Here is a 288358-nt window from a genome sequence, read left to right on the forward strand (position 1 = left end):
GTGCTTCAAAACTGCATACATATCTCACGATATCAGGTCTGAGCATCCGGAACACAACGGGGAATTGTGAGTTTCGTTTGTACCGGCGCCATTTTGGGTGGGGTCAGGCGGGTCCAAGTATAGTCAAACTGTCTCTACCAACTCGTGGTTGGACCAGAACTTCTTTTCGGCAGTCCAGAAGTTTCGTTAAGGGGCAACAGAAGGGACCGGTGACATGAACCATCAATCAAAGAAAAGGGAGGGGCAACAATCTTTCCTACCGGGTCGTACTGATGATCAAATCGGTAGTCTGCAGTATCTTGGGTCATTCAAAACTGAGGCTGGCACCAGCATGAGGGCACCGGCGTCTCGTGGTTACGTCTTGGTCGTTCTGCGGGTGATCATGGCAGTCACTTCCCATCGGTGGCGGTTGGGGGCCCGCGGAGGTCGAGGGCCCTCCGCAACTCTCGTAGAATCTTCAAAGCTGAGGAGAACGTTTCTGAACGGAGGACTCGTTTTTCTAGTTGGCCAGCGACCAGGCCATCCTTGCACGCCAGGTTAGTTCCTGCAAGGTCGACCGCCATTTTTAGGAGTTCTGCATCTACCGGCAGTCACTGGGACAAATGAGCAGACGGACTCCAGCCTGTTGGGTGAGGCGTCGTAGCACCGCCACAGTGGACGAGACCCTGCTGGGTGTGTGGAGCGTCCCTATACTGCAAGAGTGGACGAACCCTTTGCCGGGTGTGTGGAGCGACACTGCACCGCAAGAGTGGACGAACCCTTTGCCGGGTGCGTGGAGCGTTGGGGGTGCAGCTGAGGGGCCTCCACCTGGGGAGGCGGGAGAGGCTCGTCCGCGCCGCCTCTCCCTCCCAGTGCACCCCACGGCGTCTCGCTGACATTTGTTATGGCCGGACCAGGCGATGAAGAAGGGGGGGTTGGAGGCATATGCAAGACATCCCCCCCCGTGGCCTGCAAGGCGCCGGGAGAAAAAGGGAATGGGAGGACCAGTTCATTCCGGGTCGGGCCCATGCCTTCGGCGGCCGGCCGTTCTTTCCCACGGCCCCAGGAACGGGTCCCTTGGTTCATCCCGGGGACAGGCCTTGGCGCGTGGTGTCGCCTCCGGACTATTCGCGTAATGGTTCTCCACCCCAGGCCGCCGCCGACGGCTTTTGTAGACTTTCTGACGCCCAAAAACCTACTAGAAAGTAGCCCAAAGTAGCCCGACATTGCTACTTTGGGGAAGGAGGGACAGGAACGGCGTCAAGCAGACGGCGAAATGCATTGTGGGTTTGTTGTTGCAGCCGTTTGCCGTGTAAATAGTTGTTTAATATATTTTTGTTCAAATAAAAACGTTTTAACCTGTTACTTTGCTATAGTGTTGTATATTTCTAATATTTGCCTAGGGTTTGTCGTTAATTGGGCGGGGTGGTCGGTGGAGCCGAGCTGTCTCGCAGTCATCATGGCGTTGAGTTCGGCTTTCCTCACTAGTTTCATACTTCCTGAGGGGTTGTTCCTAATGTTTCCATTTCAGTAAGGTTGAAAAGAGATCTCATCAGTGGCCTACTGACTTTACTCGATTCCTTTTGTTTTTCCTAATGATTCTTATGTTCTTTTATTTGCTAGCACGATACCGCGGCTAATCCGCATTTTCTTTATATATGTCCTTTTTATTAGGGGTGTCCTCCGGTGGAGCCAGATGGTCTACCTTTAATAAATGGTCCGGGCTGCCAACTACTGAGCGATGGGGGGAGATAGGCATGACGGGTTGCAACGGGGACAAAAGTCAGCACTACCTATCCTTCACTACTTTGCGGAGACTAGGTAGAATATTTCTATTCTACAGTATTCGCAAATAGGGAATACCCAAAGAGAGAACCAATTCCAAACAGTCAAGTTCGGACAAACAATCAATCAATCAAATGAGGAATACAATAGGCGCGACGGGTTACAACGGGGGCAAAAGCCTGCGCTACCTACCCTTCACTATCTGCAAAGAGAGAGATCTTCCTGTTCCTCTCTGTTTGCAGGCAGAGAAGATCCTTTCCGAGAACCAATTCCGAACGATCAATGTTCGGTCAAACAATCAATCAGTGGGGGATAAAAATAGGCACGACGGATTACAACGGGGGCAAAAGCCTGCGTTACCTATCCTTCACTATCTGCAAAGACTAAACAGAGTATGGCGGCTCTGTGCTTGTTTACAAATAGAGAATGATCCAAAGAGAACCAATTCCAAAACAATAAATGCTTGGATAACAATCAATCAAATGGAGAGAGAAGTAGGCGCGACGGGTTACAACGGGGGCAAAAGCCTGCGCTACCCACCCTTCACTATCTGCAAAGGGAGACTACTCCTATCCTTCCCCGTTTGTAGACAGAGAATCTCTCAGGACAAAACAATCAAATGCGTAATACTAGTATTTTCCAATGACAATCAAACAATTAATTCGCAATTTGTCGTGTTTACACGACCTTACCCGGACCGTATGGACGGTTTCTCGCCTTCCGTTTCCAGCGCCCGATCGTCCTCTATTCTCCGTAATTGCTGTGACACTCCTGATGCTTCCCAGTCAGGACCGTAGATCACTCGAGAGAGGTCTGCTCGGAACCAGTGAAGTTCGGATGATCGGCTGCCAGACAAGGGTCTATCGGGCAGGAGCTCTTCCCGATCGTTGCAGTCGTTCACTCTGTCGTTGGGACCTCTCTCACTGGATCCACGAGTCGCTGATGGGCCCCACGTTTGGGATGCCAATTGATGAAAAAGGGTTCAGGCAGATCAGGTCGTTTACCCCTTTTCTAGGTTTGCCCGGCGTTAGCCGCTTTTCACCCAACACACGATTACCCAAATAAAGAGGCAGGCGCTGGAGACTGGAAGGCAGGAAACAGGAGTTTATTTCCGACGGAACAGAACACGTCAAATCAGACAACAGGGTATCTTCTCGAGGTGCTCTAACAAGTTTCTCTACGGCTCCGTCTTTTATACACAGGTTTATGATGTACAAACATTACTTATTGCAATAAAGACACTTTGAAGTACAAAAAGGGCCTGTTTGGGACCCCCAGCTCCAGGCCCATTCCCATACTGACCGCTCTGATGTTGTTTTCCCCTCCCAAATGTGACATGTGATTGTAATCTGCAGCCGGACATTCCAACAGGGCACAAGGGCAGGAGGGGGTGGTCAGATCTAAGGTTGGGCAGGCGATGAGATCATGTTTCGCTATGCGGGGCCGGAGGGGTACATCCACGAGACCTAGTTTTATGATGTGGGACTGGGTCGAGAGGCCAGGTGTAGCCGGGGGGTGGGGGGCATCAGAAGAGAGGAAGGGTGTTCCTGGGAGGGATGCGGGGTGTCGGTCAGGTCTAGGGGTGTGAAGGCCTTGATTAATCACCGCTCCTCTGATGTGAGGCGAGGTCCTACTGTAGGAAGCAATAAACTGCATCTGTTGGGCTAGGTGATGGCCTGGGATCAGGCCGGGCAATCGGGCAGGGAGGAAGAGGTTACCAAAAGGGCCCGTTCTATGAGTAGAATGAACGAGCGAGGGGGCAGAGGTCCAGAGTGGTGGCAAGGTCGTGTTTAGCGGTGCGTTTATGGCCCGAACAGGAGAGACCGGGGGCTGTCGGGGCGCGGGGTGCTTGCGGGGCTGGAGAGAGAGAGAGAGAGAGAGAGAGAGAGAGAGATGATGGCTATCGGCAATGGGCAGGGAGGTCATGACACAAAGATGGCTACTATCTATGTTCGTGATGAAGCCTAAAAGGGAACAAGATGGCGGGGCCACTGTTTCGTGACTTTCTTTACCTTCAACAGTGGCGAGGGTGAACACAAATGAACGCCGCTTATGTACATATACATTTTGTCATTTTCCACAGCACTAGCCTGCCAGCTTGGAGACAATGCTCATGGCTCAAAGAGCAGGACATGCTGATCGATAGGCAGTGGATATGGAAGCCGAAGTAGCCCACAATTAATCAACATTGAACATTAAAAAGTGAGCAGAGACCAATGGCATAAAGTGATGTCGCTGAAGAAAAAGAAATTGTGTTTCTGATGCGTATTCTCCTTTCCACACGGAGGTAAATATCCCACCATTGGGCAGATATGGAAGAACTGTGGGAAAGAAAACCATTTCGTAAAGGTTTGCTGAATGAAAGAGAAACCAGCTAGGCCACGTCAAGAAGTGAAAATGGAGGCCAGAAAGTTCCACAAGTCCTCTAGCCATGCCCACAAGACCAAACTGCAACATCAAGTGAGGCATGTGGAAACCGAACAAAGGGGAATGTCATCAAAATCACATCCACAGACTCTTCGACGTCAGTGTCAACCAATGGTGAAGAAAATAGTTGTGCAATGTCTACTCGTAAATGATGTGCACTTGTAGGTTTGGCCCAAGTCCAAGAGAGGTTGCCATGTGGAAAAGCAAAACTTATTTAGACAGTGCCCTAAGATCACACTCAAATTCAATGGTTGTCCTATACCTTTTATCATTGACAGTGGTGCATCGACAAACATTATCCGGACCGAAAAATTTCATGAGCTGTCGCCGGTGCCCTGTCTTATGCCTTCAAAGACAAAGATATACACATGGGCTGCTTTGACGCCCATGTGTGATCATTTGTAGCAAACATGCGGCACAAAAAGACGAAGGTACAAGTTATGATACATGTTCTTCAAGGCACATCTTCAAGCTAATTTTTACTCATTTTCACACTGCTGCTGACATTGGTCTGATTTCTATCAACTACAATGTACATACACATGCAGATGAAGTAAGTCAGTTCCCACCCTTATTTCATAGGCTAGGAAAGCTTAAAACTATGAAGTTATAGCTTCACATTAATGAGGTCACTCACCTTGTTGCTCAATGACATAGTTTAATTAGATTTTCACTTGCATGAAGATGTTGAAAAAGATGACATCATTGAATGCTCTACTGGTCTGATGCCATGGGTCTCACCCATAGTGGTAGTGTCAAGAAGGGCAGTGGAGGTGCCGTTAGCTTCTGTATTGATATACGCCAGGCCATTAAGACAATCGAGTGAGAACGATGTCCTGGTCCATATATTGTAGATATGATTACACAGCTGAATGGTGCCAAAGTCTTTTCCTGCCTTGAGCTGAACAAAGGGTATCATCAACTTCACAATTGCAAGTACATTAGGAGTCATAATTTATTATATTTCGACCCATGTTGGGTTGGTCAGATATGAACGATTAAGCTTTGGGGTATAGGCAGCTGCCGTACTCTTTCAGGATGTAATTCTCCATAAAATACAGTCTGCCAGACATGCCTTTAATTACAGTGATGATATACTGGTTTTTGGGGCCACTCAAAAGGAACATGACAAAGTCCTGACACAAGTCTGTCGTTTACTTGCTGATGCAGATCTCCCATTGAATGCAGAAAAGTGTGAGCGTTCACAAAACAAAGCTCAAATTATTCTGAGAAGTTTTCTCTGAAAGGGGAATGACACCAGATCTGGCTAAAGGACAAGCTTTATCATCCACTCTTCCCACACTGGATACAGTCCTTCTTTTGCATGGCCAGTTAGTGTTCCAGGTACATTCGGGATCTTGCCACGGTCAGTGCACCATTGAGAGACCTGACAACACGGAACGCTGCGGTCAGGTGGTCGTATGAATATGATCACATCTTCAAGAAAATCTAATTTCCAATTAGGAACGCTACTAAAATTACCTATCTTGATCTAAAATTGCATACTGAGATTGTGGTTGATGCAAGTCCGTTGAGGTCGAGTGCAATTGTGGCTGAGCACGACGGTCGTGAAAATGCACACATTATGGCCTATGCGAGCAGGAGTCACAAAAAGAACATGCTTATTCCCACCCTGAAAAAAAGTCTGTGGGCTTGTGAACACTTCCCTGTGTTTCTATTTGGAAAACATTTCATCCTTGTCACTGACCACCAGGCGTTGCTTACCAATTTTGGAACTCCAAAGCCAAGATGCCTCCTCAAATTGAGAGGTAGGGGCTAAGACTGCAAGAACATGATTACACTATTGTGCACCTGCCCTCGAAATATCAAAAATCCGTTGACTACTTTTCATGAGTGCCTTTGCAGTGATATGATACAGTGTCTAAAGTGGCTGAGGCCTATGTGAAGTTCATTGTCAAGTCCAACAAGTTCTGACTGCGACAAACACAGATTGAGATATGATAATTCTCAAAGACATTATTTTGCAACAATCCTGGAGGAAACATACTCGACCACTAATGAATTTCTTTGAATATCAAAAGTAAAAAAATTCAGAGAAGAACTTTCTGTTGCTCAAAAAGGCATGTTATGAGGTACGAGGATTGTGATTCTAGAGAGCGTGAGGCAACACGTTATTGAACTGGCTCACAAGGGGCCTTGTGGCATTGCAGCAACTAAGAGAGTTCTCCAAGACTGAGTGTGGTTTCCTTACTTTGATGAAAGAGTTGAAAGAGATTTAAAGGCTTGTCACTTGTGTAACTGTCTGTCTCCCAAAACAACGGAGCACCCATTAACCATGTCTGATCTTCAGAAACACGCTTGGGGCAGATTTCTTTTGACTTCTAGGAACCCCTCAAAAATGGCCATCACCTCATGGTAATAATTGATGAATACTCCAGATTTCCCCTCATGGAAGACATGTCATCAACTACACATGATAAAGTCATTGAGGTATTGATGATGTTTTTGCAACATGGGGTGTTCTATCCATTCTTAAGACTGACAATGGCCCACCTTTCAACAGTCAAGAACTTAGAGATTTTCTCACAAGCATGAATGTCAAGCATCAGAAAAGCACACATTCTCTGGCAACAGGTAAATGGGGTTGTTGAATGTTTCATAGGCACTCTAAAGAGAGTGGTTCAGCGTGCTGCACTGGAAGAAAGTGGCCTTCAATCTGCTCTTTGTTTAGCCCTTTGCACATACAGGTCCACTCTACAACAGCAAAGGACATATGGTGAACGCTCATTGTCCTGGAAGTCCATTACCAGAGACTCGTTGCACTTCAAGCTCCTGCCTAGATGTTCTGTGGCTCCAAATATCTGAACTGAGGTCTGTCCAGTGAGAGTCCAGAGAGAATTGTTCAAGAACCAAAACAAAACAGACCGCAAACCTCCCACTACAGTCCGGAGACAGTACTAAGTTCAAGAAGACAGGCTCTCTCCCCAGACCTTTCCGAGAATAAAACAAATGCCAGTTGGTCTGGCAGAATATTCGCAAACATTCTATATCTTTTAAAAGGGTCTGCAAACCCACCTTGTTCAAACCAAAACAGCCCAAAAGACCGTACCAAGATACAACCCGTCTGCTTGTGTTGTTCAAGCAAGGCAGTCTAGAAACTGCACTGAGGCAGTCAGGGGACTGTATCAAGACACAGCCCACAGGCTTGTGCCATACAAATATGGCACCATTTTCAGATCGAGTCAAGTTATTCTCCGCTTTCGACTCTTTGGACCAAACAGTTAACTCCAAGGTTTTGCCTTCCTAGGACCCCAGCCGGGGACAACTAGACGAGGAGTCATCTGATCAGACGGGCGGGGCAGCTGCGAGAACCAAGCTCGATCATGTGGGGTACCCCGATCCGGCCGACCGACCGGACGCATCCCCGACCCTGCAACCAGTTTTGGGTGTCTCAGGTCTCCTTGCGGGGTCCATGTTCGGGCATCATCTGAAGGAAGTGGCTTTTATGGGCCATCAGGTTACTTACAACCACCTGCTATGCCTTCCTAAGAATGAAGAGTCGGTCAGACATTAGAGAATACAAACATACATTTTATTAGCTATACTCTGCAGAGGAGTCCATCCTGACCTGCACCTTAAGATGTCTGCCGAGGGACTGACTCCCCAACAGTCTACAGTGAGCAATCATTCCTCCCAAGAAGCCTCCAACCACACCCACAATGGAAAACTACCAGCTGGGGCCGAACACGAACAATGAGGCACAGTAGTATGAGCTAACACCTGCCAGATGGGTACATGTTATCTGCGATTGAAGGCTAAGGTGCTGGGTCTCAGCATCTCCTAACGTGGGAGCAGAAACTACACATTTGGATAGGTATGCGATGGCAGAATGGCTTATTCATTAGTAAGTCGAGAAACAACCTTGAACAGAAGTTAAAATAATAATGGCAAGCAAGCAATACGTGTACTGAGGCCTAGTTCAGGCACAGTCTAAGCAGTCTAATAGGGATTCAAAATGCAAAATGGATTCACACTCGCTAGCTGAAGCCTGCACATTATGGGGATAACTAAGTGGGTTTCATAACGTGAGTACAAATGGCATCTATTTAGCCACACACTGATAACCTAACATAGCATGAAACGAGTGCGTTGAAGGGATGAGAATTTGAAACCTAACACCTCCAAGCTGATTGATACCTGCTGGCAGTGCGGCGAGTTTGCCTACACCAAGAACGTCTTTGGGTGGTGGGGCCTGTGCTCCCTGATCAGAATTCAGACTCTTTTCTGACACATAAGTCAATGCCAGAGGGTCCATACCTTATTCACCGTGCAGACGAAAGTAAACACTCCCTGGTTACAAATGACCAGATGGGAAATTATGAAAATTATGAACAATACTGAGCTCATCTTAATGCAATCAAGGAAGTACTAAGAGGCAGCCTCCTCACGGTGATGCAACATTGATGTTTTGGACTTGATGACCATAATGGAGGGAGGGGTGTGTGACAAGATTGGTGCGTCATGTTGCACATTTATCACTGGCAATGACATGAATAATGGGACTCTGATCTTGCCATCCAAACACTGCATTTTTTAAAAATCTAAATATGTAAGGAGGAAGGTGCTCCTGAGCAGAACTGGTACATCAGTAGGTTTTCCTGGCTCTCCTGGTGAGTGACAGGACTGTTCATGTCATTGCTGCCGATTCTAATTTTTGTACTATTTTTGTGTGGTTTCCTATAAATGGGGGTTTCTTGCTGTAAAAACGCTGTCCTCAAAGTGGGTAGAAAGCACATAAATAGGGAAGTAGCAATGGTTAAAACTGAAACACAACAACCCCCTAATAACGCGACTGTCATGAAGTATGGGGTAAATTACGTAGCTCAAAATGCAACTAAAGGGGGAATGTTAATATTGATGTCGATGTACGCAATGACACATGTGCATAAAAAAGAAACCGAATGACATCCTGCAACCTAAGCCTGAAGCAACAGCATGTAATCAGCAGACCAAACATCTGAACAGGAAAAACCAAGATTAGACCCACAGATAGGCAGCGACACCACAATGGTCCATGGAGACTGGCCCCAATAAAACGCACATGGCAGGAGGGGCGCGCGTTCCCACACATCATAAAGTTGGATGCCACATGAAGTTATGAACACTCAGCCAATCGGGACACAGCACACACAGCACATGCAGTGATCGCTCACTCTCCATGCCAGACATCTGGACACTTTACCCACTGGCCCTCATTGTATCTTCGCATGGTCGAGGCCCACCTGCATTTGTCATAAGGTGGGAGTAATTTATGGCTCCATGAGTAGGCCCACATTCCTCTCACTAAACAGGATCTATGAATTGCTTTATGATGCTCCAGGAAATGTATATAACGGTGCTCAAAACAATTGTACTTTGAGACAGTCCTCAAACCCCAACTCTGTAACAGTGCTCTGGGACAAACTGTTTTATTAAAACAATTGTTCCTGTTTTGCCAAACTCCTCTTGACTCTGTTTTTCAAGGTAAATTCATATTCTAGCAACATTTGTATTAGTAAGTGCATATTGTAATACCTCATTCAAGGCTGTGCTGAGTGGCTCAATGCAGCATGTATGTAGAATGAGACTCAGCACTGGTCCCTCCAATTTGGCCTTAAAGGGATAGCGTAGTGAAAACGCTATTAATCTAATCGCAGCCCTCGCTAAATACCACTCCAAGGCAGTATCATTTGCACACTACTTTTAATCTTCCCTGCCTAACGGAGAACATTTTCAACATTCAGTAAAGTTTACTCTGCCTTCAGATGTTATTGATTATTAAACTTGAGCCATTGAAGTATTTTGCAAAGACATGTCTAAAACAGCAGTCCTTACTGTGAATGGAGACACTGTGGTAACACAATATATTGAAAAAATTACTCCTTTCTGTACATTATAACGATAGTGCAAACACACACAGAGTTTCATGACCACATAGAGGAATGAGTATGAAGGCAGAGTTCATTTACATTGTCAAAGAACTCCAAGGTGACTTACAGTATCCTTTTAACATATGGCAGAGGGTATTTTATTGTTTATCATATATGGTCGAACCATAAACCTTGACTCGAAACGTGCTCCTAATAGCCCTCAAACTCATCATCTTGGCGATGATCCTATCTCGCCTGGGTTATGGCAACGCCCTGTATGTCAGCATCCCAGCGTATGAGCGCCGTCGTTTGCAGCTCATTCAGAACCAAGCGTCCCGCCTTATCCATAGGCTTCCTAAATCTAGCCATATTACCCCCCTGCTGAAGGCCCTCTATTGGCTTCCCATAATGGAACGTTCGCTCTTTAAGATGGGCTGCTTGATCTTCATGTCCCTAGCCGGCACTGCCCCTGACTTTATTAGGTCCAAGATCAAGGTGTACGTTCCCGGTAGGAACCTTCGCTCATTCACCCAGTTCCTCCTTGCTGTTCCTCGCTTCCGGAGGACGAAATTTGGGGCCTCCAGTTTTTCAGCCCTTGCTCCCCTTTTCTGGAATGCACTCCCTTTCGCGATTAGATCCACTCCTAGCTACTTGGATTTTCGAGCAGCTCTTAAAACCCACCTCTTTTCCCTAGCATACTCCTCTTAACTTTTTTTCCTCCTCTCTCCTCAGGGCCAGTTTTTTTCTGTAGCGCCAAGAAACTGCTTGGTAGTAGAGCGCTTTACAAAACCCTTCCACCTTCAACTTCAACTTCATTAGTTGCATCCCCACAGGCACACTCGTACTCCTCTATTAGAAATGAAATTTCCACACTTTTTCATAATTGATGATGCTTGCTATTTTATTGTTCATAATTTCCTAGAATTTTCTTTTTCATTCGGTGGTTTAACTGTTCAAATATCATTACTGAAGCATACTCCAATGCAATTCGGGCATGTGGATCGCCCTTCTTCAGGGAGCAGTACTAGGGAATGAATAATGAAACATGATGTGATCTAATGCAATAACTGACAAAATGTAACAAATGTGACTATGTCATTATGTGGTTATGTAGTGCTCAATACACGTATCAAGTGAAAACAACCGCTGTGTTCAGTGCACCAATGTTCTGTGATACTAAACAACACCTTATAAGCAATGGTATCCACCAAAAAAACTGAATAAAAACGCTAGGGAAAACACTTACATGACGTCAGCTGATGAACTATTAGCAATCTGCATTACGAAAAACAAACACCAAACGTCAAACCTCACGTTGACATCTTTCTACTGGCGCAGTGCCAATATTATCTAAATCCATTTACCAACTGACCTGTATATGCTATAATCCTAATCTTCATGGCTACAAGTTTCCCGATTTGTTTCCTACAACCGGCACGCCAGGCGCGTTTCCGTGTTTAATACTCCTTGCGTTGTGATTGGTTAGTGACGCGATCACGTGACAAGCTACATCATCGCTAGACGGAGAAAACAGACTTTCCGACGCCAGACATTACCAGAGACAACAAGTACTGAATCAAATAGTTCCTCCATCGTAAAATAAAATAAAGCAAACAAAGAAAACTAATTCTCCAACCTTGATTACAAATTGAATAATACTAAAAAACAAGAACTAATAAAATTAATAGAAATTGGAAGTGAACCCTACCCACCACAATTGGGTGGGGTGTGAGTATGACAATGTGTGCTACAGAACATTCCTATCAGTCATGGTCAAATAATAACATATGTGTGGTTAGATAATGGTAACAGGGGTCCCACATGATACCAAGGATATATAAGTCCTTACATGTAAGTTCATTATAGATAACATGACAGTTCAATACGGTCATTAAGACAATTCGGTTTGTGTGAACACAATTTTTGGATCCATACATTTTCTCTCTGTAACAAGTGTTTTGTGTTGTCTCTTCATTCTCTATTTTCAACGCATTCCAAAACAAGGAAATTAAGTTGAGATATGTTATGATGTTCTTCACTGAAATGCACAGCATTGGCAGATTTCATATTCTTTGTGCGGATGTTTGACTTATGTTCTGTCATTCTCAATTTGATTCTCCTCTCCGTTTTACCGACATACACCTTTCCACAGGGACACTTGATAAGGTATATTACGTTTGCTGTATCACAAGTTGCATTTACACTGAGTTTGATTTCGTGTCCCTTCATCGGATGATTAATCTTGTTGCCCTTAATAATATTATTGCAACTTCCACAATTTAAACAGGCTCTTGTTCCCTTGTACACCTCCCTCAAAGGTGGTTTTTGCTTTAGCATTTCTCCCATGTTCCGACCTCGTGTGTAAGCAAACAACGGTGGTTTAGAAAAAACAGAATTAAAGTCTGGTTCCAGATCAAGTATCGATCAATGTCTCATAATAATCTTTCTGAGTTTGTCACTGAGCGTTGAGTACTTAGATACTGCCACAATTCTTGTTTCCTCTTTTATTTTCCTTGTTTTCATCAGTTCTTTTCTCTCAATTTTCTCCACACGTTTTCTGGATCCCTCAATGACTTCATCAGGATAACCTCTATTCGAGAATCTTATCCCCATTTCTTTAATCCTAATTTCAGCTTTTGTTTCATCTGATGTAATTCTTTTGACTCTGGTCATTTGGGAAAAAGGTCAATATTGTTTAAGACTGGTTTGGTTTTAAGCTTGAAAAGTGCAACATGTTATTCCTATCCGTAGGTTTTCTACAGATGTCAGTTTCAATCGTTGTTTCTGTTAAAGTGACCTCCACGTCCAAGAATGTTACCCGTTCTTCTGATATTTCCCAAGTTAATTGTATGCGATCATCCGCTTTGTTGAGTTCAATTACAGCTGCCTCCAACTTCTCTTTCGTGCTCTTTCAAATGATTAACATATCATCAATATATCTGACGATTAGTTTTAGATTATTACGCCATTCTGGCTTCGTTACAATATTGGATTCCTCATATTCTTTCATGAAAATATTCGCGTATACCGGAGCCGCCGAATTTCCCATGGCAGTTCCTACCAATTGCTGGTACCATTCATCTTTATATCTAAAATAACTTTGATACAGCGTGAATAACATTAGTTCCATAAGAAATGTTTGGAATGGAATTTGTAACTCGGTGTTTAATAGAGCTTTTTTCACAGCCTCTATCCCCAATGAGTGAGGGATTGATGTATACATTGATCTGATATCAGCTGTACATAGAAGTAGGTTCTCTCCTTGTCCCATCTTAATAGTTTTCACCTTTAGCAGAAAGTCAGTGGAATCTTTAACATAGGTTGTCATGTTCCTCACTGTTGGCTGTAGATATTTGTCCAATAGTTGTCCTATAGGTTCGTGTAGGCTACCACAGGTGGAGACAATAGGTCGTAGTGGAGGATCTTTGAGATTTTTATGAATCTTCGGTATCATATATAATACAGGACTCTTGGGGTGTGACTTGATTAAAAAATTCTTGGTTCTATCATTTATTGTACCCATCTCATGAGCTTTGTTAATGATGTTCTTCAAAGATTCCATGTATTTCATAGTGGGATTGCCCTCTAATTTCATATATGTATTGGAATCCGTTATGTGTTCCATCACTTTTTCCTCATACATTGTGGCGTTCATGATAACCAGTGCACCTCCCTTATCAGCCTTAGTGCATATAATCTCTTCTTTGGCTGCCAATTTTTTCAACGTATCTAGATCCTTCTGAGTAATGTTTTTCCTTGGTCGCGCTCCATAGTTCAGTTTGGATAGGTCCTGTTTGACCAACTTCTCATAGAGCTCCAGTGTCTTGTGGCTAACAGGGGCCTGGAATGTACTGCTGGGTTTTAATCACAATAGTTGATCCGGTTCCCGTGGGTCTTGTCCAGGTAGAACGTTGTCAAAAAAATGCCTTAACCTAAGTTTCCGCATCAGTTTAAAGAAACTCACTTCCAATTCTAGCGGGTAGGTATTGGTAGTGGGGACAAAAGATGTACCCTTTTGTAGTAGTTAAATTTCCTTTGCATTGAGCTCGTAGTTAGATATGTTGATGACGAGTTGATCTATGTTTGTGTCTTTTTCTTCTCCTTGTCTTTCTTCGGAACTGTTGTGCTTCTTGTATTGGGGTGCTCTTTTTCCTTTTCTTTTGTTTTTCCCCTCCTGGGTCTCCTTTTTGGGCTTGGCCCTGCTCTAAAAAATAACTTGTAGTTGTTATGGTACTTGTTGTTGGTTGCTCATTGTTGGTGGTATCATGCTTGCCAGTTGTTGGTTGCGATTTCTGTGCTCTGTATGAAGTATCGCTGTCAGATGAAGAGGTGTCTGTGTGCTGTGTAACGTTCTACCTAGACAAGACCCACGGGAACCGGATCAACTATTGGGATTAAAAAAGAAGAGATTATATGCACTAAGGCTGATAAGGGAGGTGCACTGGTTATCATGAACGCCACAATGTATGAGGAAAAAGTGATGGAACACATAACGGATTCCAATACATATATTAAATTGGAGGGCAATCCCACTATGAAATACATGGAATCTTTGAAGAACATCATTAACAAAGCTCATGAGATGGGTACAATAAATGATAGAACCAAGAATTTTATAATCAAGTCACACCCCAAGAGTCCTGTATTATATATGATACCGAAGATTCATAAAAATCTCAAAGATCCTCCACTACTACCTATTGTCTCCACCTGTGGTAGCCTACACAAACCTATAGGACAACTATTGGACAAATATCTACAGCCAACAGTGAGGAACATGACAACCTATGTTACTGATACCACTGACTTTCTGCTAAAATGTGGAAAACTATTAAGATGGAACAAGGAGAGAACCTACTTCTATGTACAGCTGATATCAGATCACTGTATACATCAATCCCTCACTCATTGGGGATAGAGGCTATGGAAAAAGCTCTGTACAAGGGAACAAGAGCCTGTTTAAATTGTGGAAGTTGCAATAATATTATTACGGGCAACAAGATTAATCATCCGATGAAGGGACACGAAATCAAACTCAGGGTAAATGCAACTTGTGATACGGCAAACTTAATATACCTTCTCAAGTGTCCCTGTGGAAAGGTGTATGTCGGTAAAACGGAGAGGAGAATCAAAGTGAGAATGACAGAACATAAATCAAACATCCGCACAAAGAATATGAAATCTGCCATTGCTGTGCATTTTAGTGAAGAACATCATAACATAGCTCAACTTAAGTTCTTGGTTTAGGAATGCGTTGAAAATAGAGAAGGAAGAGACAACACAAAGCACTTGTTACAGAGAGAAAATGTATGGATCCAAAAATTGTGTTCACACAAACCGAATTGTCTTAATGACCATATTGAACTGTCATGTTATCCATAATGAACTTATATGTAAGGACTTATATATCCTTGGTATCACGTGGGACCCCTGTTACCATTATCTAACCACACATATGTTATTCTTTGACCATGACTGATAGGAATGTTCTGTAGCACACATTGTCATACTCACACCCCACCCGATTGTGGTGGGTAGGGTTCACTTCCAATTTCTATTAATTTTATTAGTTCTTGTTTTTTAGTATTATTCAATTTGTAATCATGGTTGGAGAATATAGTTTTCTTTGTTTGCTTTATTTTATTTTACGATGGAGGAACTATTAGATTAAGTACTTGTTGTCTCTGGTAATGTCTGGCGTTGGAAAGTCTGTTTTCTCGGTCTAGCGATGATGTAGCCTGTCACGTGATCGCGTTACTAACCAATCACAACGCAAGCAGTATTAAACACGGAAACGCGCCTGGCGTGCCAGTTGTAGGAAACGAATCGGGAAACTTGTAGCCATGAAGATTAGGATTATGGCATATACAGGTCAGTTGGTAAATGGATTTAGATACTATTGGCACTGCGCCAGTAGAAAGATGTAAACGTGAGGTTTAACGTTTGGTGTTTGTTTTTCGTAATGCAGATTGCTAATAGTTCATCAGCTGACGTCATGTAAGTGTTTTCCCTAGCGTTTTTATTTAGTTTTTTTGGTGGATACCATTGGTTATAAGGTGTTGTTTAGTATCACAGAACATTGGTGCACTGAACACAGTGGTTGTTTTCACTTGATACGTGTATTGAGCACTACATAACCACATAATGATATAGTCACATTTGTTACATTTTGTCAGTTATTGCATTACATCACATCATGTTTCATTATTCATTCCCTAGTACTTCTCCCTGAAGAAGGGCGGTCCACATGCCCGAAATGCATTCAAGTATGCTTCAGTAATGATGTTTGAACAGTTAAACCACCGAATGAAAAAGAAAATTCTAGGAAATTATGAACAATAAAATAACAAGCATCATCAATTATGAGAAAGTGTGGAATCCCCATTTCCAATAGAGGAGTATGAGTGTGCCTGTGGGGTTGCAACTAATGCACTATTAGGAGCACGTTTCTAGCCATTTACTGACGTCCGTGGACGGAGGACGCCACCCATAGAGCACCTGGAACATTCTGTAAACTGAAATCATAACATTGAAATAATAAGGCTGTGCACCCGTCCCATTCAATTGCACTAACCATAACCCTTCCCATAAACAGCTTAAATCCTTGGCATCTTGCTCTTTCATATGAAAGAGATGCTATGGGTGCAGCATGTAGAACAAATGCAAAATCTGTGGTTTAAAATTAAATACGCCAAAATCATTTAGTGATTTGCTGCAAAAAATATTAATATCAGTTTTATCTAAATATGGTTTAGAAAATGTTGTAGCTCAGAATGTGTGAAAATGTGTAGGGTGATTCTTGGGCCTATTCACAAATTACATTTTTAGTACATTTAATAGTAAATCAATAGTACTATAAAATGCTATTCAACAACCTGCGAGTATAAATCTCACACTTACACTCCACCTCTTCTATCATTTTTATGGCAAAATCAGTGCTTAATTTGTAAAAGAATGAGTGTTGGTGCCCAAAGCTCTGCTCAGAAGACAAAGCCAGCACTATTAAATGTATCAGCACATTAAAGCCCAATGCAACGTAATCTTTATTTCACCTCACACCTCTTTAATCCATTATTAGATACTGCCTGACCTATTATCTCACTATTACAGGTACTTGCTTTCGCTCTTTGTGCCGTTTTTACACCTTCCTTTTGCTCTGATTTTCCCATTTATGTTTTTCCATCTCTTTCGCCCAGTAAATGTTTGATGAAAAAAAAAATAAGCGCCAGTCCCCAAAAATGATCCCCGAGGTGTCCCATCGGCAATTATCATCTCAAATTAAGCACTGGAGTTTGTAAGTGTACTACTTAGAGGCCGATTCCGATCTTGCTAGGAAAGCCCTCCATACGATTCAGTTCTGGAGGACTTTCCTAGCAAATCGGGTGGTGAGAGTGCAACCAAACAAGTATGATGCATCTGTAAGCTGACGGTCTCGGTTCGGTCAGGCTCCCATTGAACTCTATGGGAGCCTGTACACCGAATGCGTACACAGGCTCCCATAGCAAAAAGGAGTGGGTGGGGAAAAGCATACGCCCTGTGGCTGGCACCCCATGGTGCCTGCCACACTGTGCATGTTTGGATCGGAGGGACAAATGGGCACCTCCTGTGACCTAAAGTCTGATTCCCACTGTAGTGTAGTTCCTATTATCCCAATAGGCTCTGCGCATTGGAATAATACCTTCAATAGTATAGGCCTAGACAGACGTTAACTAGGTCTACTACTGTCGATATTAGACTTAAAGTTTTGGGTTTGCCAGCTAGCTCAGAGTTCACTAGAAACTTTCTCGAATGTTCAGGAAGGAATTAACTTCCCTGATTAGACAAGAAGGGATTTCGTTTCTGACAACCATAGAACATGACAACTTTGCTCTCCCCTAATCAAGAGTGTATCTCGAGAGTCGTGTGAACAAAAGGCAATTTATTTTACTCAGTCAGTACGTGCATTCTTAGTCTCATCAGAATGTAGAGAAAAGGAAGAGACGGGCGTGTTCAATAAAAAGGTGTTATTTATTGATCAGTCTCTTTTCTCGTACAAGAGAAATGGATCGATATTATTGCAATACTTATGGTTAAGTAAAGTGCATACATTAGAAGCAGAAGTATAAAATAATACTGTAAAAACATTGATATGGTTTCTAAGCCATATGAAGGTTTAAAATGAATAAAATATATTACATACACATATACATTTGACTAAACATACTCAACTGGTGTTTCTAAATAAGCCTACCCCGTGTACCTGACCTAAGTCTAATACGTGGGTGGGAATAGAAAGTTACAGTTTAAGTTAAGTTTGTTTTTGCCAAGTGACTGACTAAAGAATTCTCTGTGAGGGGTTATTCAGTTCTGTACCTGGAAGTTAGGATGAATGAGGGATGGTATCTCTCTTCTCTGCTCTCGATATTCCAGGCTGCCTGCGAGGGCTACCCGGAAACGCCGGTGCTGGATTTCTCGGCAGGAGAAAGCAGCGCGTCTCGTTCTCAGCGCGTCAGGAAGGCGGGGCTGCGCCAGCGGGGTCTGCTCTGCTCTGGGCTTCGGCAAGTATGGCTGCTCCGTCTCGTCACCACCGCGTGTGTTTGCATAGGGCAATATCGGTAATATTTATACCTTTAAGGTGCCGAGATTGACGTAAGGATGGACATAGATATGTCAATAAGGATGTCATACGACCAGGTCGTTAGCACATTCTATTGCTGAAGTTCTCGGTGAAATCAAAACAATGGCCGCAGGGTTTTTCCCAGGTTGTCATAGGTTTGATTTGTTATGAGAACTCCGTATGCCTTATCAGGGGCTGGAGGAATATCGCTTGTCTAATTAGATCGCAAGCGTTATGACCTAATCAGATAACACGTTCCTGTGCCGTAGTGTGGCTTCGTCAGATAACGTTATCTGCATCATGGGGGTTTGCTGCCTCATGGGCCGACTGCTAGTTAACTTGTTGGTTTGTTAACCAGAATAGGGTCAGGAATAGGGGGATCGATTCAGAACCTATAGGAATACATCACACCCACTCCACGCTAACTATGGACATATTTACTAATCTATACATAGTAAAACATAGTACAATATATTTATAAAGTATTGTGTATACCTTACCACCCCAAAATACATAAATGCATTTTGAAATTTTCAAATATACGGAAGAAATGCAGTCATATGTATAGTATGCACTCAAGCTGTAGAATAATGCTAAAGTAATAATGCATTTGTATACATTAATGCTATTTGGTATATGAGATTTACACATGAAATGGCTCTTAATACAGAAAAAAGGTTCGAGACCACTTCATCACAGAATAAAATACAATGAACATACCAGCGGGCAGCTAATGTCTATAAGCTATAAGTCTATAAGCTATCTAAGTTTAGAAATCTTAGTTCTCCAAGAATAGTTCTTACTTTAAGCAGAAGATAGTGTCCCGAAAAATATGCAAAAATATTTTGGGGCTGCTGAAAAAATGCTGTCCGTGAACTGGAGGGAAAAGTGTTCATGTGCTTTTAGTATTAAAGTTGAAGGCCAAATTCAGGGAACGCCGTGTACGAGTTTGTTCAAAAGTCTCTATTTCTGTTCTGGTGAGAACATCAAATCATTTAGGCTTTCGAAAAAGTTGTCAACAGCTTCCTGGGAGAGTTCCACTAACTCGGAAATAGGTGTAACCATGCATTCATGCGCATGATTGTCTCCATTGACATTCTGATTTGAATTGCTGACAGAAGGTCGTACCTGATCGATGCTGCTTTCATCTTGAACTTCACTACCCCTTAATCGTAGTGGTGAAGCTTCCACGAATGCCGTCATCAGGATTGGTAGCCGTTGAGGGCAGCACAAAGCATGAACCTTGATTGGGCTTAACAATGTTTCTGCATCCATTGGCGCATCCGATTGTAGCGTCAGACAGGTGTCTAACACGCATTCTTCTCCGCATAGCAGGCACCTTAATAGAGGTAAAACACATCGTTGCCACATAGGTCGAAAAGATACAAACCAAGTCATGTTCAGGTCTCTAAGCCGGGATAGTCCCAGGATTCTTGATATCCGGTCCCGGTATCCAATGGCTAGGATTGTTTCTTCCCTTGTCGCAGGTGTGTTGTCTGTGACATGGTTTGCCATAACGAAAAATAAGGACTAGGAATAGGATTCCTGCAATCAGTCCTAGAATGAGGGGAAGTCCGCCAAAAATCGAATGGACGAAATCTGGAAAAATACCCAGTATGGCTTTGAATGGTGGTAATGCCATCGAAAATACTGTCTTAAATACTTGTGAGACCCCACTGGTATCAGAAATATTTAAGATTTCATTCAGGATTTCTGCGAAATGTATGGGGGAATTAGTTGATAACAATGAATGTATCTCTGCAGTCGTCCTTGCGACTTGGAGATCATACGTTTCTTTTGATGACGTGAGCCTAGTAGGCGTGTGAAGAAGCACTGTTTTCATTCTGCTTAAAGTATCTATTCGAATAGAAGTAATTTTCAAGTTGGGCCATGCCCTTGCCTCCCTGTCTGGAAAGGAGCTGGGGAACAATGAGTGTCCACAGCACTTGACCTTCGCAGTCGTAGTTACGAGATAAGGAGTCCCGGGCATAAGACTACAGCATCTGCGGTCTACAATTAGAATGTAACTCCCATTATAGAGTCTTTGAAAGAATGGTTCTCTCTCTGTTGCAGGTGCGCCTTGCTGGTGACATGAAAGGTTATTTGAGTTCCCTTCACAGGCTCCGTGCAAACTAATTCCGTTACACAGAAGTGTACCGCTTAGTGACATTGCACAATTATTGCCACTAAGAAACACTTTCTGTCCTTTATTACTGACACATGCATGTGAATAGGGCAGGTTCCATGTTGTTTTTATGTACCCTTTTCCCAATTTCTCGTACATGCCAGCCTGTATATATTTTTGGCAGTATTGAAACCTGAAGGTTGAAATTGGAATATTTATTATTCCAATTATTATCCATTCACTGACAGGTCGTTCTGACATTGTCACTGGTAATCTCTCAAGTTTCTCAATGCTCAGGATTGTATAATCAGCTCCCTTTTGGGCCATACTGATTTGTCTATCAGTAAGGTTAAAGATATAGAATAGTGACGTTGTGTTGATTAAACGCCAAGGCACATAGCCTGAACGCAGATTTTGTAACGTCCAGCCAAGCTGTACAATAGAACGCAATTGGGACTGACCGTGTTGTAATAACAGTAAGTCTTGCGATAATATGTCGATTGCTGAAGACACAATGCTGTCCAAAGAAAAAATTCTGGAGGACAGAGTCATTAACCCATTGTCCACTACAGAAAGTGATTTTTCCAAATTAATACGGTCAATTTCCCGTATTCTCTCTGCTGTTTCAATTTGAGTAACCTTCCAGGCCTCATTGTATGCTGCATATACAGAGGCTGCTATGAATCGCTTTTGACGCTGTTTGCGTGGTCCCATAGTGAAATCACGCAAGTCAGCACCATCAGTAAGTAAAGTTAGGTGTTGCTTAATTTCTGCCAGTGTGGAAGTTTGTAGCCATTGAAGGCATAATTTGCCCACACTGTAGGTGGTTATTATCCCTGGGTGATGTCTTTGCGGATATCTAGGGTCTGGCCTGGTCATTTTGAACCCCTGTGTTTTGTTCAGGAATCTGTCTTGACAGTTATTAGTATCTGTGGGCCAGATCAACCACTGTTTCCAATCAGGATGTGTTCTGTTTTGGTTTAATACATAATTTACGTCTATCTCCTGATCTGTAGAGGTATTGCTGTACATTGTTGGTTTTGGAATAGACGGTTTATTTAAGTCTTTAATTTTGGCTAGGCCAAGACAGGTAGTTTGTTGAACAGTGTCATTTAAAAATATAATTTGTTCTGGGATCATGCAGGCTCTAAACAAAGATTCTATACCCTGTACTTGCCATTCTTTTGTGCCCCAAACACTTTTCAATTCAACATTTTTGTCCCAATAATCAAAACCAAAAGTATTCATTTGTTCAAAGAATGAGTCCGAATATATCAATTTTGTGTTTGTTATCATGGTCTTTGTCCCTGTCTTATTTGACAATTTGAAATAAAATGTTTCAGCATTACTTATGTTAAAACCTGAAAAGTATGAATATTTGTCGTAAACGGTTCTTGAGCTCCCTTTTGGAGGTGTTGCACAATGTTCCCATTGATTATAATTTAAAACATTTCTAGGTTGTGCAGATCTATGTAGAAAATGGTTACCATAATGGTTATAACAGTACATACTATCATAATTTGTAGAACCCTGCAAATAATCATGTTTGGTAAATTTAGCAGACATTACTAAGTCAGACATCATATTATTAATGCTTTCAAAGTCCCAATCATCAGCAAATGAGCTTGGTTTTACAAAGTCACTCAATGAGATCTTAATTTGGTGTGGATATTTCAGGATTTCAACCGGACCATAGATTTCGTAGTCAGTGTTGTCCCATGCTACCCCACCCGGTATAGGATTGGCTGTGAAGTTGGCTGAAGAAAGTTCTCTTTTCTCGACGTGTGAAGATGTGTGTGGTTTGAGGATCAAGTTGATTTTCTGACTTGCTGTGTCCATTTTAGCATATTTTCCCTCAATGAAGCGTCCCAAAGTTAGTATCATGATGAGCCAAAGTATGAGGATAAATGCACCAAAACCCACCCAAAATTCGAGCCATGGAGAAACCAGATATGTTTCTTTCAGTTGTTTCAAAGGTTCTTTAGCTTTATCTTTAAAGGTTTTTGATGATGGCTGTGTCTTTGATTCACTGAAGCCTTCGGAGGAATCATCGAAGTTTATGAAGTAGCCGGATGCAGTTCTGTCAATTGTTCCAATTGGTTCAGGATCATTGTTTCTTGCATTTGCACTTGGTACTTCATTATAGATTGGTGTGTCTCTGCTAAATGTTTTTATTTGGGTTTTCAGAGGTCTAAGTTCCATTGCATTGTTGCATAGTCCTTGTTGTTCTTTTGTAGGTGTTTCGAATGTGATGAGCCTCTTAATTAGGACCTCTGTACTGGTAGCAAACCTTGGTGTTCTGCTACTTATTGGGAGTCCACTTGGCCTACTATTTGTTATCGGCCACATGATTGTGGTTTTACAGGTCGATGGATACAACTCGGTTCTCCTTTTTACCAGCAAGTGGCGGTAGTACAACTGATCTTGTCCCGTTGACTGACAAGACAGGAACTGCTTTTCTGTAAGAAGGCCCAAATTCCTTCTTTACCGCGATCTTTTCTCTGACTAGATCCCCGACTTTTGGAATCCAGACAGGTCTTGCTGGGACAGGTGGTGGTTCTTCAGTGGTTGTTGGCTGTTGTTTCAACTTTATGTTGCTCAGGTCATTTCTTGTTTTGTTTAAGTCCTGCAAAATAGCCAAACGGTCTTTGATATCAAAGCTTTTTTCTTTCACCACTGAAGTCTGACTATCAAGGTCAGAGATCAACATCCTAGTTCCAAATAATAATTCGTACGGACTGAATCCCTTCAGAGAATTTCTTGGCAAGTTATTTAGACTACGTTGGACACTTATTAAATGTTTGACCCACCCAGCTCCCGAACCTAATATCCTTTCCGTTATAGATTGCTTTATGCCTTGGTTTTTTCTTTACACCATCCCGTATTCCTCAGGAAGGAAGTGAGAAGATTCCCGCTGTGCTATGCTCATTTGGCCATGTTTCCCCTCAGGCTGGAGGGCTAGAGTGAAAACAATGGTCAAATGTAGCATGCTCTTAGCGTATATGCCATTTAGACTCGCAAATCTTTGTATAACAGTCCAGACGTCAGCCGAGTGCTGGTGATCTACACTATAAGTGGAAACTAGCCTGTAAATGTTAATCGCAAGCCTTGCTATTTACTCTTGATTTTTTCTGGAGTAAAACTACGAGGTATTAAACTGTTTCTCTCCCCACTGCGATCTCTGTTGCAGTTTGGGCAGTTTTTTACAAACATGGTGTGACGCAGGCTCATGCCTGGCCACCAGTACCGTGATTGTAATTCTTCCAGAGAAGCTTTTAGTTTGAGGTGTCTGAGACCCTCGCCCATATGTGCGTCTGCGATTAACAAGTTTCTCCTGTCCATGTTTGGAATCACTCTATCCCCCACTCCAAGGATTCGAGCAAAAGGGACGGAGTTTGCATCGATTATGTATGTATAATTGAGTGGATAGTTGATCGGTAGCGCTGAGCAGTCGCCTTTTGATGACGTTTTCACCGCCAGCACTGTTTCACCGTCAATGTATTTTAATGTACGCTTTTTTCGAACTACGGGAGCCGATTTAGTGGCTGCCGCTGTGGCTGTTTCAGCCAATGAATTCCCTGCAACGTGAACGCCATCACGCTGATGACTCAGTGAGTGTGTCACGTGAGTCTTTGGTAGTTCTTTTTGTAAAAGAGCTATTTGTTCCCAAAGCAGTTTCTGCTTTATTGTTGCATCTGTGTCATCTTTGTAACCGTTTTGAATCCATGTCTGCAAATCCTTGTTATATGATTTGACGCAGTAATATGAATCTGACACTATAAGTGTCGGGAATTCGCGATCCGCATTATCTAGCGCCATTTTCAATGCTAATATTTCAGTCTGTTGTTCTGAATTAGTTTCTACTGAGTGTGTTTTTGTTAATAGAGGTTTTAGTTTACCTCCGCGCCACACTTCTTTTGTAATCCCACATGTGGGGTTGTATGCCTGTTCTCCCCAAACGGGGGGTTGAGCATGTCCGTCTGCATAGATTACACAGGCGTAATGTCGTAAAGGCAGAATGTCGATTGGCAGAGGGAATGTTCTTTCATATTCTAAATTTTCCATTTCTTCTAGTTCTGGATCAAAGTAATAGTATACTTTGTCCGTTGTGATTGAATTCACCCATTGTATCCATTCCGGATTTAATGTTGTTGTTGGTAAATTACACGGTGTTGTTAGTGCCTCAAAGGCTGATTCAGCTGTTCTGACTGTGATATGTCTACCGTCAGCTTGATCTTTTTCTCTAGCTATTGCGGTTTGAACTGCATGAACAATTTTTTCTTTGTTGCCGAATTTCTGTTCAGCTTCTGTGTACAAGTGTGATTTGAATGCAATTGGTACCTTTTCTCCCTCATTAGAGGTCAGGTATGTGAATCCGCATCTCCCTGGGATGACTCGAATCACAAGATTGCGTGTGTTATCACGTGTTTCTAATTTTGTTTTAACTAGCATGTCTGTTTGTAAGGATCTCAGAATTTCTGTGTGTATTTGAGTCCAATTGGATCTTTTAAAATCTGGTTTTATCAGATCATAAAGGGGTTTGACCCTTTCTGCGTAATTTGCAATATATGTTCTTCCGAAATTTAGGAAGCCTAGAATTGACTGTAGGTTTTTTAGTGTTCTAGGTGCTTGGAGGACGGCACATTTTTCTAGAAAATTGTCAGCCAGGCTTTTACCTTCACTTGATAATTCATATCCTAAGAACAGGACTGTCAGATGGGCAATTCTGGATTTTTTAAAGTTGAATTTGTAACCCTCTGCTGCGAACCCAAGTATTATGGTGTTCACTCTCTTCAAGTGAGTCTCCAAGTCATCATCTGTTAAGTATATGTCGTCGACATACGATAATGCTTCGTCGTCATATATTTGTAGTAATTCTGTTACTCTCGCTGAGAATACCCCCGGGCTGTTTTTGTACCCCTGGGCTAACCGACAGAATTGTTTTTGAGTGCCATTTATTGAGAACGCAGACAAATATCTGCTCTCTGGTGCTATGTTTTGACAAAAGAATCCATTAGAAATGTCTAATGTTGTTTTGTATTTTTTGCGCACTATGTTATTCATTAGTGCAGCACTATGCGAATTTTGCACTGCAAAAGTTTTGCAACATGAGTTAAGGTGTCGGTAATCCAAAACTAGACGATATGAATTGTCTGGTTTGGAGACCGGAAACAAAGGGTTGTTCATTTGTGAGGTGCAAGTTTCAATCACCCCCTGGTATTCTAGCTGATCTAGAATTTCTTTTACCTGTTTTTTAGCTTCTTGCTTAACTGGGTACTGCCTTTGTGCAGTAGGTTGTGATTTTAACTGGATTTTGTGAGGAGGAGAGTCCTCATCCCATCCTACGTGATTTTTATATAAAGCAGGAGCTTGAGCTACTGCCCACTTTCTGGCAAGTGTATAGTTTTTATGAATTGGGATGTGATTTGAGAAGGCAGGCATAATTATTTCTTCGCCATGCGGGCACTCCCTGACAAACTCTGGTGACCAGTCTTTTTCAGCTAGAAGGATGTCATAGCCCTTGGAGAGATTATCCCAAAATAGTCCCCTTATTTTTCTAGTCTTATCTCCCTCTATACGTAATGTTATTTTGTATATTTTGTGAGGTTTGCTAATTCTGGTGTCTGCAGTTTCCACTTGAAGATATTCATTCGTGTCCACTGTCTCCAGATGATTCATAAGGACTTTGCGAGCTATGCTCACTTCTGCTGCGCTGTCTAGCATTGTCTGAGCCCATTCTCCGTTTTTCAGTTGTGTACTCAGTATTCTCGGCATTGTTAACTACCTTGATACTGGCTACCTTCTTTTTTGGAAATTGTAATTTCTTTTTTAGCTGAGCAGGTTCCTTGTCTTTGGACTTGGCGTGCTCTTCTCTTTGTTCTGATCGTCCTCTTCTTTCCGATTTCTGCGAGGAAGTCTGAAAAGATTGAGAGGGACGTGTATCAATGTCTTGATATCTATCAGGTTTTTTTTATATTATCCCTATTTCTAAGGTTATATCTTTTCCCAGAGGGGTCACTCTGCGGTGACCTGTGTCTTTGGTTCGGAGATTTTTCTCTTCGCCTAGGAGACCTTCCTCTGGACTGGAATTTCTTTTCTTTAGGATTGGATTGTTTGTTTCCATCCCAGCTCTTTTTCTGTGATGTTGAGTTATTATTAAAAAATATTTTTTCAGGACTTTCAATCAGTTGTGGTTTTACTGGTATTCCACCTAAACTATCTCTACCTAGTTCCTCATAGGATTTTTCTATGATTCTGGCAATTTCAGCTGGTTGGTCTGCTATATCTGTCTCCTTTAACCTCTGGCGGATCGCCACGTTTGCTGCTTCACCTTTTATGTTGGCTAATAATATAGCCGAGACCTGCTTGTAGTCTTTTAGTAATTTCATACCAAGAGTTAAAGCGGGTTCTGGACCGTATTCGTCTTGAATTTGTTTTAGCACATCTGGTATTACCGAAATGGATGGAACACCATGCGTTTTTGTGTAGATTGAAGCGAAGACTGTACCCCAAGTGTCACAGTCCTCAATGTGTGGTGCGATTCCCATTGGAAGACAGATAGTCAGAATCCTGTGTTTTTCTAATGGGGTGGTGTCAGGAAACACCGCCTCTATTTGGGTGATTTTCTGTGCCAACCAGAATGGTATTTGTTCCCGTTTAGCCGGTACTTTACCTAGGCAGGATTGTATGTTCTGTGGTGTAATTTTATTTGTGTTCCCCTGGTGAGGGGTCAGCTGTGGAATTTTAATCGCTGGCTGAATTGTTGAAGTCCGCATCACATACTGGACTAATTGTCTGTGTATTTTTATTAGTTGTTTTAGCTGTGTTAAAAGGTTTGCTGCAGACATCCCATCGATGTCTGGATGTGGTGTGTATCTGGCTAGGACCGGCCACGTTGCTCCTGGTCTACCTAAAGGACCGAGGCTGGTGATGTGATTATTATGTTTTAGGGCGCCATCAAATAAGAGCAGGTGCTCTTGAAATTTGAGTGGTACTTCCACCTCCTCGAAAGGAGTGTACGTTTCAGGAGGTTCCTCTATTTTGTAATAGTGGAAGTACTTTGTTACAGCATTTGCTGCTGGAAAATTTATCCATGAATAGTATACCTCTGTCTGCCGATATTCGTGTGCCTCAATTACCAATATGACTGTGCCACCTCTAGGTGTCAGTCCGTTTTCTATAAGTTTTAAGGTTATAGATTTCCTTTTGATGACCGGGATGAGTATTATCTCCAGGTCTGCATTTTGTAGTGCAGTATCAGCTTCTGCGAGTTCAGTTGCTAATCTAACTGCCTCTCTTTCCTCATCACTGTCTACCATTTTACCGACAGGATGGTTATTTCTTTTGTTTGCAGATCAGGTTTCTTATGGAAACAAAGATTAGATGCACAATATTTTGGAACAGTGTATCCTTCAACGTTGACTATACCAAGAACCATACATAGGAGTTCCCTCCTGCGAGGTCTGGCGGATATGACCTTTCACCCACTCCAGACGTCTTTGGAGTATAATGGGAAAAAAGGGGTCTGAGTGAGAAAGCACGACTGAGTTACTCTAAATGTCTTACGTTAGTTTTATCGCCCTTTCCAAACGCGTTGGGCGCCATGTAGTGTAGTTCCTATTATCCCAATAGGCTCTGCGCATTGGAATAATACCTTCAATAGTATAGGCCTAGACAGACGTTAACTAGGTCTACTACTGTCGATATTAGACTTAAAGTTTTGGGTTTGCCAGCTAGCTCAGAGTTCACTAGAAACTTTCTCGAATGTTCAGGAAGGAATTAACTTCCCTGATTAGACAAGAAGGGATTTAGTTTCTGACAACCATAGAACATGACAACTTTGCTCTCCCCTAATCAAGAGTGTATCTCGAGAGTCGTGTGAACAAAAGGCAATTTATTTTACTCAGTCAGTACGTGCATTCTTAGTCTCATCAGAATGTAGAGAAAAGGAAGAGACGGGCGTGTTCAATAAAAAGGTGTTATTTATTGATCAGTCTCTTTTCTCGTACAAGAGAAATGGATCAATATTATTGCAATACTTATGGTTAAGTAAAGTGCATACATTAGAAGCAGAAGTATAAAATAATACTGTAAAAACATTGATATGGTTTCTAAGCCATATGAAGGTTTAAAATGAATAAAATATATTACATACACATATACATTTGACTAAACGTACTCAACTGGTGTTTCTAAATAAGCCTACCCCGTGTACCTGACCTAAGTCTAATACGTGGGCGGGAATAGAAAGTTACAGTTTAAGTTAAGTTTGTTTTTGCCAAGTGACTGACTAAAGAATTCTCTGTGAGGGGTTATTCAGTTCTGTACCTGGAAGTTAGGATGAATGAGGGATGGTATCTCTCTTCTCTGCTCTCGATATTCCAGGCTGCCTGCGAGGGCTACCCGGAAACGCCGGTGCTGGATTTCTCGGCAGGAGAAAGCAGCGCGTCTCGTTCTCAGCGCGTCAGGAAGGCGGGGCTGCGCCAGCGGGGTCTGCTCTGCTCTGGGCTTCGGCAAGTATGGCTGCTCCGTCTCGTCACCACCGCGTGTGTTTGCATAGGGCAATATCGGTAATATTTATACCTTTAAGGTGCCGAGATTGACGTAAGGATGGACATAGATACGTCAATAAGGATGTCATACGACCAGGTCGTTAGCACATTCTTTTGCTGAAGTTCTCGGTGAAATCAAAACAATGGCCGCAGGGTTTTTCCCAGGTCATCATAGGTTTGATTTGTTATGAGAACTCCGTATGCCTTATCAGGGGCTGGAGGAATATCGCTTGTCTAATTAGATCGCAAGCGTTATGACCTAATCAGATAACACGTTCCTGTGCCGTAGTGTGGCTTCGTCAGATAACGGTATCTGCATCATGGGGGTTTGCTGCCTCATGGGCCGACTGCTAGTTAACTTGTTGGTTTGTTAACCAGAATAGGGTCAGGAATAGGGGGATCGATTCAGAACCTATAGGAATACATCACACCACAGCCGTTTCTTCTCGCTGAGACCAAGTCGATACGGTTGTCCTAATCTTGCATCGTACTCGCTCGTTCGGAATCCGGCTCCATTGCGCAGGACAATTGAGCTGCGAACGAGTCCGACGAAAAGGAGCAGGTTTGGAAACGATTCGGTTGATGCGGGTGAGATCTTTGCATCGTACTTGGTTGTTTGGAACAGGGGACAGTTTGTTTCGAAACATGGGCTCCACATTTGCACGTTCTGAAACCCGTCTGGAGGCCTTCCTAACAACATCAGAATCAGCTCCTTACTAGTAAATGTGAGAGGGACATGGGGTCTTGAAAAAAGGGCATACTTATTACTAAATGGGGTTTTGCTGGGGAGTAAGGAGGGGTTCATGGAGAATTAGAGAGGGGCATGCACTCACCCAGAAAAGCATAAGCATATTGTTAATCACAAACTGCACTTCTAAACTTACTGCAACCAATCTGGACACAAAACAATAGTAAATGTGCTCCAGACCTGAGATGGACTAAGTCCAGCTCCACACATGGCCAATGACAGAAACTGCAATACCCTCCCATAGAAAATAATTGACAGTGGAACTTCAAATAGAATCCCACAGGAAATAATTAAAAGTGTATTTTAACAAAGTTTTTATTTAGAAATGAATGTATTTTTTTAAGTACATTATGGTTAAGTTTATACTAACTTTAAGTAACTTTTAATACATAATGAACATATATGAACATTTAACTTTAGGTAGGTATTTTGCTGATAGATCTTTCTAAAAATATTATATTTTAACATATTTAAATTAATTAAATATTTATTTAACAATTAGGTTAACAGCATAGTCAATGTTTAATTATTCTCCACATTTTACATTTATACACATTAATTTCCATTAGCATGTGACGTACATTTTTGTTACTATTTCTTTTTCAGTTTAATAAACTTTCTACAAGTGTCCTATACTTTACTAATGGAGAAGTTTTACCCCAGTCCTCTGCAAACAATGTGAAAAGGTGTGAGTAGAAACCCCCTCAATTTATGGGGTAGAGTCAAGTAAGTCTGCACTTTGTAATAACTTCACACCTAACAATGGCAAATGATCAAAAGTAGCAAAATTACTACAAGCGTAAGAGCAAAATTACTCATGTGTACATTTTTCTTAGTGAAGAGGCCCCACAGTTTTTTTTCACAAACTACATCCAATTCTGAGCTATTTTTATCTGTGTAGTTGCCCTCTCCAATGGCCTCCTACAATTCTGACATGAGCCAGTTGGCCACTGTTTATAACTATTACTTATTGGATATTGTCAAACCACTGATTTACAATTCATCCTGGTTCATGCCCAGTGGAGACATGCCACTACTAAGAGCATTTTACCCACCTCCTAATATTTTCAGTGTGATTTTGCTTTGAGATGTTGATGCAGCACATGTGCATTATTCTATGTCTAGAGAGTCAGGCAGGGTTGGGCATTTGAAATAGGATGCTCAATCCCTCCTGTCCTCAGCCTGTCTCGGAGAAGTTAGTGTACCTGGCCTCCAAATTTGACTAGTGTGTGATTCTGCATTTCCAATAATACAAAGAATGCACACAACAGTGAAGTTTAACAGTGAGTGACAATGGTGGCTGGAAATTACATCAGAGGCATGTATTCCAATTTGAAAAACGCCCAGAACCTATTGTGCATTCTTCCTTCTTCAAGCACTTAGAATATTTTGTTTTCCTCTAAGGCCGCTTGGGAAAGACTTAGGTACCTTGCATGAGTAAAGAGTTTTTAGCTGAGCATCCTTTGTTGAAGGGAGGCGTAAACTAGAAAGAAAAATAAGCAATACTATGTAGGAAAAGCATCGTTTTTGCCCTGCTCACCCCCATAGTTTGACTGATACTGGTGATTACTGACTCTGACTGTGCCCTGGGTTCTGCTGACCACGCCCAAGTCCAGCGCTCTATTTAAAAAGTATATGTTAATTGGTATAGTTACAATTGGTTTAGGCAACCTACCTATAAACCCCCAGTATATGGTAGGGCATGCAGGTTTAGAGACCCCAGTGGAGTTAATACAAGTGAGTGTACACTGCTGTGGTGTCCAGTATCCTTTTAAAGCCAGCCCAGACTTGTAGGCTGGTTATAAAATAAAGTTGTGTCCAAATTCAACTTTGTAATTTAACGTACTTCCTAAGTTTAAAACAACCTTATTATTAAATATAAGTCACCCTTACGGTCTGCCCTGGGTAACCCAAAGGTAGGATGCCTTGTTGTAAAAAGCAGGGACATTATAACAAATGTTTTATATATCCTAGTGAGGAAAGAACAGCCAAAGCCATTTTCCCTATTGTAGTGCTGCTAGTTCAACAGGCTAAAGTGGGAAAGAAGTGAGCTAGTGTTAGAAAAGGGGGTCTCTAGTTGGCAGTGGTAGGTAACTTTGTCCAAATAGGGACCCTTGCTTCTAGTCAGGGTAAGGAGAATACACTGCTAAAATAACCCCTGCTCACCCCCTTGGTAGCTTGGCAGGAGCAGACAGGCTTATCTCAGAGGCAGTGTGTAAAGCATTTGTGAGCACATACAGTAATACAATGAAAACACTACATATCGACACCACACCAGTTTAAAAAAAAAAAAAGAAATCTTTATCTGAACCAAAACAAGACCAAACAACAAAAATCCACAATACAGTAGTAACAATATGACTTTCAGATGGTAGGAATAGTTCAGTTCAAAACAAACTGCAGATGCGACACTTTTCACACAAAGTACAGTGGATGCATCATGCAAACAAACAAAATGGGCTGCAGGGAAGGTGATGCATTGGTTCCTTATACTCAGGGAAGTTGAATCGTCAGTTCCTTGCTCTGGAGAGTTGATGCTTTGCTTCCTTACTGCTGCACGGGGAAGGTGATGCATCGCTTCCTTACCGGAGAGGAGGTGATGCGTTAGTTTCTTTCTTTGTGGGAAGGTGATGCGTTGGTTTGTTACTGCTTTCCCCAATGATGCGACAGACTTGGCCCCTCAATGCGATGCGACGAAATAGGACAATGTGTGGATTCTTGCAGCCGCACAGCAGGGCTTGCGTCGAAATAGGAGCAGTGATCTCGGACTTCGGAGATTGTTGCACTCGATGCGCCATGCGGCGAATTCTCGAGCCATGACTGGTGTCGCAACGGTTTCTTCAGCGATGCACCAGAAACAGGTACGGTTGCGTCACGCTTCTCAGTGTTGCATTGAATTTCCATCTCCCAATGGAAAACAGTCTCTAGAGGTCTAAAACAACCGCAGGCACCGTCTTGAAGGTCAGAACTCCCAGCAAGGCAGTTCAGGGAGCTGGTGTGAAGTCTTTGTGCCCATGAGACTTCAGAACAGGAGGCAAGCTTAGTTTCAAAACCTTTAAGATCTTCCTCAAGCAGGGGACACAGCAAAGAGCAAACTCCTTTCTCCTTTCCTTGGCAGCAAGTAGCCACTGCTGGCCGATCCCAGACAGCCAACATCACAGGGGCAGTATTCCTCCTCAAGTTCTCTGCTCTTCTCCTTGGCAAAGGATCCTATTGATTCCCAGAAGTGTTCCAAAGATCTTGGGTCTGGGCTCTAGTATTTAATTTTATATACAAAATCCTTTGTTCTCTGATGGCAGAGAAGCCCTGTGCTTGGTCAAAACCTGTTCTGTCCTCTCTGGTGCAGCTTCCCGGCAGGAGGTGGAGATAACATTGTAGAAGGCAGACCAGGCCCATTCAGGTGAAAGGAAATCTCCTTCCCCTACCCTAAATGCAGCCCAGGTCTATTCAGCCCACCACTGACTCCATCAGGCTATCTAGAGCTACTGCTCCTCCCCAGCCCCTGACACTTCAAACCCAGAAATACAATACATAAACCTGGCAGAGACACACTGAATGGCTAAGCAAGAAAATACCCACTTTTTAAAAGTGGTATTTTCAAACACTGAATGTAAAAATCACCCTCACTAAAATAGTTCAGGCATACTAAACTTTATTTTCCTACCTTGTTTCCAGGGGTAGTTATGTTTATAAGATATTATAAGCAAACTCCCAATTCTATCCCAAGGGAACAGATAGCCTTGCACTAGTGAAAAACTAATTTGGCAGTATTTCACTATCAGGACATGCCACACACACCAGGGCATGTCCTACTTTTCACATACCCTGCTCCCTACCGGCAGGGGTACCTTGGGCCTACCTTAGGGGTGATTAGAATGTAAGAAAAGGGAACTTGCCAGGTCGGCATGACAGTACCAGACTGCACAAAGGCTCTTGCAATGGCAGGCCTGAGTTACATTTACAGGTTGCTTATGTGGGTGGCACAATCAGGGCTGCAGCCCACTAGCTGCATTTGATTTACAGGCCCTGGGCACACACAGTGCACTGTACAAGGGCCTGACTAGTATATTAAATATGCCAATAATGGAATCACCAATCCATATCTACAATTTACAAAGGTGAGCACTTGCACTTTGGCACTGAAGAGCAGTGGCAAAGTGCCCAAAGCATCTAGACCAGCAAAACGAAGTCCAACACACAGCCAAAACACAGGAGGCAAAAGGCAAAAATACAGGGGAAACCCACGCCAATTATGCCAGGTATAACAGCTAGCAACATAATTCAAAGTATTAAAATAATAGTTACACACAATCCAACAGCTTGCCAAGGTCAGATTTATTATAACTATTGCAGGAAAGGAGTTTTAGAACTTACTTTCCTGAAGTTACTTAAAGCAGCCCTGTATCAGCCTCTTCTGATTGGCCAGCCTTTGACAGCCTGAGCCAAGCTGCTCCCTGATTAGATGTGAAGAGGCCTGGGGCTGAAACAATACATCCATTAGGTGGGGGGAGATTTGGTTCCTGGATAAATCATGGACAGGAAGGGGGCTTGGAAGGCAAACTGGGCTTCAAAGTGAGAAGCCAGATCTCACAGGACCCAGGTGGCCCCCACTTCCTTGATCAACAGCCAGATGGGAGCCCCTCTAATTAGATTAGGAGAGGGTCTGGAAGAGGAGTGGAGGGAAAGGTTATCCACAACTGTGGGTTGGATTAGCCAGACCTGATCTCCAAATTTTCTCCACTTTGATTTTCGCTGAGATGTGCATTCTGGGACAAACATTTGCCACACTTCCCAGGACGTTGTCATAGCAAATGCTGGCACTTGAAATCCTTTGGTTGCGTGCACCCCTTCTTGCCAGCCCATAATTGGGAATAAATATGGTAGATATGCAATAGCACCTCGGATCCCATGTCTGAAAATGCTGGCAAAAGACTGCCCTGCTGGACCATTTGTTTGCACATGGGAGGAATGCACCTGCTGCACTCTAAAGGCTCCACAACAGAAGTACTTTGCTTATCTTGAAATATAAGGAGTGGACTCACCTGACAATCAACAGGTAGAAATGTACTGGGCGAAGCCACCTGCAACAACCACTTCAAGGACAACTCCAGCTGACCAGATTCATGTGGATTTTACTTGGATTGACCAGGTGTATTGTTGGAGTTGGAGTCCGAGACCCCAAGTTGCAAACCCGAGGTTCTAAACCCTTGGCTGGTGCTATGGAACTCTTTCCATCATCAAGGAGCCTTCAGAGAAGAACTTCTGAAAGTTTGTGGAACTTGTAACAAAGTTTTGTGAAAAAGCTCCAAGAGGAAGACCGGCATCGAAAATGAGAGTCAAGCTGGCGACATTGAAATGTGATTTGGCCTGATCGTGCAGGTTTTCCCTGCTGAAATCTCCGGAGCTCCTTCCCGTCGACAATGAAGACAAAGACCTCCAGGACATACCGAGGCACCACAATGCATTAGGTCATCGTCGTCAAAACGAAATCCAAATCCGAGGAACTCATTGCTTGACATTGAGAAGAAAACCTACAAAAAAGTGACTATGTCAGAAGGTAAACACTTGACCGGGCACAAAGACTCACTGTATCTGACCTGTGCTTAATCACGGTTGGCCTGAAGCTTGACTATGTCCCAGTCTAGTGAAACAGATAGTCACGGTTGGCACTTTACTTTCAGGGACTGGAAAGCACATTTTTTAATTTAAACTTTAAAAAGTCTTATTTCTGGGTACTCTCCATTGGATTTTTGTCATTTTGGTGTCATTTCAAAGATAAAAATATTCTTTATTTTTATAAATTGGTGTTGGATTTTTATTGAGTTATGTCTTTTACGTATTTAGGAAATAATTAAGGAATAATTTCCTATTCATTTCTATGGGCCAGGAGGCCCATAGGAATGAATGTGAAATTATTCTCAATTTGCGATTAGCAATTTGCTAATCGCAAATTGAGAATAATTTCAAGGGTGCAAAGGTGTCTTAAGGACATCCTTCTGCACCCCTTAATTTGACATGTGTGCGCATATGGCGCACATACATGCCCTAAGGGCATGTATGAGCGTCATATGGCACCTTTAGAATTTTAAAAAAGTGCATTTTGAAAAGAATTCGCCAATTACCACCAACTACAAGTTGGTGGTAATTTGCGAATTCTTAGTTCAAAATCGCAACACTAAAATGCTTAATACATTTCAAATAAGAAATCGCAATTTGCCATTTCTTAAAAGCCTCGCAATATTAAGGAATCGCAAAATTTGCGATTCCTTAATATTGCGAGGCTTTTTGCATGATACATTCCAAATCCTGTTTTTTTTTGTCGCAAACGCTGCTATTTTGCGAATCGCAGCATTTGAGACAAAAAAACCGGATGATACATCTGCCCCTTACTGTTTTGGTGACATTGATTGCTTTACTCACCTGCCTCCTAATTATGCCTAACTAATCACCAGCCCAGCTACCAAGGGTTAAGCAATGATTGATTTATTTGAGATCGCACTAGGCCATATTTGTGATTGTGGTGCTATTGCTAACTGTAAGTACCTACCTGGATCTACTAATAAACCACGTTCCAACAAACTATAAAGGCCCATTCCTTGCAAAGAATCTCTTGTGCTTATTTTACATCAACTTCCACAGTCACTTTTCCAAATCAGAGATTGGGTGGGACATGCAAAAGAACAATTGCACACAGAAAAGATTAACAAAAGAACAGGCATGGAATGCAGAAAAATTCCACTTCAACAAACCACACATAGATGCACAAACTAATCAATGGTAACACTAATCAAAGATCACCTTATGTTGCTGAATGTTTGTCTCAAAACTCCCCCTTATCTTCACCTGGATCAATATAGATAGCAGGTGATCAAAGACAGTGATATGGCGCAATGTGAATGTGGTTAGACACTTAAAAAGAGGTGCAACTACCAAACAAACCTTCCAAAGATAATCACAGCACATTATCTGTTGGTGGGCCAAAATATAGAGTCACTGAAGGAGTCCAATGTGGAAGGGGCTGGAAGGATGCCTCCTCCAAAGCTTTTTCCTGCAACAATGTATCTCCTTGCCAATGGATTTAATTCACATTCTTTCTACAACAAAATCCCAGCACCTAAAGCCAATTCAGATGCAACCATGCTGAGAAAGACAATTAAAAATGTGTATTAGTAATAGTTCAATGCTACAAACTGCCTAGTCTCACATTAATCCATCCATCAATTTGATCTATTTTGGTGATCAGTCCTATGGAGTCATGGTGGTAGTGATGAACAAGAAAAAGAAAAGACATTGATTACAAGAGGAGTTACAGGAGGAATGGTAGCTTACATTTTGTGTCCTTGCCTTAATCCGATTTGAAGGAGAAATTAAAAATGAATTGCTCATCCCTGACAATTCTCTCATTCTGTGTTCCATCAACAATTGGATGCTGTTCCAGCAAAAATTAAATGCACTAGAAACACCTAGAGAGCCTGTTCTCTTACCACTTAGTTCTAGCAGTAAATCTCACCAAACCCAGAGAGAGGTAGTTGATGTCCAAGATCCCATCAAAGAGGCAAAACAAAATGAAAATGGCATACGAAAACCTGTGGCAGGTGTAGCTTCCGAGAACCTTCATTGTTCAGAACCCAAAAAAAATTAACTGAATGTGTCCGCAGCAACCATCACCTTAAAAGCAACAAGGGTAACATGGAACATTGTGAAAGTCAAAAAGTTTATACGCATGTAAGATGACTTAAATTGAAGCGCAATCACTGATGACAATTGGACTTTAGTCATCATTAATGTTCCCGAAACTTCAAGGCTATCAGAAACAAAACACTAGTGTGATTGACAGTGTGCTTGTGTTTCATATGAAGTCTCGACAACGAAATTTCTACTCCATGCTCTAAACCTCTAGAGAATTTAAGCAAAAATATGTAAGGTTTCCCTGATTAACAGCCTTTTATACCTGCAGCTGTGTTGGATGCTTTGTTATACTATCTTTATGTTCCCAATCTGTTTTCAAATACTTCTTTCACTGACTTTTTCCAATTACTCGGAAGTATTTTTTCTCCTATTTTCTTTTTTGCAATGTAGTATATTGATTTATGTTGTATTTATTTAGACACGAAAGTGTGAAATAAACTGAAACTATGCTACCCCATATTGTTGAGACCTTAAATTTGTCTTTGAGACCATTGCCGCTAGAGTATGCTAAACTCTAAGGAAATATGTATCTAGGAAGATTACAATCCCACCCATTTCTATCCTGATCTCTTGGTTTATCTATTGTACTTCTGGCTTGGACAGCTCAATTATGATATACAACTAAAACATAGCACAATCTTTTTCTATCACTCAACTGTTCCATATTTTATTCCATCATTAACTCTTTTATTATTTTAAAGCAGAATAATACAACATCAACTCACCTACACCAGCAGGACGGTGGGTAAAAAATATAATTAATCAACAAAAGAAGAAGAAACAAACAAAATAGTAAGAATAGAGAGAAAAGAAAAGTGAATATATATACTTGACAATTTCAAATAATACCCTTAAGAGGATAGCGGGTTTTGCATAGAGGTTGGGTAGAAAATCGTCAAAGAGGAGGCAACTCGTCGGAAGTGGTTGATTGTGTGAGACGAATTAGACGAAAGTAGACAGGACTGATCAGCTCCATAAATTCGGTTTTATACATTTGTTTGCTAAGAATCGAATACTAGTACCCCATGTTCTATCAAACCATGGGAGAGAATGTGTGACTGTTGCTGTAATCTTTTCCATAAGCAAGAAATCCCATAGTTTTTGAAGCAAATCCAATTTTGTCAGGATACCATCAGTACCTCAATGGGATAACAGCACCTGGTTAGCTGCTCCAATCATTTAGGTAATGGCCCGCCCACTGTGTGCTTTCAAAGGATAGGTCAATGCGCTAGGGAGTACTACCAAAATATAGCTGTGAATCCTAGGCCATTCAGTGTTGTGAATTTCATCAATAGTTGCCAGAAATTCCGTCCAAAAGTGTTGTATATATGGGCACTGCAATAAAATGTGTAAGAGTGCCCACCTGGACGCATTGTCTCCAGCAATAAACGGGCCCCGTAGTATCGTTCCAGTAGTGCGCTATCTTAAGGAACACTTCTGTGCTCTCACTCTACCTCCCACCTCCCCTGTGCCGGGGTTTTGGCATGTGCAATGGGAGTGAGAAGAAAAGATGTCTGAGAGGATGCGTTCATCAGACAGATGAGTAATTAGCCATTTCTCAACTTTGTAAAGGGACGACTAGCATGTGGGCAAATATTGGGCTGGACAATCCAGTATCAGAGAGCCAAATATTGCCCCAGTAAGTATTGGGAGGTAGATTGTAGTTAGAGGCAAAGCAGGGGAAAGACCATTAAAACATTTACATCGAAAAAATCACCCACTCTCTTACAATTTACTTCCTGCCACTTAAGTTAAGAGTCTCCCTTTGCCGCTGGAGGGAAATCAGGATTTCCGATTGGATGAAGTAAGGGGTGAGATATGCGAGGAAAGACAATGTGTCTCTTGCACCCAATCCTGCACTCCCACTGTGGCTCAAGTGACCGGTGATATAAAAAACCCTGGTGAGCGGAGTCTCTTGGAAACCGAGGTACCTTCTATATGTAAATCCCTGCAACTGCCTGATCGATGAAACACCATTGTTTCTCAGGGCTGGTCCTATACCGTTATATCATGTAGCACAACTGAGTCACCTGGTAGTGCCTTTCAATGTGTGGAAACCCCAGCCCCCCATCAGCTTAGTACAAATATGCCTGTGTTAGAAATGGGGGTCTCTAGTTGGCAGAGGTAAGTACCTTTGTCCAAGTAGGGACCCTTCTTCTAAGTCAGAGTAAGGGAGGTACTCTCCTAAAATAACCCCTGCTCAACCCCTTGGTAGCTTGGCATGACCAGTCAGGCTTATCTCAGAGGCAGTGTGTCAAGCATTTACACATAACCAACAGTAATACAGTGAAAACACTACAGAAGGACACCACAGCAGATTAAAAAAATATCAAATATTTATATATGTATCCAAAACAAGCCCAAAACAATAGGAATCCAACCAACATACAGTACTTAAAAATGTATACTTTGCAAGATATCCTTAAGATTGCAGAAATATTTCAAAAACACAGTTCCTCTGAGACTATAGCTCCGTTATTTAATCACACTGAACAGCAGAATCTTTTTTTTGCGCCATTATTCAATGTATAATATGTCAAGTGATTTGCACAGTATTCTTGCTTCACTCACCCCCCTTACCCTCACTCAAATCACCGACTCTTCCTAATACTCCTTCTCCCCACCTTTTCTGGCCACCCTCATTAGTATTGAAAAAAAAGATTCTGATGTTCAGTGTGATTAAATAACACTATCCAATTATACAACGTCTTCCTTAAGTTTGTTTATTTTCGCTTAGTTTATTCTGTATTCTTGAACGCATTTTTACTGGAACCACTTACTACTGTACTTTAGCACTGATCAGCAGTGGCAAAGTGCCCAGAGTCCTAAAACCAAAAAAAAAACGACTAGGAAAAAATAGGAGGAAGAAGCAAAAGGTGTGGGGATAACCCTGCAAAAAGGGCCATTTCCAACACCCTGCTTTCGAGCCATGTGTGCCTCCCCCCCACAAAGTAAACTGTCTATAAGATGTTGCAATTTTCTTAAAGCTTGTGCTAAGGGTTTGTGTCAGGGTTTGCATGACATAAATAATTCTAGGGAGTCAGGCCACCGGTATGCCTAGCCATGACAATGTATACCGTTTCCAGGAGGAAAGTTCTGGACAAGCATTAATGGGGAGTGTGGATTAATTCTCTAGGGCTGTTCGGTCAATCGCGGGCTATATTTCACCCCTTGGGTAGCCCAGACAAAGGAAAATAAGGCCGTTAGGCGAAGATGGTCCTCCCCGAGGATGGTCAAACTAAGAGCCAGGGTTTTCTGTAAATTAATTTCAAACCCAGAGGCTTTTCCGTATTTCACCATTTCTCAAAGGAGAGGAGGCATAGAGGTGAAAATCGGAGTCAGTGTTAGCACAATATTATTGGCGTATAATGGCACTTTATGCACCCTCCCTCCCACAGTAATACCTGCTATACAACCATGTTGGTGAATCTTTTCAGCTAAGGGCTCCATATAAAGAGCAAATGAGGCAAGGGGCATCCCTTTCTGGTTCCACATGGCACCCAAAATGGTTGAGATAATACGTCACTAACTCTAACTATGGCCTCTGGAGCTGCATAGCTGCACCTTATCAAGCGTTGAAATTCCTCCCCAGGCCAAATCGAGCCAGAACCAAATGAAGATAAGACCAGTGAACTTGATCAAAGGCCTTTTGGCATCAACTGGCAGGAGAAGGGCAGCTGCTCTGGATTGTTGTGTTTTGTCAAGGAGGTTTCAGAGGCACTTTGAGTTGTCACTGCAGGTCCTCTCCAGAATTAACCCAGACTGACTAGGGTTAATGAGTTCCTGCATAGAAGGCACTAAACGGGAAGCCAGGATGCTAGTGAAGAAATTTACGTTGACATTCAGTGGCTAAATGGGGTGAAAGGAAGCACAACACACCAGGCATTTGTCCGGTTTAGGAAGAACCACAATCATGGCTAACTCTTAGAAGCAGTTAGAGTCATGGAATTGCTGAAGGAGTTGTAGAGGCACACCAAAAAGGGGCAGAGTTTGTCTGCAAAGACTTTGTAGAAATCAGAAGTGGAACCATCTTCCCAGTGGGCTTTACCCAATGACAAGTTTTGAATAGCCAAAATAACCTTATCTGGGGGGTATACCTTTGTCATTCATTCATTCAATATGCTTTATTCAGTATATATATATATATAACCATGTAGCAATAAAATTACAAGACAATAAAATGGCATATGTTAACAATCAATAACAGTAGTAAAATATTGGTCAATAAAGATAAGACATACTATGCAATTTCTAAAAACATATGTGCAAAATTGGCAATAATAAAGTATAGCTTTGTCCAATTTGGACACTTCACCTTCAGGGAGTTGTGTCACAAGGTTAGGTGACACATAAACTGCCGCTGAGTCTTTATTGGGTGCCTCCACTGTATATAAAGTAGAGTAAAATGGCTCAAATTGTTTGGGTATGTGATCATCTCAGTACACCCGAGTCCCCAGCTAACCCACATTCTCAGGAATTCGCTGTTGGTTGTTTGGGCCCTGAGCCACTGCGCAACTAGTCGACCGGCTTTATTGCCCCAGTGTAGTATCTCTGTTTAGTGCGCAAAAGCGATATACTCTGTGTCCATATCCAAAGCTTTTAGTTGTTTACAAGACACCTTAAGTTGGCCTCTCATTTTAAGAGAGCAGGTGCATAAGTGCCCCACTTCCAATTCCTTAATTTCCCTTTCCAATTGTTCACGCTGATGTCTAAAAAGGCCCGGATGGCCTCTGTGATTCCGCAAATATTAATGTTGTACTTGAGTAATTTGAGATTCAAGCTCCAAATGTGTTGTTGGCATGTCCTTCTGGGCAACCGCAGTGTGGGAGTGATAGGTGAGTGGTTCGATTGTGCCACTGCCCCTATGTCAGTTGACATAGTACCCAAAGTGGGGCAAGGGGAGGTGAGGAAACAATCTATTCATGCATAGGTCTGGTGTGCAGTGGAAAAGAATATATATGCCCTCGTGTTTGGATTGCATTGTCGCCACAGATCCACTAACCCCATATCTACTAACCACTCCTGCATTGCATCAGAAAGATCTCTATAGTGTGCCACCCGTTGTGTGGACCTATCCAAAAGTGTATTACTGACCACATTAAAGTCCCACCCCCATCAGTATACCTTGTCCGGAGATAACACAACCCTCACTGGTGCGTTTATAAGATAATATGTCTGATGATCAATTAGTGTATAAACCGAGGCTATTGTGAAATTGTATCCCCTCACCGACAGCTGAAGTGAGAGCAACCTGCCTGGCAACTTTGCATTGTTTTACCTACCTTGGAAAGTGTGAGCCAAGCAATATGGCCACTCCTGCCTGTAGAGAGCCACCCGGCCTCTCACTTACAATGTATCGACACACACACACATGCCTACATCCTCGGGACGGGCACGCCCCGAGGTATATATTAAAAAGCGCGGAAGACCGCTCGGGGTCTTTCCGGCATACCCTACAGCTTAGTGTGTGTGTCCCGTTATTGTGTGCTATCCTGCGTGCGAGGCCCTGACCTCGCCCCACCACATTGGCGACGAGGGTGGGATCTGCACCTGCGCGTGCCTGGCCGCCCTGTCGGACCTGTCCGCTCCTCACCTGTCAGCTGCTGCTGTCCGCCGGCCTGCTGTGCCTGCTCGAAGTCGGCTCCCCGCCCACGCGCCTCCCTGTCTGGAGCGCGTTCTGCTGGCGGGAGCCGCCTGGTGAGTGCTTCGCCCGGCCCCCGCGCTGCTGGTGCTGCTGTCTGGGGTCCGTGTCCCGCTCGGCATCTAGCGCGAGTGCGCTCTCCTAGCGTGCTGCCCCGGAGGGGGAGGGGTGAACAGGGGAGACGCTGCACGTCAGCCCCGAGGCCAACCACGTGGCGCCTCCAACGCGTGTCTGAACCTCCGCAGCATCCTGCCGTGTCCTGAGCCTCTGTACTCTTCCCCAGGAGCACGTGGGGAATATTATCTGCATTGAAGTCTGCAGCGCCTGCAAAAGACATTGCAGTGCTTACTCGGTGGGCAGTTCAATGTCAGGACACAGAGATAGACAATTCAATTAAACATTGGCAAGTGCAACTATTCCCTCCTATCGTGTCTTTCGCTACTGGGTGGCTATCCTGCCACCACCCACGCCACATCCAGGGTGCGAGTTCCTGGTGCCACCGTCTGCCCACCTTCCTTGCCGCGCAGAGGTGTGCACCTCTGCAATAAACAAGCACTGGTCAGCTCAATTTCTGCCTCACGTGAGACCCCGTGTCGTGTCGCTACCGCTCCACACTGCACGGCTCGCGCAAGTGGGGTGTGACCCGAGGGAGAGGTCACCATCATGGACGGCGCCGCCTCTGGGGGTGCGCCCACGTGGACGGCCGCTCATACCGCTACTCCACGCCCGCCTCCGCGGCGCGGTGCAACCACTACCATAGTCAGCCATGCCCACACTGGTGTGGCCCCGCTTCCGCCCTTCAGCGAGACGGCAGACCCAGCGACTGCGGCGCCGCGATGGAAGGCGTGGCTGGGGCGTTTGAACCTCTACTTTAGGGGGACAAGAGAATCCGACGGCGCCGTGAAGAGATCGCTCCTACTCCTGTATGGTGGCCCTGAAGTCTATGACCTTTTCGAATCCCTCCCGAACACGGGTGAGGACGATGACTACGACGCGGCGGTGACCGCGCTGAATACCCACTTTGACCCCCAGGTCAACACCGACTATGAAAAATTCAAGTTTAAACGGGCGTGGCAGACGGAGAATGAGTCTGTGGACATGTACTATGCGAGGCTGCGCCGGCTGGCCAGCAGCTGCCCGTTTACAGATCCCCGTGAGGAGATCAGAGACCAGATCATCGTCGGGTGCAAATCGAAGTTGCTTCGGAAGCTCATCCTCAGACAGCAGGGCATCACGTTGGATGCCATCCTTGTCCTCGCTCGCTCCCACGAACTGTCGGACTCCAGAGCAGACGAGATGGAAATGGCGCTCCGGTCCCCCATCGCCCAGCAATCGGCACCCAAAATGGCGTCCGTCAAGGAAGAGTCCGTCGACGCCATTCAACGGAGACCGACAGGTGGAAGAAATCGACAGTGGCAACCCCGAGACTCCCAGTGTGCATACTGCGGGGGTGACCATGCGGCGACCGCTGTGTGCAACGCGAAAGGAAAGACGTGCTCGAAGTGTGGCAGGCTCAACCACTTCGCCGCGGTGTGCCAAGGGGGACGATACCGGCCCAATGCACAGAGGTCGCGTGGAGGTTCTGGACCTCGGTCTATGACGTCCAGAGTGAGACAACTTTCGCTCGAGCAGGAGCACCCGCCCCCGGACACGCAGGCCCAAGGTCGAAAGCCATACTATGAAGACGAGGAGGATGATGAAGTCTACGTGATCTCCTATGTCAGCCGGGTTGCCACCCGGAAGAGGCCGCCGCCCATGTGCACAATATCAGTGGAAGGCTCAGAAGTCCGAGCACTCATCGACACTGGCGCCTCCGTGAACGTCATGGACTCGGACCAGTATGAACTAATGTCGCCCAAACCCACACTGTCCCCGACGAATGCTCGAATATACACGTATGGGGGCACCGAACCAATGCCGCTACGTGGCGTCATCAGCACCACCATTCGCAATGGGGAGTACATGACTGAAGCCCGGTTCCACATAACTGAAGGAAAAAAGGGGACACTACTCAGCTGCAACACAGCGGAAGACCTGGGGTTGGTCTTCTTCGCCAACCAAGTGCACCAATCACATGCCGACTCCATGCTGGAAGAGTTCCCGGCGCTCTTTGATGGCCTTGGAAAACTCAAAGGCAAGAAGATCAAACTACACATAGATACCTCCATCCGTCCCGTCGCCTTGCGGCACAGGAGAGTGCCTTTTAACCTCCGCGCCCAGGTCGAAGAAGAGCTGAAGAAGCTTGAAGACCTCGATGTCATCGAGAAAGTGTCGGGACCGACTCCATGGGTGTCTCCACTGGTGGTTGCCCCGAAACCCAAGCAGCCTGGCGCCATCAGGCTGTGTGTCGACATGAGGCTGCCGAACACCGCCGTGAAAAGGGAGCGCCACATCACGCCCACCATGGACGACATCGTCGCCGATCTCAACGGGGCAAAGTGGTTCTCTAAACTCGATCTCAACGCGGGCTATCACCAGTTGGAGCTTGATCCGGGCAGCCGATATATAACAACTTTCTCCACCCATGTCGGGCTCCGGAGATACAAGAGGTTAAGCTTTGGAGTGTCATCGGCGGCCGAAGTGTTCCAGAATGCAATAAGGGAAGTTTTATCCGGATTGAGTGGGGTCATTAACTTGAGCGACGACATTCTGATTTACTCGAACACGCTGGAGGAACACCATGCACATCTGAGGGCCACCCTCCAAAGATTGCAAGAACACGGCTTAACCCTCCACAGGAACAAGTGCTCATTCTACCAAGAATCAGTGGATTTCTTCGGCTACCGATTCACACGTGAGGGGCTCCGAGTGGACCCAAAGAAAGCGGAAGCTATTCAGACTGCCAGCACGCCCCGAAACCCCACCGAAGTGAGAAGCTTCCTCGGGATGGCCACGTACTGTGGCCGATTCATACCCAATCTGGCTGACCTGGCTGAGCCTCTCCGTGCACTCACTAGACAGGACCAGGACTGGGAATGGACTGGCGCAGCAAACCAAGCATTCCAGGAAATCAAAGCGAGCCTCCTGGACAAGGCCACGATGGCCTACTTCCAGCCACGCAGGAAGACCGAATTGGTCGTGGACGCCAGCCCCGTAGGCCTCGGCGCTGTTCTGCTGCAGGAATATGGCCAGGGCGACTGGAAACCTGTCGCATATGCGAGCAAAGCTCTCACGGATACTGAGACGCGGTATGCTCAAATTGAGCGAGAGGCGCTAGCCATCAAGTGGGCCTGTCAACACTTTCACTTGTACCTCTGCGGTCAACCCTTCACCATTGTGACTGACCACAAGCCGCTCCTGCCCCTGTTCACCGGATCCTCCAGGCTTGCCCCTCCGCGGATTGAGCGATGGGCTGTCCAGCTACAAGGCTATAACTTCACCCTAGTCTTCCGGCCCGGCGCCCATAATCCAGCGGACTATTTGTCCAGGCATCCGGACGTCACCAGGAAAGCAATCCCACTGGCGGATAGTCCCTTGGTAGAGGAATTCGTACACATGGTGTCAGTGGCTGCCTGCCCGGAGACCCTCACCCTGCAGGAGATTGGTAGAGCCACCGCTGAAGACGAGACTCTGACCCGAGTCAAGAATGCCCTGGACACTGGAAGCTGGACGAGGTTTCTCGAAGGAGCTCAAGGACTTCGTCCGGAGATTAGCCATGCCCGACAACAGCTATGGCAGATCCGCCATGAATTGAGCGTCGGCGATGAAGGCATTATCCTGAGAGGGCATCTCATCGTGGTACCAGCAAGCCTCCAACAACAGATCCTCGCGATTGCTCACACGGGCCACCAAGGAACAGCCAAGACGAAGGCCAGACTGCGCAACAAAGTATGGTTCCCGGCCATGGACCGTCTGGTCGATGAGATGGTGCGCGCGTGTCATGCCTGCACCATTACGGGGTCAGATCCAGCCCCGGCCCCAGTCATCACTGAAGGAGCAGCGACCACACCCTGGACCCAGCTGAGCATAGACTTCGGGAGCTTCCCCGATGGTCGCCACACGCTGGTCGTTGTGGATTCCTTCTCAAAATTCCCTGTTGTGGAACTACTCTCGTCCACAGCATTTGGACCAGTCAAAAAAGCGTTGGATCACATCTTTGCCACCATGGGACTTCCGGAGGAAGTGAAGTCGGACAACGGACCCCCTTTCCAAGGGCGTGAGTTCCACACATACCTGGAGAGCCTAGGGATTAAGCACCGCAAGATCACACCATTGTGGCCGCAAGCAAACGGCGAAGTGGAAAGACTCATGCGGACTCTCAACAGGGCACTCCGCATCGCCGTCAACGATGGAAAAGACCCGGAAGCGGCATTGGATCAATTCCTGAGCGCCTACCGGCAGACCCCGCATAGCACCACCCACTGCGCACCCGCGCATGTCCTGTTCAAAAAGGCACCAAGAGGCAACATCCCGGCATCCTCCACATGGACCCCGGAAGAGAGGGATGGTGAGGCCATCCAAACACGGAGAGCCATCACGAACCAGAAAGCAAGTGAAAAGAGACATGCGCGACACCCAGGGTTGCAAGAAGGTGACATCGTTGTGGTGCAAGATCGGCACCCTGGGTGGAAGTTTAGAACCCCGTTCGAACCAGAGCGATGGATCGTGGAGAAAATTCGAGGAACGATGGTGACAGCCCGCCTCGGCGAACAAACTGTCACAAGGAATGTGTCTTGTTTCAAACGGATAGGAGTGCCGGAGGGCACCCCTCAAGAGGCCGACGAAACCATCGATGTCGGCACAGATGGTCTGGATGACGGGAGGACGGGAGCCCAAAACTCCATGCCCCTCCCGAGCCGTGACCAGCCAGGAGAAGACAGGCGTCACCTTGGTGTACCCCAAAGTGAAACAACCGGGCGCCCTTCTGCCTCCCGAGAAGGAACAACAACCCCGGCTGGGGCTGTTGAGTCTCCTGCCCGGTCCAACCACCGATACAACCTGCGGCCCAATCCTGGGCCGAGCCAGAGACTTCGAGACTTTATGTGCACTTCCCCATAGCCTTCATGTTTGGACAGTTTACGTGTGAACTAAATTGAAGGAGGGATGTAGAGAGCCACCCGGCCTCTCACTTACAATGTATCGACACACACACACATGCCTACACCCTCGGGGCGGGCACGCCCCGAGGTATATATTAAAAAGCGCGGAAGACCGCTCGGGGTCTTTCCGGCATACCCTACAGCTCAGTGTGTGTGTCCCGTTATTGTGTGCTATCCTGCGTGCGAGGCCCTGACCTCGCCCCACCACACTGCCCTCTTCCAGGGCCCGGAAGGGAAAGACTGGCAGTCAAACAAGCGGGAACTGAGGCATTTCCCGTCAGAACAAAGGTGGCGTCTTTTCTGTAACAAGCATATGTCACATTTTGCATAAGGTTTATATAATATTGCTAATAATGGATATTATGATTAGGTGGCAATAGACATCAATGGAGAAGGAAAAAACTGCTGAATCCCATTAAATCATTTATTTACAAAAATATTTTTCTTTTCGGTAATTGTATTAATTTATCTACGCTGCTTTTATCAGAGTGAAGAATAACTGGTAAATATTATTGCAAGCAACGTGCAATTCATACTAATAAAAGCAACAGGAGTATTTCAATGATTGTGTTGTTCATATTAATTAGTGCAATTCACTACAGTAATAAAATCCAAACGAAAGAAAAGATTTAAAAAATGAGAACAGAGAACAGAAAAACAAAAGAACAGAAAAACAAATGTGCGTCATGTTTAATACTTAAATTGTAATTCTAAAACAACCTGGCTGCAAAAAAATAACAAGAAAAATACCTTTCTAGCCCTTGATCAGATATTGATTCACACCAGAGAAAATGGATCCTTTCAACCTAGATACCTAAGTTGCTAAAAATCCTCATTAAGAAATGAAACAGTCAAATAGTTACAGATTATCGGCACAGTTCATTGTGATTATTGAGTTCCTTCGTGATACACACTTTATTTTCATTAGAAACATTAAGCTCTGTATCCTCCACATAGAAGTATTCATCTCTAAGTCAAATATCAGAAATAAGCTTTAGAAAACTGAAATTCATCCAGTTTGATAAAGACAGAATGCACGCTGAAAAACAACCCTGGGTTTCACTCAGATTGTCAGAGATGGAAAGAGCAATGTGGGTGTTATCTGTGATTGTAATGCAAGAGAAACCACATAATCTAATACGAGCTGATAACAGAGCCATGACAATGTCCAGTAACTGGTTCTCTTCAAGATATGCTATCAGCTCATAATAGATATGGGTTACAAAGTGCCTGGCTCGAAAAGTCTTTCGAGAAATAGGTATATAGTGGGTGAGAAGATGCAAGTTCAACAACAGCCAAATATTTGTTACAGTTTTCAACCAATTTGGGGGCCATTAGATCTTTAGCAGAGGCTAAGATCAGATGAAGGCATGGATCCACTGGTGGTCCTAATTTAATGAATTTTAATAAACAGCAGAGTGTCTGCAGCGGTAGGGTAGAATATCTTTAGACAAGTGCTAACATTAGAGGCAGTGGCTGAGATCTCAGAGAGCAGATTGCCAATATGGCATTAAACTCGAAGGAGGACCAGATAGTTCGCATTTTGTCTTTGAAAAAAGTTGCCAGATTGTCACACAGCACCTGTAAATGCATGGTTGGGTTGGCAGAAGCAGCAGGAGATGGAAAATTTTGGAGAATTAAAAAAACCTGTTTATCAAGGATATCTAGCACTTTCAATACTACCAGCAATGAATGCAGCACAAACAGAGCAAATGCTAAAGTAATATATACAACTTCGTGATAATGTTCTTTCCTATCTGGGTTATAGTCTTTCTGTAGAAATGTACATTGTATTTCAACGGCTCTAAATTATTTATAATGCCATGGTGCTGATGGTTTAATTCGATGTGTTTTTAGGAGTTGGACTGAGACAATTTCTCCAGGGAGTTGGTCAGTGAGGTAGCAAATGCCTGCGCTTCTCCAGCAGAGATGACGAGGAATGAAAAATAGTGGTCTCCAGAGCCGCCTTTAAATTCTCCTCCATAGCAAAATGACCATCACTATGACTTGTTGCCTTCTTCCTGGTGGAAAGATCTGCATAATATATAAGTAAAACCTTATTGTTAATATAAACAAAATTCTGCACAGTGATAGACTACAAAATAATGATGGGATGAGGTACCATTGATCAGCCGCTGGACTGAGATCGTCAGTTACTCACGCAGATGCATATCAATATTGATACTTAACATTGGGGCATTATGTAAGAGAAACAATCGAAGGGTATCTGAGCAAAATAATCTCCACTGACACTGCATTAAGAAAGAAAATACAGAGAAAGTGAAGATGGTTGGTTACTTATCAGGACCTGTCCCCAACATCTAGGTCCTTAAAAGTGCAAACCTCAAACATAACTTTACAACGTATACTTTGAGGAAACTCTCAATTGCTGTCTCCAAACTCACACTTCTACTCCAGCTGTAATTTCAGCAACAGATCTGCTCCAGACTTCTGTCATTTCTTTCATCTGCTATTCAGTATTCCTCATATCCATTGACCACCTTCTTTACTGTCACCTGATCAAGCACTTACTACTCTCTATATGGTATAGATTGCTTTACTGCAGTCTACATTCCCTAGGAAAGCATGATAACACTGTGCTAGGCCAGAACAGCCATTGCTATAATAGAGCACAACCAAATTGCTCATTACTTTGTTACACAAATGGTTGTTGGTGTAAATAGATAACACTTTGGGCCTCACTCTAACTTTCCCCAAATTCCTGGGGTGGGTGGGGTATTTACGCACATGCAAATGCACCTACTACTTGTGCGTATTTTTATGATTACCACAAACTGATCTGTCTTTCCAACCTCTGAATGGTTTAAAACACAGTAACACAGTGTGTTTGCTCCAATTACAGCGTGGCATGGAGGCACTCAGTTGTTACTGACGCGCTCCAGTGAGGCTGCTGATATTATTATAATTCACACTAATCAGGGGTATTTTCTATTTTTAAAAGCTACTTTTGCATTTTATTGAATAACGACTGACTTACCCTGCTGTAGAGGGGCCCTTCATGTGCAGGTCCTGCCAATTTTAAAGCCTGAAGCTGGAACAGAAGCACATAGGCTTTATAATATCTGACCCAGGCAAGGGTAAACACACCCTAAATGTAGCTACTCCTTTGCAGACGATACAAGGAAATCATATTGGCAAATCTGCTCAATGCTGGAATGGCTTTTGGAGCAATGGCAGAACCCTGCCCAAGCACGCGGTTGAAATTTGGGATCTACTTGCCTTCAAGAATCCTGACATTGGATTCCTCACTAAAATCTGGCTTAAACCTAGTGCCACCCCTGCCATTGCAGTGGCACTCCCGGAAGGCTACGGTATTCAAAGGTTGGAGAGACAACCTAAGGTGGGTGGAGGTATAGCTATCATTCATAAACATCAAAGTATCCATACTTGAGCAACGCTGCAATGACAATATTTAAATGTTAGTCTTTAGAATTGACTTACTACCCCAACATAGCTGGAAAAGCGCCCTTGTATATTGGCCCCCAGGTCCGCTCTTTGATTTCTCGCTCCAACTAATGGAATCAATTGCTCCCCATATCATCTCTACTAAACATTTCTTGCTATTAGGGGACATCAATGCCTCTTCGCTCCTAGCAGATTTAGCCACTCTCGGACTACGTAAAATCAACGATGGTCCCACACACTTAGCAGGACACATGTTAGTTCTTATTTTGACCAACTCACCCAGTATTTTCTGCAAAGCTCCTTGTTCACTTACATGGACTGAACACTCATTAATTGATTTTCAAATCAGGGGCTCCAGGGTAAACGCAGGTCCCCTTTGGCCTCCTACAGCCTTCGTAGACAGTGGCAAAAAATCACTCCAGATCATTTTCAGGATACAATTCCACCTATTTGGAACCTTGAGTCAGACAATGTTGAGGAATACCTGGCTCGATATAATTCCACAGTAAAAACTGCAATTGATCATCTGGCCCCATTGAAACAGTGCCCTGGTTCGAAAAGGTGCCCCCCAGCCAGCGTGGTTCTCCTGTAACCTAACGATGGAAAAACGTCTTTGTAAAAATCTGGAAAGGCGCTGGAGACATTCCCATGAGGCACAGGACAAAGAGAGATATAAGAACGCTCTGGCTCAATATCACAAAATCATAAAAACTGCACGCAGAGCCCATATTGCGCTACAACTTAACCAGGCAGGAAATGCCCCCAAGGTTTTGTACCGAATTCTTAAATCCTTTACAAAACCCGCAAACTGTAATAATGAGGTGGCTCCCTCCCAAGCACTGTGCGATAAAATAGCTATGCATTTCACACAGAAAATGGAGCTGATCTACGATAAAATCACCTCAGTCAGGAACCCTCAGCTTGATATCACTTCCTGCTGTCCTCCAGCCCTGACTTGTGTGCATTTGTTGTAAAACTTCCCCCCTCTCACTGTTGGTGACATGGAGTCACTGTTGAACAGTCAAATCAGGCTCCCCTTTGGATATTATTCCAGCCAAAACTTCCTCATTGCTCTTCAAACAGCTATCCCCTTAATTTGCTCTATCCTCAATCTCTCGATGAGAGAGGGCCAACTTTCAGCTGAATGGAAGGCGGCACAAATAATCCCTATCCGTAAGAATATTAAGGCCCCAATGGAGGACCTATCCAACTATCACTCAATATCCCTCTTACCTCTCCTGAGCAAGTTAATGAAAAACATATCAACAAATATCTATCTGACCATGTCAAATCCACGGCATGCTTTGACCCATCTCAGTCTGGATTTAGTCCAAGGCACAGCACCAAGTCTGCATTGATTACTATTACCAACAACTTTAGGCAGTACCTGGACAACGGTCAAGCAGTGCTACTAGTACTGCTTGATCTGTTGGCAGCCTTCAACACGGTCTCTCACCAGATTCCGTACAGAGACTTATAGAAATTGAAATCCAAAGACAAGCCTTTCAATGGATGTCGAACTTTCTCACCCTCTGAACTCAGACTATTAATCTGGGCCCCTTTTGTTCAAAGATGGGACTGACAGAGGGCGTAGCGCAGGGCTCCTGTTTCAGTCCCACCTTATTCAATATTTATGTGGCTCCATTAGCGCGATTACTTAGGAAACTGGCTTCAGACCAATTTCGTATGTTAATGACACTCAGTTACTACTTTTATTTGACAAACACATTCCCAATTCCCAGTCTACCTTCTCAGAAGGCTTGATAACTATCGCCAGCTGGATGAGGAATAATTTCCTCCAGCTTAATCCTGGAAAAACCGAGGTTATGCTGTTTGGAGATGCACCACTGCTGTGGTCCCCAAGTTGGTGGCCAGAGGATCTAGGTGCCACCCCGGTTCCCAAGACCTTGGCATGCGCTTGGACCAGAAATTGACAATGAAGGAGCATGTTGCAACTACCGTAGGCTCTTGCTTCCATGTGCTAAGCCTTCTACGGAGGGTATTCCCCTTCCTGCCTTTGATCACTTAAAAAACACCTATTCAGGCACTACTGTTGAGCCTCCTAGACTACTGTAATGCCCTTCTGATCTCAGCAAATGAGTCCTCGCTGAGCAAACTACAAGTAGCCCAAATCATAGCGGCCTGCCTTGTCTCAAATGTCCCCCCTAGAACTGCCTCTGTCCCTCTTCTTTAACAGCTTCACTGGCTCCCGGTATGCAAAAGGATCAAATTCAAGAAATGCTGTATTGTGCACAAAACTCTCAAAGGCAAAGGTCCCAGATATCAGAAACTTCAACCAATACCTGCCACCCAGATCCCTACATTCAGGAGCTAAATCTCTACTCCTTGTACCGTGTTTCAAAAAATCGCGCTTGTGTGGGAAAGCTTTCTTTCACCTAGCTCCCGTCTATTGGAATCAACTCCCTATCCTTCTATGGCAATGCCCTGATCACCTTTAGTTGAGAGGGCTCCTCAAAACTGCACTGTTCTAATCCTATCTCTCTCCCCGGCCAACTGCACTCCCCCCACAGTGTGGTGATACTCTTTTGGGAGTGATTCAAGCACTTTATAAATTAATAAATATCAAACATATCACTGCACTACCTTTAATCCCTTTTCCAGTTTTGCATGGGTCTAAGAAACAGGCCCCAAGTAATCTTGCTGGATTGCACTCTCTTCACAGGCTGTATCCTCTCAAATGTTTATCATTCAAATGTGTCTGCTGTTAATTGGTTAGTTTGGCCAATTAACATGGACATCCATGTATCTTTCCAACATTGTACGACTTACATTCTCAATCTCCCTCTGCTCTTCTGGTTCCCTCTAGTTTCATTATGATTTCGCCAGTGATTTGATCAGTAAAATTGACACTGTTAGTGATGTTTTACTACTAACTGCTTTTCTTTTGTGCCATTCTTTACTACTCTTCTCTACCCTCTATACATTGCTTAACATTGTTTAAGCTCATGGTAATAGGTTCAAATCCCACCAGAGCCATGCAATGTTTCATCCATCTGAGGTAAATAAAATGAGTACCATTGAGTTGGGTAACAATAAACATTTGTTATCAGTGCCAGGATACCCTTCGCAGTGAAAGTTTGCTTTACAAATACACGTTATAACAGAAGCCTTATATAGACTGTTAGAAATGGGGGTCTCTAGTTGACAGTGTTTTGCACCCTGTCCAAGTAGGGGACCCTTCCTTCTAGTCAAGGTAAGGGAGTTACACACCTAAGATAACCCATGCTCACCACCATGGTAGCTTGGCTTGAGCAGTTAGGCTTATCTCAGAGGCAATGTGTAAAGCATGTGTGCAAGGGTTTAAATCAGTTCAGTTGATAGAAAACTATGATGCTTCACTTTTGGTGCAAAGTATTTGGGATGCGGCAAAAACACAAGATGAAAACGGGTGCAGGGGAGGTGATGTACCGGAAAACACAGGAGGTGATGCATTGGTATCTTTCTGCATGGGGAGCTGATGCGTCGATTCTGCGTTCACGCAGACTTGGTTCCTCACTGAATCCCCGGGTCTGTTTAGACTTGGCGCAAGGTGCAATGCATTGAAAATCCAGGTGGTGGGTGTCGATGCAGTGGTAATCCAGCCGCTGCATTGATTTCTGCAGCTGCAGACAGATTATACATCAATTCTTCTAGCCCCACAGCAGGGCCTACGTTGCAGTCAGTGTGGTGGTCTCGGGCTTTGTAGACTTAGTGCGCTGAATTTGGGCTTCAGCGGTTTCTACGGCCGCTGACAGGTGCTGCGTCAATTTCTATAGCTGCACAGCAGTGGTGGATGGAAATACATACCGCACTGAGGTGCTGCATCAGAAAAACACATATTGGGAGGGCTATGTGTGGATTTTCAGCAACATGAGCAGCAAAACAATCCCCAAGGGCCCAGAACTGGAGTTGGCACCACAAGGCTGGTGTGAACATCCAGTAGTGGAGTTCAGGGGGGCTGCAGGTGAAATCTTTGAGACCCTTTGAGAAACTTCTCAAGCAGGTTACACAGAGCAATGCCCAGTCCTTTTTCTCCCCAGGCCAAAAGCAGCAACTGTAGGCCAAACCTGCAAAGCAAACACAGCAAAGGGCAGCACTCCTCCTCACAGCTCGTCTGCTCTTCTCCTTGGCAGAGTTTCCTCTTGATCCAGATTTTTTTTTGAAAAGTCTGGGGTTTTAGGTCCAATACTTATACCCCTTTTGGCCTTTGAAATTGGCAAACTTCAAAGAAAGTTTTTGTTCTTCAGAAGTACTTATTTTTGCTCAGCCTTGGCTCCAGGCACTCTCCACTGAGGTGGAGACAGCATTGTGAGGACAGGCACAGCCCTAACCAGGTGTCAGTGACAACTCCTCCCACCACTCTAGCCCAGGAAGACCCATTAGCCTGGTGGTGGATCATCAGGATATGCAGAACACACCTCAGCTCCTTTGTGTGACTGTCCAGAGTGAATGCACATACAGCCCCTGTCAGTCTAAACCAGAAGTGGATTCCACAGGCAGGCAGAGCCATAGAAAAATAACCACTTTCTAAAGGTTGCATTTTTAAACAAATAATTCAAAATCCACCTTAACTAAAATATGTATTTTTAAATTCTGAGCTCAGGGAGCCCAAACTCCAAATCTCTATATCTTCCCAATTGAAAGTTGCACTTGTAAAATGCTACAAGACAGCTCCAATGATAACCTATGGAAGAGACTGGCCTTGCAATAGTGAAAAACGAAATTGGCAGTGTTTCACTATCAGGACATGTAAAACACACCAGGACAAGTCCTACCTTTCACATATACTGTACCCTGCCCATGGGGCTATCTTGTGCTTACCTTATGGTGCTGTACATGTAGAAAAAGGGAAGGTTTGGGCTTGGCAAGTGGATGCAATTGCCAGGTCGACAGGGCAGTTTAAAACTGCACTCACAGACACTGGAGTGGCAGGCCTGAGACAGGTTTACAGGACTACTCATGTGGGTAGCAAAACCAGTACTGCTTGCTCACTAGTAGCATTTGATGTACATGCCTGGAACACATACTACACTTTACTAGGGAACTACAAGTAAATCAAATATGCCAATCAAGAAGAACCAATCAGAATCACAGTTTACTCTGACAGCATACGCAGTTTAGCACAGATTAGCAGTGGTAAAGGGCGCATAGTCCTAAAGCCAACAAAACAGGGTCTGAAAAATATGAGGCAAAAGGTAAAATGTTTGGGATAAACCTGTAAAAAGGGCCAGGACCAACATAGACCTATTGTATTTCTTAATCGAAAACGTTTTTTAAGATGAATTACATTAAAGTGCTGCCCAGATGCAACATGGCAAAACACTTGCTCTATATATTCCATATGATATGAGAAGATATGATGTGATGTGATAAGGTATAATATTACATTACCATCACCTGACTACCTTGCATAGAGGGGTGTTCATGGGCTCTTGAGTATAACTTTATATGTTTCATACAATCTGCAAAGAAGAAATTGTCAAACAAAAATGTGAATTTTTAAATATTATATTGAGAGCCAAACAACAGTATCTTTCAATCATGAAAGATTTCACACAACTTATTTTGTATTGTTGACCCTCCAGCGTACAAAGTAGCACCAGGGTTTGTGGGCAAACATGTGCTTGATGTTCATTATAAACACTGTCTAGATAAATCTAATTATTTTTTATTTATTTAGGGCCTGATTACGAGTCAGACCACCAGACTTACTGGGGAGCAGTGGTGGCAATCTTCCGACCACCCAATACAACTAGGGTGCTTGGACTGGCATTGCACTGCTACAACCACGAGGGATCAGAGATCCCTGGTGGGGGCATGGCAGTCTTCAGGCTACAATATGCTCAGCAGTCCAGCCAACCATGTTAAGAGTTTCCTCTCGGCCACAGTTTTCATGGCGTTTCCTCCTCCACGAAAACCGTGGCGGAAAGGAAACAAAGGGGGCCTTTCAGGGCCCCCTGTTGCCTCAGGGTCATGGGGTGAATGCAGGTGGCACATGTTATGCCATCTGTGTGCATGCATCCCTGTACTTGCACACAATGGACTGCACCTGTCCATGGAGTGCAGATACTGCCTTTGACATTCCCATGGCGATGCCTATTTCATAGGCACCACAATGGGAATGCCAAAGAACCACCTGCCAGTTACTGAAAAAGTCATAATCTGGCACCGCCAATCTCGTGATCAGGCCGTTAACGCACATTTTTCTGATGTAGATAGTCAGAGAACGTGGCTTGATGGACCTGGCCCTCCTGGACCGATATTAGGTGCTAATGGTATAAACAATATCTTTACCATTTGCTTTATTTTGATAAGGCTATATAACTTATGCTTTGCTACCATTGTGCATGCAACCTACTAAGAAAACATAGCTATAGAGACAGTGGTGTGTCAGAAAGACTTCTTAGGCTGCATAATGTTTGGTACAATACACAACACTATAATTCCATTGGGGTGGCTGTGACACAGCTGGGGCACTTGAGGCACCTATCTGACACAATCAAGGGTTAATTTGAGCCGGTGGTTGCCCCTGGGGGCCACTAGCAATCATTTTTGGGTATCGGCAATTCAGAGCTTAATTTGAACCGGTGGTTTCTGGTGCTCAGCACTGGCACTTTATTACATGAACCACGCATTATGACAGCTGCCACATGGTGGTGCTGTTTTTGTCATTTAATGATGAGCAAAAAACAGTTTTCTATTAATTCAATGTACATTGACAACAACTAATACCTGCCACCGAAGCCATTCTTAAACCTTTGGCAGCCTCAAACAGTCTGAATTGTCATGCTTCAGTGTGATGGTTAGTAGTTGTGTAAGTACAGTGGCAGTGTGTGGTGCTAACTGCGGTGGCCACCTGACGAGGGCCTGGCACTTATTTTTTTGCAAATTAAGCATCAGACATTGACTTTGAGCAAGAATGGAAAAATTCCACAAAGGTGAAACAAGGGAAAGAGAAAGACGTAAAATCATCGCAAAGATAGAAAGCAGGAACCTGCAAGAGTGAGATAAAGGGACAGGGTGTGCCTGGTGGTAAATTAAGGAAGCATGGAATTAAAACTATGCATTGGGCACGCTGACATTTAATATCACTTACCACAGGCTTCTCAGCAGTGCTTTGAGCACCGCACTCATTCTTTCACATTTTAAGCACTGAAGGGAGTAAATTGCTCATTGCTGGCAAGGCAGGAAGCCCTGTCAAATTTGTCTGCGTTTTCCTTTAGTTGTTCAAAAATGAAAATTTCCTAAGCAAGAGTTTGATGTTTAAAAAATATCAAATGTACCTGGAATTTTTATGTGATTTTTTCCCCCTGTTGGGTACCGCAATGGTGGTTTTTGACAGTAAGAATTAGCAGACAATGTGTCAGGATGCCCTCCTTAGTTAGGGCGGGCCTGAGTGCTTAATTTGTAAAATAATATGTGCCAGGGTCCTGACCAGGAGGCCACTGCAGCTTGTACCACCCTTATCGCTGCCAAAACAACTACTAACATCTCTCTCGCCTGTAAGTGCAACAGTTCAGATTATTCCAGGTCCCCAAAGCTAAAAGAATGGCCGGAAAGGCAGGTATTAGTAATTTTTCTAATGTATATTGTATTCATAAACAACTGCTGTTCTATTCATCTGTAAATTAGATGAGCAGTGCCACCATGTGACAGACTGTCATAAGGGCAGTGTTGACAATTAAGTGATAGTGCGAGAACCGGAAACCAATTAAGTGCTGGTGTCAGTAACCACCAGCTCAAATTAAGCACCATTTCTAATGCCATTTCCATCAGCATTTCTTTGGCGATCCTGATTTTCCAAGTACCAATACCAGTAGGAGAAAAAACAGTATGTGCGCCCCATTCAAAAGAGGCAGGCAAACCACAAGATGAATGGAAGGTTCCCCTGCATATTTTAGTAGATTTCCCCAACTCTAAGGGAGGCTCTGAGTTTCAATGTACGTCTTTCTTCTTACACTTTATCAAAACTACACTTGTAAATATGTTACAAATAGTAAGACATAGATCTTGAAACATCTATTTAAAAAAGAAACATAATCAGCTGTACAATTTGCAATAATTAACTTCCTTACCCAATTAAAATACAATAAAATACAAAATTAAAATTTACCATGTTCCATACAGTAAACGGTTTCCCTGTAAACATGAAATGGAGGTATTGTAAATGTATTTTATTGTGGTGACCTGCACTCTGACATGTGTTCTGGGCATGGGGCTCGTGCCGCTCAACTCCCGATGCTTTGGTTATGAGAATCATTTGCGAACCAGTCCACCGTAGTATCCTGGTGTGTTACCGGGGTGAAAAGAAGATTTGCTTTATCAGCTAATTTATCTCCGTAACGATCAGCTTCAAAAAAAACGGCAGCACTCAGAGCAAGTCAATAACAACGACAAATCACAGCTTTCAGAGCTGCACTCACGCCTAGCAGGCCTTCGCATTTTAAGTGGACAATAAAATGTCTGAAGCCGTCCTTATCTGTCACAGCCAAACAACATTTTCTTTTCATGGCCTTTGCTACCTGGGAAATCTGCTCTGACCTAACTGCAAGAAACAAAACCCTTTGACTCGTAATGCCTTCATTTAGCAATTACGGCTTTCTAACCAATCTTTCATGGCCGCCGTGTCCAAGAAGATACAAAGGGGGATATTCTCAAGAACGTGTGATAATTATTGCAAAATTTGCTTAACGCACCTCTTCACATCGCAGTCTATCACGGGAAAATAACGATGTGTTAACGTTGCATTTTCAACATGGTGGACAACGCATCAAATGACCGAGTAAAAATCAACGCAAAAATGCGAAATACAAACGCGAAAAAAGCTGCGATGTCCCAAACCCCATAACAAAAATCAGCGATAACCAGCGACAGGCCTTCAATTCCCATGCGTCCTGCAGGAAAAATGCACCATAAAAGCAGAGAAAAAAACTGTGAGATGACATTGTATGAGTACATCCTCACATCCGTGATGCAGAACAAATGTCCATTGTCCCGCATCAAATAGGCATCTCCTCACAGTCACAATGTACATTGACATGCAGTCTGTATGTAAACTGCACCAATGCGTAAACATACATGGAACACACTGTGAAACAACACCTCCCATTCACATTGCAGAGGGACAATCAACACCTCCTGCACTCAGACGTGACATGTCTATAACCAATCAAGTATGAGAGCATGGACAAATGTAGAGGCAGTGACTCCCCCTTGCGAACATGCTGCTCATGTTGTGGGACTTGAGTCACAGGGTGCATCCCTGCATCATGGTGGAAAAAATATGCCCCCAAAAGAAGCCCTGTTCTCACTTTTAGGTCACAAAAGACAGACAATATGTAATGAATGTGGGACACATGTGAAACTCCCAAGAGTGGGATACTGTTCGATCTGTGACACACAGAAATGGCAATTTGAATACGTGGCACACTAAACAGCCTCCCTGTACTTAGGAGACACACCCTCCATCTTTTATCAAAACATGAAACTGTTAGCGCAGAATGCATATCCTTGATCACCTGTGACAGTGCAGAGAGACATGAGTCAATAGTTGATTATGCATGATGTGTTGGCAGGCTCACTGGTACACTGGTGTGTGACATGTGTGACTTAGTGATTCCTGTTTGACATATACTGCTTGAAGCAAATGAGCGGCATCAATATCTATTACATAGCTTCATTGCTGCTCCTCCATTCCCAGACTTATTTACTAGTGTGTGTAGCGCTGTTGCATCACTTGCACCCCTACGGCACACCATTGTTATGCCTGTCTGCGCATGTCCACAAACTTGACAACAACACTGTGAGGTTTTGCGCTGAAGGTGGGCGGCCACGTGTGTGTAGACCCATGGTAAAGGTAGGGCAGACCCAGATGTAGAGTACATGGCTGGCTGAACTCGCCATGCGATTGAGGGTCGATCTTGGCTTATGCAGAGTAATAGCAACACACACAACAGTTGGTATGTATGAGCCTTGACCCTGAGCGGGCTTGCGCTCCCTCATGCCCTCCGGGGGCAAGCTACATTGCAACATTGTCCATTACGGGACTGGTGGCACTTACACTACAACAGAGACACATGCACTAGTTACTTCCTTGGCAAGGCCAAAACTTAACCATGCCCAGAGCCCCGGGTTGATCAAACACACCACTACGCCTGACTGTTGTATGGCAGTTCACACCGATTATGCTTACAAGGGGTACGACACTGCCACATGTCCCAGGTCTACCCCACTGACTGAGGTGACATGGTTGCGTCCTCTGTACACAGCACAGTGTAATGTGGTAGGCCCCGGAGCCCTCATGCATGCATACATACTGACCACACGGACACACTTAGATAGTTTATGGGACTGGCTGCGGGCATGTGCACCCGGCCCCTTTTATTGCCAGGGTCACCGGTCCAGAGTCGCCTGTGCTGGATGGGTGTGGGGTGAGTGTTAGCCACCCCTCAGGGGCAGGTTGGTGCTGGCAACAACTACAACAACAACTACAACAGTTATCAAGCAATAAGAAGTTCAAAGTTCAAACAGAAGGGTCCATTACTTGAGCTGCACAGAGTTAGTGGCCCTGGATGCACTGCAGCCGGCACAGGCACACCTCCACAGGACGGTGACTTGCGGTGCACTGAGATATTGCCAAGCGAGCTGAGCGAGTCCTCGTCGATGTACAAGGTGATGTCGCAGAGGGATGAGGGGGACAGTGGAAGGTGTTCTTCCAGGGCATGATGCAGAGGTCAGAATCAAGCAGAAACAGGTAATATGGATGAGATGAATGTTACAGGCTTATTTTTACCACCAAGTCAGTATCAGCTACATGATGATAAGGACAACCCCCAAGCCATATACCCAGAAGCCACCAAAGTTCAACCAGTGAGTGTCTATGAATGTCAGGGAACAGAGTTAGTGGCAAAGGAGCTGAAAGGGTATGAAGTCTGTGATGAGGCCTGTTCAATGATATGAACTCTGCCATAGATAAATCAAGACTCAGTTCCAAATGTGTGACCTACTGGACTGCAGTGTTGGCCGAAGGCTGTAGACAGCAAGGGACCACAGACACGTGTGGTTGGAATGCATTGCACAGAGTTGGTGGCACCACATGGAAGGGCGTACAGTGATATCAAACGTCCATTGAAGTTATGAACTCGGACATCAGGATATCAAGACTCAGTTCCAAATGTGTGACCTACTTGACCGTAGTGTAGGCCGGAGGCAGCGGTGGAGTACATAAACGAGAAAGAAGTAATGCGGGCCTGTGTCGTGAAGGGTGTGAAGGTCTGAGGAGACTGCCAAGGTTGCTGGCCTCGGCTTGGAGCTTGCACCGGCATGTGGTGGGCCAGCTTTAACACACGCCGGTGTCAGCAGGTGAGCAGTGAGCCCTGGGTGTGCATCGGCGACCAAGATGGGTTCAAGGACCAACAGCCCAGGGGGCAGCAGGCATACAGGATTGCAGGCCACACCTCTCACAGCAATGGCGTCAGCTTTGTGGCGGGGTGAGACTGAGAGGCGCAGCCCTGGCAGACACGGTGGCATTCTGGAAGAGAACCATGCCCAGACTTACCTGCTTTTTAGTCACACCCCTACACTGGCCAACCCACTCCGCTCACGCTTACAGGGGGGAACGTAACAAGCTACATTTCCACAATCTTCCCCACTGGCTGGGGTGACACGGTTGTGTCCACTGTCCACTACACTCCAAACACCAGCAGTACATGTTGACATGGACATATCCGTGGTCTGCATACTGCAGTCTGGCTAGCACATCCACGCCACACTTGGCATTGTGTACATTCTAATTCATGGGACACTTGCCTCATTCGCATATGCCTGGTTCCCACCTCTCCCCACATTCTGCTATTGTGTGGCTGAGGTGCCATGCCGTTGATTGCTCATGTACATGGCTAGCCCAGGTTACCACAGTAAGTTGTGCTGTTGTGTATGGTGGGTGGTCATGTTGTTTAGCATGTTGTATGTGAGTTTGTAACATGTGCATTCCCAGAGTTGTGAGTTACATGAATGTGGAGTTGTGGTGTGTTCATTTGAAACTTACCAACGACCAAAGCATTTCAATAGGTGCCATCCTGGAAGCGCCAGTTGATGATGGACTGTCGGAAGACACTGCTTGGATAGTTAGCAACGACATTGGTGAAGAGTCCCCAGTGGTCCACTATTGTGCTGCACATTGATGGAATGCGTGTGCTTTCTGTTGCGGTTATTGTGTGCAGTGTCGGTAGGGGGCACAAGTAGGACATGTGTGCAGTCAATTGCCCCAACACGTGCGGGAAGCCAGCTATGGTGTAGAAGCCTTGCTTGGTCTCCAGCTATTCCTGCGCAGCTGATGATGGCATCCAAGACAGTTGTGAGAATATTTGATAGGGCTGGGTGTGAGACTCCTCTGACTTTGGCAGTTGTTGGTTGGAAGGTACCAGAGGCCAACAGATGCGGCACAGCCAGCAGCTTTGTCTGCGGAGAGATGTTGGTTGTCCACTGTGTTGGTACCATCAGCCTGTGGGCTATGATGTTCAGGATGCGGAGGATGGTTGTCCTTTTGAGCGTGTAGTGGGCAATGGCATCCTCTGGTATTAGGTCTGTGAGGCCGGTGCATTTTCTGAAGGTCTGCTATCTTTGTTTGCGCTGCCTCTGTGGTAGTCCGGGGGGGGGGGGCAGGGGGTGCGGGGGGGTGGGCCTGGTGGTGGTGGTGGTGGCGGTGGGTGTTGTGGCTCTCTTGGAGCTCTGAGCTGTATGATAAGTAGCTCCATGGCATCCGTTGTTCTTGTAGTGTGGCTCTTATGGTGCAGGTTGTCGTGCTACTTTACACCAGGTAAGAGCAGGTGTTAAATCCCTGCTGCTAACGCACCTTATCGCCTGTTTTGGGTTCTTATTGCTGATCTGGATGGTCATTGAGAATGTTGCGGAGTGGAGTTTTTGCAGCTTTTTGCATAGGAACGCCTACTCTGCATATATTAGTGTTAGTTGCCAGACTCATCTACGGCAATGTTTTTTTGTCGCTGCTATCGCAGGCAAACTGGTGATATCGGCTGTTAGCACCAGCTTGTAAATGGGGCGATACATTTATTGCCGCTTTGGCTGCGATAAAGTGCCGATAACTCAGCGATAAGTCCATGAGAATATGCCCCAAAGACTAGACTGTACCAGCACTCTTCAAAAATTAGAGTGACCTTCATACTTGAGTCATCATGTCACAGTCTGAAATACAGTGCTAGTTTTAGGTAATCCACGTCCCTGGGCCCAGTCAACTCTATCTGAATATTTCAGGTGTAATATTAAGGCATTCTTACTGCGCTACAGCTATCCTTATTTAAAGAGCCACCTTCTGACTTCCACCAAATAAACGCACTCTGAATTCTATACCCCAGGGTCGAAAGATGTAGATAATTTGTATAATTACCCATCTTTGAAATGCCCTGTGTTGTATTCTCCTTATGTGGCAACAGCTTAACCTCAATGGCATCACCAGATGAAAGACTTCTTAACTCACTGACTGCTTGATTGACATATATACATATTGTTAGAGTTGCCATCTTTGGCATAGTTTCCCCTGACATTTTGCCTCTATGTCCTGTACTTTTGATGCTGTATTGGATTTCGATTTTGCTGGCTTAGATGCTTTGGGCACTTTGCCACTGCTGATCAGTGTCAAAGTGCAAATGTACCCTGTATAAATTACTATTGTGATTGGGTATCCATGATTGGCATATTTGATTTACTGGTAAGCCCCTAGGAAAGTGCTATGAGTGTGCCAGGGCCTGGAAATCAAATGCTACTAGTGGGCCTGCAGCACTAATTGTGCCACCCACATGCGTATCCCTGAAAAAGAATCTCAGACCTGCCACTGCAGTGTCTGCGAACAGTTTTAAACTGCCATGTTCACTTGGCAAGTGCGCCCAGTTGCCAAGCCCTAACCTTCCCTTTTCTTATATGTAAGTTACCCCTCAGGTAGGCCAAAGGCACAGGTGCCGTGTAGGTGAAAGATAAGACATGTACTGGTGTGTGTGACATGTCCTGATAGTGAAACACTGCTAATTTCCCTTTTCACTATTTGAAGGATATTTGTCCCATAGGATAATATGGGAGATACTTTGTAATATCGTACAAGTATAAATTCCCTTAGGGAGAAGATTGAGGAATACAGTTTAGGCTCTCTGAACTCAGAATTAAATAACACTTCTTTAAGAAAGTAGGAATTTTCTTGTCTAACCATTCTTTGTGTCTCTGCCTGTTTGTGGATTGACTGTCTGGTTTTGGAGTGACAGGGGCTGGGAATGTGCATTCGCTGTAGATGGCCACTGGGGGGAGGTGTGCCTGGCCCTTCCTGGATGCATTTAGAGTAGTGGTATGTGTTTTTCCTGTACCTTAATAGGGCCTGTCTCCCTTGCACAATGCTGTCTACACCCCCTGTGTTCATACTGCACCAGTGAGGACAGAACTATTTTGGACTGGGCTCAAAGACCTTGGCACAAGGAGGAACAAAGACATAATGGGGGTATAAGTAGTGGACTGTAAACCAGTACTTTAGATCACTCTTTGCCAAGGAGAAGAGCTGGAGCGTTGTGAGGAGGAGTACTGCCCCTTTGCTGTGTGGGGCTGGCCTGCAGTTGCTGCTTCTGCCAAAGAAAGGACAAAGGCTTGAATTTTGCTGAGAAACCTGCTTGAAGAAAACTCTCCAAGGGCTTGTGTGTGCTTTCCTCTTGTTCTGAAGTCTCAGGGACTCAAAGACTTCACCACCAGCTCTCCTGAACTCTGCTGTTGAGAGATCTGACCTGCCAGGAGGTGCCTATTCCAGTTTTGGTTCTGTGGAGGTTGTTCCTGCCACCGCCGTGATCTGCATCGAGGCCAGGGACTCTGCCCGTGAAGTGCACAACGCATCGCCTGTCCTGCACCGCAGCTCCGATGCCCTTTTTATGCCTGCTGATGCCTGCTGTTATTGACCTTCCCGCCTCAGGGCTCGCACCGACTCCATCACCGCCAGTGCCTGCAACCAGTTATCGCGGTACCAATAACTACTGAGGTTGACTCCACACACTAGCTGACTTCGCATCACTTTACCGGAACCAACACTTCACTGTCAACGCAACCGACTTCCACTCTCCTGGATTCTAAATGTTGCCTCCTCAAGGACATGACACCTAGCCTCCCCCATGGCAGCCAGGGAGACGGCTTCAACCTCAGCACTGACACCTTACCTTTACCACACTGTGCATCATCATAGACTTTGTTTTCCATGGTACAGTTTGATTGGGGGACCATGTGACTCTTTGCCCGATGCCGTGCACCTCACGGTTGGTGCCGTACTTTGGATTTATTGCTGTCACAAGGTCGTAATAGCCCCAGGAGGAGCTAATTGTTTTCTGCAAGCTTTATTTTGGAAATAACTGTTAATAAGTACATTTTACTACATATATTTTGGATTTTTGTAATTTTGGCCTTTTTGACTTTAGATTAGGATACTTTACTTTTCCAAACTGGTGTAATGTCCAACTGTGGTGTTTTCACTATAGTACTCTGTGTTTTGAGTACAAATACTTTACACATTGCCTTTGGGATCAGCCTGTCTGCTTGGCCAAGCTACCAAGGGAGTGAGCAGGGGTTATCAAACGTGTGTATCCCCCTTACCCTGACTAGAAGCAAGGGTCCCTACTTAGACAAAGGTACCTACCTCTGTCAATTAAAACCCCCCAGTTCTAAAACATATCATAAAAAGAAGCATCATGTGCATTTGAATGACATGCAGATACAAGCCATGAGGAAAAGGCACAAATGTCAAGTAACATGCCTTTCTAAGGTTTGATTCAGAAATGTGCAGACACTCCAGCAGTCAATAAGTTAAAAGTAAACTATTATAGAAGGAGGGAACACCCTGTTTCTAAAATGGCAACATGAGTCATATGAATCAATTATGCATTGATGTAAGTTTTTAAAGTTTCTCAATCAGTTACAAGCTCACTCCAGGATCTTTGTGTGACCAGTCACTCAGAGGGTGGAAACTTACTAGGACTGGTTTACCCTTTCATAATTTTAAGCTTCATAAAGTGAAGGCCATTGACCTGAATTACAGTAACCTCATATTTACAACTCTGCTCATTAATGCACTGTATGAAACATGTTTAATGAAACCAAGGATGTACTGAGACCCATGCTATATCAATCAATATTGTTATGCATGGCTGTCACTGAAGGCCACTAGCGTGAAGTATGGTAATTCACCGCTTTGACATGGCAACAGTGGTTACTAAAAGCTGTTACCTACTGTTGCTGAATCATGAAGGAATTTCAGGCTGCTCTGGCAGAGCTATCACAGAGCCCACTGGGGGAGCATTGGCAGAGCAGAGACCACCTCAGGAGGTGAAAGGGAAAGGAGGGGCTTGGTAAGCAGAGAGGGTGGTAGTTGGCAGAAGGTCAGAATTTTTATTTTGCAACAGAGAGGAGAGGCAGCGTTATATATGTCCCCTATTCCTCATCTGTCCTTTCATAGTGCTTAAAAGCAAGGGCAGATTATTTGGGTGGCACACACATAAAACACATTTATAAATAGGTAATAGTGAATAATGGGGATGTTTTTCACCGCAGGGTGCCTACCGACATCGCCAGACAGCTCGAGCTTTTCTCTTGATGTCTTTTTGATGTTACTCAGAACCCTTTGGTGAAATACATCCGTTATTCACTGTTGCACATGTATAATTCCATATGTTAAGTATGGCTCATATTGTGGCTCTATCATGAATACTAGATTCTGTTGTAATCTTCCTCTCCTCCTCTCCCTCCCCGTTCACCCCTCCTCTCCCTGACCTCTTGGTATGAACCGCGCTCCATTCCGGAGTGTGGGTTAGAACGTTGTGATTAAGCTGTTGCCGCCAAGCTGGAAGCACCTGTTATATTCATGACAATAAACTTAACGTTGGAACTTATTAATTGGTAGTGATTTATTACCACATTTATGGCGACGAGGACGGGATACTGAGCCAGGGTCAGTGTGGTGTTTTCCCCTGGATATATTTGATGCTTGAGCGGAGCAAAGCTACAAGGAAGTCTCACCCAGTTTATGAAAAAAAAATAATTCGGTCTACCTCGAGGCCGGTTGAGAGCGGAGACAAGGAGTTAAACCGTCGATGTTGAGGTGAAGCGTGTTACTCAAGGCAGCGGTGCTCTGATCCAGGCCGTAAAGAGACGTTCATCGGCACCAAGTTCGGTCCCCTCCGTGGTTTGTGAGGACTGTTATGCTGTGGGCGAGAAGCAGGGAACTCTCGTGAGGAGAAGACGGAGCAGGTCTTGTTCCGATCTCGCGCAGAGTCGTCGACGGGAAGTTCCGGCCCTGAAAAAGGGGCAGTAGAAGGAGGACTCCGCTTGCCTAACCCTTCAGGTGAAGTTAAGAGGGAATAAAGAAAAAAGTAAAGCGGAGGACTCCAGGCGGTGGTTTTCCGTTCCGGGTGAGGAGATGTTACTTGACACCATGCTGAGTCCCCTCCGTGGTTAGTGAGGACAGCCAGCCTGTGGTTAAAAGCGAAAAGCCTTTCGGTGAAGAAGACGGAGTAGGTCTTGCTCAGACCCAGCGCAGAGTTGTCGACGGGAAGCTCCGGTTCAGGGGATGCGTTTTGGAAGGAGGAACTCGTAATTTGCGCTCTTCCGCTGTTGTGTGGAGAGGGCAGTTGAAACGGAAGGCACTCCATGTGGTTCCCGAGCGAGTTGCACAGGTCAGTGAGGGGAGCCATTGGAGCTTCGTGAGGAGAAAGGAGTGGAGAAAGGTACGCAGTCCATTTGAAAGAAACGGCAGTGAGGTGAGCGCTAAGACTGTGAGTCGTGAGTGAAGGTCAGCATTGGGGAGTCGTTAACCCATAACCTCAGAAGCATAGAGGCGAGCAATTATCGGCCTCAGTGAATTTGAAATAATTTTATATTAAGTGTGAGGAGGATTAACCTCAGCCGTATTGCATAATTGCATGGAGTCATTGAAACGCTAGGGGGAGCGTTCGAAGAAATGTACGGCGTGGAAAACGAATGAAGCTGTACTGGGGCAGTGAATGGTAGCTGCATTAAGAAAATATTTCATTGAGTGGTGAAGAGGAGTAACCTCAGCCGTACTACCTAATTGCAGGGAGCCACCGAAACGCTAGGAGGAGCGTTCAACGGAAGGTACGGTGTGGAAAACGTATGAAGTTGCACAGTGGCAGTATATGGTAGCTGCATTGAGAAAATATTTCAGGAACATAAAGTTTAGCGAGCTTGGGTTCCAGTGATCGAAAATTAACTTGGGTAATACCTTGAGTGACCAAATTGTCAGTGATTATTGAGGAGGAGAGAAAAAGTAAACTGTACAAGGGTCAGTGGGGGTCGTCTCCCTGAGGTGAATTCTTTGAAGTCAAATAAATATAGGAAATTAATATTAAGGGAGCAAAGGAGGTGAGGTGATATAATAAGTGATCACCTATCAGTGGTAGCACCCCATTAGAGTTCAGACGCAGGATCCCTGTCTCTATCCTAGTGCATCTGCAACGGGGAAAATCTGTCAAGGAGTAGGAATTGAATTTCGGGTGTCGTGCCGGGCACCTAGCTTCCGACCAGTCCTCAGTTGTTAAAGGTGTATTGGTTCCATTCTAAGGAGGTGTGTGTCATTCCAAGTCGCATGTCTGACGGGGCAGTTTGGTGCGAAGGTGGAGAGTGTGAAGGCGAGGACGACGCTTGGAGGCGATCGCCTTAAGGACAGGCGGTTGATTTATTAAAGCATCAGGACTCAGGTTGCGCAACGATAATTTAAGGGAATCTTCTAAGGAACGTGGGGTTTGCAGTGGGTAATAGTGAGAAGTACCCAGCACCCTGCGAGTATCTCATTGCGAGGCAGTGTGAATTACAGTCACGTCTCTTTTCATTTCTCAAGCCTCTTTTCAATACGCACACAGTCAAAACAGTCCAGTACTTGCCATCAAGATTCACCCTTCTGTGTTTAGTTGCCCATAACCGGACCATCCCATTTCGGTATCCAGTCAGAGTTTATTAGTTCCTTGACATTCTTCGGAAGGGTCACCTGAGCGGTCCTCCTGGAATCTCTTCGATAATATTCATATTGATCTAACGCAAGTGCTTGATATCCTTAAGGGCCCCTGGGGCAATGTGGCAAATAGATAACAGTGCTCAGTAGTGATCAGTGTGGGTACTGTAGTGCCGCATTTGTGTAGTGGTGGCACATTCTGGGGAAGAGAAGTGGTAGTACAGCACACCCAACATGGAGTGGGGCCGAAAGTACAATCTCCCTCCACCTGAGCCGTTCATGGAGGAGGTTAATAAAAACATTGCAGAGTGGAGGGAGTGGAAAGTGTATTTTGAAAACTAAAACACATTTATAAATAGGTAATAGTGAATAATGGGGATGTTTTTCACCGCAGGGTGCCTACCGACATCGCCAGACAGCTCGAGCTTTTCTCTTGATGTCTTTTTGATGTTACTCAGAACCCTTTGGTGAAATACATCCGTTATTCACTGTTGCACATGTATAATTCCATATGTTAAGTATGGCTCATATTGTTGCTCTATCATGAATACTAGATTCTACAGGTGATTATTCACTGCTATGATGTAGTGACAGTGGGAAACAAAAGCTCTAACAGGACACCAAGGGAGCCTGTCGGAATTACGCTGGCTTTCTGCCCGATAAAGAGCAAAGAGTAGAGTTTCAGGAGAGGTAGAGGATGCACAGAGGTAAGTGGGTGTGCGGCCCAGATAATGTTTTGCAAAATTAAAAATTATAGATCAGTAAAAAGTGAATAAAGGAATGTTTCTTACCTCGGGGTTCTGAGTGACATTATAGACATAGCTTCTCTCTATCTGTCTGCTTGTTGTCAATAAGAACCCCTTGGCCAAACATATTCTGGTTATTCATTGCTATGCATATGTAATTCAACATGAACATTGTACAGGGTCAAACACAAGCATAAAGGAAGCACGTGATACAAGAGGCAACTGGTTTATGGACTTTTAAATCATTGTGAATAGTTCCATTGTCAACCCTTTCCAAGCAGTGCTGGGATGGTCCTGGTGGATACATGAATATTGCTCCAGGTGCTCGATGCATAGATGATAAAAGCCTACTGCCTTGTTTTTTCTGTTTTGCACGTAGGCTATATTTATTATTATTTCAGGCAATGCAGAGCAGCAAGGGAACTTTCTGGTCTGCGTTGCGAGAAAGGGAGAGAGCACACAATGGTCCACAGTTACAAAGATATGGAACATTTCATCTTTTATCTTAGGCTGGTGCACTGGGTGCTTCCTTGTGCCAATGCAGGCACCCTTGCACCATATTGTAAGGGTGCCTGAGTCACGGGCAGGATTGTCTTCGTCAAGAAAAGGACTCCTTTCTGCACAAAAACAATCCAAAGTCACATTTCCCTCTTTGCATGTTTGATGCAGAATGTATCACATGTGTTTGATGCAGAATGTATCACATAAAGAAAGAAGAAATAACATAGAGAAAAAAAATATTTTCTCCAATCAACACCATCTATTGGGAAGTTATACTAAATTTACACAATGAATATTTACAAACCTTTGTAAATCTGGAATTCCATCAAACCCATGGGTGGATGCACATGAATGCCTATGCTCCATCCATGGAATGGCGACAGCTCGAAATGTGACATAATGCAGCACCTGCATGGTGCAAGGACAATGGAAAGGTTTCGAAGATCTGCACCGTAATCTCCAGCCTTGTGGTGTCCTGACTGCATGTGTGCTGAGAAGCTTCAGAGATGGTGAGCTTATCTGCAAGTTTATCGGGGGTACTTGTTCCGATTGAAAGTTTGGGTATAGGAATAGGGTTTTGCTTGTCTGCAAACAAAGTAATACGTTTATTACATTAAAAAAAGAAATCACAAGGCACCTATTCCATTCTTTACAGAAGGCTGTCTTTCATATCAGGGATTTACATTACCCTGTTTCATGTTGCTCCATCACCATGAGGTATTTCAAGAAATTCATACATTTGTTAGAGCAGGTGGAAAGTTAGTTTAAATTAATTGAAAGCATGCTGTGCACAGCGAGTGGCAATGGAACATCAATGAATAAAGTCAGGTCCCTTCCTCGGGCACATAACAATGGAACATTTCTGTCATCCTCCTGAATGATGCTTTTGATGTAGCTTTTTCTTTCATTTTTACAAGGACAGGGGTGAGACTGTTTGATTGCATCCATAGAATCTAAAATTCGGTGTTTCAAATGGAGAGTCTGCTCCTGAAAGAGGCTGCTTCTTGTGGATCGAAGGCTACCGTCGGAGGAGTAGGCAGCATTGTCGAAAAATTGAAAATGTGCCTAATAACATTAATAAACTTGAAGCCGCCCAGACGTGGACAGTGGTGAATTTGCATTTCATTGTGCCTATGAAATATACAGGATATCATTGTATTTGACTTGGTGTAAAATATGTATGTTTATGTTTAAAAATCGAACTTTTTCAAATATTTTTCTGTTTTTACAATTGTGTACATTGAACTCCAAAAGATAAACACTTATTTTAAGCACCACTAGAAGAGATATATTAAAATGCAGCTAATGGGTAATTAAGGGTTCGAAGAAGTGGCAACTCCAGAATGGTGACTGTTAGAAATGGGGGTCTCTAGTTGACAGAGGTAGGTACCTTTGTCCAAATAGAGACCCTTCCTTCTAGTCAGGGTATGGAGGATACACTTCTAAAATAACCCCTGCTCACCCCCTTGGTAGCTTGGCACGAGCAGACAGGCTAACCTCAGAGGCAGTTTGTAAAGCATTTATGAACACATACAGTAATACAGTGAAAACACTACAAATGCACACCGCACCAGAAAAATAAGTAATCTTTATCTAAACCAAAACAAGACCAAACGACAAAAATCCACAATACAGTAATAAGAATATGACTTTCAGATGGTAGAAATAGTTCACTTCACAGCACATTGCAGATGCAACACTTTTCACACAAAGTACCTTGGATGTGTCACGCAAACAAACAAAATGAGCCACAGGGAAGGTGATGTGTCGGTTCCTTACACTGAGGCAAGGTGATGCATCGGTTCCTTGCTCTGGGGGAGGTGATGCGTTGGTTCCTTACTGCAGCGCAGGCGAGTTAAGGCATCTGTTCCTTACTGGAGAGGAGTTGATTAATTGATTTCTTACTTACTGTGTGGGAGTTGATGCCTCTGTTTCTTAGTGCGTCCGCCAATGATGCAACAGACTCGGCGCCTCGGTGCGATGGGACGATCCGGGACAATACGTGGGTTCTTGCAGCTGCACAGCAGGGCTAATGTCAGAATTGGTGTGGTGATCTCAGACTTCAGAGACTGTTGCACTTGATGCAGCGTGCAGCGATTTCCTGAGCCGCGACAGGCGCTGCGACAGTTTCTTCAGCGATGCATTGGAAACAGTTACAGATGCGCCACGCTTCTACGATGTTGCATTGAGTTTCCAGCTCCCAGCAGAAAACAGTTCTCTAGAGGTCCGTAATAACAGCAGGCACCTCTTGCAGATCAGAACTCCCAGCAAGGAAGTTCAGTGGAGCTGGTGGTGAAGTCTTTGTTTCCCTGAGACTTCAGAACAGGAGCAAAGCTCAGTTTCAAGCCATTGGAGATCTTTTCCTCAAGCAGGTGACAAAGCAATCAGCAAAGTCCTTTTTTTCCTTTCCTTGGCAGCAAGTAGCCACTGCAGGACAACCCCAGACAGCAAATATCACTGGGGTAGTATTCCTCCTCAGCTTCTCCGGCTCTTTACCTTGGCAAAGGTTCCTCTTGATTTCACAGGAGTGATCTAAAAGTCTGGGGTCTGGGCCCCTCTTTTTAAGCACAAGAATCCTTGGTTCTCTGAAGGCAGAGAGTGTCTGTACCCAGCCAAAACCAGTTTTGTCCTCACTGGTGCAGCTTCCTTGCAGGCGGTGGAGACAGCATTGTTGAAGGCAGCCCAGCCCTGACTAATCAGCCTCTCTAGAGGCACTGCCCCTCTCCAGCCCCTGTCATCCAATAGCCAGATATGCAATACACAGACCTAGCAGAGGCACACTGGATGGTTAAGCAAGACATACATACTTTCTAAAAGTCGTATTTTCAAACATAGAATGTAAAAATCACCTTCACTAAACGATGCATTTTAACATTCTGAGTTCAGGCATACTAAACTTTATTTTCCTACCTTGTTCCCAGGGGTAGTTATTTTTAAAAGATGTTATAAACAAACTCCCCATTCTGTCCTATGGGAACAGGTAGCCTTGCAATAGTGAAAAACTAAATTGGCAGTAATTAAATGTCAGGACATGCCACACACATCAGGGTATGTCCTACCTTTCACATACAATGCACCCTGCCCACAGGGGTACCTTGGGCTTACCTTAGGGTGACTAATATTTAAGAAAAGGGAAGGGAAAGTAAGGGTTTGGCAAGTGTGTGCACTTGCCAAGTCGACATGGCAGCACCAGACTGCACAAAGTCTTCAATGGCAGGCCAGAGTTACATTTTACAGGCTGCTTCTGTGGGTGGCACAATCAATGCTGCAGCCCACTAACAACATTTTATTTAGAGGCCCTGGTAACACACAGTGCACTGTACTAGGGTATGACTAATAAATCAAATATGCCAATCATGGAATCACTAATCCATAACAACAATTTACAAAGGGAGCACTTGCACTTTGGCACTGAACAGCAGTGGCAAAGTGCCCAGAGCAACTAGACCAGCAAAACGGAGTCCAACACACAGCAAAAACAAAGGATGCGAAAGCAAACAATGCACGGGAGACCCACGCCAATAGTGGCAGGTCTAACAGTAACCTTCAAAATATTGAATGATTATCACCAATTAGTAATAATTTATTCTTTGATCTCGCAGTGCAATTGATACAAATGATCACTAGAAGCTTGTTGAGATCTTTGAGACTCTCACGGCATTCAAGGGCACAGCTGTTGGTTCATTTCATTGCTCATCATTGAGGTCTTTGAGACTCACACGGTATTCAGAGGCACAGTTGTTGATTGATTCATCTCATTATTCACCAAGCAAACAATGTGCTACAATGGAAAATACTTCCTCGCAGCATGACAGTAACATGGGGCTTCCCAGCGGGCTATATACTGGCCCAAACATGTATCACTCTGTACATGGAGGCACTGAGGGTCATTACTGAGGAGTCCATCCACAAAATGCTGTTGCCGCTCAATGAAAAATAAAAATCACCTTTTTCATGAACATCCTCATTCTCAAGCTTTACATAAAAATATTCAAAAGTATATGCTTTTATACTTCTTCAAGATGAACGATGCAATGACTTGTGATGGAGTGGCCATAGTAGGCAATAGGGATTCCCCATTGTCCTAAGTAGCTGGCAGCCTGGGTGCTGGTTTGTGAATTTATTGGGCTGCAGCAATCAATCTTTGCAGCCTCTACCCACCCAGTGTTGCTAGTGCTGCCTTTTTCTCCATCAGTTAATCTGTAAGTTTGGAGCTGCAAGACTGAATAAGAGGAGAAAAAATACAAATTTCATGTGTCTGCTTGGACAAATGCAGTCTGTGTATTTAGAGCTCCGGCAGTCGTTGTTTTGTTTGAGAGGAGGTGGCCTTCAATTAGGCCTCACTGCTTTCTTTGTGCTGCCTGTCAACTTCACTCTTAATCAAAGGCAGGTCCTTCCCATGCACGTAGTGTGTTCATGTGATGTCAGGCATACAGAAAAAATTACAGGGTGCTGGTGGGAGCATTGGAGCCTGAAGCATCAAAGTCCTCAGAAGCAAAGAAGTTCTTGCTCTGTTTCATTGATTAAATTAGTTTCTGCAACTGATCAGTTGTTCTGTAAAGCACAACTACTCACCCATAAGGGTCTCAAGGTATTTGGGGGAAGGACTGCTGATCTGTCTAAGGCACTGTGGTTCAGTCGAAGAGCCAGATCTTGCGGTCCTTTCTGAATTGAGGCAGTGACAGTGATTGCGACAGTGATTGCCTGAGTTGGAGAGGCTGGGTGTTCCAGGTCTCTGCTGCGTGGTCAGGTAAGCATTTTCCTCCGGCCATGGTCTTGAGGATGCGTGGGATGTTGGCCAGGGCCTAGTGGACAGAGCAGAGGTCTCTGGTGGGTGCGTAGAATGCGAGGCAGCGGTTGAGGTCCGCAGATACACATCTTGTAGGGATATGTAGGGGTATGTGAGGAGCTTGAAGGTGATTCTTTTGATGATTAGAAGCCATTGGAGGTCTCTCAGGTGGCGGGTTGTTGGACTTGGCCCTTTTTGCAGGGTCATCCCTAAACTTTTTGCCTTTCTCCTAGCCTTGTTTCTGACATGGTGTTGGTGGTTTTAGGACTCTGGGCACTTTAGCACTACTGTCCAGTGTAAAGTGCATGTGGTCTACACCTGTTTAGCCTAATTAATTTACCTGTCAGTCCCTTGTAAAGTGGAACCTCATACACCCAGGGCAGGTAAACTAAATGCTACTGCTGGGCTCGTTGCACTGATTGCGCCACCCACCAAAGTAGCTTTGCAAACCTATCTCAGGCCATTACAGGGCCTGTGCTTGCAGTGTTACTGTCGTTGTGACATGCCACCTAAAGTGTGTGCCATGTCCCTGACCCCCCCCCCTTTTACTACATGTCAGTCACCCCTAAGGTAGGCCCTAGCTAGCCCTATGGGCAGGATGCATTGTAGGTAAAAGATAGGAAATGTACCTTAAGTGTGTGACATGTCCTGGTAGTGACAAATAGCCATTTTTACTTTCTCACTACTGTGGGGCTGCCCTCCCATAGGAATGCATTGGGGATTCCCTGATAAGTGTTTCAGTGGTAATTCCTGATATGAGAGGAGCAGCTTGGTCAGGTTTGGTATGTTTGAAATAGTAATCATAAATCCTACCCAATAGTGTGCGCAGATTTATTATAACTATTTTAGAAATGCCACTTTTAGAAATTGGCATTTCTGTGTGCTATGTGTCTGCCTGCCTTATGTGAATTGCATGTCTGGCTTTTGAGTGACAGGGGCTGGTGAGGTGTGGGTGGCTCCAGGAGGGGCAGGGTGAGTGAGCAGTAAGCTGAATAGGACATCTGCATTGGGAGTAGTGGGAGGAGTAATTCCTGAACCCTGCCCTAGTGAATGCTAACTTCGCCCCCTGTGGTGTGTCTGATCACCAAGCCCCCAACTAACAAAGGGGAGGAGGAGTCTGGTAAACAAAGTGCTCCAATTCCCCCAAACCAGTTTTGGCTGGTTCCCCCAAAACCCTGTACTGCAGACAAAGGAGAATATGTGTATAAAAATAGGAGCTGCGACCCCATATTTGGGTCTGCTTGTGCTTACTTGGAGGGGACCCTCTGCCAGGAGGAACCGCCGCGGGACCCAGCTGCTGTCTCCTGGGGGTCCCTGTGTGTTGGCCTGCCTGGCTGTGCTTTGCTGTGGTCTCCCCAGCCTCAAGGACTCTTTATTTCTGCCTTTTTGGGGAAACTATGGACTGGAAAGAAGCCACGCTGGAGCAGAAGCTGCTGCTCTCCAGGATCGCCATCCTCGCTGTGTCTGACTGTTCCAAGGGAGAGCTACTCTGCTGGAGAAGAGCTGCCCTGTGGTCTGTTGACCTTCGCCCAGCTCTGCCTGCTTTCAAGTGCCCTGTAAAAGCTTTGTCTTTATTGCCCAGGAGGTGAGGAGCGTCTGTACCCTGCAGTGCTGTGTGGCAAGGGAATTCCTGGCGTGTGGGATTTCCACCTGCACTCCTGAAATCAGCGGGAGCCCGCCCAGCATTTGTGCCTTTCTGGTGGGTGCCCACCCCGCATTTAGGTTTATTGAGCAGGTGCCCACCCGCAGGGCTAACTTCCAAGCGGGACCCCAGCCCGCATTATCACGAACGAGAAGAGCCGCTGCTCTGAGAGTGACCCGGAAGTCAGGTGAAGCTGCCTGGTTCTGGGCAGGCCGCGAAACAGAAGCAGGAAGTCCGGAGCCTCGCGGGCTCCACATCGAAGACCCGGGTCCCAGGAGGGGCCCCAGAGGGCGGTGCAAAGGACGCCAGGCGAGCTGGCACCAGATCCTCGGCAAGGCTCCCATGTCTGGAGAGAGATCCGCATGCTGAGTGAGGGAGAGGAGGTGTCCGACTGGAGTCTCCAGGTCTCCCAGTGTAGAGACTTCCACCGCGAGTGGAGAGCCCTGGTGAGTGGGGGCTCAGATTGGGCCATGTCCATGTCGACCTCCGTCCACGTGGGAACATATTGGCGTTTAGGAGTCCCGGATTGGGGATCCAAGTGCACTGTGGTGCCCGGGCTAACTCTGCATTCAGCTGCCCTGCTTGACAGAGGACAGCTGCAACGTTGAGGGCAATCTTGGCTCCACCGAGGCACATTGTCAGTGCCTGGAGCTACATCGGTGCTCCCTGGGGCCCCGTAGTGCTGTGCTTGTTTTGTTTCCTCAGCTGCGCTGCCGTAGTGGTCAGCGGCAACGTGGGGCAAAGTTTTTTTTACAGAGTCCCAGAGTGGGGCTCACCAGGCGCAGTAGTGCCAGTGCCATTTTCCTTTGGGGGCATTTTGTTTTTAATGCGAAGAAAGGAGTGAGACACACTCCCTCGCCCCTGCGCAATTGAGCACTTTGCTTTCACTGCCAGGGGCAGTTTAGCACCCTGATATTTTGGGATATAGGGCATTTGAGCCCCAGTGAAAGGCCAGTTGGCCAGGGGGTCAGTTCTATGTTGGTAGGGCGCAAGGCCCTAATGTGATGACGTAATGTGATTTATGCTTGTGATGTCTATAACATAATGTGCTTATTTTAGGAAGTTTATGCTGGTGAGGCCTAGTGCATAATGTGTATATGCTAATGAGGTTTGGGCCTAATGTGATTTATTGCCTAATGTCATGCTATGATATTTTAGGATGGTGTCTAATGCTAATGTGATAATGCCTAGGTCATTATGATACCAGTAGTTACTGGTTGTGTTTTGCATTTACTAACCCATTCTGTTGGTTCTGACCGTGGCCCAATTGGCCTGTTCCTGTATATAATCCCCTGTGAATATTGCCTAGTGCCAGTGGTCACAGTGTATATTATGTGATTACTTTTCTTATGTGTTTATGATAATACAAAGGCTTTTTTTTATATAACCTTGTGTGGAGTTCCTTTTGTGGTGTGCCTAGTGTGTTGCTGCTGTGTGTGTGTGTTGCACAAACGCTTTACATATTGTCTCTGGGATATGCCTGACTGCTCGTGCCAAGCTACCAAGGGGGTGAGCAGGGGTTATCTTGAGCGTGTAACTTCATTGCCCTGACTAGAGTGGTGGTTTCTGCCTGGCTTTGGGGCATGCCTTAGCCAACCAGAAATCCCATTTCTAACACTGGTGATGTGGTTGCGGAGTGGGATGCTGATGATATGTCTGGCAGAGGTGTTCTGAATATACTGCCAATTCTTAAGGAGTTTCTGGGTGATGCCAGCGTAGAGTGCATTGCTGTAGTCGAGTCTGCTGCTGATGAGTGCATGGGTGACTGTCTTTTTGGACTGGTTGGAGATCCACTTGAAGATTTTTCAGAGCAGCCATAGCATGTGGAAGCAGGATAGAGACAATCGTTGATCTGGTGGTTCATGGTGAGTGAGGGGTCCAGGATGATGCTGAGGTTTTGTGTGTGATCTGTGGGTGTGGGGGGTTCCAAGTGCTGCCACCAGGAGTCGTCCCAGGCAGAGGGGGTGGAGTCCAGAAAGAGGACTTCATTCTTCTCTGAGTTGAGCTTGTGGCAACTGCCCTTCTTCCAGGTAGCAACAGCTTTCATCCCGTTGTGGAAGTTGTTCTTGGCAAATATGGGTTTGTTGGTGAGGGAGAAAATCAGCTGGGTGTCTTCAGCATAGGAGATGATGTTGAGTCCGTGGTTCCTAATGATGACTGTGAGTGGGGCCATGGGGCTAAGGGAGGAGCCCAGAGGCACTCGGCAGCTTATCTCTGTGGGTTCAGAGTGGAACGGTGGCAGTTTGACTGTCTGTGTTTGGCCGATAAGGAAGGAGCGGATTCATTACAGGACTTTGTCACGGATGCCGGCATTGTGGCGTCTTTTGCATAGGGTGTGGTGGCAGACGGTATCAAAGACAGCCAAGAGGTCCAGGATGATGAGGGATGCAGTTTTGCCTCGGTCGAGGAGGGTGCGGACATCGTCTGTGGTGGCGAGGAGAACCGTCTTGGTGCTGTGAATACTTCGGAAGCTGGATTGGGAGAGATCAAGGATGTGGTTCGCTTCGATGACCTCAGAAAGTTGGCCGTTGATGGCCTTCTCAATAGCCTTGGCTGGGAAAGGGTGCAGAGACATGGGTCTGAAGTTTTTAAGGTCCATCGGGTCGGCAGAGTGGATCTTCAGCAAGTGTTTGATCTCTGCATGTTTCCAGTCTTCCGTGAAGGTGGTGGAGTTGATGGAGCAGTTGATGGCGTGGCAGAGTTCAGGGCGATGGAGGTGCCAGCTCTGTTAAGATGTGGGGCCGACAGAAGTCCGAGGGTGCTCCGGAGTGAATGCTCTTTATGATCTTGAGGTTGTCGTCAGCGGTAAGGTGAGGTCAACTGAGCAAGGTCTGCTGGGGTCAGTGTCTTTGGGAGCAGTGGTTGGGGGTGGGGTGAGAGGGTCTTGGGTATTGAGGCTGTCGAAGCTGTCATATATCTCCTTAATTTTGTGGTGGAAGAATTTGCTGAGGTTGCTACAGAGGTCTTGGGAGGGTGGGATGTCTTCTGTTTCTGTTCTGTGTCTGGTGAATTCTTTGACCATGGCGAAGAGTTCTTTGCTATTGAGTGTGTTGGTGTTGATTCTTTCTTCTATGGCCGCTTTTCACTAAACACCTAAAATTGTTATATTTTACTACTAAACAGGCAGTCACAAGTGCAGTTACCTTGTGGTCAACAGTGACATGATTTGAATGGTGCAACAGGTGCACTGGCACCAGGCCCAAACCTATTCAGAAGTCCTTGAAACACCTATTATTGCTATATTTTTAAACAGGCAGTCACAAAATGCAGTTATCTAGCAAGGGCTAGGGCCTTCAATAGAGCAGTGGCACCAGAATCAAAAACTCCAGGTACCCCCACTAAACTCCGATTAGTGCTATATTTTACAACTAGTGTTGAGTTTTTACGGGGTTATGCCCAAGTAAAAACCACCCAGCCTGGGCCATCAATGCAGTATGATTATATGGTTGGGCGAGTTAGTTTATATATTTAAACAAAGACATTTAAAAGAACAGAACAGAGAAACAAAGAGTTCACCACTCATAAGTAGTTCAAAATTCAAAATATGGAAATATTTATTTCACAAATATAATACCAGCATTAGATGGGATTATGAATCAAGGCATTAATGGGTTACAATGTGTTATCTTTACAAACAAATCTGTTCGCAGTGCTCTTGTGATGTAGGGAAGGAGGAAGATTTAGGGAAGTGGCAGTGAATTGGTAAGTGAGGAACAAGGTAAAGGTGTTTGTGACACATATATAATACACGATATATACAGATAGTCCTTTCCAGCCTGTTAAAGGTCAATAGGTTCCTATTTATACATTGCTCATAAGTATTCTCATATATAATCAGTTTTGTCCCATGAGCATCTAGGTGTTCAGATAGGAAGGTCTACGTTTCGACCCCAGTAGATTGGAGGGTGAGTAAAGTCCTCACGTCGGGGTCTTCATCAGGACAGATGAGCAGCTAAGAATAATTAATGATTGTTCAGTATCCAGATAAAGGAGTAGTGAACATATCAAGCAGATAATGTTAATAACACCTACTTGGGTAAGGAGGGACGTGCTACATGCAATCCTTATTGGGCTCTCAAAAGGCTCCCGGTTTACTAAAGTAGGAATACATGCTGGTTGAGTATATATGTCATAGTATTCAATTCCCCTTGATTCATAATCACATCTAATGCTGGTATTATATATTTGTGAATTACATATTTTGAACTACTTATGAGTGGTGAACTTTTTGTTTCTCTGTTCTGTTCTTTTAAATGTCTTTGTTGAAATATATAAACTACCTCGACCAACCATTTAAACATACTGCATATTTTACAATTAAACAGGCAGTCACAAGTGCAGTTATCTCTCAGGTACTAGGGTGAATGGTGCAGTAGGTGCAGTGGCACTGGACAAAAAGATATCAGATCTCCTCTAAACAACTAATATTGCTACATTTTACTACAAAACAAGCAGTCACAATTGGAGTTCCTTGCAGTTGAAAGGGACTTGATTTAAATGGTGCAGCTGGTGCAGTGGCACCATGGCCAAAAGCTGTCATAACTCCACTAAAAAACAAATCTTTCCACATTTTACTACTAAGCAGGCAGTCACAAGATACCTTGCAGGCACCATGGTCATTATTTGAATGGTGCAGCAGGTGCAGTGGCACCCGGTCGAAAAGTTGTCAGAACTCCTCTAAACACCTAATATTGCTATATCTTACAACTAAACAGGCAGTAATAATTGCAGTTATCTAGCAACTGATAGGGTCATAATTTCAATAGTGCAGCAGGTGCAGTGGCACCGGGACCAAAAGCTCCAGGCACCCCACTAAACACCTAATACTGCTATATTTTATTCGTAAACAGGCAACCACCAAAAGTTGTCAGTACTCCTCTAAACACCTCCTATTCCTATATGTTGCTACTTTACAGGCAGACACAATTGCAGTTATCTTTTATTTAAAAGGGCTTGATTTGAATGGTGCAGCAGGTGCAGTGGCATTGGGGCCAAAAGCTATAGAGCCCCCACTAAATGCAGAATATTTCAAAACTTTACCGCTAAACATGCAGTCACAGGTGCAGCTAAATAGCAGGTACTAGGGTCATGATTTGAATGGAGCAGTAGGGGCAGCGGCTCTGGGGCCAAAAGCTGTCATATCTCCTCAAACACCAAATATTGCTATATTTTACTACTAATCAGGCAGTCACACATGCAGTTATCTTACAGACGCTAGTGGAATGATTTGAATGGTGCAGCAAGTGCAGTGGCAACGGGCCCAAAAGTTGTCAGAACTCTTCTAAACACATAATATTGACCCGGACTGACCCCGGTGAGGCAAATTCTGGCCAGGAGGGGGGGTCTTCATTCTCTGTCAGGTAGACAGGAGGATGGAGACCTGCTCCAGGCAGACTCTTACAAAACTCCAAAGTAGTGTGTTTCCCTTGGCGTGGAAGTTGCTGTACTCCCCCAGAAGTCCTGGGTTGCCAGGCACAGGTCCAGCCTAAGGGTACATACCCTGGGTTGGAGGGCCACGGTCAGGGTGTCCCTCCTGACCTGGAGGAAGGGGCAACTGCTAACAGTGCCCCTAATGGTTTGTCTTCTTGGGGCACCGCTCCAGGTGGGAGGGAGCAGGGCCCCAGTAAGGGGGGCAGGAGAGGGCAGCCTCACCCCTGACTTCTGCCCACTCTAAGGGTACAGACCAGAGGCTGGGATCCCAGTTGCAGGATAGAACACCTGAACTGGTGGGCAAATTGTGCAGGACACCTGCCACAGGTGCCCTGACAATTCTGGCAGGGGGTACCTCTACAGGTGGGAGGGTGCAGATCCCTGAGGCGGAGGATTGGGTATGGGAAAGCCCACCCTGGTCTTCTGTCCAGCCTCCTGGTACAGGCCAGGGGGTGGTGGGTCAATGTCAGGATGTCATCCCTGACCTGACAGGAGGGAGAGTGGACAAAGGGGGCGAGGTACCTTGGCTACTGCCCCCCACTCTCTGACGCCACAGAGGTTCAAGAGCTCCGAGAGGCATAATGCTTGGGGCTCATCACTGACAACTGTTAATAGCCACTTTGGCTTGCTGTCCTGCTGGACAGAGTTGCCCCTGGGGGTGGGACAGGAGTCACACCCCGGGGGTGGACTGGGACACACCACTGTGTTGGACGTGTGGGTACTGTCTGTCTGTTGGGACACACCTGTGAACAAGCTACGGTTAGATGCTGCACAGACAGTGTCCACAGGTGAGGAGAAGGGTTCCCCATGGGTTAGCTTAGTGGGCCCTGAGAGTATGGACAGAGGGATCCAACTGGGCTCAGAAAGGCGTTGAAACAGAATGTGCCGCCGTTGTTGTGGGCCAGGCCTAGGTTCTATCGCCTCAATGAGGGGAGCCCATCAAGGGATTGATTAGTCTACCCTGGCATTAGGCTGGAAGGGTGTTGTGTTAGACCTGGCTTTTTTTTCAGCGGCTTTATCCCCAGACTTTTTTGCTTTTTGGCCTTCTGTTTCTGACCTGTTTCTGTTTTTTTTTTTACTCTCATCACATTACCACTGCTGATCAGTGCTATAGTGCATATTCTCTCCCTGTAAATTATTGTTATACAATGGTGTTTCCAAGATTTGCTGATCCGATGTACTAGTCAGTCCCTAGTACCATACACCGTGTGAGCCTAGGGCCCTTAAATCAAATGCTGCTAGTGGGCCGCAGCACTGACTGTGCCACCCACATAAGCAGCCTGTAAATATAACTCTGGCCTGCCATTGCAGAGCCTGTGTGAAGTTTGGTACTGTCATGTCGACCTGGCAAGTACACCCACTTGCCAGGCCCTAACCTTCCCTTTTCTTACATGTTAGTCACCCCTAAGGCAGGCCCAAGGTACCACATTGTATGGGAAAGTAGGACATGCCCAGATGTGTGTGGCATGTCCTGATAGTGAATTACTGCCAATTTAGTTTTTTACTATTGCAAGTATTCCTTGTAACTTAATAAATCCAACTTAACTACTGGAAGACGTGTCCTGCTGCCTAGTAATTTGTATACAACAGATACCTGTTCCCATAGGACAGAATGGGGAGTTTGCTTATAACATTGTATAAAAATAACTACCCTTGGGAACAACATGGGAAAATAAAGTTTAGTATGTCTGAACTCAAAATGTAAAAATGCATCTTTTAGTGACTGTGATTTTCACATTCTGTGTTTGAAAATACCACTTTTAGAAAGTAGGTATTGTCTTGCTTAGCCATCCAGTGTGCCTCTGCTAGGTTTGTGTATTTCATGTCTGGCTTTTGAATGACAGGGGCGGGGTAGGAGCAGGGGCTCCAGAGAGCCTGACGAGTCAGTTCTGGGCTGAATAGACCTGTGCTCCATTTAGAGTAGGGGGGGGAGATTTCCTTTCACCTGAATGGGCCTGATCTGCCTTCAACAATACCAGGTAAGCTGCACCACAGAGGAAATACTGTTTTTTATTGAGCACAGGGCTTCTCTGCCACCAGAGAACAAAGGACTTTGTGATATAAATATTGGGGCTCAGACCCCAGAACTTTAGATCATTTCTGGAAATCAAGAGGAACCTTTGCCAAGGAGAAGAGCGCGAGAAGCTGAGGAGGAATACTGCCCCTGTGCTGTTTGCTGTCTGGGGTGGGCCTGCAGTGGCTACTTGCTGCCAAGGAAAGGAGAAAAGGACTTTGTTGTGAGATGAGCCCTCTGCTTGAAGAAGAACTCCAAGGGCTTGAAACTGAGTTTGCCTCCTGTTCTGAAGTCTCAGGGACACAAAGACTTCACCACCAGCTCCCCTGAACTTCCTTGCTGGGAGTTCTGGTCTGCAAAGAGGTGCCTTCTGTTGTTTTGGACCTCTAGAGACTGTTTTTCGCTGGGAGCTGGAAAAGTAATGTAACTTCGTAGAAGCGAGACGCCGCCACACCTGTTTCCGATACCTCACTGAAGAAATCATTGCAGCGCCTGCCAAGGCTCGAGAAATCACCGCATGCCGCATCGAGTGCACCAATCTCTGAAGTCCGAAATCATCACACCGAGTTCGACACAAGGCTTGCTGTGTGGCTGCAAGAGTTCACGGATGGTTCCGGATCGTCGCATCGCGGCACCAAGTTTGTTGAATCATGGGGGATGCAGTAGGAAACTGACACATCACCTCCCTATGCAGTAAGAAACTGATGCATCACCTCATCTTCAGTAAGGAACCGACGGATCACTGCCCCTGAGCTGCAGTAAGGAACTGACGCATTACCACCCCCGGAGAAAGAAACCAACGCATCACCTTCCCTGAGTGTAAGGAACTGACGCATCACCTTCCCTGCGGGCCATTTTGTTTGTTTGTGTGACGCATCCAAGGTACTTTGTGAGAAAAGTGTTGCATCTGCAATTTGCTTTCAACTGAACTATTTCTACCATCTGAAAGTCATATTCTTAATACTGTATTGTGATTTCTTGTTGTTTGGTCTTGCTTTGGTTTAGATAAAGACTATTTGTTTTTCTTAATTGGTGTGGTGTCCATTTGTAGTGTTTTCACTGTATTACTGTATGTGTTCACAAATGTTTTACACACTGTGTTATAGCCTGCTTGTTTACTTATGTTTTCTCAGCTTACCTGGCTCCTAGATGCTCAGCCAGTGTGAGTGTTCTGAGTGGAATATTGGTGTGAGAGATATGCATGGAATGTTTGGGTGCCTGTGTGGTGTGACAGTTGAAGATGGGCTGAGCAGCAGGCAGGCTGCTCCTGGTGGGGCTGTTGTATATGCATTATCAGCTGTAGTACATGGATCACCAGGCTGGTGATGTACATGATCACCATCCTGCAACAAGACTGATAAAGAAACTACTAAGATACAACTCGGCTATGTCTGGTAAGATACAACATATTTTTGGTGACGATCTGGAGACAGACCCATGCATACTACTGGATTTACAGAAGTTGTTAATGGAATGCAAAAAGAAAAAACTAAGGAAAGCTACAGAAACTAAGACAAAAGCATCAACACTGAAGCGCCAGGTCTGCCAGCCCCATCAGTGTCCTTATCAGTGGACAGCCACGGCCTGGACATGCTTCATTTGCCTACAATGTTTGGATTACTTCCAAATGCACATCTGGTGCGAGTCTGAGCTTTTCCACACAGTTACAGCACATTCAACATTACAGCGGAATAAAGGTCCTGGTTGCTGCCAACAGAAAATAGTGGAATTTCAATGTTTTGATGTCTCAGGCTCCAAGTCATCCATGGGTGAGTTCTGGAAAAAGCTCTAAATGCTGGCATGGTACTAGTTTATTGTTTCTATTAGCTCTGAGTATGAGTATTGTAGCCACTGATGGTGTGGACCCTGCCTGCAGTATCTTTCCCAATTTTATATCTACATTTTCCAAGGGTGAAAACTACATTATCGCCCATGAAAACCATGGTCAGATTTGGTACCAGCTTCTGGATGCCATTTTTCCCCTCTTTTTCTTGATTTTAGCAGCACAAATGGGGTGAGTTTCTCGATATTTTATTTTTCTTCATCAACTACGTCCTGCCGGGAGGGTGGCCGTTTAAACTGTTAAGTAGCTGTTTAAATATCAAACACAATGCGTGCAGCTTACCTGGTCATTGGAGTCACGCAGATGTGTCCATGGCACCACTATGAAATCTCGGCATCTACGTGGCACAGTGAGCGGCTGTCGGAAGCTTTGCAGCACACTGCAACTGTCAGCCACCCGGCGCTGTTGTAACAGCGTGCGGCCATCTTGATATTGGTGACAGCACACAAGCAGCGGGGCTAGCATTGTCCTGTATTGGCAATCTGGTGCAGCGCCAAGTACATGCCGCCATCTTTCTTCTGTGTGGTGGTGGTCAAGGAAACTACAGATAATCACCTCCAAGTTTGTCAAGTGCATGTTTACGATTGAATGCAGGCACTTCATACATTTTGTGAAGCTGCAACATGTGGGGCCCACTATAGGCTCACAGTGTACTGCATCAGCATTTTATCTGTGTTTTCCAAGCCCTGAATTTATTACACGTCTGACTCCATCTATGAGCTGCCAGTGCGTGAGGGTGCAACATGACAAATTTAGCTGCTTTTTATCTCTGGTACTTTTCTCTAACTCTGGATGTCCAGATTTCAGATTGACATGTATCTATTTGTTTGTTTCTTTTAACCATAGATACAGTGTCTTTCAAGTCATGTGAGATATTGCTCACAGGAGTTCTTGCTGGATTTGTCCTGGTTACAGTTAAAAAAAAAAAAAAAAACAAGCAACAAAGAAAAAGAGTTTGCATGATTTAGTTTTCATGTTGGAGTAATGTTCATCTCATGCATGTTGTTTTTTTGTGATGCCATTCTTTTAAATTTGTCTCACGTCAAGTTTATGGTGGGACAGCAAACTGAAAAATCAATGTTCCATTGATGGTGTTTGTGCTTTGGCAACATTCTCTATTTACACTAAGTTGTCGTGCTTACAATATACATTACATGTAGGTTTACACATACATTGAATGTTACACCTCTTACACGTGAGATTGCGTTAATAGGTTTAATTTGCGCATTTACTTATGATGTCCTAGGTACCGTAAGGGAGGTTATTGCGTTTTAGTGGGTGAGGTTCACCCATCTCTTGGTTTGTTTTTACACTCCCATATATGAGTGATGAGCTTGTGGGTGAGGGTTGACCCTGTTGGTGGTTCTCACCCAATTCTGGGTTAGTTGTTATTTGGAAGCAAAAAAGAGGTCCGCTGCTCTCCAAAAAGTATGATCTGTTAATAGAAGATAAGGTGAGATGAATGTTCAAGGAGATTTAGGGTGCTCAAGGCGATCGCCTTCTGTCCAAAAGGCGCTGGGGACAATGCTCAAAGAAGAACCTCAACAATGTGAGGTGAAGCCCTTGAGCACTCCTATATGCTGGAAAATCTTGCAAACAATTTACACAGGGTAATCCAATTGTACAAACACAAAGTTTTATTCAGTTTGTATTCCAGGTGTTTGAAAACAAGGTTTCAATATTCATAAGTACGATACAATACAAGTATTATTGTGTACTTCAAAAGCTGGTTCAAAATTGCGTGTAAGTATTTACACAAGGTATAGTGTTAGCCCCGATGCATTTCGAGCCCAAGGCTCTTCTTCAGGGGGTCCATGGATCTGCTGGAAAATTCAACGAAAAACGCAATTTAAACTTTATACAGGGTCCGAGAGTACAACTAACGACATATATAGTGCACTGAATAACCCAAGTGTGTTAGTGCGTGAAAACTGCCTGTTGAAAGATAGTAATGGTGGGTGCCCGGCGATAAACGGTGAAAAAATGAATGGTAAGTAAATACGTGATAGGAGCACAACATGACCGAAAAACGTGTGAGCCAAAATGATGGTGGCATGCTGTTTGAAAGAATATCAAAAACCTTCAAGCGTGTTGAATCCAGTAATGCACTGGTATCTAGAAACGTGAAGACAGTGAGAAAACGCCACCGCGGTGAAATAAAAAACGAATTACAAATAAAAAACGTGCAAGGTAATAGCTGTTAGGCTGGAAACTTACCACGGTATGTTCGGAAACTAACCACTGTGAATTCTGGTGCCGAGGTTAGGAACGCCGTGCTTCGACGCGGAATGAAAAACGAGGGAGGTCGCGCATGCGTGTTAGAGGTTAAAGAAAGCGAAATGAAAACGGGAATGGGATCTGTGATGAAAACCGATAAGGGACTATATAGGTTGCAATACAAAAAGCTTGGGATAATCTCATTCGAGCACAATTAAGAGAACATTTACGAATAAACTACGGTGAGTTCAACATAACAAAAGCAGGATAACGGCCATTCTGACATTAATTCAAAACAGTAAAGCAGGAGACGTAGATTCAAGTAATATGGAAAGACCGTGCATAGAAAAAAATTAAAGAAAATTTCGTTTTAACAGGGGCATTGAATAATGAATACGAGGGAAAATACATAGAGCAATGGTAGAACCTAAGAGTGGGAAATAGTTAGAAATTCACCTCAGGGTGTATTGCGTGTGTATTAAAGCAACTGTCCTGAAGGGACAGAAATAAAAAAGAAAACGTCAGATAAAAGATAGAAGGGGAAAGAAGAAAACAGAAAAAGAAGCAAGTAAAGTGAATAGGTGATATGTGTCGCAAAAAGTGAAAAAGGAACAAAATGGGTCAAAGATTGTCAGGGAAGATAAAAAATCAGAAAAGTGAAATATGGAGGTCAGAGATGATGCCAAGAAAGAACAAAAGGCAACATTTATAAGAAACTACTGTATTCCAGTCTCTCATTGAGTCCTTTCGGATGGGTAGAACAAAGTTTGTGTATCCAGTACAGTTCTCTTTGCAATAGGAATTTTCTGGGATCAATGCCAGTGTTTTTTTTTACAACCTCCAAAATTGGGAAGCAAATTTGACGGACGTTGTGATTCAGTTGAGTATAGTGAGCTGCGACGCAGGATTTTAAATTCTTATTTCTGATGTTGCTGAGATGTTCTGTCAGTCTGATTTTGATCTTCCGTTCAGTTTTGCCTACATAGGGTAAGCCACAAGGGCACTTCAGAAGGTATACCACATTAGTGGTGTCACAAGTTGCATTGACTTGTAGGCGAATGGAGGTGCCTTAAGTGGGATGTGTCACGATGTTTCCCGGAATAATGTTGTGGCAATTAGTGCAGTTGTGGCACGGAATTGTTCCCTTGTATATAGTGGGCTTAGTGGAACGTGGTTTCAGCATGGATTGTAAGTTTCTTGAACGCTGATGTTCAATAATTTGATTAAAGTCAGGTTCTAGCTGGAGAATTTGCCAATGTTTGGTGATGCATTGCTTGATGAGTCGACTCTTGGTTGAATATTTAGAAACGAAGACATTCCGTTGTTCTGCTGAATTGGTGGTGTCTTTAGGTATTAGTAACGCGGTACGTTCTATTCCTGCAACCCTGTCACTGGCTGTTAGTACTACATGTTCTAGATATCCTCTGTTCAAAAAAACATTTATGATGATGGTGCTGTCATGTTTGTAGGCGTGTTCTGTAGATACTATCCTTTTGGCCCAAAGTAGTTGTGAGTAAGGTAGATGTAGTTTAAGGCTGGGTTGATGAAAACTTGAGAAATGTAAGAAATTGTTACGGTCGGTTTGTTTGGTGTAAATTGAAGTGTCCAAGTGAGTGTTATTTATGTTTATATCCACGTCTAGGAAAGATATACTGGAAGCACTGATGTTGTGGGTGAATTGTATCCTGTCATTCACGGTGTTGAGTTGGTTTATGGCTGAAACTAGTTGTTGTTCTGTACCTGTCCATATAAGGAAAATGTCAGCAATATAACAATGGTATGTGTGAAGATGCTCTTGCCAACGTGATACAGTGAGTATGTGTTCAGTCTCATAATCGTGCATAAACAGATTAGCGTATGATAGAGCAGCACAGTTGCCCATGGCTACGCCTGATAGTTGAATGTAGAACTTTTCTCCAAATTTAAAGTAGCTGTGTAGTAGGGTAATAATTGCAGTTCAGGTGATTTCTGAGTTTTCAATAGAGCAGTATCAATGGCTTGCATGCCCAGGTTGTGTGGAATTGATGTATACAAGGAATTGACATCAATTGTACATAGTCGTACGGGGGCTGTAGGATCAATGATGATGTCTTTGATTTTAGTCAAAAAATCTGTAGTGTCCTGTAAATAACTTGGCATTTCTTTAACTGAAAGTTGTAGATGTCTGTCTATGTAGGTACCAATAGGCTCGTGGATGGAGTTACATGTACTGACAATGGGTCTGAATGGGGGTTTCAACGGATGTCTTTGAATTTTTGGTACCATATTTAGGTACGGAACTTGAGGATGTGTTTTAACCAAGTATCTTCTTTCTTTGTCCGTGATAACTACAAAGGTGAGTGCTTTATCAATTAGAGACTGGAGAGTAGTTGAATATTCCATGGTAGGATATGTGTTTGTTTCCATGTAGGTATTGGTGTCTAGCAGATGAGTGTGAACACTGTCCAAGTAGAATTGGGTGTCTAGTATTACTAGAGCACCATCCTTGTCTGCTTTACAGATGGTGATATCGTTGTTGGTGGCCAGTTGGGTTAAGGCCAGCAAGATTTTGTCTGGTGTGTTCAACGGTCTTGTTAATAACTTGAAGATCTTTAGGTACAAGTGCTTCAAACAAGTCGAGTGTCTTATGACTGACCGGAGCCAGAAAGGTACTTGATAGTCATAAATCCATTAAAGTATGATCTTCCTGCCTTGGCGGAGGTACACAGACGTTAGAGAAAAAGTGTTTCAATCTGAATGTCCTCATGAATTTGTAGAAACTAACTTGTGTTTTTAGATCATTGGTGGTATAAGTAGGGAAGAACGACATGCCTTTTTGCAAAACTTTCATCTGTGTTGTTGAAATACTCGATTGGGAAATGTTAATAACTAGGTTCTGTGACTCCGTGTGGATTTCGCTATTGAGCGCTGTGATTCTGTTAAACCGAGTCCACCTGGATCGCCAGTTGCATCGGTTCCTGATCCTGGACCTGTGCTGGAAGGAGCAGGTTGATTTGTAGAAGTACAGCGTTGTCGTTTATTCTCCTGACGTGGCGGTTGGCGTTGGTCCTGTCTGGGTAGTCTGCTACGTGAAGAATCATCTGAAGAAGAGGTTTCATCATCAGTGGACTTGTTGAACTGGGATCTCTGTTGCTTTTTGGCTGCATATATTTCCGCCCAGTTATATACTTCACCAAGTTTGTAGTCCACCGTGCCCCTTTTGAATTTACGTAGTTTGCGTTCATTTATCTCTTTGGTTTATTTTTCTAATTGTACATTTACGTCTTCAAGTGTTTGGCCTAGTTCCTCAGGCATTAGTTTGGCACCTAATTCTTCTTTCAATTGTGTAACTTCAGTTGTTAAATCTTCAAGCATTTTGGACAACTCTTCGACAATAAGGAGAATTAAATCCAGTGAACACTTGTTCAAAATTCCATACCACCTTTTGTTGTTTGCCCTTACATGAGGGGTCTGTTAATGGTGTGTAAGTCACCATGTGCTACATGTCTTGTCTATACGGTGTGTAAGTCACCTTGTGCTACACGTATACATTTACTTGTTAAACAGTGTGTAAGTCCCTTTTCCTCCACATTTGTTGTACGATGTGTATGTCAACCTCTGCTGCACGTCTTGTACGCTGGTTCAATGGGTGTCAGTCTCATTTACACATAAAGACTCTTACTCAGGGTATGTCATTATGAGTCATAGTCCAATTTACACAGTTTAAGTAAAAAACCCTTACAGGAGGGACGACTTTATGGGTTACAGCCCCTAGTGTTCGACCCTTAGATGAGGGGTGTCAGGGTGGGTTTTTAGTCCCATCTTCACAGCATATGTTATTTTCCTTACATGAGGAATCCAGGAACTACAAAGATACAACTCGGCTATTTCTGGTAAGATACAACACACTGCCTCTGAGATAAGCCTGTCTGCTCATGCCAAGCTACCAAGGGGTGAGCAGGGGTTATTTTAGTAGTGCATTCCCCTTACCCTGACTATGAGCAAGGGTCACTATTTGGACAAAGGTACCTACCTTGTGGTACTGAAATTCTGAATCCGTTTATAAAAGTCGTCGTATCATGACGATTTTGGTAACATTAGACCGAAAATGGCAAGTGTAAGGTATACGAGCATTTTCGTCATATTCGAGTGACGAGATCACCACGAAATCAGGGATTCCGTTCTGAACCCTCGGGTTCCATTTTGTATATGGCCGCTGTTGGAACTGGGGTCACCAGTCCCCTAGGGTAGCATGGCACGAGCGGGTAGGCATCCAAAAGCACATGTGTTAAGCGATCATGCAGCACATACTCACACTGAGACAGAAACCTGGGCACGCAATAAATGACTCCACTCCAGAGCTTGTATAAAAACAAGTGATTTGTATTAAGATAAATAATCAGATAGATAGAGCAGGATCAGGGAAATCATAAATTCATTTAAAATACATGTGTCTCAAAACTTGCGATCAATATTAGATGAATAAATATCCGTTCTGCAATAAATATTAAATATTGGATCAATAAATAGTTAAATACATTTTTAGTGGGACACAGGCCCAACCTACGCCTTGCTTCTTGGTCAGTACCTGAAAGGAATACATCTCAAAGTCATAAGAACAACACTGCATTAAGCATCAATATCCATTTCCTCAGGTAAACAAAGGGACAGTTCCATAACAGAAACATCTCCCCGCTGTAGGAATAAACAATTCGTTAAGTGTAGTTCAAACATTTCCTTAAATATGAAACATTTCATTTGCCACAAAAGTATGTGGACGTAACTCTCCTCCTGTAATAGGAATTAAACATTTCATTAAGAATAATTATTCCATATAACAAGGTTGGGCATCCCTTTGGGAGAACTTCTCATTGGGCCCAGCTAACCATTGCATTAGCCAGCACTAACTAGGAGAAAACATTGCAATCTAGGTAACCATCCCCTTGTGCAGGTTTAACTGTATCAGGGCTACACCAACATTCCATCAGGGAAGTAGATATCCCTACATTGAGCAGGTGTAAGTAGATCTCTGTTATAGCAGGGGTATGAGACCCTTCCCTGGGCAGGAGTAAACATTGCCTCAAATGAGGTCAACACCTTTCATTAGGCATAAAGTATTCCTTTAGGCATCACACACCATCCTATTACCTGATGCCTGAACAGGCAGGGCCTCTTCCCTATTAATCAGGAGCTTACAGGTAAAACATTTCCTGCAATAGAGATAATCAGTTTAGCAGAAGTAAAACACTTCACTGAGGGTAAAACATTTCATTAACCATTTCCTTAGGCAGGAATGAAACTCCTATGGCAGGAATAAAAACACGCCACTGCGGATAAAACATCTCATTAGGCAGTGTAACTATATCCTTATAGCATTAACGTTTCCCTACTCAGCAATCAACAGTTAACAACTCTTCAAGGCAGAGATAACCATTTTTAACAGGCAAGCCTGAGCTTAGAAGACTTGGTTTATGCATGTAAAGCCTTTTAGTAAATGTAAACATTTCTTTAAAGCAAGGAGCACCTCACTCCATAACTGTGGGCATGTGCTCCACCTTTCAACCAACATGAATAAATGTTTCATTAGTCAGCAGACACAGTTCATTATGCAGCTGTTGGCGTTTCCACCCCAGGCCAGGATCAACATTCTAATTCCTACATTAAGCAGGCATAAACCTCTCAGCACCCAAGAGTAATCCTGTAAATAAGTAGAGGTTATAACACTGGGGCAGGGGTGTAATAAAACTTCTATAGTTCAGAATAATCCTGGTTCCAAGCAGGAATAACCACTTCAAAACTCTTCCCCAATCATAGGTAACATCCCCCTAATCAGGAGTAAACATTACAGGGAAGGAATCAGGCATAGGCATTTCATTAAGTAACTTATAAATAGAACATTACTCATTGCTAGAGAGCAACATCTCATTAAGCAAGCACCAGCCTTGCTTTAGACTAGTAAAACATTTCTGTTAATTAAGGTGAACATTTCAATAAGCAATTCAGTAAAGCATTCTCAATGAGCATTTTACTATGCCTTGGACTCCCCTATGCAGGGCTAAGCCATCGCAGGTGAACTCAGTATGTCTTTAGGCCTACGCCGGAACCAGGGCCCAAACAGTTAATGAATGCCAAGCCTGTCCTCAGGCATAAACAGTAACTTAATGGCCTCCACGTCACTGGAGGCACATAGGGGCCAACAGGTGGGCACTTAAGGTCAAAAATACAGCGTTTCTCTGGGGCCTACAAGAGAGCGCTTGGAGGCACAATTACAGCGCTTCTATGGGACATTCAAGAAAGCGCTTGGAGTGAAATTACAGCGCTTCCCTGGGCACTACCTCAGTTCCTCACATGACAGCGCTTGGCCACAGGCAATGCTGGGGACAGCGCTTCAGCAGGCAATCAGGTTTAGATAATAGCACCCTGCAGGTACAGCACTTCACAAGGCAGCAACCCCCTCCATTACTTCAGCGCTCTTCACAGGGTCAGCAAGGGCAGCGCTAGATATACAGGACAGGTGACACCCCAGTAGCAGGTTAGCAAGGGAGACCCCAGGTGACATCAGGAAACGCAGGGTCAGTACCGCGCCAATACCTGTTTGCTTCTTCAAAAGTCCTGTGATGATTTAATTTCTTCTTAGCGCTTTAGGTTTCTTGCGCCCTTGTAAATAGAGGCTTAGTTTCTTGTTGGCGTGATGTTTCTTGCGCCCTTGTAAATAGAAGCTTAGTTTCTTGTTGGCGTGATGTTCCTTACGCCCTTAGTTTTGTTGCTTGGTTTCTTGTTCCTTGAAGGGGGGAATAGTTTGGTGGCTGGTGTTCCAAGTTCTTCTCAGCCAATCCCTTCAAGTGGTCCCTGGGGGTTCCCTGCCGCGGGGTTAGGTCAGTGGGGGGGGGTACAGGATGCCTCAATACTTGTAAAGCAGCACACTAGGCCCTGTCATTCCAGCATCATAAGACCCTGCCCTGACCCCCACTGCCTATCCTCCTGCGTAGGTACTTCCCCAGGTCTCCCCTTAGTCCCTCTGACAGGAAAGTTTACCTTCCTTTCCTTATACAGTGCCAGTTGACAGTTGGCAGTGGCAGTTGGTGTCACCTCACCTGTTCCAGAAGGTTCCAGGGGGTTCTAGGAGGTTCCACCATTCTACCTGTGGGCAGGCTGGCAGGCTAAGTTGATACATTGTTTGGAGGGTTCCAGCCAGGCCCTAGCCACTAGAATGCGCCCACTAAACCCCGCTGCAGCAGCAGTGGTCAGTGGCAGCCATGTTAGGGGTATAAGACACCTGCATCTTAACATCAGTTTCACAGTACACATGGCTTTCCTCACTACACAAGGCCTATACATTGTTGTTACCATGAGGGCATTCTGATTTAAAAGGGAAATAAAAAGGCGAAAAATTTTGGGGAAAGGGCCAAGTCTCACACATCTCCCCCCCAGCCAAAAGCCAGGGTAGACCGATCATTCCCTTGATGGGCTTCCCTGCTTGGGGCGGAAAAAGGTGGACGCAGGCCCAATACCACCATGACATTCTCGCTAATCCAACCACCCCACTGGTGTTCCTAGTGGGATGCGGCCAGGACAGACCTCCAATCCTATTGTCTCTGGCCCTTACTCTCTCTCAGAGTGGGGGGCAGTCGCCCCAGGCCCGTGGTACCTTTTTCCACTCTCCTCCTCAACCTAGGGTCTAAACCCTTAAGTTGAATTGGTGACAGGGGCGAGACCTACCTCTCCCTGCACCCCCTCCCAGGGTTCCGCACCCTCCCACCTGGAGTAGTACCCCTGAGAGTCACAACCGGGGGAACTCTGAATACAGAGATTCCTCCCGCCAGGTCAGGCAACCCCTGAACCTGGCCACCCAACCCAGGATCTTTAACCCCGTGGCTGGACCGGTGCCAGAGGAGAGTCCTTCCTCCCTCTGCACCCCCTTCCAGGGTTCCGCACCCTCCTCCCCGGATAGGTACCCCTGGAAGTCACAACCGGGGGAACTCTGAATACAGAGATTCCTCCCGCCAGGTCAGGCAACCCCTGAACCTGGCCACCCAACCCAGGATCTTTAACCCCGTGGCTGGACCAGTGCCAGAGGAGAGTCCTTCCTCCCTCTGCACCCCCTTCCAGGGTTCCGCACCCTCCTCCCCGGATAGGTACCCCTGGAAGTCACAACCGGGGGAACTCTGAATACAGAGATTCCTCCCGCCAGGTCAGGCAACCCCTGAACCTGGCCACCCAACCCAGGATCTTTAACCCCGTGGCTGGACCAGTGCCAGAGGAGAGTCCTTCCTCCCTCTGCACCCCCTTCCAGGGTTCCGCACCCTCCTCCCCGGATAGGTACCCCTGGAAGTCACAACCGGGGGAACTCTGAATACAGAGATTCCTCCCGCCAGGTCAGGCAACCCCTGAACCTGGCCACCCAACCCAGGATCTTTAACCCCGTGGCTGGACCAGTGCCAGAGGAGAGTCCTTCCTCCCTCTGCACCCCCTTCCAGGGTTCCGCACCCTCCTCCCCGGATAGGTACCCCTGGAAGTCACACTGGTAGGGTCCATAGTTACTGGTACCCCACCCTCCAGGTCAGGCAATCCCTGCACCTGAAACCCCAGTCCAGGTTCTACAGCCCGTGACTGGTCCAAACCCCGAACCTCGGGTACGCTGCCACCATGGAAGTACCTGGCACACATGATTTCAAGGTCTTCAGCTCTGTCTCTGTTTAGCTGAAGCCTGTGCACCAGCTTCCCTTCCTTCATTGCAAGGCTCACACTCTCCCTTTTCTGCTCTAACCTCTTTGACGACACACCCCCCCTTCCAAGGTTCTCTGGTGTGACCGCCTCCCTGGGTGTGACCTGCCCCTCCTGTCCCCATCCCCTCTCCCCTCTGGGTGGGCTCCTACCCGTGCCCCAAAGTGGTACGGAGTTCCTTCTTCCCTCCGCCCAACAGGCACCCCATCCCCTGACACAACACTCCAGTGCCAGGTGAGGACTCAGATAATTCAGGAAAAAGGTTCTAGGATGTGGCGACAGTATAGGTCAAACAGGCCCTGATACACTCACAGGCTAGACAGTGGAGGGGTCAATTCCTAAGGCTTGCACACACAATAATTGTGCAGCCCAATTGCTGTGCACCCTGTCCCAAAGGAGGGTGCTGCATGGTCACAGGTCCTGGATCCCACTGCTCGACACCAATATGTTGGAACTGGGGTCACCAGTCCCCTAGGGTAGCATGGCACGAGCGGGTAGGCATCCGAAAGCACATGTGTTAAGCGATCATGCAGCACATACTCACACTGAGACAGAAACCTGGGCACGCAATAAATGACTCCACTCCAGAGCTTGTATAAAAACAAGTGATTTGTATTAAGATAAATAATCAGATAGATAGAGCAGGATCAGGGAAATCATAAATTCATTTAAAATACATGTGTCTCAAAACTTGCGATCAATATTAGATGAATAAATATCCGTTCTGCAATAAATATTAAATATTGGATCAATAAATAGTTAAATACATTTTTAGTGGGACACAGGCCCAACCTACGCCTTGCTTCTTGGTCAGTACCTGAAAGGAATACATCTCAAAGTCATAAGAACAACACTGCATTAAGCATCAATATCCATTTCCTCAGGTAAACAAAGGGACAGTTCCATAACAGAAACATCTCCCCGCTGTAGGAATAAACAATTCGTTAAGTGTAGTTCAAACATTTCCTTAAATATGAAACATTTCATTTGCCACAAAAGTATGTGGACGTAACTCTCCTCCTGTAATAGGAATTAAACATTTCATTAAGAATAATTATTCCATATAACAAGGTTGGGCATCCCTTTGGGAGAACTTCTCATTGGGCCCAGCTAACCATTGCATTAGCCAGCACTAACTAGGAGAAAACATTGCAATCTAGGTAACCATCCCCTTGTGCAGGTTTAACTGTATCAGGGCTACACCAACATTCCATCAGGGAAGTAGATATCCCTACATTGAGCAGGTGTAAGTAGATCTCTGTTATAGCAGGGGTATGAGACCCTTCCCTGGGCAGGAGTAAACATTGCCTCAAATGAGGTCAACACCTTTCATTAGGCATAAAGTATTCCTTTAGGCATCACACACCATCCTATTACCTGATGCCTGAACAGGCAGGGCCTCTCCCCTATTAATCAGGAGCTTACAGGTAAAACATTTCCTGCAATAGAGATAATCAGTTTAGCAGAAGTAAAACACTTCACTGAGGGTAAAACATTTCATTAACCATTTCCTTAGGCAGGAATGAAACTCCTATGGCAGGAATAAAAACACGCCACTGCGGATAAAACATCTCATTAGGCAGTGTAACTATATCCTTATAGCATTAACGTTCCCCTACTCAGCAATCAATAGTTAACAACTCTTCAAGGCAGAGATAACCATTTTTAACAGGCAAGCCTGAGCTTAGAAGACTTGGTTTATGCATGTAAAGCCTTTTAGTAAATGTAAACATTTTTTTAAAGCAAGGAGCACCTCACTCCATAACTGTGGGCATGTGTTCCACCTTTCAACCAACATGAATAAATGTTTCATTAGTCAGCAGACACAGTTCATTATGCAGCTGTTGGCGTTTCCACCCCAGGCCAGGATCAACATTCTAATTCCTACATTAAGCAGGCATAAACCTCTCAGCACCCAAGAGTAATCCTGTAAATAAGTAGAGGTTATAACACTGGGGCAGGGGTGTAATAAAACTTCTATAGTTCAGAATAATCCTGGTTCCAAGCAGGAATAACCACTTCAAAACTCTTCCCCAATCATAGGTAACATCCCCCTAATCAGGAGTAAACATTACAGGGAAGGAATCAGGCATAGGCATTTCATTAAGTAACTTATAAATAGAACATTACTCATTGCTAGAGAGCAACATCTCATTAAGCAAGCACAGGCCTTGCTTTAGACTAGTAAAACATTTCTGTTAATTAAGGTGAACATTTCAATAAGCAATTCAGTAAATCATTCTCAATGAGCATTTTACTATGCCTTGGACTCCCCTATGCAGGGCTAAGCCATCGCAGGTGAACTCAGTATGTCTTTAGGCCTACGCCGGAACCAGGGCCCAAACAGTTAATGAATGCCAAGTCTGTCCTCAGGCATAAACAGTAACTTAATGGCCTCCACGTCACTAGAGGCACATAGGGGCCAACAGGTGGGCACTTAAGGTCAAAAATACAGCGTTTCTCTGGGGCCTACAAGAGAGCGCTTGGAGGCACAATTACAGCGCTTCTATGGGACATTCAAGAAAGCGCTTGGAGTGAAATTACAGCGCTTCCCTGGGCACTACCTCAGTTCCTCACATGACAGCGCTTGGCCACAGGCAATGCTGGGGACAGCGCTTCAGCAGGCAATCAGGTTTAGATAATAGCACCCTGCAGGTACAGCACTTCACAAGGCAGCAACCCCCTTCAGTACCTCAGCACTCTTCACAGGGACAGCAAAGGAGCGTTGGGGGAGCAGGGAGTCAGCGCTTCAGAAGGCAGCAACTTCTAGAGCCACAGAAGTTCTTGGTGACACAGCGCTTCAGGGGGATAGCGCTTTTCAGGATTCACAGCGCTACGATATAGCAGGCAATTCACAGCAGAGGTAGCGCTCGGCAGACAGTTCATTCCAGGTAGCGCTGCTGAAGGGCACCACAGAATATAGCGCTTCAGGCAGGAATCACGCCCAGGATTCTAGCGCTTCACAGACAGCAGGGTGCAGGGCTATAGCGCTTTGGCCCACACGAGGTGGGGGCAAGACCAGCAGGTCTAATAACATTCAGTTCAGGGTACTGCAGTTCAGGCAAATATAGCTCTTCAGAAGGCAGCAACCCCCTCCATTACTTCAGCGCTCTTCACAGGGTCAGCAAGGGCAGCGCTAGATATACAGGACAGGTGACACCCCAGTAGCAGGTTAGCAAGGGAGACCCCAGGTGACATCAGGAAACGCAGGGTCAGTACCGCGCCAATACCTGTTTGCTTCTTCAAAAGTCCTGTGATGATTTAATTTCTTCTTAGCGCTTTAGGTTTCTTGCGCCCTTGTAAATAGAGGCTTAGTTTCTTGTTGGCGTGATGTTTCTTGCGCCCTTGTAAATAGAAGCTTAGTTTCTTGTTGGCGTGATGTTCCTTACCCCCTTAGTTTTGTTGCTTGGTTTCTTGTTCCTTGAAGGGGGGAATAGTTTGGTGGCTGGTGTTCCAAGTTCTTCTCAGCCAATCCCTTCAAGTGGTCCCTGGGGGTTCCCTGCCGCGGGGTTAGGTCAGTGGGGGGGGTACAGGATGCCTCAATACTTGTAAAGCAGCACACTAGGCCCTGTCATTCCAGCATCATAAGACCCTGCCCTGACCCCCACTGCCTATCCTCCTGCGTAGGTACTTCCCCAGGTCTCCCCTTAGTCCCTCTGACAGGAAAGTTTACCTTCCTTTCCTTATACAGTGCCAGTTGACAGTTGGCAGTGGCAGTTGGTGTCACCTCACCTGTTCCAGAAGGTTCCAGGGGGTTCTAGGAGGTTCCACCATTCTACCTGTGGGCAGGCTGGCAGGCTAAGTTGATACATTGTTTGGAGGGTTCCAGCCAGGCCCTAGCCACTAGAATGCGCCCACTAAACCCCGCTGCAGCAGCAGTGGTCAGTGGCAGCCATGTTAGGGGTATAAGACACCTGCATCTTAACATCAGTTTCACAGTACACAGGGCTTTCCTCACTACACAAGGCCTATACATTGTTGTTACCATGAGGGCATTCTGATTTAAAATGGAAATAAAAAGGCGAAAAATTTTGGGGAAAGGGCCAAGTCTCACAGCCGCCATTTTATGATTGCCCTCACATAGGCCGATAACAGTGGCCGAACGAGTCTCCAAGCACACGTACACTTTAGCTGACTTCTGTGTGACCTGGGCAAGCTGACTCCATTGCCCGAAGCCAAACCTGTTCAGCCAGTTCCTTTCCCAGTGGCCGATTGAGATTAGAGATCAAGGCACAGCACGCCATAAACGCTTTATTGCACACAACTATGTCTAATCTTACTCACACCTGTCTCTGTTCCTTTCTTTATGACCTGCTTTAAGATGAGGAGGTGCCCGTTTTTATTAGGGGTCCGTCCGATTATCTGATGAAAAGTGTTGGGCCTTGCCGGGTAATTGATGGTGGGCTGGACAATGAAATGTGGGTTTGTCATGCAATGCTTTTGTCGTATACACATGGGATTGGTTTACCGTAAATAAGGAATGTTTGCCTGAAGCATAATATTTTGTATAAAAAGGGATGGCTGGCTTTGCAAGATTGAGCAGTCTCCTACGAATATACAGCCACTGTACTTCGTGGACCTCTGTTACTGGTTGCAGCCAATAAATCTGTTCTTTGACGTCACCAAGAAGATTCCGTGTTTCTGTAGGTTCTGAGACAGGTGAATCCGGAGACTTCGGGTGTGTCCCCTGGCACCGCTGGGTTCTAAATAACCCGGCTCTTCATTTGGCGCCCAACGTGGGGCGACTTCAGCGGTACCGGTCCAAGCCAGACGATTGTGAGGAGCTTTGTGTGAAAATTCTGGAGGAAGGCCAGCCACTTCATCGACCCCTGTATGTCGTCGTGGTCCGAAAGTCTTTGCTGCGAGGTTCCCCGCTTTCCGACGGCTACGAAGGACTGCTGCCCTGACTGTCACCCTGTCTTGGAGCTTTAGACGATTTGTAGAGCGAGACGATAGACGGGTCTTCTGGTGACGTCATCGATACCTCAGTTAAGTATGAGTGGAGCGTCTCCCAGTCCTTAGTTTACAGTATCCCTTGGGATCTTTTGATTTGAGTTCTTTGATTTGGGCCTTGCAAGTACCAAAGCCGAGGGACTTGTGTATTCACGAGACTATCGTATTCGATAATCCTTTGAAGTTTGAAGCTAGACTAGTGAGCGAAGATGCCTGGTCTTAGCAGACTTGGAAATTTGTTTTGTTGTGGTCGAAATAGGGATGCCCGATTGGAGGATTTGTGTCCGGTTCCTCCAATTGGAACTCCAACCTATGAGCTCTATGTAAAGCATGGATTGGGCCCTATCACGTATAATGAAGTATGGGTTAGGTACACTAGGAAAGATGGTGTCCTAAAGTGGCCCCAATATGGTAGTTTTGACACCGAAGTTCTAGATAATTTAGAGGTTAAACTCTTTAAGAAGAAAGCCCGGCCGGCGATGTTTGACTCTTTCCGCCTATGGCGAAAGGAAGCCAAACAGAAGGAAATTAGATTAGCAAAGAACAACAAAAGAGAAAGGGGTATCTCGATAATGCAAGCTGCTATGCAGTTTAAAGATAACGAAGAAGAACAGGCAAGTGAGCAGTTGCACAGGCAACGTAAAATGGCGATCGATAAATGCTCTCCGGCTTTGCCGCTTCTTCAGCAAGATGCCGCAAAGGAACTTGAGAAAGATCCTTTAATGTCACATTTGTTGACTTCACCACCACCCTACGCGCAGAGTGCTACAGCACCCCCGCAACCTTTAGTTGTGCACCCTCCAGTTGCACAGCCTCTGGTTATTGCACAGCCACCAGCTCCTCTTCAGCTGGCTCCTACTCCTCTGGCGCAGCCTCCTCAAGCGCCGACAACTTTGCTACCTGCTCCGCCTTTAATTCCTGTGACTTTTTCACCTGTTCTTGCTACCTCCTCTACTACTGCTCCTACATTAGCTTCTTCTCAATCCGCTTTATCTCCTGTCCTGTCAACTTCTCCTTCTGTTCGCCAGAGAATGACGGATACTGTTACTGGTCTTTTGTCTCCTTTCTTTGGGTCATTTAGTGCGACCCCTGTTTCAGAGCGTAAACAGTTGCGTAGCCAACTGCCTGATTCTCTCTCGAGAGAGAAATATGGGATCGTTTGGCAAGTAAATGGGTTACTCGTCCTTTAAGATATGATGTAGAGTCTGTTATGGATGTCTTCCATCAATGGGAAGCACCGAAGCAGAGATATGTTTTCGATAAGGTGTGTACTTTCCTTCGTGAAGAATGGGAAGATGATGACGTAGGACAGACTCCGTCTGAGTTGTTCCACATACAGTCTGAGTTTGCGAAACTTACGATTTTGGGTTCCGATGTTGAGAAAGCAGTTGCGACATTGTTGTCGTTTAGGAGTGAGTCTCCTTCTCAGTCGCTGTTTGAACCTGATCCCTCTGTTAGGAGAAAGGTGAGACAGTACCCAATGAGAGAGGTTCCTCCGGTATGGAAGGAAGAAGTTCAGGCTGATGCAGGTCTTAATATCGTAGCTGCGCCGGCTCATTTTCAACGTGTTTGGGTACACGTTCCGTGGAAACGAGCTGAAGTTCTGGCTCTTAAGCAGACTTTACCTGACCCCCGTAAAAATCCAGCAGTATATTACAAGGAATTGTCACAGACTGCAGACTCATGTGTTATGAATTTGGCGTATATAGACATGTTGTTTGGGAATGTAGTCCCGCAACCTTTATGGTGATTGATTTGTCATACTGATCATGCGCAGGAGTTAGGTGATACATGGGCTAATATTGGTGCTGCAGATGCACAACAAGTTGGTGGTGCTAGACCTGAGCCTTTAGTAACAGAACTCCCTGGTAAGATCGTTACTTACATGAAGACTTTAATGCCTGCGATGCGAGTGAATTGGGATAAATTGTCTGCGTGTAAGCAGAAGAAAGACGAAACCGTGTCTGATTTCTTCACCAGGTTTGAAGAGACGTTTATTGACCATAGTGGTCAAGACATGAGTACCGAGGGTGGTCAACGGTTGTTTGTTGATAAATTTGTGCATAATTTACTTCCCGAATTGTGTAAAAAGTTGAAGGATTCAGAGAGTTCTTGGGCCGTTTCCTCTTCAGCACAGATATTGGCTACTGCGCAGTATTACGAGAACAGAGATAAGGATGAGAAGGATAGAGCAGACAAGAAGACTAAAAAGTTGAAGACGAAGGTGCTTTTACAGCAAGCGTATCCGCCCCGTAATAACCAGTATGATTATCCGCAGCCTCAGCAGTTTCAGCAGAGAAACTCGGAAAGGTTCGAGTCTCCTCAACAGCGTTTTCTAGTAGGCCCAAATCAGTGTTCATATTGTAAGGAAGAGGGTAATTTCAAGTATAGTTGCCCTATTTTGTTACGCCGTATGAATGGTGTTTCTAGTGCAAGAGGTCGAGGTTTTTCAGCAAGCTCCTAGAGGTAGGGGACGTGGAAATTTCCCCCAGACCGCACGTTCCTTTCCTCCGCAAAATTCAATGAATAGTTTTGATCAACAGAATAACGCGTCTGGTAGGACGACTCAGTACTATGCTGATGACTACTACGCAGAAGGTGAAAATATGGAAGGTGATGATTGCTAGGACAGCCATAGACAAAGAGAGGGAGTTGTTTCAGTTCCAGTAGATCAGAGTGGACCTTATGTTGAAGTGATTACATCAGGTGTGTCAGAACCTTTTCTGTTGGATACTGGTGCTACAAAGAGTTCTATTATGCACTCTAAACTCCCTGGCGCACCTTTGTCTGGCGAGACGAATGTTTCAGTAGGTTTTTCTGGCGCCCCGGTTAGGAACCCGATCTCTTGTCCTATGTCTCTTTCTGTTGGACCTTGTGAATTTAAAGCACCCCTTATTCTGACGACAGGTTGTGGTGAGAACTTATTGGGATTGGATCTGATGAAAAGATTATACGCGACATTGTATTGTTCTCCCTCGGGAGTACAACCTACACTGGGTAAGAAAGTGGTCGCCTCGATGTATTTGTCAAAGGATAAACTTCTGACAGAATTGTCGTCTCTTCCTGATATTCTTTGGGCTGCTGGTCCTAATGACGTGGGTCTTTTGGAGATACCGCCATATGTTGTGACATTGAAAGCGAATGTTAAAATGCCACGTATTCCCCAATACAAGATCTCGAGTGAAGGTGAAAGGGCGTTGCTAGCGATTATTCATGACCTGATTGAGAAAGATGTAATTGAAGAAACGAGAGGTAATGTTTGCAATAGCCCTGTGTTGCCTGTCTTAAAACGTACTGACTCTTCTCAGCCACCTGTTTACCGGTTTGTGATCGATCTTCGTGAGGTGAATAAGATTGTAGTTCCGCAATTTCCTGTCGTTCCAGATATCACTGCCTTACTGACCATGATTCCAGCTTCAGCCACGTGGTTTTCGGTGATTGATTTGAAGAATGCCTTCTTCAGCATCCCGATTGCCGAGGAGAGTAGAGATATTTTCGGCTTCTCTTTAGGAGGTCGAAGCTTCCGGTTTAAGAGAGCTCCTCAAGGCTATTGTGAGAGTCCATCAATATATAGTCAGGCTTTGAAAACACAGCTTGATACGATTGTTTTACCTGATGGTGCTGCTCTTATTCAGTACGTCGACGATTTGTTAGTCGCTGCCGATACTGAGGAGATTTGTAAAGAAGCTACTTTGTCATTGTTGCGTCATTTGTCTGATTTCCATCACAAGGTGTCTCTTTCGAAGTTACAGTATTGTCGACAAGATGTGACCAAAAAACACGGAAGATACAGTAGGTCTAATACGCTATCATAATAGGTCATCCTTATTATGGAGATTCAGAGTAGTAGATACCAAGTGGTTATCTATACAAACACAAGAGAGCAATCAGAACAATCTCAATTCGTGAATGAGGAAACCCATCAGCACACCGATTGGTGGAGCCTCATCATCTGGGTTTTGTAACTGCGAATGGTGCCCATGGAACAACACCTCAATTAATTCAATGAGGGATGTAAAGTGTGGATCATCCAACGCACAAGACACAAACCATCACACAGAAGATGGGTGTTATAAAGAGCTGATAGGAAAAAATTGCAGTGCCCAAAAGAATAGTGTGAAAGAGTTAAAAATACCTGTTGTGATGACTAAAGAGCAATTTTATTAGGGGTGACCATCAGGACGGTATGTTTAAAAGCAGAGTGGGTATAGTATTTTGAAAAAATATTACTAACCATCAAGAATGTAAAGTGGTCAACATGTTTCAGCCCTTGCGGGCTTTCGTCAGGACCTATGGAGTTCACTACTGCAATATATGAAAAAAAGAGAGGACCTACCAATGGTATGGTCGCTTCAATCCAAGAGCTCTCCTGTGAAGTCAAAAGACATAGAAAAGAGAAAACAAAGACAGAACAGTCTGTATCCAGTATTCTTTCAAAATATATACGGAATCTCAGTGTAAACAGACTGATTATCAATCACTGTCAATGTTGGATTACAGTCATGCATCGACTACTCACCCATAAATGAAGGGAGGAAGGGCCTCACCTCTCCTGGCACTCGCTCAGGAAGAAAGAGGCCACGCTCTGAATAAACAAGAAAAAAGTGTGGAATAGCAATTTCATGCATATAATATATACTTTATATACTTAGTGAGGAGCTAACAACTAGAAACAAACAACAAACATGGCAAAGAAGTAACGCTGCACATAGGGAGATGAGAAGTGACTCCTCACTGTACCCCTTAGGGAAATGATGAACCTTTTACCATGATCTTATATCTTTAAAATCCCTGAAAAACGAAGGACTGGTGTAGAAAAGCAAAAAAATGTTAAGTGAAAGGTGGTTGCTGAGCGTAATTACTCTGAAGCAACCTGGAGACACATTCACTGGGTCAAAACAACTCCCAGATAACATGGAAGGGCTCAATGTTGCTCCATGCATCTGTCCGTGGGAACCCAAAAGTCTACTTTACAAAGCTGATGATATTTGCAAAAAAACCACACACACGCAGCGCTCACCCACCTGTCCGTCGTTGCCTCGGTCGTTTGACTGAGCCGAGGGGAAGGTGGTGAGGCTGCCTGTGTGCGCGTGTCAAAAGGGACTCAGGCGGACCTGTGCGGCAGCTAGCTTTTAGAGGAACTGCATTCTGATTGGTCAATCGTTTTCAACCCCAACCAATAGTGAACTGGCAAAGCGGGGGCTGTGTACCTTGCTGTGTTGCCGTGTTGGAAAAATGGCAGCGATATCCTGATAGGTCATAGAAACCGGATGCGGAAATGAATGGTCCCGGTCCGTGTTAGTTGTGGTGTTAAAACTCGCTCATTGGTTAGATGGACTACCAATGGCCATGCGAGGCGATCGGAATGGAAAACACTCGCATTTCATGCGGGAACCGCGTAATTTGTAATGTAAAGAGGCTTCACTCGAAAGTGTGTGCGTCTTGCATTAGTTAACTGGATTAAGGAAACAAGTCTCAGTTATAATGCCTCATCGGTTCCTTAGTGTTATAAGTGGAAGCGGGTTGTCCAGATAACTGGAAAGACTAAAAAATGTGAAGTACAGGGCGATAAGGTTTCAGTGACAGATGGACACGGAAACCAAAACAATTTGACACAAGAATGATACAATGTAAAAAAACCTTGGAAGCAGGTAGAGATAAAGACACACAGTCTACCATTGACCATGTGTTGTCTGGATATTGCTGACTATTTATATTTTCGAATGCTTCTGCCTATACTCAAACACTATGTGTCAGTGCAGGTAGCTGTAGCTTATTGTAATACCCACGGTTTGGAAATGAATACGTCAATAGATGTGTTAGCGACGCATTCTAATGATAGGTATGTTGACTTGTCATTGCCATAGTATATCACCATAATGTGTTTATAGTTTGTGTCTCTTTTCATACTGAAATGTTAATACAGGGAAGCTGTGGGCAGAGTTGACTGCATTAACAGAATAGAAAGAGAGAAGGTGAAAGTACCATCGTTTGGAAGACATGATCTCATCAGCCTAATGTCATAGGAAGTGGTATTACAGCTGTAACCAAGGAATATCATCGTTCAGTCCCCGTGTATCACATTTGAGTCTAAAAACCCATTTTTGTTCTTTCCTGAGTAGGAAATGTGAGATGTCTTTGACATGGGGGGGTATGTATGGCTGTTCCAAAATCACCCATTCCAGATCATCAGCAGAATGTTTCTTGCTGAGGAAATGGGAAGTCAAACGTGTGGCTTGTCTGCTGCATCGAATCGTGCTCTTATGTTCCTGTATCCTTAATTTCACTTTCCTCGTTGTCATTCCTATGTAGCGTAGGGGACAGGGGCAGGTGATCTGATATATAACCCTTTCGCTGTTACAATTGGTATGGTTTTTCAGAACCCATGGACGAGTTGTTCCAATATCTACTGACAGAGTTTTCTTCGTCTGGGGACACACCGAGCAACTGCCACAGGGATAATGACCCTGTACCGGTGGTAGATTCCACAATCTGGTGGTAGTGTCACTCATGGTAGTTCTAGGTCTGGTGTGGACTAACTCATCTTTTAGATTTGTACTTCTCCTGAATGAGAAAAGTGGCAAAGGGATGTTGTCTCCTGTGCTGTTCAGAATACGCCACTTGTGTCTGATGATACTCTGTATTGAGGACGAGACAGTACTAAAGGTAGTTACACAGACAAGTCTATTAAGTGGAGGTTTTGCGATAGCTGGTGCAAGAAGAGCATCACGGTGGTTGTTGAAAGCTCTCTTGCATGAGTACTTAACCAGCCTGCTGGGGTACAGGCGTTGTTTCAATTGTCTGTCAGACCTGCCGACTGAGTGCGGAAGTCGGATGTGGCTGAGCAATTCCTTCGAACCCTCAAGAACTGCCCAAACGGGAGATTCTCACGGAGGGATCTGGGGTGGTGGCTGTCAAACCTCAAAAGGGAATTGCGTGACATGGGTTTACTGTACAGGCTGCTCGCAAGGTGTCCCTCCGCTGGAAAAATCAGCAGATCTAGAAAAGCAAGTTCTGTCTTGCTATAGTCCACTCATTTCTGGATAGATTCTGAAAATTACCATGTACGTCCACCATTTCGAGACCAATCATGTCCTCAACCACAACAATCCATACTACCATCAGATGTTGTTGTGGAAGAGGTACATCGATGACATCATAGTAGTTTGGCGTGGAGAGAGTGAGTCTGTACTATCTTTCCAAACCTGGCTTAATGACCAGAATCCTTTTTTGAGATTCACAGTGGACTATAGCAAGACAGAACTTGCTTTTCTGGATCTGCTGATTTTTCCAGCGGAGGGACACCTTGCGAGCAGCCTGTACAGTAAACCCATGTCACGCAATTCCCTTTTGAGGTTTGACAGCCACCACCCCAGATCTCTCCGTGAGAATCTCCCGTTTGGGCAGTTCTTGAGGGTTCGAAGGAATTGCTCAGCCACATCCGACTTCTGCACTCAGTCGGCAGGTCTGACAGACAAATTGAAACAACGCCTGTACCCCAGCAGGCTGGTTAAGTACTCATGCAAGAGAGCTTTCAACAACCACCGTGATGCTCTTCTTGCACCAGCTATCGCAAAACCTCCACTTAATAGACTTGTCTGTGTAACTACCTTTAGTACTGTCTCGTCCTCAATACAGAGTATCATCAGACACAAGTGGCGTATTCTGAACAGCACAGGAGACAACATCCCTTTGCCACTTTTCTCATTCAAGAGAACTACAAATCTAAAAGATGAATTAGTCCACACCAGACCTAGAACTACCATGTGTGACACTACCACCAGATTGTGGAATCTACCACCGGTACAGGGTCATTATCCCTGTGGCAGTTGCTCGGTGTGTCCCCAGACGAAGAAAACTCTGTCAGTAGATATTGGAACAACTCGTCCATGGGTTCTGAAAAACCATACCAATTGTAACAGCGAAAGGGTTATATATCAGATCACCTGCCCCTGTCCCCTACGCTACATAGGAATGACAACGAGGAAAGTGAAATTAAGGATACAGGAACATAAGAGCACGATTCGATGCAGCAGACAAGCCACACGTTTGACTTCCCATTTCCTCAGCAAGAAACATTCTGCTGATGATCTGGAATGGGTGATTTTGGAACAGCCATACATACCCCCCCATGTCAAAGACATCTCACATTTCCTACTCAGGAAAGAACAAAAATGGGTTTTTAGACTCAAATGTGATACACGGGGACTGAACGATGATATTCCTTGGTTACAGCTGTAATAGCACTTCCTATGACATTAGGCTGATGAGATCATGTCTTCCAAACAATGGTACTTTCACCTTCTCTCTTTCTATTCTGTTAATGCAGTAAACTCTGCCCACAGCTTCCCTGTATTAACATTTCAGTATGAAAAGAGACACAAACTATAAACACATTATGGTGATATACTATGGCAATGACAAGTCAACATACCTATCATTAGAATGCGTCGCTAACACATCTATTGACGCATTCATTTCCAAACCGTGGGTATTACAATAAGCTACAGCTACCTGCACTGACACATAGTGTTTGAGTATAGGCAGAAGCATTCGAAAATATAAATAGTCAGCAATATCCAGACAACACATGGTCAATGGTAGACTGTGTGTCTTTATCTCTACCTGCTTCCAAGGTTTTGTTACATTGTATCATTCTTGTGTCAAATTGTTTTGGTTTCCGTGTCCATCTGTCACTGAAACCTTATCGCCCTGTACTTCACATTTTTTAGTCTTTCCAGTTATCTGGACAACCCGCTTCCACTTATAACACTAAGGAACCGATGAGGCATTATAACTGAGACTTGTTTCCTTAATCCAGTTAACTAATGCAAGACGCACACACTTTCGAGTGAAGCCTCTTTACATTACAAATTACGCGGTTCCCGCATGAAATGCGAGTGTCTTCCATTCCGATCGCCTCGCATGGCCATTGGTAGTCCATCTAACCAATGAGCGAGTTTTAACACCACAACTAACACGGACCGGGACCATTCATTTCCGCATCCGGTTTCTATGACCTATCAGGATATCGCTGCCATTTTTCCAACACGGCAACACAGCAAGGTACACAGCCCCCGCTTTGCCGGTTCACTATTGGTTGGGGTTGAAAACGATTGACCAATCAGAATGCAGTTCCTCTAAAAGCTAGCTGCCGCACAGGTCCGCCTGAGTCCCTTTTGACACGCGCACACAGGCAGCCTCACCACCTTCCCCTCGGCTCAGTCAAATGACCGAGGCAACGACGGTAAGGTGGGTGAGCGCTGCGTGTGTGTGGTTTTTTTGCAAATATCATCAGCTTTGTAAAGTAGACTTTTGGGTTCCCACGGACAGATGCATGGAGCAACATTGAGCCCTTCCATGTTATCTGGGAGTTGTTTTGACCCAGTGAATGTGTCTCCAGGTTGCTTCAGAGTAATTACGCTCAGCAACCACCTTTCACTTAAAAATGTTTTGCTTTTCTACACCAGTCCTTCGTTTTTCAGGGATTTTAAAGATATAAGATCATGGTAAAAGGTTCATCATTTCCCTAAGGGGTACAGTGAGGAGTCACTTCTCATCTCCCTATGTGCAGCGTTACTTCTTTGCCATGTTTGTTGTTTGTTTCTAGTTGTTAGCTCCTCGCTAAGTATATAAAGTATATATTATATGCATGAAATTGCTATTCCACACTTTTTTCTTGTTTATTCAGAGCGTGGCCTCTTTCTTCCTGAGCGAGTGCCAGGAGAGGTGAGGCCCTTCCTCCCTTCATTTATGGGTGAGTAGTCGATGCATGACTGTAATCCAACATTGACAGTGATTGATAATCAGTCTGTTTACACTGAGATTCCGTATATATTTTGAAAGAATACTTGATACAGACTGTTCTGTCTTTGTTTTCTCTTTTCTATGTCTTTTGACTTCACAGGAGAGCTCTTGGATTGAAGCGACCATACCATTGGTAGGTCCTCTCTTTTTTTCATATATTGCAGTAGTGAACTCCATAGGTCCTGACGAAAGCCCGCAAGGGCTGAAACATGTTGACCACTTTACATCCTTGATGGTTAGTAATATTTTTTCGAAATACTATACCCACTCTGCTTTTAAACATACCGTCCTGATGGTCACCCCTAATAAAATTGCTCTTTAGTCATCACGACAGGTATTTTTAACTCTTTCACACTATTCTTTTGGGCACTGCAATTTTTTCCTATCAGCTCTTTATAACACCCATCTTCTGTGTGATGGTTTGTGTCTTGTGCGTTGGATGATCCACACTTTACAACCCTCATTGAATTAATTGAGGTGTTGTTCCATGGGCACCATTCGCAGTTACAAAACCCAGATGATGAGGCTCCACCAATCGGTGTGCTGATGGGTTTCCTCATTCACGAATTGAGATTGTTCTGATTGCTCTCTTGTGTTTGTATAGATAACCACTTGGTATCTACTACTCTGAATCTCCATAATAAGGATTACCTATTATGATAGCGTATTAGACCTACTGTATCTTCCGTGTTTTTTGATAATTGAGTTGGGGGACAAGATACCAATAGGTCTTTAAAATTTATTCCCCTAGGACCCCCCTCACTTTTCTGTGTGTATTGACAAGATGTGACCTACTTAGGTCATCTCTTATCGAAGGAGGGAAGAAGATTGACCCCAGAACGAATTCAAGCGATTGCGAAAATGAGTGTGCCAATTACACAGAGACAAGTGCGTGCTTTCTTGGGTATCACGTCATATTGCAGACAATGGATAGCAAATTTTTCTCTGCTGGCCAAACCGCTGGTGGCATTGACATGTAAAGACACACCGAATCCCCTCCCGTGGTCCGAAGATTGTCAGAAAAGTTTTTACGAATTGCGCGATGCGTTGTGTTCGGCTCCTATCTTGGGTACCCCCGACTACAGTAAGCCTTTTACACTGTATGTCCATGAGAGAGAAGGATGTGCATTGTCAGTGTTGACACAGTCTTTTGGGGACAAGCAACGTCCATGTGCGTATTTCTCGTCGACTTTGAATCCGGTGGCTTGGGCGTTGCCGAGTTGTTTGAGAGCCACAGCGGCAGCAGCTGTTTCTATTCGACAGTCTGCTGGTTTGGTGATGAATAATACATTGATCGTGATGGTCCCACATGCAGTGGATACTTTGCTAAACAGAAACAAGACACAGCACTTAACTAGTGCTCGATTGTCAGGTTACGAGTTGACACTCCTAGCGAGTCATGTGCACATACAGAGATGCAATACGTTGAATCCAGCTACGTTGTTGCCGATTTCAGTAGAGACAGATGTTGTTGAGCAACATGATTGCTTTCTCAGGACAGAGGAAGAAACGAAAGGGAGAGTAGATCTTAGGGACACTCCTCTTGCTGAATGTGATGGTACCTTATGGGTGGATGGTTCATGGTTCATGCTTCAAGCTTCTGAATGGTGATACGACTGCGGCATATGCTGTTACGACTTTGCATACGATTGTTGAAGCTGCACGTATCCCACATAATTCAGCCCAAGCAGCAGAGTTGATTGCACTTACGAGAGCATGTGTGTTGTCGAAAGGAAAGAAAGTGACCATATATACCGACAGCCAGTATGCGTTTGGTGTGGCTCACAGTTTTGGACGTTTGTGGAAGGAACGTGGGTTCCTCACGTCTCATGGAACAAAGATACAGCATGGTCAGCTGGTGAATGAGCTTCTTGAGTCACTTACCTTGCCGTTGCAAGTTGCGATTGTGAAATGCAGTGCACACAAGAAGGTTACCGATGATGTTGGTCGTGGAAATGCGTTTGCAGATGAAGTTGCGAAAGATGTGGCAAGGCATGTGATGAGTCAAATGTATGTTGCAGGTCCGGCGAGATGGGTTCCGGATAGAGGAATGTGTGAGGATACGATAGAGAGTGTGAAGTCAATTCAAGCTGAAGCTACAGAGAAAGAGTTGAGTGTGTGGAGAGAAAGTACGGGTAAATTGGATGCGAATGGTTGTTGGGTTGAGTTGTCAGAACATCAGCGATGGTTGTTACCCGATGCGTATGTGCTTGCAGTGGTTACAATGGCGCATGGAATGGCCCATATCAGTGTGAAAGGGATCTGTAAGTTGTTGGCTCCAGTATGGCAAAATGCTGGAATTCCTAAGTGTGCAGAGAATGTGGTCAAGAATTGTGTGATTTGTTTGAAATACAATCCTGGTAAGGGAACTCCAACTCCAGCTGGTCATTTTGCTCCTCCAACGTATCCGTTTGAGGTTTTGCAGCTAGATTTCATTCACATGGAGAGATGCAACAACCTGAAATACGTACTAGTGGTTGTTTGTGCCTTCTCCAGATGGGTAGAAGCATATCCCCTGAAAGTTAATACTGCCCTGTCCACAGCCAAAGCCCTTGTCAAAGAATTCTTCTCTAGATTTGGTTTGCCGAGAATGGTCTGGAGTGATAATGGGAGTGAATTTGTGGGTCAAGTGATGAAGAGAGTATGTGAAGGGTTAGGAATCCGCCAAAAATTCCACGCTGCAAATTACCCCCAATCAGCTGGACTAGTAGAGTCCTATAACGGCACGCTAAAACTGAAACTGGCCAAGATACAGGCGAGCTCTGGCCTTAAATGGCCTGACGCCCTGCCACTAGCACTTTTGTCTACAAGAATGACTGTACATTTACGAGTGGGACTTAGTCCCTATGAAATTGTGTTCGGTCGCCCAGCTAACATATGGGGAGTGCCGAGGCCGACGAAATTCAGCGAGATTGAACAACCTGTATTGCTCGATTACCTGTATGATTTGACGGCTAAATTGCGTGTTTTACACCAACAGGTTCACAATACTTTGCCTCAGGCTTCTGAAGATCCAGGACACGTCATCGATCCTGGCTCGTGGGTCCTAATTAAGAATTTCCAGCAGACAAAGAATGATCAGCCCCGTTGGATCGGCCCCTATTTAGTCCTGTTATCAACGAGATCCGCAGTACGAGTGCAAGGAAAGAAGAACTGGATCCACGGCGTACACTTTAAGAGGGTCCCTTTGCCTCTGCCGTACGACCGGTGGGTCCAAGAGGGTATTGCTGACTCTGAGACTGAGACTGTGCCTCGTTTTCTGCCTTTTAGCGATGCACGTTTAATGGGGACAAGTTCTGAGCGTGAAAGCGACGATCTTCTGCAAGAAGCTGTGCCACCGTCAGTTCGATTGGACACTACCAAACCTGAACTCTTGTTCTGTGATCAGACACTGCCCAGGAAGGGCCGTTATAATTTACGACCGAGAGTCTTGGGACTAATAAAATTATTTCCTTTGCTATTTTTGAGAGTGCAGCTCTCTCATCTGAGAAACTATTTTGATTTTTGTTTTTCGAACCACCATCCGGGTTCAGCTGTAGGGTCGCGGCGTCAAGTCTTTGGAGTGCAAGCCAAAGACAAAAGGTTGACGGTTCTGGTTGGTCCTTGGGCGTTTCCCTTGGACTGACAGGCGCATTCCTTAGCACAGAACACCCTACCTCCGTGAGCAGCAAGGTTAGAGGATGGAGTTTTTCGAGATGGAGAGACCTGCCAAAGAGATGAATTTCAGAGCCAAAATGTGTACAATGATGATTAGAAAACGTTTCCTGATATTATGCCTTTTTATGTTGTTTAGCGTAATGATGTTTTTAATAGGATTTGTCTTATTCTCTTTTCGAGTGACGTTTTTACCCACTGCACAGCCTATGCCTTCCTCTACTGTTTCCTCACATTCTTTTCACCCTCTGCCTGAACATGAATCCTTTAGAAGATTAGAGTTTGTCAATAACTCCTTCGTTCAGCTTCTGCACCAACACCAATTAGTAGTGAACACAACTAACTGTTGGGTGTGTGGTCTTATGTCTCATACTACTGATAAAGGTATTCCTTACCTGGTCCTGCCATTCAGCTACAATGGTTCTGTATGGGCCTACAGAACAATGTTCATCTATGCTCGTGAAGTCCACCCCCTACGTTCTGTGAAGGATAATCCAAAGAATAGTGCTCTAGTTAAGGGAATAGTTGATATGATTAAGGGAGCTAGTTCCTATGAGACTATCCCGAAAGATGAGACACTAGCATATATTGGATGGAACGTGACTGGATATGGAGCGAGTCTGAGCGAGAACCAGCTAGCAAAAAGATCCACTCCGATTTGGATTGTACCCCATCAGGGTCGTCTATGTCTGCAAGGTAATGGCAAGAATCCAAGAGCTCAGTTAGGGAAGAGTACCTGCACTGAGACGTATATTTTTGCGTCCCAGACTTCCCCTTCGTTCCTAGCAGCTAAGGGTACCTATTTCATCTGCTACGATAGAGCATACACATGGTTGCCCCCTGATTTCTCGGGCACATGTTTTGTCTCGTTCCTGTTGCCCCCCACCTACACAGCTGTGGCAGATTACCACAAGACAAGGGTAGTTAGAGGTGTCTTCAGTAAGGAAGATACTGCAGGACAAGAATTGGGAGATTTCTTGAAGGGTTTTCTGCCGTTTTGGGGACCTATGGTGGACAGCAGGAACATACGGCAATTGACGAGAGTGGTTGAGTCCACCGTAGTGGAAACTGCCGGGGCCCTTAGTAACTTGACTGCTGAGCTCCAGTCGGATCGTCTTATGACTCTTCCGAACAGAGTTGCGTTAGATGTCATACTTGCAGACCGAGGTGGGGTATGTAAAGTGATCCAATCAAGTTGCTGTGTTTTCATACCAGACAATGCTCCGACAGTGTACCAGGCCATTTCCAAACTGCATAAGATCTCCGAATCTATACACGTGGATAAAGGAGCTTGGTCGTTGATGGGGTGGTTCTGGGAACTGTTATCCACGTGGGGATGGAAGATTCTGATGGTCATTGGGATGATCTTAGCCATTCTTTTCCTGCTCTGTCTGTGCATACAGTGTGCTCCTGCTATATGTAGCCTCTGTGCTACATCGTGTGTAAGGAAACCTGTATCGAGAGACGTGCTAAGTAATAGGATGATGCTACAGCAACATCTTGATGACCTGATGAGTATCGACCTGAACTCAGACTGACATGGGTTTAGGTTATTGCCTATGTAAGGGCAAAAGGAGGGGCTGTGGTACTGAAATTCTGAATCCGTTTATAAAAGTCGTCGTATCATGACGATTTTGGTAACCTTAGACCGAAAATGACGAGATCACCACGAAATCAGGGATTCCGTTCTGAACCCTCAGGTTCCATTTTGTATACGGCCGCCATTTTATGGTTGCCCTCACATAGGCCGATAACAGTGGCCGAACGAGTCTCCAAGCACACGTACACTTTAGCTGACTTCTGTGTGACCTGGGCAAGCTGACTCCATTGCCCGGAGCCAAACCTGTTCGGCCAGTTCCTTTCCCAGTGGCAGATCGAGATTAGGGATCAAGGCACAGCACGCCATAAACCCTTTATTGCACACAACTATGTCTAATCTTACTCACACCTGTCTCTGTTCCTTTCTTTATGACCTGCTTTACGATGAGGAGGTGCCCGTTTTTATTAGGGGTCCGTCCTATTATCTGATGAAAAGTGTTGGGCCTTGCCGGGTAATTGATGGTGAGCTGGACAATGAAATGTGGGTTTGGCATGCAATGCTTTTGTCGTATACACATGGGATTGGTTTACCGTAAATAAGGAATGTTTGCCTGAAGCATAATATTTTGTATAAAAAGGGATGGCTGGCTTTGTAAGATTGAGCAGTCTCCTACGAATATACAGCCACTGTAATTCGTGGACCTCTGTTACTGGTTGCAGCCAATAAATCTGTTCTTTGACGTCACCAAGAAGATTCCGCGTTTCTGTAGGTTCTGAGACAGGTGAATCCGCTGGGTTCTAAATACCCCGGTTCTTCAACCTCTGCCAGCTAGAGACCCCCATTTCTAACAGCAAGTATATAGTTACAGTTTTTACAGTAGTTCTTTTCATAGTGCTATGCATTTCTTAGCGATTTCTGTTTCGTCTATATTTTTTACCGAAATGCTCTATAACACTACCGGGGTAAAATTACCGCTTTCTAAAACAACACATACATAAATAAAGACAGCATTCAGAGTGTGAGGACCTCAATATTCTTAGTGAAAATGTAGATATTTTCTATTCCCTTCTTTATCATTCTACTACAGGGATCTGATTAAACCCAGGCTAGACGTCAGAAGCCTGTAAAACAAACTAATTGAGATAAGTACCCACATAACTCCAGGTTCCCAGACATAGTCTGAGCACTTCTCCTCATTGACCTATGAGCAGCCTTCAATTACATCAATCAAGTATTGATGAAATATCCTGTGGCAATCATTGATGAAACCGAGGTTTGCCTAAGGCTTTCAAAACAAGAGATCACAATGGGGACGGGTAACAGTCCTTACCAGTCTCAGTGGAATTAGGTGAGCCAGGGGATCATTGCAGGTCTGTTAAGTTTCACTTTGTGATTTTTGTATGCTGAAACCAGCTGAAATCTCTACATGAACGTTTTTGGGAAAATCAGGTCATACTAGTAGATTCAAACAAAGAATTGCTAATTTCCCTGGTAATTTCTTTATTTTTATTGCACTCTTAGGGTCCAACTCATAATATGTGGATTGTTCCAGAGTTAACAGTGCTAGGGAAATCACAAATCCTCCACTTTAACAGCATGAGCAGGGCTGGATATCACAAAACAGTTCTGATTATCATAAAATGTTTAACTTTCTGTTTGCAGCTCCTTTCCTTTGACGGGAGACTGGTGGTCTCCAAACAGAACCTGGCACAAACAAGTGTGAGCAGGTAGTATAATAGAGCTGTGGGGTTGGGGGAGGGAAGAAAATGAAACAAGAGAGCATGCAGGGAAGGAAGGGAAATGAGTAGAGCGAGAGATGGATTGTTGGAAGTTGTGAAAAATGAGGACCTGTTTGCAGTGCCCCCCTTCTATTTGCCCCCATTTTGGTCACTAGATGCTTGTTTTCTGACACTTACTGTGCCCTGGGCTCTGCTAACCAAACCCAGGGCCTGTGATCTGTGTTAAAAGTACATGGTAATCGGTATATTTACAGTTTGGAATGACCAACCCCTGTAAGTCCCTAGTAGATAATAAGGCAATGGGGATTAAAACAATTTATAAGTCCCTTGTATATAAAAGGGCAGGGAGGTTTAGAGGTCCAGTAGACTTCCTACATTGGAGTGTGTGCTACTTTAGTGCCTGTTGTTATTTTAAAATCCAGCCTTGCGGATGATTTTAATTGGAAATTATATGGAAATTCGACATTGGATTTAAAGGTACTTCCAAAGTCTCATATTACCCTATTGTTTACATATAAGGCATCCCTAAGGTCTCCCCTTGGTGGTCCAGGGGTAGGACACATTGTAACTATAAGTAGGGATATTATGAAATATGATGTATACGCCCTGGTGATGGGGTGAGGGAAAAACTGCCAATTACGGTTTTCTCCATTATAGTGAATGGCTCCATAAGTGAACTTTGTAATATTTTATTTAAACATAAATATTGTTGAAGCCTTGTTGGAATATACTTCAAGATATCAAATTAATAGTTGAGATAAATCCAACAACTTGCCACTGTTGGAATTGTAATAACTATTCCAGCAAATACATTATTAAACTTCTTTTTCTATGAGCCAAAGACCAACTTTCCAGCAGTTCTCTCCTTATTGTCCAGCCTGCTCCCAGTCTGTGCCAGTACTGCCTGATGAGGTGTGAAGTGTCCTGTCAGAGGACACAATAGGTTTCCTGTGGGCGGAGAAGTACAAGCTGCAGAGAAGATGGCAGGAAGGGGGTGCGGGATGGCCAATTTGGTCTTCAAAGGGAGCATGTTACTTCAGGACAACACAGGCCCAACCCAACATTCTGGTTTTTCTGCCACAGAGGAGTCTCTGCAATTTTATTAGGGAGAGGGTTGGAAAGGGAGTGTTAAGAAAAATAGGCCACACCTCTATGTTGAGTTAGCCTGATCCAGCTCCCATGGAGAGAATCCTCCAAGCTGGATTTTCAAAGAATGATGCTTTCTGGGATAGGAATATACCACATTTAGGAGGAAGTGGTCATACACCTGGGTGACACCCTGCATCCCATTAGTCAGAGGCCAGAAGCCATGGATAAATATCGGAGAGCTGCATAGCTCCTCAGATCTGCTGCCTGAGAGACAAGAAGACAATGGACTGCCCTGCTGACTCCCTGGCCTGCACCAAGATGACTGCACTTACCAGGACTACACTTGCTGCACACTGTAGAACTCAGCACCAGAAAGACTTTGCCTGACCCTGGAAGTCTAAAGAGTGGACTCCCTACAAGATACAGTTTAGCAGAGCCCACCTGGGTCATCTACACCAAGAGTCCCCATCCTGGAGTGCGTCCAGTGAAACTTTGGCCATGTGCATTGTGGGAATCTAGGAGATTTAAGATGTTTAGATTGGTGTTTTGCACACTTTGAACCTGCAAGGAGTCCTTTTTGAAAGTACCTCCAGAAGTTTGGAGCAACTTTGAGAAAAAGCTCCATAAAGTGACCAACCGTTACCCGACGTCAAGAGTCAAGCCGGCTACCTTTGACTGCAACCCGGCCCAAATTTCAGGTTTGTTCCGCTGAAAACTCTGGAGCTCCAGACTTCCAGGATTTTACTGGGGCCTTGCAAACTTTTAAGCCTGAAATCACACACCGAATCCAAACTGACAAAGAGCCTTGATCCATGTCAAGGGAAAAAGCTAATACTAGGGGGCATATGTTCAAGGAAGTGGTGGGGTGAGGCGTTAGCCATCATGGCTTAACGCCTCACTCCACTACTTCAGAAACACAAGGCTGCACCATATTTACAATGATATGGTTGCGTTTCCCTCTGTACTGGTGCTACACTTAGCAGTGTGGCACCAATGCAGGCCCCCTTACACCATAGTGCAATGGTGTCTGCGTTCAGGGGAAAGATTGTTTATGTGCATGAGGGTCTCCCTTCCTGTACATAAACAATCTTAAATGCCATTTTGTACAAGGTGGGTAACAGGGGGGAAGGCAAGGACCTGTGTTGGTTTGGCATTGTTTAATGTTTTGTTAACCACATGTACACAAGCTTTTTCTGTATATAGACTTTATTGTCTCTTTCTGTTTTGAGTATTCAACAAAGATTCAAAAAAATTGAAGAAAAGGTATAAATAAAGTACCAGATCAAATTAAAGTAAATAGTTTGGTCTAACGTTAATTTAAAGACGCCAAAACAACACAGGTCCTGGTCTTCCCCCCTGTCACACATTTATATACGGCCCAGTCAGAACCTGGCCCATTGGGCCTAACTCCCCTTGTTACCTATTTTGTACAAGGCAGCACACATGGAAAAAGCAAAAAGGAGGAGAATTAATGCATTTCTCCTCATTTCACCAACTTAAGACTAGGTTTTTCCTGGTCTTTATTTTGCCGCTGCCTCCTATTCGTGCTGCACTAGGGGGCAGCATCAAAATCAAATGATGTTGCGGTGGAACGTCCACCGTAACACCCACTGCCCACCCCTCTCACACTAAACATAGTGTCAAAGAAGACCTTATTTACAAGGCAGCCTTTAAATAAGGTAATGCCCCTATCGCCAACACAATGTCATAAAAAGTTACGTTGTGGTGGCGATAGGGGCTTGTACATATGCACCTAAGTGTGAAAGTAACATTTTGACCAGATCCTCTCTCTTAGTGAATCCGGCGAGTGCGCCATCGCGGTCGCACTCAAACTTTGACTTTGTCCCGGTAAAGCGTGACGAGATGTCCCAAAGTGATGCTAAATGTTTTTAAGCACTAGAAAGTGTTTATTCTTTAAAAATTCATATCTCCAGTTCCCTAAATGGGATTTTTGTCATTTCAGTATCTATTTATTCATAGGAATATAATCTATTATTATAAATTGGGGTTGAATTCTTATTGTGTCTTACATATTTAATGTATTGGTGTTTTTACATGCTTTACACACCTGTCTCCTAAGTTACACCTGCCTGCTCATTGCCAGCTCCAAAGGGTTGATCAAGAAATTAATTTATTGAGACCCTAACTGAAACATTTATTGTGCTTGTGGCCTTATTGCTAGTGGTAGGTCACTACTTATCTCTACTAATAATCCACTTTCTAACTATAGAATAGATGGATTGAGAAAATGGATGAATGGAAAGGTGGATGATTGGCTTAAAAGATAAATGAGGGATGGATGGCGAGAAGGATGGAGGGATAATGGATGGACGGAATGAATGGAATAGAGTGGATGGATATTTGGATGTATGAATAGATGGATAAAGAAGAGGAAGGGCTGAAGTATGCATAGATGGATGAAGAAATGACGAAATGAAAAAGAAAGGGGTGTGAATAAAGGATGGATGCTGTAAAAATAACAGGAATAAAGATGAGAGAAGTTAGGAAAAAAGTCTAGACAAAAGAAATTAAGACTTGGTGGAAAGGAAGAAAATGCTGAATTTCCTTGGAGGAAGCAATTGCTGGGCTCCCTCATTCCATTCACTTACCAACTGCCATATAATTCAGAGTTTGTGTCTTTATTTTTTCTGGCCACTTCCTTGAGCAGTACCCATAGTATTGGTAACTCCAAAGTGGGGCAAAACCGGCTCACTTCCTTGGCCATTCATAATGTGTGCCCAAGTGCTTTAGAAACTATTATGTTTAGCAGCAGATTCTGCATTCTCCCTTTTTCTTCCATATTTGCTTAGTACACCTTCCTTTTCTCCCACTCAAATACAAAGCATTTCTCATCAAGGACATTATTTTACTCAGTCTTGATTATGAATACATGTTATTTGCATTCCTTTTAAACAGGATCCATTGACAAAATAAAGGTTATCCAAAATTGTCCAAACCTTCAATCGTAAACTATGAGAACATATTGATCTTGCAATGAAATGTGGCCTCTGGTTTCTGATATCTTCATGTATCCAAATATTACCCTCTGCGCCACTGACAAGGCAATTTGAAATATGGGTCCAATATATCTCTTAAGCTTCCAAAGATATATCCTAACTAAGACCCTTGAAAGGACTGAAAGGCACACTGGCAGCATCCATCTACTGGCCTGCTCCTCATTACCTTCTGCATTTTCTAAAAATGGGGCAGTAACCCAGACTTGATCTTAGAGTGCATCTGATCCTTTCTTAAAGAGTGAAATCAAAATGCCACATCAACCAGAGAGAGCAAACCTTAAGTTTCAAGACTGAGGTCATGGTAATCCGTCGTTCAGCTGAATCTGAATTACCCTTTTCTTGACCAAAAGATTTAGATGTCTTCCCTACCCCACAATCTACAACACAAATCTTAGGTGTTTACTTGATTTGTGGAATTCTGGCAATGGTAGAGGACTGTGTCGACGGTTGTTCCCAGCTTATTTTGAATCCCTAAACCCCAGAACTAATAGTGCCAATCTTGTGCTGCTCTCAAAGGCTCAGGGGCCCATACCTGTTATATTAGGCAGTGGCTTCATTGGAACTTTTTCTATGTCAGGAGAATGGTGTTTATACAGAGAACAGAATATGATGTGATCACCTAGAGTAAAACCAGTGGACTATTTATAACAATACATTTCTGCTGTTTACTCATTTGGAACTCATCTCCTGTTTCTTGAAAGGGCAGATGGTCCTGCTTCAGAAAAATGACAAAACCAGTTGGAAATTAACATTTGGCTGTGGAGTTGAGAAGGAGTTCTGGGGTGACCATTGGAACTCAATGTTTAAAATGTGCCTTTTTTCCCTCCAGCTCAGTAATCCGTTTCCCTTCTAAAAGACAGGACATCATTTGTGTTGTGAACCCCCAACTATTTACTGTCTGGTCATGTTCTCACCATCTCACAGGGCTCATTTTATAGGTCACTGACAAGGCCTAAGTAGGGCAAAACGTGTCTGTGGATGTTTTTGTTTATATTGGACTGTTCCTGTTTGTGCAGGGCCAAGGCTGATTTGAATATTACTGGTCTCTGTATTGAGTGGTATCCTGGGCTAAAAGAGATGGACTGAAATAAATCCCGAGCAATTACTTGTGACTGAGATTAATTCACACAATGTTTCTATCACATGTTTGTCAATGCCAAGGTAACAGCAGACAAATACATGAAGTGCATCGCAAAGGGAAAGCAAAGGTGTCATTGGTGCACACTAGCAATTTCTATATACATTCTAAATCATTGATGTCTCAGAAGAAACTCACTTTTGAATTGAATTAGTCAATAGCAACCCATCACACTTGAATTATAAAAGGCGGATTGCACATGCCGCTGGGCAAACCACTGACAACAGTTGATGTCCATTGTGTTTCACATCAATCATACAGATTTAGGCGAAGAGCACTTTACACGCTGGGACTCATGATTTATGTGTTTCCTCGTATGTGTGGACCTACACATTTTATAATGGAAAGGTCTATTGGCCCAAATCCTGGACTGGCAGAGAGATCACATAGGCCTTGGTACCTTTTGTCAAATAGATAATGAAGTTCAGCAAGTCTTTAGTGCATTCTCATCAGCATATAAAGTCAGGCAGACATGACATGTTTTTTATTTCCATATGGCAGCTGACATGTCAGCCCTGTAGATCTTCGAACCGCTGCTCTTGCCATTCCATGATGACATAGTATGACTGAAATTCATATTTCAAATTTACTGCTCTGGATGTATAGTCATATATGTGGCATTGCCAGAAGCCCTGCCTTTCTGAGAGATTAGATATTAAACTTTACCACCTTGAATAAAGGCATCAGAAAAGGTTAACAGATAAATGAAACCGGAAGTGCTGAGAAACAATTTGGTTTTCATGAGTCGTCTTCCAGGATTGGCCCTTGGAAATCTCCAATCACTGACTAATGCGCTCCACATTAATAGCAATTCAAAAACAACTCCTCACAACATCTCTGATCTGAATTATTTTTTCAGAAATAGGAATTCCGCCTGATCTACTTAGAAAGGAAGGCTAAAGAACACCTGCTGTTAACGTCGATTTTGCAACTGAACTGCTTTCCAATGTTGAGCTGCCACAGAAAAGACCGAAGAAAGTCTCCAGAGCTCCATTGCTTGTGGGAGAATCCACTTTCAAGTTGGGCACAAACTGCACTGAACCTTATAGGGGTCCTTGTCGATTCATATGCCTTTCCCTATTTCTGCTTTTTCTCTGTCTCACTGACACAGTAATCGATTGGACAAGATTTCTCTATCATGTAGGCTGAAATAATTCTAGTTGTCATAAAGAGTCCAGCTTATACATATGAAATAGTTTACTCATGGAGAGAATATCAACTGGTTGTGTTTTCTGCCGTGCACTTTTACTGGATGTAAACCTGTACCAGTTCCTGCACAGTAAATACAAGTTGATCGTGTGGTAATCCCTGGTAGTTACCAAAGGCATGGATTATAGTTTGATATGGAATTGCCATATGTAGGGAAGCCTGTTAGAATGGGTCCCAACAGTCTTCCTAAACCTCTCTGTTCGGAATTAGAGGAGTGGGCCTAAGGGTTAGGGCGGTGGACCTCGAATCTGGGGAACTGGGTTCGAGTCTCGACAACAACGCTGAACATCCTGTGGCATCTGGGCAAATCAAGTAATCTCCCCGTGCCTAAAAAAATGAATGTGTCCTCATGTAAAGCAACTGGTGCTATGTAAAGCGCTCTGATACCCGATACCTTTAGGTAAAGTTTGTGCTATATAAAACTCTGTCAAATAAAATAAAAAATTAGCACTGTACCCGCAGTCATAAAATTTGACAGCAGCTCACATATAGAAGATATTTTGGGAATTGAGACTGTGTAAAGACAATTAGTTACATATTGCAGATGTTGGGTAGGGACCAAACTTGGAACCCGATTAGATGCAAATGGTTAACCAATGCAATCAGTTCTTAGACTATAAATGTAGGGATGGGGAAAGTGTCCACTAAATAAGACAAGATTCCGCTTTGGACTGCTCTCAAAACTAATCAATTGTGCTTCATTTCCTCACTGCTTGAGACCTCATTTATCAAATCACTCATGACATGTTAAAAGACATCTATGACAACATCACTGATGGAATCTCAAATGACATCATTGATAACATAACTGCCCAGATCATACAATCATTGAGAAATTTTGCAGTACGTGAGGTAGCGGTCGCCAAAAGGTCGTCTACTAGAAAATAGAACTTAGTGTCATCAGTTGAGTGCTGAATTGCAAGCATCGGCACCTTGGTCCAGAGCATTGCAGCGGAATCACTTGTAAATAGAATATTTCCAGGGCGTGACATTGAGCTAGGAACTGCCCTTGGTCAGCTGAGGATTGGCTGATAGAATCCTGCAGCTGAGTGAAGGAAAGCGTTTCCAAAATGTCTTTACAGATATATCATGATTCCCTTTTTTTCACCAGAACAGAAAAAAACATGATGTACAGAGTGCTGAGAAACACTTACAGATGAATCAAAAGGTAGCCACAGCGAGTTTCATTCTCATAAACTGTTATTCATATTTGGGAATGTATATGATTTTGAGGAATGTATGATTGTTCACATTCAAACGACAAATAATTGTTATATGAAATTTACCAGTATCCATTTTAAATATTTTTGCCGCAAGCTGTTCAGCTTAATGAGACTCACTGTAATTTATTTCTCAATGATCTGTTGGTAAAAGGTTTGTCAACAAAAGCATTTATTTTTCAAAATCCGTATCTTTTGACCTTTCTTCAACTGCTCTGGTTGGATCCAAAAATCAATTGTTAGAGGAATAGCATCTTTTTTGTTACAGTTGGTCAATTTCTAAGCCTTTCACACTTTGACATTTGGTGCAAAGCTGTCTTTTAGTTGGTAAAGATTTAGGAAACATATACATTTCTGTTAACTGTGACTTTAAAGAACTTAAACTCAAGGATAATAAATCCACAAATAATACTGCACTATGGCACCACCTTTTCTTTAACTCTTCAATATATATATCAATGTAAGCAATTTCTCTGTATAGTCGTGTGACTCTTTTACCTATATATTAAAAAACAGTCCTCAAATTAACTTTTCCTTGTACAATTGCCAAACAATATATGTTTTGCAAAAACATAACGCTAATCTGGGGTCATGAATAGCCATATTATAGGAACAATATTTGTTTAGGGGTATTTCACTAGTGTACTTTCCAACAATTTAGAATATCCCTCATGGCACACATTTGGAAAGCGGTTTGTGTAAAACAGCTTGCCTTTCCTATTCACAAAAATAAGTTTAAGTGTTATTTATTTATTTATTTATTTAAAGGTTTTATAAAGCGCGTAGTAACTCAAAGAGCATCCCAGCGCTGACCTGTTTCTCCAAGGGTTTCAGCCGTCTAATGAAATTATGTCTGCGGGAAAAGGAGGGTCTTTAGGGTTTTTCTGAACTGGAGGTAGTTCGGTTCTGTCCTGAGTCTTCGTGGTAGATGGTTCCAATGTTTGGCCGTGTGAACCGAAAAACGACGGCCACCGGTCTTGGCTTTTCTGACTCTAGGGGCTACGATAAGATTTTCTACGCTAGACCGGAGGTCTCTCTCCGCTTTGTATGGGATTAGGAGTTCTTTGAGAAGAGGGGGCCCGTTATTGTTGAGGGTTTTATGGGCCAGGCAGAGGGCCTTGAAAACGACCCTCTCCCTGACTGGGAGCCAGTGGAGGGATTTAAGAGCCGGCCTGGCGGAGGATCTTCCTGGTGTGCCCGTGAGTAGGCGGGCGGCGGCATTTTGGACTTTTTGCAGTGAGTTCAGGGTGGCTTCAGGGGCTCCCAGGTAGATGGCGTTACAGTAGTCTAATCTTGCCAGGATTAGACCTTGAATGAGGAGCATCCTTGCGGTATCGGGGAGTAGAGGGAAGATCTTCCTGCAGGCTCTGAGTAGCCCAAAACATGTCCCTGCCGTTCTTTTAGCCTGGGTTTTAAAGCTCATGTCCTTCTCAATCCACACACCAAGGCTCTTGACCTCTTCCTTGGGTGCCGGAGGGTCACCTAGGCAACTGGGCCAAAGGTGGGATGGCAAAGAGGGCCCCTTGTGGCCCATCAAGAGGATCTCAGTCTTGGACCCATTCAGTTTCAGTGAGGAAAGATTCATCCATCGGTGGACTTCGGAGAGGCAGCTATGGAGATCCGATGGGGCGTGGTGGGGATGTGAGAGGGTTACGACCAGCTGCGTGTCGTCGGCGTAGTTGATAATTGACACGCCGAACGAGCTGACCCTCTTCTCCAGTGGGGCCATGTATACGTTAAACAACGTGGGGCTCAGGGATGAGCCCTGTGGCACTCCGCACCGGAGGGGGATGGTGGATGAGCAGCTGTCGTTTTCCCGCACCTGGAAGGAGCGTCCTGATAAAAAGGATTCTAGCCATTTCAGGGCCGTACCCTTTAGTCCGATCTCTCCCAGTCGGTGGATTAGGGTGGGATGGTCTACAGTGTCGAAGGCCGCACTGAGATCCAGGAGGATCACTGCCACTGATCCTCCTGTGTCCAGAATGCTTCTGGCCTTCTCCACCGCTGCCAGGAGGGCGATGTCCGTGCCCTGACCTGGACGGAACCCTGTCTGGGAGACCGCTAAGAGGTTGTTGCTTTCTAGGTAAAGCGATAATTGCTTGTTTACCAGCTTCTCTGCGATCTTGCTGTTTCCAGGGAGAAGGGATATGGGCCGGTAGTTGGTGAAGTCTTGCGGGTCTAAGGAAGGTTTTTTTAATAGACCTTTGACTGCTGCCGCTTTCCAGCTGGGAGGGACTATGCCCTCCGAGAGAGAGGAGTTGATCAGGGCCGTGAGGGGAGGGATGATGGTGCTCGCCACTTTTTTTAGGAAGCGGAGGGGTGCAGGGTCGAGGGGGGAGCCACTTTTAATTGAGGCTAGCGTTGCTCCTACTTCTTCCGTTGTTACGGGGCCGAAAGCGTCCAGGGAGGGTTGGGGGTGAGCTAACAGCAGAGGAGGATGGGTAGAGGTGGTAGTGAGATCCTGCTCTGTGTGGGCCTGATCGGGGGGAGGTATGGTAAGAAGAATTTTTTGAATCTTCTCGTCAAAGAAGGTGGCTAAGTTGTTACATTTGATTTCAGCTTCTTTGGGATCAAGGGGTTTAAGTGGGGGGTCAGGGGCGTGGAGGAGTTCTTTAAGAACTGAATAGGTTTCATGGGCCGAACAGACAGCGTTTTTAATTCTGTTCTCGTAGAAGCTGGTTTTGGTGTTGCGGAGCTCTTTTTTGTAAGTTTTTACAGAGGTACGGAATGAATCTTTTTGTTCCTTGGTTTTTTCCTTCCTCCAGATACGTTCATTCCTTTTGCAAACCTTGCGCAGAAGGTTGAGTTCCGGGGTGTACCAGGGTGAGGGATTAACTCTCTTGGTGTGTTTCAGAGAGTGGGTTTTAGGCAGAATGGCGTCGAGCGATTGGGTAATCCAGGTACTGAATTCTTTGTCCCCTGCTACGATGTCGTGGGGAGGGTGGGGAGCATTTTCCCTGAGTTTGGCTGCCCAAACGTCTGGTTCCAATTTCTGCCATCGTCTGGTATACGTTCTGGTTTTGGAAGGTGGAGGGGGCGGAGTGATGATGTCCCATACTAGGGAGACCAAAAAGTGGTCCGTCCAGGGAAGGGGGATATGGTCAAGGGTTCTCAAATTGGGGATATTGGAGAGAATAGGATCAAGCAGTTGCCCTCTTTCATGAGTGGCTCGTGGGTTTTTGAGGTCAAGGCCCATTGAGGTGAAATCCTGAAGTAGTTCACTGGCCTGCTTGTCATCCGGGTCCAAGAAATGTACGTTCAAGTCTCCTAGAAGTAGGTAGTTAGTGGTGGACGCACATTTGATGGACGTTTGGTCGATAATTTTGTTCGAAAAGTCTCCTAGATTGCCTGGCGGGCGATATACCAGAGTCCCTGACAGCGAAGTAACTGGGGAGATTTGTATAGTGTAGTGGCAGCTTTCGTATCCCTTGATGTTGCCATCAGATGTTCTACAAGTGAGGGTGTCTTTAAGGATTATCGCTAGTCCACCTCCCCTCCCCTCTGGTCTGATCAGTGAGCACATGACGTACCCGGGGGGGAGTGCTAGAACGATGTCAGGGCCACTGCTGGGGGTAAGCCAGGTTTCTGTTAGGAACAGAATGTCTAAGGCATAGTTTGTAATTAAGAGGTTCACTTCGTGTGAGTGTTTCACGAGCGACCTGCAGTTAAGTAGGCCTAGATGCAAGCCCTTAGGTGCCGTGTTTTGATTGGCAGGGTCGCGGAAGTCACAGCCGGAGAAATGGGTACCTTCATTCAGGATGCGCGAGCAGGAGGTTTCTTTGTTGGGGTTTAAGGCTAATAAGTCCGCGCGAGTGTAGGTCCGGTCGTTGCGGGCTGATGAGGGCAGAGTAGCTGGGCCTAGGGCCGGCTGGGCCCGGACGGGCCCAGACGGGCTTGCCTTTGGCGCGCCTTCGGCGCGCTGCCGGCGCGCCCGCTGCGCCCGTCCGCTGCGCTCCCTGTGCTGGCACATATTTATGGGGAGTTTGTGGGCGTTGGAGGGGTGGGTGTGGCCAACAGGAGTGGGCGTGTCCCGTGGCTCCTCGAGGTGAGTGATGGCGGCGAGCAAGCGTTTCCTGCCCCTAACAGCGCTTAGATCGGCTGATTAGGGTTAGCAGGTGAGCGCTGAGGAGTGGGTGCTAAGTGCTTTAAAAATACAGAAATACAATTTAAAAGCAGTGATTTTTTAGTTTTTAAGCAAAACAGAACTCCCGGCTTCCGCCTCAGGAGGATTAGGTACAAATGCGGCACTAGGAATCAGACGCGCTTTAGTACTGGCGAGAGATGGGCGTGGCCAACAGGAGTGGGCGTGTCCTGTGGCTCCTCGAGGTGAGTGATGGCGGCGAGCAAGCGTTTCCTGCCCCTAACAGCGCTTAGATCGGCTGATTAGGGTTAGCAGGTGAGCGCTGAGGAGTGGGTGCTAAGTGCTTTAAAAATACAGAAATACAATTTAAAAGCAGTGATTTTTTAGTTTTTAAGCAAAACAGAACTCCCGGCTTCCGCCTCAGGAGGATTAGGTACAAATGCGGCACTAGGAATCAGACGCGCTTTAGTACTGGCGAGAGATGGGCGTGGCCAACAGGAGTGGGCGTGTCCCGTGGCTCCTCGAGGTGAGTGATGGCGGCGAGCAAGCGTTTCCTGCCCCTAACAGCGCTTAGATCGGCTGATTAGGGTTAGCAGGTGAGCGCTGAGGAGTGGGTGCTAAGTGCTTTAAAAATACAGAAATACAATTTAAAAGCAGTGATTTTTTAGTTTTTAAGCAAAACAGAACTCCCGGCTTCCGCCTCAGGAGGATTAGGTACAAATGCGGCACTAGGAATCAGACGCGCTTTAGTACTGGCGAGAGATGGGCGTGGCCAACAGGAGTGGGCGTGTCCCGTGGCTCCTCGAGGTGAGTGATGGCGGCGAGCAAGCGTTTCCTGCCCCTAACAGCGCTTAGATCGGCTGATTAGGGTTAGCAGGTGAGCGCTAAGGAGTGGGTGCTAAGTGCTTTAAAAATACAGAAATACAATTTAAAAGCAGTGATTTTTTAGTTTTTAAGCAAAACAGAACTCCCGGCTTCCGCCTCAGGAGGATTAGGTACAAATGCGGCACTAGGAATCAGACGCGCTTTAGTACTGGCGAGAGATGGGCGTGGCCAACAGGAGTGGGCGTGTCCCGTGGCTCCTCGAGGTGAGTGATGGCGGCTAGCAAGCGTTTCCTGCCCCTAACAGCGCTTAGATAGGCTGATTAGGGTTAGCAGGTGAGCGCTGAGGAGTGGGTGCTAAGTGCTTTAAAAATACAGAAATACAATTTAAAAGCAGTGATTTTTTAGTTTTTAAGCAAAACAGAACTCCCGGCTTCCGCCTCAGGAGGATTAGGTACAAATGCGGCACTAGGAATCAGACGCGCTTTAGTACTGGCGAGAGATGGGCGTGGCCAACAGGAGTGGGCGTGTCCCGTGGCTCCTCGAGGTGAGTGATGGCGGCGAGCAAGCGTTTCCTGCCCCTAACAGCGCTTAGATCGGCTGATTAGGGTTAGCAGGTGAGCGCTGAGGAGTGGGTGCTAAGTGCTTTAAAAATACAGAAATACAATTTAAAAGCAGTGATTTTTTAGTTTTTAAGCAAAACAGAACTCCCGGCTTCCGCCTCAGGAGGATTAGGTACACATGCGGCACTAGGAATCAGACGCGCTTTAGTACTGGCGAGAGATGGGCGTGGCCAACAGGAGTGGGCGTGTCCCGTGGCTCCTCGAGGTGAGTGATGGCGGCAAGCAAGCGTTTCCTGCCCCTAACAGCGCTTAGATCGGCTGATTAGGGTTAGCAGGTGAGCGCTGAGGAGTGGGTGCTAAGTGCTTTAAAAATACAGAAATACAATTTAAAAGCAGTGATTTTTTAGTTTTTAAGCAAAACAGAACTCCCGGCTTCCGCCTCAGGAGGATTAGGTACAAATGCGGCACTAGGAATCAGACGCGCTTTAGTACTGGCGAGAGATGGGCGTGGCCAACAGGAGTGGGCGTGTCCCGTGGCTCCTCGAGGTGAGTGATGGCGGCGAGCAAGCGTTTCCTGCCCCTAACAGCGCTTAGATCGGCTGATTAGGGTTAGCAGGTGAGCGCTAAGGAGTGGGTGCTAAGTGCTTTAAAAATACAGAAATACAATTTAAAAGCAGTGATTTTTTAGTTTTTAAGCAAAACAGAACTCCCGGCTTCCGCCTCAGGAGGATTAGGTACAAATGCGGCACTAGGAATCAGACGCGCTTTAGTACTGGCGAGAGATGGGCGTGGCCAACAGGAGTGGGCGTGTCCCGTGGCTCCTCGAGGTGAGTGATGGCGGCGAGCAAGCGTTTCCTGCCCCTAACAGCGCTTAGATAGGCTGATTAGGGTTAGCAGGTGAGCGCTGAGGAGTGGGTGCTAAGTGCTTTAAAAATACAGAAATACAATTTAAAAGCAGTGATTTTTTAGTTTTTAAGCAAAACAGAACTCCCGGCTTCCGCCTCAGGAGGATTAGGTACAAATGCGGCACTAGGAATCAGACGCGCTTTAGTACTGGCGAGAGATGGGCGTGGCCAACAGGAGTGGGCGTGTCCCGTGGCTCCTCGAGGTGAGTGATGGCGGCGAGCAAGCGTTTCCTGCCCCTAACAGCGCTTAGATCGGCTGATTAGGGTTAGCAGGTGAGCACTGAGGAGTGGGTGCTAAGTGCTTTAAAAATACAGAAATACAATTTAAAAGCAGTGATTTTTTAGTTTTTAAGCAAAACAGAACTCCCGGCTTCCGCCTCAGGAGGATTAGGTACAAATGCGGCACTAGGAATCAGACGCGCTTTAGTACTGGCGAGAGATGGGCGTGGCCAACAGGAGTGGGCGTGTCCCGTGGCTCCTCGAGGTGAGTGATGGCGGCAAGCAAGCGTTTCCTGCCCCTAACAGCGCTTAGATCGGCTGATTAGGGTTAGCAGGTGAGCGCTGAGGAGTGGGTGCTAAGTGCTTTAAAAATACAGAAATACAATTTAAAAGCAGTGATTTTTTAGTTTTTAAGCAAAACAGAACTCCCGGCTTCCGCCTCAGGAGGATTAGGTACAAATGCGGCACTAGGAATCAGACGCGCTTTAGTACTGGCGAGAGATGGGCGTGGCCAACAGGAGTGGGCGTGTCCCGTGGCTCCTCGAGGTGAGTGATGGCGGCGAGCAAGCGTTTCCTGCCCCTAACAGCGCTTAGATCGGCTGATTAGGGTTAGCAGGTGAGCGCTGAGGAGTGGGTGCTAAGTGCTTTAAAAATACAGAAATACAATTTAAAAGCAGTGATTTTTTAGTTTTTAAGCAAAACAGAACTCCCGGCTTCCGCCTCAGGAGGATTAGGTACAAATGTTAGAAAGTGTTACTTTTTTGTGTCATCATCCCTAATTTATTTTGGGACCGATGGTGCTGTTTTTTTATTACCTTCACTGGGACATAGCTAATTCCAGTGCATGTGCTCTGACCCCTACCATCCGGTACAATTTGTTAAATTCTAATTGGCATATTTAAGTTACCTTTAAGGCTATATTTTATTGTACAGAAATACAACCATGGCTTGGAAAGCTAAATATCATATGGACTGCAGCACTTGTTGTGCCATCTAATAGTGTAGCAAAGGGAAACGCTAAATATCATATGGACAGCAGCACTTTTTGTGCCATCTAATAGTGTAGCAAAGGAAAACATTTAGGCTTGAGGGCTAAAATTGTAGCCTGACTGCTGTAGTTTAAACCTGCAGGGTTGGTGGAGCTTGCCTGACTCCAAAGTGGCAGCGACTTAGTGCAGCTCTCCCGATCGTCACCAACTATCAGGCAATATCCATATGTAAATCCTGTTTTTGAGCCCTGTCTGAGATGTGGTAACACGTCTTCTCTAACAAGAGCTTCATAACGCACCCAGCGGTTTCAAAATTGGTGAGATTTCGAGGAGACTGCTGACGGTGACGCACATCGGTCATAGCAAGGCATGAGGCCTTACAACAGACCCGATCCAGAGCGCGGCCCGGATTGGATTGAAAAAAACAGACGCACACCCTCTTCGTGGGCTGCTGCACGTGCCACAAACAACAGCAGTGGTGTGTGTTGTGAAGTCAGCACACTAGTAGTTGAGAGTGGGCGGAGCTAGGGGGCCAGAGGAAGAGGAGGAGCGGACACAGGAAAGGGGCAGTTAGAGTAGGGACAGGGCATGAGTAACAAGTGAGTAATAAAGCTCCAGTTAAGACAATTGCATGTGTCTGTATTTATTGTAGCAGGATGCTACAGCTGGCGACGAGGGTGGGATACAGCAAGCCCCACTGTGTGCAGAGCCCCACGAAGACGCCCTGTCCCAAGCAGCTGTGAAAACGCTGCTGAAAAGAACCACGCTGCCGCCCGGAGGTCGCGGCCAGCAGCTGTTGAGAGTGACCCCCAAAGTCTGTGAGGGAGCAGAGGGGCCGAAGAAACGAGCGCTGAACTGCTCGAGAGAAAAGCAGTTCGTCGCGCTGAAAGAGCGCTTCACGCTGGAAGCGTGTGTCCCAGGTGCAGAACCGGTGTGCAGGAATCGGGAGCCCACTCCGACCCTGTGGAGTGCCCAGAGAGGTACAAGAAGTGCCCCAGAGTTGTGGACGGCGTCCACAACGTGCCGCCAGCAAGCGCTGCTGAGAGCGCTGCAATCCGAGCCCGGGCGCCATCGGACATCGGAAAACCTCACGCCTAATGCGTGAGGTTCGGCAGGTCATTGGCGCGAGAGAGAGCGGGAATTCAGGAATCGAGTTGGGAGCTCACCCCAACCCGATCTGGTGACTGTGGTGGCCAAGATACGAGTAAACCCTGGGGTAGATCGCCCCACGAAGGCCTGCTGTCGCGCGCTGCTGAGCGCGCAATAATTGGAGCCTGGACTCCGATGTCGGAGAATCTCACGCTGGATGCGTGAGGATTGGCCTGCCGCCGCCGAGGACTCTGCAAAGGAAGGCGGGAGCCCACCCCAACCTCACCTGACTGCAGTGGCGACCAGAGGGAGTCGAATTGGGAAGATCCTGATCCTGGAGACGACTGCCGGTGAGTCTGGAGTGACTGAATCCAGAGAGAGAAAGCCTCGTGTGACTGCATTGACGGCGGCCATCTTAGAGTCAGGCGCTCGTCAGGACAGACCCCTGATTATCATAGAGCGGCCATCTTGGAGTCAGGCAACGTCAAGAAAACAAGCATTGGCAAAAGTGAACAAGCACTGGCAAGAACAAAGAAACAAACATTAGCAAAAGGAAGTCAACAAGCACTGATAACCGTAAGGTAGAAGCAAATCAACAAACATTGATACATGCAGATCAACAAGCATTGGACAAACGGAAACAAGTATTGGCGAAGAGTAAACAAGCATTGGCACATGCAAAGACAAGTATTGGCGAAGAGTAAACAAGCAGTGGTACATGCAAAGAAACAAGCATTGATCCATGCAAAGAGACACAAGCACTGATACATGCAGATCAACAAGCATTGGACAAATCGTGGCAAAGGAAGAAAACAGGCATTGGTGAAGGCCAAACAAGCCTTGACGAAAACCAAACAAGCATTGGCAAAGACCAAACAAGCAGTGGCGAAGGCTGAACAAGTGTTGGCGAAGGACAACCAAGCACTGGCGCAGAACCAACGAGTATTGATAGGAGCAAATAACCAAACATTGGTATATGCAAATAAACAAGCGTGGATAACGGCGCATGGACAACAATGAACAAGTCTTGGCGACCAAACAGAACAAGCACATGCTAACACGAGAGTGAATCAACTACCAAGCAAGAGCAACCACAGGAGAGACTTAACAAACAAGCATTGACAAAACAAAGGTTAGCACGGGTGGAAACGCGAACAGTGAGAAACGCAAGCGAATGCGCAGCGGCGAATGTAATGAAGTAACGCGTGTCCATAAAACAACAGAAGCGACAAGCAAACATAAACAAAGACAACACATGAATAATTACAACGGAACGAGCACAAGCCAAAGCAAGTGTGGAGTAGCCGATGAACACACACAACAAGCAAGTGAAACCCAACATTGTCACTAACCATGGATAAATTCAAGGGTGCAATGTTGACCAAACACGAGTGCACTGAAGGAAGAACTAACAATCAAGCTCAAGCTAGAACACAAGCAGAAGCAACTGAAACCCGAAGAAAAATGTACAGCACAATGCCCTGCCTCTACGACAGACCAGAACCTTTTTCTCTCATGAAGGGAGGAGACGTAGCTCAATGTTTCAATCCAGACCCTGAAGCATCGCCCCCAGCGGCACGGATTGACGATTGGATCCAGGGCCTCAAACGGCACTGGTGGCTGGAAGCATTGGACAATTTCTTGAAAGCCAACGGTGAGCAAAGAGAAAGAAAATGTCTGGTGTTACTCCTCCATCTGGTGGGTCCCGGGGGCCGATGCCCAATTAGAACATTTTCCAAAGAAGAAGCAGACATCTATGATAGACTCCAAGAGGAACTCTGTGCCCATCTCAATGCACAGGCAGAGGTGGATCATAATCGCATGGTCTTCAACACAGCCCGGCAGGAACCAGGCGAACCATTGCCGCATTTCATCACTCGGTTGCAAAGTCTGGTACAAGGCTGCCATTTCAACACATTTACAAATGAGGATGCTGTTCGGCTCCGAATCATTGAAGGCTGTGAAAATACTAAGAGGGCATTGGTCGCTAAAAGAAATTATCAAGAAAGCCGAAATTGGAATGCAAGTCCAAACAAGAGACAAATTGAGGGATGTGCATCTGAGTACAAAACTTCGAGATACCTGGGAAGAGAGAACCCCGAAATCCAACAAACACAAAAGGAGAGAGAGAGAAGGCAGACCAGCGAAAAGACAACGGGGGAGACACTGTGACAAGGAAAGTGACAAGGAATACTCAGATTACTCAGCGTCCGACCACTCAGAATCAACCAAAGATTACTCAGAGTCAACCATCCAAATAACAACTCCCCGGAGTCATTCAAAGTATGACACACGCTACTCTGACGAGGAGGGAGCGTTCAGTGGGACATATTGCACTCCTGGACAAGATGGCATTCTGCATAACAAGTGGGGGAGAAAGACAAACCATAGAAGAAGGGGCTGCAGTGGTCAACACAGGAAATCGACACCGGAACATCAATCGCCAAGGAGTGAAGATGAGTCTGAGGAAACAGCTGGTAGGAGAACACACCACCAACAGATCAGAGATACTAGAGCACCAAACAAGTGGGAAGGAGAACCAGATCGCACAAGACGGACTGGTCCCTCACAACAACAAGCAAGAAAAGATCCATGCATCCATGGGCCCCGCGACAACGAACAAACAGAGCGGAGGTGGGTAACCTCAAGCGAGAAGGACGAAGAGGCAAAAGCTTGGGATCAAGCACAAGGAACAAACACGGAATCTTCAAACAATCTCCCAAATGAGACAACATTGAAGATGTTCCAACAAAGACACACGGAGAAGCTTTTCAAAGACAATTCCGAGGTGGAAAGCAGCTCGTCACGGACTACCCGGTTCCGAAGATCACCAGGTAAGACATTCTCAAAGGAACACTCACAGAGGGAACTGACGGAGCACCCCTCTGATTCAGAAAGCACGTCGGTTCGATCCTCTGAGTCGGCAGAGTCGTGGTCCCGACAACGACCACGCGCAACATTCTTAAAGGAACATTCTCAGAGGGAAGTGACGGAAAACCCCTCTGATTCAGATAGCATGTCGGTCCGATCCTTCGAGTCGACAGAGTCGTGGTCCCGACAACGGCCATGGCGCCAAGCACCTGAACACCTCAGCGAACCAAGGGACACTCTTCCCGTCAAGAGCGACATGTCTCACACCAATGTCAATGCACACTCGATCACTCCACCTGACAACCTGTCACATCGATCATCTTTCATTCAATCGCTTGAAGCCCTGACGGAAGGAGACGCGCCGAATCTTGCTATCCCGAACACGAATCTTGGGCCAATACCACACCGTAACGGGCACCCGGCATAACGCATTTGATACCTTTGCGGGGGCACCTTACAGCGATAGGACCCTGGAAAGCAAATAAACATAAGAACGCCTGCGTCTCCGTTCATCAAATCGGATTGAATCTGCCAGAATGATCCTGGAAGAGTATAACAATCAGTAGCCCTAACTTCGACCAAAATTATTCGTAAGACGCCGGGTACGGCGAAGCTGAACCACGCCCCTAAAAATCGCAGCTCCTGACAGATACCGAGTCTTCAACACGCACTCTCTGATTTAGAACAACTATATCCAACAAATAAGGAACTTTCCCACTTGTAACGATTAAGTGGATTGCTACTTTACCTACGGCTACAGAAATCGAGTCGTGGCCTTATTTAATGCTGAAGACTCATGAGAAGTTAACAGAGGAGGGGGTGAGAAGCTTGCAGTGAATACTGCTATATCAGATATCACATACAGTCCACATCTAGTATAGAGAAGGTGCCTCACTCCCAACTCCAGTTTTTCGAATAGCTGCAACAAAATAATGAGAAAAAGTGGCTGCATATTCTAAAAAGTCCTAATGAAGACAAAAGATTGTCGAAACGCGTTGACACAGCCCAAGTCTAATAAAAATTTGGAGAAATAACTCTGAAACTGAATTTTAACTGTTTTCTTTTCTGTTCTGTTCTGATTTTATCAATATACCATGGAATTGTTATTCATTATCAATGTATCAAATTCATAACTATATACACCATACATAATCAAGTGATATTCACTAACTCTTCTTTTTATAATGTTTTAAAAGAAATCGAAATTAAAAATATATTTTTTGATATCATAACAGTCTGTTGTACTAATTGTTCTTTTTGTGTATTTATCATAATGTGTTCACACAAATGTGTTGTGATTTAGCCAGTTCCTTGTAGCCTAAGTCTGCCTGGGTGTGTGCTTTTTCAAAATTGTTGTTTCCCTGACCCAGGAGTCGATCCTTAACAGGGGGTCCCTGATACTTACCTAAGTGGTCCCGACAACGGCCATGGCGCCAAGCACCTGAACACCTCAGCGAACCAAGGGACACTCTTCCCGTCAAGAGCGACATGTCTCACACCAATGTCAATGCACACTCGATCACTCCACCTGACAACCTGTCACATCGATCACAGGTGCATCGCGACACAAATACTACACCGTCACCCCGGGTAGGGGCAGCAAGGTTGACTCGAAGGTCCTGGTCCTGGTCCTATAAAATGGAAACAGACAGTGTGGCCATTAGCACCCAAATAAAGACGGACCAACCAGTTGATCTGCAAAGGAAGCCGGACACGTCAGGAGAGCCCAGTCATCATCGGATAAGAACGAAACACACAAATACCCAGCCGGTTCCAAGGGTTGTCTGTTCTAGGCGCGAGCAGGAGTGGGAGAGACAACCCAAGACAGCCAATCAACCTCCAAGCCATACCAAGATGACCTCCCCAGTTCATACCTCACCGGCTGGCATCCCAGACTCGAAACAGGAAGACAGTGTTGTTCTTAACCTGACAAGGCAAAAGGAAGTAAAAATACGTGCAGACACTCGGAAGGGAACTAGAATTACATCCCCTTGGAAAAGAGGCCGAGCGTCACGTGAGCACGAGTCACAAAGGACGACAGACTGCCGATATCAAATTGAGCTCTCCATAGGCACCTCAGACACTGAAGGCTCAGACTTCAGCAGCAGAGTTTGTCTATTCAAGGACGAACCAGTGGTGATCACGAAGAGGAAAGGAACCATGTTGACGGCGGAGTCCGAGCAGCGGCGAGTCACGAGAAACATCTCACACTTTAAGGAACTGTCACGGGACACCCCCAGAATCCTGATGAGTGAAATGGACACTCCCAGTTCGGATGAACTGCATTCAGATGATCGTGAGAGCACTGCTCCGATCATTGAGACACTGAGCACTAATAGTCCGAGAGTCAGGTCGCCACGACCTCATTGCGACATACGTCCACCCAAGAGACTGATCGTAGAGATGGACTGAGAAGTCAGTATGTTTTGTTTGTTTTGTTACAAAGGGGGGAGATGTTGTGAAGTCAGCACACTAGTAGTTGAGAGTGGGCGGAGCTAGGGGGCCAGAGGAAGAGGAGGAGCGGACACAGGAAAGGGGCAGTTAGAGTAGGGACAGGGAATGAGTAACAAGTGAGTAATAAAGCTCCAGTTAAGACAATTGCATGTGTCTGTATTTATTGTAGCAGGATGCTACAGTGTGACCGGCTGGATTCCGGTGATACAGAAGTACATGCTGCACAAAGCCACTGTGGAAACGGGTTATTGGGCGTAATCACAGACCCGGGCATGGTGCTCTTCCGAACTTGCCTGTAGCGCACACGCCTGCATCAGCCGGTTTCCATCAGGGGCAGCTGTGGAATCAACGCTTGTCTCCCCCGAGGTGTGCATTGGGTCATCGGACTAGAGCCCTGGGCGCAGGGCAATGGCGTGGTGTGGCTTTCCTGCTGGGTGAGTCGCTCGGTAGCCTCTGCTGCCTACAGAGCCCGAGGATGTTAGCGGCCCATGGGAGACTGCTGCTGGGGGGCCCCTGAATACATGCAAGCAGTTTGTTGGTCTCATCTGAATTTAGTGCTTGAGGGCACTGACGGCCCATAAGAGAGCTACAGGGGGCTCCTGGGAATACACAAGTCCTCCTGGAGTGTGCCCATGTAATTGAGAAGCCAGTTCAGCTAATTGAGGGGGTTATAGTTGCGTGAGGACTGTGATGATTATTCCACGCTTATGTAAACTGGTTCCTGGTTGTGGGGAGTGTTGCTGCATTGAGATCATGAATGAATGAATGAATGGGTGTATTTATAAAGAACAAAGTTCACTCCAGGGAGTATCTTGGCGCTGGCAAGAGGGGTGTAGTATGGAACAAGTAGAGGGTCATAGTAAAGAGGAAGCTCATATGAGAGAGAGTACCAGTTTATCAGATGCAGAGAACATCCATGTTTTTAGGAGCTTTTGGAAGAGAAGTTCTGCTTGTGTCAGTCTCAGCTGTAGTGGCAGCATATTCCAGGCCTTAGTTCCTTGTACCGCAATGGTTTTTCCCCCTTTTGTTTTCAAACGATAACTGGCGTTCGCTAGGAAGTTACCTGTGGTTGACCGCAGCAGACGCTGCTAGTATAAGTGTGTATTCTAGACCTAAGATATGCTGGCCCTGTTGCCTTTAAGGCCTTGAACATGATTACTAGGACTTTGAATAGAATCCCTTTATGGATTGGCAACCAGTGCAGCCGTTGTAGTGCTGCCATTGATGGGGATCCTCTCGGAAGACGAAGTACCAGCCTGGCCGCGGCGCTCTGGACCACCTGTACTTTTTTCAGAATGGCCTCATCATCATCAAGTGGGAGACAAGCATTAAATATCCAGGAGAACGGTGTGAGTAGCGGTTCAAGAACTAAGTTTGATTCAGTAGCCAGGCACAATCCTGAGATCCCAACAAGAGTGAGTCCCTGCAGAGCAGCACCTGGAAACAATTGAGACACCCTGCGCAGCTCCCTTGATCATTCCTTATCACACACCATGGGCAAAACAGACAAGCTCCAGTCCAGACATACGTAAAAACCCATGGTCAAAGGATTCCGCTCCTACGACACAAGACAATGTCTCTGATGACGCAGAAGAGGGGGAGACATAGATGTGAAACATTCATTCAGCACTAACAAAATCTTTAGAAAATAGACAGTAAAATAGACTTCTTGTCTTTTCGAATGGACTGCATGTCAGAGCCCCTGGACAAGCATGGGGACTGAATTGATAATGTGGAACAGCGGGCCTTCGACATGGAAGATGTCACACGTGTAGACGCAGAGACTGATAAAGAACGGGACAAAATCCTACGTGTACCCCAAGCAAAGTCCGAAGATCTTGAAGCGAGATAGGGGCGAAATTACATTCGCATCATAGGTGTGGCGGAGTCATCTAATATTAGCAATATGAAGCAGTATGTGGAGCAACTCCTGAACACACATCTGGGCTGGAACACCTTCTCTGAAATACTCATCATAGAACGTGCACATCATTCGTTGGCACCCAGACCAACCCGGGGGGGCACCCCCTTGGCCCATAATTGCATGATTCCTGAACTACAGAGACTGGGACTCTGCCCTGCATAGGGCTTGTGAACTGAGATCACTACACCATGAGGGATCGGATATCTTATTATTCCCAGAATTAACACTGCAGGTTCCAGAGGCACATAGGCTCTTCCTTCCAGCAAAAAAGAAGCTTCAGAACCTGAATCTATAATACCCATTATAACAAATGGGGTGACCCAAATAAGTCAACGGGCCTGGGTGTCAATTGTTATAAAAAAACAGTGGTCCTAGACCAATAACACTGAAAAGTATTAAATAAGAGGTAATTATTGTTGAAATTGTTTGGAGCTTGCAATATGTTAGCTCATAGACATAAATCAATCGTAAGGACTCTTATCCACAAGGGGATCAGGGTCCTAATTCAACTTGGAGTTCAAGTAGATAGCATTAGTTCATAGAGTTAGTATGATACAACTTCCGTGGTAATGTACTGTCCGACAAATGCACAGCTGGCTAATCAGCTAATTCAATAAGGCTGGTGATGCTGAGATCGACTCCTGACTTCCTCACTCCCCCTTCTGGATACTGATATCTCATTCATTGGACTATTGAGCGGATTATTGAGCATGCAATTCCCTTAATAAGGGTCATCCCACCCCTCTCCTTTCCTGAAGAAAATCAGCATGGCCGAGACAATAAACTCCCCTCTTTGCCGCTAATCCGGATTGAAACGTCAACGCCATCCCCCTCATGGACCTGGACCATTCCTTCTACTACCCTTGTCCCTGTTAAGAACATTCAATTCGCAATTTATAATTTAATTCACAAATGATCATTTTTTAATATGGCCCGGTTGCACTGAACTGTATATCCAATATGAGTTTTTGTACAGTCATGTAAATAAATATATGCTTTTTATCCTCTGTTTGACAAACTCCGAATCCTCGTGACTCCTTCTAATTTTTGAGCACCCCTTTTTACTCATTTCTTAAATCATCCTTCTTCCCCTTTTTATGACCCTTGAAGGTTTGTTTAACCTCAGTTCATTTTTCTAAAATAAATATATTATAGTAAGAAATATTGTTGTGCTGCACTTCATGTTTTTGGTTTATGGAATTTACGATTGATTTATGTCTATGAGCTAACATATTGCAAGCTCCAAACAATTTCAACAATAACTAGCTCTTTTTTAAAACTTTTCGGATTTATTGGTCTAGTACCACTATTTCTTGTAACAATTAATCTAGAATACAGCATGCTGTATCCTGCGGAGTTAAGAATCAAAATAGACGGTAAGGTCCACTTCTTTACTGACCCTAATGCTGTCCTGCCTGCTATCAAGGACAGAGAGCAGCGTGTAAAATGGTGTGGTTCACCGTCAAGCTTGCAGTCGCAAGCAGAGGAATCATCCAGCCTTCACGACAACCAAGAACAGGACGAGTGACTTGATGTGGACACATCACAACCTATCATGAGATAGTATGGGTAATTAGCGCAACTTGGTACGTCAGAGTACGCACGCTTCGGATGCATAGATGGACGATGGCTTAAGTCAATGATCCCAAGAATAATGACTGACTATCAGAAGCAGGCGCATCTCGCTGGGTGCATTGGCTGAGGTATTTAGCACCACATATGAATGAAGGCTTCAACTGTTTGTGATGTAGATCGAAGACATGGTGGAATAGGGAACCAGAACTGATGGCAACATCTGCCCCCAAGGGTATCACACTATTCGTATTCTTTTTTCTGGGGTTATTGTTTATGTTTAGGGATTGGGGTGGGGTAGGGGAAAGCATATAGCCTAATTTGTTGAGGGTATTCGTGGCGTGGGAGGGAATGTTGTTTATGTCACATGTATGATTGCACTGGTTGTGTTTTGTTATTTTGCTTCCACACAGGGTATACCGTAGGCAATGGTGTCCGTCTTCAACGATGGTCACTCCCACCACATGGCCACTGATAGGGTAAGACCGCAAGGTATTCATCTCATTACCTGGAATGTTCTGGCCTGAATGATGGCACAAAAGTCAGGAAATAGGAGCATATTTGAAAAGACACTCGGTGGCTGTTACAATTGTACGGGAGACACATCTCACCCCAGAACATAGCAGTGGTGGGCAACATAAATTACAAGGAACTTGCTATTCCTCCGATTTCACATCCCATGCCTGAGGGATCCTGTTATAGAGCAATAGAAATGCAGGCCTGTTGATGAAAGGCTTGTTGAGTGACCCACAAGGTAGGTTTGAGGTAGCTCAGTGCAGGAAGGTCGAAATTCATACTAGTGGGAGTGTATGGTACGAATTATGATGGTCCCCAATTTTATACTTAGGTAGCTGCCAAACTAGTGCAATGGAGGGGCATCCCACAGATTTTGGGGGAGACATTAATTGTATTTTAGACCCAAATTTAGATACGTCTCTGGCCCTCCCAGACACCCTGCTGCTGCAGCAGCAGCTCTGCAAGATATCATGCATGCAGATGGACTCCTAGATATCTGGAGACACAGATCCCCACAGAGGGTGGTTACACACACTTCTTGTCCGTCCATGAAATCCATAATCCATGATTATTCCCAACTCCTGAAACACTTTGTCCCAGAAGACCTTTGACAAGGGCAATTTAGGGCTACATCAATCCCTACTTTTCCCATCATAACCCATAACTTATTCCCTGTCAACCAGATCGAATGCACTGGAGAGGATTACCCTCTCGTTTGGCCATGGACGGGGACAGATTGTCCGTCCTCGGCCCGGGCTTTACTCAGGGCCAAACCGCGCCATGGGAGGTTGCTGGTGCTTTGTAGTGCTAGGTAGTCCTGGCCCCACCCATACACACGAGTTGGCTAAGTGACGAAGTCCCACACCAGGCTGGGCCTCAAAATGTTGCAGGTCATTGCAGGCAGGGAAACCTGCTTACGGGCGAATTCATAGAATTAATCTGCTCACTATTTCCCCCTAAGTTACAGGGTACATTATTTTTTAAGTGTTTCAATGCTTCAGGAGTCTTCTCTCAGATGTCACTTGACTGGGTAAATAGTGGGACGTGAAAAGCAGCAAAGGTTAGACTTCCCCAAGGATGTGAAAAGTTTTGAAAAATAAATTGGGCTGCAAAAATATGATTTGGCAAACAAATTTTCAGGCAAAACCTTTTTTGTTCTGCAGTTTACCCAAAGGCAAAGATTCTACAAAGGATAAACTAAACAAACTTACCAAGCTGAAGGAATCTCTGCGTTGGGATGGGATAGAAAATAAGTGTGGTATTCCACATTCCTTCGGCAATTCCCCATTTCTCAGGGTACACATGGGAATACTACCATTCCCACATTATTAGTTATTTCAGTTTTTAAAATACTAGAGGGCAAATAATAAAGGGGAAAGCGGGCAACCCTGGCGCATTCCCCGCTGTATGTTGACTACCCCAGATATACAACCACTAAGTTTAATAACTGCAGAAGGATTGCAATACAATCGCTGAACCGCCGAGACAAACCTCCGACCGAGGCCTAATGATTGCATAGTACTCCATAAGAAACCCCAAGCAACTCGATCGAAGGCCTTCTCGGGGTCCAGCATTAGCATCCCAATCCACTGACCCAAATGACCTGCAACATCAAAAGGTGCAAAAGCAGTGTTTATATGTGCGACCGTATCCCTACCAGGGACAAAACCGTGTTGTTCTTCAGAAACCAATAGATAAACAATTGGGGCAAGGTGAGAAGCAAGAAGCTTAGAGAAAATTTTAGCATCCGCGTTGATAAGGGATATCGGTCAATAGGACCCAAGAGCCTCCACAGGTTTGCCCTTTTTCGGGAAGACCACAATATTATTTTTATTCCAGGAAGGGGGAACATCCCCTCCCTACAGTATATCGTTGACCAGCTCAAGAAGAACTGGTAACAACATTTCCCCAAAAGTTTTGTAGAACTCCAGTGGTATGGTGTCCTCTCCCACAACCTTACCGCTGGGCAGAGCCCCTAAAGCTAAGTTCAGTTCCTCAAGCTCGGCGTTGCTCTCTAAGCCCACAGTATGAGAGACATCCAAACATGGCAGAACACTCTCTTGCTAATAAAGCCTAAATGCTTGTTGATTGTATGTACCAGTTTCCTTATATAAACTACAATAAAAGATCCTAAACTGCTCAGCCATATCTTCAGATTTTGTATAAATAATAGAGTCCACTCCTTGATTGTCATGATGTGGAAATTAGCCCGCTGATCTGCAAGTTGATAGGCCAGTACTCTTCCCACCCTCTCTCCATATTCATTCTGCTTTATTCTATGCTTAAGGAAGTTGTTGACAGCTTTGTCCCTCAGCCTTCTGTGAAGTTTTGCTTTAACATCAATAATTTGGGCATATATCTGTTGTTCACCCATATCCTTTGACGCTATTGCGTAGGCAATGGCATGCTGATGTTGTAGCTCAGTATACTGCCTATGTTCATTGGCCAGCTGAATACAGTTTAGTCTATTCTGCTTGACCACATACTGGAGAGAAGCCCCGCTAACACATGCTTTTAAACAATCCCAAATCATGGCAGAGGACGAGGTGTGGAGATTGTTCAAGATAAATTCCTTCAAAACCTTTTCCATGTGAGTAACAAAATCCGGATTGCTTAACAAATGCCGAGGAAAAGAAAATTCCCTAACATGATACTGTCTAGACAATCCAAAAGTTAGATTAATCATGATTGGGTTGTGATCCGAGGTTACCTTTGGACATACGATCATTGATGCGTTAACCAACAACCCATAATTATTAAAAATCATATCAATCCTGGAGTACTGTTTATGGGGGTGGGAAAAGAATGTAAACCCTGGTGTTGTAGGATACAGTGTCCGCCAGGCATCATCCAGTTGATGAATATGCAATAAGTCACGTATACCAGCCCTTACCTGGACAATTCTAGCTCTTCCACACGTGTTGGTGGTATCAATTTTTTTATCCAAAATACAATTAAAGTCACCCATGACAACAAGGTCACCATCCCAATCTAAAAGTTCAGAATTTAAGTATGAAACAACCTCAGGACAGTCAACATTAGGGCCATAAATCATACAAACTGTAACTTTTTTTCCAGTGATCAGAAGCTGGGCAATTGCCCACCTGCCCCAACTATCAGGGAGGTTTCGGAGTACAGTTATTTTAGAGTGTTTTTCTTTCAATATCGCAATGCCCCTTATAGATGCTGTCTGTGAAGTGCAAATGATCAGATCATAGCCTAGTTGTTTGAAGAAGCTTTTGTCTTTATAGGCCAGATGTGTTTCAGCCAGTCCCACTATTTGGGGCTTAAATCCTTTAACCCCTTCTGCAACCAATCGCATTTTACTAGCCGTATTGAGCCCACAGAGTTCCAACTCATTAATTTGACTCAAGACATTACCGGAATTCAGAAAGGCTGAGTAATGCTCTACCCATACCCACATATTCATTTTCCCGCCCAACAGAAGCTCATTATAATTTCCACAAATCACCTGTGCTACTTTAAAAAAATCTGTGACTATTTAACCCCCCTTCCACCCAACCCCCTCAGACCACCCCCAGTCCTCCCCACCCTGTTTCTTGGAAAAAGAATCACCCCCCTTAACCCCTTCAGTGCTAATGACAAGGGTAACTCGTCATGGAGTTTCCATTGATTTCAATGGAAAGTCAATGGGAAGAGGGGGATGTACCTTAGCAGCCAAGTGGTTAAGGCTGTCCTGACTGACAGCAAGTGAAAGACATCACGACCGCCCCTCCCCAAGGGCCCCCAACAAACCCACACACCATCCCCCCTCCATCCACACAACCCCAGCAGATAAAGCGTGAAGAAAATCCGACAGCTATTACTGGAAGTAGCGAAAACAGCATTTGACTATTGCACAGTTACATCCTGAAAACAGCATTTCCTACTACCCAGTGCAAATAAATAAATAAATAAAGAAAAAAAAGAAACCGAAGAAACCCCAGACAGAGAATAAACCAGAACACTAACTTAATCAAGGATTGGGGGAGGTTTGCCAGCTGGCCAGTGCTTTTTTAGCCTCCTGCTCACTAAAAAAAAAAATAGGAACGACCATCCTTAACAACTTTGAGCCGAGCAGGCTCCTGCAAAAAAACCTGAGAGCAGACAGACTTAAATGAGTCCATGAGCTGGAGAAGCTGCCATCTCCTATCCATGGATGACTTGCACAGATCAGATCTCACAAAAATTGACATAGCATCAACTTGAACAGGAACCGTTGGCCGGGCCTTAAAAAAAATAGCCTGACGAAGCAGGAAGTTTCCCAAGAATACAAGAATAGGACGACAATAGTTTTTTTTAGCTTGCAAGTTAGGTGACAGAAAAAGTGGGAGACGGTGTGCTCTTTGGACCTGTGTGTCCATATCCCAGTCCTCCAGGTCCGGGAAGGCTTTCTGTAGCCGGTCCACAACAAATGCACGAGGATCAGAGCCTTCTTTTCCCTCCGGTACCCCAAAAATCCTCCAATTAAGACGCCGCTGGCGATTTTCAAGGTCATCAATTTTAAGTTTCATTGAGGCAAGCTATGACTCATGTGCGGTAACCACCTTGACTACGTGGGAATTGATTTGCTCCACACCTGCCACCTGCTCCTCCAACTCGATGACCTCTGCAGTTAAATGGTGGACCTTGGTGGTAACCTCAGATAGTGCTTTTTTAATTTCGGTAGAGTCCACCCTTGCCTGTTGGTAGTAGGCTTGTGCTTCTGCTCTCTGAGCATTAAGAGCCTGCAAGATACATGAGAGTGAGGGCTCGTCACCCATTTCATTTTCCCCGCTCGAATGGCTCTGCTCGTCATTTAGTCTTGTTCGCGCTTCTTTGGAGCCCTGAGACGCGAGGGAGGAGGGAGAAGATCCAAACGTTGTGGATGAAGTATTAAATCCGAGGGGGGTTGACTCCTTTGAGTGAAGAGGCCCCTGTCAGGCAGCCTGTCAGGAACGTTTTGACCATGACAGTGGACAGCGCCTGTTTCCGAAACTTTTGGACGTTCCATATTAAATGGGCCGGTATTAATGACAGAAAAATTACTAGTAATTTGTTGTAATATAGAGGCAATACAGGTCATAGTAACCACCGGGTCAACGCCTCCTTTCAGTGGGGTAGGGGCGATAGTGTCCCCCTGTGACCCTGCAATAGAGAGTCTGGAGACAATAGATCGTACTTCTCCCTTTGATGAGACCCATTTTCGAAGAGGACTGACTCCCGGAATGGCCTAAGAAATGCTTGATACACCCTTCAATCGTCCAAGTGTATCATTGATCTGTGCAGTGTTGCCAGTCCCTCCACCACCTTTCCCAGTCTGACCGGTTTTAGGGCCTTTTTCTTTTTCTTTCAGGGTTCTCCCCCCCTCTGGGGTATTGCCCCCTCAGCTGCTAATAGCAGCGCCCAAGCTGTGTGAGGAAGGGTCATTAAGCGAATCCGCGCCCAAAGCCCTCCTTGTTTCCGCAATTTTGTTTGCCTGTTCCTTACTCCCTCCAACTCCATCACCAATACAATCTGTAGGGCAATTGCCTGAACTACTCCCCTGTGCTAATACATTTAGCTGGCGCAGGGAGCTTTCTTTATTTGGACCCTCCATTTGGGGTAGGAGGCTTGCCAGCCCAGAAGGAAGAATTCCAGTCTCACTAGCACCAGTCACGAGTAGAGAGGATTCAGCCGGGCCCTGGTCCACCGAGCATATGCCCCAGGAAGAAAGAGGTGACACAGGAGAAACAGGAGAAACATCCACTCTACCATTAGAATCCTCCATGCTCCCCCACCCCTCATTAACTGTAGCGTTCAATACTTCTGCCATCTGGGCGAGGGGGACAACAGATTCAGTTCCGCAGGACTGGAGAAGCGCTGTGGACTTCCCTGAGCACAGTAGTTTAAGAATAGGTTTCCCCACCTGTGGGTCCGTGTGACAGCTTAAAACACCATTGCCTACTGTAGCTTTCCCAGGCATTATGACATTGTGTACAGGGGAATCATCTTGAGTACCCATCTGACCTTCTGTACCTTCAGTTGCTGTAGGTAGCCCGCTCTCTGCCTGTGCCTGTATGCGCCCTCGTCGAGTTGAGCGAGGCGGGGCCATCACCCTTCGCTTTCCCCTCAATTTTTCCTTAAACTGCGATGCAAATCCCAGCGCCAATATCATGTTGTCCAGTCGCGTGTTCCCCTACTCTGCTATTAGGGCTGTAACAACCCCTGGGGGAAACAGGTCCCAGCAAAGAGAGCCGCACTGATATTTGCAGCACCCCCTCAGCTGAGACCAACCTCGCAATGCGGGCGGAGCGAATTAGGTAACTGGCGTGAGTGAGCTGGCAAATCCGTTAGTAAGCAGGGACCAAAATCCGGAGGAAAACCAAGAGCCTGCCGCTGCAAAGCCGAGAACACTGCAAATCTGCAGCCGTAGCCGTGCCCCCACACTGACAGCAGCTGAAGCAAAGACGGAGGAAAAACACGGAAATTGCCGCTGGACACCTGCAGGAGCCGGAGCTGTTGTAGTCCACACTGCCCACAGCCGAGAATCAGCCGGTACCAAACACCGATTTAGATTTTCTCCGAGAGAAAGTAAGCCATTGGAAAGATTAATTTCCAGCTGAATGCCGGGCCCCGGGGGAAGCACAGTCGCAGACTAGTCTTCCCCCGGGGTCTTTCGCGCAGGGATAGGACAGGCAGGGGAAGGGGAGGAGTTTAGGGAGTGGGTATAAGTCGCAGGGGAGGAAGGGAACTTCCTCTTCCTGCGCCTGGCACCATCGGGAGGGTAGCGAAAGGGGAGCTTAGCGTAGGGATAGTGAAAGTGTAGTTTTAGTTGAGTTAGTTGTTCTGTGGCCTGTGCTGTAGCGTCGGGGGCTGTTTCACGGCAGCCAATTTCTAGTTCCCGCCGTAAGCGTGAGCTTCTGCACGATGTCGGGCGTCTCGGCCGAGGAGGTCCGGGCGGCCTTGCTGTTGCTGGCCCGGGCTGGAAGGGAGGATTTACTACAACTAGGTGTGCTGGGGCAGGCGTGGGTGGGGGCCACGAGGGGCACGCGCGCGGCCTCAGCGGGGGTGATGGCTGCGGTCATAGCGTGTCGGGACGATGAGCCAGGCACACGCGGACACGAGGTGGAGTGGAGGGGGTGCGGAGCGCCCAGAGACTCGGCGAGGGGCGGGAAGCGCAAGAGCCTGCACCCGCGAGCCTTCCCCCGCTCGACTTTGTGCCAGGGGCATCTGGGGTAGCTGTGAGGGGCGCGGCCCCCCCAGGCCAGTTGCTGCAGCATGAGCAGGCGCCGGATGGCGAGGAGGGTGGGGTGGGACATGTTAATAGCCGGGCCATGGCCCCTGCTATGTCTGTGGGAGACGGTGGGGAGGCTGGGGCCACTGGGGACGGGAGGCAGGCGGAGGACCTCTCATCTGGGAAGGCCTGCAGGGAGGGGGCTGTGACCGTGGACGCGGGGCAATGGGAGGATGCCCCCATCGACCTGTCCACCAGCTCCAGGGCACCGACCCCTGCTCAGGCGGGGCGGGAGGTGGCCGGGGATCCAGTGGGTCCGGGGGGATCAGCTGTCCCTGTTCCCTTGGGTGGTGGGGGGGTGGGTCCCGGGGCCTGTCCAGTCGGGGTTCTTCCCCCCGGGGGCTGAGTTGTTTGGCTACTGCCCGCCCCCGCCACTGCAGATCTGGGGCTCCCTGTCCTGGGAGGACAGGGCCAGGGGAGAGCAGATCATGGAGCAGATCCGTGAGGCCAGATGGGCGGAGCAGTCCGGGGCCAGAGTGGGGGCAGTGTGGGGTCCTGAGGTGGAGGGGCCACCTACCCCGACCTCTGAGGAGGAATGGGAGGCAGAGCTGGAGGAGGAGCAGAGGGGAGTCAGGGCCAGGAAGGCTGCAGAGGACCCCCCCAGAGAGTGATGGCGGGTGTAGGGATGGCCAGGACGGCTTTGAGGTCCGATGGTGCTGGGGCCCACTCAGGTTGGAGCGACCTGAGGGGCGGGAGGGGATCCAAGCCGGCGGCTGTCGGCAGAGCCTGGGGGTGCCTGGCGGGGCGCAAGACGGCCTCAAAACGCAGGACAGAAGTAGCAGGGCAGTCTGCGGCGGCTGTCCCTCCACCGAGGGCTCGGGCTCCTGCGGCACGTGTAGAGTCTGGAACGCATGTGCCTGGGGTTGTGCAGAAGGGTGTGAAGAGGGCAGTGAAAGAGGTGGTGAGTGCATGCGTGGATCTGGAACCGGTGCTTGAGTTGGATTATGGTGATGAGTGTGATGAGTTGGAAGAAGGGGAGGTGCGGGATGACACAGAGGGCTTAGGGGGCGCTGCGGACAACGGCGACATTGGTGTCTTACAGGCCCCGACGGCGACGAGGACCAAGGCCGGGATGGCGGCAGTTCAGGTGGCGGCGCCCAGAGGACGGCCCAGGGAACGGACCATGGAGCTCACAGGTGAGGGTTCCTGGTGGACGGCCTGGGATGACGGTCCCCGTGGGGGACGTAAGAGGACTTGCAGGTCGGTGGGTGTGGGGGATGGTTCGGTCCGGGAGTCAGAGAAGCCATCGGGCAGTCCACTGGAGGATGGTAAGAAGGTGAACGGTAAGTCGGTGACTACAGGGGTGCAGATGGACAAAGGGGATGGTAAGGAGGAGAAAGGGCTGAAAGTACCAAAGAAACTACCGTATATGGGTTTGGCGATGCCTTTGGGTTCACAACTTTCTGAGAAGGTCAGAGCACGGATTTGGAGGCACGAGTTCGTGGATGTGTTTAAGTTGCTGCATAGGGAGGTGCAGGCTAAAGAGGGGTCGAAGGAGGAGGAGTGGGAGCTGACGAGGCGCCCCAGGGTGCCGGTGACAATGGAGAACTGGATGTCAGCGTTTTTGATTTATGCCAGTATTTACTGCGAGAGGTATTTGGACAGGGCTATTGCGTTGTTCGAATACATGGACATCATTCGCAAGGCACAGATGCAGTTCGGGGGTTTTGTCTGGTTGAGTTATGACGAGGAATTCAGGGCCCGGGTCAGTGCCAATCCGGAGAAATGTTGGGGTGAAGTGGATCAGGAACTCTGGGTACAGTGGATGGCGTCTACGCACTCCACTGCATCCACACACACAGCCAGTGGTTTGCCAGTGGGGTATCGGTCCTTTCCGCCACGTCCCGCCCAAGGCGGGGCGGGGGGAGGTGCAGTGCCCAGCACCATTGTCTCGGGTCAGCCAAACAAAGCAGGGGGATATTCCACGGGGGCTTGTTGGAGCTACAATAGGGGGTACTGCTCCAGGTACCCCTGTAGGTTTAAGCATGAATGCTCGAAATGCGGCGGGAAGCATGCCCTCACCCTTTGCCTTACACTTGCCACTCCCTCAGAACAGTGGAGGAACGCCAAAGGGCGGGGCCACCCTGGACAGAAGGGCGCCTACACCGGTTAGGGTGTAGGCAATGGCCCCGTGGCTCTTGTGCTACCCGGATCAGGAGGCGGCGTCGCGGCTTTTCTGGGGTTTCACGGAGGGCTTTAGGGTGGGCTATCAAGGCCCCAGGATGCGGCGGTGGGCGGACAATTTGAGATCAGCTAAGGAATTGCCCAGCGTGGTGTCTGCCAAGTTGAGGAAGGAGGTTGAGGAAGGAAGGGTAGCTGGCCCGTTTACTGATTGGCCTTTGGATGATCTGATCATTTCCCCATTGGGGGTGGTGCCGAAGAAGGAGGAAGGGGATTTCAGGATGATACACCATCTCTCGTGGCCAGAGGGCCAGTCAGTGAACGACTTCATGCAGAGGAGGATTCTAGGGTGCTCTACGCGTCGGTGGACGACGCGATCCGTCTGGTGAGGGAGTGTGGGTCGGGGGCTGAATTGGCGAAATGTGACATCAAGTCAGCCTTCCGTCTGCTGCCCATTCATCCGGCGGATTTCTCGCTCTTGGGAATGCAGTTCGGGGGGGCCATCTACGTGGACAAGGTTTTGCCCATGGGGTGCGCCATCTCCTGTGCGCCTTTTGAGCTATTTAGCACTTTCCTGCAGTGGGCCATGGTACGAGTCAGTGGGTGCCGTGCGGTCACCCACTACTTGGATGATTTCCTCTTCCTGGGGAGGGCGGATTCCGGGGATTGCGGCAGGGCCCTGTCGCGATTCCAGGAGATGGCCCTTCATTTTGGTGTGCCTCTGGCACCTGAGAAGACGGCCGGTCCCAGCTGTTGCTTGACATTCCTGGGGATTGAGCTGGACTCAGTACAGTGGCTGGCGCGCCTTCCTGCGGCCAAAATGGCGGAAATACTGGCATGTTTGGAATGGGCAATTGAAGAAAAGCGGTTCCCTTTGAGAGTGGTTCAGAAACTCCTTGGTTTCCTCAACTTTGCATGTAGAGTGGTGAGAGTAGGGCGGACGTTCTGTAGGCGGCTCGGCATGGCCATGTCGGGGGCGGTACTCCCACATCACAGAGTCAGGGTTTCCATGGGGGTGCGTGCTGATTTGAGGACCTGGATTGCATTCCTGAACGATTTCAATGGTGTGCCCCTGGAATTTGATGAGGAAAAGGCGGTCTGGCAATGCCAAATTTTCTCTAACGCAGCCGGGTCAGCGGGGTTTGGTGTGTTCTGGGACGGAAGGTGGTGCGCTGAAAGCTGGCCTGCTCACTGGCTCAAACAGGAGAGGAGCATTGCTTTCTTGGAATTCTTCCCTTTGCTGGTGGCACTGGAGGTGGGGGGGAGGAATTTCGGAACAGGTCAGTGCTCTTCCACGTGGACAACATGACGGTGGTGGAGCTGGTGAATCATCAGAGAGCTAGGGACCTGAGAGTGCTGCGGCTGTTGCGGAGATTCATGTTGGCTTGCCTGCGGCTGAATGTGGTGTTTATGGGCGAAGCATGTCCCTGGGGCGAATAATGACATTGCGGATGCTTTGTCTTGTTCGCAGTGGCAGCGGTTCCGGCACCTGGCACCGGGAGCGGACACATGCAAGACCGAGCTGCCGGCCGGTATCTGGGCCTTGGGGGAGTGAGGATGATTGGCCTGGTGGAGAGTTCTGTTGCGGAGACCATAAGGAGGACGTATCGTCTGGCATGGTCTGAGTTTGGTGCTTTCATGGGTTAGAGTCAGGTTTATGGTATGGGTGACAAATCTGCGGTCGAACAGGGAGTGAGGAGTTTTGTGCTGTGTTCTGTTGATAAGGGTTTGACTGTGGCTACGATTTCCGGCAAATTGGCTGGGATCTCCTTTTACTGTGTGTTGTTTCTGGGTTTTGATCCAACTAAAGATGTGATTGTGAGCAGGATGCTACGGGGTTGGGGCAGGGGGTGTAGGGGTGGGGGGGGCAGGCTGCGGGAGGCGGTTACATTTGAGTTATTGGTCCAGCTGGTTGGGGTGTTGCCTCAATGCTCCTACGACCTTTTTGAGGCTGGCCTCTTTCGTTTGTGTATGGTGTGGATGTTTTTTGGGGCATTTAGGGTGTCTGAACTGTTGGGTACAAGGAGGATGGCTGGCAGGTTGTTTGAGGAGATTCAGGTGGATGGCGGTCGCCTGGGGATTTGGTTGCGGTGCTCGAAGACGGATCAGTTGGGCAGGTGCAAGTGGGTGTGGCTGAATGAGACAGAGGGTGGGGCGGTTTGCCCGGTGGCTAAATGGTGAACTTTCCTGGGGATGGCGAGTGTGTCGGAAGGTGAGGTTTTCTGTCACGCATCGGGTGCGCGAATGTCGGCTGGCCAATTATTGGCGGTGTTGCGCAAGGCCTTGAGACGGTTGGGTCTGGATGCGTCTGGCTTTGGGACTCACTCCTTTAGGATTGGGGCTGCGACAGCTGCAGCCCGGTTGGGGTGGTCCTGGGACAGGATTAGGCAGATCGGGCGGTGGAAGTCACGATGTTGTGAGAGGTATGTGAGGAGATGAGATGGTCCCAGGTAGGCTTTTGGTAGGACGTGGGTTCTTTGCTGTTCTTGTCTAACATCTTTTTCTTCGTAGGTTGCTTGGGTGGACCGGGGACTAAGACGGTGACGTGGATTGTTGGGCATTCCTTCGTACATTGGGCATCCAAATATGCGGAACAACAGGTGTACGGCCGTAACCTGGGACTGAAAGGACACTTGCATGAGGTACAATGGTGGGGCAAAGGAGGTATGCGATGGGGGGCACTACTGCCCTGGCTCGCGAAGATGGTCCCGCAAAGAGGATGCCCGGATTTGTTGATTATACATCTGGGAGAAAATGACTTGGTAAAGCTGTCAGGTTTGGTGCTTTTACAGCTTATGCAGAGGGATCTGGAGGTGTTGAAGTTTAGGCTTGCAGGGACCTGCATTGCCTGGACGGAGTTGGTCCCCAGGAAAGTTTGGAGAGGGGCGATGAAGCACGGGGCAATTTAGAAGGCACGAAGGAAACTCAATAGTGCAATGAGACTTTTTTGCAGGGACAAGGACATCAAAGTGATCTCACATGGAGGGATTCGGTTGAAGGAGCCTTTAGTTTTTAGAGACGACGGAGTGCACCTTTCACAATTGGGAAACGCATATTACATGATGGAAATGAGAGATGTGGTGAGCAAGTTGTGAAACGAGGCGATCTGGTGTTGCAGGGAGTGAGGTGGATGGTGTGCCTGGTGTGTGGGACTGCAGGACGGGGGGTGGGGCAGGGAACCGCCCTGCAGGGGGTTCCCTGGTTGGCAGTACTTTGAAGGGACAGGGGGGTCAAGAGCGGGCACACCCATCCCTTGGGGGGGAGTTCGAATGGCGGATAGAGGCATGACTGGAAGGACACAAGGAGCGGGCTGGATGACAGGTGATTGCTGGGTATGAATAAGGTACGATATGGGACATGTAGTGGTTTGTGATGAAGTGGAACAGGTGAAACGGATGAGAGGGGAGTGTGAGTGGGGGTTTTGATGTTATTACCTGTTAATGTTTATTGTTATGTAAAGATTACGCAGCCTGGTCTAATAAATGGCCTTTTACGCTGACACACTGCGTGGTCTGTTTATTGCTCGATGCCGGGCCCCGGGGGAAGCACAGTCGCAGACTAGTCTTCCCCCGGGGTCTTTCGCGCAGGGATAGGACAGGCAGGGGAAGGGGAGGAGTTTAGGGGGTGGGTATAAGGCGCAGGGGAGGAAGGGAACTTCTTCTTCCTGCGCCTGGCACCATCGGGAGGGTAGCGAAAGGCCTCCCACCCACCCGGCAGTTGGAGGTGGTTTGGGTCGGTCTATGGCGTTGCCAGTTTAGGCCAGAGCTGCTTTAGGCGGTACTTTGAAGGGACAGGGGGGTCAAGAGCAGGCACACCCATCCCTTGGGGGGGGAGTTCGAATGGCGGATAGAGGCATGACTGGAAGGACACAAGGAGCGGGCTGGATGACAGGTGATTGCTGGGTATGAATAAGGTACGGTATGGGGCATGTAGTGGTTTGTGATGAAGTGGAACGGGTGAAACGGATGAGAGAGGAGTGTGAGTGGGGGTTTTGATGTTATTACCTGTTAATGTTTATTGTTATGTAAAGATTACGCAGCCTGGTCTAATAAATGGCCTTTTACGCTGACACACTGCGTGGTCTGTTTATTGCGCGGCTGGGAGCTGGGTGGAAGAGAGGGCATCGCGGCGGGCAGCTAGAAGCTCCGGAGGAGAGCGGCCCAGCGTCTTTCAGTGGCGGCGTCAATCCGCCATCTTCCTACTCCCTCTTTTCACTGGACCATCTCAGAGAGTTTTATATGCAGTATATATTTCTAAACAAGTTTTAGGACTGATGTACTTTTCCTACATGCAAGCTAGGGATGCGCAATTTGCACACGAATGATTTGTGAATAGAGTTGCAATTTAAGATGAAAATATTGCAAATGCTACATTCACAGCGAATCACAAAACCAACTGCCTAATGAATAATATTTTAGAGGCTTCAGTTTGTAACCCCCTGTGATTGGTTGCAAATGTAGGAATTGAGGCCTGTGAAAGACAACATCTCCGTGCCTGCATTTGCATTACCAAATTGGAAATAGTTTTTATAATAAAAAAAACAGTCTCTGTTCATTAGAAGACCTCTGCTACGTAAAAAAAAAAAAAAAAAGTTCCCCATTTGGGAAGGCATCGGGGAGAACCTCAGTCTGCTCTACCCAGGCCGCTGTCACTAATCCTTAAAAGGAAAGATGTACCATTGGGACAGCTTTCTCTTTGTGGACGAGATACCACCCCCCCTTTGAGGTGTTGATATTTAATCAATGGTTTGAGACCTCAATTGTGGTCTCAAGCTATTGCTATTTCAACTCTGAAAAGCTGAGTAGAGGAGGCTGCCATTTTCATGTCCCCTCCTATTTGATATTCAGGCAGGGTCAAAAAGTTGGATGTATGACATTACAACACATGCTTTTATACCGCATGCCATTACGACGCAGGTTTTACAATGCAAGTCGTTACAGCGACTTGCGTTGGGGGCGCTGGATAGTGAATAGTTTAATTTACTATTCCAACTACTGTCCCCGTGGACAGTAGGGAAGGTGTTGGATAGTAATTAAACTATTCCCTATCCTAGAGCGCCCTCCAGCGCAATTTGTTGTAATGACATGCGTTGTAAAAGTTACGTCGTAATGGTAGTGCGTTGTAAAAGTTGCGTTGTAAAGGATGTTTCCCCAAAAAGTTTACCTCCATAAAGGAGCTTTTGCAAATAGTAAAAAGGTACTTTAAGGTCACAAATCGTGGTATTTAGCAAATCTCAGACTTTGTGCCTACAAAATACTTTCGTACATCAGGAGTCTAATTATTAAAATATGTACTATGTTTTTTGAAAGCTATGGAAATTAAAGAAAAGTGAAGAAATGGTTGGATTCAGAAGGAGATATCAAAGGTTTTTCACACACCGCCTTATAGTGGGCTACTGAGTGCCCTACCGTGAAATTGCTGCAAGCCAGCTTCTGCGAGATTGTTATGTTTTTTTTGTAAGAGCCTTCAACGATTTTATAACCTAAATTAGCCTTTTTACCAGTGAGCAGCTTGGTGACCCATAACCAGCAGAATCCTGCACAACAATAATGGTTTCTTTGAAGGAAGCAGTGTAGTGTTTAGCTTTATTCTACATGAAAGAGTCACATTCTTCAAAGACTGTATGGGTTGAGTATGCTAATTTCAGCATATTAAGCCGAATATTTTACAGTTGTTAGAGGTTTCAGATCAGGCCTTGAGGGGCCTGTGAGCATGAATACAGCACACCCGTATGCTCTATTGACACTTTCATGTTGCCTCAATGTTCACATGTTCACATTATGCCTATGAAATTATATGTGTCTAAGTATCTGAAGATAATTTGATCAGGTTTGAGTTATGTTCACAGTGTTCTGGTGCCACATTCCTCGCGCCAGTGTGAAGTTTTTTAAAACATTTATTTAAGCAAGCATAATCCTGATTACTGTTTTAGAGTAGGTATATTAAGGCATTTTTTCCCCATTTTTTGGGGGGAGTAAGTATATTAAGTAATTTTAGTATTTTTCCCCAGGTTTACGCTTTTTGAGCAATGTGTGTTCCACGGAGCATGGTTCATGTACACAATCTCAGGGAAGAGACCCTCCTATACATTGAGCAGATATTTTACACAATGTTTGTGTCGTTGTGTCTCCGTCGTGTAGTTGTCACGACACATCGCGCCTGAATTTTGTAAGCAATTGCAAGTAATGCAACTGTCATGCAGACAACTGCCCACACGTAAATAGTGCAATGCACCTAATTTACACGAAACATACCTGCATGCAGCATGCAAAATATACACAATGTTATCCGTTCATAGTAGCATGGATTCCAGGCTGCTGGTTGATTCTATGAGCTCTCTATGATCAAAGCAGAGTAAAAAAAATCAGAAGGTAATGTATTGAACATAAAATTAGTTTAGACGTCATGATCTCCATAAAGTGCACAGAACAAATTGAGTTGTCTCTTGTTGCATTGCTCAGAAAGCAGGTATATTAGCACTTTATTGAATGCTGAGGCTTCCTCAGCCAATCAGAAGGCTTAGGACGCTGGCATTTATTGCAAATCGTTCCTGCATTTTTTTTTTTTTTTTTTTTTGGTAGAGTTTTATATAGCGCGAACTAGACCTGAACCGAATCAGGTATCAGAGCGCTTTACATAGCACAAGTTACGTTTTTTTTTTTTTTTTTAGGCACGGGTAGATTACGTGATTTGCCCAGAATCACAGGAGGTTTGGCATTCTGTGTACAGCCAGAGTATGAAGCAGAGACATGGAGCAGAAGGTGACAAACGGAATATACTCTGAGACTGGGGAGAGTGGCAGATGTGAATAATCATTCTGCTACCATGTTGTCTGGCATTTTAGATCTTTTAATTCCATTAACTTAGCATTTGTCACAAAGTCCAAATTTACAAACCAGAAAAGGGAGCTTGCCATTGTTTACATCCAAAACAGAGGGAAACAACCCCTACCTATTATCCAGCGTGATAATGCCCATTTTATTAAACGATTGGGGATATTTGGCAGGTTTTCTTTTAAAGCACACAAATTCTGCCGAAAGGTTCCTATATTGTTCATTCTCCTTCTAAACTCTTTCAATTTTTATTGGGGTGCTGCAGCACATCCTGCACCCCTACTTCCAGCATCATCCTAAAAAAAAGTGATAAAGCATCACATTGTGGAAAAAAATGACAAGGTTTTCAGGTCAGCAGATTAAAGAAAGAGGCAGATCTGGCAGAATTGAAACCTGTGATGCATGTCTCCAGTTTAGAGAGTGGTGTTGACACTGATAATGATTTTATAGTGTATGAATAGACAGTGAGAGCTGCCAGACATTTAACAACCATCTAACACTTCATAACATAAGGTGGGCCTAGGAGGCTGAAGCGGATGACATGAATGAACTGGAGAAATGTTTCACGCTCTAATTCCCTTAAAGAGAAGTATGTATTCAAACCCCAGGGCAAACTGCTGCACTCTAAGTCCCTCCTACCCTCCTAACGGCCACTCACCTTTACTCATTTTTGCTCCCGGCCATTTACCAGTGGGACACAAGCTCTTCGCAGACAATTCTTCCGTCATGTTTTCTTTGTCTAAAAATACATCTAACTTGTACATTTAATATGAAGGTGTATTTGTCTTGTTTTGCAGCTCAAAACATCAACTATCTACACGTTGAAATAATTGTTATTTTAGTTCAATTTGCAACACATATATTCTCTGTTTACTGCCAATTGGTCATACTCTAGCCAGTCTGCACAAAAGAGCAGCAGAATTAGGAATGACATAAAAATACACAAGTAGTATGATGTAATGTGCAAAAAATTATTTTGAATTTGCTTGGAAGTGAAGGGTCCGACTAAGTCAAAAAGCGCTGAGGAGGTACGAGTTGTTAATGAAGTTGCCTGCATTCAAACAGGGCGACCTGTGATCGAAACCTGGCTTCTCTTCTTCACCAAACTGTGTGACCCTGCCCAAATCATTTTATATGACTTTTCCTTCGCTTGAATTTTTATGTAAAGATTAAAATAAAACTTTCAGGTATTAATGTGTAATGTAAGTGTCAGGGCCGGCTCTAGGGTGGTGTGATCAGTGTCATCGCACCGGGTGCTGACTTTAGGTGGAGGTGCCCTGTTTGCAAGTATATTTTCATTTTAAAAGCACCTGCTGCCCCGTTCCTTGCTTCCTGCAATTTTCAGCCATCAATAAAAACGTCCAGCTCACTCCAGTGATTAATGTTCCTGCTGGAGAGAGATGGGAGGTTTGTCTAGTGGAAGTTTTAATTTATTGTAAGGTAGTGTAGTGGGTTAATATGCCTGTTGCAAAGAATGTGCACCATGCGGATCACTAAGTGCATATAATTTAAATAGGTCAGTGGGTTACTGCTTGTGTCACAGGATCCTTTTGGTACCTGAAGTTTATAAGTTAACATCCTAATATAGCACAGTGAGCTATTGACGGTCATCTAAGTGCTGCATGCAAACTGCAAGATATGTATTAGAGCTATATGTCTTTTTGCACCGTCTTTCGTTATCTTAAACTTGAAAATAGGGTTAATTTGGGTAGAAATCAATTCTTATTATTAAAAAGAATCCCTAACAATGATGGTTTAAATTCTGAATTTGGGCTTTCCAGACCAAGGCCTCTTAAACTATACTGCCTACCAGTATATGACATGTGACTCCTATACCTTTTAGGCCTGTGTCTTATGTAACATTCCTTTACACTAATTTACACACGTATGATTGTCTCTGTGCCAATGTGTGTCTGATTTGAAAGTGCTGTGATACCTTACACTGGTATAAGTTCCCACGGCCCTGCGGAGCGGACCCCCCCCTTGCACACCCATCCCGCCTGCCCACTGCATGAACGCACCCCCGTAACTCAGCACATGACATAAACCACGAGCCTCCTACCTCGTAAAATGTCGGGCAGTCTCTGGTCCCGCGGCAGGATCAGCCTGGGGGGTGGGGGCGAGGGTCAACTCGCCGCTGCGTCGGGAACAAAGAGGGCGCTTGACCCTCGCCCCCTAGGCTATATAGCCCTTCATCCCCTCCCCCAAGAACAGGAAATGACATCACGGGGGGACCACTGGTCCTCCAAAACACTAGACCGCCAGGGTCTGTGCCATCCTATGGCACTAAAGGTGGCCGCCCTCGTAGGTGGTCACCTTTGGTGTCCTGGGGCAGCCTTTCAAAGTGCTGTGATACCTTACACTGGTATAAGTTGCCCTATAAAACTAAATCAATCTGAGAGAGAGTGGTTATAGAGACTTGAGGAGCACTGTTCAATGGTGGTAGTGAGGGAATCCGTGGTAGATGTGGTCATTGGGGGGTGCCAACAAACATTGTCGCACAGGGTGCCACCAGTGCTAAAGCTGGTGCTGTCCACACAAACCAGCTTCACGTTTCAGTGGAGAAGTGTGGCTCACTGGTTAGAGGAGGCAGACCTGGAAGCAGAGGTCAGCCCAGGACCAGGGTTCAATTCCCAGCTCGGCGGGGTCTTGAGTCCTAAAATGTCCATGGACTTGACAATTCTCGCTCCGGTGCCTACTCGATTCACGGGTTCACACTCTGCGACTCTGGGCAATAGCTTGCTTAATCTCCACAACGGCCCCTCGTGGCGGGATGCCTGGCTTTCACCTTGCGGATACCCTGCCGGGGTTATCTCACAGGGGAATACCAGGACGGGTTCCCTAAGCAAGCGCTTAGAAACCGCTTGGTGATTTGCGCTATATAAATTCCTGTACATTTACATTTACGTTTTAAGAATGGTTATTTTCATGAAAAGCTGCTAAAAACTCAAACCGTTTTCAGTATTTCAGCTTTGTAAGGAATGAATGGAAAAAACATAAAGGTTCTGGGCCTGATTCAGATCCCGGAAGACGAGTTACCCGTCATAACGGTGACAGCTATCCCGTGCATCCAAATATAAATCCCATTATATTGTATGGGATTTATATTTCGACAGACGGGATATCGGTCAACGTTGTGACAGAGTAACCCGTCCGCCAAGATTAAAATCATGCCCCTTGTTCAGTAATAATAATCCAACTGAATTAATACCAATACAGCAGGTTTTGATATTTACCAGGTGCAGCATTACCCACCATTCCAGATTTTGCAACTCGTAATAAAAGATATATTATGGTAATGTCACATTTTTTCCATTCTCAGATGTTAACACTTAGAATGGTGATCTTTTTTTCCTCCACTCAAATATTATTAGATTTTACTTGGTGAAATTTGTCCCCAGGAAAATCTCATCTGTGGTAATTCTGGCACAACACAGAATTCTGATTTGGTTTTAAACACCCATTTGTGCAAAAAAAAGGATTACACCAGAAATTGTACTGAGGTGTAGAGTTGGTTGTGAATCCTTATCTAATTGTAGATTTTGAAACCTATCTAGAAACATATTAATCCGTATATGAGCCATGAGTCGGTGTTAATGCTTTTTTATGGTGACTGAATTAGCAACTCCACAATGGAATATAGCAGCACCACATAAACGATACTGTTCGCGCTATATAAAACTTTATAAATAAATAAATAAATAATTTGATAATGTTTCATCTTGATTTAGGTGCATTAATTGCACCCATTGCTCGACTAATAATTTGTTTGACTCAAATATACCCTTGAGCGATGTCGCTATGGATATTGTTGACACGTTTCCAAATGATTTTATTTGATTGGATTTTGCTCCACCTCTGATTGTGCCACTTTGGGTCGAAACATAGAGTTCAGTGGATTGATGAGCAATCAGAAAACGGAGTAGCCTAAATAGAAAAAAATCCTTTTGTCATGATTTTAGAATTCATAATCTTGTGTCTCACTATTATGTTTTGTGCTATTGCATAATCATAATTTTAGAAATGTATTTGCATTACAATAATTTGAGCACTGTGCCATCTGCCCCTTTTATATATATGCTAAATTAATAGAATATTAATGTATATTACAGTACTTTCAGAACCTTAGTTCGAGCTTAATTCATTTATTACCATTCATGTTACAATTTTTGATGAGACATTTTGATGACTGTTTTATTACATAATAATGAGAAACTCATAAACAATATAAATATCTTCAGATGAAACACTATTTTGATAATATGTAGATACCCAGATTGGGTTAAAGTGTAGCACAATTATGATGGACCATTCTGTGGTGTGAAATCATTAAGTTAGTGCCAATCAATAATCAGTACATGAATGCACTAGTTATTATGAAGTTCAAATCAGTCAAAGTCATCTAAGTAAGAGGACGAACTATCTTAAAGTCTCCTCAAAGGAAAAGTAAAATCAGTTTTCACATAAAGAATGTACCCTAAATCTTCTACTCTACTTGGTTCTATTCAACGATGGATTTAGGCCCAGATCTCTGTACTGGGGTGAATGTATGACATTGTTCTGCATTCTGTCCATCAATTGTTGTTTTTGCATTTGTCACCCCGAGTGGGATGGGTATGCTCAGACGTGAGTCCCATGCTCTCCACACCACTGGAGTCAAGCTATCCAGGCTGATGAAGGCTGATAGCCAGAAACCGGTCCTTGGATGCTTGATTCCGGTCCAAGAAAGACATGGCTTGGCAGTTCGGGCTGGACTGTTCCCATGAGGCACAGGGTCAAGGCTGATTTGCATATGGCCATGTATGACCTGGGGTGGTGTGGAGTGAAAAAAAACGATGGATTTAGGCCCAGATCTCTGTACTGGGGTGAATGTATGACATTGTTCTGCATTCTGTCCATCAATTGTTGTTTTTGCATTTGTCACCCCGAGTGGGATGGATATGCTCAGACTTGAGTCCCATGCTCTCCACACCCCTGGAGTCAAGCTATCCAGGCTGATGAAGGCTGATAGCCAGAAACCGGTCCTTGGATGCTTGATTCCGGTCCAGGAAAGACATGGCTTGGCAGTTCGGACTGGACTGTTCCCATGAGGCACAGGGTCAAGGCTGATTTGCATATGGCCATGTATGACCTGGGGTGGTGTGGAGTGCAACAAAACGATGGATTTAGGCCCAGATCTCTGTACTGGGGTGAATGTATGACATTGTTCTGCATTCTGTCCATCAATTGTTGTTTTTGCATTTGTCACCCCGAGTGGGATGGGTATGCTCAGACGTGAGTCCCATGTGCTCTCCACACCACTGGAGTCAAGCTATCCAGGCTGACGAAGGCTGATAGCCAGAAACCGGTCGTTGGATGCTTGATTCCGGTCCAGGAAAGACATGGCTTGGCAGTTCGGGCTGGACTGTTCCCATGAGGCACAGGGTCAAGGCTTATTTGCATATGGCCGTGTATGACCTGGGGTGGTCTGGAGTGCAGAAAAACGATGGATTTAGGCCCAGATCTCTGTACTGGGGTGAATGTATGACATTGTTCTGCATTCTGTCCATCAATTGTTGTTTTTGCACTTTCTAAAAGTAACATTTTCGAAATGTAATTTAAAATCAGAGAGGATATTTCACTACAATTCCCAAGACACCAAATGTGAACTGTTTACCTGTTCCAATCTGGAAGTTACCTATTATCAATTGTACTACTGAAACTCCAATGCCTTGCAGTACTGAAAAATAAATGTAAGAGTTTTTCACCACCAGGACAAGTAAAACCTAAAAGTACATGTTCAACTTTTTAAATATACTGCACCCTTCCCTCTGGGCTGTTCAGGTCCTACCCTAGGGGTAACGTATATGTATTAAAAAGAAAGGACTGGGCCTGACAAGAGGATTATTTTGTCAGGTCGAAATGCCACTTTAAACCTGCAGACACAGGCTGCAACGGCAGACCTGAGACATGTATAAAGGGCTACTTAAGCAGGTGGCACATTCAGTGCTGCAGAACCGACAAGTTAGGACGATGCAGATTCTGACAAGTCCCGACTAATGCGATAGTTGTCAATCTTGCAGCAATAACTCCAACTAGAGATTTATGGATTTCGGTGATGAGGGCTTGCCCCGAAATGGTGACTACCACTTGAATGTTGATTTTTTGGAGAACCATTAAATTCTGGTTGCTGCACTTCATGGTTCTGAAACATATGACCAGGTTCCTTATGATTTATCGTAATCTGTGCGCACAAGAATTTACGTCCTGAGGATGGTCTTATAGATGACTTCACACCAAAGACCAAAACATCGACATCGACAATTTGACCCATTTTCTTTTTTACAATTCTTACAGGAATTGTTCATTGTTATACCAATGATGTTCTTTCTGTTAATCAATATGTGAAATGGGCTATGGCAAAAGTGTTTCATGAATAAAGATCTGTAAGAATGAGCAACCACTTCAGTCGCTTTTGCTCTTATGTGATTTATAATTTGTACCCTTATTTATAATACAATTTCTACATAAATGTGAACTTCATTAAGCATATGCCCATGTAGAATTGCTTCTTTCTGTTGAGTTTTTTTAATTTGTTTTCGTTTTAATTGTTAAATAATTCATTTCAACACTTGAATGTAATAAGCCACTATTTAGGGCTTCAGACAATTTATATTCTGAAATTGCTGTAGACTTAGATATTAGAAAAAGAATCCCTTGAATGCATCTTTACCTGATCGTATACATTACCCTAGCCTCCAATGGCTATTGGGTTGCCCATTTCTTGTTTTGCAGATCCACTAGTAGCATTTATTTATAGGCCCCAGGGACAGGTAGTATCACTTTACCAGGGACATACAAGTACATTGAAGATGCCAACTGGGCATAGGCCAATTCTACCATGTTTTAAGTAGAGAGCCAAATCACGTTAGCACTGGTTTGCAGTGGCAAAGTGGGTCGAGTCCTAAACCCAGCAAAAAGAAGTAAGCAAAACAAGAGGTTTGAAGGCAAACAGTTAGGGGGAAACCACACCAAATATGCCAGATCTAAAACCACCTTAGTCAAGGGGAGAGCCTTGGAGAATTATGCCCACACTGCCAGGGCACTGGTCTAACTCAACTGAGCCTTAATATCACTGTTCAGAATGTTCACTTAACTAGTGATTCCTTCACACCTGTCCACGCTATATTTGCCTTTGTTTAGAGAACACAGACTGATCCCTTGTGTAGTCCCACTTCTCCTCTCTTACAATCAGACTTGTAGGAAGCTTCCCATACGGGTTTCTGTAGATTGTGGGGATTAATAGAGGGCTTCACGCTGGAAGACATACGCCTTTGAGTAGTAGGTCTTCATCCCAGAAAACACTGCATTACCTTCTGTATGTTTGAGAGTACTTCGCCGTAGACATCCTTCTGTAATCTATAAAGTTGTCTGATAGACAGTCTTAATTTTGAAAGGTGTTCCCCTAAATTCAAGAACAAAATCCTAATGTCCAGAGCTTGACTGCACCATAACTAACCCGTAATGCACTGTGCATGATGCATATCAAGGAGAGGATCATTTTAAGAACAAAATGTGATGCTTGCTCTAACTTCCAGGTGTAGCCCATAGTCTAAAACTGCAATAGTTTTTCGCAACTATTAACACTAGAGTCACAGAATGCCAACATTAAAGATGAGTTCAGGAGGCATTATAATTAATTATCATAGCAGCTACAGGAAAAGTTACCATTTATACAATCTTCTAATCTTGAAATATTTCCTTAAATTGAGGGTTTGATAAGTTATTGCAGATTCACAATAAGAAGACAAATTCTCAAGTCTAATTACAGGAGCCGCTACCTATATACCCTCACCCTGAAAATATACAGTGATGGCTAAGGTATGCAATATAAAGTGAGGCTATTGACAATAAAATAAGTAGTGTTACTGTACAGCCCTCTATGATTAAAGAGCCCAGACTACTTCTCAAGATATCCTTCTTCTAAGGAGATTCTATAAATCAATATCCTGATGAAGAACCCTGGACTATCGATCAATTACATCTGCAAAGAACCATTCACTGAACCTTTTATTACATATATTGCTAATTGGGGAGTGATATAACATGGCTGTGCTTCAAGAACATTGAACGTGATAATAGTAAGAGGATTGCACAAATGGCCACTAAACCCAACTTCCCGCCTACTTCTAAAGTAAAGGCGGTGAACTTCCCTGCTAGCTTTTACAGTACATTTGCAAAATGAACCACCAAAGGCAGCTAAATGCAACAAGCCTTTTAACTTAAATGTATCAATCAGCCAATGAGGAGTATTAAGAAAAACAATTGATTAACATCAACACACTTAAGAGAGGGATAACCCTTAGCCCAGTTTTTCAGCGCATAAAGAAGAAAGAATAGATGGGTAACTCAATTCTTGCATCATTTGCATTCTGCTCGAAGAACAGCTCAGATACTCAACTCAGTGCAGATTTGGAGAGATGGGACTTGTACTCATATTTTGATTTTTCCCAGAATTTGACCTCCTTAAATAATCTTTCACTTATTCCACTCCATCGTTGATGAAATCGTTGCTTTACCAATAACTATCTTACTTTCTGGGAAATGTTCAGTTTAGATTTACTGGATAAATATGTCACCATCCTCATGATGTCCCCCTCGTTAGATTTCTGCTCCAGTTGTTTCTGTGTTAAATTGATTTGTTCATGCTTGGCTACAGAAGCCTTTGGGGAGACATGGTTTTGCCTCATCCCTGACATTTTGGCAGACAATGTTACTCGCTCAAGCTGCACCTGCACAACCTCTTCACTCAGGGAATCCCAATGCCCCGAACACACTTTTAGTGTGACATTCCCTGACAATGTTCACTGAAGTGAAGGGTGTAAGCTGTGTAGAAGCCGACGTTGAATGATGATGTCTCAAGTACGCAAGCAACACACGTGAGGGAGAAACAAAGAATGTAAATTTTTGTAAATGTTGCATCTCCCACCTAGTTTGTTTATTATTGGCTGTTTTCTGCTGATTTTGTGAACCTATTTTCTCCATGTTGGTGTACTCATCGTATTATTATTTTGCCACTATTCTTGAATCTTATTTCTTTAACTGTATTGCTACTGGGTTAGTTTGTTGCTTATACATTTCATGCATTGTCTGGGACCATTGTTTTGCTGCTCCCTAGCAATCTTAGTTTAATCTGTCTCTTCGCATTCTTCTGTGCAGGCAGTGTGGAGGCTCAGCCATCGACCACATTAAGATAATCAAATTCCCTATATTTTCATCTATTTACAACATAGATCATTTGTATTCTTATCATTTTTTAGGCCAATAATGTGAAGCGGAACAATAACACATAAACTCATACGGTGGTGCACTTGTACTTCTGTGCACCAGCGTTGTAAGTAGTAATGCACACTCTCTGGTGAAATTGCAGCAGCTAATGTTATGCAGAGATGTTTTCACATCTTAATCTGTTTATGTATCCTAAAGTTTACACAAGCACTTACTAACTCTATCAGACATAGTGTTGTCAAAATTCAGAAGTTTACAGAACACTGTGCAACACTCCAGCAAATAACAGCATGCTGAGACCTCGCTGAGGTGTGCCCCACAAGGTTATGGGATGTTTATCACAACAAAAACAAATGGCACCACGTGGTGTGATATCGGTTGTGATAATTTATGGGGTGTGATACATGACAGTGGTTCTGATATTTGTCCTAAAAACGAGGCAGAACATGAAGATTGTGGTGCTTTCTGCACCAAAATTAATATGCCATAGTGTTTGCTGGGCCATTAACTTTTGTCCTGTTTGACATTATCACACCATGTAAAAGTGTTCTGTCCAGAAGTGTCTTAATCTCACCTGTGCAGATCATTTTCAAGAAATTACAACCACATGTACTTCTATTTGACCAGCCTATCTCCCACCTGGTTGCCAAAGTGGAGGTCCTCTCCACACACTGGGAAATAGAGATCCAACTTCTTCCTTAAGGGGTTAAGGCAGCTTCCTTTAGAGGAGTAAGACTGTTGCCACTCTATTCTGGATCAGACTTCCCTCTAAGCTGATGCTGCTGAACTTCTCCAGATGTCCAGGTAAATAGAAGGCCCAGGTCCTGGTAAGCTTAATCTTATTCTTCCCAATGAGGATATTGGAAGGAAGCTAGGACCAACTCACAGGTGTTTCAGGTTCGAAATCTATGTGTCTCACCAACCAAAACTAGATGTATGTGTTCAGGTTTTCTCCAAAAGTGAGGGGTGAGGGCAGGCAATACTGCTCAAAGGAATGTATGTTATAAAATACAAAAGTGTACCATTTCTGAGTGTTGTCTAATTTGCAAACTCTTTCCTGTCTAGAAAAAAATGTGGATGTAATTTAAGGTTTGCCAGAGCTAGCATCTGCTCCCTACATACTCTGCACCCCCTCACTTCAAAGTTGAAAGTCCTCTGCCAGAAACAAAGGTTCAACAGAGCTCTAATGTGCCATGTCTACTTGTTGCGCCATTTACCAAGGCAATGGGATGCAAATATACAAATTTGCAAAACATTTAGGGCACAATTTAGATCTTGGCAGGACTCCTGTTGTCCCTCCGTGGCAGCGGTTATAAGTATTCCGCTGAGCAAACGGATTCCCAGCTGCCATATTTAGATTATGGGCTAGCTGATCTGCCCTATGTATTAAGAGACTGTTGTCCATCATGTAAGCAGCTCACCCCTTCGACACAGCGGACTCCTCTGCTAGCTAACAGTACTCTGTTGTCGCCAGAGCAGCAGGCTTGTGTCAAGACTATTTAGATTTCACAGTTGTGCTGGTGTTGTCCTAGCAGGAGATTCATGACAGAGTGAGTCTGTCGCAGGACGCATTCAACATTCTACTATTCCTGTGGCTTTTGGGTGGATGTTAGCATCACACAACTGATGTGTTTGTGCTAATTGTTGTCACCTACATACTTCCAAGCATCACCTAGAGGCCCAGAGGCCTGGTGGCGGTTCTCACAGCTCACCCTTAACACTATATCCCTGGGAGGAGAAGGTCTTGCAGATCCTACATCCTGAAAGCCTGACAGGAATCCTTTGAGGAGCCTTTTAAGTGTTAAAGAAGGTGTGTTTATCTTACCTTAATAAGATGAAAAATAAACACATGCATTAAACATGAGAAATAAAATTGCATGTAAGAGCAATATAAAACTTTACAAGTCCAGAAAAAATTTAAATAGACAATTCACAGGAAATAAAGTAAAGAAGAAGCTTACCTTCGATCCCAGGGATTACAGAGTTGATTTATTTTGTGGTCAAGTAATAGTAGCAAAAAAAAAAAGGACTTGGACAATTGGGTTTAAGATGGAAACAGCAGTGGAAAATAGTGAAAAAAAGATACGTTTCTACCTCATATCCCTTTGATACCCCCAAATAATGTTTGGAGGTTTCCCCACCACACTTTCCTTGACGGAAAGGCACATTGTAATTGGTTGAGTAGAAATATTGGGAGGACTCCCTCTGACAGCTACTATTACCTATGATGCTGTCAATGTGAGAGTTAAAATCCGGCAGAGACTGTGACCCTCGGATGGACTATCGTCCATAGACACACCAGCATCTACATTTAGTTGAAGGCTGCATAGTAGAGGGAGATAAACCATCAGAAAAGTGACTGCGGGACTACGTCCGCCAATATCTAAATCAGGCCCTTAATATTTTAAATGAAGAGGGCCCAAGCAAAAAGGCATCTCAATGACTTCTGCTGGCCTTGATTATGGAAGGAGAGAGAAAAATATAGGAGAGGGAAAGAGGAAGAGGGAGATGAAGGGAATGTGGAGGCAAAATGCCACAAAGGGATGCAGAAAGAAAAGTAAAGCCAGAAGACGAGAGGATAAAGAGACAGGTGCGATATCAAGAGACAAAGCCAGGGGTCTGATTTGGTGGGATGGTATAGGAGGGGGAACATCCTTTACAACGCAACTTTTACCCCGCACTACCATTACAACGCAACCATTACAACGCAAGTCATTACAACGACTTGCGCTGGAGGGCGCTGTAGGATAGGGAATAGCTTAATTTTCTATCCAACACCTTCCCTACTATCCACGGGGACTGGAGTTGGAACAGAAAATTAAACTATTCCACTATCCAACGCCCACCCAACGCAAGTCGTTGTAACGACTTGCGTTGCAAAAACTGCGTTGTAATGGCATGCGTGGTAAAATCATGCGTTGTGATGTCATACAACCTATAGGAGGAGTGCCAAATTCAAACATTAATCTCTATCTTTTGCATTTTGTCCTTCAATTTCTCCACATAACTGGTGTACACACATTCATGTATTATGTAAGAAATTGGGTTATTAATTAAGGGGGGGAAATTACTCATTTCAAGTAATAATCACAATCATTGTCAGGATAAACCACTAAAGTCAATAAATTAACCTGAGCTTAACCCCTTGGCAGCCAATGCACAGAGCAGACAGGCTGAACTTAGAGGCAAGGTATAAAGTATTTATTAATTACTAAAACAGTAATAAAGTCGAAATGCAAACCAATAAAAATTCCAATACTAATTAGCACATTGTGTAAAATTTGATGAACAACATGACACCAAAGTGACAAAAAACAATAAGGGGAACAGAAGAAATGTATTTTTAAAGTTTTAAGTAGAAATAACACCAACAAGGGCAAACTACTAATGATGATGTTGACAGCAATGGAGCATGGGTCGAATACACTAATTAGGTTCGCCCTAGTCAAAGATGTTACCTTCTGACTTTAGTTCTTTAAGTCCCAATCCATCACAGGAGTACACTTCTAAAGGCCCTCAGGACCTAAGGGAAGTTACTTGAAGACACACAGGGTGGCAGGCAGAGGCCAGTCACCACAGGTCCTGGTACACACAAAGGGTTAGACCCAATAAAGTCAAGGGACCTGGGTACGTAAATGTTATATAGGAAAGGGGTCCCAGACAGAGAATCAGTATTTGCAATTTAAACAAATATTTCCAAAACAGACAAAGTATGAATGCAAAAAGATTTATTTCAGATTTGCATTATTACCATTCATTGGTTAAATTTCATCAGCATCACAGTACAAAATTCTTATATAAGTGCCCACATACACAACAGGGAGGGGGGTGGAGTGAGGGAAAGTGCCAAAGCTGACCAGTTGCAGGAAAAGCTTTGTCAGCCCTATGAACCTTGAAGTCCACATCCTTGTCTAGGGTACAAGAGTGAGAGCTGGCCAAGTCATTTATAACACTTCTCAGATCTCAGACAGCCAGGTTAGCCCTCTTTTGATCTTCCACAGGATCACAAGTTTTCAGAAGTGGGTTCCGGGTGATGCCACATTTATGCTTGGCTCAAGCTTGTGGGTGGGAATGCCCTTGCGGAAGCCCTAACTAGTGGGGCAACCCTACAACTTTGGCCATTTTAGGGTTGTGATGCTACTTCCTGTGATGCCATGTGCAATGTCCTTTATGTTTATTGTATGTAAGTATTTATGTAATTATCTATGGTTTTAAATGTGCTGATTTACATTGTCTTTCATCTGATTGTTTCAGTCCTGATGAAGTTCCCATGTATCAAGGAATGAAACGCATTCGATAAATTTTAATAATTTTTCTACAACACTAAGGACTAATAAAAGAAGATGACGGACTTAATCATATGAAGTTAAATTTATTTCCTGTGCACCTTCCTTTTGAAGATTTTCCACGTGCAATCTCTTGCAAAGTGATGTTACGAACTGTGATGTCATGCACTGTGTCACTTGTATACTGCCTTGTGCCGTGGTGTGGGACATTAAACTTTTCATGTCCTCCATTCCGTTCCGAGGAGTGGAACATTAAACTTTTCATGTCCTCCATTTAAATACCATGCACCCTTGCCTTAATGGCCAATAAGGCTTACCTTAGAGGTGATGTATTAGTAGTGAAAAGGACGATTTTAGTCATATGAACTTGAGTTATTTTGACAGGTCGATCTGGCGGTTTAACCACTGCTCTGCCAGGCTGCAGTGGTAGGCCTGAGGTTGGGTTTGTTGTGCCACTACACTGGGTGGCACAATGTGTGCTGCAGCCCACTAGTGAAATTTAACTTACAGAACCTGGTTTTAATATGTACCCTATAAAAGGACTTATAGTTAAGTTAAGTGTGCTAATCAGGTTTATGCCAATTTCATCATCATTAAAGGGGGAGGACAAACACGTTATCATTAGTTATCAAACTTCTATAGCCAACAAAAACACACAATGGAAAACCTGGGTGAATACCATGAAAGGGATGATAATTTCCAACATAATACATAAAAGAAGTCATACCTCATGACATACACTGCATGCTACTCATTTGTGGATGACTAAACGAATTGTGCATGTAGGGAGTCAGTAGAAAATGTACCTCAAATGAGGAAACTGTTTTCAAATTCTCACCTCAGTCATTCATTGTTGCCAAGGATTAAATTAATAATAGTCCACCATTTTACATGAAATGAAGTGAAAAATATGATCTTCATAACAGAAAGTGCAGGTAATGTCCAAAAGGATTTGTTATAACCTGGATTTCTGGTTGTCAAATGTATGCACAGTGTCCAAAGAGGAACCACAATCCTAGTCAGGGTAAGTCAGATAGAGAACATAAGTTAACCTGGGCTCATGCTCTGGTAGCTTGGCACAGAGGAGTCAGGCTTAATTTAAGAGGCAATGTGTAAATGATTTGTGCGACACAAAAATATACCACACCTAGGGCCAGATGAAGGTAATTTTAATTTACCACCTCTTAAATACCGATTCATACCGAATCGGTATTTAAGAGGTGGTAAAATAGAGATTCGGTAAATACCGAATCGTTAAGATTCGGTATTTACCGATTCTGTAAATACCGATTCGGTATTGCCCATTGATTCCTATGGGCCTTGCAGCCCATAGGAATCAATGGCCAATACCGATTCTGTAATTACAGAATCGGTAAATACCGATTTTAGCAAGGGTACAGAGGGTGTCACTTTGACACCCTCTGGCACCCCAAAAATAGGCATGTGCGCCATGTGGCACACAGACATGCCCTAAGGGCATGTCTGTGTGTCACATGGCACAGGTGTGCATGCACACATGTGCATGCACACCTGGATTCGGTATTTTACCACCCAATTGGATTGGGTGGTAAAATACCGAATCTTAAAGCCCTGTGGCACTCTGACATGTGCCAGCTACATCTGCATTTACAGAATCGGCATTTTACCGAGTCTGTATTTACCGATTCGGTAATTTTACCGAATCGGTAAATACAGAATCGGTAAAATACAGATTCTGTAAATGCATGCCCTACATCTCAAAATCCAATTACCGGTCGGTAACGGCCTAATTCAGCCGTTACCGACCGGTAATTGGCCACCTACATCTGGCCCCTAGTTAGAAAGATAGAGTTTAATTTCAAGAATAAAATGAGAATAAAAAGGACCAAAATCCAATAAGTATAACCGGAGTTATGAATTTTTAAAGAATAAACTGAAATGTAGTTACTCAAAAGCATAAAGCACCAACCGGCGCTGTCTGCTCTGACTATTCTTGGTCAAGTACAAAAGTTCAGGCCAGCCTTGATGGAACACGGGTCGGATACAGGGACCAGCCTTGGTCTGGTGCAAAGTATCCTAGGTGTGTCGTCAACGGAGCAAAATGCGGGAAGCAAAGGGGCAATGCGGTTTCAGTTTCGATATTTTGTCCTCGATTTTTCCTTACAATGATATTCTGTCTTTCATATTTAGGGGATGCTCCTGGGAGATAAGATAGTGTGTATAACCAATACAGAATTGCAGTTACCCACTTGTCCAGGGTATTTATACAAATGTGAACTAATAGAGGCCTAATGTGTATCAGGACCCCTATTCGAAAGAAAGTTGAGGGCCCAGCACATCCTCACGATACCCCTCTCGCCCTTCCTTTTCTTTCGTTTTGCCTTAGTCCACAAATAAATTGCTGACTGCCATTCTTAGATTTCCCTTGTGCTTTTCCTCCTGTTTGCCATTATTTATTTTGTGTTGTCTGCAATTGACACTCATCTCACCGAATGCACCTTAGCTATTCCAAGCGATAACTAGTACTCACTGAAAACATTTAGGCTATTGAATTCAATTCCATAAGGTAACTATTCTCAATACACGACTTATTTGTTTACAAATGTTACATTGTCATTGCTTTTTTGTGGTTTATTTCTCTTACCGGTAGTCCAATACAATATATTTATCTCACATTGGTAAATCCCTTTTATTTATATACTCAGTCCTGGGCCACATTGGTTAAGCAAAACATCATCCACCTTTCATAATGCTTTCGACACAGGGGACACAGACTCCTGCATGGACTCTGGGGAGACAGCAAGCCGAGAGCAATTTATCTTCACTCCCTTCCCACATTAAATTGTCTCCCAAAAACAACGCTGTCCCAGTGCCCTCCATTCATCTCTGTCGCCTCACATTATGTGTGGATGTAGAGTTCCTACTGCTGCCCCTGGCAACCAATATTATGTTGGAGGCTGTGCCATTTATTTACACTTAAAAGGCATTTCTGCAAAACCTGAAACATTATCTTTTCACACAAAAATAAAACTGTTCCCTTTTTATTTGATATCTTAATATTAGAGGTATGAAAACTGCTATTACACATGCGAGGTCGTGCTTGGATCTCGATTAATGGCCTGCTGTGTTTTCTGTTTTTTCCCTCCCACTTTTTTCTTGTAAACTAGCAACACTTCCTGGCAACTGTTAGTTGGAGAAGAAAGTGAGTTTACAGTGTTCTAACTCTAAAACCGTTATCCTTTGACTTAAAACTGAATATGAATTGGTATTTTCTTTTCTTACAACTTTAAAAATGGGTGTCAACATCTTTAATGTTATGTGAAAAACCACATACGGAAGGCTTTGCAAAATAGTAGACATTGAAGTGTTCAGGACACCCCCACTGAAGATTTCACCTTGTGACAAAATTTGGGGCCAAATTTACTAAGGGCTTGTGTTTTCCTTGGGTGACGTAAGTCATCGCAAGGCAACACAAATTCTTTAGTGGGAGTCACTGAGCCATGAAAAGGATCTTGAGTGGCTCTGCATGGTTTATTAAATCAAAAGTAAAGAAACACAGCACATATCCATTTGCATTCAGCTCGATTTAATAGACTGGTTATATTGCCACCTCTGATGGGGAGTTTGAGATGCTCAATAACCTTCCAACGCAGATCAGTGTCCCGATGTTTATGTTCAATGAAATGTGACACCAGCGGTGCCGAAAGGACCTGACAGTTTATCCTGCTCTTATGTTGAATTATCCGCTGTTTGACCATTTGGGTGGTTTGACGATGTACAGAAGGTCGCAGGGACAGCAGATGGCGTAGATCACATTGGAGGATTTACAATTGGTGTGACAATTCAGTATATGGCTTTGTCCGTTGTAGAGGAATTCTTTGGTGTTGGAGGTTAGGTCACAGACGCTACAGGTCTGGCATTTATAATGTCCCAATACTGGTTCGAGACCCCAAGCAGATGTAATAGTGTGTTTGTCTTTGGGAGGGTTCGGCCACGTAATGGCATGGACCAGGTGACTGGCTATGTTGTTTCCTCGTTGGTAAGAGAACAAGGGGGGATCATGGAACTGTTTGTGGGGGCGTAGCACGCACCAGTTCTTTTTGATGATGGTACTTATTTTATTGCTGTCCGGACTGAAGGTGGAAACAAAAGGGATCCTGGTCATTGTCTTTTTAATGTTAGGGGTGAGCAGGTGTTCGCGGTGGTTATACCAAGCGCGTTTCTTAGCTCTAGTGACCAGTCGTCGTGGGTAACCTCTTTGTATCAATTTGTTTACAAGGATGTCAGCTTCACGAAAATAGTCCTTGTGCCATTTACAGTTACGCCGGATGCGTAAAAATTGTCCATATGGCAATCCATCTCTTAGGCCTCTGGGGTGGTGGCTAGAGTATTGAAGCAGTGTGTTTCGTTCTGTTGGCTTGCGGTACAGTACTGTGCCCAGAGAACCATCTTCTGCATGAATTGTCACATCAAGAAAAGGTAAATCATTCGTTTTGCATTCACTTGTGAATTTTAAATGTTCTTGGGTGTTGTTCAGCCATTCAATGAAAGGGTTCAGATTATTAGTAGTGCCATGCCAAATGAGAAGAATGTCGTCAATATAGCGTCGCCAAAGATCAACGTGGTGTAGATAAGGATTGACTGGGTTGAGGATAAGTGATTTCTCAAGGTCATGAACAAAGAGGATCGCAAAGTTTGGGGCAAAGCAAGCTCCCATGGGGACACCTTTGATCTGTAGATAGTATGTCTCGCGGTACAGGAAGTAATTATTCTGTAAAGCAATGCGTAGTAAGTCCATGATGAACTCCGTGGGAATTCTTGTAGGTTGAGGCCTAGATAGTAATAGGTCATTAATCACTTGTAGACCCTCACGGTGGGGTTTATTGGTATATAGAGATTCTATATCCAAACTCACCATGAGTTGTGTGGTGGTGTCAAAGGCCTTGTCCTCAATGGTGGTGATGAGGTCCATAGTAACTCGTATGTAGGTGTCAGTTAGTGGAACAAATTCTTTGATGATTGCGTCGATAAATTTACCCAAGGGTTCAAGGATCGAACCACATCCGGACACAATAGGGCGACCCGGGGGATTGGTCGCATCCTTGTGGATTTTCGGTAGAACATATAGGACAGGTGTCCTAGGGTGAGGGTTGTTCAAATATGCATGCTCTTTCTTTGAAGAGGATCCCAAACCATTGTGGATCGAAATGCCGTCGACACTACAGCGCAATTGTTTGGCGCATTATAACATTTGGCTCATAACTATGATCTAATGTGCTACAAAAGACTTACATTTATCAGTCATTGAGCCATCACTGTATTTAACTTTGTCACTTAGCGCCGTTCACGCTATTCACCCCCATCACTTGCGTCGTCACTTTTCACTTGTACATATCACTTTGTCACCAAGTGCTTTTTGGGTTGTCACATGAATTTTCTTGTACAGTGCTGCTTTCAACTGTATTCCCATGTGTAAATATCTCAGAAAATTGGTGAATTACAAGCCTTGTACTAACTAATTGAGCCTCCTTGTTTCCTTCTAATGTAATGCTTCTTGCATGCACAACTAAATTGCCTGTCAATTTGTTACCTGTTGGGACATTGTGTTCTTTATATACTTCATACCCAGTCCCAGTTTGTTCTATGGGTCCTACTCCTGTTTCTTATCACTTGCTTTCCCTTGAGGCAGGTAAGTGTTCCGTGGGTGGAGTATAGGCATTCCCACGCATATACACATGACTTTGGTACATTACTTGATTTACAAAGAGTTGTAATCCTGGGAATTCGTCAAAAAGACACGCCTCCCAGACCACGGTGTGAGGAGGAGAAATATCTTTATTTCTTCTTGTTACTTCCTTTTTCTATGTGTGATGCATTCAGCATCGCACATAGAAAACGGAAAATGCATTTAGGAACTGTTTGTGTCCAGGAAGATGTTCCTTCCTGCACAAAAACAGGACTGCCTGTAACACAGGCACCCTTGCACCATGGTGCAAAGGTTTCTGCATAGGCTTTAGGCAGCACACAGTGTGCCAGAGAAGGAAGAAGCAGAAATATGGCATATCATTGTAAATATGGTGCATTTCTGATGTCTCCCTATCACGCAGTTGAGCTGGATAACTTGCTGCACTTCTGTGAGTAATGGGGGGGGATGAGCTCTTTTTAACCAACAGCTGCAATCCTTTTCAGGTTAACCACCAACTTCACCAAGTTAACCTGTGCTTAACCCACTGGTAGCTTTGTACAAAAGCAGTCAAGCTTAATTTACAGGTAACATATAAGTATTTATGCATCATACAAACAGTAAAAGAGTGAAAACACAACAAAACCCCACACCAATTTAGACAAATAGAGTAACACTTAATGAATTATTTGACACCAAAATGTCAAAAATGTAATTAGTATAACTGGAGATTTGAATTTTAAAGATTTTGGTAGAAGTAGTCCCAAAAACTGCAAAGTAACAATTGTTGGGTATCTGTAAATGCCGGAACGGGGCAAAGTCACAAGTTCAGGCAGACCATGATGAAGTGCAGGCTGGATACAAGGATCCGGTTAGGCCCACAGAAAATAGTACCATATGTCCTTGATGCAGATTATTGCATCTCACTGCATCAGTTCCAAAAAGGGACTGCGAGGGCTGCAATGCGAGGTCCTGTGTCACGTTGCATCACATTGCATTTGTTCTGATGAGGAGCTGCGAGTACCATTTTCAGAATTGTGACTTAAAATTTCACCTTACCATTAAAGAAGGTTTTAAATTACAATCACTATTAAATGTAATAAGGTACCCAAATGTTATCCTATAGGAAGGGTAGGGTTGTATAACAGAACCCCCCCTGCAATCATCTACTCAGCACACTTTTACAACGCAGTCAGTGTTCTGCGTACGACGTTACCGTGTGTTACTTTAGCATACAAGTCATTACAACAACTTGCTTTAGGGGTGCTGGACTTTGGAATAGTAAAAATGACTTTTCCAACTCCAGTCTACGCAACAGTTGGGAAGGTGTTGGGCTTAAAAATCCAAAACCAGTCCAATAACGCACCCCCTACAGGAAGTTGTTGTAACGACTTGCGTGCTAAAGTAACACGTGGTAATGTGGCATGTGGGGTACCAACCTTGTTGTAAAGGTTTTTTATCGCAAAGGCTGCAGGGTAAATGATGTTTCTCAAAAGGTAGGCCTCACATCAGTAGAAAACTCATTTGTGACTTTTTCACTACTAGAACATGTAAAACGTAAACGTACATGTTCGACAATTTAACTACAATGCACCCTGCCCTATGGGCTGCTTAGGGTCTACCGTAGGTAAGACTTATATGTATTAATATAAGGAAGTTTAAGTGTGGCAAAATGTTTATTCTACTACGGTCGAGTTAAAACTGCACACACAGGCTTTAAATACAGGCCTGAGATATGTTTTAAAGGGTTATATAAGTGGTTGGCACAATAAGTGCTGCTAGCTCACTAATATCATTTAATTTACAGGACCTTGGTATTTGTAGTACCACTTTGCTAGGGACCTTTAAGTAATGTAAATTGGGTGTAAGCCAATTTTACCATTTGTAAAGGAGAGAGCACAAGAACTTTAGTACTGGTTAGCAGTGTTAAAGTGAGCAGAGTGCTAAAGTCACCAAGAATGAATGCAGCGGAACAGGACGGGTGAAGGCAAAATGATTAGGGGTGAGTCTGCAGAGAGGGCCAGGTCCAACAATTGCATTGCATGAAATAATTGCAAATCTGGCCCTTGATATCTATGTAAAGCATTGAGAGTTGCAAGGATGATTCTGAGCAAAAGGTCTGTATGATCAAGAGCCATGGCACTCCAAACAAATTAATTTTCAGGATTTCACCGAGGATGTCAAACACATGGTGGGTGCTCCCGTAGACAGGCGTGAGACCCGTTTTTGTTACACAACAACTATTAACACAGATTAGCGCGCCTAAAGGGAGAATACAATGACACGTTTTGGCATAATGCCTTCTTCAATGCAATAAAATCATTTTCTTTCAAGCACAGTGTGTGGTTCATTTAAAATGGCCGGCTATTGCTGCCATTGGTGGGGCTGTAAACGATAGGCAGACAGCAACTTTCTCTTTCAATATCCTTTTGCCCGCAAGCATAAAATCAACTGTGTCTGTATTTTAATTGTTAATAGTTCACATACAGGCCTCAATGCCCGATTAACCATCTTGCTACAAGGAGCCGGGAAATACTATTTGGAGTCTCCACTCTGGGTGGTAGCCTTCTGATATTGCTGATTCACAATTGGCACTTGCAGCCACTTTTCCACTGTGCATATATCCCTTGCCTGTCACTGGTTGTAATATACAGAATTCCTGGGGGTGTCCATCATATGGTTGAACAACTTAGATTTGCATAATCCACGACTAAGGGAGGGCGGTAAACTCCGCTCTGCCAGTGGAGTTCACAGAGCTTTGCCCACTCCATGCTCCACTTGGAGTGTGGAGTTCAGCAAACACTTTGTGTGCTCCGTTTGTGGAGCAGAGTTCACCACCCATAAAAAAGATGGCTATGGCAAGTTACAGTGTGCACGTGCCCAGTGTAGATATGTTCCTGCTGCACTTTACTTTCATCACTCGGCAAGTTTAGGTAATGGCAGCAGAGAGATGCTGACACTTGATTGGTGTGTAGGCCTGTCCGATTCAGTGACTCAGCGACTGGCCTGAGACAACCGGAAGATACGGATCATTGGTGTACCAGTGTTGGTGCATCGACTCGTCCCATGGGATCAGGTGGGCTAAGACGTTGCTCTAGTTGTGACAAAAGGTGTGTGTTTTCTTTTCAAGAGGGAGTCAAATCTCCTAAATCAGTTTTAAAAATAAATAATACAGTGGCTCCTAGCCTGCTCCTCCTGAACCCTCTCTGCCACTGGGCTGTCTTTACAAGCCGCCGGAGTACCACTCAATGCAAAGGTATGAGTGCAACGTGTGTCAATTTCTATACCCCGTTTCCTGTACCAAGAGTTGGTTATGGCTCTCCTTAAACTGCACAGGGCTCCAGTGATCAGGTGACACAGATTTGAGCAGTTGACTGCTACTCTAGGTGACTGAGGGGCTTCTTTGCTCTGTGCGTCTCAGTCTCTTGTAATGCATCATGGCCACGCAGCGCTCTACTTTGCTGGCTTTCTCTGTATCTGCTGCCATTACTTTCCCTTGCACTGGTCTCCACATGGTGAGTGCTGGGGTTTCAGGGCAGGAAGGGCCTTTCACTAATATGCTCCTATAACTTTAATACTTTAGGCTATCATGCCTTTTAGTGGAGACCGAACATAAAAATAACAGTCAGTAGATCTCAATATAGACACATTGCTATATGCTCAGAGGTCAGAGGCAGCTGCTGTTTTGTTCTTGCGGTGTCCCCTGTCCAGGTTCTGGGAGGTCAGCAGCCCTAGGTAGGGAAACTGGAGTGGGGCTTTCGGTATGCATGGGGACGCATTCTTCCTGAGTGGAGAGGGTTTGTGTCACAGAGAGCACTCCCCCTATCTTCCCACACATCACACTTAGGAACAATGCTCACTTGCTTGGAGTCCAGGGATTGCTGCAGAAATGCTGTGGTTCCTGTATGCCATTTTGATTGCTCCCAGACAACTGATTACACTGGTATGCCAAACTACGCACTAAACAAAAGGCAGTAACATTATTCATAAAGTCCAGTTGTTAGATTGATTGTGGGCTTCAAAGTCCAATGGCGACTGCCTGTTTACCTCCAACTTCCCATGAAGGGCAATCTCAAAGCACCCAAATATGCTTTTCAGACACTGTTGTTGCCGGTTTGTTGCTTGCCCTCTGTAGAGTCACATCAGAGAGCTGCACTGACTTCCCCATCGTTGACATGGCAGGTACTAAGGGGCATATAATCAAGCCCCTATCGCCACCACAACGTCACTTTTTGTGACATTGTGGTGGCGGTAGGATCAGTGCCCTTCTATCAAGGCATGTTAAGCCACTTAACGCTGCCTTGATAATAGGCCCCCTTCCACACTAAACTTAGCGTGAAAGGGGGCGTGCCGTGGGTATTGCGGTGGGCGTTCCACTCTAACACCCATTGAAGTCGACACTACCACCAAGTTTGGCGATAATAGGTGGCAGCGCCGAACTTAAGACCAGAACAATCCTGGTCTTTAAGTGGCGAAATGAGGAGAAATGCTTTATTTCTCCTCGTTTTTGCTTTTTCCATGTCTGCACAGTTGTGCAGCACACAAGGACAAAGCAAAATGCCAGTGTTTGTTTATGTACAGGAAGGTGTCCCTTCCTGTACATTAACAAACCATATTTCAAAATGCTATTTTTTTGCTTCCATGTGTGCTGCACGAAGCAGCACACATATGGTGCAGCCTGGCGTTTCCGAAGTGGTGGAGAGAGGTGGAGGTGGTGGAGAGAGGTGTTAAACTAAGACGGCTAACGCCTCTTTCCTCCACTTCCTTGGTAATATGCCCCTTAGTGTTATGCATAAAAAGCGGCTGATATGGCCTACAGCCCTGTTCCCTGATGCTCTCAACTCGCAAGCATCACATACAGATCGGAATTCCACCTCTACAGGAACTCCACGGAATCTTGTGGAGTTTTTTTCGGCGACTCAGCGCAGTAACACTCAGCAAGCTCCACCCACCCCTATCCATGACCTGCATGGTCGACAGGCTCTGACAGCGGCAGTTCTGGCACTCCAAACAAATTAATTTTCACGATTTCACCCAGGATGCCGAACACACGGAGGGTGCTTCCGTGGAAGGGGGTTGAGACCTGTTTTTGTTACACAACAACTATTAATGGGGTCGGAGCACTTACAGATGACAAATATTACATGTCTAGATGAGGTTTCCAGCATTTCCATGCGGTTGCGCTTTCTACCACAAACTCAAAAGAAAGTACAGCTAAATGGTGATTTATTTTCAAAATGCCAAATAATTATCCTACATTACATCTTTCTTCAAATATTCATATGGGGACATTTTTAAGAAAAAGCATTTATAAGTATGGGAAATAGTACTGCATGCATACCCTTTTGCATAGGCTTACACGCCTTTGTGAATCAGCACGGAAATGTCCAATTCCCTAGTAAAAGTGCAAAGCAGGCACAGGCCATTTCGCTTGTATTAGCTATATATGAATGTGACCCAAATAGACCCATTTTATAGGAGGAGGACAATTCTCTAAGGCACATAACCATACGTAAAAAGAGTACTAAAGGAAAACTCTTTCATGTAGTCTTACTTGCCTTCGAGAATCTGATGTATAGTCTTCATGTATACTATAGAACATCGTTTTTACTAAGCACGTACAAATGGCATAGAATGCTGTACATTTCATTAAATACTTTGATTCATTTTATCATGAGTGACTCTCATAGCTCTCTGATTGTGCCATGCAAATATACATCCAACTATTTCACTTGCTGACAAATATGTTAAAGTCTAGCGCAGGGAGGAGAGGGATGCATAGACATGGACATGAGTGCATGACACAACAGATGTGCAGAGACAAAATGTAAATATGTAGTGGGGTCCAACAATACAAAGAAGCATTGACAAAGTCCATAGGGGTGGCTCATATTTTCAGATGTATTTGAAAAGATATATTAATATAGATATCTAATAGGGGGGCGGATGAGCGTCGCCCCACTGCTTTCAAGCAGTGCGAGAAGTAGAAACATAAATGATAATAATTTTCAGTTATTATCATTTTTTGTTTGTGCTGCTTCTTTGTGGGCGGGCAGGTGTGTACATTTACTCTTGCATTTAGGTGTAAATTTACACTTGTGCTATTCACTATTTCAAGTGGAGACATCTAAAAGTAAATTTACAAGATTGAAGTTACTAGTAGTAACTTTTCACATGCAGGTAGACATTTACCATGAATGCCACTGTGGTAAAGATCTCTGGCACTTTGGTGGCCATCTCCATATGGCACAGTGTCTTGAAAATGTTAATATTCTTAAAAACATTATGATAAATATTTTAGTACAACAAAATAAATGTGAAATAATATTTATTATTAACATTGAACTGCTAAAATAAAACGTTACTGACTATTTACTTATTAAATTAAATATGTATTATTTATTGAATTTAAATATATTTAAAAAATCACCCACAATAAAAAAATATTTTTAATTCAATATGAATTGCATTTTTCTTAAGTTAAGTCTGGAATGCCTTAAATGTGTATTAGGTTAATTTAATTTACATTATAAAATAGTAAAATAAAAATACTGGTTAAAGAGTGAAGGGGAGGACAAGAGGCTATGCATGAAGGAGAGCAATATGATCCTAGATCACAAAGCTGGTATAAAGCAGCTGGAGCTGCAGAGTAGGTCCAGCACAGATGGTGGCAACAACACCTCAGTGCACTCAGAATAGTACAAGAAGGGAGATGGTGTCCAGAGGTGGTTTTGGGACTATGAGGCATCTATCCACATCCATTGGGTCCCTGAAAGAAATGGTTGTCAGGAATTTGGAACCACTTCACAGAGGAGGGGTGTTTGACTAGGCCCTTTTTTGGCTAAAGTTACCTAAACTTTTTGCCTTCCCCCTAGACCGTGTTTCTGACATGGTGTTGCCTACTTGGATTCTTTGGGGACTTTGCCACTGCTGATCAGTGTCAAAGTGCAAGTGCTCCCTGTGTGAAGTGTAATGATAATTGGTTGTACATGATTGGTATGTTTGCCTAACTAGTAAAGTCCCTAGTAAAGTGCACTATGTGTGCCAGGGCTGGTAATGCAAATGCTACTAGTGGACCTGCGCCACTAGTTGTGCCACCCACACAAGTAGCTCTATAGAGAGAACTCAGGCCTGCCTCTGCAGTGCCTGTGCGCAGTTTGTTAAACTGCCATGTTGTCCTGGCACGTGTACCCACTTTGTTGTGATCTGTACATGAAGACACAGGTAGCCATTATGTAAGTTCTTAAGTCTTCTTCATTAGTTCCAAGTCAATTGTTATCAAACAAGGCTCAGCCATGGACCAGCTCCTACTCCAGCCCCCATATCTCCTATGCCAGCCCCACCAGGAGCAGCCTGCCTAGCTGCTCAGCCCATTTCCAACTGTCACCACTCATCCACACAGGCACCCAGGCATTCCATTCATCACAGTCACACCAACATTCCGTCACCATCTCTCACTCTGGCTGAGCAGCTAGGAGGACCTAGGCTGATTCACATATGAATGTAAACCTTAGGATATAACACACTTGCCAGGCCTTACCCTTCCCTTTCCATGCACATCAAACACCCCTATGGTAGGTCCAAGGTACCCCCCTGGGCAGGGTGCAGTGTCTGAGAAAGGTAGGACATGTACTGAGGTGTACCATGTCCTGACAGTGAAATACTCTCCATTTCATTTTTCACTGTTGCAAAGCCGTCTTGCCCATAGGACAGAATGGGGAAGGTTGTGTAATATGTTTCCTGCCTATCTTCCAATAGGCTTAAGATGGAGAGGTGAGGTTTAGTGTGCCTGAACTCACAATTTAATAACACATCTTTTTGTGAAGGTGGTTTTTGCATTGTGTGTTTAGAAACCACTATTTAAAAAGTGGCTAGTTTTTTGTGTTTTAACATTTCTGTGTGCCTCTGCCCGGTTGTGGATTGACTGTCTGGATTTGATTGTGATAGGCTCTGGGGAATATCTTGACCCAGGGGAGGAGGTGAGACAGGAACAAGCTGACCTGCATCTGGAGTGTAGGGGGAGGAGTAGCCCCTGGAGGTGAAGAGGCCTGGGCTGCTGCCATAAAACAATGGCTCCATCTCCTGCTGAGTGATTGAGGATCCAGACCCCCACTATTAAAGGAAGAATGTGGGGCAGGGGGACACCCAGAACTGGTTTGGACAGGTGTCAGTGCCCCCCTGAACACTAGACTTTTAGGGTTATAACTATGAGAGCTGAAACCCCTGAACGTTGGAATGGAACTGATCAAGACTGAAAAGGATTGCAACTACTTTGTGGTCAAGAGGAACATATGCCAAGGAAGAAAACAGCTGAAGAGACTGAAGGAAAGGACTGACCCTTGCTGTGTGTTCAGGGGCTGGCCTGCAGTTCGCTGATTTAACCAGTTTGCGGTGTACCATGTCCCCCTGCTTGAAAGGACTTTGCTGTGTGCTGTGTCCTTAAGTAACTTGTCCCCAAGGGCCCGAGGAGAGCTGGCTCCCTGTTGTGGAAACTCAGGAACATAAAAGTTTCCAAGGGTGTCTCGGCGACGCTGTGTGCATGTGCTTTTTGCAACCTTAGACCCTCGTAAGAATTGCCCTATGATCATGGGCACCGGGAGTCCAAGTGAGTCTCAGCGACGCTGTATGTGTGTGCTTCGTGCAGCCTGAGACCTTCCTGAGGATTGTCCTGTGATCGTGGGCACCTGGAGACCAAGTGAGTCTCAGCGACGCTGTGTGCATGTGCTTTGTGCAGCGTGGGACCTTCGTGAAGATTGCCCTGTGATCGTGTGCACCCGGAACTCAAGTGAGTCTCAGAGACACTGTGTGCGTGTGCTCTGTTGCAGCCTGAGACTTTCGTGAGAAATTGCCCTGTGACGGTGTGTCCCGGAGCAGTCGTGTTCTCTGAGTTGATCGACAGCGTGACCATAAGTGCTGCGATCATCATTGTCATCGGCCCGGACCGGCATCCCCAGAGGAGCTGTGAGGATTCATCGCCACCGGCCTGAGCCTGCCTTTGCCAAGGAGAGATCTCGAACCATCATGTCGGGGTCCATGTTCACTCCCCAACATCAACAAAGTCACATCCAAGGACCAAGCCGCGAGGAGAGGAGAGTGAGATCGTAGCCCCCAGGTAATGCTCAGCGAGCGTGTATATGTTGTGCCTGCGGCGTGGATCGGGCTTTGAGAGAAACGGTCTCTACCTGTTCCATCTTTGCAGTGCGAGCCTCCACTCAAGTTTGATTGTGGCCTGTACTTGCAGAGGAGTGGCAGTACCAGGGCCGGAGTGTGGAGCTGCACTTTGTTTTCCACCATACCCATGTTGGGGGCATATTTTGGCAGTAGTTGACCGCGAGTCAGTAAGAGTGGCATAGAGACCGTCCAGAGCACCGCGTTTGGTTCCAGAGTACATTATTGTTGGCATTACGAACTGCCTGATTGTTACATTACGCATTGCATTATTTTGCATTACGAACTGCCTGAATGTTGCATTATACATTGCACTTACTTGAGCTGACCCATTGGCAGCAAAAAGGGGTTGCCACCAGGAAGGAGCTATACATGGAGCACAAAGTGTGCCCTACTCTCTTAGGTCTTAAGCAGCAGGCAGAAGACCAGGCAGTTGCCGCTGACTTCAAGTCTCACTTAATCTGCTGGAAGAATGGTCTCCTGTATAGTGAGCCTAAGGTTGCTGAGCCTAGGGCAGCCCATGTGCTGGTGGCACCCCTGTGCTTCAGAACCTCCCTACTGGGTTTGGCTCATGATGTGCCTCTGGCAGGACATTTGGGGCTGGGCAAGCCTTGTCACCCACTTTTATTTGCCCCAAATGAGAAAACATTCCGATACCTTTCGTAGGTCCTGCCAGACTTGCCAAGCGAGAGGCAAGAGTGGGGGGTATGATGGCTCTCCTGCAACCATTCCCTGTTATGAGTACCCCTTTCGAGCAGGTGGGCATTGACATAGTGGGGCCTCTGGACGCCAAGACAGTCATGGGCAACAGGTTCATCCTGGTCTTGGTGGACCCTGTCAAATGGGATCCAGAAGCTATCCCTCTATGTACCGTAATGGCGCCCAACGTGGCCTGGGCACTGATGGGAATCTTTACCCGAGTGGGTTTTCCAAAGGAGGTGGTATCTGATCGGGGTACCAACTTTATCGCCATGAGCATAAAGGTAATGTGGAAGGAGTGTTGGGTGAACTACAAATTCACCACTCCTTACCACACCCAAAATAATGGGTTGGTTGAGAGATTCAACCTAATCCTCATAGGCATGATTGGATGTCTTTCAGACTCCATGAGACGTAAGTCAGACGTCCTCTTGCAATGCCTTCTCTTTGCCTACAGGGAGGTACCGCAGAAGGCGGTTGGATTCAGCCCCTTTGAGCTGGTGTAAGGGCACCCTGTGAGAGGACCTCTCACTTTGGTACAAGAAGCATGGGAGCAGCTCCTAGGAAGCCACTCCCAGATGTATTCAGTTACATGCTGGCCTTCAGAAACCAGACTTCAGGAAACTCACTCAGGCAAACCAAGAAGCAAGCCATGAGGACGTGAAATGCTGATATCACCAGAATACCACTCTGGTTGAGTTTCAGGCTGAACCGAAAGTGTGAGTTGGTCATGGCCCCAGTGGAGCACTGCACTCTACAGGAGAAGTGGACAGGGTCATTTGAGGTGAAGGAGCACAAGAGTGAGCCCACCAACCTGGTGGAATTGCAGACTCCTAGGAACCCCTTGAGGGTCCTGCATGTGAATTGCCTCAACCACACTTTGAGAGGTCCGAATTAACCATGCTTTTGGCTACAGATAATGGGATGGGAGAGATAAGTGAACCTCTCCCTGACCTCCTGTCTGCCAAAGAGCAGGATGGGTTTCTAGAAGGTGTGATCCCCTCCCCTTCTCTGACCCTAGAGCAGCAGAGTGACTATCACCAGCTACTAGGACAGTTTTCTACTCTGTTCTCAATCACCCCAGGTATCACCCATCTATGTACGCATGATGTGGATACTGGGGGCAGCCTGCCTGTGAAACACAAAATGTACAGGCTAGCTGGCAGATTCAAGACCAGCATCAAGGATGAAGTATCCAAGATGTTACCTTTACGGATGGTTGAGTCCACCAGCAGTTCTTGGTCAAGAACAGTGGATTTGTTACCTAATGCTGCTGCACCCGGTGCCAACAGGTAACTCACTTCACCTCCAAGGCTTCACATCCAGACGCCTGCATGCCCTCCCCTTGTTGATTGCGATCAGGTCAGTACCATGTTTGACTGTACTCCTCTCACATTGGCATTGTATCTCACGCAGAATTACGGCGTTATCGGCACCTCCAACACGACTCACGGCAGTTGGAGAATGGCATCACTGTAATGAGTCTGCTGACCCTACACGGGTTCGCCAACATGCCCCTACGTTGTTCCATACAATTCGTGGGCTACCACTCCGGCAAGACCACAAAATCATTGACCAATCTGCCTCCCTTGAGCACCACCACGCCCACAACCTGTTCACAGCCACCTCGCCAGCTACGTGCTCTGGCCGCTCGCAACGCACATCTTCACACACCACTAGACACTCTATCCACCCTTGCACTGACTTACCGTCATGGCCACAACACTGGTCTGACAGCTGTCACTGCCCCAAAGTTCACTTGAGCACCTTGTCACCGATTTTCACGAAACCCACAAAAGTGGATGCCATGTTAAATCCTTAATGTAATCGCTTGACAATTAATTGTCCTTCTTTCCTCCTCCTGTTTATTCCCACAGGCTTTTAACATTTCAGGCAATAGCATAACCACTAGTCCTGAAGATGATCCCAGTTATTAATTGGAGCTAGGGATCGAAGTGTCACGTCGACTGTTTTAACAGTACTGCAAATCTCAACTGTATATATCTATTGCAGTGACTGTTGGTTTGTGCTTACACAAGATTGCATTGCACTGTAAGCCGCCATTGGCTCCAGCTCTTTTGCCTATTCAACCTTCCTTACCTTTCCCCCATCTCTTCTCCCTTTATTGTTCTTCCTCCCTGACTTGGTACAGGCTTGTGCCCAGTTTGTTGATCCATGTCATGTCTCACATATCTGTGAATCCCTGTCAAACTTTGAAAATAAATATTCCCTTGTCCGGCTGGACATTGGAGAAAAATAAGCCATAGCTCTTATTTAAGTCTATGTTTGCCATTTACAGATTTATTTGTTAAGCTTAGGACCTTTGTTCTTGATAAAAGCACCCGGTGCCAGACCAGAACTGTGGTTCTGTGTTGATCACCTTGGGCTCAACGCCATAACCGGGACTGACGCCCACCCCATCCCCAGAGCTGAGGAGCTAATTGATCAGTTGGGTGCCACAAAATTCCTCAGCACATTTGATTTAACATCTCTGTACTGGCAGATTGCCTTAACTGATAGGGCCCAAGAGTGGTCAGCATTCTCAACATTAGAAGGGCACTTCCAGTTCCCAGCAATGCCTTTTGTGTTGAAGAACGCCCCTGCCACCTTCCAGATGGTGTTCAATCAGATCCTGGCTGGGCTTGAGGAGTTCAGTGTAGCCTACCTAGATTACATTGCTTTCTTCAGCACCAGTTGGGAAGACCACTTGCACCACCTCTGACAAGTGCTGAAGGCGCTGCAAGCTGCATGCCTTACTATGTAGGCGCCAGATAGGGCAGGGGTCAGTGGACACCAGGTAGGAAGTGGCTAGGTGATGCTCCACAACCCAAGAATGACAGTGTTTTGGCTTGCCCCTCCAGTCCCAGACAGAGGTGAGAGCGTTCTTAGGCCACACGAGGTATTACATTGTGGCTCCCCTGTCAGAGCTGACTTCCAGGAAGCAGCCTAGACAGGTGATCTGGAATGACGGTTGCCAAACTAGGAGGTTCATTTGCAGAGTGGTTGGAATGGAGGCGGGCCTCTGACTGTCTTTCAGCAACCTCACTGTGTGGAACTTATTGCCAGTAACATAAGGAGTTCTTGGCCCCAAAAAATCCTCAGCATCCAAGGAGACTTCATCCCCCAACCAGTAGTGCGCCAGGGGGCACATTTGCAGAGTGGTGGAGATAGGGGGCAGGGCATTCAAAGATAATCCGCTCTTCCAGGTATGACAATTTGTTTTTCGGTTAATATCTCTTAAACTACTGAATGGATTTACACCAAATCACAAAAAGTGGGCTTTCTGGACCAAGAGCTAGCTTTATGCCAAAGTTGGTGTAATTGCATCCAGCAGTTCAGACTGTAGTGTGTTCAAAATCCCTATGGGAATTAACATTGGAAAAAAACCTTTTTCTCAGCCCCCAGTTCAGGAATCACCCAAAAGTTTCCAGATAGCAGCTGAAGTGAGTGTCAAATGAGTGTCAAGTGGAGTAGTGTGGCTCACTGGTTAGAGGCAGCAGGCCTGAGAGCAGAAGTCAGCCCGGGACCAGGGTTCAATTCCCGACGCGGCAGGGTCGTGGACCTTGGTCAGCGGACTCGATAATTCTCGCTTCGGTGCTTACTCTAATCAGGGGTTCCACTCGGCAACTCTGGGCATTAGCTTGCCTAATCTCCACAACGGCCCCACCAATTCCGGGGATGCCTGGCTCCACCTTGGGTACTCCAAGCAAGGGACCATCCCACAGGGAAAGCCAGGACGGGTTCCCCAGAGTTATACAGCGCCGGGACGCCCCGTTGCTGGGGCAGCTGTGCGCTTTACAAGTATACTACATTTACTACATTTGGGAACATTTTGAGAAGACTTGCCAACTGGCGCCAAAGATGTAGCCAAATCAAAAAATAATTTTCCTATGGTAGCTGGGCTTTCTGGACCAAGAGCTAGCTGTATGCTAAAGTTGCTGTAATTGCATCCAGCAGTTCACCTGTAGTGGTGTTCAAAAGCCCTATGGGAATTAACATTGGAAAAAATACCTTTTTCTTAGCCCCCAGTGCAGGAATCATGCCATGATTTTCCAGATAGAAGCTGAAATGAGTGTCAAATGATTTAGAAATTTTTTGAGAAGACTTGCCAACTGGCGCCAAATTTAAAGCCACATCAAAAGAGAATTTCCCTATGGTAGCATGGTCCTGGCTATAACAACCTACTGGTGACATTCAGCAATTACCTGAGCTAACTATAACATACGCCCCCTCAATGTGCTGCCTATGACCTCAAATATAACAGCAATCATGACATGGTCAGTGACATCACTGATGACATTACAATGACATCTCAAATGACATCACTGATGACATCATCAAGTGAGTGGTGTAGGTGTTTCTAAGAGTTTATGGGTGTTAAACATATATACTAACCTACTACAAAAGATAAATTAGCATTCTAGGTGCACTGCTACTGTGTGATACACCTAAAATATATTACGTGAGTGGCTGCATGACTGTATCCTTGTGTGTATGGGTGTGCAAGTGGCTGTATGGGTGTGTAAGGGGGTAGCTGTGTAGTTGAATGAGATGCTGTGGGAGTGACGGTATTGGCTAGTGAGTGAGTGAGTGTTTCAATGGCTGTATAGATGAGTGAGTGGCGGTGTGATTGGCTCTATGGGTGAGTAAGTGAGTGTGTAGTGGATGTATGCATCAGTGACTCAGTGTGTGAGTGGCTACATGGGTGAGAGAGTGGCTATTTGAGTGGGTGTTCGGTTAAGTGAGTTGATGTTTGAGTGGCAGTATTGGAGAGTACATGTTAGAACTGGTGGTCTCTAGTTGGTAGAGGTAGGTACCACTGTCCAAATAGGGACCCTTGCTTCTAGTCAGGGTAAGGAGGAAACACTCTTTAGATAACCTCTGCTCACACCCTTGGTAGCTTGGCACAAGCAGTCAGGCTTATCCAAAAACAATGTGTAAAGTATTTTTTCCAACACTCAAAGTAACACAGTGAAACACCACAAACTGACTCCACAACAGTTTAGAAAAATAAAGGTATTTAATCTAAACTACACTAGACCAAAACGACAAAAATCCAACATACACAGTTCAGGAATATGGTTGCAAAAGAGTTCTCAAGGTTGCGATAAAAATAATGCACAGTTGTTTGAAAAGTTCACAGTTGCGTCACGTTTAGCCAACAGTACCTTTTAAATGCGACAAAGTTCCAAAGCAGAAGCTGGTGCTGTGGACAACAAGCAATGCATTGCTCCTGAGACCCTGGGGAGGTGATGCGACAACCCCGCTGCAGCAGTGGGCGTGTTGCGACAAATCCGGTCTGTATGGGGAGTAAGGCGCACTCGTATGGATTTCGGTGCGTAGGTTCCGTAGGAAGTTTTCTCTCGCAAAGGCACGATGCGATGATCTTTGGAGTTGTGACAATCTCCGGGGCGACGATGCGAGGACCAGCGGTGATCTCTCTCTCGCAGTTCCTCGATGCGATGGCTTCTGCGATGACACTCGCAGCGCCGTGATGCGGTCCGCAAGCAAGCGGTGCGGCGATCTCACCCAGCGACAACATGTGGAAAAGTAAATTTTGCCATGTTCTGTGTCCCTACGTGTCATCCATCATATGTTATGTGTGCATGATTAAATATGCATATGCATTCCCCATGTTCGATTAATGACGCAATTACAGTTGTGTCCACCTCTAGTATGCCAGTTTCCAGTCCTCGTGAATACTACGAATATCAGGCCTATGTAAAGCTACGTTGCCACGTTTCTCAGTGTGCACGTTATTCTATTATAAAATCCCCGTTTCTAGGCCTCAAAAGGGCCTGGACACCAGATTCAGCTCCTGTCTCCTGAAGCCTCGCTGAGGAGCGATACAGCCCCCACCTGTATCCTCGACCCTTCACTTACTTCCTGCCTCGCAGTGCCCGGCCCAGCCTGGCTCAGCCTCTGAGTCTGCCAAGAATATGTTATGATTCCAGTTATCAGTTCAGTCCTCCTTCTCTGCATTCCTAAGCTACTGAACTGCATCAATAGTTTCCGTCATTGTCTAGCCTTCACGTCTCCACGTTAGAGAAATACTGCATTTAATGGTCATTTAATATTCTTCATCACGCACTACATGTAGAATAATGCATGGTCCAGTCTTAGAATCAAGTTAGCCTTTCCTCTCCTGACTTCTAGTTTATATCAACATGTTCTCTAAACATCAGATACTAGATACTGTTTAGGTACATGTCGCCCTGACTCTCCAGACTTCAGTCTCTGCTCCTAGCACAGAGTTCATAGCCCCCAGCTTCTCCTAGTGATACGTCATTGCCAGTTTGCGCGCACCATCAGGTTAGAGGTCCCGGCTCCTTAGGTAGCCCCCTCCATGGTTTCCGCCCTATTCATGACATATTCTGTTATGTTTGCATCACATGTCCATGTATACGCCCAGTTACACCTACTTTCGCCCTTATCTTTCGCGACTGCTACGCGTCACGCCTTCTGCTCCACCCACTGCTACGCCTACTGCAATGTAATGCTATGTGTTTGCGTTATGTATATATGCTCATGTATTGTTATTAAAAGGCAGCGCGCTCATCCCAGACCCAGCCCCAGCAGCTGCTGGGCCCTGTCATCCTATTCCTATGCAGGTTGTCCTGTTCCTGTCCTTATGCTGTATTAAACCTGCAAAAACTCCTACTACCTCGAATCTTGACTCTTATTTATTGAGCTATCTGTTATGATATATGTCTAGTCAAAAAGAGAGGTATTATTTATTTATTTACCACATAATGGCGCCCGAATAGGCACTTGCCCTTTCCCCACGCGTCGGTGAAGCCACGCCGACCCCCTGACCCTCTGCAGCCGTGACGGAACCATACCGTGCACATGCAGATATTTCTGCTTCAAGTATCCCTCAGGCCCACGGAGGAGACGGAGGAGGCGGTCCAGCATCCAAACGAGACGGTGGAGGAACGCGGCGAGTCCCGACCAGAGCCCAAGCCGAGAGTCCAAGGTCCGAGGTATCCGGAGGTCCACCCGTAACTGAAGTCCGAAGTCCGTCGTCCGTCGTCGTAGCAGTCCAGTCCAGTCCGAGGCCTTCCGTTCTTGCTGCCCGGTGAGTACCATTACTGGGGTAGTATCTAGACAGGGTCAATCTAAATTGACTCTGGTCCGTGGGTTGGTGGTACACAGACTCACAAACGAAGTGTTCACCTAGGTGGATACTGGTCTTGATGCGTCCCTTTATGGGACCGGTATGTTCCGTACTGTTTCAGCAGTGCATCCAGTAACTCTAGTCTGTTCCGTTCTCGAGAAATTCTTGTGTTTCTGTTCTCAGTATTCCAGGTAATATTCTGTCCGAACTGTTATGTTATGATGTTGTTCAATGTATTTCCAATGTCGTGGTATGCCTGAATTGTTCTCCCAATTGTTATTGTTTCTCGTGTATTGTATTGTGTTCCGATTCAAGTTTACAATGTCTCTCTTTTCGAGATTACGTCAGCTAAAAACTAGAAAGGGTTTGTTAGAAGAAGCAGTTCCTGTCCCGCCGAGGGACAGTCCAGGTCACTTTATGTATCAGAAGCATGGCATAAGCGCCATATTGTATCTAGATTTATGGGTAGAGTATACCAAACAGTTAGAAGAAAAGTATAGATGGCCCGTATCGGGTACATGGGATGCCGAGTGCATCATGCGAGTAGAAGAGGCATTATGGAAAAAGAAAGCCAGACAGTCACAGAAAGATGCCATCGAGTTATGGCGCAAAGAAGCTCATAAAAGAACCGAAAAAGAAATCAGAAAGTCAGAATTAAGTAGAGAATCCTTAGAACGAGCACAAGAAAAAGAACTAATCGAGATAGGTGAACAAGTCAAAGCCGAACAGTCAGACAGACAGAGGCATGCCCTTAATAGGGGTATGTATCCTCTCTTTGCCGAGGGCTTGCCAAAAGCGACCCCAGAGGCATCCAGTAATTTCCCGCCACCATTAGTTCCGACCAAGCTACGTCACAAACAGACCGCAGCTGATATTTTTATTTCGTCCTATTTGGACGACACAGTCCCAGAATATGCAAATCCTGTTCGCGCTCCACCAGTCCCTGTAAATCAGGCACTTCCCGCTCCTCCAGACACCGGAGTACCTGTTACGGTACCCCCGGTCCAGTCCGTCATACAAGTCCAGCCTACATTTCCATTTCCCACTCTGCCAGGACGAAGAGCCTCAGTAGACGACTCTAGTTTAGGGGCCGCAGGGGGAGGTATTCCTCAAACCCCGCCGCCACACAAGCGTTTAACGTTAGCCGAATTACATGCACAAGCGTCCCAGCGTACGCCCAGACATCAGACTGTAGCAGAAATAAGAAAATCCCTTGCCGAATGCGGCTATGATCCAGTCCCAGCGAGGATAATATGGTTTTATATTCATTCCGCGTAAGAAAGGTGGCCGAGTATCTAGTCACCTTACCAAATATGAAAGAAGATCTAGACAGAATATATCGTTTCATCCGTACAGGGGATGATCCAGAAAGTATTAGCGAGGCCATGTCTCAAAGGAAAGCCGAGATCCAGCTCATGATATTAAAGTTTCTGATCAATTGCCTAATAAGAGAACAAGATTACCCGTCTAAAGATCCGGCCGAAATGAAAACCCTGACAAGGTGGAGTGATAATATAGCCGAGGGTAAACACAAGACCGTCGGTGCTATGGAGAGTATGTACAAGAAAATCCGTAGAGAAATAATAAAATTACACGAACAGCGTAAAGCAGCACAAGTAAGCGAGAAAGAAAGTAACTCTGATACTGAAGAGGTAGAGGACGAGAATCCCGCCAGAATAGCGTATGTAGGAAAATCTAGATTTCCAGATCGCCATTTACACCTAGAACACAAGTCTACTTTCCATCATCCAGCACCAGAACAAGGTTCCCTAGAACAAGTATTTCAAGCTACCGATCACATTTTGAAATCACGAATCGGTTACAGTGAGTTAAGTACCATGCATGAACAAGAACTAGCCCGATCAGCAGTCCGATGGATTACTGATTCTACCACTTTTCCAGACGAAATAGTGGCACAAATGTTTCTGAAAATGCCCCCAGCCGAACAACGACTGGCGGGTATGTATATGATCCAGCACCTCATTACATTATATGAGGGTCAACATTCTGATCCAGGTCCGTTACATGATATCCTGAACGAGTTACTCCAGTATAGATGGAAAGGTTTAGGTACCGATTTAATTAGTGTCATTCTAGAACAGCGTCACAAATATAGAACGTTTCTGAACCCGCATTTTGTTCATGTCTCACCTCCAGAAAGTAAACCATTTTACATGGAGAGACAGAATCCGTTACGAGAAGTCCACCCAGTTAAAGGAACGGGTGGCGAAATGCAGCGAGTGTTTGTTTACACTCCAATTACAAAGATGGAACTCCTCGAGATGAAGAAATTAATTCCCTGTCATGACAAAGATCCAGCAGGGTTCCATAGAGAATTAAAAGACATGCTCCGTATGGGAGAATACACATATCCAGATATAATTAAAATGTTAAAGGTCCTGTTGCCCGCAGGGGTGTATGAAAAGCTCAAGGAAAAAGAATGGGAGGTGGGAGAGAAAAAGATCGATTGGGCAGTTCTAGAAGCCGAAGACAAGGCACGAGTACCAGGTACCGGCCTTGGAGATAAATGTAAAGAATTACCAGAATTATTAATACAAGTTTTACCCAGATTATTGACAACTAGAAAAGAAGACTGGGATGCAATCTCAGCCTGTAAACAGAAGCAAGATGAGGATATTAGTGATTTTTATTCTAGATTTGAAAAATGTTTTAGCATCAACAGTGGCCTCAAGACAAGTAGTGAGTCATACCCTCATCTCTTTGTTACTAAATTAGTCGAGAATTCAAGTCCACAAGTTAAAAATCGAGTTTTGAAAGTCGAAAGTACCTGGCAAGCTAATACCCCGTCCCAGATGTTGCAAATGCTTCAATACCACCAGAATAGAATCAGAGAAGAACAAGAACACGAGAGAAAACGTATGAAAGACACGAAAATGAAAGTACTAGTTGCACAATCTGTTCCTCAAGACAGTCAGAAGAGGGGTCCGAATCAAGCCAGTCATCCTGCAGCTCCCGTTAAAGGGAACTGCAATTATTGTAAACAGCCAGGTCATTTCATAAATGAGTGTGCAGTTCTGAAACACAACATAGCTACTGGTAAGACTAAAGAAAGACCACGTCCGCCTAGACAAGAGCAAGTTTCACAGACTCCTCACCCACAGAATGCACGACAGACAGTTACAGTACCGCAGCCTATTGCTGCAACACAGCATGTTACATCGCAGATGTACCAGTATGCACAGTCTGAGTATCCAGAGTACCAGCAGTATTCATGAAACAGCCTAGAGAGGGAGGTAGGCTTGCCTCTCATCGAGATACCTGTAGATCAAGAAGGTCCCTATGTTCACAGTCAAGTATTAGGGAAAGACAGAAAGTTTTTGATCGATACAGGGGCAAGTAGGACCACAATTAGTCATGCCGAAGTTCCAGGGGCTCCGCTCTCAGGCTCAAGAAATGTTTCCCTTGGATTTTCAGGAAAACCTATCGTAAATGAGATTTCAAAGCCAGTTACTCTAGAAGTAGGTCCATTGTCCCGCACTACTGATCTGTTACTTACTAAGTCATGTCCAGAAAACCTATTAGGCATTAAGACACTGAAAGAGTTAGGTGCAGTTATATGCTGTTCCCCAGAGGGAATACGATTGTTCCTACGTGACTTCAAGGGTCACTATGTATTACGAGATTTTGATTCAAGACTGTCTAATGTTCCACAGCATCTATGGGCACAAGGTCCAACTGATGTTGGTTATATGCAAATCACACCCTATCGTGTGACTCTCAAGCCAGGTGTAGTGTTACCACGAATCAGACAGTACAGATTGCCACCTGAGGCTGTAGCAGCCTTATCCAAAATTATTGACGAGCTCATCGCTCAAGGAGTAGTTGTAGAAACTGACTCCAACGTATGCAATTCTCCGATCATTCCAGTCATGAAACGTACTGATCCAAATGCACCCCCAGTATATCGATTAGTGATTGACCTACGAGAGCTTAATAAATGCATTATTCCGCAGTACCCAGTTGTCCCAGACATCTCTTCCCTATTGACAGCCATTGATTCCGAAGCCACGTTCTTCACTGTCATAGACCTCAAGAACGCATTTTTCAGTGTTCCTATTCATCCAGACAGCCAGTTCCTTTTCGGATTTTGTTTAAATGGAAGGAGCTATATGTTCACACGAGCTCCTCAAGGTTTCACAGAAAGTCCTAGTATTTACAGTCAAGCACTCAAGAGACAACTAGACAACATTCACATGCCAACTGACACTGCCCTGCTCCAGTATGTCGATGATCTACTGATCACAGCCCGTTCTGAACGTGCTTGCGAGCGAGCATGCCTTACAGTCTTGTATTTCCTAGCCGAGATGGGGCACAAGGTGTCCCCTTCTAAGCTTCAATTCTGTGTCCGACAAGTGGTCTACTTAGGACACTTACTGTCCAAGAGGGGTAGGCAGTTGACACCAGACCGTATCCAGTTAATAGCGAGTCTTCCTCAGCCCAAGACCCAGAAGGAGGTACGTGCTTTTATCGGCCTCACTTCTTACTGTAGACAATGGATTCCTCAGTATGCATTTCTAGCCAAACCACTGATACGGTTAACGACACAAGAGGCAGCCGTATCGACTGTCCTCCCTTGGACATCTGAACATACACTTAGTTTCAATGAGTTAAAGAAAGCCCTATGCCAAGCTCCAGTTCTAGCAACACCGAACTACAGTAAGCCTTTTACACTTTTCGTTACTGAACGTGAAGGTACAGCATTATCTGTTCTCACACAAGATCAAGCAGGACAATACAAGCCTTGTGCTTATTTTTCGAGCACATTAGATCCTGTAGCCCAGGCTCTGCCTGCGTGCCTCAAGTCAGTTGCAGCCACAGCACTAGCTATCAGACAAAGTGATTCCATAGTCTTAGGACATACCTTGACAGTACAAGTTCCACACTCTGTGGAAGTTCTTTTAAACCGAACACAAACTCAGCACTTGACAATTGCACGTTTAACAGGTTATGAATTGACACTGTTCCAGCCACACATAGAAATCAGACGCTGCAACATCCTAAATCCTGCTACATTGTTACCATCAGTTAATTCAAATTCTGCCACACATGACTGTGTGGAAGTAGTTAACATTACGACAAAGCCAAGACAAGATCTGACAGATATTCCGTTACCAGATCCCGACCTGACACTTTATGTGGATGGTTCATGTATGAGAACAAGTACAGGAGAACTAGTCGCTGCGTATGCAGTGACTACTGACACTAAAGTTATAGAGACACACCGTATTGATACCCTGTCCGCTCAAGCAGCAGAGCTAGTTGCTCTGACACAAGCCTGCATACACGCCAAGAACTTGAAAGTTAATGTTTACACAGATTCACGTTACGCATTTGGAGTTGTACACGACTTCGGAGTGCTCTGGCAGGAGAGAGGTTTCATGACTTCTCATGGAACCAAGATTCAGCATGGTCTCCTTATTCAAGCTCTGTTAGATGCCATACACTTGCCGACATCTATTGCTATCATGAAGTGCAAAGCACATACGAAAGTTACTGACATTATTTCTCAAGGTAATGATCTAGCAGATCGCACAGCCAAGCTTACAGCACAGACTCCAGACATTCAAGTTAATCCGACACAGACACATGCTCCAGATCCGACTACATGTATGACAGTTAAGGACCCTACACAAGATGTCATAGATATCCAGTTACATGCTACTCCCGAAGAAATCAAGAAATGGTCCGAACAAGGAGGGGTCCAGACAGATCAAGGATGGTTAACGAAGGGTAGAGCCACATGGTTTCTCCCCGACTCTATGGTTCAAGTTATTATTAATACCGCACATAGTCCAGCACATTTAGGAGAAAAAGCTATGTTAGACAGTATCCAGAACATTTGGTTCAACAAGCATTTACGAGCTGCAGCCAAGCAGAAAGTCCGTACCTGTATGATATGTTGTCAGTTCAATCCAGGTAAAAGTGTCCCGGTGGAACAAGGTGGATTCCAGCCCCCTGACCACCCTTTTGAAGTCCTCCAGATGGATTATATTCAGATGGAGCGATGTCGAGGTTTCAAGTATGTCCTTGTAGTTGTATGCGCTTTGTCCAGGTGGACAGAAGCATATCCAGTCCCAGATTACACAGCCATGACCACTGCCAAGCAGTTGGTTCGTGAATTCTTCCCTCGTTATGGACTCCCTAGAGTCGTATATTCTGACAACGGCCAGCCATTCTCATCTGAACTCATGAAGCATGTTTCCCTTTTGCTAGGGTACCAGTGGAAGTTCCATTGTGTACGCCATCCTGAAGCAGCCGGTCTCGTAGAGAGACATAACCAGACCCTGAAAATCCGTATTGCAAAAGTGTGTAAAGAAAAAGGTGTGGACTGGCTAGTAGCTCTGCCAGTCGCTTTGTTTTATATGCGCATGGTCGCACATTCCAGATCAGGTCTGTCCCCGTATGAGGTCGTTTTTGGCCACCCCCCTAACATGTGGGGTACTCCTAGACCCCGAAGTATTACCGATGTTTCAAGTAATATGCTGACAGATTACCTAGCTTCCTTGATGTCTGCCCTCAACTCATGTCGTTCACAGGTTGCCGCCGCATTTCCAGACAATACCGAGGTGGCACCGCATGAAATTGTTCCAGGATCCATGGTGATGGTCCGCAACTTTGACAGATCAAGTCCGCTGGAGCCTCGTTGGAAAGAGCCCCGACAGGTCCTCCTCACCACCCGTACAGCCGTGAAGTTGGAAGGACGCAAAGGCTGGGTACACCTTTCTCATGTCAAACTTTTTAATGGACTGAAACCCGTCTTAAAGAACATTTCCCAGGATTTGAAGGATTGCCAAAATATTGTTCTCAAGGACTGTCCCGCAAAAGACATTGCTACAACCCCTCCCCTGTTAGAGAAAACTCCACAACAGGAGTACAAGCTAAAACTCCGGTCTAGTAAAATAAGTCAGTCAGTTTGATTGTCTAAGTCCTCCCCTAGGTGAAACGGTTAGACTGTTTCTGACATGTATAAAATAGACCCCCCTAGTGAGAGAGTTAGTCAAAACTCAATCCGATGTATCGTTTTTCTATGTTTCATATTGTTTCTCAGCCTTATGATTTCCTGCACCAGTTATGCATTTTACCTGTATTTCCCAGTTCTTCATGTAAATAAGTCTGCTAATGCTACAGTAGAGCACACGTTTAGTGACCTGCCCCCTCATGAACTCTCTTACCGCCTCGCTATGCGAAATAACTCATTTATCCGCATGTTACATTACTCACACCAGACCAGCAATGCCACTAATTGTTGGGTATGTGGTCGACTCCCCCCTTTCCAGACCCCGAAGGGAGTTCTGCCACTTTTTCCTTATCCATTCTCACATAATGGTTCGTGTGGAGCATGGTCCACGTTAACGTCATCCTCAACAGATATGTCTTTTCTTAACAGTACATGTTTTCCAGACAAACAAGGTCTTCCCCACCGAACAGGTTTAGATCTAGAAAATGAAGTGTATAATTTAGGTAATTATTCGTCGAATTTCATGGTCCTGAATGTTCAGTCTGATACTACTCCAGACTTACCTGCTATTTCAGTACTACCAGTCAAAGGCGAATTATGTGTCCGAAATAAGGGTTCCATACACGTAGGACATAGTGATTGTACTACTATTGTCAAGTATAGTGACAGTGGGAAATCTATTTTCAAAGCTTCACGTCATTCTTATTTTATTTGTGGTCAAACCGCATATGTTCGTTTGCCCCTCGATTGGGAGGGAACCTGTTACATTGCCTTCCTACTGCCACCTGTTTTCCTAGCCCCACCTGATTATCATAGAAATACACATCTAGTACACATTAGACATAAAAGGGAGTCCCCAATTGTCGATTATACTGAAACTGCTCTAGAACAATATACAGATTTCAACAGAGGTTTCTTTTTCTTTATAGGACCTATCCAGAATAGTAAACTGATCCGTAGGTTAACCAGAACCCTCGAAGCTGTAGTAAATGAGACTGCCTCTGCTCTAGGTAACTTAACTGAAGAGCAATCTGCTATGAGATTTGTCGTTTTACAGAATCGTCTCGTCCTTGACGTCATACTGGCCGATAGGGGCGGGGCCTGTAGAGTCATCGGATCTAGTTGCTGCATTTTCATTCCAAATAACGCGCCGTCTGTTTATTCAGCTATAACCAGACTCCATAAAATTGCCCATCTGATCCACCAAGATCCAGGCACCTGGACATGGTCCGGTTGGTTCTGGAATATAATTTCCGCATGGGGATGGAAAGTCTTGTCCTTTCTAGGTATTGCAGTAGCGATCATATTCAGCTGCTGCCTCTGTATACAATGTGGCCCTGCGATTTGCGGCATTTGTGCTACCTCTTGTATTCCTAGTCCCAAGCCCCGTTCTAAATCCCGTTCCAGGATAATTCGAGACGAGCAAATGATACTGTATGAAATGATAGATGGTATCATGAATATTGATGTTTCCTGATGGAAACGTAGTGACAAGGAGGGAATGTGGAAAAGTAAATTTTGCCATGTTCTGTGTCCCTACGTGTCATCCATCATATGTTATGTGTGCATGATTAAATATGCATATGCATTCCCCATGTTCGATTAATGACGCAATTACAGTTGTGTCCACCTCTAGTATGCCAGTTTCCAGTCCTCGTGAATACTACGAATATCAGGCCTATGTAAAGCTACGTTGCCACGTTTCTCAGTGTGCACGTTATTCTATTATAAAATCCCCGTTTCTAGGCCTCAAAAGGGCCTGGACACCAGATTCAGCTCCTGTCTCCTGAAGCCTCGCTGAGGAGCGATACAGCCCCCACCTGTATCCTCGACCCTTCACTTACTTCCTGCCTCGCAGTGCCCGGCCCAGCCTGGCTCAGCCTCTGAGTCTGCCAAGAATATGTTATGATTCCAGTTATCAGTTCAGTCCTCCTTCTCTGCATTCCTAAGCTACTGAACTGCATCAATAGTTTCCGTCATTGTCTAGCCTTCACGTCTCCACGTTAGAGAAATACTGCATTTAATGGTCATTTAATATTCTTCATCACGCACTACATGTAGAATAATGCATGGTCCAGTCTTAGAATCAAGTTAGCCTTTCCTCTCCTGACTTCTAGTTTATATCAACATGTTCTCTAAACATCAGATACTAGATACTGTTTAGGTACATGTCGCCCTGACTCTCCAGACTTCAGTCTCTGCTCCTAGCACAGAGTTCATAGCCCCCAGCTTCTCCTAGTGATACGTCATTGCCAGTTTGCGCGCACCATCAGGTTAGAGGTCCCGGCTCCTTAGGTAGCCCCCTCCATGGTTTCCGCCCTATTCATGACATATTCTGTTATGTTTGCATCACATGTCCATGTATACGCCCAGTTACACCTACTTTCGCCCTTATCTTTCGCGACTGCTACGCGTCACGCCTTCTGCTCCACCCACTGCTACGCCTACTGCAATGTAATGCTATGTGTTTGCGTTATGTATATATGCTCATGTATTGTTATTAAAAGGCAGCGCGCTCATCCCAGACCCAGCCCCAGCAGCTGCTGGGCCCTGTCATCCTATTCCTATGCAGGTTGTCCTGTTCCTGTCCTTATGCTGTATTAAACCTGCAAAAACTCCTACTACCTCGAATCTTGACTCTTATTTATTGAGCTATCTGTTATGATATATGTCTAGTCAAAAAGAGAGGTATTATTTATTTATTTACCACAAACAGGCTCTGCGACGACACTCGCAGCAGTCTGGTGCATTCCGCAAACGAAGGATGCGATGGCTCTGGCAGCGGCAACAGGCGCTGCGACGATCTCGGCCTTCGTAGCGGCGGGAATTTCCTTGCACTGTCGGGGATGCGCTCAGCAAGCGATCGATGCGAGAAAACTTGCAGAAAGTCTTTAAAAGCTTGGTTTCAAGCTTCCCAACACAGGTACAACATCCAGAGGCACCAATACTGGCTGAAGCACTCTAGGAAGGACAGAACTCTCTCAGCAGAGTTCAGGGAAGCTGGGGTGTAGTCCTTTTGTTTCTGGGACTTCAAAAACAGGGAGCCAGCTCTTCTCAGGCCCTGGAGATTCCTTCAAGCAAGGGGACACAGCACAAAGCAAAGTCCTTCACCTCTCCTTGGCAGCAAAGCAACAGCAGGTCAGTCCAGCAGAGCAACAGCAGGATAGTCTTCCTTCTTCAGTTTCATCTTTCTCCTTGGCAGAGGTTCCTTCTTGATTCCAGAATGATCCAATTTTCTGTTGTCAGGGGTCCTGTACTTATACCCCGAAAAGTTTTAGTTATCTTTGTGCAAGTGGGCACTGAGCTCGGACTGAACCAGTTCTGGGTTTTCCTTGAACACTTTGTTTTTCTGGCTTCTCCTTTCCTTTCAGAGTGAGGGGCAGGGTTGTCAGCCACCCAGCAGGATGTGGAGCCAGCATTGTGGAAGGCAGGCACAGCCCTATTCAGGCCCAGGTGCTATCTCCTCCCACCACTCAAGTTGTAAATGCAGTCATTCAGCCCATGGCTGACCCATCCAGCCTCCTGGGGGCTCTCCAGCCCCTGTCACTCTCAAACCAGACAGTCAATTCACAGGCCAAGGCACACAGAAAGGTCATACAAGAGAACAGCTACTTTCTAAAAGTGCCGTTCTCAAACACAGGATTTAAAAACAACCTTTCCTAAAAGATGTGTTATTAAATTCTTAGTTCAGGGATACCAGACTTTTATGTCCTATCTTGTTCCCATGAGAAGATATGCTGGTAGCCACTGTAGCCAGCATCCCCCATGATAGCCTATGGAACAAGATAGCCTTGCAGCAGTGAAAAACTAAAATGGCTGTAATTCACTACCAGAGTATGTCACCTGCACAAGTACATGCTCTACGTTTCACATACACTGCACCCTCCCCAAGGAGGTGCCTTGGGCCTTCCATAGGGGTAACCAATATGCACAGAAAGGGAAGGGTTAGGCCTGGTCAGTGGGGGACACTGACCAGGCGGACATGGCAGTTCACAGACTGCACACAGGCACTGTGGTGGCAGGCCTGAGACACCATTTTAGAGCTACTCATGTGGGTGGCACAATCAATGCTGCAGGCCCACTAGTAGCATTTGTCATCACCAGCCCTGGCACACCCAGTGCACTTTACTAGGGACTTCTTGGTGATACAAATATGCCAATCATGTATATCCAATCACAATAACAATTTACACAGGGAGCACTTACACTCTGACACTGATCAGCAGTGGCAGAGTGTCTAAAGCATCTAAACCAGCAAAAACGAAATTCAGCACAGCATCAAAAATACAGGAGGTAGAGGCAAAAAGATAGGGGGAAACCACGCCAAGGATGCCAGGTCTAACAGTACATGTCTGAGTAAATGGCTCTATGGATGAGTGAGTGGATGTGTGAGTGCTTGTATGGATGTGTGAATGGGTATGTAAGTGGATGTGTTAGTGTGTGAGCGCTTGTATGGGTGACTGAGTGTCTGTGTTGAGAGACAGTAAGGGTGAGTGAGTGGGTGTGTGAGTGACTATATAGGTAAATAAGTGTGTGTATGAGTAGCAGTATGGGTGAGTATGTGGCAATGTGAGTGGCTGTACAGATGAGTGTCTGGTTGTATGAGTGGCAGTGAATGGTTGTGTGAGTGGCTATACCAGTGAATGAGTGGGTATGTGAGTGCCTCTATGGAGGAGTTAGTGAATATGTGAGTAGAAGTATGAGTCTGTGAATGCGCTTGTGAGTGGATATGTGGGTGTGTGAGTGGGTGTACAAGAGGTTGTATGGGTGTGTGAGTGGGTGTGTGAGTGGTTCTGTGGATGATGTCATCAGGGATATCATGAGTGATGTCACTGACCATGTCATGAGTGAGGTAATATTTGTGGTCATAAGCAATGTGTTGAGGAGCATACGTTATAGTTCGTTCAGGTAACTATAACTGCTGAATTTCTCTGGTTTTGTCGGAGTGAAATGTGAACCTAACTATAGCGTTCCTGTGACCTTTGTTTTTTGTGAATTTCTATGGTTATTTTTTTTATTTTTTTTATTTTTTATCCTCATTGGCCTTCTCGCCGCCCATTACTCAACGAAACCACCCATGGGCTTTTTATCTCATATACTGGCTATGTAGGAGAAAAAAGGCTTGTGCAATGCTATTTAGAGTCAAGCTCTTCTCTCCAGATGACCACCTTGTATAGGGATCAAAAAGAGTCCTCCTCCTGAGCATAGCCACCTTATCATCCAATCTCCCCCCGCCTGGGGAGACTCTACCAGCGAGATAGGCGAAGGCTTAATCATAGGATTTATGTTATTTAGCTAACAAAAGTCATACACAAAACCCTCTCCCTCACCCAAAGCATGACAAAAAAGGTGACCAAAATCTATGCCTTTTTTTGGTCTGATCCGAAATATCTAATTTGGCAATAAATCTCATAGCTCGTAACCAGTCCAGCTCCGTCGGAGATACCGGAGAAACCCATAATTTACATATCTCTCTCCGGGCCAGCAGTATAGCATAAAAAATAAGTTTAGCGTTGTCATCTATGCCCTTACCTTGCAGATCCAGTCTCCCGGTTATGACTAATTCAGGGCTTACCCCAATCTGCTGGCCTAAGGCTTTTGACAAACAGCTACTCACGGCCACCCAAAATTCTCTTATCTTCAGGCAAAACAAAAACATGTGTAAATCGTCTTCATTGGGGCTCTTGCACTTTGGACAGATCACGACACAACCAGTTTTGAACTTGGAGAGTCTGCGGGGAGACCAGTACGCCCTGTGAACTGTAAAAAATTGATTGCGCCTTAAATTTTCAGGTTTGACTGTTTTATATAACATAGCCATTTGTTACTTGCCATTGATCTTCTGTCGCGATCTCCGGCAAGCAGTCAACCCAAAAGAACTCAGGAAGTATAAAGGGGCCATCTTCCATCTCGAGTATCAGCCAATACCAGAGGGCAACTTATTTTTTAAACACACAGTCTGAAAAGAGCTTCTCCTCAAATTCGTTATAAACTCCAACCAAATTCCCCATTTCGGTTGCCCAACTCTGGATCTGCAAATATTTAAACCTCGAAAAGCTCCGGCCCCATTCCTGCTCACATTGTCCCCAGGAAATCAACCTGCCATCTGGGAAAAGCTCATTCCATCGCTGAAGTCCAGCCTCTTTTAGTGGTGTAGCCAGAGCATCCTTTGACCAGAGAGGTGACCCTGGAGCATCCCAGATCAGAGCCATATGACTGTAGTATGGAATTTTTAATAGCCTCCTGTTTCTAAACCAGAGCTCTGCCAAGTCTCTTAGAACCTTTAACCTGACCTTTTTAAAAAAATTCGGATCCGCAAATTTGTGCAAGTAGCCATACTCATTATATTTGCTCGTTCTAAGCATTGCACCGAACCTTTCTCCAATAACAGAAAGATTCGGGATACCCAACAACATTCTACAGTTTTTTAATAGGAAGGCCCACGAATAAATTTGAAAGTCAGGGGCCGTTAATCAACCCTAAACCAGTTTTCTTCTAAGCTTCTTCCAGGAGAGACGGGGACCTGTTGAAGCCCATAAGAAAGAGCTAATCTCACTCTGTAGCTTTGCAAGCCAGTCCTTCTTAAATGCCAGCGGAATTGTTTCAAACAAAAAAGTTATCTTCGATAAAATCATCATTTTTACCAAGTTCGTGCGACCAAACAAAGACAACGGTAGGTGTGCCCACCCTCAAAGAGTGGCAGTTATTTCCTTTTTTATTTTTAAGAAGTTGACCCTAGTGAGATCCCCTATGTCATGTGTTATCCTCACCCCCAGATATATCATCTCAGGTTTACACACTGCTCCCTCGACATCTAGATTCCAGGCCACAATCTCGGTTTTATATTCATTTATCGCATAGCCTGACACAGCCCCAAATTCCTTTGTCAATTCTAGAAGACCCTCCATTGACTGTGTAAATTTGGGGGTATATATAATCATATCATCCGCATATAACCCAATTCTTTTAGACCAACCCTCCAGCTCAAATGGGGGGATCTTCCCTGTAGCTCTTATCTTACAGGCTAGGGGCTCCATATATAGATCAAATAATAGTGGTGACAGCGGACACCCTTGTCTGATACCACGCATAATCGTAACAGGCTGGGTTAATATCCCATTCAATAACACTCTAGAGGTAGGGGAGTGATCGAAAGATAAAAGAGAGCTAGTGAAGTTTTGACCTAATTTAAGATGTTCTATCAAAGCTTGTAAGAAAACCCAGTTTACACGGTCAAACGCCTTAGCGGCATCAAGTGCGATAACCGCCAAGGGAAGATCATAAACCGAAGCCATATCTATTGCACCAATAAGCGTAAATGTTAACTCTTTCAAAAATCTACCCATTATAAAGCCCTTTTGGTCGTCATGGACTAACTTTGGAATGACAATACTCAACCTATGGGCCATCATTTTTGCAAAAAGTTTATAATCACAATTTAATAGCGAAATGGGCCTATAGGAATCATAATGTATTTTGGTGACTTCCCTGGCTTTGGTATTAGTGTTATAATTGCGTCATTCCATGAAAAAGGAAGTGAAGCCTTACCCATAAAGATTTGATTAAATAGTTGACACATAATTGGTGCAAATATATCTATCATTGATTTATAAACTTCGACCGGAGAGCCGTCCGGGCCCGGAGCCTTACCTTTCTTTCCCCCTTTAATGACCCCTTCCCCCCTCAGATTGAGAGATTTCGTGGTTTAATACCTCCTGTAGGTCATCAGATAGTGGCTCCAAGAAGTCAAACCAAGCCTTTAACGCTAGCTTATCTGGGCTAAGATCTTCCTTATATACTTTCACAAAATAATCATGAAAAGTCTCCGCTATTCCCTTACTATCTGAAATAGTTAAACCTGACTCCACTACTCTTACTTCCTTGATCTGGTTTTGGACTTGATCCTTTTTCGCTTTCCAAGCTAAGAGTTTGCTAGACCCCTCACTATAGTTAAAGTGTGCGAGTTGACTGGCATCCCATTTCTCCTTAACTGTTTGCGTCAATACTTCCATCAAATCTGATTTTAGCTCTGTCAACTCATGTAGTGTCTGTTCATCCATCTCAAGTCTGACATGATTTACAATACTAGCCTCACGTAAACGGATCTATAGTTATTTTTATTCTTTTTCCTAACAATTACGTTGCTGTAAAGCTTGGTTTTTTTCAACTAATTTCGAAGGTTTTTTAATTTCTATTTCTGAACTATAACGTCCCTTTAAGCTTTGTTTTTTTCACAGAATGTCAAAGGTTTTTGAATCCTATTTCCTAACTATAACGTTCCTTTAATGTTTGTTTTTTTCATTGAATTTCAATGTTTTTTTGAATTTTATTTCCAAACTGTAACCTGTTAAGGTTTAATTTCTGTGAAATGAGGATTGTGCCAGAATGAACCCTGCCCTGCCTATTTATCCAAGAAGAGGCCACCATTTTATGCAACACTTTACCCAACTGGAGTATTTTCTACCTGCTAATTAATGAGTAAGCATGGGCCAAAAATCCGTTAAGCTCGAGAAATTTGCGGATTATTGGCAATTTCGCGAACCGCGAATCTCGCGAAATTGCCGAAAATTCGCGAGCGGCGGATATATATATTTTTTTATGCCCAGCTCACTCAAGGGACCCCTGAGCCCTTCGGCGTGATGGCATAGTAACACACACATGGTAACTGGAGACAACTCTTCTGGCACTTTACGCAGCTGTAGTGTTGGAAAAGCACTATACATTTACCCAACGAGGAAGCACTTACTGATTAGCCAGTAGACAGTACTCCAGTTGAGTATAGGTATCGCACAAAACGATGGCGTCTTCTTGGATAAATTGGGGCAGGGTTCATTCTGGCAAGATGCTCCTGTCACAAAAATTAAACCTCAACAGGAAGCACTTACAGATATAAATAAAGCAGGTGCCTGAGTTGAAGCTCAAGTTCAGTAACGCATTAATCAGCCCAAAAACAATCATGAGCTTTGCCGAGGCTGGGCAGCTGTGCTTTCTCCCCATATCTACCATTGAAAATTAGCTGTGATGCTGGATAGAGGCCTCTGCATCCTTCACTTTCACGAGCACAATCCCCGTGCAGTTCCTGTGTCGAGGAGCTTCTTTCTCCTCATCTGCTGATCTGATCGGTCTCTGACCTTTTTTACACATGAGAGGCATGTGAACTCGCATAGAAGCCCGCCCTTTTGGCCCCTCCCACACACTAGCTGTGTGCACCGTCTTTCCGCCATTTACCCACTATGATGGACAGCTCACTCAAGGGACCCCTGGGCCCTTCGGCGTGATGGCATAGTAACACACACATGGTCACTGGAGACAAATCGTCTGGCATTTTACGCAGCTGTAGTGTAGGAAAAGCACTATACATTTACCCAACGAGGTAGCACTTACTGATTAGCCACTGTAGACAGTGGGAAACAGTCTTTTTGGGCAAATCCGCGAGTTCGCGAATTTTTTCGCGAACTCGCGGTTTCCTATCTCCAACTGCAAAAAGGGCAGCAAGAAAATGTTTCCAGTGACCTTGTGTATCTGTAACTTTGCCAATGTGATTGTTCCTCAAGCATCTTCACCAGATATATTTACAATTGTGGAACTGTAGTGAAAACACACTTGGATGATTTGTACTTTGTAGAAGTAAGTGCTTCTTTGTTTGGTGGAGATGCAATCGTATTCCAAGGCATCAAGACCCCATCTCCAAAATCAGCAGGAAATGTCCTCGGTGCATTTTAGTAAGCTGTGCATCACCCTGGGCAACGGGAGATAAGACGCTGCATAACATTAATGTATATAGGGCGGGGCCAAATGGGCGTGGCTTGTAGGCAAGTTTACAGTCTTCTAGTTTTATCCCAGAAGAGGCCCGCATTTTGGGCAATACCTCTACCCAAATGAAGTACTTTCTGCTGGCTAATTAGTAAGTGCTACCTCATAGGGTAAATGTATAGTGTATCTCCTACACTACAACTGAGTAATGGACGCCAAAAATAATTCTTCAGTGAGCTTGTGTGTCAGAAACTTTGCAGATGAGATTGTTCCTCATGATCTTCACCAGATAACTTTAGAAAGTAGACCTGCAGAGAAAATACACTTGGATGATTTGTTTTTTGCAGAAGTAAGTGCCTCTTTGTTTGGGGGAGGTGTGATTATATTCTTAGGCATGAGGAACGTGTCTCCAAAATGGGTGGGAACTGAGCTGGGGGGGTTGTTTAGCAAGATATCCATCTTCCTGGGTAAAGTGCAGGAAAATGAAGATGTCATAAGTGATGCCAATTGAGATGTCATCAATGATGTCCTGAGTGCTGCCACTGACCATATCATGAGTGATGTAATATGTGAAGTCATAAGCAGTACATTGCTGGGGCATAAGTTATAGTTAGGACAAGCAACTATAATCACTGAATTTCACTGGTTTTGTACGAGTAAACCCTGAACTTACTATAACATCCATGGAACCTTTACCTTTTTCGTGTTTTCTAAATGTTAAGTAAGATGGCCATCACAAGACACAGTGGAGGGGATTAAATGCAATGTCCAAATCTATGACCCTGCTCCCTTATTACAGCTCTCCTGCTTAGCTTCTATGCTTAGCTTGCTGCCCCTACACTCATTCACCCTGCCTTCCGATGTCTGTGTGTATGCCCCTGTTCCCTCATTTTTGCTCACCAAATTCCATGGATTTGCCACCCTCATGTCTACTCTAAGAGTGCTGTTGAGCTGACACTGCCCCGCTCACCTGCCTAGCATGGTCAAATGGCTGCCGCCTGTCCCTGCTACCTTCACCCTGCCTGTTCAAGTTCCATGCCTCTATCCCCTTCGACCTGTCCTCCATGGTCTATTTTGCTGCCACTCCCTGCCTTCAATGCTCTGTTGTACTGCAACTGCTCCTCCTGCCTGCCCTACATGTTTTGTTGCGAAATCCCTTCCCCTGTCCTCTTTCATCTGTGCCCAGACCCTACCCCTCCGTTCTGTCATTCATGGTCCATTGGGCTGCCACTAACCCTCCTGCTTTCCACACAAGGTCTTCCGTGGGGCCACAGATCCTTCCACCTGCCCTGTGAGGTCTGCTTTTTGCCCCTGTTTGTATGCCATTATAGTCTCACTTTTGCCCTTCATGGTGTGTTGTGCTTCCAGTACCCATCCTGCAACCCTCCATGGTCAGCTTGAAGCTCCTGCCCTGCCCCCTAGCCCCCTACTATCTGTTTTACATGTGCAGACCATTATCTGCTCCCCCCTGCCTTGTTTGGTCTGTTGTCATACCCCTGCCTCCTCCCTCTTGCCCTTCATGGTCTGTTATGCTGCAAAGGTCCCTCTTGTCTGTCTGGTATGGTCAGCTTGCTGCCCTAGCTCTTTCCCCTCTGCTCTCTGTTGTACATATGGATGGCCCTGTCCAGCCCTATTGCTTTCATTGGTCCATTGTGCTGAACTGCTGTCCCGCTTGCCCCTTGTGGTGTATTGTGCTGCTGTAAACCATGACGTCTGCCAGGTAAGGTCAGTTTGTTGCCACTGCCCATCTCCCTCCTGCCCTCTGTTATCCAAGTCAATGTCCTTACCCCATTCTTCCTGCCCTCTGTGATCCCATGTACTTTACTTGCTAACATTTTGAACTTGGTAGGAGGGAGATTTTAAAAACAAAACCTGTGGAATTGATTTTCCTCATTACCTTACAAAGAAAAAGAGGAGATTTTAGGCAGTGGACAGATAAAATAAAGCCCATTTGGGCTTAAAAACATTGGGAGTCTCCTGTCTGAATCGGATCTGTTGGCATGTATGGTTGGACTGCCTCTGCCTCTTCCTTCTACCCTCAATGGCCTTTTATATTGCCACAGCCTCTTTTACCTGTAGTGCATGGTTAGTTTGTTGCTCCTTCCCCCCTTTACTCTGCCCTCCATGGTCCCTTGTGCTGCCATTGCCCATCTCGCCTGTCCAGCATGGTAGAATTGTTGCCTCTGCACCCTCCTCCATGAAAGGGATCAATTCCCATAGACATTATGGTTAGTGCTCTAGACGACTAACCTGAAGACATATTTTCTGAGTTCTCACATAGAGACACAGCACTTTTAAATAATTTGCTATCTGTATTTTTTTTAATCCAGTTGATCACTTGATTATATGTTACACTTAAGGAGGAGGATGTGGCAATACAGCCAGAGCTGCAGATTTTGCCACTGGGGAACCACATTTGAGTTTCGGTGCCAGCTCAACATCCTGTGATTCTGGGCAAATCACTTAATCCCCCAATGCCTAAAATCGAAATGAATATGTCCTTGTGTAATGTAACTGATTGTCTTGTAAAGCACTCAAAGACCTTCAGGTCAAGTCTGTGATATATAAAACTGTAAAAAAAATAATTACGTGTTTTGCACACTTCTGTCATTGGGCTATACTTGGGCTACATTTAGGTGACATTTGTGCTGTATTTCAGGTCTTTTCTCAGGTGGCCATCTCAGGAGACTTATTTGTTATGAAGCCCCCTAATTTCCTCATTTACTGCAGTATACTCATAAGACAATGCTTCCAGTTTCCCACTTCAATTCCGTCAAGATGGCATTCAGATGTGCCATCCTTTTAGTATAAATTCAGAATGTTAGCACTCTATTGTTTCATTAGAACACTGTAGTAACGTTGCTGGTCACCAGGGAGTTAACCAGCAGTCTCCTTGAAAGTGCATGTTTTAGTCTGCATGTCAGAATGTTTTAACCCCTTGTGTGCTCGCGACGGAACTACTCCGTCACGAGCCACGGACGCGCTGTGCTGGTGACGGAGTGGTTCCGTCATGGCGCGGCCTCCCTGCCCACGCTGATAGAATTCCGCGCCTGTGCGACGCGTTCTATTGAGCGGGCGGGGCTGTGACGGAACCACTCCGTCACAAGCACAGCGCGCCCGTGGCTCGTGATGGAGTGGTTCCGTCACGAGCATGGCGGCGCCGCGCTGCCCCCCTTCCCCCATAGGGCCGCGGCAGAAATACCGCTGCGGCCAAGGGGTTAATGAAATAGAAGAGGAAGGTATTTGAGAACTCACTTAAAATGTGTCTTTCCACATCACTAACCATATATTCTATGACAAACTGAGCCCCTTCATTTTGTTCTTTTTAAATTAAATGTTTTACATTTTACCAGTTTGATTCAATCAATGTGACTTCAGGTGTGCCATACTTTTGTAATAAGTAACACTGCTTGCGCGCTAATTGTTCTTTAGAACACTCTAGGAAGCTGTAGTAGTACACCAGGGAATCAACTGGAAGGCTGCTCCTGTTGGAAGTACATAATTTACTGAGAATGTCAGACTTTTACATGGGGTAAAATACCTTATAATCCACCACGATTCCTGAAATTAGTAGGAGGATACCATCAACAAATGACATATTATAACTAAAATCTGTTATCACCCTTTATTCATTTGCCTTGTTGTGACCCTCAAAACCTGCCATTCACTACAATGCATTTCAGTGGGGTTCTATCATGTACATTGGTCGCAAAATGGCTGCCAGCAATTCCAGGATGAAGTGCTGACAACCAATCAGATCCCGCCATGAGATCTGTGCTTAGGCTCTGCCCAGATTTCCTTTAATATCTCCAAAATTACACAACGGATTTACACCAAATAACAAAAAGCCTGATCTCCAGAAACAAAATCTACCTTTCTACCAAATTTGGTGTAATGCTGTCCAGCGGTTAAGGCTGCAGGCGTTTCTAAAGACAAGGGAAATTCAGTTTTTTTTCTCCCCTTTTTCTTGGCCCCCACTTGACGGTAGTGGGTAGTTATTGTTAGGACCATGTTTTAATTAGAAAAGCATTTTTTACCTGCCTATATCTTTGGTGCCTTTTAATAGATCTTCATAACATATTAGTAGGATATTAATGTGTCCCCTCTGCTGATAAAATATATGTTGGACACTTGTTGTTGATATGGATGTACGTGAATCATGTTAATATGTAATGTGTATGTTTGATCATAATGTCCTCCATTTAATTATACAGTCAATCGTCTTATTTCTTGTTTTGTCCATTAATGTCAATGCACCAACACTGCTCTGACAATAAACAAGCTATCTGTGCACAAACTATATGTTCTCAAGAAAAAACACCTATTGTCAACAATGCCTTTTGTGTTTTGATCCTGTCTTATCTACTATGTCTTGACCTAAATGTATTCAGTATGTATTTTAATGCAGGTACAGATGTGTGAGGATATCTAAATAACATTTTGAATAATAGGTAACATGTGTGTAAGAGCAGACGCGAATGGTACTGAAGCCTGAGTAACTCTCGAATAAATTCATGGTATAAGGGGTCCCTTTTGTATATCAACTATTTAGAGGTCCTGCCCCCTACTCCCTTAACAGGATCCCTCCCCGTTGTATTTTACACTTTTAGAAGTTTTGCATTTTTTTGCCCTTAGACCTTTTGTGGCTATAGCTTGGCCTGGGTAACGTGACTGGATGCAACTGAAAGGTACACTTTGTGAATTCCCCCCAAACAGTCACACAATATAGGGCTAATGTGTGTCTGAGTGGGCCACATGCTGGTAGGATGTGGGGGTGCTGAGTACAGCACCACTGACACCTGAACAGACTGTGTTCAGACTTCACACAAAAGGGCCTAAGGACCCTGCATTGTCACTTTAGCCAGCTTGTACCCGGGCAGTGGAGGCAGGACATTCATGCCCTTTAAAACCACTGGCTAGAGGCTTTTCCCATCTTCCAGAACTAGGGTAACTGTTTGTAAAAGAGGTCTCAGACACCGACTCCTCAGTACACTTCTGGACCTGTGGATACTCTGCCAGGATGAAGGACTTCTGTCCAGCTACAAAATGCCACTCTGCTGGACTGCTAGTCTAAAGGAGCTGCTGCCTTACTGTACTGACCTGTTGCCTGCTACCCTCTTGTGTGGGGAAAAAGAACTGACCTGCAACTTCACCTTGAACCCAGGACTCCAGAGGGACTCAACGGACTAATCTGATGACCTCCTGGTCTGAGCCTCAAGGACATATCAGGCTCCCAACAGCTCCTGGAACCAACTTGAATGAGTTCCTGAACCCCCTACCCCCAGAGGTGCCTCTCAGACCTTGGACCCTTGGTGCGGCTCCTGAGCACTTAAATTCAAGCTTTTGGCCTATGCGCATCTGCAAATGGGCTCACTTGCCCTATGACCGCACCGCTCACACGAAATTCAACATGAGCCTCCGCCAGCCTGTCTCTTCACACAGCAAGCATTGTTCACCTGTATTATTATTATTATTATTATTATAATTAAGCTTGTAGAGTGCACAGCTACCCAGAGGTTTCCCGGCGCTAACACAGGGTGAGGGCAGAGAAAAGGCAAAGTTTGAGACTCGTGAGACAAGGGAAACAGCCTATTGATTCAACAACCAGGTTTTTATGTCCTTGCGGAATTTGAGGTAACTTGGTTCTGTACGCAGGAGAAGGGGAAGAGAATTCCAAAGAGAAGGTGCCAAGTAAGCGAAGGACCGTCCGCCGATTCTGGCCCGTTTGACCCTGGGTACCTCAAACTTGTACTGGTTGGAGGAGTGAAGGACGCGAGAAGGGCAATATTGGTGGACTAGATTTCTGAGATAAAGTGGAGCACTGCCAGTGTGGATTTTGTGCATAAAGCATAGGGCCTTGAACTTTTTGCGACACTCAATGCAAAGCCAGTGAAGGTTCTTTAAGGACATAGATGTGGGGGATTTATTAGGGAGTTTGCAGAGAAGCCTGACCGCTATGTTCTGCACCATCTGCAATTTACGAGTTACTTCCTTACATGCACCTAAGTAAAGGACATTACCATAGTCCAGTCTGGATGTTATTAGGGCTTGAACTACGTTTTTTTGTGTGTCCTGAGGAAGCATCCAGATGATCTTCTTGAGCCACTTGAGAATCGTTACACAGGTGGAAGCGACTCTGACCGCTTGTTGCTTCATAGACATCTGGTCATCGAAGATAATGCCGAGGTTGCGGGCCATTTTGGAGGAGGCTGGAAGAGGACCCATTTGAGGCGGCCAGTGATGGGATCCCCACAAAGTTCTGTTTTTCCCTCATTAAGTTTTAATTTGTTTTCATACATCCATTTGGCAATTTTGTTAAGTCCTAAACATAAGGAGGATGGAGTGGAATGAGGGTTCGCGGAGAGTGAGTAGATGATCTGGGTGTCATCAGCGTAAGAATAAATGGTGAGCCCAGATTGTTCCGCAATAGTGGCTAAAGGGTTGACATACAAATTAAACAGTAGGGGACTCAAAATGGAGCCCTGAGGGACAACACATTTCGAGTTGTGTGTTCTGGAGGCCGATGTGGTGGAAAAAACTTGAAAAGTTCGGTCAGAGAGAAAGCTAGCAAGCCATTTCAGAGCTGAGCCATTGATACCATAGGACTGGAGGGTGTTGAGAAGGGTGGTGTGGGAAACTGTATCGAATGCGGCACTTAGGTCGAGCAAAATAAGAGCCACGGTTTCCCCTTTGTCAACCTGGCATCGTATGGTCTCAGAGACACCTAAAAGTGTTGATTCAGTTGAAAAACCTGACCTAAAGCCAGACTAAGAATGATGAAGGAGATTCCTAGATTCGGTGTATTTGGTGAGTTGTGTGTTTATATGTTTTTCAAGAATTTTAGAAAAGACCGGGAGGAGTGAGATGGGGCGGAAATTAGATGGATTTTCAGGGTCAGCATTTGCCTTTTTCAGCAGAGGTACGATCATAGCATGTTTCCATGCATTAGGGTCCTTGGCTTCCCTTAAGGATATATTGAGCGGTTCTAGAATAAGGGTAAGGGTAGAAGTTGAAGAACCAGGTTATTTAAGACCCAGCGGTGCCAGGGGACATACCCGAAGTCCCTGGATTCACCTGTCTCAGAACTACAGAAACGCGGACTCTTCTTGGTGACGTCAAAAATCTAATTTATTGGCTGCAACCAGTAACAGAGGTCCACGAAGTACAAAGGCTGTATATTCGTAGGAGACTGCTCAATTTTACAAAGCAAGTCGTTCCTTTTATACCAAATATTGTGCTTCAGGCAAACATTCCTTATTTACAGTTGACCAATCCCATGTGTGCACGACAAAAGTATTGCATGACAAACCCACATTTCATTGTCCATCACACCATCAATTTTCTGGGAGGGGCCAACACTCTTCATCAGATAAGTCGAGCGGACCCCTAATAAAACCGGGCACCTCCCCATCGTAAACGGACCATAAAGAAAGGAGCAGAGACAGGTGTGAGTAAGATTAGACATAGTTGTGTGCAATAAAAGGTTTCTGATGTCCTGTGCCCTGATCCTCAATCTTGGCCAGCTGCCGAACAAGGAACTGGCTGAACAAGTTTGGCCTCGGGCAACGGAGTCAGCTTGCCCAGGTCACACAGAAGTCAGCTATAGGTGTACGTGTCCCAAGGACTCGTTCGGCCTTAATCATCTGCCTATGTGAGGGCAACCACAAAATGGCTGCCGTACACAAAATGGAACCCAAGGGTTCAGAACAGAATCCCTGATTTCATGATGTTCTCGTTACTCGAACATGACAAAAACACTTTTATATCTTATGCTCGTCATTTTCGGTCCGCTGATACCAAAATCGTCATGATACGACGACATTTATGAAACGGGTTCAGAATCTCAGAACCTCAGTCCCTCCTTTTGCCCTTACATAGGCAATAACCTAAACCCATGTCAGTCTGAATCTAGGTCTATACTCATCAGATCATTAAGATGTTGCTGTAGCATCATCCTATTACTTAGCACGTCTCGTGATACCGGTCTCCTTACACACGATGTAGCACAGAGACCACATATAGCAGGAGCACACTGTATACAAAGACAGAACAGGAAAAGGATGGCTAAGATCATCCCAAATCTTCCATCCCCACGTGGATATCAGGTCCTAGAACCATCCCATCAGCGACCAATCTCCTTTATCCACGTGTATAGATTCGGAGATCTTGTGTAGCTTGGAAATGGCCTGGTATACTGTCGGAGCATTGTCTGGAATGAAAACACAGCAGCTCGATTGGATTAATTTACATACCCCTCCTCTATCTGCAAGTATGACGTCTAACGCAACTCTGTTCTGGAGAGTCATAAGACGATCCGACTGGAGCTCAGCAGTCAAGTTACTAAGGGCACCGGCAGTTTCAACTACGGTGGACTCAACTACTCTCGTTAATTGCCGTATGTTCCTGCTGTTAAACATCGGTCCCCAAAACGGCAGAAAACCCTTCAAGAAATCTCCTAACTCTTGTCCTGCAGTATCTTCCTTACTGAAGACACCTCTGACAACTCTCGTCTTGTGGTAATCTGCCGCAGCTGTGTAGGTGGGAGGCAACAGGAACGAGACAAAACATGTGCCCGAAAAATCAGGGGGCAACCATGTGTACGCTCTGTCGTAACAGACAAAATAGGTACCCTTAGCTGCTAGAAACGATGGGGAAGTCTGGGATGCAAAAACATACGTCTCAGTGCAGATTCTCTTCCCTAACTGAGCTCTTGGATTCTTGCCATTACCTTGCAGACAAAGATGACCCTGATGGGGTACGATCCAAATCGGAGAGGATCTTTTCGCTCGCTGGTTCTCACTCAGACTAACTCCATATCCAGTCACATTCCATCCAATATACGCTAGTGTCTCATCTCTCAGGATTGTCTCATAGGAGCTAACTCCTCTAATCATGTCGACTATTCCCTTAACTAGAGCACTATTCTTTGGATTGTCTTTCACAGAACGTAGGGGGTAGACTTCGCGAGCATATATGAACATTGTTCTTTATGCCCACACGGAACCATTATGGCTGAAGGGCAGGACCAGGTAAGGAATACCTTTATCAGTAGTATGCGGCATAAGACCACACAACCAACAGTTAGTCGTGTTCACTACTAGTTGGTGTTGGTGCAGAAGCTGAACAAAGGAGTTATTCACAAATTCTAATCTTCTAATGGACTCATGTTCAGGCACAAGATGAAAAGAGTGTGGAGAAACAGTAGAAGAAGGTATGGGCTGCGTAGTGGGTGCAAACGTCACTTGAAAAGAGAATATTATATATCCCACTAAAACATCATTAAGCTAAGCAACATGAAAAGACAAATATTAAAAACCATTTTCTGCTCAATATTTTACACATTCTGCTTTTAAAATTCATTTCTTCAACAGGTCTCTCCATCTTGAAAAACTCCATCCTCTAACCGTGCTGTTCGCGGCTGTTGGGTGTTCCGTGCTAAGGAATGCGCCTGTCAGTCCAGGTAACGCCCTTGGACCAACCAGAACCGTTGACCTTGTGTCTCCGGCTTGCACTCCAAAGACTTGGCACCGCGACCTTACAGCTGAACCCGGATGGCGCTTCGAAAAACAAAAATCGGTCAAAACAGTTTCTCAGATGGGAGAGCTGAATGTTCAAAAAAAAAATCATAAAGGGAAATCTCTTTAGTTTATTTGTTCATGACTCTTGGTCGCAAATTATAAGGACCTTTCCCAGGCAATGTCTGATCTCGAAACAGGAGTTCAGGCTCAGTAGTGTCCAGACGAACTGACGGTGGCACAGCTTTTTGCAGAAGATCGTCGCTTTCTTGCTCAGAACTTGTCCCAATTAAACGTGCATCGCTAAAAGGCTGAAAACGAGGCACAGTGTCAGTTTCTGAATCAGGAATACCGTCCTGGACCCACTGGTCGTACGGCAGAGGCAAAGGGACCCTCTTACAGTGTACGCCGTGGATCCAGTTTTTCCTTCCTTGCACTCACACCACAGATCATGTTGATAAAAATACCAAGTAGGGACCAATCCAGCGAGGCTGATCGTTCTTTGTCCGCTGGAAGATTTTTATCAGCACCCAAGAGCCAGGATCGAAGACATGTCCTGGATCGTCAGAGGCCTGAGGTAATGTATCGTGAACCTGTTGATGTAAGACACGCAATTTAGCCGTCAAATCATAAAGATAGTCAAGTAATACAGGGTGTTCAATCTCACTGAATTTCGTCGGCCTCGGCACTCCCCATATGTTGGCCGGGCGTCCAAACACAATCTCATAAGGACTAAGTCCTACTCGGGAATGTACAGTCATCCTGGTTGACAAAAGTGCTAATGGCAGAGCATCAGGCCATTTAAGACCAGAGCTTGCCTGTATCTTGGCGAGTTTCAGTTTAAGAGTGCCATTATAGCACTCTACTAGTCCAGCTGATTGGGGGTGATTTGCAGCTTGGAACTTCTGTCGGATTCCTAGCCCTTCACACACTCTCTTCATTACTTGACCCACAAATTCACTCCCATTATCACTCCACACCATTCTCGGCAAACCATACCTGGGGAAAAACTCTTTGATAAGGGCTCTAGCTGTGGACAAGGCGGTATTATCTTTCAAGGGATATGCTTCTACCCATCTTGAGAAGGCACAAACAACTACGAGTACGTATTTCAGGTTGTTGCATCTCTCTATGTGGATAAAATCTAGCTGCAAAACCTCGAACGGATACGTCGGAGGCGCAAAGTGACCAGCTGGGGTTGGAGTTCCCTTACCAGGATTGTACTTCAAGCACACCATACAGTTCTGGACCACATTCTCTGCACACTTAGGAATTCCAGCATTTTGCCATACCGGAGCCAACAACTTACAAATCCCTTTCACACTGATATGAGCCATTCCATGCGCCATCGTAACCACTGCAAGCACGTACGCATCGGGTAACAACCATCGCTGATGCTCTGACAACTCAACCCAACAACCATTTGCATCCAATTTACCCGTACTCTCTCTCCAAACACTCAACTCTTTCTCTGTAGCTTCGGCTTGAATAGACTTCACACTCTCTATCGTATCCTCGCACATTCCTCTATCCGGAACCCGTCTTGCCGGGCCCGCAACATACATCCGACTCATTACATCCCTTGCCACGTCTTTCGCCACTTCGTCTGCAAACGCATTACCACGACCAACATCATCGGTAACCTTTTTGTGTGCACTGCATTTCACAATCGCAACTTGCAAGGCCAAGGTAAGTGACTCCAGAAGCTCATTTACCAACTGACCATTCTGAATCTTCGCTCCATGAGACATGAGGAACCCACGTTCCTTCCACAGGCGTCCAAAACTATGAGCCACACCAAACACATACTGGCTGTCGGTATATATGGTCACTTTCTTTCCTTTCGATAAAACACATGTTCTCGTAAGTGCGATCAACTCCGCTGCTTGGGCTGAATTATGTGGGATACGTGCAGCTTCAACAATCGTATGCAAAGTCGTAACAGCATATGCCGCAGTCGTATCACCATTCGGAAGCTTGAAGCATGAACTATCCACCCATAAGGTACCATCACACTTCACAAGAGGAGTGTCCCTAAGGTCTATTCTCCCTTTCGTTTCCTCTTCTGTCCTGAGAAAGCAATCATGCTGTTCAGAAGCATCTGTCTCAACTGAAATTGGCAATAATGTAGCTGGATTTAACGTATTGCATCTTTTTATGTGCACATGACTCGCTAAGAGTGTCAGCTCGTAACCTGACAATCGAGCACTAGTTAAGTGCTGTGTCTTGGTCCTGTTTAACAAGGTATCCACTGCATGTGGAACCATTACAATCAGTGTATTATTCATCACCAAACCAGCAGACTGTCGAATAGAAACAGCTGCTGCCACTGTGGCTCTCAAACAACTCGGCTATGATCTAGCTACCGGGTCTAAAGTCGACGAGAAATATGCACATGGATGCTGCTTGTCCCCAAAAGATTGTGTCAACACTGACAACGCACATCCCTCTCTCTCGTGGATATACAACGTAAAAGGCTTGCTGTAGTCGGGGGTACCCAACACAGGAGCCGAGCACAATGCATCACGTAATTCGGAAAAACTTTTCTGACAATCTTCAGACCACGGGAGGGGATTCGGTGTATCTTTACAGGTCAATGCCACCAGTGGTTTGGCCAGCAGAGAAAAATTCGGTATCCATTGTCTGCAATATGACGTAATTCCCAGAAAAGCGTGCACTTCTCTCTGTGTAATTGGCACACTCATGTTCGCAATCGCTTGAATTCGTTCTGTGGTCAATCTTCTTCCCTCCTTCGATAAGAGATGACCTAAGTAGGTCACTTCTTGTCCACAATATTGTAACTTCGAAAGAGACACCTTGTGATGAAAATCGGACAAATGACGCAACAACGACAAAGTTGCTTCTTTACAAATCTCCTCAGTATCGGCAGCTACTAACAAATCGTCAACGTATTGGAGAAGAGCAGCACCATCAGGTAAAACAATCGTATCAAGCTGTGTTTTTAAAGCCTGACTATATATTGACGGACTCTCACAATATCCTTGGGGAGCGCGCTTAAACCGGAAGCTTCGACCTCCTAAAGAGAAGCCAAAAATATCCCTACTCTCCTTGGCAATCGGGATACTGAAGAAAGCATTCTTCAAATCAATCACCGAAAACCAAGTTGCCAAAGCTGGAATCATAGTCAATAAAGTAGTGATATCCGGAACAACAGGAAACTGTGGCACAACTATCTTATTCACCTCTCTAAGGTCGATCACAAACCTGTACACAGGCGGTTCGAAGGATCGGTGCATTTCAAAACAGGCAAAACAGGACTGTTGCACACATTACCTCTTGTTTCTTTGATCACATCTTTCCCAATCAAATCATGGATAATCGCTAGCAACGCCCTTTCACCATCATTAGAGATTTTATATTGTGGAATGCGTGGCATTTTAACGTTCGCTTTTAACGTTACAACATATGGCGGTATCTCCAGAAGACCCACATCATTAGGACCAGTAGCCCAAATAGTATCAGGAAGAGAAGACAATTCAGTCGGAAGTTGATCCCTCGACAAATACATCGTAGAGACCACTCTCTTACCTAATGTAAGTTGTACTCCCGAAGGAGAACAATACAACGTCGCATACAATCTTTTCAACAGATCCAATCCCAACAAGTTCTCACCACAACCTGTCGTCAGAATAAGCGGTACTTCTAGTTCACGAGGTCCGATAGAAAGAGACAAAGGACTAGAAATTGGGTTTCTAACTGGGGCGCCAGAAAAACCTACTGAAACATTCGTTGAGCCAGACAAAGGTGCGCCAGGGAGTCTAGAGTGCATAATAGAACTCTTTGTAGCACCAGTTTCCAACAGAAAAGGCTCTGACACACCTGATGTAATCACTTCAACATAAGGTCCACTCTGATCTACTGGAACTGAAACAACTCCCTCTCTTTGTCCATGGCTGTCCTAGCAATCATTACCATCCATATTCTCACCTTCGACATAGTAGTCGTCAGCATAGTACTGAGTTGTCCTGCCAGATGCATTATTTTGCTGGTCAAAACTATTCATTGAATTTTGTGGAGGAGAGGAACATGCGTTTTGGGGGAAACCTCCACGTCCCCTACCTCTAGAGGCTTGCGGAATACCTCGACCTCTTGTGTCAGAAACACCATTCGTACGCCGCAAAAAAATAGGGCAACTATACTTAAAATGACCCTCTTCCTTACAATATGAACACTGATTGGAACCTACCAGAAAACGCGGTTGAGGAGACTCGAACCTTTGCGAGTTTCTCTGAAACTGCTGAGGCTGTTGATAATCACGCTGGCTACTACGGGGCGGATACGCTTGCTGTAAAAGAACCTTCGTCTTCAACTCTTTAGTTTTCTTGTCTGCTCTATCCTTCTCATCCTTATCCCTATTTTCGTAGTACTGCGCAGTAGCCAATATCTGCGCTGAGGAGGAACCAGCCCAAGAACTCTCTGAATCCTTTAACTTGGTACACAACTCTGGAAGTAAAATGTGCTCGAACGTATCAACAAACAAACGTTGACCACCTTCTGTACTCATGTCTTGACCACTATGGTCAATGAACTTTTCTTCGAACCTAGTGAAGAAATCAGACACGGTTTCATCCTTCTTCTGCTTACACGCAGACAATTTATCCCAGTTTACTCGTATAGCGGGCATTAAAGTCTTCATGTAGGTAATGATCCTACCAGGAAGGTCTGCAACTACAGGCTCAGGTTTAGCACCACCAACTTGTTGCGCATCCGCAGCACCAATATTAGCCCATGCTAATATTGCGCATGATCAGTGTGACGAATCAATCCCCATAAAGGTTGCGGGACCACATTTCCAAATAACATGTCTATATCTGCTAGATTCATAACACATGAGTCTGCAGTCTGTGATAATTCCTTATAATACCCTGCAGGATTTTTACGGGGGTCAAGTAAAGTCTGTTTAAGAGCCAAAACTTCAGCGCGTTTCCATGGAACATGTACCCAAACACGTTGAAAATGAGGCGGAACAGCTGGATTAGCAGTTGGGTCCCCTTCCCTCCAAACTGGGGGAACTTCCCTCATTGGATATTGTCGCACCTTTCTCCTAACAGAGACGTCAGGCTCAAACAGCGGCTGAGAAGGAGACTCACTCCTAAAAGACAACAACGTCGCAACTGCTCTTTCAACATCGAGACCCACAATTGTGCCTTTTGCGAACTCGGATCGCACATTGGACAACTCCGGCGGAGTCTGTCCCAAATCATCATCTTCCCATTCCTCACGAAGAAAACCGCACATCTTATCAAAGACATATCTCTGTTTCGGTGCTTCCCATTGACGGAAGACATCCATAACAGACTCTAAATCATATCTTAAGGGACGAGTGACCCATTTATGTGCTAAATGATCCAACACTTCTCTCTCTCGAGAATCAGGCAGTTGCCTACGCAACTGCTTACGCTCTGAAACAGGGGTCATATTAAATGACACTAAGAAAGGAGACAGAAGACCAGTAACAGTATCCATCATTCTCTGACAAACAGAAGGGGATGTTGACAGGGCAGGAGACAAAGCGGACTGAGAAAAGGTCAACATAGGAGCAGTAGCAGAGGAGGTAGCGAGAACAGGTGAAAAAGTTGCAGGAATTAAAGGCGGAGCAGGTAACAAAGTCAGTGGCCCTTGAGTAGGCTGCACCAGAGGAGTAGGGGCCAACTGAAGAGGAGCTGGCGTTTGTGGAATAACAAGAGGCTGCACAACTGGAGGTTGCACAACTAAAGGTTGCGGAGGTGCTGTAGCACTCTGCACATAAGGGGGTGGCGAACTCAACAAATGCGACATCAAGGGATCTTTCTTAAGTTCCTTTGCTGCATCGTGTTGAAGAGGCGGCAAAGCTGGGTAGCATTTATCAATCGCCATTTTACGTTGCCTATGCAACTGCTCACTCGCTTGTTCTTCTTCGTTATCTTTAAACTGCATAGCAGCTTGCATTATCGAGATACCCTTCTCTCTTTTATTCTTCTTTGCTAATTTAATTTCTTTCTGTTTGGCTTCCTTTCGCCATAGGCGGAAAGAGTCAAACATCGCCGGCCGGGCTTTCTTCTTAAAAAGTCTAACCTCTAGATTATCTAAAATTTCCGTATCAAAACTACAATATTGGGGCCATTTGAGGACACCATCTTTCCTAGTGTACCTAATCCATACTTCATTGTACGTGATGGGGCACACGCCGTGTTTCACATACAGCTCATAGGTTGGAGTTCCAATCGGAGGAACCAGACACGAGTCCTCCAATCGGGAATCCCTGTTACGACCACAACAAAATATCTTACCAAGTCTGCTAAGACCAGGCATCTTCGCTCTCTAGTCGAGCTTCAAACTTCAAGGGAGTATCGAATACGATAGTCTCGCGAATACACGAGTCCCTCGGCTTTGGTACTTGCAAGTCCCAAATCAAAGAACCCAAATCAAAGATCCCAAGGGATATCCAAAAACGAAGGACTGGGAGACGCTCCACTCATACTTAACTGAGGTATCGATGACGTCACCAGAAGACCCGTCTATCGTCTCGCTCTACAAATCGTCTAAGGCTCCAAGACAGGGCGACAGTCAGGGCAGCAGTCCTTTGTAGCCGTTGGAAAGCGGGGAACCTCGCAGCAAAGACTTTCGGACCACGACGACATACAGGGGTCGATGAAGTGGTTGGCCTTCCTCCAGAATTTTCACACGAAGCTCCTCACGATCTTCAGGCTTGGACCGGTACCGCTGAAGTCGCCCCAAGTTGGGCGCCAAATGAAGAACCGGGTTATTTAAGACCCAGCGGTGCCAGGGGACACACCCGAAGTCTCCGGATTCACCTGTCTCAGAACTACAGAAACGCGGACTCTTCTTGGTGACGTCAAAGATCAAATTTATTGGCTGCAACCAGTAACAGAGGTCCACGAAGTACAAAGGCTGTATATTCGTAGGAGACTGCTCAATTTTACAAAGCAAGTCGTTCCTTTTATACCAAATATTGTGCTTCAGGCAAACATTCCTTATTTACAGTTGACCAATCCCATGTGTGCACGACAAAAGTATTGCATGACAAACCCACATTTCATTGTCCAGCCCACCATCAATTTTCCGGGAGGGCCCAACACTCTTAATTAGATAAGTCGAGCGGACCCCTAATAAAACCGGGCACCTCCCCATCGTAAACGGACCATAAAGAAAGGAGCAGAGACAGGTGTGAGTAAGATTAGACATAGTTGTGTGCAATAAAAGGTTTCTGATGTCCTGTGCCCTGATCCTCAATCTTGGCCAGCTTCCGAACAAGGAACTGGCTCAACAAGTTTGGCCTCGGGCAACGGAGTCAGCTTGCCCAGGTCACACAGAAGTCAGCTATAGGTGTACGTGTCCGAAGGACTCGTTCGGCCTTAATCATCGGCCTATGTGAGGGGAACCACAAAATGGCTGCCGTACACAAAATGGAACCCAAGGGTTCAGAATAGAATCCCTGATTTCATGATGTTCTCGTTACTCGAACATGACGAAAACACTTGTATATCTTATGCTCGTCATTTTCGGTCCGCTGATAGCAAAATCGTCATGATACTGCGACATTTATGAAACGGGTTCAGAATCTCAGAACCTCAAAGTGTTCAGGGTTCGTAAAATTTGTGGGGGGATGGGATCCATAGGGGAGCCTGATTTGATGTTACCAATGATATCATAAAGTGTGTTGATATTTAGAGGGTCCCAGGTTGTTAACTGCTGGGAGGAACTGCTGAGTGATAGTTTCAGTGCCTCAGGTTCACTGGCAGTCGCCAGTGCAGGCTGCTCCGAAGGTGAATGGATAGGGGTTGGGTCTCCAAAGTCGGCGTAGATTCTATCAATTTTAGAGATGAAGGATTCTGCCAAAGTATTACATTGCGTGGAGTCTAGACATGGGGCTTTCAGCTGGCATAAAGCGCCCGAGAGCTCCTGTACCGCTTTGAAAAGCGCTTTTGGGCGATTTTGTGCATTCAGAATCGTGAGGTTGACATATTCTGCCCTAGCGGTGTTGCAAAGCGCATGATATCTAGTTAGGGCAGATTTGTACAATTGCTTAATGGAGGGGTCATAGTTGGTGCGCCACCTCCGCTCCAAGTTTTTACAGATGTTTTTTTCCCTTTTCAGTGAATCTGTAAACCACGGGGCGGGTGGGTGGTGCAGATTGTACTTCTTCTTACTCTGAGGGAGGCACGCATTGACGGCATAAGTAAGCCAGCTATGTATGACCTCCTCTTCCTTGATGTTAGTAATAGTAGTGAGGGGCCTGGTGTTCTCAAGACAGGAATTACATTTATTGGAGTCCAGGTTTTTCCAGTTTCTGGTCACCCTGGGTCCTGTATGTATTACTGGGGTCTTGGGGGACCGATCAGTCGTTATAGAAAAATCCACCATGTAGTGGTCTGACCAGGGGATGGGTAGGGAAGGTTTGCATGTTATGGTATCCAGATTTGAAAAAATGGGGTCAAGTAGGTTACCGGCCTTGTGAGTTGGGCCAGAGTTATGGAGAATGATATTGAGTGCAGCTAGATCCAAGATGAGATTGGTACTAGTAGGGCAAGATGTATCATTCAAGTAAATATTGAGATCTCCAATAATCAGGAAGTTAGAGGCGTCTAACAGCAGCGGTGAAATATGCTCCGGGAGTGAGGTAGCCCAGGAGCAGGCTGGTCCCGGGGGACGATAAATACGAATTCCAGATAAAGTAAAATTGGGGGATAGCAGGAGCTTGAAAAGGCCAGCTTCACAATTATGTATATCTAAGTCCTCCCATTTGCAGGTATAGATTTTATTAAAGATAATTGCTATCCCTCCACCCTCTTTACCTACTCTGTTTCTACCGATAAAGGTGTAATTATCGGGAAGGGCAGATGCTATGTCCGGACCGGAGCTGTCATTTAACCAGGTCTCCGTGAGGAAAAGGGCTGCTGGTTGTAAGGTGGTAAGTAGGTCAAACATATCTCTTTTGTGCCTAGGTAGCGATCTACAATTCAAGCTAATGAATGTAGGCTCGTGAGGGGAAACTGTGTGTTTGTACCTGAGCCGAGGCTGTGGGAAATCAGAGGTTGCCATGTTGAGTGTAGAGGGTAGGGATAGGAGGGTAAGATTACATCCTGGGCATTTGGAAGGAGCTTCGTGACAGCTAAGGGGCGTAGTTTGTGAGCATTGTGTGGACCTGAGATTGAGAAGGGCATCTCTGGAATATATGCTGGGTTTTTTGGTGGTTGTAGCAGCAGGGGGACTGACCCCTGGCCCCGTCCGGTTGCGGACGGGCGCAGACGGGCTGGACTTCGGCGCCCATCGTCGCACCCTCTGCGCGTCGGCCAGCACATCGGTTATAAAGGGAGTCGGCGGTATGTCAACTAGACTGCTACCCCCTTCTGCCGGAAGTGTAGGAAAAACGAGCAAAGTGATAGAAAGAACTCCCTCCACAAACAACGAGCTAGGCTCGGGGTGGAACGGGGAGTGTGAGGCGGACACAGTTTGAAATTAAAAGGTAAATGAGAATAACGTGAGATTAAAACTAAGTACAGAGCAAGCACCTGAATCGTGCCCCCTGCTCTCTCACAGCAGCGCCAGTCTTCGTGAAAGCAGTACACTGATAGAATTAAAAATAAACAATTACACAACAGTGCGAGCACCTAACTCGTGCCCCCTGCAATGACAAGTTAGCGCAGTGAAAAGATCTCAAACAGCGCGGCATACATTCGTACCCTCAGGCGACCTGTAGAGGACCCCAATGCAAAGCACCAGGCCGGCTGTCCTCGTACCACGCCGACCCTCACCAGTGATGCTCTTCTTGCTCCCTGCAACCTTCTCCAATGTGAACTTTGTCTCTTGGCAGAAAACTTGAGAAGGTAAACCTTCAGCCTGACTTTCTGGGACTCTATCCAACACACACTGTATCGTGGTTGGCCTGAACTTTGGAGTTTGACCCGGTCCAGCATGACCAGATAGCCTCGGTTGTCGCTTTATGCTTTTAGGTACTATATTGCAATTTATTCTTTAAAAATGTATAACTCCTGTTCTACTGGTTTGATTTGTGTTGTCTTGTTTTGTTTATTAAATTTTGCTCTATCTCTCAATCCTGGTACAGGAATCTTTTACAGTTTTACTGTTTGATGTGTTGCACAAACACTTTACGCATTGCCAATAAATTAAGCCTGACTTATCTGTGCCAAGCTTCTAGGGGGTGAGCACAGGCTAATTTGGGGTTTGCTTGTGACCTACCCTGACTAGAATTGTGATTGCTTTTTGACTAGAGCTCATGCCCAAGTCAAACAGTAAACCAATTTGTAAGAGTCCCCTTCCTTCCTTGACCTTCCAAAACGTTCTAAACAGAAAATCCCTAAGCATCCTCACTTTTTCTGGAAACACACCCACAATTCATACATCAGGATATGTGTAAATCTACCTACCTTGTTCAACAAAAGGCACCTTAGTCTAAGAATAATGTAAAGACAAATGATAAACAAGGCCACTGAGTAACCTTTCCGCCAAAATGGGCACTCTCATAAAAGAATTAACAGCATTCTTTACTGTCCTCAAAAGTACATATTCTTACATGATACCTAGAAGACACCTTAAGGTGTAAGCCTTTTCCATTCACACTTAGTAGTCCAAAGTCAGGAACAACAAAGAACTACGCCCTTGAAAAACATTTGCCCACCTCACGAGAATCTAGCAAAGGTTTGGTAAATTTATAAAGTACAGAAATAATGAAGATAGAGCTCAAGGTAACTCCTGCATCCTAATTATTGATACCAAAATGCTAAGAACAGCAGCATGTTTCAATGATTCCACAGTCACTCCAGTACAACCATGAGGAATTCATACAGAGATAACTTAGGCACATGGCGACCAAAAAATGAGAGCACTATGCCAAATCCTTAGTGATTTGTTTATACAAAGTATTTAATTCATTTGTCATAAATATGCGGTTTACAAAGCATCTTCATGCCCACAAAAATATTTCGATGCAAGTTCACTTCTCATTGATATGCAGCTCACAAATCATCTTCATTCCCGAATGGATGTTTCTGTGTTAACACAGGTTTCACGAATCTAAATCACTTCATCAGGACAATAGCAAATATTTCAATAACCATGGGACTAATTCCTTCAATGTGTTTCCTATATCTAGCCTCCAGTGTGCGTGCTGTTCAATTTTCTGCAGCCTGGTTACATGTCTCATTCTTTTCTCAGTGTGTTTATTGTGTGAGTACAAGACACCATGGAGGCTTATTTTGGAATCCAATGACCTTCTACAGACCATCAGTAGAATGTTTTCAAAGATAAAATAAAAAAGATTGATCTTCCCCTATAGTCCACAGAAACCGGTCATGAACCAATGTAGTACTTTACAGAAAACCAAAATAACCTGACATCTTAAAAAGATGTAACTGAAGCAAAAATAAAAAACATTTTTTGTCAAAACCAAATCTTCCAATTACATGGAATTCATTCATCCAATACTGGTCAAAGAGCTAGGTTTTTCAGTCATTTATTTATGGTTACAAGGTTTAGTCCTGGAATATCTAAAAACCCCAAGTCTTCTCACTATTGAACAAGCACTTACAATGCAATCAGTCTCGCCTTTGGGTTCTTATATGTATTTAGCTATGCAGCACATTAGCCTGGGTGCTGAAACATCTACTGTTGTTTAACATGGAGGGAAAGTAAGCACCAAACTGCGTAACATGCCAAGTATGGGCACACATTTGCCTTTCAGCTGGATATGGTATAGTCCAAAGCTCTGTTTTTAATATAAAATCAGGGCCTTCGGTGGTCATATCACTGAAAACGCAAGATTTGAAAAAAATATTGTCCACAGGTGCTCATGGAAGACAATTTCTATGGACTGGAATCTAGAGAATGCTAAAGTGATTCTGGTATTTTACTGACCTTTGCTGGTCGTTTTCTATCAAGAAAGTTAAATAGAGGCAGTTGCCAGAAAAAGGAAAAAAAGAAAGTCTCTCAGCAGAAAGCAATTCTGATATTTAAGTGACCTCTGCTGGTCATTTCCTATCAATATTGATAAAAAGAGGCAGTTGAACAGAAAAAAAGTCCCTAAGCTGAAGCAGACAAGTCCTAGGGGTGATCTCCAGAGTCCGCATAGTACATACACATATACGTATATAATAAGTATATACTAAAGTATATACATGAGGTCTCGAATGCTCGACCTAAAAATGCTGAAGTAGATCCTGATGATCCAAAAATCAGGTATAGGTGTGAGGGCACACATCTCAGAACATTCATACCTGAAAATAACCACATGGATAACCTACAATGGGGATTTACCACAGGGTGCAGCACCAGAACAGCATTTCAAAAAATAGAAAGGGTAACTTTTCTCTATTTCCGGGGACTCAAAAATGTTCTCTGATAAGATCTGCTTATAGCCAATGAAAGTGATGCCAATCTAATAATACTATTAGTGTTGTTATAGAGTCGATATCAGATAAGTTTACATTATTAGGCAACATATACAAGATTATTAGCAGTGATCACCCCAGTGCATCAGGAAGAGTTGCAAACAGTAATATAAAAAGGCATTGTCAATTTGGAATGAATCTATATTGGTAATACATAACAGCCGTAGCTGCAATGCCCCTTTCACCATTGTTATAACCTCCACAATGCCACATGGTTTATCTTTTAAATATCAACTTAAATTATATTTTGTAATTCAGTAATTTTTCTTCAAACACCATTTAATGAGCTCTGGAAATATTTTTTTTTTATCTTGGATGCATACTCACAATGTTGGTATACATATATTATTTCAACCAAACAAAGCTTCAGGGTCCCTCATTGACCTCATCAGCCCAGCTTACACCAGCACCTGCAGACAGGAATGGGCCATGCAGGTATCAGCGGGAGGGCGGTAGGGCTGGGTTTGGGGGAACTGGACAGACTACCAAGAGGGAAAATAAATACATTATTAATTTTCCCTCATTGTCCTCTGTTGAAATCCCTCCCACCTGGCCCCACCGCTCTAAAGTGCACGGGCCGCAGCTGCCTGCAGACAACTGTGGGAGAGACCATAAATAGTCTGTAGGAGTTTCTGGGGCCTGACAGTACTGGATGGTTCCAGCGTGTCCGTGTGAGGTTCCAACCCACTATCCCTGCCCCCACAACTGTCCGCACAACTGATATACAAGTTTGTGAGTCTCTTGCTACTGCACCTCACCTGATAGTAATAAATATCTGCCCTGCTAGATACTAGTATTTGTACCATGATTGTCTGTTGTAACTCTCAAAAATGGAAATAAACATATTAACAAACGATCAAAGATTCTAATTAATAAGGCTGGACGGCACACAGGAGAGCTACAAATAGGTAGCTGGAGAACTACAAGTAGCTCATGAGCTACTCAATGGAGAAGCCTGTTCTATATGGAACTATTTACCTTCTACCTCAAACACTCGAACATGGAATACCACTTATATGCAGGTGACACTTGCCTTATCTATCGATTCTTCACTATTATATCGGAATTCTTCCACATTATCACCTTCTTTGTGTAAATGAGTAGGACAATTCTCAAACTGAATTAAACAGAAGTGAACCCTAAAGCAGATAAAGCTTTCTAAGTGATCTGCACGTATCAAGCACTGAAATTAACATATGAACAGAAGGTTGTATTGTGCAGTAGTCCATCGACTGTTGCTAGAGTGCCAAACAATAGATGAACAGCTACTCTAAATGTTGTCAACAGCAAATCAAGTTAGTCATGCTTTGATAGGGCAAGGGTGGCAAGTCACAATGTAATTCCCCAATGTAACTCTTTGAAAGGAAATGTTAATTCCTATTTTTCGTTTATTCATTGCTAAAAGAAAACACTGTTTCACCTATTCTGAACGGCGACTCTTTCAACCAATGAGACTAGGGGCATATTATTTAGCCTGGGCGATAAAATGATCGCCGCTTTATCAGCAGGAAACTGCCGCTAAAGTGGTGATAATGGGCTTGATAATATGCTCTATGGAATTCCAATCGAAGCTCATGTTAGATGTGAAGGACATCTAACATGAGCTTCGATTGGAATTCCTTAGAGTGTATTATCAAGCCCATTATCGTCACTGTAGTTGCAGTTTCCTGCCGATAAAGCGGCGATAATTTTATCGCCCAGGCTTGATAATATGCCCCCCGTTTCCTGTGGGAGAACCATTTTGGAAAGCTGAATAGCACTGTGTTTCCTGTTACTGAGTATTTTGCTATTTTCTATGTTCAAGTATAAAATATCATTCTTTTTCTTTCTCTAGTTCACTTGGAGAGTTTATTTTGAAAGTTCATCTTCCTACCCAGACTTAATCAAATATAAAACTACTATGTGTTCATGTTTTCAAAATTTCCAGCTTCTTGGCCATATATTGCACAATTAAATTCCAATTAACAAGCATTCATCCAAACACAGATTGTTTAAAATAGCTCCCAATGGTTTTCATGTTGCTATAATATGACATCATATGTCTTTTTCTCTACCTAGTGTATACATTGGGAGAAAAAGTGCACTTTTTGCAACGGAGTGCTTAGAACAGAGACAAACATAATATACCAACAAGGAAAAACCGAACAAAATCCTTACAGAATTGCTGTTAGAGTATTATAATTCATTGGCAAGGCCTGTACCAGTTCCTAATGCCCTACCCCTGAGGTCCTTCAAAAACCAGGCTCAGATTTATCAAAGGATTGCGTTGCCCTTGCATCATGCAACGTGATGCAAGGGCAACGCAATTCTGAAGTCACCTTGCATGGCCCTGCGTGGCTTGATAAATCCAGAGTAATGAAAGGGAGCACAAGCCGCAGCCTTGCATTACGCTGCACTGGGAAGGAGTTACTTGTGTGGAGAATGAGTGTTCCCACGCATCCACCAGTGCTTTTTGGTGCAATCACGTCTACTTTAACATTGTACGTCTTCCTGGTGTCTTCCTGGTAGAGGAGAAACAAGGAGGAATATCTTTACTTCTCTCAGTTGTTTCCTCTTTTTATGTGTGCTGCATTTGGCAGGACACTTAAAGAGAGGAAAACACCTCTAAGGATTAATTTTATGTAGACACCTTTGCCCCTTGATGCAAGGGTGCCTGTGAATGCGTGAGGTGGCGCATAGTGCGTCAGCACAGGGAGAGAGCAGGAATGAGCCATATTTCCAGTTGATGCGTTGTGATGCCTCAAATATTGATAATTCTGGCCCCCAGTGTAACGCAAGTCAAACACTGCAGTTAGAATACTTTAAATTCAACAGGCAACACAAAAATACAAACATACATTGGAATGTTAGAGTAGAATCGATGCCAACCATTCATTTTTGCCCCTTTGGCAATCCGTTGTCTGCAATGGAACCCCCAACATTCCAATATTTAAATAAAGCATACACATATTCAGCTCTTTCTGAAATAAATAGGCTTGTGCTCGGTGAAGGAAGTGAAATCAATGCCTCATGGTAGCGAGACTAAAGATCAGTTATTGTGTGAAATGTATGTGATGTGATATTTGACCCTTTTACCGCGCCCGAAAATCCGCTGCGGCAACTTTGAAGAGTGGGCGGGGCCGCGTCGGCCAACGGACGAGCGCAGCACTATGGAGGTAGTGCTCACGCCGGCAGTTAGCCGACAGAAGCAGCGAACGGGTTAAAAAAGTCATTGAAAGTCTGTCAATCGGCCACTACCTACCTGTCAGAACAATTTATCAGTCTGAAGTTCACAAGTATTAAAATGAAAACAATACATGTGCCTCAAGCGCAAACTAAAGAATTAAAGTTGGAACTGATGCCAAATAGTTCTCAATGCATCTCCTTCCATTAGTTGAGAGCCCACAGAGAAAGGCAATTTGAGTGAAACAAGAGAACAATTGAGAGGATCAGCTAGAGGACTTTTTCTCTCATTAAGGTGCGTGTGTAGGAAAGAATAACTCTGAAATTAGGAGATGATAAAAAGGGTTTATATCCCAAGCAAGTAAAGCCTCGAAAGTATAACCAGTAAGGTAATACCTCATTGTAGATGAATTTCACCAAATCACTATATGAAAAAGAAATCAGTCCTGTGCCAATTAGGCAAACACACCAATGGCAGCGATCATGCCTAGTCGATTAGCAGTATACTTGAAGGTCACAATAATAAAGTAAAGGTGCCAGAGATTAGGTACCAATGACTAAAAAGTAGGCCCGCCTTTCAACCAATCAATATATTATCTGGATTTGTATGGCGCACTAATCACCCAGAAGGTATCCAGTCACTGGGTCCAGGCTGATCTGTGTCTCAGTCGAACAGCTAGATATTAAGTCCCCTTCTAAATTCCTGGAGTGAGGGAGATGTCATCAGGTGGATGGAGAGGCTGTGCCAGGATTTTGCGGAAAGGTAGGTGTTATACTTGGCATCTTTGGCTTGGTTTCCCCTGACTTTCTGCTGCTGTCGTCTTAAGTTTTTACTGCTGATCAGTGTCAAAGTGCAAGTGATCCCAGTGTAAATTGTGATTCTGATTGGTTATCCATGATTGGCATATTTGATTTATTGGTAAGTCACAAGTAAAGTGCACCGAAGTGTGTCAGGGCCTGTAACTCAAATGCTACTAGTGGGCCTTCACCACTGATTGTGCCACCCACACGAGTAACCCTGAAAAGGTATCTCAGATCTGCCACTGCAGTGTCTGTGAGCAGTTGTTAGCTGCCATGTCGACTTGGCAAGTGGACCCACTTGCCAGTCCCTAACCTTCCCTTTTCTTACATGTAAGGCACCCTATGGTAGGCCCAACGTATCCCCCTGGGCAGGGTGCAGTGTATGTGAAAGGTAGGACATGTACTGGTCCGTGTGACATGTCCTGATGGTGAAATACTATTTTCGTTTTTCACTGTTGAAATGCTATCGAGCCCCATTGAATAGAACGGAAAATGCATAACTTTCCATTGGGACAAGAGAGAGAAATAAAGTTTGGGCTCTCTGAGCTCAGAATTTAATAACTCATGTTTTAGTAAAGAGGGTTTCTAAATTGTGTGTTTGAAAATGCCACTTTTAGAAAGAAGCCATTTTCTTTTTTAACCATTCTGTGTGCCTATGCCAGTTTGTGTATTGAGTGTCTGGTTTTGGATTGACAGTGGCGGGGGATGTGCATGCACTGTAGACAGCCATTGGGCCGATTGAGGTGTGCCTAGCCCTTGCTGGATGACTCAGAGCTGAGCTTAATGAGACTTAGCGGCATTTAGGGTAGTGGGATTTCTTTGCACCTGAATAGGACCTGTCTCCTTTGCACAATGCTGTCTCCATCCCATGTGCTCATACTGTACAAGTGAGGACAGAACTGGTTTGGACTAGGCTCAGAGACCCTTGCACAAACGGAAAAAAGATGTAGAACGTTAGATCACTTCTGTACTCAAGAGAAACCTTTGCCAAGGAGAAGAGTTGAAGAGCTGTGAGGAGGAGTACTGCCCCTTTGCTGTGTGCTGTGTGGGGTTGGCCTGCAGTTGCTGTTTCTGCCAAGGTAGGGAAAAAAGCCTGGAACTTTGCTTTGAACCTGCTTGAAGAGGATCTCAAAGGGCCTCTGTGTTCTGGACTCCTGTTCTGAAGTCTCACGGACACAAAGGAGTTGATTAAGATGTTGTTAGGAAAGCATTCAGACGGATTTGGTTCCGGAATGCTTTCCGAATGACTCAGATCGGGGCAGTCCGACCGAGTGATTTTGATGCATCCGGATGCTTCCGAATACGATTTGGTCAGACTCTGATTGACTTAAATGGGAGCATGTGTTCTGAAGTCTCACGGACACAAAGGAGTTGATTAAGATGTTGTTAGGAAAGCATTCAGACGGATTTGGTTCCGGAATGCTTTCCGAATGACTCAGATCGGGGAGTCCGACCTAGTGATTTTGATGCATCCGGATGCTTCCGAATACGATTTGGTCAGACTCTGATTGACTTAAATGGGAGCATGTGTTCTGAACGAGAGCACAGGTTCCCGTTGAAAAAAGGGGTTGTTAGGGAAAACCATACACCCTTTGACGGGCCCGCCATGGTGCCTGCAACACTATGCATGGTTGCAAAGGGGGGTCCCATGGGTACCTTCATGTGCCCGATTCAGAAGGTCCGAGGTGAAGGGGAGCCTGCTACGGGCCCCCAAAGTCAGATTCTAACATCCGATTCATTTCGGAACAACCGATTCGGAAAGGCTGTCTGAATCTGACATCCTAATTGCTCGGCTGGAAACGCCTTTTGTAGACCGCTACGATTCAGCTCCAAGCGACTTGGTTACACCCAATGCCTTTCAAAACCAAGCTGAACAGTCCGAATGCTTCCCAGCCATCATAATCACTCATTGGAAAACATGTCGAAGTCAGTTGGAAAGGTGGGTTCCGAATCGAATGCCCTTCAGAGCCTTTCCTGACAACATTGTAATCACCTCCAAAGACTTCCCCCCAGCTCCCCTGAACTCTGCTGTTGAGAGTTCTGACCTGCGAGGAGATGCCTGTTCGAGTTCTGGGCCTCTGGAGGTTGTGCTTGCTGCTGGGAGCTGGAAGAAACCTGAAGATCTACAAAAATCGACTCATCGCACTTTTTGCGATTGTTTTCCTGACGCAGCACCGCTCTGCGAGAAGAATCTCCACACATTGCCACACCACTGGCAAAACCGATGCAGCACCTGTTGCTGCTGCAAGAACCGACATATCGAGGGATTGTGGCTGAAGAAACCAACGCAGTGCCGCTCAATGCCGCTGCATCGATCACCAACGCATCCCGGATTTCCACACATCGTACCTGTGCGGCAAGTTTTCCAGATGAATCACCTGCGGACTAGAAGCATCTGGGAGTCGATGCATCACTTCCCCCTACAGACCAGGTTTGATACATCACTTCTCTTGCGTGCAGCAGAACTTTTGCATCGCCTTCCCATGGTCTCAGGAACTGACACATCTCATTGTTTCTCTATGCTTCCCATCTTTGCAGCTGTTTGGCCTGGTGAATTCGGGCACATCTACAGGTACTTTGTGACAAATCATGTATTGATAGTTTTCCTTGGACCAAGTTGTTTGCAACCTTTCTAAATTCATGTTCTTATTACATGTATGTTGGATTTTTGTCATTTAGGTCTTGTGGAGTTTAGACAAAGATACTTTATTTGTCAAGGTGAGTCAGCGTCCTTGCGTGTGCCCTCCTCTCGCTTGGAACTTTATCCTTTCACCACCATCCTTCACAATTTTAACCCTAGCCAGGTGGTCCAGAAATAAAATAGTACCACAGACACATCCGAGCTAATTTTAACTTTCACAAACTGCACTTCTCTTTGGTGATCCTTCACATGGCCCAGGGGGATATTGTCGTCTTCTCTAAGTTAGCATGACCAAGCTGCAGATTTCCCATTGCTTTGCACACGTTACTATAGGAATTTATCCTTGCAACGAGAATCCCATCGCTGTATTCACACTCTGCAAGTTCCTGGGATTTTGTCTGAACGTTGTGGGCAAGGTCGAACAACAATGTAGCTTGTTATTTTGTTCTGGCCAGGTCTTGGCACCTAGACAAAACATACCGATGCAGCTGTTGTTTGGGACAACCAACTTTGGTCTTATTGTAGTAAATGAATTGGTAACACATACTTGGAGAGGGACCTTTCCAGGGAGAAGAGTCAGACAGCATCTATGATATAGATCTACTCTCTATAAGCTAAGGTATGGGGTCTGCAGACAAAGCCCAGAGAAGATATCATTTATAATAATACTACTTCTATGCAAGCAGAGAGAGGTTAGGATATATTGTCTTCACACAATGACATCTCCTTTCATGATTTATGGATTAACTGCTATGCTGACTGTATTTGTCATGGAACAAAAATGTTGGGCTGCAATAACGGAAGCCTAATTCTCGTGCAGGGTCGCCTCCACCAGATGCTCAGATGCTTCTGAACGTAGATATGATTTGCATCACCGATCTAAAATTACGACACCCAAGAGGTCCCAGGTTCCTGATCCTCGTTCTCCTTGTTCCTTTCAAGAATTGTCGGATTAACAATTCAGTGGAGGAGGACAACAAGATCACGGACAAAGAGAGTCACGCAAGCAAGACATGACCTACTGCACCAGTTTGGCTCAAAAGTCAAGCAGGAGTAACCCTCTCAATATCGTGCCCCATTTCAGAAGAAAGAAGTTGCCACTTTGACAGCAAAGTATGCCTCAGATGGTGGGAACCTTTCTCCTTGACAGGAGTTGGGCGGTAACCCTCCTTGACAGCACAGCGATGTTACCATAGTGGGGTTACCATAGACACTCCACCAGCCTCTGGAGGCGGAAGCAACTGACACTTTTATTACTGCAGAAACAGCAGATACTCGTGTTGCTCCTCCTGATAGGCTTTATGAAGTGAGCCTCCATATTCAAGGTGATATTTAATGCCTTGTTAAAGCTGTCTTTTGGGAAAATCTAACATCTTATGATATTTTATTGGTGGAGGTTGAGTGGCCTTCCCCTTTCTCCTTGCTTCCTCCAGAGGGGAGGATGTTATTCTACCCAGTTTTTTGCATTATGTACCTGATGAGGATAACCCTGCTTATCAGAAACAGAGTAGAATCCACTTGGACGGTGGACGTGATCCCTACTGTGGTGGGGAGCACTTAGTGTTTTTTAAAATACCCCTCACACACCAACAGGCCCCTTGGTGTCATGCTTCATCATCGGGGTCTTCGCACCCCTCTACGGAATGCGGCGTCCTGCGACCGACGACTACGTGGGAGCAATAATTCAGACTATGTGTGGTGTGTGTAGGGTAATGATTGTTCGTGAGTGGTGAGGTTTGAAAAGTGATAAGTGATACTTAAAAAATACCTGGTTCGTGGGGTGAAGAATTTTTTTTGAATATGCCCCCGGACTGGTATTAGTAAAATGGTGAAGTGTGAGGTTATTAGTGTATAATTATGTACATTAACCTCATGTGTGCGTCTACATGAACATGTTTCGGAGTCCAAAACTCCTTCTTCAGGACGGGGTAGCACAAATCCCCACCTTACTCACATATATATAAAAGTGTATAATACAAAAAAGTGAACTATAGGGTATATGTACCTAATTCACAGTGTTTAGTTGTTCGTAGTCTTTCGCCCAATAGGTGTTTGTTGAGAAAGACTCAGTAATAGTGGTTCATATGCTTCATGAGTCTCATGGCGTTTTAGGGGGTCAATCGCGCCAATTTGCAACGATTCCTGTAGGCTGGGTAAGTCTCCCTCCCCTAGACGCGGCTCCGCTGGAACTTGCTTATGCTTCGGGGTGGGCATTATTCCTGGCTCCAGTGTTATATCACAATCAGGCAGGTTGAGACAAGGATTTCCCAATTCATGTGATTCCTTTGCGTTCTACACCACAGCACCAACAGCAGTATCCAATTAAATGTGACGCTAAAGCATCCATAAGTGACATCTTGACTCAATTGGAATTTCAGTGTGTAATTGAACCCTGCGTTTCATCAGTGAATAATCCTCTTTTCCCGATATTGAAACCAGCCGGTTCATATTGTTCAGTTTGAACAGTCATGTTCATGCCTTTGCAGTTCAGAACACACATAGCTCAGTGTTAGTAAGCAAAATTGATCGAAAAAAGTATAAGACTGCTTTGGATATTTCTAACTGCTTTTTCAGCCATTCGTTGCCTCTGCAAAGCTGTGCTTGACCACATTCAGTGCTCTAGGCAATCAGAAATGCTATGCAATATTGCCTATGGGATATAAGAATAGCCCAGGTGTGTTTGCGGCACGCAGTGTTTCAATTTTACATGAGATTGACCCTGATGCCTTTTTGTACGTTGCTGACATTTATTTGATGGATGATAAAATAATTCCTCATCTTATGCACATGGACTTCATTGTCTCACGTTTTGCGAAGTTAGGGTACAAATTTAATTTTGCAAAATCACATTTTGCCTTTCTGGCAGTGCTTTTCCTTGGTTATGAACTCATGGTAGGGGGTTGGCAACCCACTTTTTAGAGAAATGTGCTAATTTACAGCCTCCTTCCACCCTTCCAAAATTGCAGTCTTTGCTGGGTTTCTTGAATTTTAGCAGGACTTACATTCCTGATTATGCCCAGCATATCAAACCTTCTTTATGCATTGATACAACCCTCTCCTTCGTCTTCCAGTTGGCTTCTGGAACATACTGCAGTAGTTAGCTCTTTGCCGTCTGATCTGCTTGTGACTCAATTCTTGTTAAAGAGAGATTATACAACTAATTTGGTCATACAGATTGTACCAGGTGCATTAGGATTTACTTATGTGACTTTCAACGAAGGGTACACGGTCCCCATTGCTTATGAATTGCATTTGTATACTCCAGTTGAGATGCCTTTTTCTTCTACAGAAAAGATTTTAACAGAAGTTCAGATGGTGGTTCTGGTTCATGGTTTCGCCGGTGCCTGCTTTAGAAGCAGTCACGAAAGCTAGTGTGCTGAATTCTAAAGCCTTGCATCCCTGTTGGATACAATGGGCTAGTTTTTTGATGTCGGCTGATGTCAACTTTTTCTTTGACCCTCCTTTGCAAACACAGGAGTTTCTATAATATGAACATGTTCATCCTCCTTCTTTATCATAACTTCCTCTAGATCAGTACAAATGCATTATTTACACTGACGGGTCTGCACAGCCAGCCATTGGTATCAACATACTTATTCGGCAGCCTGTGCAATTGTGGCTGGCATAATAGTAGATGGTGATTTCAAATCATCCTTAGTGGTCACACAAATACCTTGGAGATTGACAGCACAATTGGCAGAGCTGCGTGCTTTGGTTTTGGCTCCTGAGTTTGCTGATCCAGAAGTCCCTACACTTGTAGTGTGCAATTCACTTTACAGTGTACAATCCTTCAATGACAACTTATTCTACTGGACACAAAATAGTTTTCGTGATTCTATAGGCACCGCAATTAAGCATAAAATGCTTTTGGTCTGAGTAGCAGCCCTTAAAGAATGTTTGCCACTCACACATGTTATCCGTACATTGGGCCATTAATGTGTGGGAGCACATGCCGTTGGTAATCCGCTGGCTGATGAGGCAGCCAAATCTGCAGTAGCGACATGCTCGGTAGCATCAATTACTAGATCTATGGCTAAAATTGATGATGATATTTTGGTGGCTGTTGCCACTACGAAGGAGGGAACGCAGTTTCCGCAAGGTTCCTCTTCTGGTTATACCTACCGTTTAACATATGATCAAATTCCATTTGTGACTATCTCATCCATTGTGATCGGCTCATTCCCAACAAGGATCGCAGACTTTTTTTGATAGTGGCTGCACATGAAGGCGTGGCTTCTGCACAGGCTGGCATGACTGCAACTATTTCGCTTTTGCAGGAATATTTTTGGTGTTGTGGTTTGTATCAGCAAAAATGTAAATATGTTTTTTCCTGTGACATTTGTCAGCAGATTAAACCTTCAACTGTTTTACTTCCACCCCATACTGAATTCTACATTTCATATCAACCATTTGGTTGCATTTATCTTGATAACTGCGGTCCTTTAACATCTGAAAATGCTTTTAAGTATAACCTGGTTGCAGTGGATTCATGTACTAGATTCCTTTGGGTTTGGCCGCAATGTTGTGCTGACGCTCCATCCATTCAGACCTAGGTCCGGTTTTTGCCTTTAAGGCTTACCAAGATGCAATGGAGTCTCTGGGGGTGCAGGTGCAATTCTCGTCTCCATATCGGCCTGAGTGCAATTCCGTTGTGGAGCAGATGAACCGTGACTTAAAGCAATCTTTGACAGCTAGAGGTTTAGGTACTGGTTGACTCATCTTTATGGTGTACAACATGCACTTAATAATCTCCCTAGAAGATATCTGGGCGGGCGTACCCCATACAAATTGCTCTTTGGCATTAAAATGTTTGTGCCAGAACTTGATGGTCTAGACGCTGTGGTGGCTGCCACAAAATTTGACGTAGATAACCTTTGTGCTTTGTTACAGGATCTGGAAAAGGCTTGTGAATTGCACGCAAAGCTAATTTGCCCTCTTCCACAGATACAGCTGTGCTGATTCCTGTTTCTGGTTAGCTTCCTAAAGTTGGCGATCTGGTCTGAGAGAGGATGGAGAACAAAAAAGAATTTGGGTCATCATACCGTGCACCGGTAAAAGTCCATGGTTTAAACGGCACTCGTACTGTGATCCTGCCTTCACTACCTGGTTGTAAGGAATATCGTTACATTTGAATTGAGCATGTCAAGCAACACCATATGGCCGATACTGAATAGTATGATTACAAGCATTCCGCGCCGGGATGTTTCCCTGAATCCCATGGCTTTTGTTTCTCTGACAAGCCCCCAACAAATGGAGGGGAGATGGAATGTTCAATTGATTTGTTTCCTGTTTTACCTTCTACATCTACAACTGAGGAGAATGAGTATGCTTCACCACCAGTTAAAATTATAATTCAAATTCCCGAAAGTGCAATTCATTCACCTTCCAATGGAGAAGAACCCCCGTTGTTTCAGCTAGGGTCCAGTGCTTACTATATTGACCGTAATAACTTTTCTTCAGATACATCTTCATTGTCTTTGCCTGTGGCAGAGCTCTTCCTGAACTCATGTGGTCACGTTGCATTCTGGGTCGTGTAGGTCCTGTTAACCAGAAATGAGTAATCTTGTGATATTTATGTAAAATTAGAATCTGCTTAGTTCAGCCATCTCTTTTATTCTACTAATCACGCTATTGAATTATAAAATTAAATATGCTTCTCTTTGTGTAAGTGTTACCTCTGAGTCTCCTCCTCTTGGATTTGATTTAATAGCACCTAATATAGTCAATTCAGATCTTTTTCACTATGGTTCCTTTCAATATGGTAGGTCACCATAGGGGCAGCAGCAACCTTAGTTTTGATTAATGAACTATATTGAACAATTTGTTACTTCACCTCTTGGTTGGTTTTGCCAATATATCATTTTTGACATGGGCATATAATGGCATACACAACATTTTTTGTTTTACAGTTTGAATATTCCTTAATTTTCCATAAGACGTTGTTATGCATAAATACTGCACCCTCAATAGTTGAGTTGAAGATGGAGCAATTCCTGCACTTATGATGGCCTTCAATCAGTTTAAGATTTCATTGTGATCTTAAATCAGAGGGTTTCATTGGAGAGGCAATATCAACTCATACAATTTGTTAACCAATGGTGGCATCCTTTTTTAGTGCGAATAGTGGTGGTTCTAAAGGGTATTTTGAGTTTTGTATAAGGTGCCAGCTTTTTAAAACAATTTGCTGAAATTTGTTTGTATGTGGTCCAAAGGTGGAGACACACACCAATTTCTCCATCGGTTGTTTTTCTTTTTTTGTTAGAAGGTATTCTCTGGGTGTGTACCAGCCCTTTTCATTGCATGTTTCAGTAACTTATTGGGGTATCCTCTCCCTTTGAATTGCCCTCTGGGCAATTTTTAAGAGTCAGGCACAATTGTTCAAACAATGAAGACTATGAACTACATTCAGGGTCACTGCAGGATCAATTATAAGAGAGAGGAAACCACAGAAGAGAAAGACTGTTGCAATTTCCAAATTAGATTGTGATGATGCAAATTCTTTATTTTGCAAAAAAAGAACTATTTAAATAGAAAATGCAAAAGTCTATGCTCAATAACATACGTAAAATAAATGCAGTTTTTTCAGTAGGTAACTATACTTAGACTAACCCTGGGTGTAGGACTACGCTATGCTCGTGGAGCGTGCGTAGTTTGCGCTACTATGCGCTACGCGATTTGCATGTAGTACTGTGCAAAAAACGCATAGCGTAGCGGGCATTTTTTGCTTGCTTCAGGTCCTCTTTTTTTTTTTTTTTGCTCTTCTTCTTCCATTCTCCAGGATTATGCACCTTGTAACAAGATACTTGTTAACTTCACAGCCTGCAATGCATTATTCCCCACCCTTGCTTCTCTCTCTTTTTTTTTTTTTAATTGCAAGCAGGTCAGGTTATTTACATATTCAATACAAAAATCAGAGAAATAAATAAAGCAGACAGAATGTGTACAATATATACATAAAGGTTCCGAGTTCATTATACATAGAATAGAGAGAACAACCCCAGACAAGTATACTAAGTATAACAGAAGAACCACTAGCCCAGTTCCCCCTCCATCCACCGCACAACAGGCGCCCAGATTTTTATACCTGATGCCCTTTTTTTGCGCCCTTTCGTTCTATAAATAACGCGTTCTAGGGTACACATAGCCAACAGGCGCGCCCTCCAAGAAAAGAAAGATGGTGGGTCTGGGTTAATCCAGTCTTGAGTGACACATGAGCGGAAAATTGCCATGGATATAAATAACAGGTTTTTATTATCATCAACAATAGCTGCTGATGAAACTCCAAACAGTACGAGCTCCGGTGTTAGTATTACTGAGATGCCAAGTATCATAGAAAGAAAGATTTGTATTTCAGATAATATAGAAAGTAAATGCGTACATGAGAAAAACATGTGCGCTGCATCCGCAGCGTGCAGACCGCATTTACTGCATGAGGTACCGACCGAGGATCCCCATTTAGAAATTTTAGCTGGAGTATAATATAGGTCGAACAACACCATATAATGCTGTGACCGACTTCTGCCCGAAAGCAGTATAGAATTGGCTAGGTGAATGGACTCCTCAATCTTAATACAATCAACTCCCAATTTCTCGACCCATCTCTGCTGTCTAGACAATAAATCATCTGGGAAAAAGGACAACAATAAGTTATAAAAAAAACAATCTTTCTTTTATGATACATAGAATCAATCAGAGGAATTCGCTGTAATGCTACGCGTTCCTGATCCGTTAATGAATTAAGAAAACTATGCCACTGAAAATACTTAAAATAATCAGCATTCATAAGCTTAAATTTAGTTTGGAGCACAGCAAAAGCTATCATATGATTATTCTGCCAGAGGTCACCGAGATATCTTATACCCAGATTACACCATCTTTTCATGTTGTAGTCTCTACCAACAAATGGAAAGATATGTTGGGACATCAGGGGAGTATAGCTCGTAATTTTAGGAATATCAGCAATACGCTTAATAGATTTCCAAGCCCGGTATGCTGCTTTTAAGATCTTAAATTTTGTTTTTTTGTAATAGCTGGGCTCAACGATTTTTAGTAGACATCCCCTAGCCTCTACCCCCAGCACCAGCTCGTAAATAGATGGGGAGTGCGCGTCCAGAATCGGTGCCTTATCTCCAATTATTAAAGGAGTGATAAATTGCAACACCGAAGCAAGATAATAATAAAAAAATGTGGGATACCCCATCCCCCCCTGGCTTTTGGAAGTATAATTTTTTGATAGGCTCTACGATGGCGTTTATATCCCCATAGAAATCTCCCGGTCATTCTCTCCAGCTGTTTGAAAATTGGGGGAGGAAACTCTAGAGGTATAGATCTGAATAAATATAAAAATTTCGGCAGTATCAGCATTTTAATAACATTATTTCTACCATATATTGACAAATGTAAATGATTAATACGCTCAAGTATAGCATCAGACTTTTTGATAATAGGAGTGACATTCAATTATGGGATCTGTGACACAGGTAATGTGATCTTGATACCCAGGTAGGTCGCTATGGGTACTATATTAGGGAGTGCCGGGGGGTTCTGGCCGGTGAATACAATTTGTGTTTTTGACAGGTTCAACTTGTAGCCTGAGAAAGCACCGAACTGATCAGCTAATTCTTCTATCTTCGGAACGGCTTTTACGATATCCGTGGTGAGAACCACCACGTCATCCGCGTAAGCCAGTGCCCTGTACGATGTTCCCGCCACCACAACTGGTGATATATCCTCCGCTTGATTTGATTCATTAAGAAATACATCAATATATATTGCGAACAGAAGCGGGGAGGATGGGCACCCTTGCCTTTTTCCTCGGTGAATGGAGAACGGGACGGATTTCTTGAGCCCCATTTTGATGCAGGATGTTGGTGTTTTCTTTACAGAGCTTTCAGAGCGCTAATCATGCCTGGTCCAAATCCCTTAAAAGTCAGAATGTCCCAGAGGTACTGCCAAGCCACCCGGTCAAATGCCTTTTCGGCATCTAATAGGGTGTCCCCTACCGCGGTATTAGTGCCCTCTGCCCAGTCCAGCAAGGCAATTACTCTCCGGACATGATCCGTGGTGTCGCGATTGGGGATACACCCATGTTGCCATCAAGAGACTAAGCTGGAAATTATCGATGAAAGCCGTACAGCTAAAATTTTAGAGAACACTTTGCTATCGGCATTGATGAGTGAAATCGGCCTATAAGATGCCAGGTTAAGAGGACTGTTCCCATGAGGCACAGGGTCAGAGCTGATTTGCATATAGCCAGTGTCTAACCCAGGATGGTGTGGAGTGCAAAAAAACGATGGATTTAGGCCCAGATCCTTGTACTGGGGTGAATGTATGACATTGTTCTACATTCTGTCCATCAACTGTGTTTTTTGCAATTTTCACCCCGAGTGGGCTGGGTATGCTCAGTTGTGAGTCCGAGGCTCTCCACACCACTGGAGTCAAACTATCCAGGCTGAATGAAGGCTGATAGCCAGAAACCGGTCCTTGAATGCTTGATTCCGGTCTGGGAAAGACATGGCTTGGTAGTTCGGACTGGACTGTTCCCATGAGGCACAGGGTCAGAGCTGATTTGCATATAGGCAGTGTCTAACCCAGGGTGGTGTGGAGTGCAAAAAAACGATGGATTTAGGCCCAGATCCTTGTACTTGGGTGAATGTATGACATTGTTCTACATTCTGTCCATCAACTGTGGTTTTTGCAATTTTCACCCCGAGTGGGCTGGGTATGCTCAGACGTGAGTCCCAGGCTCTCCACACCACTGGAGTCAAGCTATCCAGGCTGAATGAAGGCTGATAGCCAGAAACCGGTCCTTGGATGCTTGATTCCGGTCTGGGAAAGACATGGCTTGGTAGTTCGGACTGGACTGTTCCCATGAGGCACAGGGTCAGAGCTGATTTGCATATAGCCAGTGTCTAACCCAGGGTGGTGTGGAGTGCAAAAAAACGATGGGCCTCATTTATGAAAAGTGGCGCATCGCTGCGTGAAAACAGCGATGCGTCACTTTTCACTGCGCTCTCCCTGGGACATGATTGATGCGTCATATTTATAATATGACGCATCATGTCGCAAGGAGTTACAGATACGTCAGTATTTCTGACGTATCTGTAGGCGCAAAAGTGACGCATTGCTGGAGTGTGTCACAAAAGTGACGCAACTCCAGCAATGCTTCCTTTCACATGGGGAAAGCCCCATGTGAAAGGGCTTGCGTCAGTCTTACTCCTGCTGTGAGGCAGGCGCAAGATTTTGACGCAACAGCGTCCTAAAAGTGACGCAGTGAAATCTCATAGATTTCACTGCGTCACTATTACGAGGCTTTTTGCGGGTGAACGCCCCCTCTGCATACATTATACCTGACGCAGGTATAATGTAGCGCAGGGGTTTACAAAGTGACACATCTGCTTAGATGCGTCACTTTGTAAATAGTGCGCATCAGGAGGCATGTTTTACGCCGCCGATGGATCACAAAAAGTGACGCATCGGAAGCGCAAAACTCACGCAAGGGCTCATAAATGAGGCCCGATGGATTTAGGCCCAGATCCTTGTACTGGGGTGAATGTATGACATTGTTCTACATTCTGTCCATCAACTGTGTTTTTTGCAAGGTTAAGAGGAGGTTTATCCTTTTTAATAAATGCCATCATAGTTGATTGACCCCATGAATGTGGGGTAGCCCCTTTCTGTGTCTCTAGAAAAGTGACCAACAGATCTTGTTTTAACAGATTTCTAAACATTTGATAGAACTCTAAGGGAATCCCATCTGGACCCATGGCTTTACCGATAGCGAGAGATAGAACCGCATAATCTATCTCTTCCCATGTAATATCCGCATCTAAAATCTGGGCCTGCTCAGGAGAAAGCTTTGAGACATTATCACATGAGATGAAGTTCTGGAATGATTCATTAGAATAATCAGCGGTATCCTGTTCATAAAGTTTACTATAGAATTGCCGAAAAACCTCTAGAATCTCCTCCGCTTTAGTGTGTATCTGTCCTGCCTCATCCTTGATTGAGCCTATAAAGTTTGATGCTTCTCTTTGCCTAGTCTTTTTTGCTAGGATTTTCCCGGAGTGCTCCCCCATTTCATAAAGCTGTGCCCTCAAAACTGCCACCTGTTCTGCCACCTTAGATGCGAAAACTTCATAAAGTTTTGCTTTATAAATGGCTAGGGTGGTTTTAATACGTTCAGTGTCCTGGTTTGCTGTAATGGCTGAGACTAGCTTCTCTTCCCAGTCCCGTACTGATTTATAAAGAAGATCCATTTTGTTTCACATACATTTCTGTTTAATAATCGCGTATGCTAAGGTCTCCCCTCTCATCCCCGATTTAAAAGCATCCCAAACTATTTGAGGGGAAGCACTCCCTCTATTAAATTCAAAAAAATCCGTGATCCATTTTCCCATATGTTCTAGATATGTTGGATCTGCCAACAATTTGCGATCAAAAGTCCACGGAGTAAAATTGGTAGCCGCCCCAGCCTCAACTTTAATCTCGATCATGATTGGGTTGTGATCCGAGATTATTCGTGGAAATATCTCAAATACAGTATTGATCAAGAGTGCAGTATTTATAAAAAAACAATCCAACCTCACCATCTTCTGATGCGGTGCAGAAAAAAAAAGTAGAATCAGGTGAGGTGGGATTTCTTGCGTATGCAACATCGGACAACCCATAATCTTCAATTAAGCCTTTTAATGCCTTATAAGTCTTTTTCTTTAAGCCAGAATATACGGCATTACTACGAATGTCTAACCCCCCATACAAATGTATATTAAAGTCGACACAAAAAATTAAAGGGGATGGCCATTGCGCAAGCTCTAGACTTAAAAAATTCAAAATTTCTGGATCATCTGTATTAGAGGCGTAAATAGAGCATATAGTCCATGCTTTATTGTCAATAATAATCTCCAAGATGACCCACCTACCATGTTGGTCAACCTAAATGCGCTTAAGAGATCCTAGCCCTCTTCTAATGAGGATTGCCACCCCTTTTGTTGTCGTACCTTGACAGGTACACCCCAGTAAATACATACCCAAATCATTACAAAAATGCCGGTCATTCCAGGTGAGATGCATTTCTTGTATGCAAAGTAAATCAATGCGCATATTCTGGATCATTTGTGCACATACCCCCCTCTTCTTTTTGGTTTTGAGTCCACATATGTTCCACGAACAAATCCTCAATTTTCCCACCATCGCAAGTTATACAGATATTCCCCGGCAGAACCAACATAATATTTGGTACGGAATATTCCTTGTGTACTGACGACATATATTTCAATATTCAGTGCTGCAAACAACATCCATTTGGAATTCATCTTAATATTCAAATGAGAAGCCTCACCATGGAAAAAGTTACTCTCTACTTTACCTTTAATCAAACTTCCTCTTGCCTGACCTAGCTTGCCCCCTTCCCTCCACCATTCCCCCCTCCTCCCTCCCCTGCTCCCTCCCCTCCCCCCACCCCCTCCCATAGAAGGGCAAAGGGACTAAAAAGTCCCCAGTAGTGATGATGTGAGGTGCAACTGGTGAGTCTCGCCATTCAATCTCCTACAAGAAACCCAGCTAGAAAGCCTGTCCAACGCCCATAAAGAAATAATAATATCATGATATCATGAATACAGAAAAATGGCTAGAAAATGACACAACCAGATCAGTACTGCCAACATCAAATATGCCAGCCTAGCTCCAAAAGTTACAGTCCTTAATATCCTAAACACAAGCACAAACAAAGGGATATCTCCCCAACAACAGATCCTGAAACAAAATCAAAATGAACTGAGTAGTTCTTTGGCAGCCCCCTCTGATGTTAAAAAATATGATCTCTCTTTAAATATAACTTTCAATTTAGAGGGGTTGAGAAGGAAGGCCTGGGCACCCTTCGCCTGAAAAGATGGAATTAACTGTCGAAATTGCCACGCTGTTGAACGGTGGTATGGCAATAATCGGGACGGACGAAGAAATCCAGGCCTTTCCCCCTACGTTTCCTATCCGGCCTAGCTAAATCATAAAGAGCTTCCCTGGCAAGAAAATTTTTAAGCAAATCAATATAGCCCTAGGCTTAGCATTCGAATCATTTCTAGCATTCTTTTGAAATGGGAATCTATGAACCCATTGAAGTTCCATGTCCCATTTCCATTGAGTAAGTTCTGGAAAAGCCTCTGAGAAGAGGTCAATTACAAATTGTCTGACGTTCCCCCCTTCGCTCCCTTCAGGAACACCTAGAATTCGCAGGTTATTCCTGCGTGCTCTATTTTCCAGGTCCACCAATTTCCAGTTGATCTCCTCTTTTAATCTCTCTAGCGATGATAGCTGATTTTGTTTATGGTTCACTGAGTCCTTTATTGCCGAAATCCGAGCTTCCGCTTCAACCACTCTAGCCGAAACCTCATTGCAGGTTTTGCCGACCCGTCGTAAGTTGTTTTGGAGGCGACGGACCGCCCCCTGAGTGCACCGGTTCTCTGTCCTAGTCTCTTCCTGGTGCTGAAGCATTACCTGATATAATGTATTTAAAGTCACTTCCCGGATCGATGAGTCCTCGAGAGTAGTTGCCGGGGGAGTTGAAGAGGGTTCTATACTAGTGCCCTGAATCGTGAGTACCGTATGTTCCCCAACACCCCAGTCTAGCCTATCCTGAAATCCATCTCCATCGCACTCTGAATCCTGTGGGGAGCTGTGCGCACTCTTGCTACTTGCGTCATCGCCCCATTCTTCAATTCCATCACCTTCTCCGTCGAGGCTACCAATTTCCAAGGCTGTAGATAAATCCGACATTGAGTAGAATTGACCTGCAGAATCAGTTGAATCCATATCCTCTCGTAGAATAAATGTCTCGGGTGCCTCTTGCGAGTAATTACCAGAAGGTGGAGCCCCCTCAGATGGCAGTTGCTCCGGCAGCAATAGGACTTTATTTCTCAGTACATCCGACTCCAACTGTGCTAATACTGGTGTTGATGCCTGTAATCCCGAACTCTCATCGCGGTCTTGTAAAGGTGCCATCAGGGAACATTCTTCTCCAATCCCGGTCTCCTTCCTTATGGCAAGGGGGACAGTGCGCTCCATATTAGCGTGAGTATTAGATGATTGAGAATTATTAGACATTACTGGATCATAATCCGCCAACGTCACTTGTTGTTGAATTTGTGGTTGCTCGGCTTTCTCTCCTTTATTATTGATGGCATTCTTGTGCTTTTTCATAAAAATCCCATGCATTTTCGGAGTGACACCAGTACTAGTACCACATGGCCCAGAATGCACTGGTGGTGTAGGTAATACTGACGCCGCTTGACCAGAATCAGGTTCCAAGCCTCCCACTGTAGAGTTCCCTGTACCATCTGCAATTGAGGTTTTATTTTGCACCGGATCTTTTCTAGTTTGAGTTGATTTCGGTGTAACGCTGCCCCCCTTCTGAATTTGTTCCTGAGCCGCCCCTGTTACTGCGCGAGTCTTCGGCTTTAGGATCTTTGGTGCCATCCTACCTCGACCGCTCCACACCCGTCGATTCGTTTGCAAAGAGGGAGGCGTGGATCTCTTAAGTCTGCTCACCTCCGCCGTACGAGAGATTCCGCCGTAGCTGAACTGCTCTGGGATCCCGTAGCGCCCGAGGATGCCTGCACCCTCAACGGACCACCTCCAAGCTACTTGGAGCGAGCGCTGAATGTTCCGCCAGAGATCACGCCGCATCACGGATGCACTTCTCGGGGTACGTCAGTTTTGATTTTCAATTTAATAAACCTGGTCTCAGACGGATGCTTTAACTTTTGAAGAATGACAAGCCCAAGTCCACTCAGGTCCAAGAGATTTCACTGAGGAGTGGAGAATGGCGAGACCAGTGTCGCTGCTGCTCACACGGACGCCCTTGCGGTCCTCAATGTCAAGTTGGCAAGCGCAAGCAAACAAAATCAACATCCCGGCGAAACTTTTTCCTTGTTCGCAATCAGCAACATCACGTTGCCGATCGAGAGCGTGGAAAATATACCTCCCGGCGAGATTCTCAATGCGGTAGGTCCGGTTTCTCATTGCGAGTGGTCGCGTATGCTCGCAACCGCTCGCAATGAGAAATAACCAGTCCGCGTTGAGAAAGCTGCCGCCCGAGTACAAATCTACTCGAGCAGCAGAAAACGACTGCTTGCACTGTGCAAGATGCTGTTTGCAATGATTTCACAGTGTGGACAAACATCCGGCACTGTGCAATTAGTGCGAACACCATTTTCCCTACCGCACTACGCGGTTGCGTAGCTACGCGTAGCTTGCGTAGTGTGAAGTGCACTTCGCGGAGCTACGCGGAGCAATACTATGCAAACTATGTCCAGGGTTAACTTAGACATTGCAAGCATGTAAAAGAAATAGTAATGCACTGATTTAAGTGAGCCTTTTTTGCGACAGGCTGCGGAGAGAGGAGGAGGAGGGCTGCGCCGTCCCGAAGTAATGACCGTCGCACCACCTGCACCGGGATTTGGACTACAGCCCCCAGGGTGCATCTCTGCCCACACACCTGATGCTACTCAGGGGGATGTGCTGACATCACGCTGTAGTACTGGAAAAATATCGAGAAGGGCCACACTTACCAATAGCCCAATAACTATTACCAAATAACCAGTCAGTTGGCAGTGAAGAAAAGGCAATCGTTTATTAACAAAAAGAATCTGCGCGGAGGAGCCTCCCCATCCACACCAAATCAGTGTGCCGAGAATACTGACGATTAACACACGAGGCAAGTCATTTATACCATAGTTACATTACATGAAATAACCATATTTGGCAACCTACTTATAGGTACGGTATCTTAAGGAAGAACCATATGTGGCTCACAAAGCCTGCTCAGAAGTCTGTTTCTGCTATTATGGGAAGGTCAGAAAGGGTAACTCCCTTTCGTCTCGGTACATGGGAGTAACAGCCCGGCGCCAGCAAGAATGTGCTTATCACCTCTAAAGCAAGATGCGACCTTGGGCCTTGGAGCAGAGAAAACATCATGGATTCAGCTGTCTTATCTCAACTAATTGGGACTCGCTCGGTAACAGGGAAAAACAACACGTGATCACTACCCAGGCCCGAGTCGACGAATACAAAATGGAGTTAGTGTGGTTTCTCTAACTACTGTGCAACTTAACCTATATGTAAGAAACAAAAAGCTACTTTCCGTTATTAACATCAAATAATACATAAACTATGGATATAAGTGTATGCAGCTACATCAGGCTAACGATTATCATGTTAGCAATTCCGGCAAAAGGAATTCTGTCCCACAGCGCCTAAAAGCGCTGCCTCTACCCCTGTGCTGTGGGAGTTTCTTGTGAGCCTTTTTTGCGACTGACCTGCGTGGTGAAGAGAGCAGGCTGCGGAGAGAGGAGGAGGGCTGCCGCCGTCCCGAAGTAACGACGGTCACACCACCTACACCCAGGCTTTGGACTACAGCTCCCAGGGTGCATCTCTGCCCACACACCTGATGCTACTCAGGGGGAGGCGCTGACATCGCGCCTAAAAGCGCTGCCTCTACCCCTGTGCTGTGGGAGTTTCTTGTGAGCCTTTTTTGCCACTGACCTGCGTGGTGAAGAGAGCAGGCTGCGGAGAGAGGAGGAGGGCTGCCGCCGTCCCGAAGTAACGACCGTCGCACCGCCTGCACCCGGGCTTTGGACTACAGCCCCCAGGGTGCATCTCTGCCCACACACCTGATGCTACTCAGGGGAAGGCGCTGACATCGCGCCTAAAAGCCACTCCCCTTCTTCCATGACGCGGGACGCGGCGCGGGACGAAGCCGGGACTAAGCCCGGGAGCAAGGGCGGGCCTGTCTGTGGCTGTCCGTGGCTGGGAGAGACTGGACAGGGCCAACCCCCTTAGATCACGGTATTACTTATGGTATTGATACAAGTTGTTGATTTATTTGTAGGTTCGTTTTAAGAACGGACCTTGGGATGGATTGGGGTTGGCTGTTGCATCCAATGCCAATAAATCAAAGGCATAATAATCTTATTTTTGTAAAGTTTAGTCTCTTTTTCTTCTTTTTTCTGTGTGGAATTTTACTTCACAATTGTAAGAATGGGCAAACCCAACCCCACAAGCCCACGCCCTCAGACACAGCAAAAACCCCTTTTAACTGGCTTACCTACTTATCCAACTGCCATTGACAAAATGCTCCAAAAAGCCATTGGAGCCATGTCAAGCGCCATAGAGAGCACTGAACGACGGCTTTCAATTACTCCATCAATCTCCAAGCCCCCGATGACACAAGGGCTCCCTGTTGTGTCCCCCCCTAAGTCACCGGTCCTTACTTTTGACCTATCCACTAGTGAGCTTCCGTGTGCACATCTCCAAACAAATGCCACACTTATAACCACACCTTCCACTACAAACGCTCCTAAAGTTACCACCAGGAGCTATAAGCGCCATATAAGACCTAAGAAAGGCAAGCACGCCAATAAAACTCCAGTAGTTGTTAACAAAGAATTAGAGGGTCCTCAGGTGGGCACAGTGCCCACGAATCTTGTATTTGCACCTCCTGTTTGGGCAACCCACCTACTTATTGATTTGCAAACGCATCTCGAACAACTCATCAAGGCGCAATTTAAAGCGGTGATGAGTCGGATCGATAAGGTTGTTACACTGCTGAACACAAGGGTGGGGGAGGTAGCCACTCCACAGCTCCAATTGGGTCCAACCTTGCGGATACTGACACTCGCACTAACCACCATTCTCCACCAGGTGATGTTATTCTTAAAGGCCCCTACGCTGAAAGGCCAGTCCCTGTGTCAACCCAATTGACTTTGTGTACCTTTGCTCCCAGTTCAACTCAAGCTTGCCTGAACAATTTTAACGAGGCCATCCCTTCAAACCCTCGAATTGACTCCCATGGTAACAATTTGAACCACTCTGTTCAGTTAGCAGTCCCACCTGGTAGTAAACATAATCTGAATCCCACTGAATATCACCACTAATTACCCTATCTGGATTTACCCCCAGCAGCATCTCCGTATGTAGTCGTACAAGCAGGGGTACCATCGCTAATGCCTAAGCGTACTGAATCCTTTGTAGAGCTCAAAAATAAGACCCTTCATTGGCTGAATAGGAACAGACCACTTACAGGACCTGTCCAGGGAGAAATTTTGTTCGCCCGTAGAGTCAGATGGCTGGGGTCGAAATGCAAGGATATCGACAGGGACTGTGTGGTGATAAACTTCAGGGATCGAGGGGTAGTCAATTATATACTTGACAGGGGTAGTAATAAATCATCTGGTACAACCTACCCACTTCTCCTGGATTCTTTTTATCCACCAGACCCGATAATCAGAAGCATCGGTCAATTTCAACCCCGGTATGGAGAACAGGGTAGAGCAAATACCATCCCCTTAGAGAATAGATTCAGTTCTTTGAATTATGTTGACTGACCACTATCAATGCCCAATAGAAGGAGGGAAAAATTTTGCTCGACCGAAGGCAGCCTCTTGGAGGTGCGGGGGCCAACGGTGGAGATTACCCCCACAGTAAACAATAGACTTGTAGGGAGGAAGGCATTGAGCCCACATAATGCTACTTATCATCCCCCTAGTCCCAATGCCTCCTCTGGAAAAGCTCATATTAGTCCCCTTAAGGCTAGGAGTCCACTCGCAGTCACTGTTATCCCTCCCAAGGAGGACAACAAGACTGTGTTTATTTCTTGGAACCTACCTGGCTTCACCTCTAAACTAGGTCATCCAGACTGGGGGGCGCTAATTGATCAGTATGACCTTTGCCTATTTCAAGAAACTTCGGACTAGACACCCCCTCACAGACCAGGTTTTGCTACTTACTATATCCCTGCAAGCAAGGGGATGAGGGGACGTCCATATGGTGGACTTTGTACTTGGGTGGTAACTCATCTGGGTTGTTCAGCAAAAGTGATAGATACTCACTCCCCTGACATCCTTTGCATTCTCCTCTCCTTTACAGCTGGCTTAAAGGTAGCAGTAGTCAATGTTTATTCACGCCCCACTTCCTCCTTTCAGGCCTCCCCTATCTTAAATAAGCTAGATCAATGTCTTTCTACTCTTCCTGCCTCATCTCACAAAATACTAGGCGGGGACTTCAATTGTCACTACGAACCATTAGACGGTAATATTACTGTCACACAGGAAGAGGATTCTGCATGGTCCATCCCAGAATGTAATATGTATCCAAAAAGGGGCAGGACTCCCTTAGTTCTCCAGCTAAATAAGCTCACAATCTCCCACTCTCTTAAAGCCTGTAATGGAAGATTTTCTTCTGATAGATCAGACAAATTTACTTTTAATAGATTAGGCAGAGGCACCACTATAGATTATATAATGGTTAACATTAAATTCTGGACATATATCAAGGGTTTCAGTGTAAATTCCAGACCCGATAGTGATCATAATCTTTTGTTTTAAGAATTAAATCTCCCGTTGGGTCATAGCCAATTGTCCCCCTCTTCTTACCGCACTTAATCGCTATTGCTGGCGGTAGACGAATCAGATGGGGTAAACATATTCAATCAGCTTACAAGGTAGCAGCACTGTATCAACATGCTGTCCCCTCTTTAGAGAACGTCGCTAGTTTTCCTGTGGGAAATCTTGACTTACCACATCAACTTGCTCTACAGACCATCCATCAAGACCTTTTTAGTAAACTAGAATCCTTCTTTTATACCTCCGTCAATCCCAAGGCCCACCCCATGTGTTCCAATTCATGGTTTAATACATCCTGTAGACTGGCGAGAAATGCCCTTTTAAAACAGGTAAAAAGTGGATCAAACATCAGTATTAGAATAGCAAGATCATTTTACAAGAGCACAATTGCTCAGGCCAGGCAAGAGAAGGAGGATGACAGATGGGCGTCCATGAAATTTGCACTCGACAGCCGAGACTACAGGACCTTTTGGAATCTAGTTAAAACGGGTAAGGTTGTGGGATGTGATGCCATAGTGCCCAATTTAAGTGAAGATGTGTGGAACTCACACTTCAAAAATCTGTATTCCGAAACCAATAGGCCACCATCCACCGCCCTTTCTTTTACACCTAAAGGGACATCTGTCTCCTTTGACTCCGGTAGTCCTAACTCGATAGCCTCGCCCTGTACTATTAAAGAAGTAGATGCGGTCTTGAAGAGCATACCCTCTGGGAAAGCCCCGGGTTTGGATAGAATCCCAGGAGATCTGTTTTGCACCGAACCGAAGGTATGGGCTCCCTATATTTGGGTGCTGTTTAATGCCATCCTTCAGGGTATGGAGGTACAGCACACGTGGCTAGGGGCAGAAATTATACCCATATTCAAAAAAGGCTCCCCTCTGGACCCGGCGAATTATCGTCCAATTAGCTTGATAGACGTCCTACAAAAACTGTTCAGCCCGCTTCCTATTATCGAGGTTGCAGTCTTGGATGGACAAATATCGGATTCTTACTCCCCTACAGGCGGGTTTCCGAGCCAAGGTCCCTACCATCGACCAACTTTTTAGACTTCAATTAATTCACTGGAAAGCTGTGGTTATGGAGGGGGGTAGTTTGTATTTGATATTCGTAGACTTAAGATCTGCATTTGATTTGGTCCAAAGAGATAAGCTCTGGGCCATATTGAAAGATATGGGTATTCCTCTATATCTCTGCCACCTGCTTCAATGTTTGCACCTAGGCACCTTTGCAAGGGTACGGTATGGGAAAAAGGGGGAACTTTCTGCACCATTTCCTGTGGAAAGGGGGGTTAGGCAAGGGTGTGTCCTGGCCCCCACCCTCTTTTCTCTTTTTCTTAATGGCTTGATTCCTGACCTCCTGGGCAAGAAAGATTTAGATTCTCCTCGATTGGCAGATCGCAAGATACCTGCTCTCATGTTCGCGGATGACACGCTCTTTTTTGCAAAATCACCTATGGGCATCCAGCGAACATTGGAAGCGTTCTGTCAATTTTGTAAAAATAGAAACTTGGAGATAAATCTTTTCAAAACTAAATACATGGTTTTTCCAGCCAGTACAGTAAACTGCCCTCACCCTCATATATATGGTATGGCCCTCAAGAGAACTTCCCCATTTGACTTTCTAGGGGTGACCCTGAATGACTGGATGGATTGGGGGACTCACGTGGCCAAAGCCAATCTGAAGCTGGCAGAAGCATCCAGGTGTATTCTTAAGGTTTACAACGATTGCTCCCAGAAAACCCTAGGACCCCCGGTAGAAATCTATAAGACCAAGCCAGGGGAGGCGCACTTTACGGTTTTGAACTCTGGGGGAATGCTAGCGCCAACCCTCTCGCTTTGACTGAGAATGATTTCCTCAGACATCTTTTAAGACTCCCCCAGAGCACCCCTATCCTTCCACTGCGACTCAATTTGGGCATGGTCACTATTTCAGACATATCTGCCAACAGCCCCCTTCTTTTCTGGAGACGTCTTTGGAGTACGCCCGAGCTCTCCAGTTACAGAGAGGAACTGAAGGACTTGTTATCTATTCTGGGGGTGGAGAAAATCCCTTGGATTATGCACGTTTGAAAACTTTGCTATTCAATAGGGAGGGCTGATATGTGGCTTTTACCAGAACAGACATGTTCCCTTATTTAAAAAAAATCTCTTGCATCTGCCCTTAAGGACTATTGCTTGGCTACCCTAATACGAAGTAGCACTCTAGGTGTATTGAGTTCTAGATTCTTGGAGGTAAAGTCCGATTATCATTTTGAGCAGTTCTTCGACCAAATACAGCCTCTTCTGGCTAAAAACTTATATCTGCAATTTAGATATGGCACACTCCCAGTTAGGGCCCACACCAACAAGTGGATAGGTGCACTTACTCCTGCTCAGGGTTGTCCTGGGTGCGACGCTAGTGTAGAGTCTGATCTGCATGTCTTAATATTCTGCCCTCTATATAAAAAGGCCAGAGTTAAATGGATTGTTCAATTATGCAAGTACCTGGGCCTTAGGAATTATCTGGAGGTGTACAGACTTCTAAAATATGATACATCTTTTTTTCATGGTATTTGTCACCTCCAGATTTCTTTTTTCTATGTGGTGTACTAGAAGTGCAAAGATTAAATCAATGGAAACAGGGAGATGCGTGTTACCTGCCTCTCCCTTACCGACCGAAAATATGTGATATGACTATTGGTTCTATCTGATGGTTACAGTCCTAGCCTATAATATTGTATCTATCTGTTTATCTAATGTACTGTTTGTCGGTTTTTCAATTGATTATGGCATTTTATCTGATTATTTTAAATTTCATACTTAACTACTATAGATTAAATTGTGATATCTTATGTATGTAATGTTGTTTTATATTTCTGTCGGTCATGGAATACCTTGAATATTGCTTTTTATTGAAATCTTTGTACTGCTTCTATGGCCTATTGCCGATAATAAAGCTTGTTTGACTGACTGACAGTTATCCTAACTACTGATGCCATAATAATATTGATTAATACATTTGGACTGAAAAGACTGTTTTTTGCATTGAACTGTTGTTTTACACAAGAGGTTTTTCTCTTCCACTACAGATGCTGTAACATCTGTTAGTTAGTGAAAAGACATTTGTAATGTATTAAACTGCTGATAGTGAGGGTCATACGTGACGGATAGGAGATGCAAGGAAATATGACTCATGAGAAGAACTGTCTGAACCACACCTTGTGGATGAAGTAAGTTTCAAGCACTTGGTTCTGTGGTTTATTGCAAAGAGATGATAAACCAGGGAGCTTACCTTCTCCAAGGGTTTGCTGAAATCAGATTGGATGTTGAGTATGTGGAATGCATCAAATGTACCCAACCATGTTTTAGGACATTTGTTAGAAACGGGGCTTCAGGTTGGTAAAGCAATGCACCCTGTTCAAACAGGAACCACAATCCTAGTCTGGGTAAGTGTAGTACACACTAAAGGTTTGCCTGTACTCACCACTCTATTAAAGCCTGTAATGGAAGATTTTTATCTGATAGATCAGACAAATTTACTTTTAATAGATTAGGCAGAGGCACCACTATAGATTATATAATGGTTAACATTGAATTCTGGACATATATCAAGGGTTTCAGTGTAAATTCCAGACCCGATAGTGATCATAATCTTTTGTTATAAGAATTAAAGCTCCCGTTGGGTCATAGCCAATTGTCTCCCTCTTCTTACCGAACTTAATCGCTATTGCTGGCGGTAGACGAATCAGATGGGGTAAACATATTCAATCAGCTTACAAGGTAGCAGCACTGTATCAACATGATGTCCCCTCTTTAGAGAACGTCGCTAGTTTTCCTGTGGGAAATCTTGACTTACCACATCAACTTGCTCTACAGACCATCCATCAAGACCTTTTTAGTAAACCAGCGTCCTTCTTTTATACCTCCGTCAATCCCAAGGCCCGCCCCATGTGTTCCAATTCATGGTTTAATACATCCTGTAGACTGGCGAGAAATGCCCTTTTAAAACAGGTAAAAAGTGGATCAAACATCAGTATTAGAATAGCAAGATCATTTTACAAGAACACAATTGCTCAGGCCAGGCAAGAGAAGGAGGATGACAGATGGGCGTCCATGAAATTTGCACTCGACAGCCGAGACTACAGGACCTTTTGGAATCTAGTTAAAACGGGTAAGGTTGTGGGTTGTGATGCCATAGTGCCCAATTTAAGTGAAGATGTGTGGAACTCACACTTCAAAAATCTGTATTCCGAAACCAATAGGCCACCATCCACCGCCCTTTCATTTACACCTAAGGGGACATCTGTCTCCTTTGACTCCGGTAGTCCTAACTCGATAGCCTCGCCCTGTACTATGAAAGAAGTAGATGCGGTCTTGAAGAGCATACCCTCTGGGAAAGCCCCGGGTTTGGATAGAATCCCGGGAGATCTGTTTTGCACCGAACCGAAGGTATGGGCTCCCCATATTTGGGTGCTGTTTAATGCCATCCTTCAGGGTATGGAGGTACAGCACACGTAGCTAGGGGCAGAAATTATACCCATATTCAAAAAAGGCTCCCCTCTGGACCCGGCGAATTATCGTCCAATTAGCTTGATAGACTTCCTACAAAAACTGTTCACCCGCTTCCTATTATCGAGGTTGCAGTCTTGGATGGACAAATATCGGATTCTTACTCCCCTACAGGCGGGTTTCCGAGCCAAGGTCTCTACCATCGACCAACTTTTTAGACTTCAATTAATTCACTGGAAAGCTTGGCACAGAGCAGTCAGGCTAAACTAAAGAGGCAATGTGTAAAGTCTTTGTGCATACACACATAGTAGCACATAGAAAACACCCCAAAACCCCTCCACACCAGTTTAGAAAGATGACCAATATTTATCGGACCAAAACACGCACAAAACAACATACCTCTAATGCACACAAGTCAAGATATACATTTTGCAAAATTAAATACAAATGTTGTGCTTAGAAATCAATTGCTCCACATGGGACTATAAGAGCACACTTGACCGTGGCAAATCCAAAAGTTCAGTCCAACTGTAATGGAGCACAAGCCGGTTACAGAAGTCACAGAGACCTTGGAAGCGATGATGCTCAGGGTGATGCATTGAAACACAGAGGTGATGCATCACTTCGCAGGCATTGTGTGGGCTCTGAAGTTGGGCAAGGTTGTTGATGTGATGATGTCAAAAGCAATGTGTGTCGGCTCCGAGGCGTCAATATCGAACCACTGGGCTGAAAGCGATGCATTGGTTTGAAGCCACGCAGGGCCCAGAATGCGTTGGATTTGGGGACGGGGCATCAAATCCATTGGCGATAAGTTGTCTGAGATTCAAGGAGCAGCAGTGATTTAGAGGTGCTGCATTGACAAAGTTGGAGCTTCATTGTAAGTCAAGGTTTTTGCATCGTGCACTCGGCGAGTAGTGTCCACGCTTCGGTGCAGGTAGCATCAATGCATCGATTTCACAGGGAATGCACTGGTTCCGAATGATGCTTTCAATGGCCCAGGACTGCATTTGGCACCCCTTGGCAGAGTAGGACTCACAGTAGAAGAGCCCAGGTGCTGATAGCAAGATGCATGTGAAGTCTTTGATATCTCTGAGTCTATAGTAATAGGTGGCTTGCTCAAACATGCACTTGGAGAACGTTTGGAGATGTAGAATGTAGAGAGTACGGTCCAGTCCTCTCACTGCTAGGAATGAACCTGTAAGAAGCAAGCCAACACAGCAAAGCAAGCAGCAAAGTGGCAGTCCCTCCTGGCAGTACAGCAGCTCTTTTTCCTGGCAGAATGTCCTCAGTACAGAAGTGTTCTGAGTATATGGTGTCAAAGATCTAGTATTTATAACCATTTTAGCCTTTGAAGTATGGAGACATAAAAGAATTGTCTTAGTGGTTCACAAGACCCTGCCCTTCCTTGCCCTGACTTTAGACACACTACATTGGGATATGCAACTCTTTGTGTGGGGGCAAGAATAGCCCTATTCCGGTGCAAGTGTCATCTTCTCCCTCACCCTCTAGCTCAGCAAGACCCATCAGACTTTTGATGGGCTATCAGGATATGCAAGCACACCTTAGCTCTCTTTGTGAGTGACTGTATAGAGGGGAGGCACAAAGCCCAGCAGTCACCCAACCTAGACATGTGTTCTATGAGAGGCACAGAATGGTTAAAGTAAGAAAATGCCTACTTCCTAAAAGTGCATTTTCGACCTGCAATTTGAAAAACAACATTACTAAGAGATGTGTTTTTAAATGGTGAGTCCAGAGACACCAACCTTACTCTTTCTATCTTTTCCCAATTGGAAGTTACACTCGGTGTTACAAGGCAGCTCTGGTGATAACCTATGGGAGAGACAGGCCTTGTTGTAGTGAATAATTAATTGAGCAGTTTTCACTACCAGGACATGTAAAACTCTAAAGTACATGTCCTATTTTTGAAATACACTGCACCCTACCCATGGAGATACCTAGACCCTACCTTAGGGATGACTTATATGTCAATGAAATGGAAGGTTGGGGCTTGGCAAGTAGGTGAACTTGCCAGGTCGAAATGGCAGTTGAAAAATGCACATACAGGCTCTACAGTGGCAGCCCTGAGACTTGTCTGAAGGGCTACTCATGTGGGTGGCACAATCAGTACTGCAGGCCCACTAGTAGCATTTGATTTACAGACCAGGGGCACATGTAGGGAACTGTATTAGGAACTTATCAGTAAATCAAATATATATCAATCACGGAGAAACCAAATACTATTAATTTTAGACACAGAGCACATGCACATTAAAGCTATTCAGCAGCAAAAAAAGTGCACAGAGTCACGAAGTCAAAAACAGAGGCGGAAGAAGCCAAAACGTTTGGGGTAACCCTGCAAAAAGGACCATTGCCTACAATATTTATATTAGTGTGTGTTCTAATAGAGGTTGGAGCTCTCTGGACTCTGTTTCTGAGATTCTGATGATTTCCTCTCTTCAGAAAAGGTTCCCTTTGAGCCCTTCTCTTTATCTGTTTTATAGTTGAGAATACTTTCCAGCATCAAAAAAGTCCTTAGTGCTCAAATGCAAATGATTCATGCTAATGTATTTTATTCTCTCAACAGAAATTTTTATTTGGGTTTCTGAGCTGACACCTTTCCATGCTCATTGAAGAAATTTCTATGTTCTGCTTTAGTCAGATTAGGGAATTCCTTTATTGAACACATATGCTTCATTATATCTATTTTATTTGTATTTCTCAATAAATTGGTATTCAACCTTGTTTTGAAATACCTATTAATGGATTATTTGAATTTGCAAAAACAATGATGAAATGATTCATATATTTTGGATAAAACAATGTAACCTTTTTGGATTGATAATAAAACTCTTTAACTTACTTAAATTCTCTTTATTGACTACTATGAAGCCCCATATGAATTTTGTTGTTTAATAAAACTCTTTAACATACTTAAATTCTCTTTATTGACTACTTTGAAGCCCCAAATTAATTTTGTTGTTTAAGAAGTTTGACGTAAATGGTTGCTAATTTCCATTTGCCCCTTATCGGTGAACAAATCTCCATAAGACCAGGGGAAGGTGTTATTTAATGATTATACCCTAAGATTTAGATGCAAAATTCGCAGCACCCTCCATTGACAAGTTATCTGTAGCTATAATGGTATCAAAAGAAGCGAAGAGGTACTCCTGCTCAGCCTTGGAGTAAGTCAAGAAACACAGCTGGCTAACCACTGGTATTGAAACATAGTCCCAAAGAAAACAACAGAGGAGGAAAATTACACCAACACCCAATTGAAATGAACATTAAATGGATGAAATTACTTTGACATCTAAATTATTAATAAGATGTCGGTTACTTCTAATTACCGGTGTAGGTGCTCAGCTGGGGGTGCATGACTCATCATGTATACAAACACAGTCTCCCAATCAGGAAAAAGGCAGCATGTTAGTTCATGGTCACCTTACCAAAGAAACAGAAGATAATTGCATCAACCCAAAACCAGGTTTCCCAAAGTGTGGCAACTATAAGTTTTGTAAAATGTACTAAAACTGTAAGGAAGGATTATCTGTTGCCGACAGGCATGAGGATGAATGTTCTTAAAGATATTACACCTTTATTGGATTATTGCTTGCATCCCCAAAAATGACCTTTATGCAAAAAAATACTCAACATATGAGTGCTGTAAAGAATATGGACACAGCTTTTCCTGGCAAAAGACATTTTCAAGAATTTTGTAAACAAAGTACTGAATTTCAATAACTTTTTGGAAGTGACAGTGTGGAGTGGAAAGCTCTGTGAAGGACGATTTGTGATTTTTCAACTGCATTTTGCAAAAGCAAATAGAGCTCATGCACTCTTTGCACACCTCAACATTGGGAGTAAGATAAGCCATTGATGCATTAGTCTCAATTTCTTGGTACATATCAGGTGCAAATTTTACACCTAGTGGCATATTTACTAAAAGATCCTCTGGTGCAGCAAGTGACCTTTCTACGCTGCGCTGCATGATAGGGAAAGGGCAGGAAACCACCATATTTAACATTATACAACTCAATCAAATCGTTTTCCTGCACTGGCACACAAAATGCTGCCTAGCGCCAATGCAGGCACACTTTCACCATGTTGCATGGGTACCTGTGTTGCAAGCAGGATTGTTTTTGTGCAGGAAGGGCCAGCTTCCTGCACAAAAGAATCCCCTGAGGCACCGTACATAGAAAGAGTACAAAAAAAAAGCAATAACAATATTTCTCCTCGTTATGTCTCCCCTCGGGATTTGTAACATTTTGATGCCTTCCCAGGTAAATCTGTGAATGCGCCAAACATCTTGGGTGGATGCGTGGGAACACCCAGGGTCCACCAATGGAGCGCCTCCCTGGGGCAGAGTAACGCAATGCAGAAATTTGCGGTGTGATGCATTACTCTAGATTCATTAGGCCTCTCAGGGCGACCCAAGGTGGCTTTGAGAGGCTTGATAAACCCAATTTAAAAGCTGCATTGCTCTTGTACCCTGTTGCGTGGCGTAAGGGCAACACAACTCTTATTTAGCTCACCAGGATCTACTGCAGATTTGTGGATTTTGCAATTTCCATGCATATTTCCAAGACCTTTGGGAGCATGTCCTAAAATGACACTTAACCATGACCAGACAGGCCTTTTATCCCACTGACCTTTTCCCTGCTGGCTGGAGTCCTTGGAGCACATTTACAAGCCCCCGTGTGCCACTTTTGCGCCGCCGTTGCATCACTTCAATGACGCAGCAGTGGCGTAAAGCTAGCACCATGCTGCAACAGTTTTACAAAGTGACGCATCTAGGGAGATGCGTCACGTTGTTAAGCCCTGCACCCCATGAAACCTGCGCCAGGTTTCATGTGGGTGTTCAGGCGCAGGGTGGGCATTCTGGCGCAGGAACGCCTCGGAAAAGTGCCTGGGCGAAATCTTGTAGATATCACTCAGTCACTTTTCCGACGCCGCTGCGTCAAAACCTTGCGTCTGCTTGAAGCAGGCGTAAGGCTTGACGCATCACGTTGTGTATGGGCAGGCCACGAGCATTGCTAGAGTGACTCACTCGACGCTTGCCAGCTGAGTGGTCGCTCCCTTTGGCTGCGGTATCGTTGCTTAGCGCTTCTTGCTGCAAACTGTGTCATTTAAATTGCCTGCTGTGCGCTTTGTGTTCCGCTTTGATTGTTTCACTGCTCAGATTGCCAGCGCGACTTTCCGACCTTTAAAGTGTATTCCCCCCAAGCGCCCTCCATTTTGTTGTTGTTGTGCTCCTACCTAGCCCGCCCCGCCTCCCAGCTGAGACGCCCTCCCACAGACTACTTCAGCGCTCCGTTACCTGGAAGCGCTGTGACTCACTCGACGCTTGCCAGCTGAGTGGTCGCTCCCTTTGGCTGGGGTATCGTTGCTTAGCGCTTCTTGCTGCAAACTGTGTCATTTAAATTGCCTGCTGTGCGCTTTGTGTTCCGCTTTGATTGTTTCACTGCTCAGATTGCCAGCGCGACTTTCCGACCTTTAAAGTGTATTCCCCCCAAGCGCCCTCCATTTTGTTGTTGTTGTGCTCCTACCTAGCCCGCCCCGCCTCCCAGCTGAGACGCCCTCCCACAGACTACTTCAGCGCTCCGTTACCTGGAAGCGCTGTGACTCACTCGACGCTTGCCAGCTGAGTGGTCGCTCCCTTTGGCTGCGGTATCGTTGCTTAGCGCTTCTTGCTGCAAACTGTGTCATTTAAATTGCCTGCTGTGCGCTTTGTGTTCCGCTTTGATTGTTTCACTGCTCAGATTGCCAGCGCGACTTTCCGACCTTTAAAGTGTATTCCCCCCAAGCGCCCTCCATTTTGTTGTTGTTGTGCTCCTACCTAGCCCGCCCCGCCTCCCAGCTGAGACGCCCTCGCCCCTCCCCCTCCACTATCCATATATGACAGTAGCTCCCGCGCGCAGCGTCCACGCGCAGCGTTCGCGCCCAACCCGCGCCGAAGGTGCGCCAAAGGTAAGCCCGTCTACGCCCGTCCGCGCCTGGACCGCGCCCAGCGCCAGACCCCCTGCCCCTCGCGCTGCCCAGCCCCCCCGCATTACCTACGATGCCGCCACCCTCCTAGCCCTTAACTCCGGTCGCGCCCCAAACTGCGTCCAAGCCGCTCCCGGACACACCCATGGACCTTTCTCCTGCTACTCCTGCAAATTCATCGGCACCGACAACATCTCCGCTACGACCACAACACAGACTCCTGACCCCAACCACCTACAATGCATCCTTCTCAACACCCGATCAGTCCACAGACACGCCATTGACCTATGGAACCTACTAGACACCATCTCTCCGGACGTCGCCTTCCTAACAGAAACTTGGATGAACGCTTCCTCCGCCCCAGACATCACCATTGCCATCCCTGAAGATTATAAGATCATTCGTAAGGACCGCACCGACCACACAGGAGGAGGAATCGCTATCGTCCATAAGAAGTCAATCTGCATCTCAACCAGCTCTGACGCCAATCTCACCAACTCTGAACACCTTCACTTCCAGATCCACATCGACCCCAAGACCACACTCAGAGGCTCCCTCCTCTACAGACCACCAGGACCCCGCGCAAAATTCAGTGAAGACATCACGGACTTCATCACTCCTCACGCGCTCCCCTCCAAAGACTACATCCTTCTGGGAGACCTCAATTTTCACCTTGAAAAGATCAACGACCGCAACACCACCACCCTCTTGGACAATCTCGCCAACCTCGGACTTAAACAACTGGTCACGTCCCCCACCCACATCGCAGGTCACACACTCGACCCCATCTTCACCTCCAGCAATCATGTCTCCTTCAGCCACACTACGGAGCTCCTCTGGACTGACCACAGCTGCGTTCACTTCACCTACAACAAACCAAAACCCACCAACCACCTCCAACCAACCCTGCAAAGAAACTGGAACAAAATCACCACGGACCAGATCTCCGCATCGCTCCTTCTAAACACCCCAGCCCACTCTTCTAACGCAAACGAAGCCACCGCCAACCTCACCCTATGGTTATCCAACACCGCCGACACCTTAGCACCACTGAGGAAACGTCAAAACAAACCTGCCAGCAAAAAGGCCTCATGGTTCAACGATGATCTTAAGAAGTCCAAGAAACTCTGCCGCTCCCTCGAAAAGGCCTGGAAAAAAGACCCAACTACTAGCACCAAGGACGCCTTCAAAAACGCCACCCGCACTCACCACCAACTAATCCGAAAGGCCAAGAAAACAGCATTCAAGGATCGACTTGACAACAACGCCCACAACAGCAAGGAACTCTTCAACATCGTCAAGGAATTTTCCAATCCCTCGGCCAACTCCAACGACATCACCCCCTCTCAAGCCCTCTGCGACTCCCTAGCCTCATTCTTCCACAACAAGATTGCAGACATCCACAACAGCTTCGACAACCAACCCGGAAACCAACCCACCCTACCTTTTTCTGAACATTCTCCCCCCGTGAACACCCTTAACGACTGGAACCCAATCTCCACTGAGGACACAATCCGCCTGATGAATTCCATCCACTCAGGATCCCCCACAGACCCATGTCCTCACCACATCTTCAACAAAGCAGACTCCGTCATAGCACCGCACCTCCGAGACGTCATCAACTGCTCCCTCAACTCCGCCACCTTCCCGGAAGACTGGAAACACGCTGAACTCACCGCCCTTCTGAAGAAACCCACAGCGGACCCCACCGAACTCAAAAATTACCGCCCCATCTCGCTCCTTCCATTCCCGGCCAAAGTCATCGAGAAAGCTGTCAACAACCAGCTCGCCGCCTTCCTCGAAGCCAACAAATCCATCGACTCCTCACAATCTGGCTTCCGAACAAAACACAGCACTGAGACCGCCCTCATCGCAGCAACAGACGACATTCGAACTCTACTGGACAATGGAGACACAGTCGCCCTCATCCTCCTCGACCTCTCTGCAGCATTTGACACAGTCTGCCACAGCACCCTTTTACAACGCCTCAATAACATCGGAATCCAAGGAAAAGCACTTGAATGGATCACCTCGTTCCTCACCGGAAGAACTCAGAAAGTCCGCCTCCCACCATTCAAGTCCGAGGCCACTGAAGTCATCTGTGGCGTACCACAAGGATCCTCACTCAGCCCCACCCTCTTCAACGTATACATGAGCCCCCTCGCGGCCATCGCCCGCCAACACAACCTCAACATCATCTCTTACGCGGATGACACTCAACTTATCCTTTCTCTCACCAATGACCCCAGCACCGCCAAAACTAACCTACACAAAGGAATGAAAGAAGTTGCCGAATGGATGAAACAAAGCCGTCTGAAACTGAACTCAGACAAAACAGAAGTCCTCATCTTAGGTACATCCCCCTCTGCATGGGACGACTCCTGGTGGCCGGAAGCCCTCGGAAAAGCACCCATCCCGACAGACCACGCACGGAACTTAGGCGTCATCCTGGATTCTTCACTCTCAATGAATAGACAAGTCAACGCCGTATCCTCTTCCTGCTTCAATATTCTTCGCATGCTTAGAAAAACATTTCGCTGGATCCCCACAGAAACAAGGAAAACAGTCACCCATGCTCTGGTCACAAGCCGACTGGACTACGGAAACACCCTCTACGCAGGCACTACCGCTAAACTCCAGAAGAAACTCCAACGAATCCAAAACGCCTCAGCCAGGATCATATTAGACATCCCACGCAACGAACACATCTCTGGTCACCTTAAAGACCTCCACTGGCTACCCGTCAATAAGAGGATCACTTTCCGACTGCTAACCCACGCACACAAATCACTCTACGACATCGGACCAGAATGCCTCAACTCACGACTGTCCTTCTACACCCCCTCCCGCCAACTACGTTCTTCCGGCCAAGCCCTCGCCACTGTACCTCGCATCAACAAGACCACCATGGGAGGCAGATCCTTCTCATACCTGGCTGCTAAAACATGGAACTCACTCCCCGCTTACCTTCGCCTTACCCAGAACCACCTAGCATTCAGAAAGCAACTTAAAACGTGGATATCTGACAAATAATCCTCCTCCCCTTTCTAAGCGCCTTGGGACCCTCTGGGTATGTAGTGCGCTATATAAATTCTCTGACTTGACTTGACTTGACTTCATGCTTGTGACACGACTCCAGCAATGTACCATCCTTCCGACAGGAGATGAGTCAACCATCTGTTTATTCTTGCGCCATGATGCGCCGCATTGTAAATGCGGCGCATCTGTGGTGGCGCAAAGGTAAACTTGCATGACGCATCAATGCTGATTTGCAGGGATACGCCAGTCGTCATAAATCTGCCCCCTTGAATCTGGCGGCTGCGACTGGTGCCTCTGTTACTTTCCCCAACTCCCTGCGGTTACCTACAGCAGGCAAAGAGGGAGAAGAGATAAAGTGGAGACAGGGAATGGATACATGGAAAAAGAGTCATTGATTTAAGCATATTTGCAAGGGCTGCTTATGATTCCCCAGTCCGGCCCTGCGCTTAACTAGGTAAATAAGTTTAGTTTTTTTATTTCCATCTGCTCAAAAAAGGACATTATAGCGCGCCCATAAATTAGACATTACATTCACTTGTAAGGGAAACAACCTGGTAGAAATCTCAATCAAAAGAGCGATACAGGTGTAAGTGTTTCCCTTGAAAAAGTTGAGTCTTTCAGTGAGTTTGGATAATCGCTCTTGAATTTCAGTAGATAAATTCTTATTCCCCCCATGGAGTGTGATTTGTCTCTTGGCATCGGAAAGACAAGCGATTTAAAAGAAAACGCAGGTGTTCTGGCGCTGCACTTGCTTACACATTAAAAAAACAGCTTCATTATGTTAAATATTAAAGGTTGATAATAAAAACGCTCTTAAATCACACAGAGCAAATGGTACAGATGATGTGTGCGCTGTCACTCGATGAGACGGATACAGTTGCCATAGCGACAATGTTTCATTTGCCGCTTAAGTTGTAAGAACTTCTGTGATGGGGGAAACGACGTTCGTGGAGAAAGAGTTACGGATCCCTGTGACAGCTGGCGTTTTCCAAATTTGCATCGCCTGTGCTGCCAACTTCCTGCTCCAGGTGTCTTGAGACGAATTCACTTTAATGTCGAACAAAGTCTTACAAGGACTGGTCCCCTTCGCCACTTCATTCGGAGTCAAAATAGCGACTAGTGTTCATTATCCTTCTCCCTCAACACCATTGTGTCAGTATGGACAAGATAACAAGTAGAGAGTTAATTCCACTTCGAGGGTAAAGTGCCATTTACGCCTGCAGTGGGATTATAAATCAGGTGCACTTTCCCATAAGCCGCACGTGAGCAATCAGCACATGTGCAAAGTACTCACCCTGCGATGTTTAATCACAGGTGTGTAGCTATCAGGTGGGCAACTAGAGCCAAATTTGGGGGGGGGAGGGGGGAGGTGTGCTGGAAAATATTTCGGGGGGGATAATTCTTCCAACCACGGACAGAGTGGCTGTAAGAAGGGTTGAACACACAACAAAAGCCTCATTTACAATTAAATGGTCTTTTAAAGACCTGTTAAGTACTCGGGTGCGGCTGCAATTTGATGCTCGCCAGCCGTGAAGCTGTCTCCCCCTGGGCTGACACACACGAGGGGGGGGGGGTCTGAAGCCCTGTGAGCCCGATGGGTGTTGCGTGCCTTGTAGCTATCAAGACATGGCAAGATTCTTGATAGCAGTTTCAGTTTTCACACCTTAAAGACCGCCCAAGGGTGTGCAACTAGAAATTGCACGTTCTTTGCTAACAAGATTCTCGGCAGATGTTACCGGCTGTAAACTAGTAGGAAATGAGCGCACGTTTAATAATTTAGGGGGATATTATCAAGAAACTGTGTAAAAAATTATCGCTGCTTTAGTGGCAGGAAACTGCCGCAAAAGCAGCGATAATGGGCTTGATAATATGCCCTTGTGAATACCCATAGAAGCCCATGTTCTGGTGTGAACATGGGCTTCTATTGGAATTCTCTACAGCATACTATCAAGCCCATTATCTCCGCTTTAACTGCAGTTTCCTGCCGCCAAAGCGGCGATAATCTTAACTCCGTTCTTGATAATATGCCCCTTACACACGGGCAAACACACTTTAGAGTTAGCGCATAGACGAATACTGCTTGACTTGGAGTCTCATTTAAGGCACCAACACTGGTTTGTATTAGCAATAACATTAGCCCTGGTGTATTAATCAGGGAGACAGTGTCCTTCAGTCTTCCTTAGCAAGCTTTCTTGATTTATTGGGCCTCACGCTCTGATCACAATCGGTCGGCTTGTTGCATTGGCTCTAATTCCCAGATTTAGTAAGGGCTTGCGTCACTGTTGCGGCATGCAAGCGGGAACAAGGCAACACAAGCCCTTAAGTGAGAATTACTATGCCATTCAGAGTCACGGTGGCTCTGGGTTCCATAGTAAATCTGGAGTAATGCAAGGCAGAACACGTAGCTGCCTTGCGTTACTCTGCCCTGGGAAGGAGTTCCATAGGTGGAGTGTGGGCGTTTCCATGCATTCACCCATGATTTCTGACACATTCTCAGATTTACTAACACTAGTAAGCCTAGGAATGCGTGCAAATGTTACACCTTTCCAGGTATGGCGTAACAAGGACAAATATGTTTTTTTCTCCTTGATGTTTCCTCTTTCTAGGTGTGTTGCATTCAACAGTACACATAGAAAGAGGACAACTCTTCAGAGGATTGTTTTAGTGCAGGAAGGTGTTCCTTCCTGCACAAAAACAATCCTGGCTGTATTGCAGGCCCCCTTGTGCCATGGCGGAAGGGTGCCTGTGTTGGCGCTAGGCTGCATGCAGTGCGCCAACGCAGGGAGCGAACAGGAATGCACCATGTCTTAGTGGATATGGCCAGTGGTGGCAGCAATTTTGGCAGAGGGGGGGCTGCATAAGCACACATACAAACTCACTCAGACCCATGCATTCACAGACATGCACACACACCCATTCACAACACTCACTCAATTATACATACATGTACGCATGCACCAAACATAGAAATACAAAACTTACCTTCACCACAGCTCTCCTGGAGGGAGGCCTCGGTTGTCCCAGGAGGGTTGGGACCGCTACCTTATCTCGTTGCCTGACCCCATACCACTCTCTGACGAGCTGTCACTGATAGACACTCAGCCCTGGGAACTTCAGGACTTTAAACTGTAGCACCCAGGTCTGAGACAATCAGTGATGCTCCCCCTCACCATGAGGGGGAGTGCCTAGAAGCCCTTTTGACAGGCTGAGGAGGTCACACCCACCCACCTGGCACAGTCAGCTCATGAGGCCAGAAGCCTGAACATTTTATGCATGCCCAGCGTTTGGCTGCCAGTTCTGAACAAGAACAGTGTCTGTCAGACTGACCTTTGTTCAACCTGACAGACACTATTCTTGTAGGGAAAAAGGTGAGGGGTGTGACCCCTTTCAGCCATAGAGAAGGGCAGCAGATGACATAGTGCATTCCCACCCTCTTCGTGCAACGCAATGCAGCGCAGCAAGAAAATGCAGGCAAATGGATAACTAATAGGCTGCACAAACTGAGAAGCTCCCTACATTAGTCGTGGCTAGGCAGAGATATAAAAACCAATAGTGAGTGGCACGGCTTGTATTGATGTTAATTTCTTGAGCAGAGAAAATGCCTATGGACTGCACACCCATTTAGCTATCTGTAATTACTTATGTCTAGCAAGACTGAACACCGCCGCTACAAGAATGAATGGAAAAGATATGTGGGGCTGAACTGGTCATTGAGTATGCAGTGGGCTCTTAGCAACTTATCTAACTGCTGCAGCACCTCAAATTGTGGTGCAATATAAATTCAGCTGTACTCGTGACTCTTTCCTTACGTCGCAGCTTGAATTAAGAGATCCTCCCAGTCTGATGGCACCAGCAGTGAAGGTGATGATAAAAATATCCTGCGGCAGGTAGTCAAGGGCACTAAAGTAAAGTCAAGATGACCCAGATAGGGAGAGCGATGAAGTTCATTCTTTGCATGTGGCCAAATGTCGATGCTGTGTCTAAACCGAAAATCTCTTTGGCATCTGCCTAATAAGTGCATGGACCGTCTGAATCTCTTTTGTTCTAGCAGTACAGGAGACTAAAGGTTTAAATAACTTAAATTAGGTTATATAGGTTACATCAAAGTTTAAATCAAACAAATAGGCATCTGTTGATAACAAACTGTTATGCCTACCTTTTGATCTGCTGTATTTGAACTCCTTTCTTGCATTTTAGAATTTCATTCTATGGATATAAAGGCTATCTATTCTTCTGGCAGAAGTTTCAGACAATTATGAAAGAGGGTATTTCAGGTTGTACTAAATTAGTCCTCTTAAGATGGAGCATTTTGGGTGGTTTCTCTAGTACGAACCATTGGTATAATAAATAGTGTAGTGTTATTAAGAATACTTTGTTGTCAAAAATGAAATCCTCTGAAATCTAGGGAATACAAACCCTACAACTAGTTTATAATTAAATAATTGACATGAGAGTTTATATGAAGAAATTCGGAAATCTTTATCTGGCCATACATGAAAAACATCTTAAAAGGGTAGAGAAATGGCTAGCATAGGTAGGGGGGTAGATTGTAGTGTACATTCTTTAATTCCAGGGGAGACACGAATAGCACATTTTTAGACACTATAGGGCCCATTAGGATGGCGGGTGGATCGCCCCCGCTGGGCAGGCGGTAGTCACCTCCGGCCCAGCAGGGGGCGATCCGCCCGCTATCCACACATCAAAGACCCCCGCCATCTTAGGATGGCTGAGGGGTCCGCGGCAGGCGGAAAGACCGTCCGCCACTTGTAGTGTAGTTCCTATATTCCCAATAGGCTCTGCACATTGGAATAATATATACTATAGATTTGACGTAGGACTGAGGTCTACTTGTTCTCTATCGAATATATTAGACTTAATTGTGAGTGCCAGCTAGCTCAGAGGTCACTAGAAACTTTCTCGAATAAACAAGAAGGGATTCGTTTCTGACAACCGCATAAACATGACAACTTTGTTTCCCAAGAATAAGAAATATATCTCTAGAGTGGCGGAAACAATAGATAGTTATTTCACTCAGTCAATCGTGCATGCTTCGTTTCACCAGAGGTGCAGAGAATTAGAGAGACGGGCGTTTTCAATAAAGAGTATTTATTGAACAGTCTTCTGTCTCATGCAGGAGAAATGAACTGCTACAATCGTAATACTGGTTGCAAAGTACAATGCGTAAAGTACGAAGAGTATAATAAAATAATACTGTAAAAGCATGATATGGTTTCTAAGCCATAAAATACATAGAATACATACATTAATAAATAAAGACTAAACGTACTCAACTGGTGCTTCTAAAATACGCCTACCCCGGTGTACCTAACCTAAGTTTAATACGTGGGAAGAAGTAAGTGAGGTGTAACTTAGTTCCAGTATTCTTTGCCAAGAATCTATCCAAAAATTCTCTAAGGCTCTAATCATCTCCGTACCTTGGTTTTAGAATGAAGGAGGTCTGGTATCTCTCTCTCAGGACTCGATTTCCCAACAACCCGCAAGGGTAGCTTGGAAACACTGGAGCTAGATTTCTCGGCAAGAGAAAAGACAGCGTTTCTCTTAGTGCGTCTGCTGGAGGGTCATCTTCCTTTGGCACTTGCTGCGGCGAGCTGTGCCGTGTAGGTAGATAGTTGAACTGCTCCAAACCACCGTGTGTTTGTCTGGGCAAGTGTGGGCATATTTATACCTTGAAGGTGCCTAGTTTGACGTAAGGTTGTACATAATAACGTAATCAAAGACTCAGTTCTTTGAAAACTCCAGGAGTTCTTGGATAAATCAATATTCAAGCAAGGGGAAGTCCCTGTCTGCTAAAGGCGGGTTTTTCCAAGAAATCGTTGTGGATTTTCGGAACTAGTGGAAGTAGCCATGCCGTATTTGGACTGCATAGGCTAAGTCTAAATATGGTTATGATTCCTTTGCCTATATAAGGATAGGGTGATTTATACCTATATATGGGCATGAATCGTGAAAATTACACTAGGGTCCTAAATTCATAACACCCACTCCACTTTATTATCTCTAACATTACTAAATTATAAGCACTAAAACATATCTAAAGCATGTGTTTACAATCACACCTAAAATACACAAAATGCATTTGATAAGGTTGCACACGAAAAATGAGCATTTGTACATTACACATATAAAAGGAATGATGTCATCCTAAGCATATAGTATGATATTAGTAATGCTAACTGAATGAATCATGAGTGTACATTTTTATGAAATGGCCCCTGGTTTACAGAAGAAAAAAGGTTGAGACCATTCCATAGCAGAATATATAGACTGTTATTGCTTTTGAGGACAAGGTCAAATATTGTCTTTAGGAAGTGTTCGAAAAAGAATTTCCTGTTCTCTAAGAATAGTTCTACTTTAAGCAGATTACTTTGTGCCAAAAAGAGTTTAATTTTGGAAAAAGTCAAATCAAAATAGTAGAAAAATAGGGTACCAAAGTTAGAGGCTTTGTTTTTGAAAAACGAAGGCCGAATTCAGAGTTCATGGAACGCTGTGTGCAGATTTCAAAAGTTATTCTCGGTGTCAGGAGAAAACATCAAACCATCTAATCTGGCAAAGAAATCGTCTACCACAGTAGGTGAAAGTGGAACTACTTCATTAAGTAGATCTATTGTGCACAGATGAGAAGCATCGTCGTCAGTCGCATTAACAATGTTCGCAGTAGATGGTACCTGTGTGCCTGTTGTTCCACGTACCTCACCATTAGCTGTAGTCGCTGGTGAGATCTCTGCGAATGCCGTCATCAGGATTGGCAGCCGTTGGAGGCAACACGATGCATGAGCCGTTACCGGACCTAGCAAGGCGTCAACATCTGTTGGCAGTGCTCATAGAAGTGTAAGACAAACGTCCAACACGCATTCTTCTCCGCAAAGCAGGCATCGTAGAACAGGTAAGATGCAATCTTGCCAGATTGGTCTGAACGAAAGAAACCATGTGGTATTCAGATCTTTTAAACGAGCCAAGCCAAGAATCTGTGTAATTCTGTCATGGTACCGCATGGCTAGGAGAGCGTTCTTCGTGGTAGTCTGTGTATCGCTGGTGACTGGACTTGCCATATCAGAGCAGAAGAAACAAAAATAGAATTCCTGCTACAAGTCACAAAATGAGAGGCAGGCCGCTGAACACAAAGTGCACGAAATTTGGAGAAATGTCTAGAACTGCTTCAAAGGATGCTAACAGTCCTGAAAAAACTGTCTTAAATATATGTACAATACCACTCGTATCAGACATGTTTAAGATACTACCTAACATTTCTGTGAAATGTATTGGACAGTTTGTTGATAATAGGGCATGTATCTCCGCAGAAGTCCTTGCGACTTGCAGATCATACGTTTCTCTGGACGAGGTCAGTGGCACAGTTTTTTGCCAAAGAATGGCTTTCATTCTGCTTAAAGTATCAATTCGTATAGAAGAGATATTCAGTGACGGCCATAGTGGCGACTCCCCGTCTGTCTTGCTTTCAGGAAACAATACTTGCATACAACAAGTGACCATGGCTGACACCCTAACTAGATAGGCTATGCCTGGCATCATTCCACAACAGCTGTGATCACTCAACATTATGTAGCTACCATTGGATAGCTGCCTAAAAACTGGATCTATCACTGCTGCTGGAGAACCGTGCAGGTGGCAAGAAAAATTATTTGAAGAACCCTCACAGGCTCTATGTAAATTAATACTTTGACACAAAAGTGTACTGCTTATCGAGTTCTTACAATGTTTTCCACTAAGAAATACCTTCTTTCCCCCACTACAACATTTGTGTGTGTATGGTAAATTCCAGGTTGACTTAATATACTCTTTACCCAACCTTTCATACAGGCCTGCTGGTATGTATTTTAAGCAATACTGAAACTGGAAAATTGTCACTGGCGTCTTGATGGTGCCATGTTTTATCCATTCTATGACTGGCTTCTCAGAAACAGTTAATGGTAATCTTTCCAGTTTTTCTATGCTCAACACTGTATAGTCTGCTCCTCTTTGTGCCAAAGAGATTTGTTTATCTGTAAGGTTAAATACAGTAAACAATGACGTGGTGTTGATTAGACGCCATGGCATGTAGCCTGAACGGAGATTTTGTAAGGTCCAGCCTAGCAGCATTATAGAACATAATTGAGACTGACCATGTTGTAACATTAGCAAGTCCTGCTCAATTATGTCAATGGCAGAGGATACAATGCTGTCCAAAGAATACATTCTGGAGGACAGAGTCGTTAACCCATTGTCCACTACAGAGAGAGCTTTCGCTAAATGAATACAATCAATTTCTCGTATTCTTTCTACTGTTTCTATTTGCGTGACTTTCCATGCTTCATTGTAAGCAGAGTATATACCGGCGTATATGAAACGTTTGTGACGTGGTTTACGAGGTCCAAGTAGGAAGTCTCGTAAATCAATGCCTTCTTTAAGTAAAGTTAAGTGTTGTTTAATTTCTGGAAGTGTGGATTTCTGTTGCCACTAAAGGCATAGTTTTCCTACACTGTATGTTGTAACTATCCCTGGATGTTGTCTCTGGGAATATCTTGGATCTGGCCTAGTTACTTTGAACCCTTGAGTTTTGTTCAGAAATCTATCTTGACAGTTATACGTGTCTGTGGGCCAGATTGACCATTTTTCCAATCAGGATTAGTTCTGTCCTGTTTTAAAATATTGTTTACGTCTACCTCCTCATCTGTAGTTCAATTACTATCAGGTGTGGGTTTAGGTATGGACGGTGTGTTTAAATCCTTTATCTTAGCCAAGCCAAGACAAGATGTTTGTTGAACAGTGTCATTTAAAAACATTATTTGTTCTGGGATAATACAGGCTCTGAATAAGGCTTGTAAACTTTGCACCTGCCAGTCTTTTGTGCCCCTGACAGTTTTTTTATCTCAATGTTGTCTTTCCAAAAGTCAAAACCTAATGTAGACAGCTGAGCATAAAAGTACGCAGAATAAATGTGTTTAGTATTAGTCAACTTGTTTTTCATTCCTGTCTTATTCACATTTTTTAAATAAAACGTTTCTGGATTTGTGACATTAAACCCTAAGAAGTATTGAAACTTTTCATAAAATGTTTTTGACCTGCCTTTTGGCGGTGTTGGACAATGTTCCCATTGATTATAAGTAAAAACATTTCTAGGGTTTGCATATTTGTGCAAATAATGGTGACTATAATGATTAAAACAATACATTTGTTCATAATCTGAAGAACCTTCTAAGTATTCATGTTTTGTGAATTTAGCTGACATTTCTAAATCTGTCATCATATTATTATTTTCTTGCCAACCGTTCCTTCTGCGTTGCCGTTCCGCCCTACCAGTCCAAATTCCATCCGCTGGAACTGGGGGTTCCTCAAGGCTCCTCGCTGAGTCCCACATTATTCAACTTATATGTGAGACCGCTGGCTGAGGTTGTCAGGCATTGGGGCATGACTATGGTGTCCTATGCCGATGACACCCAGCTAGCGGTTACAATCAGCGGGGACGCGGACGTGGATGCCCCAGATTCCAGGAGGGACTTCGGGCGGTCGCCAGCTGGATGACGTCCAACTGTCTCCAGCTGAACGCTGGTAAGACGGAGGTCATGATCTTGGGCAAGCAGACGGATCTCTGGGGCGACAGATGGTGGCCATCGGACCTGGGCCCCACACCTACTCCGGTCGCTCAACTAAAAAATCTAGGGGTGTGGCTTGATCCATCTCTTTCTTTTGAATGCCACACTAAGCGCACGGCGGCCTGTTGTTTCGGCATCTTGCGGGGTTTACGACCCGTATTAAAATTCTTTGATGCAAAAACCAGGCAACTTGTTATTCAGGCCACCGTGATGTCACGCCTTGATTATGCCAACGCCCTTCTATCTGGCTTAAATCAGGCGGAACTCACCCGCCTGCAGCGTGTACAGAACGCAGCAGCAAGAGCGGTCGTGAGACTGCCCAGATTTTGCTCTGCTGCCAATACTCTGCGCACGCTGCATTGGCTCCTGATCGCTCGGAGGATTCAGTTTAAGGTCCTTTGTGTTGCTTACAAAATTATCAAGGGTGCACCTGCCTTGATTCTTGCCAACCTCCTGTCTCGTTACACCCCGGGCCGTGCCCTAAGATCTTCTGATCTGCAACTAGCTGTTGTTCCCCGGTTTAAGCGCTGCCGGGCCGGCGGCCACTCGTTTCGAGTTCGTGCCGCTGTGTTATGGAATTCTCTTCCCTTTGAGATCCGGGCACTCGGGGACTTGCTCTCCTTCCGGCGGGCCGTAAAAACCTTTTTATTTCCTTAGTCCCCTTGTCCTCCTTCCTTGCCTTGTTGTGTTTGCTGCTACCTGGCGGGCGCCAGGACGCTCCTTTGCTGGAGCATCTGTGCGCCTTATAAATCAGTTTAACATAACATAACATAACATTAACAGTTTCAAAGTCCCAATCATCAGAAAATGAGCTGGGTGGGACAAAGTCACTCAAAGAAACATTAAACTGGTGTAGAATCTTCAATAGTTCCACCAGGCCATAAATGTCATAATCCGTTGTGTCCCATGCTATACCAACAGGTATAGGAATGGCTGTGATGTTCACTGATGACAGGTCTCTTCGCTCACGATATGATGATTGGTAAGGTTTCAGGAGCAAGTTGATATTCTTACTTGCTGTGTCCATTGTACTGTATTTTCCATCTATCATCTTTCCCAAACTTTGAACAAGAATGAGCCAAAGTAGGAGAAATAGTACACCTAACACTACCCAAAATTCAACCCATGGTGAAACCGGATATGTATTTTCAAGTTGATGTAAGAGTTCTGTTATTTTTTTCTTGAAAGTTTTATTAGCTGGCGTAGTTTCAGGTTCACTGAAAATGTATCAAAATTGATGAAAGAGCCAGAGGCAGTTCTGTCAATTGTTGGAATTGCATCAGGATTGAGTGGAATCGCTGGAGCTGTTTCTTCCTTTGTCATATTAGTATAGTCAGAGGCTATATCATTGTAAACAGGTGTGAGATTTTCTTGAATCCTCAACCCTTATAAGATTCGGACACTGCCACTTACCAGAATAAATCAACATTGTGCCAGGGCGGAGTTGTAGAAATCGAGCGTACAACAGAGATCAGAAGCTACCTCGTATGCAAACCCATTACCCCCACCTGTCGTTCAACAAAGTAATACGCTGCACCCGAGCGGGAACCCTGAGCCCGATTTTACAACTACTTTGGCCCTTTTCTGTCTAGATCTGCATTCAGCGAGGTGGGTACATTCGCGTCGAACAACCGGGAACGTAAATTGAAACTACCCTCCAACCAAACTCGTATGAAACTTGTTCGTACAGCCAGTGTATATATTTGACGTACCGTGAAACCCATTAACCCGGGTCTGAATCAGCCTCCTGTCAGAATTCCTTGAAGTTGCTGCTGTCCCCAACCCTTATCTACTGTGCCCTGATGAAGGTGCGGCCCTAGTCTAGGCTGAACACCGAAATGCGCGTCGGCGATTGAAGATAGACCCAGACTGTGCAAACTGGTCTCAAAACTGCCTGAGACCCCATGGGACTCTAGTCATCACATCATCAGTTGGTAACTTGATTGTGTTTTGAGTTGGGTGATTGACTTGTTTTGGAAGCATGCCAGTTGTAGTATGCTTGTTTGTATGTGTGAAGGGATGTGTGGG

This window comes from Lissotriton helveticus, chromosome 12, assembly GCF_964261635.1.
Source record: "Lissotriton helveticus chromosome 12, aLisHel1.1, whole genome shotgun sequence".
Classification (NCBI taxonomy): Eukaryota; Metazoa; Chordata; class Amphibia; order Caudata; family Salamandridae; genus Lissotriton; species Lissotriton helveticus.